The sequence below is a fragment of the Stenella coeruleoalba genome, assembly GCF_951394435.1.
Source record: "Stenella coeruleoalba genome assembly, chromosome: 5".
Taxonomy (NCBI): Eukaryota; Metazoa; Chordata; class Mammalia; order Artiodactyla; family Delphinidae; genus Stenella; species Stenella coeruleoalba.
In genome coordinates this window covers 136880790-137169147 of record NC_137150.1, presented here as the reverse complement: position 1 = coordinate 137169147, position 288358 = coordinate 136880790, and the positions used below count along the sequence as shown (strand labels likewise).

The 288358-nt window shown below is 44.5% G+C and overlaps 1 protein-coding gene across 2 annotated transcripts; it reads left to right on the top strand.

The window, feature by feature from the left end:
• Window positions 1-69523: 69523 nt before the first annotated feature.
• On the top strand, window positions 69524-275661 carry KCNJ6 (potassium inwardly rectifying channel subfamily J member 6; the record flags this gene model as incomplete). 2 transcript variants are annotated; one of them, XM_079921375.1, is made up of 3 exons in its annotated part: window positions 69524-69548; window positions 187516-188436; window positions 275336-275661. In XM_079921375.1, 3 exons carry the CDS (start codon window positions 69524-69526, stop codon window positions 275659-275661), a joined length of 1272 nt encoding a protein of 423 aa, XP_079777501.1. The 2 variants fall into 2 exon arrangements, with proteins under 2 accessions (XP_079777501.1, XP_079777502.1); XM_079921376.1 differs by lacking the exon at window positions 69524-69548 and adding an exon at window positions 162271-162337.
• Between the last annotated feature and the right edge of the window lie 12697 nt (window positions 275662-288358).

Here is a 288358-nt window from a genome sequence, read left to right as displayed (position 1 = left end):
TCCAGACTGAAGGACCAGTCTGACCTGGGACTTTCCATTCCAGTATCAGAGGGAACAGAAGAATGCCAAATTAAGCAATGGCTTTTAAAAGTCCTGCTAAGATATGACATAAGTTATCCACTCACATTCCGTTGACCCAAAACAAGTCACTTGTCACACCAATGCCAGTGGTCAATGACATGTATATTTCTCCCAGAGTGGGGCACTGCAAGTCACATAACAATAGGTGGAGACATATAATCTTCCTACAGAGAAAGAAGTGAATAACTGGGGATGATGATACAATCCACGACACTAATTGGATGACCTTGCTCAACTTCAAGTTCTTGGTTTGCTTATCTGTAAAATGAAAATAATAATAATGTCTACTCCGGAGATGTTATGAGGATTAATGTGATAATGAGGTTCTTAGCACGATGTCCAGCACAAAGTTGGCACTTTATAAATAGTAGATGCTATTATTTATTTGTTATAATGTGTCATTAAGTTTGGTCCTCAATGAGGCTATGTGAACTCTATTAATTAGGTAGCTGATGCAACAGAAAATCCCTACATTTCAGCAGTTTAGCAAAACAGAAGATTATTTTTCATCCCTATAAGTCTACTTGGCTGATGCCATACCAGCACCCAGGCTGATGGACACTTATTCATCTTAACATCTGGCTTCCATGATCTCCTTAGAGTTGATATGCAGTTAGCAGATAGGGTAAGAGGGAGTAGATGATTATGCAGGAGATTTTCAGTGATACAAGCCTGGAAGTAATTATATCAATCTTGCCCATATTCTATGGCCACACCTAACTGCAAGGGTAGCTGGAAATTGTAGCTTAGCTCTATGCCCAGGAGGAAGGCAAACTGGTAGGGTGAACACACTTGAGTCTTTGGCATATGTACCCAATGTTAAGCATGCAAATTTGACTACTTTAATATAAATGTCTGGCGTCAAAGAAGTACAGTTAGTGTGAGTCAGCAATAGAGTGGGGCAAAGCAAATGATTTGTCCCAATGGTGAAAAGATCCCCAGTTGGACTAGTATTTTGTTGAGCTCTTGAATCATTCTCCAGTAGTGTATTTTTTCTTTTTTTTCTTGCGGTACGCGGGCCTCTCACTGTTGTGGCCTCTCCCGTTGCGGAGCACAGGCTCCGGACACGCAGGCTCAGTGGCCACGGCTCACGGGCCCAGCCGCTCCGTGGCATGTGGGATCTTTCCAGACCGGGGCACGAACCCGTGTCCCCTGCGTCGGCAGGCGGACTCTCAACCACTGCGCCACCAGGGAAGCCCCCAGTGGTGTATTTTTTTAAATAAGTTAGTTGGGAACCTTTTGACTTTAGGAGTAGGCCTATGTGATGCCTATGAAAGAGATGCAAATCTATATTGTTTGACTTCTGGTAGCTGAACCATTAAAGTAGACACAAAGAAGAGCTGACTTCACAACTCAAGCTTGGGAGCAAGTTTCCAATCCTGACAATTACACCCACATTGTGTCTAAGAAGGCTGAAGCATTAGATGCTGTCTTCCAGTATCTAGTACTTGCTGTTGACTAGCAGTTTGCATTTTGTTTTGAATAGCATATAAGTTAGACACATGCTCTAAGTTTAGGTTAAATTAATCTAACAGTAGTCAAGTGTTCTTTTGAAAATAGACCATGTAATTTGGAAGTAGTCTTTGAGAACTCCTGCCTGCCTCAAGGAGAGTAGGTACCCTTGGAAACTAAAATCTGTACCTTTTCATTAGAAGGGAGAGATCAGCCTTAATGCCAAATATACATTTAGAAAAGAGAAATGTCAGGAGGAGATATATGAGAAAGCTATGAGAGAAAGAGCCAGAAGAAATGTAGTGGTGATCCGTAATGCTTCCAGCCTCTTATGTCATTCCACTCCTCCAACTTAGGTGCCAAAGCCCTGGCCCATTCACGCAGGGCCCAAGGTTGCCAGCCTGAAACAGTGAACACCTACCACTAATGTGTGTTCATCCTTCCATGGTGCAGTTATACTGGATTAGAGACCCCTTGAACACTTGAAATATCTTGCCATTCCAAAGTGAATAACATCTCATAGTGGAGCTTCTGTTTAATGAAGAGAGTGTTTTTGAAGAGAGGGTGTATTTCACTGCCACATCCTGACATTTCAACCTAGAAGGGATATAACTCAACTCAGTCTCATGCAGAAGGGAGCAATTAGGATAGTAGGTAAGTCCAAACCATGTAGTATAAGAGGTAGATGAAGGAATTGGGGTTATTTACCCTAGAGAATTCTTGACAGGAAGGAAAGACCATTGTTTTCAGGTGTCTTAATATTTGAAGATGAAGGATAGATTAGAATTGTTCTGATGGACTCTAAGGGATACAACTAGGACCTAGTGGTAGAAGTTACAAAGTGACACATTTCTGTTTCATATAAGAAAGAATGTTCTGTAGTCAGAGCTGGGCAGGGCTTATATGATCTGTCCTCTTCATTTGCATAGCTCTGAATTCCCCATCACTGGAAGGCACAAAGAAGTTGGAGGAGCTAAGAAATGGGGCTAAAGTGCATGTGTTTTAAAGTCTCTACAAACACAAAGAGCTTCCAAGTCCTAAGAGGGCAGTGATGACCTACAGTTTAAGCCAACAAATCAGACTGGACCTCTATGAGGTCCATAGAGTAGGCTATGATGGACTGAGGTCATCATTTTATGAGGGAACCATCATTTCTCTATGAGAGAAATGAGTCATATTTCACCAAAATGACACCTCGGTCCATATACAAAATGTGTGGTCAGTGAGAGCAGGTCTGGAATGCAGGGACCACATGACCAGGCTGCATCTACAGGATTCATCACTCAAGGAAAACACTTACCCTGCTGCTTTATGTTGTCCATACCTCTCTATCTTCCATCAATAGATAGGGCATGAAGTACCCCTTTGGAGGTTTCTCATGGCACCCTGAACCTTCTTATTTGTAAAAAGCCCCAAGTTGCTTTCAGAGTCAGGACTCCGTGACATATCAGCCAGAGTACATTTCAGATTTGCAGACATTTCTTTTGTGCAGAATATGGTGTGAATAAGATAAAATTCCTACTCTTAAGGAATCCAATTTCAATAATAGCAAAGAAGGAATGGACCCCTTCCTTTTCAGCTGTATCCTGAAGACTCACCAGTGAATACCCTAAATATATATTCACCCTCCTGGGGTGACCAGACCCATTGTAGTGAGGCATATACAGAGAGAGGACACAAAGAGAGAAGCAAATAGAGAATCTGTTATAGATGTGCTGTCATAAAAGGGATTCCTTCATTGAGGAGACTGAATTAGGTGGCCCTCTGTCTCATCAGCAGCTGAGGAGTGTTAAGCCCCAAGCCAGCCCCTCTCATGCCTCCTTGCTGGCCACAGGCGGATCTCTGTGAGCAGAAGGAAGCATCAGAGCTCACAGAAGTCAGCTTAGGTCGATGGTTCCCAAACTGTGTCCCTGAACCAGTAGCAATGGTATCACCAGGGCAACTGGTTACAAAGGTTAATTCTCAAGCCTACCCCAGACCCACTAAATCAGAAACTCTGGGGATGGAGCAACCCATCTGCATATCTCCTCCAGGAATTGATGCACACTAAATTTTGGGAACGACTGGCTTATGTTCTTCTCAAATGCAGCCCCTCTAGTAGGCTTCTTCCTGTAGTGAAGACCTCCAAGTGTCTGCTCACTTGAGAGCCATGCAAAGTCACAGCTGGAGATGGAATGCCTGTCTTTATCTTCTACTGCATGTGCAGATCTAACCTGGTCTCAATGCCCAGGGGAAAAAGACAAAAACAAAAGGCTTTTGTTCCAACAGATAAAACATGCACAATCGTATTAAGTGGGGAAAAGTATGGCAAGTAAGGGCTTCTCTCTTGCTCTCTTCATGTAAATAAACTGCTTAGTCTTTTGGAATTCCAGATAATCCATCCAGAAGGTTTTTAGTTCTTATTTTAAATTAATAGTCTCATCTATTATCCTTTAAATAAAAGATGCTATCAGAAAATAAGAATGGTGTACTCTGGAGAAAAGCCACATTACAAGAATTGAATAACGGGCTTATCGTGGCAAACCTTCATGCAACCAAGTGAAGAATAATTATAGTTATATAACATTCACTTTTGTTTAAAACATCTCTTGACCATCAGCACATTTCCAGAAATTGACCTTTAATAGCTATCCCCCGTATCAGCATAGCTTCTTGAACCAGTCAGTCAACAAGTCTTTAAGAGTAACTGCTATATAAAGAAGACAAAGGAGGAAAAAGTAAAAGCATCCTCATTTCAGCCTTCAGAGGCATTAGACTTTACGAAAATAAGAATATCAGTGAAACAATAATGCACAGGACAAAGAAGCATAGCATTAAACAAGAAAGTGCTAGGCTTTGAGTAAAGAAGGGGGATGTTAAAAAGGGCTAGTGTCAGTAGGAAACATCAAAGCATATGGTGGAAGGTAAAGGAATCTTGGAAGAAGTAGGGTTTTGATGGGGAAATGGGGAAGAGAGTGCTTTTCAAATGAGAAATCAGTCTGCATGGAGGGGGCATTGGCAATGAGGATAGGTCAGGCAGGGGTATTGGTGTACCTCACCATGGAGAAAATGGAGTCCAGGCATCAGTATGGAATTCGAGTCTTCAATCTCAAGTAATGGCTTTGGTTGGGGGCAAAGGAGAGGATACACAGATTTTATTCTGCCATTTTAATCTGGCAGCCTTGGGCAAGGCAGACTTGGAAGAGAGGAAAAACTGGGATCAGGAGATAGCCAGACCTTGATAGGAAGGGAAGAAGACCTAAGTATGCTCAGAGTTGTAAACCAGCAACAGAAAAATGGTCCCATTTGAGTGCCTTCATTAGTACTGGAATTAGATCTCGTGAGCGGAGAGACCAGGCTGAGGTAGATCCAGCCCAAAGAAAGCTCCACCGTCGTGTGCTCCGTGAGCACGAGGGATTGCACGTGGCCGCTGTCCAGGTGTGGAGTGTTGAGGTCATTCCAGTGAATAAATAACACGACTGGGAAGGAGGCTGAGCGAGGGCTGCCGTTAGAGCTGAGGTTAGGGTTGTGGCTCATGGTTCATCCTCACCTTCACGTGCAAACACTGGGCTGCAGCATTCCAAAATGTGTCTTTGGGGATTTGTTGTTCCTGAGCCACCATAGGGACAAGTATGTGCAGGGGTATGAATGGGAGATTTGTTAATCCTGCAGGCGGTGGGACCGTGTTATTTTGTGATGCAGAGCAGAGGGAAGAAAGAACTCCTTTAGCTCCTTTCTTGTTTGCAAAACCAGTGCTGCCTGAGATTCATCTCATAGTCATCCCTACTCATGTATGTCGGACTCCTACTTTTTCTCTGCCCGTGGAGTAAAACTCACTGAAGACTTTATGGAAGTCACTGGGGATTTAGTCTGGCTCTGAACAGCATGAATGGAGCCCCCAGGAAACATGGAGCTTTAGGATATATCCTACCAGTGCCTGTCATTAACCCAGGGCTCCCACTGAGCTGTCACCAAAGAGTAAATATAAAATGGACCCACCATCATCTGCAATAACCTAAACGGCATGGTCCCCTTTGGCACAATGAGAGGCATGGGTCAGATCCACCACTGCAAAATGAGTAAAGATATTTTTTTACAAGACCTCAAAGTAATAAAGATAGTGAACTAAAATATGTTTCTTTCAGTGAATTTTATTTTTCAGGGAAATAGTTTATTTGGTCTACACTCTGGAGATAAGAGTCTTGATCCTCCATTCCTGTTGTTTGCAGAGGTGGAGCTTATTTTAAATTAGCAATGCTGAATCTTTTGTGAGATTTGGCTTTCATGGGGAGAACAAAAAGTTATGTTGGGCACTGGGTAATAAGGGCGATTATGTGGCATTCTCAGATCAGAAAGAATAAATCCCCTGAAAATTCCTGGTTATAAATAATCATCTAATCTTCAAAACAATACCAAAGTCATCCACAATAGCCCTCCCTTAAAGTGTGTAGATCCTGGATTTTAGAGCAACTCGTAGAGAAAAATGACATTGTGGTGACACACAAAACTAGTCTGGGAGAGGAAAATTTCATTAAAATCCACCAATCATTTTCAAATAAACCTCTAATTTCTGTTATTTATTTAATAATATTTTCTTAAAGAAAGTAATTGTTAAACTATACGAACCTTGTTTTGGTTACCCCAACCAATCCAAAGTGTGTCTTTTTGTGGCAAAAGAAGTGTCAGAATGCTGTTAGCACTGAGATTGGAGCCTGGGTGTCCTTGGGAGAAATTGTAATCCTCGTTTGACTGCTCAAGCTCTTGCAATATGCAAGTATTGTTCTAGTTTATTCCTTTACTCATGTAAGGAATCTGGACTCAAGTTATTTCTTTCCCTGTTAAGTTTCCAGATGAGCTGTTGGTATTGCTAGAATAATAAACCCTGGAAACATGAGGTCGGCGAGCAGGGCAGTCACTTAAGTGACAAACCCTCCATTCCATCCTGGCTTCTTCCCATGCCCAGTTCCAGACATAGAGGAACTGGTTGAATCATGTGTGCCTCGGATTCTAACCACAAAACAGATCACTCTGTGCACTTAGAGCATCCCCAAATTTCATAAATGTTCAATTACATGAGAAAAGACAAGAGAAATCCCGTTCAGTTGGCAAAGAAAGCAAAACTGCCCACTAGGGCCTTGAAGCCCTGAGCACAAGAGAAGGAATCTCAGGCAGTGGGAGGGGGAATGAGCAGTGGTTTCTAATAAGCAGAGAGAGAAAATGGGCCTGAGATCTATGCAAGGTGGGCTTGCTGGAGCCAGAGGTTCTGACACCCTAAAAATGCTTTAAAAGGAAAGGATGGAAATTTCTGTGCTGGCATCTGAGAAATCAAAATGATAAACGAGGCAACGTCTTAAGTGCAGTGTCCAGGTCACTAAATTTAAGATGTCAATTAGAGTATATTGGAAGATACCACCGAAATTCAAAGTTGTGCTCTCATGCTTGAGCCTTCTCCTCTCACTGTGGGTACCATTCGATGGGCACTGTTCCGTGGCCACTGTTCCGTGAGCACTGTTCCGTGGGCCTTGTCCTGCAGCCACTTCATGGGCTGCTGCGTACCTGCATGCTCTACCGCTCTGCCAGGCTCGAACCTCCTTGCCAACGAGGGCTAGACTTAGACATCACTGCACCCCCTCTGTGTTTCTCCCTAAGAGTTTCATGGAAGAGCAATTCAATATGTGGTATTTGAATAACATTTCTATGATGCCTAAAGTTTTCTGATTCCAATAGACAGATTAGAAACTGTTAAAACTATTTAAAAATAGCTCTCCTCGGAAGATGAATACAGCTTGTGTCAGTCCATGTAGTCAGATTGTAGCCATCTCCAAACGTTCAGTAAAGACCACCCAAACAAGAAATAAAACACCCAAATTTTGTATACGGAGGCCAGAGGGGAGACATAAGAGGGAAAGATCTTCTTCTTCCCTTAGTAACTTGTACGTCTGTTTTGGATGTCCCTCAAACACAGTATGTGAATGACGAGGAAAAGGGATGAGTGTGGGTTTCAGATGAGACTAGGTGAGTATCACTCTCACTTCTCTCAGCCATATAAAAATCGAAGCTCAGTCATTTCCAGGTCATTGGTTTCTGACATGTCTGTGCTGGTCTAAGCGCTGTTAACCATAACACACTTCCTTTCAAGAAGCCTGAGAGATTGGCGTTAACGTTGAGGCATGCGGTTTATAGAATGAGCTTTGACAGATACCAAGCTCTGTTAGATGAGTTATTGAACTTCTTTCTCTGTCAGGTTTCCCAGCTATAGAGTAGGGATAATTCAGGGAAATAAACTCAATAGATTAGTGAGCTATTTTTCCCATACCTTGCTTCTAAGAGGGTATGGAAAATTAAAATGAGCAATTTAATGATTTTACACTTTTTTTAAATGCCAAGTGAATATGTTCAGGAGGGAGATGCTACTCACAGCTTCATTATAGGCCTCTGAAGGTGAAATAAGTTTATGGGTAGGATGATGCCCCAGATACACTGTGGGAACCCACATCATCAAAGACTGAACTGTGCCCAGCCTTGCACAGTCACCAACACAGGGAAGTGAGCTCATGGGCTAGGAAGATGTTTAACAACTGAATTTGAAATCCTAGGAACCATCAGTTGAAATTCTCTTTATTCCTGGGTGGAAGAGATAATCCAGGTAATTCACTTAAACCAGACCATCCCATTCCTGAAGCACTTTCAATCAACAAAGTTTTACGGCAAAGTCAATACTGAATCTTGTGAGTACAAATGGGTTTCAAAATGTATATAAGCTTATGTGTGGATCAGGAAAGCTCTTCACATTTGTACCTATATAACCATATAACCTGTATAACAATTTTTTGTGTGGTTTCCATAGAGGTGGCACTTTTTGGCACTACCCTGGTGAAACGTCTACCGATGGAAGTATAGAGAAATTGTATGTTGGGTGTGGCCAGACTTCTGGAAACCAAACTTCTCTTTCCCTGAGATAACACTCACCTTTAAAGTAACTGGACAATTTTAACTCTCCCATTGTTTGAACATTTCTACAAAGCCAGGAATGTTTATAGCTGATTCCGAAAACTAAACAAATTTTGAGAGTAATGAAACCTGTGCTCAGACAGTTTGACTAAAGACAATAAAATACAGTCAATTTATTTTACCTGGGCATTTCTCCCTTATTCATTGTACCAGTAAGTTACATTCAATGTAGAAAACTGTAAAGATTCAAATAAGCTTAAAAAAAAGTCAGGAAAGCAACAAGCAGGAAGGAAGGGAGGAAGGAGAAAGAAAAGAGGGAACGAAGTAGCATGTACAGTAAATATATGAGTTTATTTATGTTTGTAACTCAAACCGGATCACTGTTTTTAGTATACACTATTTTGCTGTGCTCTTTTCTTACCTGATGATACATCATCAGCTTCTTCCCAAGTCAGTAACTAGGAGCAGATTGTAGATGTCTTTGACCTTACTCCCTTCTGCTGTGGGACTCAGTCCCTGCACTCTAACCACCTTGCCGACGGCCCGCCCGGCTATCCCTTTAACATGATCGGTAGTTGCCTGAGAACCAAGGGAGCTGATAATGTGCATCTTAATCTGAACTCAGGATAGGATGGAATGAGATCTTCCAATCAAGCAGTGAGGCGGGGAAAACAGGGGCAAATTCCTTCTTTCTCCACCTTTTGTTACATTCAGGCCTTTAATGGATTTGATGATGTCTACCACCTCGAGTGGGGAGGGCAATCTACTTTGCTGAGGCCACTGACTCAAATGTAAATCTCATCCCAAAACAACCCCCCAGACACACCCAGAAATAGCGTTTGATCTGGGCACCTCCTGGCACAGTCAAGTTGATGCATAAAATTAACCACTGCATTGGCACATCCTTAGCATCCCAAGCACTGCCCAGCACATAATAGGTACGCAATATTGTTGAATAAATATATAGTTGTGACGGCTACATTGTAAGTAATTCTAAAACTTATTTACTGTGAATTTTTTTTCATCTTTATTTTGGGCATTTGGGTTGTTTTCCTTTTTGTGTTGTCAACACTACTATTATAAGCATTTTTGTACACACCAGTTGAGAATGCCTCTTTAGCATAAATTATTAGAAATGTAATTGCTGGGTAAAAGGGTCCACATTTTTGGTTTAAAGCTCTTACAACATTCAACCAAATTGCCACCCAGAAAGGCTGCCCCTATTTACATTCTACCAGAGGTCCAGTCCACTGACCCACTGACCGCATAACCAAGCGAGCCAGATGCAAGATCATTTAAAGAATTGGACCAGGTCTGTCTCAGCTGCCAGAACCTGCGACCCCTTGAGCCATTTGGCCACATGACTGGGCCAGTTAGAAAGAAGGAACTAACATCGGACATTGGGCAAACACTTTCCTAGGGTGGAACTCAGATGATTGATACAAATTTCAGAGATAATATCCCAATCATTAAGCCAACTGATCCTCACAAGAGCCCACCAAGGAATGGCACACGCTGTTGACCCATTGGCAGATGGCGAACCAAACCCAAGTTCACACGGGTAGGTGATCACCACGATTTGTAGTCAGAGTCAGGATTCCAGGCCTCTGGCCTTGAACTCTTTCCCCCTTTGCTCTTTCAACAGCCAAGATCCACTCTTCAATCCACATTCACACTGGCCAGGAGTGTCCAAGATGGGTCCTTTAGAAGCGATTTTAAGAGATTCAGCAACACTGTAGTAGTATATTAACTTATTGAAATACTTTTATAATTTGTAGACTTGAGGGATGGGGAGAAAGGGGAGTTGGTGGGGAGAGAGGGAGAAAGAGAGAAGAACAATCCAGCTAGGGGCAGTTTCTTAGCAATAGCTTTTGTAGTCTACTTGGCCATAGTAGACTACCATGGCTCTGAGTTTTTCCCTCTGAGTTCATAAACTGTTATTAGTTTCACATGTGTAAGAATATCATTAAAGAGATGCCATGATTTCTGCTGACATTATACACAAAAGATAAAAATCCCTTCCTCCAGGGACTTCCCTGGCAGTCCAGTGGTTAGGACTCCAAACTTCCACTGTAGGGGGCAAGGGTTTGATCCCTGGCCCTGGGAACTGATTCTGCAAGCCGTGGGGCAGAGCCAAAAAAAAAATCCCTTCCTCTTGCCCCCATCATTCCACTCCAACCCAGGAGCAAGTCAGCATAATATATCTCAGTAGATGGAGTCATGTCTCCCTTTATTAGCTGATATCCCCCTTAAAACCTAAGAAAAGTAATTCATTTGAGGGCTGAAGGTTTTTGCTTTTTAACAGAAGGAAAAAAATTTTTTTTTACTATGTGAGATTTTTACCTGTCTTATTTTAAAACATTGAAAAATGCTTTCTTATCAAAACAGGATATTTAAAAGTTTTGTATGCATTTGAAACTTCAACTGAGAAATAGTGAAAAGAGAACAATTGTCATCAACATCTGTAAATTATGTGTAAGCTAATAGAAAAAGGAATCTCCTTCCCTGGCTATGCCTTTTATTTTAAAAAATACAATTTCATAGATATTTTAACAATTCAGTTTCTCCAGTGTCTCTGATATCTAGTGACTTACCCACATTTTACAGATGGTAAGACTGGGGCTTAGAAGGAAATATCTTCTCCATCCACCATGCCTTTCTAGAGCAAAAAAACAAAACACAAAAACAGAAGAAAAAACTAGTAGCGCATGATTGACATTTTTTAAATTTAAAAGAAATGAAATCCACTGGGAACAACTCTCAAAAGGCATTTTGCAGTGGCTGATCTGGAGTGGAATTTTCCATGACCAGTAAAGACTCTGGAGCAAATCTGATGACCATTCTAAGGAAAGACAACAGAACCAGGCTTGAATCAGCAGCCAAAGATACTCAAACAAGAGATGCTCTGGACAACCTTAGCCATCCAGCCACACAGATTCAACAGGTCTGTGGTGCGCACACACACGCGCGCGCGCGCACACACACACACACACACACACACACACACACACACGTACCACTTCAGAACCTCCCAAATGATTTTAAAGGGCAGCCAGGGTGAAGAACCCACAACAGCCAGTGCACACAGCCCAGCATTCAAGGTTCACTCTATGACAATAATAGGAATCTTCCCTTAAACTTTCTCATGAGCTCCAGCACAGGAAGTGGTTTCCCATCTACAATCTCGTTTGATCGTCACTCCCTCAGCAAACAGGGATTGGGTCCTACTGGGTCCTAGGTGCTGCAGTACCACTCAAGGGCTTTTCCCGCTAAGGGGTGGAGAGAATATGACAGCTCTAGTGCTGGTGGGTGTGGGATCCCTGTCCCCGAGATGGGTGAGGGGCAGTTGTGAAAGACCTCTGATGGAGCCCAGCATTAGGAGCCAAGCTTTCCCCCGCGATGAACTCGGGAAATCGGAGGTGGCCGTGGGGAAGGACAGGGGCTTGGTGGGATGAGGGAGCCAGGGGAGAGGGTTGAAGACGGGGTGAAGGGCCAAACCACAGGGACCCGGTGTGCCACCAGAAGCACCTTAGTTTTCATCCCAGAGGCAACTGAAATCCAAAGCAAGACTTTAGGCAAGGCAGCGGAAGGGACAAATTTGCTTCTAGAAAAATGATACTTGTGTTTATCTAAAGGCAGTATCAGCAGCAATACTTAATTTGTCAGTGAGACGGGCAATTGTGAGGAATAACAGAGCTTATTTTTAGATCCACCATTTCCTGGTGCCCCGAGCTGACCCCACTTCCGCCAAAACCACACCCTGAAGGCCGTTTCCATGTGATCTACATCTCAGGGCTTCTCACCGGGCATGAGAGTGGACGTGAAACCTATGTGTGTGGGTTCCAGGTGAGCAGGCCCTCAGCTGATGTTGCAGGTCATCCCTCCTGCCGTGGGCGGCCCCGACTGGGCTTCTCCTCCCCTTCCCCACGGCTTCACCAGCATGGAGGTGGACGTCACAGGAGTCACTGCCCTCACACAATCCTGTGACTGACTTACTGTTCTCCCTCCTCGCTGGGCAGCCCCTTGGGGATGGCTGAACACAGAGACAGGATGGGGGCCCACACCCCAACCAGGGGTCTGCAAGGTAACAGCAGACCAGGCTTCCTTGCAGGGCTGCCTTCAAAAGATTTTCCAACCCAAATCAGCTTCCTAGAGTGGAGAGAACCCCGTTCTCTCCAAATCTGTCTTCCCAGCATTTAGAAATACGGTTTAAATCCCTTAGCAAGATGAAGGAGCCAGTGTGAGTTCCTGCAGGCAAATCTTGGGCTTTCACGCGAACCAGCTCCCTGCTGGCTTTGTGATTCATCCCAGCCTGCTGTCCCTTCCTCGGAGAGAGCCTGGGCAGGAGATGAATTCCCAGCGGTCCTGGCACCAGACACTTGCCTCTTCTCTTCCTTTTTAAAGGGCAAATCCTGTGCTCCAGGCACTGCCTTTGCACGCCTCTGTTTTTGGCAGGGATGTGTCTGCCAGCGTGGTATCCCCACTGCCTCTGGGACCCTGGTTGATTCTCCCCAAAGGCTGTCAGTTTTTCTGTTCCCCTGACAGACACCAGCTCCTGCCAGAGAGAAACCCTGAGTGTTCCCACAAGGTTTCAGAGAATTTGTTCACCTCCGGTCCACATGCCACCCTTGAGTCTCCTTCAGGACATGGGAGGGAAGGGTCCTGCCCTCCTAGCCATGCTGTGGTCACCAGGTTCACCTTGGGGCTTAAGAAAGGTCACCTCTGCACTTTCATGACCCACGAGAAATGCACACCTCCCACCCAACGCACCAGGCACCACCCAACAGAGGCACGACCACAACCAAACCCACAGTCAGGCTGGTAAGAAGCCCCAAGCCCCACACGAGCTTTATTCTTTCAAGTGAAAACAGATGTGTGACATCACTGGCCATCCCAAAGGACTTCGGAAACGTCAGCAGTTTTTACGGACCAACAGGAACTTCTCTAACATTTGAGAGAAACGGTCCGTTTTTTTTTTTAATTTTTATTTTATTTTTATTTATTTTATTTTTTAAATTTTTATTGGAGTATAGGAGATTTACAATGTTGTGTTAGTTTCTGCTGTACAGTGAATCAGTTATACATATACATATATCTACTCTTTTTTAGATTCTTTTCCCATATGCAGAGTATTGAGTAGGTTTCCCTGTGCTATACAGTAGGTCCTTATTAGTTATCTATTTTATATATAGTATTGTGTATATGCCAATCCCAATCTCCCAACTTATCTCTCCCCCCACCTTACGCCCTCTACAAAACGGAAACAGAGTTACAGATGCAGAAAACAAACTTATGGAAACAGTCCTGGTTTTAGGAGTATGACTTTACCCTGAGAAACTTCAAGATTCTACACTGAGACTTCACCCTGAGTTTCCATCTTTCAAAATAGGGAACTGGGGGCTTCCCTGGTGGTGCAGCGGTTGAGAGTCCGCCTGCCGATGCAGGGGACATGGGTTCGTGCCACGGTCCGGGAGGATTCCACATGCCGCGGAGCAGCTGGGCCCATGAGCCATGGCCGCTGAGCCTGCGCGTCCGGAGCCTGTGCTCCGCAACGTGAGAGGCCACAACAGTGAGAGGCCCGCGTACCACAAAAAAAAAAAAAATAGGGAACTGGAACAGGGTACCACTTTCAGGCTTAGGGTGGGTCTCTGACGCCCTTGGTCTCTGCCTCACAGCCCCTCTGTCCCTGATCCCCTCCCTCCAACAACTCCCCCTGCCTTCTCGGAGCCATTGGAGGATGGATGATGTTACAGGACGATGGGAGAGATGGAAGCAGAGAGGGCTGTGCATTGTTAACCACAGACACTGTCCAAAGAATGACCTCCAGGAGGGGGGAAGGTCAGCACCTCAGGAAGGTTGTGGGAGGCGGGAGTGGGGATAGAGATGCTGAGTCCTGGGGAGGAGGTGTGGGGACAGGGGTTGCCGTCTTCAAAGCAGGGATGCTGTCTTCGGGAGAAACAAAGCCTGCTCTAGTTAAGAGTGCTAATGCTTCTGCAGTAGGAGCAGACGTTCCGAAAGAGCTATTAATGGGATCTTATTAAGATGGCCAGGTTCCCACTCTCTCCTGGCTGATTCTAGGTTCTTCCCATTTTGCGGCAGCTGAACTTGTGGTTCTTGATCTTGTGGGTGTTTGGGGACAAAGCCACGTTGCCTCATGAACCTTTAAGAAAATCCCTTCTCTTCCTCATGTCTAAATGCCAGGACCGTTAACTCGGGCTTCAGAAAGAAGCTGATTTGGCATAATTCGAAGTTGTGTGTGCTTCTCTTCCTTATTTGGCATATGTAATTTTAGTTAAAAAATAGTAAACAGGATACTGTGAACACAGTTTTAAAATAAAGTGATATTCTCTAGGTTCTTTTGAAAAACATGCAATGGGAATCATCGCTCCAGTGCTAACAAAAGAAAGTTGGAGAAAATGTCGATATACTGCTGCTTTATTTTCCTTAAACTACTTAAGAATGGTCTTGAAAGTTGTAAGCCAGATTTTCTAGGCAGTTAAATTAATATTGCCCATGGGAGTCAAGGGGTCCAAGTGTTGATTCTGTGTGATGGGTTCATGTTTCTCAAACTTTAATGTGCTCAGGAACCATCTGGGTCTCTTACTAAAATACAGATTCTGATTCAGTAGGTCAGGGCTGGAGCCTGGGGTCCTACATTTCTGACAAGCTCCCTGGTGATGCTGTTGTTGCAAGGCTCTGAGTAACTTCCACTGATTCACCGAGTGCCTTGTTCCCTTTATGAGTTTAGACAGACATCAAGGAAGGATGAATAATCCGCTTCTAGAACCAGGCTTCCCAGGTCATCTCCTTTATGTCTTTGGTTTTTGTTCTGTTTTCTTTTGTTTTGTTTCTGAGTGGTTAAGCAAGGATCACAAGGCTTCCTGAAGTTAAAACGTGGTAAAGGGTTTTGATTACACTCTAATTTAACAGATCAGTTTAAGATTTTGGAGGGCATGATGTTGAAGAGGATCCGAGAGAAGAAAGAGAGAGGAAGAGGCCAGCTCTGCTTCTTTACGGCAATTTTGGACACGGCTCTGGGTTATGTATATAGCGTGTCTCTGCCAAAGGGAGTTAGAGAAACTTGGAAGAGGTTATTTATTGAAGTATTTTAGAAGTAAATTCTACCCTTTACAATCTTTTTAAAATAAACATCTCTAAATGGAAGGACCAAGGAAACTTCAGTTGCTATCCTAGGAATATAATCCAGAACCCAAGGTAGTACTTGTTGGAAAGAAATGTCAAAAGGCATATGGAAGGGCAGTCAGCAGAGCGGAGCAAAGAAAGCCCTCCCTCTGCCATGGGGCACAGACCACACAAGTAGCCAGTTACACAAGGGTGTATTGGTGCAGGTTTTGAACAAAGAAATCACCATGTTTCTGCAAAAAGGGGGACAAGATCAAAAGAATACCCAGGAACTTGGTGCAAAGCTGTGGAAGGAACCAGATGAGTGACAAAGAAAGGGAAAATTCTTGGGAGTGCCCACTTTCCTGAACTGTAATTTCTTCTTAAAAAAACTCCTTAATAAAAATATTGTGGGCTTCCCTGGTGGCGCAGTGGTTGAGAGTCCACCTGCCGATGCAGGGGACACGGGTTCGTGCCCCGGTCCGGGAAGATCCCACATGCCGCGGAGCGGCTGGGCCCGTGAGCCATGGCCGCTGAGCCTGTGCGTCCGGAGCCTGTGCTCCGCAATGGGAGAGGCCACAGCAGTGAGAGGCCCGTGTACAGCAAAAAAAAAAAAAAAAATTGTAAGCCATCGTTAGGACCAGCAGTAGACAAACTGGTGGTTGCCTTAGACATCCTAAGCCTCAGGCCCATCCTGCACCCCTTTTCTCATCTTGTCTCCCCATCTTTGCCCAGCCTTTAGTCTCTTTCATTGCCTCTACCCAGTTTCCTGACTTATACTAAAATAGAAGGGCTCTAAATGAGCAGCATGGCTCAAATATATGCCCAAATATAGTCCACATTTTTCAATCCATTCATACTTACCAGATATTTTTTAAAAGCCACATTTTCAAAACTGATACAGAAGAAATATTGCAGAATACTAATATCCATTATTAAATCTGGAGTGAGAGCTTGGTTATTCTGTGTCCTTTCCTAAATTTTTTTTTTAATTTATTTTTATTTTTGGCTGCGTTGGGTCTTTGTTGCTGCGTGCGGGCTTTTCTCTAGTTTTGGCGAGCGGGGGCTACTCTTCATTGCGGTGCACGGGCTTCTCATTGCAGTGGCTTCTCTTGTTGTGAAACATGGGCTCTAAGCGCGTGGGCTTCAGTAGTTGTGGCACGCGGGCTCAGTTGTTGTGGCTCACGGGCTCTAGAGCGCAGGCTCAACCCAGACCAGGGCTCGAACCCGTGTCCCCTGCATTGGCAGGCGGATTCTTGACCACTGCGCCAACCAGAGAAGTCCCATCCTAAATTTTTATAATATCTTATAGTAAATAATAAGAAATGAAGTTATACTTCAATGAAAAAAGAGAAATGAAGTGGGTGGCTTTATTATTGAACAGTTAGACAACAAGCTTGTCCCTTCAGAGGAGGTAGCACCACCTGAGTCCCCCTCTGTTACCTGTGCCTGATTGGGATGCTCTGTTTGACCTGCAGTGGTTCAACACCCCGTGTGCACATCAGCATCTCCCGAGGAGATTTAAAAATATATCCACATCTCTTCCTCACCCCAAACCAGTTAAATCAGAATCACAGCGGGGAGCAGCCTCTGCGTTGTATGTTTTCAAAGCTCCCCACATGCTTTTACTGGGCAGCCAGGGTTGAGAACCATTAGTTTAAAGAATAACCATCAGATGCCTTCAAAACATACCTGAAAATTATTAAGCATTGAAACTCCCAACGTGAAAATCTTTTACCTTTTTCTTATTGCCTAGAGCCATTTAAAAGTCATGTGATGGACATCCCCCTTCCCTCCACCCACTATCCCCTCCCCATCCCACAGCATCACCATCCCCTATCATCACCACCACCACTGACAACAGCAAAAAGGTCAAAATACAGAGCTGAGGCACTTATCTTAAATTATCAGCTTTTGTATTTGGATATTCAAACCTTTAAAATGCGTAAAGTAGCAGCCATGGAAGGAGGTGGTAGGTGGGAGCATAAAAAAACATTGCAACCTGGGCCCCCAAGGGTATTTCTAGCTTTCATCGGGTATAAGAAACTGTGAAAACAGTTTCTCTTATCCAAACAGCATACAAGTAATCGATCTATCAATCTCCCTTTTTACAAAATTAAAATATGCATTAAAGCTTTTTATTTGTAACTTTTAGAGACACATTTGTAAGCGATGCTTAAAAATCCTTGGTTTTCCAGCTAGTGTGAACCTTTGATAAGTCAGAGGCCAAATTTTGATCAATATATAAAAGGTATCTTTGCTACAACTAAAATGACATACTGTGCAGAGTGGACAGAGAAAGAGAGAGAGAGGGGGAGAGAAACTGTGTGTGTGGATGTGAGTTCCCTTAACCTACTAACTTGCTTCAGTAAAAGCGATGTTCACCTTTTAGTCTCTTCAGTATCCTGCTGAGAGGTCCAGCCTATGAAACTATTCTATAAAAACAAAAAAGGAGAAAAATCTCCTGCCCTGTGCTTTCCATTCCTCTTATTCTGTCTATAACTCACCTTTCTAGGATAATTGAACATTATTTACTTAGAGTCAAGAGATCAGGGTATATACCCTCAGAATTCCTTGTGTTTAACTTCAGGGAGAAATTTCTTGAATTTCTCACCAGACTTTCAATACACATTATTTTACAGGAAACATTTTTATGAAGTTGTCCCCGTACGCCATCTTGCTATATTCGATTTTGCAAAGCTTTGGGGGGAAAAGGCGGTAGGTTCCAGCTTCACGTGGGGTTTGTTTTGTTTGCTGCTCGCTGGAGTGTGGAGGAGGTGGGTAGAATTACAGCTGGCGTTCTCCCGAATTATACCAACGTGGCGTGCTTGCCCTGTCGGCGGGGCGTGCGGGGGAAACCTTCTGACACAAAGAGTTGCCACCTATTATGCAGGGTTCTTTTCAGCCCCCAGAAATCAGAAGTCTCAGGGTGAGTTTCACCTCCAGGAGGTGTGAGCCCAATCATGGGTGGGTGTGATGTACAGACCTGCACATCTCACCAGGTCAGGATTCTAGAGCCGCAGCGGCTGCCTAGAAGCAGAAGGATCGTGTGCTGTCAGTTCCTGACTCTCAGAAAGAAAGGGGCCTTTCCTGAAGAGTTTATGAACAGATGTATAGGCCTCAACTCTTTGCCTTAGAAATGTGAATAGAGTATAAAACACCTTTGAGAAAGAGGTAAGTTCTGCCATCTGATTTCTCTAAACCCAGCATCCGACCAGGAAGCCAACAAGACAAATGGGTTTCTGCAACCTAATTCACTACCGTGAATTGAATTGTGTCCCTCAAAAGAGACATGCAGACGTCCTAACCCTGGTACCTGTGAATGTGGCCTTATTTGGAAATAGCTTTTGCAGCCATAATCAAGTCAAAATGAGGTCATGAGGACGGGCCCTAATCCAATATGAGAGGTGTCGTTATAAGAACAGAGAAGGTGATGTGATGGCAGGGAGGGAAGAGGCCGTGTGAAGATGGAGGCTGAGACTGAAGTGATGTGTCTACAACCCAAGGGATGCCAAGAATGGCCGGCAACACCAGAAGCTGAGAGAGAGGCATGGAACAGATTCTCCCGTAGAGCATTCAGTTGGCTCTGCCAACGCCCGGATTTTGGGCTTCTGACCTCCACAACTATTAGGGCTTTAAGGTTTTAAGCCATAAGGTTTTAGGTTTCTGTGGTTTTAAGCCATCCCAGCTTGTGGTACTTTGTTACAGCAGCCCCCTAGGAAACAGATACACTATCCAAGAACCTTCCTCTCAAGAGTCAGCCAGCCCTGAGCAAAACTCTATCTCTCACAGCTCTGCCCCCATCCCGCTCTGGCCCTTCCTTCTGCGTTAGACCACCTTCTCCAAGGACCCTGACTTCCAGCGAGCTTGTCACCCATTGAGCCTTATTTCTCTTGGTGAAATGGAAGGCTTTTCTGCCTGTTGAAATAACCTGTAAGAAATCGCAGTAAGAATCTCACCATCATAAAACTTAAAGTGGACTTCCCTGGTGGCGCAGTGGTTAAGAATCTGCCTGCCAGTGCAGGGGACACGGGTTCAAGCCCTGGTCCGGGAAGATCCCACATGCCGCGGAGCAACTAAGCCCGTGCACCACAACTACTGAGCCTGCACTCTACAGCCCGCGAGCCACAACTGCTGAGCCCATGTGCCACAACTACTAAAGCCCGTGTGCCTAGAGCCCGTGCTCCACAACAAGAGAAGCCACCGCAATGAGAAGCCTGCGCACCGCAACAGAGTAGCCCCTGTTCGCCGCAACTAGAGAAAGCCCATGCGCAGCAACGAAGACCCAACGCGGCCAAAAATTAATTAATTAAACTTAAAGCGTTCAGAGGAGAAAGTCCACTTCCCTAGACCTGAGCCCACACGAGCCCCCGTGAATGGGAAGTAGCAGGAAAACTCTTGCCAGTTGACAGTAAACTCAGTCCCTTATGATTTACGTCTGTGTAGGGGCCTGAGCCCACATGCTGCTCCCCACTCCCTTGCAGAGCATGTGTGCTTGGCAGGGGGAGTGGGGCGGTTGGCACAGTGATGCCCTAGGTCTCGACTCCATCAGCTGTCTGGTCCCCACAGGACCTGGCTCCTCCTCCTAGCCCTGTGGTCTCTGCCAGCCCACGCGCCTCTGGACCATCCAACTCCCAATGCTGGTCTAGGTCTAGATGCCAGGATCTCAAACAGGTTTGCAATTCCCTGGGCCAAACATGAGCAAGCTAGCTGCAAGTCTCCTCTGCACTGTGGTCCCCAAACTCATCCCCTGTCCCCTCCAGGCTTCCAGCTTCAAGGAGACAGCTGGGGGGCGACCCCACACTCTCCTCTCACCTGGCCAAGTCTTCCCACCTTCCCCCCGCCGCCAGTGTAAGGTTTCTTGTCTCCTTTTGGGAGACAGAACAGCTGCTCTGTCATCACATCTTCTCTCCTCTTCAGGAGTGTATAGGCTTTATGCTCTCCCAGGCTCCCCAGGCTCTGTGCCTGGTATCTGAAGCCAAACTTGGGAGAACTCACAAAAAAAAGTCTGTCCAGCTCTTGAATTCCAAAACCCTGGCTCCCAAGACTGTTCTGGAGGTCAAAGCCAAGAATGCCACCATTTGACTTGCAGTGCTCTTTTCTGTCACCCTTCCCTGGGCTGAGGAGCCTTCTTCACCTGTGGATTGAAGGGTGGGAAAGCTAAGGGCAAAAAGGAATTATGAGGATGCCAGAGTGGGGGGGCGTCAGGAGCTGGGAGGCAATGAGGTGTTTAGAGGGGATCACAAAAGTTTACCGGCACCCTAAAATCTCACCTTGTAGAGAAGCTGCCTGCAACACTTTCACCATCCCCAGCATCAACACTGCTGAGTCAGAGAAGCCAGCCCTGTCCTCACAGGCCTGTCACAAGAGGAGTGCAGACTGCCTATCCCAGTTTCCGTGGACCCCACCAAGCCCTTCCCCAGACTCTCTGCTCAGTCCTCAGACATCCAGCCACGGCAGCAACAAGATGAACATTTGCTCTGGCTGGCCCAGCCCCACACAGCTCCAAAACACCAACTGCCCAGCTGGGGCTACCATTTATGGTCAAATAAGTGGAGGACTCTAACCTTCCTCACAACTGCCTTCCTTTGCTTTATCCCAGTTCACCTGACTTTCCTCCTGTATTTCCAGGGGGAAAGAAAAGAGAAGCTGTATCCAAATCATCGGTGCATTAAGGTGGTGAAGTGCTTGAAGTCAAGCTACTTCTAACCTCAGGACCTTTGCACTTACTGTTCTCTCTGCCTACATCATTCTCCCCCCCTCCCCAGGAAATGTGCATCTTATTTCTTCTCAAAGAAATGTGCTTTCTATCTCATCAGAGAGGGAATCCCACCCTAAAACCACCCCATTACTCTTAATCTTCTTACACCCTTTAATTTATAGCACATACTATCTCCTGAAATTTACACCTATAATATGCAGCTATTAGTTCCTGTTTTGATCTCCCACCAAAATGTAAGCTCCATGAGGGTAGGACTCTGTCTTGCTCATTGCTGTGTTCCCAGGACCTGGAACAGTACCTGACATAGAGTAGGCGCTTAAGAAAGACTTGATAAGTGAATGGTGACAGCATCCACTGGAAAGTATGACCAAACTTGAATGGGGCTTGGTTTTGCAACAAGCCAACCTGTGATGAATATTTGAGGGAGAGGTTGTCTTAGTAAACACAGGATCCCATGCTGACTCGGGGGTAAGGCATGATTATAAAACAGGATAATCCTACTGTAGCCCTACAAAGTTGGCCTAAGAGTTCTTTGACCTTGGAAGCTTCCCACACACAGAACTTCCGCAAGAATCTGGGCCGTGGGCGTCAGAAACTCCTGGGTCAAAAGGAGACCACGCTGAGCCCTCAAGCAAGCTCAGGAATGTGAGAGTATTCATTCGAGAGGGTGAGCATGGAGGAAACTGCTTTGTGGGTGAGAGTGATTGGGGGTGGGGCTGGCCCATGCTCCTGTCCATCAAGCTGGACAGAGAGAGAGTAGAATTCAGGAAAGAATCAGAAGCCCAAGGTTGGACCTGGCAGGGGAAAAAAATTAGTGAATTTTAACTAAAATTAAATCAACATACCATGAGGCTTTTTTTGTGTGCCGGCACAGTGCTGGGACTGGGCATAAGACCCCCAAAAGTCACAGTTCCAGCCCTCAAGGAGCATAAGCCAGAGGTTCTAGAAATGGCTGTGAGACCAGAGTGAGAGCTAGACTTTGAAGGAGGCTGAACTGCAGCAAAGTGGCAACAGTGACGCGGCCGGCAGCTCCCCCTCTGCTGGGACAGGTTCTCGATTCCAGCTTCCTCCAGTGGGTATATCCTCAGACTTACTCATCGGTTATAATTAAAAGTAGCCTGCATGTGCGACGCCTTATTAAAAGTGCCTTTCACTGACTATTTTTAGAGGATATTAATCATGTTGCCTTTGGATTTGAAATTGAGGCAGGTTAGTTGTAATTACACGAGATTCTTCAAGAAGCTTGAAAAGACCCAGATGACCCACCCCCATGATCACATTATCCCTGACCCTCTGCTCTTGCTCTCAGGGAAAAGCCACTGGTCAGAGGCAGGGTGGGAACACTAGGGATGGTGCCCAGGTGTCACCACCCAGGACTGGGGAACAAAGGCTATCGCAGTAAGCAGGTGGGCAACCACACATCCTAGTCCATTATTTAAAACATAACCTTGTCTCTGATGTAGACTTCGGTTCCCTTGAAGCTCTTGATAAAAAAAGATAAAGAGTCTTTTTTTATTTAACTTTTCTGTTCAATTTTTCGAAGGATTGCAGCCAACACGTTAGGAATTTTGGCAGCAGGTTGCAAAAAGAGTTCTTAGAATGTACCTAGGATCCCCTTTCCTTCCACCCCACTCTGCTCTGGAGAATGTCTCATCCATAACAAAACTTGCCCCTCTTGTCATTTCATCTGCCAGGAGATGGCAGCCCTGCCAGGACTTCCTGAGCCTGGCGGGGGCAGAGTATTAATAAATCACAAAGGAAATGGTCTTGAGAAAGCGCGTTTTGGAGAGGAGAAATCATGCAGTGGTCCTACTGCAATTAACAAATTACCACAAACCGTGAGGCTTTCACGTCACTCCTTTATTATACCATGGTTTCCGGGGGTCGGACGTCAGGTGCAGCCTAGTGGGGTCCTCTGCTCAGGGTTCCACAAGAATGCAATCAAGGTGTCTGCAGGGGTTGCAGTCCTTTCTGGGTCCTCTTGCAAACTCACATGGTTGTTGACAGAATTTGCTTCCTTGAGGTTTTAGGACTGTTGGTTGCAGGCCCAGGACTGGGCTTAGCTCCTAAAGGCTGCCCACAGTTCCTTGCCATGTAGCCCTGTCCATGCACCCTCTCAGCCTTGAATCCTTCTCTTGCTTCGAATCTCTCCTGTAAGGAGGAGCCCAATCTCTATTAAGTGCTCACCTGATTAGTTCAGGCCCACCCGGGATCATCTCCCTCCCTTAAAGTCAACTAATTTCAGATCTTAATTACATCTGCAAAATCCCTTCACAGAAGCATCTAGGTTAGCATTTGAATGGATCACTGGGAGGAGGTGTGTGGGCACCAGAGGGTAGGGATCTGGGGGACCACCATGGAATTCTGCCAACCACAAGACACTGACACCTTTGTCCATGTCTTTAAAATTTCAGTGGTATATCAACCCACTGTGCCTGTTTTAAAACTTTCCCTCTGCTCCCCACCGGTCCCACCCTGAAAGTAGGACTCAGTAAGCCTTGCTGTGTGTGCGGAAGGGACCTTTTCTAAGAACCAGGTCTCAACTCAGAATTAATTCTGATCCATCCCTCTGCCAAGCTCTCCAGGGGCAGTCAAGTTGGGGATGGGACAGGCAGGATGAGTGGATGTGCTGGATGGATGGAATCCAACACATGGCATCCTCTGCTGTGCCTAGGGACCCAGGGATGAACTGGAATTGGAAGAAGGTTTCTCTGAGGATGGGAAACTCTAGGCCCACATGGAAGGATAACAAAGAGAAAAGAGAGCAAGAAGCTGTGCAGCAGCAGGAGGCTGAGAGGCAAGAGGGTGCATGGTGTAGTTTGGGTTATTTATCATTTGTGACCTAGGGACTTCCCTGGTGGTCCAGTGGTTAAGACCCCATGCTTCCAGTGCAGGGGGCGGGTTCGATCCCTGGTCAGGGAACTAAGATCCCATATGCTGTGTGGCATGGTGGGGGCGGGAGGGGGAACCTCTATAATTAATGGCCTTCGCTATTTTATTCTGACTCTTGAAGTAACATGCATTGTCATTTAGCAAATTCAAGGGCTGATGAGACTAGCTGGGTTTGAGCAGGCTTCCTGGAGGCTGTGGTTCTCAGCCCAGTAGCTGGGCCCAGTTCTGACCAATTGAACCCAGGCACCGGGCATGAGATCCAGACATCTTTATTTTTGACGACTTTCTGAGATAAAAATAAAGACGCAGATGGGAGACTAGGAGAGTATAGACGTCTGGGTTTTAGTGAAGTTGGGGTTTTGCTTTTGACTTTGGGAAGTTGTGAAGTTTTTCTGAGTAAAGGAAAACTTGTGATATCAGTGAGCAAACTGCCACCTTTGGAAGGTTAATCTGGCAACAGGGCAGACACTTGGGTCTCTGCCCGAAGAGGAAAGAGGAAGGAAGAGAGCTGATGCTCCCCGAGGACGCAAGCAGGCAGAGATGGGAGAGGAGATCAGGGAGGGGGGCACGGGATGGAGATCGAGACTCGCTCACGGGTAACTCTGGGTCTGTCCAGAGAGCCTGTGAACTTGGGAGCAGTAACAAGTGAGTGCCTGGGTCCACCTCCAGAGCCACATCGCCATCATGCACTTCCAGAGGCTTTCTTAGGAGAGATGCAGATACATTCATTGAGCCTGGACGACATGCCCACGGTGTCTGGCTCTGACACCTCGAGCCCACGCTCAGCCAACACACGCTGGGAATCAAGAATCCTGCAGGCGGTTCCCTGAGCGGAAAGGTTTCTCTGCCTGCAAAGCAGCAACGTGGCCCCAGGGAGGGAGACGCAAGAGGGAAGAGATATGGGAACATATGTATATGTATAACTGATTCACTTTGTTATAAAGCAGAAATTAATACACCATTGTAAAGCAATTATACTCCAATAAAGATGTAAAAAGAAAACATAGATATTTTAAATAGATGCCAACGTTGAGGGAAATCTTTCTACCACGGACAACCCATGAATCACAAAGACAAAGACAGGTGAACCAAGGAGCAGGGATGGCTCTGAGGACCACAGCTCGACCTCCAGCAGATGGGCAGCTTCCTTCAGGCCGGTGTCCTGAGGCCAGGCCTGGACCACGGGCAAGGGCTTCCTGGGGCTGCAGTGTGGGAGGGACTGGGCAAGCTGAGTGTTTAGCTACAAGGGAACTCAAAACACCCTGCTCTCAAGCAGCACTAAGGGTAAATTGCACGATTTCATATCCAGAAGGAATCTGAACAGTTTCAAACACAGTTACCCAAGCAACCAGAGAAGTGAACTCACCTGGGCAAAGCCATACAGTTAGGGAGCAAAGTGAGGATTCAACCCTCCCTCCAGAAACAGAGGCAGAGGGTGTCAGCCTCCCGGCCCCCGAATCAGAGCTGTGTCCCCACCACCCTGTATTGACCGCTTGGTCAAATGGGAGCATCGGATGACAAACTCTGCAGGAGGGTGAAACATCTACCTTGGCCGCAACCAATTCACTGGGCCAGGGGAGCCAGCCGTGCTGGAGCTGAAAGGGGTCATCTACAGGGTCCTGCAGCTATGCCAGGCCACGCTACCACCTCTTTTTACAAGGCCTGAGCTCAGAGTGGCTTTTGCAGTTTTGAAAAGTTGAGGGAAAAAAAGAAGACCATTCAACGGAAACTACGTGTGCCTTGTAAAGAATAATATACTTAACAGCCGGCCCTTCCCAGAAAAAGCTTGCCAACCCCTAGATCCGGGGCAAGCCTACATTTCCAAGAATTGCCAATGACCACGGGAGGTGGAGAGACTCCTGGAAGGTGACCCAGCTATTTGGAGACAGAGCTGGAAACCAGGACCCAAGCAGTTTATTGCTACTACCTAGAGGGAGGGCCTACATGGGTGTAAAACATGTGAACACACACAGGCACATACAGACACACATATATAGTCACGCATGGGTGCACATGTATACACAAACTTGCACACATGCACACACAAATGTCCACACAATCATGCACATACCATATACTCACGCACACACATGAATGCACACACAACCTACTCATGTACACACGCAGGCTCCAGAGACGCCCTGAGGACTTTGCATCAGGACCTACGATTCAGGAATAATGATAGTACTTTTTCTCTTCTTTTTTTTTTTAATGTTTTCTCGTCTTTTTTTATTATTATTATTGGAGCATAGTTGATTAATAATGTTGTGTTAGTTTCAGGTGTACAGCAAAGTGATTCCGTTATACATATACGTGTATCTATTCTTTTTCAGATTCTTTTCCCATTTAGGTTATTACAGAATATTGAGCAGAGTTCCCTGTGCTATACAGTAGGTCCTCGTTTGTTATGCATCTCAACTATAGCAGTGTGATACTACTTTTTCTTTCTGGCCTGCAAAACATTCCATCCGTAAAGGCAGTTTGCAAACTCTGAAACACAAAGTGGTGTCATTTACAAAGCGTCTCAAGCATGATGCTCAGTTCCTGGTACTGACTCACTCAAGTAACTCAAACTTTCATGAACTATCGTGGCTTTAAATCTTCTTCCTCATTGGTGTCAATAGAGCGAGCTTCTCGTGTTAAAACCCTTCCTCCTTCCTGAGCCACCTCTGCTCATGGGCTCTTCTCCATACGTTCTCTGAATTCCTTTTTGGGGGGAGGTAATGACTCTATTAATACGTGTATCACAAATGTTCACAGTATCAATGCATTCTTGTTGGTATGCAAGACAGAGATATTATTTTTAAAGATCTTTAAAAAATATTCTGACCTTTGTTCTCCCTTCACACTCATTTTTTAATTGATTTGATGAGGTCCTCGATGTCTGTAATGTCAGTGCAAAGAAAAAATATAGAAAGAAGTTTGCCTTCTGAAAACTTAGAGCCAGTTCTCACTCTGTTTTCCTTGGAGCACATGGTCTGTGAGCTCTCAGTGTTTCCCACCAAAAAGATTTCAGAGTCGAACCAGCTTGGGAAACACTCCACAAGTGGAAAGGCCCAAGGAAAAACACTTATTTCATTGAACCCACAATTATCTAAATATATTTGCTCAAAAGAAATTGTTGCAGACAACCTTGAAGGACTGATGGAACATGGAACTCAAAACTCTTGCTTAATTCTACACTTCCTTCTTCTTCCTTCACTATTGCAAACCTTCAGCTGACAGAATCACATTCCATGAAGGTCCCAATCAAGCCTACTTTTGGGGGAAGAATTAAAATCCAGAGGACCATCCTCCCCACCTTCCCCACTTCCCTTGAGTGGTAAGAAGATGATGACCTGGAGTGGCCCAAGCCCTCCCTGTATAGCAGACTCTGAGTTTCCCCCAAACCAAGACTTTCATTGTTTCTCTCCAGAAGTGGGAGGTGCTATACAAGGTGCTTGACAAAATCTGGTGTGACCCCTTTTTCATGGACAATGCCTATATTTTTTCCTTTTGAAATGGAAAGCTATAAATTTCAGGACCCCCAAGAAGCCTATACATCAGTCAAAACATTATTCTGCTGCTGCTTCGAGTTCTACAAAACCCAGGTCACCTTCAAATCCAAGCTTGGGAGAGTTCTGCTTCTTTTTGAACATGGTTTTATCCAACCTGGAACTACTGACTGTGTCTCCTCCCAACCCAACAAGTATGCAAGCGTGCACACACACACACACACACACCTCTTTGTAAGGCAGGCACTGATTTTTCCCAACAGCTGGGACTCTGCTTTGAGCTCTCTGATGTCACTTTGTCTGTGATGCTAAACTATAAGCAACGGAGCCCAGACTTTAGGAGGAGGGAAGGAGATGTTATTTTGGACCATAGGTCTTTCCCTGTACCTGGAAATGACATTGGGTGAACCCAAGGCACAGTAAGCTTAAAGCTGTCCTGTCCTTAACTGACCCAGTGGTGGAGTCAGAGCAGCCAATGTTTGTCACAGCTGACCCCTCACCACCGCCACTAAGCTGCCTTGTTCCGGTGCAGAGAAGACTCATAATTAAGAGCTTAGTATTAAACAGAGGATCACTAGATAGCCATTGAGAATGCAATGAGTCTGAAAATGCAGCCCAACTTTGTTCTGGGGACATCGCACACTGCCTTGTCCTCAGAGGAAGCTGTAGTCAACACCCTGACTTGTACACATTTTCTGTGGAGCTGGTCATAAACCTGCTATGACCCTATCCAGACTGTGACCAATTTGAGGGGAGGAACGGTGTCTTGTTCTTGTTCTCCTCCCATCTCTCAGCACTCAGCCAACCCTCAGTAGCCGATCCACCCACAGCAGGAGGTAATCGTCGTTTGTTGAATTGACTTGCTGTGAAGAACAGATTCCTTTTGCTTTCTCAGGCATTCCTTCTACAAACCTTACCTAAGAGCCATATGTCAGCATGAAAGATGGTCAATAGACAGTGCCTGTCCTCAAGGAGTTTACAGTCTAGCACTGGATTCAGGCGTAGGTGGTATGCAAGACACAGCTAAGCGTATCAGGACATTGTGGAGGGTCGCCATTGTCAGAGTGGGAGCCTGAGAAAGAAAATAGCCCTGCCATGGGGTCAGTGCTGGCCCTCCCTATTCCCTTGACCTCCTCCCAACATGCCACTTCGGCCTTCCTTTTCTTCCTACCCCATGACCCCCATCCTACTCACCTTTACTTTTCCCTCTGACACTCAGTGGTGGGCATAGTTTACTCGATACTCTAGGTGCCCTGATACAATTTCACCTGAGCAAAGATACAAGCAAACAAACATGATTGGAACAAACAGGCTCCCCAGTTTCTGATGCTGGGCACAGCTCTTGGCAAGGGTCTGATGCTAACACCTTCCATCACCCTGGCCAGTCCTGGCTCCTGGCTGTGGGGCTGAGCTGTACTGAAGGAGGAGGCTGGTTGACCAGCAAGCCTGCTGGAGGGAAGGCTGACCCCTTCAGGAACTTCTTGAGAGTTTGTGTGTCGAACCTGCTTTGCCACTCACCCAACTCACAATGCCGCTAAATAAATCGTTGCCATCCCACAAAGCTATTTGCTTGGAATTTCAAGTCACAGTTCAAGGAAAGAGGTAGAAGATGAGCATATTATAAGAAATACTTATTAGCTCCGTTCCTCTTTAAGGAAGGTAATTTTTTTAAAAAATCCCTCTAAACGCAGCAATAGTCACAATGCGATGTGACATTATAACTTCAGGCACAAGAATAATTCAATTATCCTTGAAGGTTACTTAGTTTTAAACTAGCATTTTGCTGCGTTTTGTTTCTCAAGCCTCAGCTGTGCAAAGCTGAATGGTTTTTGTTCTCACAATGCAGATTGATAGCAGACAGGAAATCCCAAAAGGAGCTCAGTTCCTAAATGAAACCATTTAACCATCACTCCTATTGAGGATATTGTCAGATGTAAGTCATTTTTTTTTTGACTTACGCTTTCTTTAAGAAAATCTCATGATCCCCTTTCTTTCTTTGAGTTTCTCTTCTCCAACTTGTGTTTTATCTTGCAAAATGTCAAACAAATTAAGTTTATGAACTTCTGGTGCATTCCAGAGAAAGAGACAGACAATACACACCCACATTTGTTCTGAACCTGGTATTCTCTTAAGTTCAAACTAAAACCAGTGTCTAAATCCACAGTCCCAGGAAATAAGGCCTCTGGACAGGGAGAGTAAGGGGGGCAAGCAGCCTCAGAGCACATCTCTAGACGCCCCAGCTGGGGATGGGTGGAAACACAGGGGGTCCAGCAACATTCCTCTGTTTCACCTTCCAGAAGGAAGAGCAAACTCACCTGTGGGTTTAAATCTCAGTGGCCTTTTAGCCTAACCAGAATTTCTCATGTCACTCACTCCACATTAGGTTTGATGGCTTCACAAAACATCCCGGCTCTTTCCCTTAATTTGGAAAGCAAATTATTCAGCTGGATTTTATACTTGAGTCTCAAGTTTTCCTGTTTAGAGGGGAAGAAGCATCTCTTGGATCAGTGATGTTTTTCCCATACACATCCTGCAGAGAGATGTGTTGGCGCCATTAGATAAAAACCACAGGAATATTCTCAGGCAGTTGCTTCTCCTAACAACACTTGACTGGTGTAGAAATTGCAGATAATGCCAGTAGGCTATCTGCAGGGAAGAAGGGTAGTCCTGCTTCAGGCTTTCTGAGTTGTCACGAGAAACCTGGAAAGGAAATGTGAAGGGGACTGGCTAGGACAAGGAGCGGCAGGGAGGGGGGTGGTCCATGATTTAATCATCATGATTGAATCAGTTGCTGTTTTCAAACCAGTTGTTGTCTTTTTATTTAACCTTCCACCATGGAGTCACTGTTTTGGGTACAGCATGTGTACATAGTGTTTGAATGGCACCCAGGTGCAAAACAGTTTCTATCAAGCCATCAACTCGAGAGCTGAGCACTTTGAAACATGACTCTGAAGAATAAAAACGTTCAGTTTCCTTGACCTTGGACCACATAAGATACACTGAACAGTGAAGCTACGGGCATTTACAGGTGGGCTGGTCGAGCTTCCAGCACTTCCACTGGATGACTTCTTAGGTAGTTGAACTGAGGTTGCCTCGGGTCTGATATCTTTGGGCTCTTGTTTGGTCTTTCCAAAATATGTGATTTCATGAATTCAATTATCCAAAACGCTGCTCTGAGCTTGGGCTTGGCCACCTTATCCATTTGCTGCTGGGTTATCCAGACTGAGTCCATTTGGGTCCACCATGTACATTTCCTACTGTGTGTTTGTTCAACTATCAACCCACAGACATGTGAAACTGTGACTGGGGTTTTTGGTTTTCTTTATTAATTTTTTAAAATTTTTATACAATTTTTAAAGGTTACACTCCATTTATAGTTTTCAAAATATTGACTATATTCCCCATGTTGTACAATATATCCTTGAACGCCTCTTACACTCAATAGTGTGTGTCTCCCACTCCTCCTGTATCTGTATCTCCCCTCCCTCCCCTCCCCACTGGTAACCAACCACTAGTTTGTTCTCTGTATCTGTGAGTCTGCTTTTTTTTGTTGTTTTATTCACCAGTTTGTTGTATTTTTTAGGTTCTACATATAAGGGATATCATACAGTATTTGTCTTTCTCTGTCTGACTTATTTCACTTAGCATAAACTCTCCAAGTCCATCCATGTTGCTGCAAATGGCAAAATTTCTTTTTTATGGCTGAATAGTATTCCATTGAGTATATATACCACATCTTCTTTATCCATTCGTTCATCAATGGACACTTAGATTGTTTCAATATCTTGACTATTATAAATAATGATGCTAGGAACAGTGGGATACATGGATCTTTTTGAACTGGTGTTTTTGTTTTATTTTAGATATATGCTCAGGGTAGAATTGCTTTATCACATGGTAGTTTTCCTATATAGACAGATAGCTGTCACTTTGAGGATTGTTGCTCTGGGTTCACTGCCTAGAATTGAACCCTGGCTCTCCTGATTATTAGTTGGGTTGGGTGACTTTGCAAGTAACTTAACCTCTAAAAGCCTCAGTTTGTTCATCTGTAAAATGGAAATAAGAGAAGTTTTTCTCTTGAAGGGTTTTGGGGAGAATGAAGTATGGACCCTCAAGGCTTACATGGTCGGTGCCCAGTCACGGGCCACATCCTATGAATATACACAGGGCCTGGTGCTCAGAAGGGCCCAATGCTTAGTTTACCACTCTGCTGTCATCATGAAATTCTTCATTTTTAATCAAGGAGCCCGGCATTTTCATTTTGCACTGAGCCCCGCAAATTCTGCAGCCTGTCCTGAGCCCAGTAATTGTTAGTTGATATTATCAATCATCCCTACTGGTACTTCATTATTTCCAAGTTCAACACACAGTCAAAACCACAGGTCTTTACTAATTACCTTTTAATTATATAAACCATCCAGCAATGTCATTAGGGCTCTGAATTATTTAGTAATTAAAAAATAAGTTAGAACCCGAGCGGTCTGCCAGACGTGTCCTTGCACTGAAGCGTCTACAAGCAAACATGGGGAGGATGGGGCACAGTCTGCTGGCAGGCACCGGCCCTGAGGTGGCTGTCCTGGAAAGGGCCAAGGTTATCCTTTGTAATATGGAAAAATCGAAACAATGGGCTGTTAGCAGCCGCGTGTGCAGCAGCAACCTCAGATGCGCAAAGCCTCCAGCAGTGAAAGCCAAGGAAACCCAGAGCAGAAGGTGGGAGACCCCAGTGGCCTGGTCCCTCGGGGGGGTTCCTGGACACTTGCTCTTCTATCTACCCTCACTCCCCACCCCAGGCTCTCCAGGTCAGCTCGGGGACAAAAGCACTGGGCTGGAGAAAGAAGAGGACACAGGATGGGGGATTTGGCATTTGGAATTCCTAGGAAAGGTGCAGATGCCCCACCGAGAGCTGGGCTTGGGGAATCAGAGTCAGGCAGCCACAGTTCCAGTTCTTAGAAGGCAGATTTCTGCTTTCAGCTTCCTTTTTCTTTTAAGAAGATTTTTTTTTTTTACAAAAATAATGCCTGTTGATTGGAGAGAGTACTGATTCACCCTGGAAGCGGTGACCATGTCCAGAAAGGGCACCACAAACCCTGCACCTTCATTTCTAGAATCAATGGTGGAGATGGAACCGCCTCCTGAGCCTGCCCTGGGCTGAGGGCAGTGGGGGGAGCCTGTGTCCACCATCAGGTGGTCCCTGCTCACCGGGACCTCAGGAAGGGGAGTGCAGGCCTTAGTGTGATGTCGGCATTGTTGAGAGAAGGGAAGAGGAGGGTTTTGAGCAGAGGACTGCCAGGACCCACCTTATGTTTTGAAAGGACCACTGTGTTGAGAATATATTTTCAGGGACATGATGGATGCAGAGAGGTTGGTCATGAAGCTGCTGCAGAGATGGTGGCGTGACCCAGGAGGGAGGTGGCGGGAGAGCCGAGTCTGTCAGATATGTGAGTCTGGAGTTCAAGGGAGGACCAGGTGGAGACCTGGGAGGTCCAGGTGGTCCTGACTGTGTGCTGATTTGGCTCTCATCAGCACACAGTCAGGTATTTAAATCCAGAGTGAGAATGGAGAGGAGAACAGGTCTGAGGGCTGAGCCCTGGGGTATCCTAAATAATGAGGAACCAGCCAAGGAAAGAAAGAAAAAGCGCAACAATAGCAATGAGAAGCCAAGTGAAGAGGATGTGTCAGTGTGGGGGGGGGGGCGTGGGGGGGCAGGGCTCTGATCAAGTGTGCCACCTGCCACGGATGGCTCGGCAGGACGGGTCCCGTGGGCCAGTGGTGGCGTCCACCAGGCAGGAGCAGCTCACAAGGGAAGGCAGAGGGCAACCCCCAAGTGGAATGAGTTTAAGAGAGATGGAGGGCGAAGTAAGAGTAGGTCTTCTAAGGAGTTTGCCGTAAAAGTGAGCAGAGAAATGGTGGTAGAGGTTAATGGGGGAAGGGGACAAGAAAAGATTTTCTTTTTAGGATAAGTAATGACAGAAGATGGGAAGAAGCTGAAAATGCTAAGAAAGAAGAGAAATGCTGAGCCATGGTGTCTGTTAGAAGGCAAAAGGGAAGGAGGGGATCAGAAGTACAGTGTGGGGATGGGCTGCCTAGGATGGGAGCCTGGGCAGTTCCTGACTAGTAACAGGACCCAGGGCAGAGGAGATAGGCAAGGATGCGGACAGGTGGGCGGGTGGCACCTGTTAACCTGTGGGCGTTTCCCTATGAGGGCATCAGCTTTCTCGTTCGAAGAGGAAGCTGGGTCTTCGGCTGAGAGTGAGGATGGAGAGAAGGGCTGGAGGTTTGAGGAGAGAGGAAAAATGAGTGGGAAAGTGGATCATTGTTCACCTTGCTATCTCTAGTCCCTACATAATGGGCTCTTTTTTTTTTAATGAAGATGGGAATGTTTCTTTTTATTTTTTATAAATTTATTTATGTTTGGCTGTGTTGGGTCTTCGTTGCTGCACACGGGCTTTCTCTAGTTGTGGTAAGCTTGGGCTACTCCTCATTGCAGTGCACGGGCTTCTCACTGCGGTGGCTCCTCTTGTCGCGGAGCACAGGCTCTAGGCATGCAGGCTTCAGTAGTTGTGGCACGTGGGCTCAGTAGTTGTGGCTCACGGGCTCTAGAACACAGGCTCAGTAGTTGTGGAGCACGGGCTTAGTTGCTCCACAGCATGTGGGATCTTCCTGGACCAGGGATCAAACCCGTGTCCCCTTCATTGGCAGGTGGATTCTTAACCACTGCACCACCAGGAAAGTTCCCATAATGGGTTTTTTTTTTCTTTTTTTTGCAGTATGCGGGCCTCTCACTGTTGTGGCCTCTCCCATTGCGGAGCACAGGCTCCGGACGCGCAGGCTCAGCGGCCATGGCTCACGGGCCCAGCCACTCCACGGCATGTGGGCTCCTCCTGGACCGGGGCACAAACCCGTGTCCCCTGCATCGGCAGGCGGACTCTCAACCACTGCGCCACCAGGGAAGCCCCTCCCATAATGGGTTTTTAATGAAGGTTCTTGAATTCACGAACACTTATAAATCAAGGTTAATTAAATGACATCAGTCCAGACAGGTCTGCAAACCCTAACATGCTCTCCTGTCTGTTTAGGGCTGGTATGTTTCCTGAGCTAGTTTAGGAGGTCAGTCAGTGTATGGTTGGGCACATGGACTCTGCACTGCCCTGGCTGACCTCAGTCCAAGCATCCCCACTGACTGTTAGCTATGTGATTTTTGGAAAAATCATTTGTTTGATTTACTCTCAGTTTTCTCAACTGTAAACTACGACTGATACTAGTCCCATAGAACCACTGTGAGGATTTACTGGAAGGATTCATGTAAGGTGCATGGCACATGATAAGCCAGGAAAGAATGGTAGGCATCATCATCACTCTCAGTATAATTACATTACTAAGAAATGACTGCAGTGCGTGCACAGTTGGGATGGTGATATTGTCCTGGAGGAGCCTGGCGAGTGATGACTGGAGTTATTGCCGTGTTCCAGGGTCTGGCCCTCAGGCCCCAAGAGCAGCAACTTGACTTTGTCAGGTCTGTAGAGAATGTTGAGCTCAGGGAGCCAAACTCACATGAACTAAACTCACAGAAGACTGATGGATAAACCAGAAAGCCAACTTAGGAAACATCACTGCCAGGAGAAAAATCTACTGAGGGAGCCAAGTTACAATCAGAAGGCTGTTCAAAGAGTCTGGTTGAGTAATGTGAATGAACGAATGTCATCAGGATGCAATAATTACTCATCCACCCTTTGTCTCTACAGATTAGGTCTCTTGGGTGGAATGACAACTTTCTGCCAGGAGCCAGGGTGCCCTGTTCCCTAACTGATGCCAGTGACACAAAGGAAGACTTGCCCTTTGAGGTTCACAGATCCAGACTCCAGACAATCCTCTTACTTAGGTTTATCCACATATTTTCTGCAGGAACCGTAAGAGCTGTGGTCCCTTTCACATCCAGGTAGCCTTGATGAGACTTCTAGGCCTGGGTTGTGCCTAAAAGAAGCCCTTAGTGTATCCATGCCTTACAAATATTTATTCTGATTTGCATGTAAACCTTTGTTTAATAAACTCCCCCCACCCCCCCCCCCAAAAAAAAGGCTGAACTCTATTTTCATGGGGAATTTCACTTTTATTTTAAAATTCACACATTCAATTAAAGAAAAATGAAATCCATATGTTTCCAACTTATTTATTCTAAATCCATCAAAACATTTTAACAGTAGCCTAATGCCCAAGAATCATTTTGATGTCTCTTAATAGCTTTTTAAAAAGCTTTTCTTTAAAAAATACAAGAAGAAACAGGTGGTTAAACTTTGTGAGTCGGAAATATATCCAAACACCAAACTTCTGTTGCTTTGGACACATTTTACTCTACAGGCTCACCTTTTTCCATCTCTGTTTATCTAGAGTCCCCCCATCTGTCTGCCAGTTTACTCATCTGTCTGCAGAAACACACTGTTTTGTTTTTGGGGGGGTGGTTTTTTTTTTTTTTTTTGGCTGCATTGGGTCTTTGTTGCTGTGCACGGGCTTTTCGCTAGTTTCGGTGAGCGGGGGCTACTCTTCACCGCAGTGCGCGGGCTTCTCATTGCGGTGGCTTCTCTTGTCGCGGAGCACAGCCTCTAGGTGCGTGGGCTCAGTAGTTCCGGCTCACGGGCCCAGTTGCTCCGCGGTGTATAGGATCTTCCCAGATCAGGGCTCAAACCCATGTCCCCTGCACTGGCAGGCAGATTCTTAACCACTGCGCCACCAGGGAAGTCCAGCACATTGTTCTTTGAATGACTTCTTCCAGATTTGAGGATGGAGCCATGAGTCACATGTGAAGAATATCCAAGAGTATAAATCCTGCTGTTATTCAGGAAAAAGCCTCAGAGCCCAGCATGTGATTGTGCCCAGACCCCTGTCCTCTTGTCAAGGGTAGAATTGGCCTCTGACCCTCACCTGGCCCTCACCTGGCCCTCCACCTGGACATTCTGCTAGGAAGGTGGGTAGGAGTGCACAGGGCCCACATCAGCCTTGCATTTCACCTCTCAATTCTCATCCACCCAGAACTCTCAGCCCCAGACTTTGGTTTGAGCTCCTGCATTCGTCTGAGGTTATGGCACAAGGCAGAGCAGAGCAGCAGGGCCAGATGGATGTACCCAACTCACATCCAATGACAATCATGGCTGTGAGGTCCCCCAAGCTATGTCCTCAGTCCAGGACCCACAGCTTGACTGAGTCCACCCAACCTGCCCTTCCCTGTGTTAGTTCTCATCCACTCAGGACCCTCCCCTCCACTGTTATTCAACTCATGAGTCAGTGGACAGCCAGTGCCAGACACTGGAGCCCTCGAGGACAGAAGGGGAAATAAAAATGCGGAATGGAAGGCAGTGGATGAGAAAGAAGAGTTGGCAAAGTAGAAAGAAGCCTTGAGTCTGACAAAAAAACATCTGGAGTGACAGAGATAATGGTGCATCCCCCAGTGGAACTGGTGTCTGAGTCTACGAGATGGACAAAGAATTCCCCAGTTCCTACTACGAGGCTCTCATGAGTGCCCAGGCCAAGCTGTAGTGCCAGAAGCAGAACCCAGCCAAGCATCAGGTGAAGGGCATGTAGGGACACAAAGAAACACAATGGACAATGGCATCATCAGACCACCTTTGGATCACCTTTTAGATTGGACCCTGGAAGGGTCACTCCAGAATTCACAAATTTCTTCATCAAATATAAACATCTGATAATAAGAAACCAAAACATTCAGGCGTACATTGTACTGTGTACGCGTTCTCTCTGAAATGATTTATAACTCATTTAAATCCCTTCCCAAGAGCTGATTTTGAAAACAAAACAAGACAAATAATTCTTGAATTGTTTCCATTTTCTAATGCACTATCTGGAATAGCTCAGAATTATTCTAACAGACCTCTGAAACCCAGAGAGACAGCTTTCAATTCTGGCCATCTGGAGTTTTTAGATCCCAAGAAGCAACTCTGGGGATAGGTTTGGGTCCTTGCCAGCTAGGTACTTGGGCCTGAGCCAAAGAGATAAATACTGGGCTGCAAGTAAAACAGATGCTTAACTGGTCTGTTCCACTCCTGAGATCTCTGTTTAAAGGCGGCTATTGCTGACATTATTCTTAAATTTTTAAGTTATCTAAGCAGACTTATAATGCCACATGTCCTCCCTTGTTTCCGCAGGCCTGAGAAATTCCATCAATTGTGTGGCCTCCTAGTTACTGCAACACACATGAGAAACAGAAAAGGGATAACTCAGCATCTAGTGAGGGCTCCTACCTCCCATGCTTCCAGGATGTAAGACATGGCTATGTAAGAAGCTCACTTTGGAGAGCTGTGATCTCGTTTTTTTTCTTCCCAATATTCTCCCAGAGATCTGTACCATTCACTGCCTGGCTTGCCTCTGCCTGTTCTGGTGCTTTACTTTTCAAATCCTACTGTCCATAACACCTCCCCCCTCAAGTCTGACCTCAGGAGAATTCAGTCCCTCGTTTAAATTGCCATGTCCTGGAGCCCAGACATTATGACTTAGTGCCTAGTAAAGGTGCCGCAGCCATCTGGTCAACCAGCACGCTAATGGAAGAAGATGAGCTGGCTTTCCAAGCTCATCCTTTAAAAAGTCCTAAATAGGACTTTGCTGCCTTATTTGTAAGTATGAACAACATAATAGCTTTAAAACATATAGAAGGATAAAGATGCCATGTTACCTGAATGGTGGGAGAGGCTACAAAGGGAAAGATAGAACGTATTTCCTTCCTTTAAATCACTACGAGTCACCAACCCCCTGCATCATATCTATAAATTCTTCCAACTCCTGACAGGACTTAAAACTAGCAGAGTAAGCTAAACTCAAATTATACAAACATGTGAAAGCCTGAGACAAATGTTCCCATCAGAACCCTGCTTAAGCAGATCCAAGAATTATTGAACCTGACAACTCAGGGAAGTGGTTATACGTTTAAAACACAAACTGTAGCTAACTTACCTGATGAGTTTTTCCACTCTAGTCTGTAAAAACACCTCCTGGATTGTTTCTATGAATTAATACATGGAAAGAAATGCCTGGCACATAGTAGGTGCTCAATAAATGTTAGCCATTACTAAGATTAGAAGAGGGGTCACCAGTATGAAGAATGTGCTTTGGAGGCTCCAGGTATGTCAATAGCAGGCCTGTGTCAATAGTAGCTCATCACACTCAGGAAACCCTATTCCTTCCCTGTCCTCACAGCATGTGATTCACTATTTACTCCCAGACCCTCCGGGGGACTGACTCAGGCTGCTTTGATAATCCCAAGAAACAATTCACTGCCCCGTGCTCAGCTCAGGGATCTGCAAAGTCTGGTTCCCCCCTCCCCCAACCCAGGGCCACTGTGAATTTCTTGCACAACCTGCAAAAGACCTCATTCGTACCTACTTTCCTTTTTCCCTCTTCTAAACTCTGAGTGAGATAGCGAACACACAGCTTGAGAACCACGTTTTAAAACTGTCACTCACGTAAAAGACGTCCAAGCATTTTCTGTACTATGAATTCCGAGGAACATTTTAGTTTTATTTGAAAATTACCAGGTCCTCTTTCTTACTCACCCCACTCCTGCCCATGGTGGGAGCCCAGTGTAGCTACTCTTAGGATATGACACAGGTTTTGAGCTACGTGGACCCACACAGAGATTGTCCCCTGACTGGTTCATTTCCAGGGCTCTGAGGCTGGTCCTCTTAATTTTCGAACCACCATTTACATCCAACTCCCTCTTCCCTTGCTGAGAGCACATGCACTGCTGCTGCCTCTGGACTTTTCCAGTTCTGTCTATATTTTCCCCACATATCCCAGGGAGATGTTCTTCCTCTTTTGTCTGGAGTTCAGCTTTAGTCTAGATCCTTCTCTTAACAGCAGATAGATAGAGTGTTAATATAATATCTCAGTTTCCCAAATGCTTTTCTTGATAAAATGTGTAATTTACCTCCTGAGGCACACAATATTTTCATTGACACGTATTTAATTTAATTCTGTGATATTTTCCTTAAAAAGACCTTTAGGAAAGTTTTTTAGAATTACATTCCAGACAGTATAAATCTCCACACTCACTGATCTCATACAATTCACCTTGAAATTTGCAGTCATTATCTCTCTCAGCACAACGACATCTATTAAGAAAATAGTATAAAGTGCCCCCCTCTGCTCCGTTTATTGCATTGTTTACGGAGTGCTCAATGACCCTTGCCGACGCCATCCCCACCATCACCATGGTGCTGGAGACAGCATGGCAGACAGGACACCGGCCAAGTGGGAGACTTGTGCTCCAATGTTCCAATGATGTCTTAGGGCAGGGATGGTCCCTATCCCTGCTCCAGTGTATCCATTCAGAGGGGAGAATTAGCAATGTCTGCTGCTGCCCCAGGCCTGCACTCTGCTGCCCCCGCCCCCACCTGCAAATGGAAGGCCAAGTGTTCTTGAAAGTGAAACCACACTTGGCTCTTTGGAGACTGTTGACATAAATCCAACCTGCAACGTAACTTAATATCTCAGACCTGGTGACCTTGGGTGATCCCCTCCCTCCTCATCTTTTACTTTCTGTTCATCAGTCTCATTAGCTGCCTGCCTGTTGTTATGATATATTTACCATGTAGCCTTCTGTTATTTTTATCATATGGTTTCTCACCATCTGCTCTGTGGTCCTGCAGATGATATTGCTCTTTGTAAGGTGAGGTCTGCTAGACAATCTATTATTCTTTCTCCTTTTACCCTCTGCTCCACTTCAAATGTGGTTTCTGGAAGCAGGTAAGATAGAAATCACACCTACATAAACAAACGTGTATATAAATATAAAACACAGAGGATGCATTTAACTCTCCTTCTAAAAACTATAAAAGCATCTCTTGATGTTAATCTCAAAGGGAAGGATAAAGGATCTGAATTTTACCCTAATTTAAAAAGAAAAATTAAAAAGTTTACTTTTGTTTACGTTGTCTGTGCTGCAAGGATGACTGCATGGGCCTTTCTGGGGCCTGGTGACCCTTCAGCTTCCCTCAAACATAAAATGAACACAGACCAAATATTGCATTAACTCATTAATTAAACAAGGAAATCATACAGATGTTACAACAGGTTCAAAGAAGTCAAACCACAAATTTATATGGAGGAAAGTAATGTTGAAATGTTTTTTCCCATCAGGAAAGAGATTGATTGAACCGCCTCCTGGCAGAATTTATTTGTAGGTCTATATACAAGAATTGTTTGATTGGTAATTATAATTGCATTGCAATCAGTTCTCTACCATTTACAAATTATAAAACTATCTCCACGGCAATGAACAGCTCAAATCAGAAAACCCAGAAGGGTGTGCTCTAAATAATGCATAGTTTTCCACTGGAAACACCCAGTTACCTTCATTGCTTATTCCTAAATTTCCACACCCAAAGTCTGGCTTCCTGTTCTCCGTCTTCCCTTGTCTTTCTCGCAGCCGTTGGCTGTCTTAAGCTCATCTTGTGACCTCTCATCTTGACCATGACCTGGTGGCAGGCAAATCTGCTCATGCTCTGTTTTCCTAAGAATCACCAATTGATCATTCCAACTCCTTTCTGTCAGTTTCTGATCTACACTTCTCTTGCCCTCTCTCCCTCTTCCCACCAGTGCCCGGTAGGTGTGAACCAATGTCCATCAGTCTTTATATCAGAATGCAATCTGGACCTCAATGTTCCAGAAGGGCCAGATCTTCTTCTGCAGCAAGAGTTGCACAAAAGCATATGAACAATCAGGCTTCTGGTTCCATGAAGTAAGAATAAGTGGGCTGTGGCCATTCAAGGCTTTTCTTTCTCTTTCCATCCATATACGGAAACCTCATGAGATGCTCCCAGCACATCAGATCCACTTTTGGTTTTTTTGGGGCTGTGCTGCCGCATGGCTTGCGGGATCTTAGTTCCCCAACCAGGGATCAAACCCATGCCCCCTGCAATGGAAGCGTGGAGTTCTAACCACTGGACCACCAGGGAATTCCCCATCAGATCCAGTTTTTAACTACAATTGCTCTCTTGGTGTATCTGTCAAGGTTCAACAAGAGAATCAGGACCAGCAGGAGATATATATTAAGAGATTTATTGGAAGGAATTGGCTTCCATGATTAAGAGGCTGGTTGGTCATATCAGAAATCTCTAGGGCAGGCTGTCAAGAAGGGAAGACAGAGGGCTTCCCTGGTGGCGCAGTGGTTGAGAGTCCGCCTGCCAATGAGGGGGACACGGGTTCGTGCCCCGGTCCGGGAAGATCCCACATGCCACAGAGCGGCTGGGCCCATGAGTCATGGACGCTGAGCCTGCGCGTCCGGAGCCTGTGCTCTGCAATGGGAGAGGCCACAACAGTGAGAGGCCCGCATACCGCAAAAAAAAAAAAAAAAAGAAGGGAAGACAGAAGCTCTCAGGCAGCAGCTGAACCTGTCATCCACAGGGAGAATTTTTTCTCTGAAGGAAGTCTCAACCCTCCCCTTTGGGCCTTTCAACTGATCGAGTCAGGCCCACACAGGTAACATAGGATCAAGTCAACTGATTACGTCTATGAAATACTCTCATAGCACCACCTCCATTAGTGATGAGTGAATAGCCAGGAACTGTAGCCCAGCCAAACTAACACACCACTTGGGAAATGAACAAGTGTGTCAGTGACACAAGTCAGGTTATGCTGTGGCAAAAAAGAAAAACACACACTTGATTTGTAGTTGTCACAAACCCTGGGCTCTAGACCTGTCTCTGTCACTGGAGCCACTCAGGCTCCGTGTACATCCATTCCTTCCCTTGTAAAATGGTCAGATCTGGTCTGGGTAGGATTCCTGGTCTACTGAGCTAGTCAGGGCGTGACGTTTTATATTTGTGAGGGGTTGTTACTAATATGCTTCTAGGTAACTAATTGGAAACACTGCGTATGTCTTCTGGTTTACTCTCAATAAGACAACTTCAAGTTTTAACAAATTACCTTAGTGTAACCTGTCGCATAGTGGGAGTGGAATAGCAGAGGAAACCTTGCCTTTAGACCTGGCAGGAAGGACAAGAACCAGAAGACCAACAGTAAGTGCATTTTATTTCTTTGTCCTTTGACATGTTCAGAGTCAGAACAGTGAGTGCTATGTGGAGTTAGGAAGAAAACTCTAAACCCCAGTTTGTGTTAGCTTGCTTTGTGGTATGCAAATACCTACCAAGCAGAGAGAGAAGTTTACTGCCCATTTCCCCTACTTTGAAGCTCAAAGACTGTGAAGATGAGCCCCCTAAGAAGGGGAATTGGTAGACCCTCAATTTGGAGAATTTGCACGTTGCAAACTTTGTCTTTCACACAGTTGAGTTGGACAGATTTTTTGTTTTCCTTCTAGTTCTTTAATCATGAAAAATTAGAGCTCACACTTCCGTCATATGGTTCTATTTACCTCATCAGACTGCAAAGAGGAGGGACTGGGGCTTGATCAAATTGGAGGATATTCACTGGTTCATCTCTAAGGTGTTGAAAAAATCCATTGTTGAAATAAGTCCTAGCTTGAAAAAATTCACTTACTCTCAACATAAAACTCATCACTCCCTTCAACATAGACCCTTGGTTTTTAACTCCATCACCAAATTATAAGACCTACCATTAAGACCTAAGAAACAAGGAATGGGGCCAAGGTCCTCAGTTATTGTATGTTAAAGTGTCAGCAAGAGCATAGCTCTGTGAAGGGAAGTCCCAGTTAACTCTCAACTTCTTTCTAAGCTGGCTCCCACACTTACAGAATGATTAAATTGGTCAGCTGACATTGATGGTTCTACTTCTGGCTTTCCAGCAGAAGAGCTGAAATCCGCATTCCATGGAAGGAGAGATGCGAGTTCTGAAAGGTCAGACACATTGCTCCTCCCCGACCCTGTGCCTTTCACTCTCTTCTTCTCTTCTTGTGCCCTGCAAAATGGCCAAGAACTGCAGGTAGACATGAGTGGCACGTGGGTATCAAAAAACAACATCCAATTATCTGACCGTGTTTGCAAGTGGCCTCTTCCACTTTTTTTTCTGTACCACGGTCACTTCTATTTTTCGTGTCAACTGACGTAGAATATGTCTTAGCTATTTCAGTATCACATGGAAGATACAGCTGTCTTTCACCTGGTACAAAAACAACAGTTTGAACATGTATTTGAATTCAAATATTCAAATTATATGCAAATCACCTGGCCAAAGGTGACTCCAGCTTTTCCTGCACTCCCATTGAGTTCTCTTGCACAAGTTAAGTTTGGGGTTAGGGCTAGGGCTCTCTATCCAGGGGACACTTGGGGTCTAGTTCTAAGAAATGAACACAAGGAAACCAACATCCTTGAAACTTCATGGGCCTAGAGAATGTCTTTTTGTGTGCTTGACTTTTCTGTTTGTTTATTTGGGGGAGACTGTAGGCTGATGGAATCATGGGTATGCTAAAGACCCCAAAATCACTCCTTGGTACCATCACTTCAGTAGAAGTAAAATAAAGTGTCATCTCCATTTTGAGAGGGGGCATTGGTTAGGCATATATTTGCTGGAAACAAGTGCCTTTTTAGAGACACTCCTGTGACAGTCCAAATTAGGGCAATTCAATCACATGACCTCAGCAGAAGGGCCTGACACCCTCCCACCCCTGAGCCCCAGTCATACTTTTTTCATGAGTTAATGATACCTTTAATTCAAATAGGACTATAGGATTATTACTTAGTTTTTAATTTATTGTATTGAAGTATAGTTGACTTACAATGTTGTGTTAATTTCTGCTGTACAGCAAAGTGATTCAGTTATACATACATATACATTCTTTTTCATATTCTTTTCCATATGGTTTATCACAGGATACTGAATACAGTTCTCTGTTCTACACAATAGGACCTTCTTGTTTATCCATTCTCTATATAATAGTTTGCATCTGCTAATCCCAAACTCCCAGTCCATCCCTCCCCCCCCACCCCCTTGGCAACCACAAGTCTGTTCTCTATGTCTATGAGTCTGCTTCTGTTCCTTAGATAAGTTATTTGTGTCATATTTTAGATTCCACATATAAACGATGTCAAATGGTATTTGTCTTTGTCCTTCTGCCCAGTCATGTTTTTAAATCTTCCTATTTTAAGGTACCTAACCACAAACAGAGCTTACAAGTCTGGGTAAACTGTTGTTTACTTCTGTTTAGGTTTTATCTCTTCCCTGACTCATCTTGCAATGTGTTGAACAATGGCGAGTAAATATTTAATTTGAATGCTGACATTTTAAGAAGAAAAACTATTAAACAGTGGAAGGTTCCTTTCCACGCCTGTATCAAACATCAGGTGTGGATTGATGCATCGACGCAGACGGCTTCCGCACCAGCCTCAGCCCTACAACCTGGCTTGTGATGCCCGATGACACACTGGCCATAAAAAGCCCACATTTTCAAAGGATTTCTCTGAGAGTCTAGTCATTTCAAGCAGTTTAAGCTCAGGCTCCAAACTGCCAATATAGTGTAAGCTCTTCCCTCTCTGCTGCCCTGCCACAAAAAATACCAAGCTCCATATATTTTAGTTGCTTCAAGAGATACTACAAAACAGTAAGACTCTGGTAATCTATAGAACAACTTGTTTCTTACACAAGTCACAGCAAGTCATGTAAGTACAAGCTGAACATTATTTTAGAAGGGGAGCTTGTATGTATAATGGGCTTATAAACCCATTAGCTCCTAAATCCTGCTAATTATGCATTTTGTCACAAATAGCCAAGCGCCTGTGAAAACCTAGTTTAATGATACTTTAATAATGTCATTTCTTTATGCACAAAAATTGATTTTAGATGTTAACCGCACATTGTGAATAAAGCAAAATTGAGTCCAAAACATTAAAAATAAGAATGTCGGGCACCAGATGTACTTTTTCTGAAGAATAAACTCTCAAGGACACAATTATAAAATAGACACAGGCTTTTTCTCTGCACCCACTCTAAACCAGGTGTTCAATAAATCCAAGCTGGTACTACTGGTGATACAGCCATCAACATGAAGAAGTTGGGGGCATAGCATATGGCCAAAGAGCCATTCAGTTTCTCCTTATCATCAGATATCACTGTCTTGTTTACTTTTGAAGGCACAGTCCAGCCATAATCATCTCTGAATTTCAAAATCTTTGAACCTAAAAGAGTATTAATTCAAAAGCAGTAAATTCTAACTAATTTAAATGAAGAGAACCTAACAGATAAGGAATTATTTCTCTAAAATATTAATGAATCAAATAATACAAAATAAAACACATTTTTTGAAGAAAAGAATTCAAAACACGTTTTGCCTCACCCCTCAGTTTTCCTGAATTGATTTATCAACAGCTTCTTCCCAGCTCTTAATGTCAAGTATCTGAATTCCTCAAGGGGACTGCTCTGCTGTTCTTTGTCTTGAACTCACCTTGTCAGAATTTCTTTTCCTTTTTAAGAGTCTGTTCTACGTCCTGGAAAATCTCCCAGCTGTGGTTATTCTTGTGTAAATCTGACCCCTTCATCTTTGCCTCAATTCTGCTTTCTTTTAATAGTGGCAACAAAGAATGTCACATGCCAGTCTAGATGCCTGCCCTAACTTTCCAATTAAACCCCGAGGCTGTCTATGAGAATGACTCAGCAACTTACATTTTTAGGGCCTTTATACTCTTTCACAAAACCACCAAAATATGTTCAACTAAATCACCCTATCAGACAGCACAAATATAAGAGGAGAAAACCTAATATTTCACATTCCCCTGACCATCCATACCTGGTAACTACAGTCCCTGTAGCTTCTATTTCAAAGTCAAAATGTACAGGTTGGTGCCCAGAGTAAAGCAGGATCCCCAAAGCTGACAGATGCTGTCTTTAGGTTTTTTGTGGTATTTTGGCTTAAACTAGGATCATAATTTTTTCTGCAGTTTGAACTACTTAATAAAGCCTTCCAGTTTTAGACCTGATTTAGATACCAGGTTCTTACAGAGGTAAGGCAAAAATGTATGTGTGTGTGTGTGTGTGTGTGGGTGTGGATGTGGTGTATGTGTGTGGTGTGTGTGTGTGTGGGGTGTGTGTGTGTGGTGTGTGTGTGTGTGTGTGGTGTGTGTGTGTGGTATGTGTGTGGTGTGGGTGATGTGTGTGAGAGTGTATGTGTGTGTGGTGTGTGTGTGTGGTGTGTGTATGTGTGGTGTGTGTGTGTGGTGTGTGTATGTGTGGTGTGTGTGTGGTATGGGTGGTGTGTGTGTGAGTGTATGTCTGTGTGTGCAGTGTATGTGTGTGGTGTGTGTGGTGTGTGTATGTGTGTGGTATGTGGTGTGTGTGTGGTATGTGTATGTGTGGTGTGTGCAGGGGGGTGTGGTCTATGTGTGTGTGTGTGTGGTATGTGTGTGAGTGTATGTGTGTGTGTATGTGTGTGGTATGTGGTGTGTGTGTGTGCGTGTATGTGTGTGGGGTGTGTGTGTGTGTGTGATGGGTGTGCGGGGGGTGTGGTGTGTGTGGTGTGTGTGAGTGTATGTGTGTGTGATGTGTGTATGTGTGTGGTGTGGTGTGTGTGTGTGTGTGGTGTATGTGTGTGTGTGTGTGTGTGTGGTGTGGGTGGTGTGTGTATGTGTGTGGTATGTGGTATGTGGTATGTGGTGTGTGGTGTGTGTGTGTGGTGTATGTGTGGTGTGTGATGTGGGTGGTGTGGGTGGTATGTGTGTGAGTGTGTGTGTTTGTGGTGTGTGTGTGGTGTGGGTGGTGTGTGTGGTGTGTGTGTGGTGTGTGTGGTGTGTGTGTGGTGTGGGGGGGGTGGCTGGGTGTGTGTGTGGTGTGTCTGCTGTGTGTGGTGTGTGTGTGTGTGGTGTGTGTGGTGTGTGTGTGTGTGTATGTATACATGTATAAAGGCCACATGTACAAACAAAAACCACAAATTAGAAGGCTTCCTTTTGCCAAAAGAGGCACACTGACTATTTTTTGCTTTAAATAGTGACCCAAACCCCAACCCTGACCACTGTGCATTTAAGGTAAACTTGGATTTAAAATTCACAACCAACCTTTGGAGAATTTAACAGTAGTATAGAGTGAGGTTTACCTGATCATAAACGAGTAAAATATAGCCCTTCTCCACAGCACTCACAGGAGAAATTCCAACCACTGGTGATTCCAACACCTTACATAAGATCAGAAGCTGCTTCCAAGAAGGGCCGTCTTCCAAGCCTCAGTCCAGGAGAGGAGCAGAGCCAAGGATTGAACTTGGTTTGTTCCTTTGATGAGAATGGAGATCTGTCCTGCTGGAGGGCTGGAACCACCTGCTTACCGTGGGCTGACCTGCAGCCACGCTACCCAAAGCTCAGGGTTCTCTGTGCCTCCCTATCCTTTCCAGTCTCTAAGCCACCAAAGAGCCCAGCACCAGCTCCTCAGTGAAGCTGGTGGACCCTTCACAAGCCCTCAGCTGGTTCCTCAAATGCCTCCTCTGCTCAGGGTTCATGGCTGCCCTGTGCTTCATGGACATAGGACAGAGCAAGAGACGTGGGTAGGAGGCGCTCTTGTGCTTTCAAGGGATGGTTATGAAGAAACTGAATATACCAGATGTAGCAAGAGACAGGAGGGAAGAAGCACTCCCATTCATTCAAGAGATAGTTATGGACAAACTGAAATATACTAAACATACTTCTACCTGCTGACGTACGGAGCTCACCAGGCTGTAAACCTTGAGCTCCAGATGTTAAGGGCTGAATAGTGTCCCCTCAGAATTCACAAGCTGAAACGCTAACTTCCAATACCTCAGAATGGGATCATAATTGGAGGTAAGGTCTTCAAAGAGGTAGTTAATTTAAAATGAGGTCCTTAGGGTGAGTGCTAATCCAGTATGACTGGTGTCTTTATAAGAAGAGGAAATTAGGACACAGACAGGTACAGAAGGCAGATTATGTGGGGAAACAAGGAGAAGATGAATATCTACAAGCCAAGGAGAGAGGCCTCAGACGAAACCAACCCTGCGGACACCTTGATGTCAGACTTCTGCCTTCCAGAACTGTGAGGAAATCAGTTTCTGCGCTTTCAAGCCACTCAGTCTGCACTGCTTTGTTACTGCAGCCCTAGCAAACTAAAACACCAGAGTGGCAATCTAGGGTAGTGACTGAGGCAACTGTGAGTAAATAAATACCAATTTTATAATATAACAAATACCTACTTAGTGTTCATCTTCTGCCTGCCACCCTTCTAAGGGCTTTTCATCCCTCACAAGAGTCCCATAAGCTGGGTGTCACACTACCTCCACTTTACAGATGAGGAAAGTAAAGTAGAGGGAATTTAAGGGTTTGCCCAATGTCACACAGCTTAAGCAGCGGAGCTGAGATTTGAACCCAGGCAGTCTAACCCCAGTTACGTTTTCCATTCTTATACATAGTAAAGATGAATGTTGCAAAGAAAAATAGGGTTAGAATATGATGGGGGGTAGAGAGGAGCTCTATATTAGGTAGGGTGTCAGGGAAGCCTCAGAGGAAGTGATGATTTTAACCATGACCCAAATGATGTGACAGAGAGAGGCATGCAAGGACATAGAGGAAGGACTTTCCTGGCAAGTACTAATGGCCCCAGGAGGGAAGGAGCTTGACATGTGGAAAGAAGAGCAAGAAAACTGGAGATCAGTAAATGCAGTTATGGGGAGAGTGCTTGGAGATCCTGCAGGGATTTATAGATCTCCTGAAACCTAGATTTTATCACAAGTGTGCTGGACAGCCAGGGAGTAAGGTCATCTGATTTATGCTCAAAGCCAACAATGGCTCCAGCTGCCATGTAGAGAATGAACTATAGAACGTCCAAGACGGTTATCGGGAGGTCAGGAGTAGACCAAGCAAAAAGTGATCCTGCCTCGAACTAACGTAGTAGCTGTGAAGATGGTGGGAAATGGGCAGATCTGGGATTTACTTAGAACAGAGAGTCCATGGTCTTCCCCTGAGAAAGGATTAAACTCAAGTTGGAGAAAAATGATCACAGATGAGGTAATTGGAGAACAATTGATGGCTAACTTTTGAGATATTAACTGTGAGGATAACAGGACTCAGGAAAGAAAGAATTAAGGATTCACTTAAGGTTAAGGATTTGCTTAACTATATATCTTGGAGATTTTTCCAAGATAATTACCTAGAGATAATTACCTGGTCTTTCATATATTAGAGTTATTATTTTACATTAAGGCTTCAAATCTTTAAAATATTTTGATCTTTCTTTATCTTCCATTTTATGGTCTAGGTTTGCTTTGCTTTGTTGTGTGCTTTTTGCAAATTGTAGTTTGGCAGACCAAGTCTCATTTCATTCTTCCCTAATACATCCTATACTTGTATCTCAGTTCTTCAGACAGAATCTATTGCCTCCCCACCATACACTATATTCAAATTCAGGTTCTTTGATTTTCATCCACCTTTCCTCTTTCTCCTTCACTATCTGGTGATACTGTTATTCCTAGTTCATCTAGTGTTTATCTTTATTCCCTTAAATTATATTCTTATAGTTCCCTATTTGATTTTTCAGCTTTAAACATATCTGATCTTCTTGCTCTGTAAGGTAAGGAACTTTGCAGTCTTTCACTACCTTCATCTTCTCTACCTACCACCTGAATTTTGTTAGTTATATTATTATTTTAACATTGCCATTGTTTTCACTTCTCTGTTCTTTTCTGTAATAATAATTTCCATGACAATTTTATCCTTAGATCTATATGCAAATGGATTCATCACTCACTGCAACATTTTCTCATTGTTTCTCCATTCTTCACTTAATGCAGCTGAGATTTGATGCATGATATCTTCAAAAAAGGCTCGTGGAGAACTATCATTCTCTTTTTTTAACATCTTTATTGGAATATAATTGCTTTACAATAGTGTGTTAATTTCTGCTTTATAACAAAGTGAATCAGCTATACATATACATATGTCCCCATATCTCCTCCCTCTTGCGTCTCCCTCCCTCCCTCCCTATCCCACCCCTCTAGGTGGTCACAAAGCAACAAGAACTATGTTTCTTGAGTGTTAGCATCTTTAAAACATATCTCTTCATGGCTGAGTAATATTCCATTGTATATATGTACCACATCTTTTTTATCCATTCTTCTGTTGATGGACATTTATGTTGCTTCCATGTTCTGGCTGTTGTAAATAGTGTTGCAATGAGCATTGGGGTGCATGTATCTCTTTGAATTGTGCAATGGTTGTGCAATTTGCAGAGATGTGGATAGACCTAGAGACTGTCATACAGAGTGAAGTAAGTCAGAAAGAGAAAAACAAATATCATATAATATCTTTATATGTGGAATCTAGAAAAACAATGCATATTTGAACTTATTTGCAAAGCAGAAATAGAGACACAGATGTAGAGAACAGACATATGGATAGGGGGGTGGGGATGAATCGGGAGACTGGGATTGCCATATATACACTACTTTGTATAAAATAGATAACTAATGAGAACCTACTGTGTAGCACAGGGAACTCTACTCAATGCTCTGTGGTGACCTAAATGGAAAGGAAATCCAGAAAAGAGTGGATATATGTATATTCATAGCTGATTCACTTTGCTGTACAACAGAACCTAAGACAACATTGTAAAACAACTATACTCCAATAAAACTTAATTTAAAAATTTTTTAAAATAAAAGATATCTCTCAGGATCTTGACTAGGTATAAAATTTAACTAGGTATAAAATAAGAGTAGGTATAAAAATATTTGTCTCACTTTCTTTTCCTAAGGACTTCAAACCATGTTCCATTGTCTTCTAGCACTGAATGTTTCCAGAGAGATATCTAAAGACAGTCCGCATTTCCCCTTCTCAGTGTGTTCTTTGTACTTTGATGCCTGTAGAATTATTTCCTTTTCTTTGAAGTCCAGTACTTACATCAGTATACGCATCAATGTCCATGAATTTTCTTCCTCCTCCAAGAAGGACACAGTATGCCCTATCAATGTTAAGAATTGAGCTTTATCTGAAAATTTTCTTAAATGATATGTTCAAATATTTTTTTCTATTGATTTATTCTGTTTTCTTCTCCAAGGACACAAAGAATATGTTGAGTCACCTTTGTCTTTCATGCCCATCATGTACTATTCAGTCCTTTTTTTTTCACTCTTTTGTTTGTTTTCTTTTTATTTTGCTCATTTTCTCAAGTCTGCAGTCCATGTCTCGATTGTATTTTTATCAGTGTCTTTTCTCTTTTGTCCATATCCAAGGTAGCTTCTATTATTATATTCACTTTACTTTTCTCATCTAGGTCATTTTTAATTTATTCTGTTGTTTTGTCATTTCCTCCTACAGCTCAGGAGTCTCTGCTTTTAGTTCTTGAAATATTAAGGTTATTTTTCACCAGTTCTTTGAGTTTGTGGAGAATAATTTTGTTGTCTTTTTCATCTACTCTGCTACAAAATGTTTCCTTGTGTTTTCCCTCAGTAGCCTCTAGTTTGTCTCTTTTTTGGCAAAAAGTTTTGAATAGATTCTCTGCTCATTCCTCATCAATGAGGGGCATTCTCCCTGGATCAGCTATCTGTGAAAGGACAGTCTAGAGAGGACCCAAGAAAGCACTGAAAATTAGCAGGGGGTCTCTGGCTCAAAGTGAAGCTCTAATAGTGGATTTTGTCAGAGGGTGTAGTCCTTAAATCACTACAGCTAAGAAAGATTGGCAGCCACAGAGCTGCCAATCATCACAGTTCCTCCTCCATTCAGCCACCCAGGGAGACTGCCTCTTGCAGATCTGAGCATTTTCTCATTTCCTTCTGTTTCCTGTGGCCCCTCTGTGGTGTGACACACTGTCCAGGGAGACGCCCACAGGCAGCCCTACATCTTCATCTTGTTGTTCTAAACATTGGTTGTGCCCCAGGATGGAGAAGACCATGCTCTGCCAGTTCTGCCATAGATCACCAGTGTCCACCAGTCATTCTTTCTCACTAACAGGCTTCATTGTGATCCAATTTCTGCTGCATATGGTGCATATCCTTTATACATAGTTTGGGACTACAGACATTTCCTAGTTTCACAGAAAAAATAATAAAATTCTTTTTTGTTTCTTTGTCTCTGTGCTGTTTTCTGAAGGAGACAAAGAAGCCCTTGTCTTATCATCTTCAAAGTAGGTATCTCCACAAACAATGGTTTAAATAAATACTACTTTTTCTTTGTTTCTACCCCTAGAGAGTTCAATTCAGTATGTCTGCAATGGAGCGTAATCATCTCTAGGCTTAGAAAGAGCCCACAGGCAAAGAATCTGAAGCATTTAGGATGCCACTAATGGTACTCCTATTCAGAGTACGGACTGATGAACCATATAAAGTGATCTCACACTGGAAGGAAATCAAGCAACCATCATATTTATCCATATTAGCACCCTAGCCAGACACTTCCCCCAGTGCAGAGACCATTGATCAGACCTAAGACTGAAGAGAGGTGGCTTACTGTCACCATGCTGGTCTTTCCCATTTTTGCTTTAATTTTGAAAATTTTTGGACCAACAGAAGTCACAAAGGTAACAAGACAGTACACATCCTTGTACCCTTCACCTTTCACATTTGCCTTATTTGTGGATTCCCTCTCTCTCTTTTGGACCATTTGAGAATTAGTTGTAGATGTCAAGATACTTCACCCCTAAGTATCTTAGCATGAATATCCTGGGAACAAGGACATTCCCCACATTGGTTTGAATACCACCTGCTCCACAGGCTCCCTTGCTGATCTCAGTAGAGATAGGGAGTCAGGAACAGAGAGGGTAGATGCCCACATAGGAGCCAGAAGCGCAAAATCACCCTGAGTTCAGGACGTGAAAGAATGAATTAGGGAGAGGGCAAGAGAAATGCTAGCAGGGCCTCCAGGGGAAAGGGTCCAGGCCACAGGAAGGAATTGAAAATGTTTACGCTGGTTGCTGCTTTAAGTTGAGTAATTCTATCCCCACCCCTACACCAGAGAATGTGATCCAGTGAATGCCACAATATTGTATAGAATTGCCTCTGTGATACTTAGAAAGCAAACTTGAGTGATTTTAAAATGCAGGGAGCCTGAAGAGCTTCAATAATGATGTTTGGATGCCCCCATCCCCCATGCTTCTGGCCGTGACTCCCTGACTGATGGAGAAAGCAAACACCATCTGCCCAATGCCCAGCCCCACAGAGGTTCCAGACTCAGGAAAGAATTTTTGCCTTGAGCTCCCTGAATCCTAGCTCCACCCCTCCCCCTTGCCTTCTGCTGTCCTCTGGGACAGGGAGCCTGAACATCTGCTGCCTGTCAGAAACTGAGGCTCCTGGCTGTGCTGGGCCAAACAGCCCACCTTGTAACTAATGGTGGCAGGAGTCATTTTCTTTTCCTATGGATAAATATCAAAAAATTGGGGATCACTGAATTGTCAGTGGGAAGCCCATTATTGGGAATACATGGTTTAGAGAAAGATTCACTATTTGGGGACAGGACTGGGTTTCCTAGCTCAGCAGCACTGAGAGGGCCATGTGAACACAGCACAAAATTATGCAATGACTGGTCCACAGGGACAGAGGGTCCCCAGCAGATGCAGTCACTCTCAACTTCTGCCTTTTGAATTGGAAATTTACGGTCGAATTTTTAGGTCTCGTAAGGCATAAAGAAAGCTATTTTTTCTGCTCCACTTATTTTTTTTTTTTTTGTCTCAAAATTACTTAAAGTGCACAAATGATGCAAACCCATTTTCAGTGACACAGACTAGGAATCTCAACCATCCTCTTCTCTCCTCTGGTTTTGTATAGCAAGGTCCCAGGGATAGTCAGAACAAAACAAGGTGAAGGTCATATCAATTCTCCAAAAGGAGAGCCTCTCCAATAGAGAGGCTTACGAGAATGAAAATTCCATTTCTCTCTTTCCTTTAAAGCCCTAGAACATGAAAGCCACATCCCACTCCAAAATCTTTTCATTAACTGCATCCTCACTGCAACACTTAGAATGAGGGCAGGCCTGAGTGGCAGAAGAAGAAGCAGGTGGCACGAAGAGAAGAAAAGAAAAAATACATAGAAAAGACAAAAACAGAGAAAACAATTTTTTTTAGTTTAATTCCCTTTTGGTCAGAGAACATAGTCCATGTGATTTCAATTCTTTTAAGTTTGTTAAGGTTTGTTTTATGGCCCAAGATATGTTGCATCTTGGTATACATTCTGTGGGCACCTTAAAAGAATGTACATTCTGCTGCTGTTGGGTAGAGTACGCTATGAATTAGATCCTATTGGTCAATGGAGTTGCTGAGTTCCTCCATATTTCTGCTGACTTTCTCTCTAGTTGTTCTAACAATTGTTAAGGAGTTGAAGTTTTCAACTATACTTGTGGTTTTGCATATTCATCCTTTCAGTTCTATCAGTTTTTTCTTTACATATTTTACATCTCTGTTGTTTGATGTATATTCATTTAAGCTTGCTACATGTTCTTGGTTGGTTGACCCTTTGTCACCATGTAATGTTTTCCTTCATCCCTGGTGTTTTCTGTGCTCTGAAGCCTATTCTATATGCTAATAAAGCCATACCAGCTTCCTTTTCATTAATGTTTGTGTGTTATATCTCTTTCAATCTTTTTTACTTTCAACGTATTTATACCATTACGGGAAACAAAGTCTACGTGTTTACCTCTATATTTGCTCTTTCTATGTCTTTTCTCAGTTTATGGTGTACCAGAAATCCTTCTTTTATCATTTTCTCTTTGTTTAGATAACTTCCTTCACCATTCTTTTAGAGTGAGTCTGCTTTTGACAACTTCTCTTTGTTTTCCTTCATCTAAGAATGGCTTGATTTCCTCTTAATTCATGAAGGATGTTTTTGCTGGTATAGAATTCTGGGCTGATGATTCTTCGCTTTCAGTAACTGAAAAACATTGTGCTACTGCCTTCTGGCCTCCATAGTTTCTGATGAGAAATCCACTGTCATTTGAATTCTTTTTCCCCTGTAAGTAATGTGTCTTTTCTCTGGATTCTCTCAAGATTGAGAGAGTGACGTGGACATATATACATTACCAAATGTAAAACAGATAGCTAGTGAGAAGCAGCCGCATAGCACAGGGAGATCAGCTCGGTGCTTTGTGACCACCTAGAGGTGTGGGATAGGGAGGATGGGAGGGAGACGCAAGAGGGAGGAGATATGGAGTTATATGTATATGTATAGCTGATTCACTTTGTTATACAGCAGAAACTAATACACCATTGTAAAGCAATTATACTCCAATAAAGATGTTTAAAAAAAAAAGATTTTCTCTAGTATTCAGAAGTTTGATTATGATGTGTCTTTGTGTGGGTTTATTTGGATTTATCCTGTATTGGATTTACTAAGCTTCTTGAATTTGTAGGTTATTTTTTAACTTGGGAAGATTTGAATACTCTTTTACTCCCAGCCTCTTTCTGTTCTTCTTCTGGTACTCTACGGCATAATTCTTAGATCTTTATTATAGCCCCACATGTTCCCAAGCCTCTGCTCATTCCTTTTTCAGTCTATTTTCTCTCTATTGTTCTGATTGAATAATTTATATTATTCTGTCTTCAAGTTCACTGCTTTTTTCCTCTGTCCCCTTCACTCTACTGCTGAGCCCACTCACTGAGCATTTTTTGCAGGAACTGTAATTTTTAGTTCTAGTATTTCCATTTGGTTCTTCTCTACACTTGCTAAAATTTTTTGCTGAAGCTTACCATTCTTTGCTAAGATTTTTTAAAAATTTGTTTCATCATGTTTGTAATTGCTTGTTGAATCCTTTGTATGATGGCTGCTTTAATATTCTCAGATAATTCGGAAATCTGTGTCATGTCCATGTTGGTGTTTGTCTTTTCTCATTCAGTTTGAGCTCTTTCTCTTCCTTATTGTGACAAGTGAATTTTTTAATTGAAACCTAGGCATCAGAAGGATTGTAAGACTCTGGATCTTATTTAAATCCCATATTACAGCAGTTCTCCTCTGACACCACTCTGGTGGTTGTGGGGTTTCACCTAATTACTACCTAGTATGATGTCAGTCTCCACTGACATAAGGATGAGGGAGGATCCTTGTTACTACTGAGTGGGAATGAGAGTTTAAGCTCCCCAATGAGTCTCCAGTGATACCACCCTGGACAAGAGGGGTACCCCATTGATGTTTCCCCTGTGGTCTCCACTACACTTTGTGGAAGTGGCATTGTTATTGATGAGTAGTAGTGGAAGTCCTGACTCTATACTAGGATTCTCCTAATGCTACCCCAGTGGGGATGGGGAGGGCTGCTTCACTACTTCTGAGTCTGGGGAGAAGTCCAGGCTCCCCATGTGGTCTCTAGGGGGAAGCTATTACCCCTCAGAAAGAATGAAAATCTGGGCTCCTCACTTTGTCTACTCTGATACCCCCCAGCAGGAAGTTTGGGGTGCCTTGCTACAGCCTGGCAAGGGTAGGAGTCTAGGCTCCCCACTCATCCTCTGCTCTCAGGGTGATGTCACAATTTTTTTCCATGTAGTTTTGGCTGGAGTAGAGCTGTTATTATCTAAAAGTTTTCTGTCTTTCTAGACCACCTCTTTCCTAGTCCTTTATCTAGAGAAGGCAGACTTTTGGGGGCATTTCTGTCTGTATCCATTGACATTTCCAAATTGCCAACTTCTATAATGTCTGGTCTAGGACATAGGAAGCAAAAAGGAAAAAACAAAAACAAAACACAGGAAACTCACCACCATGTTGTTCTTCAGGCTCAAGGTCCCTGGTTACTCTGCCATCCTCTCTCCACTTTTTATGTTTGTTTTATGTATTGATATATATACAGGCAGACCTCGTTTTATTGTGCTTCACTTTATTGCACTTAGCCAACACTGCATTTTTTACAAATTGAAGGTTTGGGGCAACCCTACATCAAGCAAGTCTATTGGCACCATTTTTTTCATCAGCATTTACTCATTTCCTGTCTCTATGTCACATTTTTGGTAATTCTCACAATATTTCAAACCCTCCACCAGCACAAAGATTACAACTTGCTGAAGGCTCAGATGATGGTTAGCATTTTTTAGCAATAAAATATTTTTTTAATTAAGGTATGTGTATTTTTTTAGACCTGGTGTTATTGCACACTTAACAGATTATATTGTAAATGTAACTTTCATATGCACTGGGAAACCAAATCAATTGTGGTAAATATTATGATATTTACTTTATTACAGTGGTGTGGAAATTAACCCACTATATCTCTGAGGTATGATTGTAATGTTCATGTTTTTTTAGTTGTACTTAGTGGGAAGAATAGAGAAAAGTACACGTATGTCATTTTCCCAGAAGCTCAATTTGGATGATTAATTGTAAATAGAGAGAAAAAAGAAAGGAGGACAAAGAACAAAAGACAAAGGATAAAGGAGTGGTGTTTTCTTGTTTTCCTTTCTTCTCAGAGATGTGTGCTGCCTACAATGAGCCATGAGGTACCTAATGAAGGGGTTACCATCTCTGCTTTCCCTCCTCTGCCCAAACAGAAGTCCAAGCTGAAAATGGGCAAGAAGCGCAAGAAAATGATATGATTTTTGTCAGTAAATGTTCCTCCATTCTCCAGCCCTGTAAATGTCACGTTTGGTTATGAAATTGCATTTTGCAAAATAACATTTTTAAAATATTCCTCCGACTTAGTATCTTAGTATTGACACAGATGAGAGATTGAAGTATTGCATCTCCTTGTCCCCTGCATCCTTTCTCACACATGCATAAGTAACAGGCTGACTCCTGGTGACTCCAATACCTGGGGCTCTCAGCTACCCATTTGGCTCCCCTAAGACCCAGTCCAGCAGGGATGGTGTCTGTTTTGAAAAGAAGCATCCACACCACTTCCCTGGACACCAACAGTGCCCAAGAGTGGCCTGGCTTCGGAAGGAACTGTTACTATGCTCCACTGGGCTCCCCATATCACTGGGGAATTTCCACATGGGTTATCCAATATTGGGCAGCCTAGTCCTAAGTTTCACCACTGAATCAATCTCCTTTCAAGAAACTTGATCATGGCCCTCCCAGAGGCTGTTCGTGATTGTACCTCACAAAACTGAGCATAAATGAATGCATGAATGGATGGATGAATGAATGAATGAATCCCTTGACCTTCACTACAACCCAGCCAGTTCTTGAGGGAGAACATGGCAAATTGCCTCCTGGCAACACAGCACAGCCCTAGCGAAGGAAGCTATCTCATTCCTGCCAATGGAAACTATAGATAGAAGTTAAAAGGCAGGGAAGTCGTGAACTCTGAGCAACTGTTTTATCTGGGTAAACTGGAAACTGGAGAAAAATTGTTTTCTCTGGGAAATGGGCCTGGAAAGCTGCCACAGTACCTTTGTACGGGGCTCCCCAATACAACATTCAGTCATCAGCCAAACGTAAGACATTCTAGGGACCATATGTGTCTCACCATTGGACTTGAGCAAGTCTTTAAAAGAGGATTCAACCTGCTGGGTGAGGCGAATTTTTCTAAACATCCCTTACATGGCAGAGTAACCAGTGACCAGTTGTTTTTCCAGTCTGTTCCTGTCATTTCTCCCACTTCACCTCCACCACCACCCCTATCACCCACCTCTGATCAGATAACAAAAACAACTCCATACAAACAAAAGCAAAAGAAATTAAGGATTTTTTTCCCCTTTGAAACAATTTTAGAAGGGCTCTTACAGATCATTCTATTGCACCACTTCCTGGAGCAGAAATCCTTCTGGAGCTTTCTGGACAAATGATGACTCAGCATCCCATGCCAGGAAACTCACAACTGCTCAAGGAAACCTTATTCATTCTAGTCATTCTTTTTTTTTTTTTTAAACAACAGAAATTTATTTTACTTTTTTTTAACATCTTTGTTGGAGTATAATTGCTTTACAGTGGTGTGTTAGTTTCTGCTTTATAACAAAGTGAATCAGTTATACATATACATATGTCCCCATATCTCTTCCCTCTTGCATCTCCCTCCCTCCCACCCTCCCTATCCCACACCTCTAGGTGGTCACAAAGCACCGAGCTGATCTCCCTGTGCTATGTGGCTGCTTCCCACTAGCTATCTATTTTACGTTTGGTAGTGTATATATGTCCATGCCACTCTCTCACTTTGCCCCAGCTTACCCTTCCCCCTCCCCATATCCTCAAGTCCATTCTCTAGTAGGTATGCATCTTTATTCCCGTCTTGCCCCTAGGTTCTTCATGACCATTTTTTTTTTAGATTCCATATGTATGTGTTAGCATACAGTATTTTTCTCTTTCTGACTTACTTCACTCTGTATGCCAGTCTCTATGTCCATCCACCTCACTACAAATAACTCAGTTTTGTTCTTTTTTATGGCTGAGTAATATTCCAGTGTATATATGTGCCACATCTTCTTTATCTATTCATCTGTTGATGGACACTTCAGTTGCTTCCATGTCCTGGCTATTGTAAATAGAGCTGCAATGAACATTTTGGTACATGACTCTTTTTGAATTATGGTTTTTCTCAGGGTATATGCCCAGGAGTGGGATTGCTGGTTTGTATGGTAGTTCTATTTTTAGTTTTTTAAGGAACTTCCATACTGTTCTCCATAGTGGCTGTATCAATTTACATTCCCATCAACAGTGCAAGACGGTTCCCTTTTCTCCACACTCTCTCCAGCACTTATTGTTTGTAGATTTTTTGATGGCCATTCTGACCAGTGTGAGATGATATCTCACTGTAGTTTTGATTTGCATTTCTCTAATGATTAATGATGTTGAGCATTCTTTCATGTGTCTGTTGGCAATCTGTATATCTTCTTTGGAGAAATATCTATTTAGGTCTTCTGCCCATTTTTGGATTGGGTTGTTTGTTACTGAGCTGCATGAGCTGCTTGTAAATTTTGGAGATTAATCCTTTGTCAGTTGCTTCATATGCAAACATTTTCTCCCATTCTGAGGGTTGTCTTTTGGTCTTGTTTATGGTTTCCTTTGCTGTGCAAAAGCTTTTAAGTTTCATTAGGTCCCATCTGTTTATTTTTGTTTTTATTTCCTTTTCTCTATGAGGTGGGTCAAAAAGGATCTTGCTGTGATTTATATCATAGAGTTTCTGCCTATGTTTTCCTCTAAGGGTTTGATGTTGTCTGGCCTTACATTTAGGTCTTTAATCCATTTTGAGTTTATTTTTGTGTATGGTGAAAGGGAGTGTTCTAATTTCCTTCTTTTACATGTAGCTGTTCAGTTTTCCCAGCACCACTTATTGAGGAGGCTATCTTTTCTCCACTGTATATTCTTGCCTCCTTTATCAAAGATAAGGTGACCATATGTTAGTGGGTTTATCTCTGGGCTTTCTATCCTGTTCCATTCTATTCATTCTTTAGTTTTGTTTGGGGATTTTGCTTTCTCTTCTTTGGAAACCAAAGGGTGAATTCCTTTCAGTTTTCCAGTTGTTCCTGAAGTTGTCATCATTGTTGCCTCTGGAAGTCATGGCTCTGAGAAGGAGAAGCCCTGTGACAGAAGTATGTGCAGGTGCTGGGGTACAGAGAGAATAGTCACTAGAAAACGGGTAGCTGGGTACAATGTCAAACAAGAGGTCAAATCTGAACAGATCCTCGGAGACAAGTGGGAGTTAAGTGTGCAGGCAAAGAAGATGGGAGGAGGAATGGAGCAATGCAATGTGTTCTGGTACCAAAAGGGGCTCATTTGACTGGAACATAGCTTAGAAGCAAGGAGTGATGGGGATTGGGCCTGGAGAGGCAGGTGGAAGCCAGGTCTCCAAGGGAAGTGTCCTGACTTACCACCAAACGGGGCAGAGTTGGGAGTGCAGAGCAGCGATTAGAGGACTCACTGGGCTCAGAACTTGTATGGTGACTGAAAGGAAAAGAAAGGAAATAATTATGGAAACTTCTCCCTTTCCGCTTGCGAACAGAGATGGTTTAGCAAAGCTGATGCCTCTGATGAAAGTGAATGGGAGAGGCATCGGCCACTGTAAGGGCTAGGATTCCTGGAAGGTAGCTCTGGAGGTGACAAGAGCCTCAGAGAGATGCTGTCCCAGAAGGGAGGCAATAGATTGAGTGAAATGAGACCAAGAGAGAATTTCAGGCTGCTTCGAAGATTCAGTACCTCGCAGTTGAGTCCTGGGAAGCTGGAGTGAACCTAGTACAGGTGCATCCTGGGACAGGAGTGCCTACCTGCGTTGGTGGCAACGAGAATGTTGTCTGTGTGTTTCAGCTGCCCAGGTCTTCTCGGTTCCTCTCTGCAGGCTGGCTCAGTATTCTCTTTAAAGGAAACCTCTTGATATGAGGTGGGTGCTAATGCCTGTCTTATATTTTATGATATGTCCAGGAGCTCTAGGAAAGGAGGAATGAGTCACTCATCAATATTCCAAGAAACCTTGGAATATTGGGCATTCACAAAACATTGCTGGGACGTCGATGCAGGAAGTCTAGAGTGTAGCCCACGGGGTTTCCAGCAGGGGAGGACACACACAGAGGTTTGGAGAAATTCTGCAGCCATGTGATCCAGCAGTTTCTAACCCTTAGCCCCACAACCTGTCCCTCTCGAAAGAAGTTCGTGTGCTCAGCATACTTCCAAGAAAGAACCCAGGGTGATGTTCCAAATCCTCTCCTCCCACCTAAGACTAAGGGCATAGGGGAATTGAGAGGCTATGAGTCCAAGCACAGCCTTGAATTCACTTAATTTATTTTTGTAAGACATCCTAATGCCTCCACGCAGTAGAACCTTCCCTAGTCTGGTCAACATGGCTGCAGCGATGCATCCTAGGGAACCCCGCAGGGTGACCTGTATACAAGGGACCTTAGAAAGGGTGTCTAGGGGAGACAGGGGCTCTCACCTTGTGCAGAGGAGGCCATATCCCCAAAAGCCTCCTGCGTGGCCTGCCCAGTATGAATTTCACCTCCTCCTTCAAACACGCCCCTACACATTTTTTTTACCACAAATTCTATCTTTAGATCACCCTAGGAGCATTTCACTGAGTAAATCAAGGATAAAAACTAACTGTCCCATGTAAAATTGTACCACACGCTAATGGACAAGTTCTTAATTCCTCAAATCCCTTGTCCCTTGGCTGCTAAGAGGGGGCTCTCTGGGTTTCCCCAAAGTCCAGGCCTTGGCACCAGCCTCCTCCTCCCACAGCTTCACACATCACCCCAACTCTAGCCCCGGTCTCCCTCCTGAGCAACTCAGCCTGCTCCCCTTGGTTCTCTGCAGTTTACACCCTAGTTTTCTAAGCTGGCCCTCTGCTACTCTTCTTTCTCTTGGCCTCAGTCTACCTGCGATCTGCTCTTCCTCTCCAGTACCAAGTTTCCCCACCTCTGTTTCTCCACCTGGAATATTCTGCCTCATGTCTCCCCTCCCCACATCACTCTTAGACCCCACCCCCCCTTTTTTTTTTGGCCACTCTGTGAGGCTTGCAAGATCTTAGTTTCCCGACCAGGGGTTGAACTCAGGCCCTTGGCAGTGAAAGGGCAACGTCCAAACCACTGGACTGCCAGGGAATTCCCACTTTGACCCTTCTTGACACAGTGAAGCTGTTCCTCTAACTCTGGTTCCATGAGTCAGAACTTCTGTGTTTGACATTCAACTCCACTCCTTCCCAGCTCTGTGACCAAGGGCAGTTTGCTGAACATCTCTGTACCTTAATTTCTCCATCCCCAAAGTTGGGGGTAATAGCATTTATTTCATAGGGTCATGGTGGAAATTAAATGAGATAGCCTAGCAATGCACTTAACATAGTGCCAGCGTGTAATAAATGTGAAATAAATGTGAGGGATTACTATTTTATTGTCCCAAACCATAGCTGCATGCTGACTACTCATTTCCATGAGTTTTTTATTAGGAAAAAAAAGCTAATTTGTGGTTCTTAAATCCTCTGACCGATATTTTTCTGTAGCAACTCAAGCAATATGTGGTACCACATTATAAGAACACTTACTTGATTGGTTACCTGAGGAAGGGGACATTTCCCTTTTAAATCAGTTCTCCGGTGACCTGCTATGGCATCATGTCAGGAAAGTGGAAAAGGGAAGCTGTGGATGGAGACCACAGCTGGCACGTTTATTGAGAAACCTAAGAATAAGGTGGGAGATTTGTGGTCCCTGTTTTAACCTGGAGGTGAGGTCCAGTGAGGATACAAACTCATAAAATAACATTATCATTTCCCACTTTATATAAATGTTCCTTTAAGTGGTTGTAACTTAAAAAAAATCACAGTTTTCTGATGAATATAAGCACACATTTTTAGAGAGATAAAAATATCCAAAATGCAAATATGACTGGTTTGAAATATATCAACTATGACGAGTTTCCCCCTCATCCTTAAAAGCCTACTTCTGGGTTCCAGAAAGCAATGCAGTCGCACTGTTCAACCCGCAGACCTCACTCAGCTGCGCCAACTGCTGCCCTCTGTGTGCAAGGGAGCCCCGTGCAGCAGAAAATCCCCTCCTCCACCCTCTCTAAAACTTGGCATTCATGAATCCACCCCCCCCCACCCAATACACACACAGCGTCTTAGTCGTAGCTTTGAGCTACAGCCAAACTCTGTTATAATTGCCCTCATTAAAAACCCGTCTGTCATTTCAGACAGAGAGAAGTATGTATCTGGCATGGTTCCAGTAGAGAGACACATTCACCTTAACTGAAACTGAAGTATGGGTATAAATCTCCACACACACAACACACGTCCCAAGCAAACTGCTGAGCTTTTATTTATATTCCCGGGTATGGTAGAGAGAACACAGTCATACAGTAAGAAAATTAAATACCCACTGGCCCTGAGGGTCAACACTCTCCCCAAGGAGTCTGGTATGGTTTTAACAAGACAATCGGGATTTTTCTCAGCATCTGTGGACATAGCTTGCTCAAACATGTCATCATGATTCCCCCAAACTCTAGATGTTTCTGTTATTCCATTAAATGTATGACAACACAGTTGTAAATGGAATTCCTCTTAGAGCAAAAGAACCCAGCTCTTTCAAGAAGTGTACCTTGTGTTCTGGTGGAGGGTGTTGGAAATGGGGGTGTGGGGTGCATGGCCACCAGCTGTTGACACTTATGATGAGTGGTCTCCTGGAAAGTAGGCAGCCTTGGGTCTTATTAGTTTCAGGGAGAATTGCTCTGTTGTATTTGGTATAAATGCCAGAGGTCAGTATTTGCCCTCTAATAGAAAGAACAGACTATAACCCTTGACCCCCACATGGTAGCCAAAGGGAATAATGATCACACACACACACACACACACACACACACACACACACACACAGATATAGCACTTGGGTGCATTAATACACATTTTCTCATTTGCTCTTTACAATGGGCCTGTGAATGAAGAAACACAGATAGATACTACTTATCCCCACTTTAGAGATAAGCAAACTGAAGCTTCCAGAGGTTAATATAGTAAGTGGATAGGAAGTAAAACCAACACAAAAACCTTTTAAAGTCCCCAACCTCTATACTTCTCACTCACTCACATTCTCAAAATAGTAAGAACATCCAAGCAGCACAGACACAGTAAATAAGAACAATAAAATTTCAGACCAAATAGGCTCTTTTCTCCAAGACAGTAAGATTCCTGTATCGTTTTAATTTTACAATGAGTAAACCAGTTGATTATGTCAACTATCAAAGCCTTTGGCTCCCAGAGCCAAGATATTTCTTAAGGACTCAAAGCAAACATATCTGTCTTTTTCATCTTAAAATATTGCCACTACTCACACTCTCTCCCCAGCTAAGCATGTACAGATGCCCTCTTCACATAGCTGACTACTTCTAGGGGCACCTCAGCAAACAGCAAACCATGTCTGAAATGAACAGGCCAGGAAACTGTGTCTGAAATGAACAGACCAGGAAACTGTGGCCAAAATGTGGCCTTGCTCAGGATCCTAGGGTGTTTCCGTGGCAGAGACTTCTGGTCTACCACACACTTCCTCCCACCGTGATGGTTGTGCCAATGGGAGCCTCTGGAAGAGGCTATGGGAGGTGGACTTGACTTTTCCAAAGGTCTCAGAATCCCTTACACAAATAATAAATTATGCAGTGATACACGATCACGTATGAGCATGCTTAGAAACAAAACTCAGAAAAGATGATCAGGAGGAGTAGGGGAAAACTGTAGAGATTTACTGGTACCCAGGGAAGTTCTTAGGGATAAATTTGGGAGCACAAGGAGGAAATGGAAATTGGGTAATTGCCAAGGCAGGAAAGTACCTACAACTAGGGTGTGACAGATAAAGACAGAACCATCCAGGCAGCCTGCCCTGGTTAAAAGACAAGGATTGCATGCTTACTTGCTAGAGAAGAACTGACATATTTCAAGCAGGGGTGCCTGGGTCAAGCCTGCATTTTAGACAGATCCCCCAGGATTGTTTTAAGATAAACCTTCAGTGTTGCAGGTAAGGCTGGAGACACAGGGAAGCAATACCAACTTTCCCTTTAAGAGACGGCAGCGAAGGGAGGTCAAATTTAAGCTAAGTGAAATATCGGGGGGTGAGGAAGAAAAGGGAGGTGGGGAGTTCCCAGATTTCGGGCTTAGGTATAATGTGGGTTGTGATCCGATAAACCAATGACAGAGAATGGAAGAAATCGCCCAAGTGTGAGGGGCTGAGGGTTAGCTGGTGGAAAGTGTGTGGGAATAAAGAATAACCTCAAACACGTTGCTTTGAAACATGCATTAGACAGCTGTGTGGTGCTGTCCAGTCGACGATATTTCAATGTACAGGTCAGAGCTGGATGTACAAATTTGGAAGCCATCAGCCATTTGTGGATATTGGAGCCACTGTTGTGAATGAGACTGCTCCAAGAAGGAACACAGAGAAGGCAAATCTGAGAAACTCCAACACAGCACCAGGATTGTTGTATAAGGACTCTTGTTACAATATATCCCTATATGGTAGACCTTGAGGTTCTCGGGGAGTAGAGGTTGACAAGGAGAAGAGACCAGCTTGGTGGAAATTCCTTTCTTGGCATGGGCTTCAGTTTCATCAAGTGCATCACTGTGGAGTTGGACTTGACATTCCTTAAAAGATTCTCTTCTAGGTTTAACATGCTATCATTCCAAATCTCTTCCAGTATTTGTAAATCCCATAACCAGGAATTTTACTTTGGAGGAAGCTCTTGGCTTTAGAAAAAGGAGGAGAATTTGCGTGAATGAAATGTAAATCCTTTATCGAGTATACATGTCATGTAATTGCAAACCTCAACTTTCCGATAATGAGGGAAGGACATAAGGAGTTTAAAGGCATCTCCTCGAATGACTAAACCACTTACACAGAAACATATGTCATGATTTCCACCATAAGTTATGCCATAGATGAGTCAAACTGGGAGAGCTAAATTTAGGACTTTTAAGGGCCCCTCCCCTCTCAATGTCAGAAGTTTCCATCTGGCACAGGGAAGAGGAAAATGCTGACACAGGCAGTATTTGATTTCTCCAGGATATCCAACACATCTGGATAAAAATAGCTGCAAGGAACACCCACCAGCAAGACTGGAGTACAAAAGGTGGTGGGGTCCCTGGGTCATAAGAGATAACACAGTGACACACACACAAGAAGACAGACAAACGACAGGGCTTTGTGAGGATATAATGCCTGGAATCTGGGTGCCTGTGGTTTGGGGACTCTCACCACTGGGGCCATTAGAAGAGGACCAAGCTGAAGAGGTGAGTGATGCAGAGTAAGACTTGATGGAGCACAGGGAACAAAGGGAAAGCAAATCATAGACCAGGATACAAGGATAGATGGTGTAACTAGAGAGGCCAAACCAGCAGCAGAACTAGGCTAAGAGGTGAGGTGGAGAGTCAAGGACAGAGCAAGCGGAGACAGAACAAGTTTCCTACAGGTCAAGGATGAATTTCACTGAGTTCTCACCATGGAGTTGCATCTACGCATGAATTACCATCAACCACCAGGGTAGACTTGTCTTTGAAGCAGCCTTGTGCATGCACCTGTGAACCCGCGTTGCTGTGAGATGTTCCTCTCTGCCGGTCTTGTCTCTGCCACCCAACGCTCTTAGCCTCTCCAGTAGCTGTGCTTTTCCTTTACATCTTGAAATAAACCACGTGGCAGGCTAAACATCATAGGTTAATGCCACCACAGTAGGGTGGTAGATTATGGTTTCTTAGTTTCTTCTGTCCTCAAGGGCAATTATTAGTTTAAGTAAGAGGCAGTGCCCTGGTTTCACTGCGTTATTACAGGGCTTGTGCAAGTCAAGTGTACTTGTGGTGTGCAAAGTTGTTTATTGACACTCAACACAGACCCTTTTGGTTTGGGGATGGTGGCTCTAGAAGAATGAATAATGATGCTGATTGTACTTCCACACCCAAGCCATGACACGTTGACTCTAGTGCTAGCCAAGCAGCTGTGAAGAACTCAACACTAAACTGTGGCCACGGGGGAAGATAAATGCCACCTTTGGCTTCTAAGAACCAGAGTGTTGATGGCACAGGAGCTAGGGGACAGCTACACAACAGAGTCAATGACATACCTACTCCATGTGACAGCATGCTACTGTCGTTCGTAAACAGAAGGTCAGAGAAAGAAAAATGGCAGTATAAAAGCACAAGATACCACTTTTTGCTTATCAGTTTGGCAAAGATTGAGGAGGAGTGCTAAAGCCACTGGCAAGTTGGCAAGAATATACAGGAACAAATGTTTTTGAACACTGTCAGAGCCAAAGTTTGTGGGGGACAATTGAGCAATACGTGTCAAAATTCTTAATAGTCATACTTTTTAACCAAATCATACCTAACTCTGATATTTACCCTCAGTGTTGATAGGACAAGGGCACAAATATGTGAGTTCAAGGATGCTCATCACAGCGTTTTATAAAATAGTGACAATCTGAAGCAAATTCAGTGGAATCTGGTTGAGGAAATTATGGTGTAATTCATGACAAATGCTACGCAGTCACCAAAAAATGATGATGTATTCTACCTTTATTGACGTAAAAGATGTATGATACCGAGTTAAGTGACAGTAGCTTACAACATCGTATGTATAGTATAGATATTTATATTTATAAAAAGGGGGTTATATTTCCATATCTGTATATATTTACAGGTATAGAAATGGTAATAGAAAGATTTTCACCAAAACATTACAGTGGTTTTCTCTGTGGGGTGGCATCATGAGAGAACTATATTTTCTGATTTATAATTTTTCAATATTTTCTGAGTTTTTAAATAATGAGCATGTGTTAGTTTCATCATCAGAAAAAAAATAAGGCTGTAAAAAACAGTAAAATCATAGCAGCCAATGTTTCAGTTACTACAGGAGCCTAAGGAAATTAAAGAAATTGAAGAGAACTTTCAGAAGAGATGACCATTATTCTTAATAGCTCTGAAGTAATCTTCTAATTAGGACAGATTCAATTTATGTATGTATCATTCTCGCTCTCAGACTCAGTGGGTTATAGCCTACATCCCAGTTGAAACAAAATGTTTTCAGCCCAAAACAGATAAGGTCATAAACCCATCAAAAGTGATGACTTTCAAAAAACTCCAGGAATTCAAAAAAGTAAGACAAAGAAAAATGTACAAAATCTATTTAGCTTTTAGGAAAAAATGAGACCAAATGACTACAAAAATACCAGCTCCAAAAATACCAAAAATGCTTCAACAGGAGAAAATAGAGAGCAAAAGACTGGCATATGGATATCAAAATTCCAGTGTCAAGGAGGTTTTGAAAACTGGTCATGTGTCACCAATTATATATATCCAAGATCAATGTGACAGACACTCATTTCCAAGAGCACTGGCAAGTTTTTTAGGATTCTAAAAATCTCTTTTCAGTGACTGACTGATCATATAGCAATAATGTGAGATTTTAAAATTCATTTCATCATTGGTGACCAAATTCTAACATAAGAGAAAGGGAGAGAGAGAGAAAGAGAGAGCTGTTGTTACAGACCCATTGTGTTGACTCATATTTAAGATGTGCTTTGTACCTAATTATCTTTTCTTCTCACCTCCAGGAAAAGCACAAAGAGGAGATTTCAACGATGGCCAAGTTGACAGAATCCATGAGTAAGTAACTTGAAATATATTCTTCATTTCTGGTTTTGAATGGAAAACGACAAAATCTTGCAAAAAACACATCCCCTTGTGATTACCTGATTTGTCTTTCACTCTTGTGATAGCCAAGGTCTATTTAACACAGATCATATTGTGCTAATGTTACATTTTGTGTTTTTCAAAATTCATCGCTCATGGTGTCCAATTCTGTGCTGAAATTTTCCCCCAACATTATGGAGCTAAAGAGTCAAAATGAATTTTATTTGTAGCACTGCGTTGGGTATTGGGACCCACAATAATTTTAAACTGATTTTTAAGAGGTTTAGACAAAGTCTAAAGCTGAAGTTTTATGCACAGATATTCCATAGGCTGGATAATCTAAAGAGAGGAAAGAATGGCTTCTTGTTGTCAGACTTGTTAGGTGCTGTTCTGGAATTTCAGAGAGAACCGTTAAAAGATGGAGAACTTGAGATGTAAGCAGCTTGCAGTGATTTAGGTTTCGAGTCTGTCGGTGGTATAATGCTCTAAGCTCTTAAGCCAAGTAAACAGGATACACAAAGCGTTTTGAAGAGAAAAGAAAAATTAATTATAATAAATCCTCCTGCAAACTGAGAAGTGCAATTTCCTGTGTTGACGTTTAACTATTAAAGACCATGTGGATATGAAATAAATAGACAATGCAGACTTTTTTCCTTTGCAAAGGTACATTTTCCTAGTGATGGATTTCACATCTAAGGTGACAAGGGAAGCTTGTAAACACTTCTCCAGTATCATTAGGGCCATAAACACCTACTTAAAATTGGCCTGAAAAATTAGCCATGGATCTTGCACAAATTTAACTGGCCCCTGTCTTCTCCTTCTACTATTCCTCAAATCCTGAGACTGTTAAATACAAGTGTTCTCCTGCAGCACAGTCAATGAGCCCTTATCGCCAAAGGTACCCCCCCTTCCAAGAAAAGGTAATGTTACAAGGTTCTGTACATTGCATTGCTTTAATTCCTGACCCAAAACCTCTGCCTAATTTCATATGTCTTGAACACATGCTAATTTCACGATGGAAATGGCAGCTCACAGGGACTAAGGGAAGGACAAGGTGCTCCCACGTCTCTCTTCTGCTCTCCTTTCTGGGTCACTCCCTGACCTCACTCCGTTCCACCTTTCTCTCTACCTCTAGCTTTGCAGATGGAAAAACGTTCCAAGGATTTGCCACTTGGTTTGAAGAGCACCAAACTGGTTCTCTGTCAGGGAAAGGCCCTTGAGTCATAGAAAGTGTTCTTCTCAGACCTGGAATGAAATAGTGAGGGTACCAGAACCACTATGAAACTGACATGCCTATGCTGTCAAAATATGGAGCGAGATTGGGACACATCAAGTAATTCACAATCCACAGCACTTTCGCAGACTTAGTCCTAATCTCTAAGTCCGAAGTCGCCAACACAAAAGACTCACAGATTCTCTGAATGCTAGAAAGATCAACGGCTTGGAATCTAGCATCCTTTTCCATGAGTGGAGTCTGGGGTGTATGGTGCATTAAATCAAATAGTGTCTTGTGTGAGTTGTGATGCTAACAGGTTTTACCATGAGTCTCCTGTTAGAATTTGATCTCTAGTTCAGTGAATATTTTTTTAACTCACCTAACTGAATTATAAACCATTTAGGGCACTATAAGAGATCTACTGGTCAATATTTCTGATAAAGGTATTTTAATTTTTCTATATCTATTGGATCCAGATGCATTTAAATAAGAGCCCCTCCCTGGACCCTCCCTGATGTGTTGGTTTTCAGTTTCATGTTTGCCTCTGCAATGGTTCTAAGGATTTTGACCTATGCATCCACTGGCTTAAGAGAATTCTGCCAAAATTGAATTCCAAACCCTTTGGTAGATGAAAGGGCATGGCCATTCTTCTAACTTGCTCTGTCTTAAAAAAAAAAATAGAAGAAGAAGAAAAGAAAAGATCACATAGATAAGCTCAATGCACAAAGGAAATTTAAAGTTTGAAAACGGACCTTGGAATCATACCCAACATTCCAGTCCAGTGATCCTGACAAAGATAAAAAAAAATTATAAAATATATGACATACTCCTACTTTTCAAGGTGCTCACTATGAAAGTTAATCACATGGTCAACACTAACAAATAGTTCATCAAAATTAAATTCCTGAATAACATTATATACAACTATACATTTATTCTACATAGGAAACCTGCAAGGAAATAAATACCTAATTATCGAAGGAGAGCCTATCAGTGGGCTAAGCAAAGAATTAACATTCTTTTAAGAACTGCACAATAAATGTGCTGGGAACATCAAATCCATGGCCACCAGAGAAAACGGACAAAAACAGAACCACCAATGCCTAGGACACAGTGCACTGAATGAGTTTTCAGAGCCAGTAAACACTCTGCTTGTTAAACTGCCAAACAAAAACCATCTGGTTACTAGAATATCTCTCTGTCTAGCTAGACTAGAGAGCAATTCATCTCCAATCACCATAGGGGTCCAAATGCTTTTGATGGCTATGCAAGTACCATCATGCGGATGGGGTATCTTCTTCATCTTCTAGAGCAGGGTGAGGAGTATTTCTTTCTATCACGTGCCATTAATCAACCACGTCAGAAACAATAGCATTCATCATTTTTTTAAAGGGCAAGCAAGGGACGCAAAAGTATTAACAGGTTTTCAAATGTTTAAGGAAAAACAACTTTATTTAATAAATACATGATAAGACTTCAAAATATATTTGTCACATTGCTGAAGTGAGGAGGGTCATGATAAGGAAGAAAAAACAGAGAAAGGAAGAAAAAAAGATGAAATATAAGAAAATGCACATGAGAAAAATACAGGGGGAAACATATGTATAAAAAAGACCCGAGGACATCCCTGGTGGTCCAGTGGTTAAGACTCCGAGCTTCCAATGCAGGGGGCATGGGTTTGATCCCTGTTTGGGGAACTAAAATCCCATATACCGTGAGACATGGCCAGGAAATAAAAATAAATAAATAAATAAATAATAAATAAATAAACATTTTAAAGCTCCAGAGAAGGCGCTATTAAGGAGGAGAGAGACAAAATCATGGGCAAAGAGAAGATGAGAAGGCAAAGAGAAAGGAGGCAAGGACAGATATTGACCAGGAGGTTCAGGGGATCTAAAATTCATAAACTACACACTTGCATTCATTGGCTGTGGTCATTGAACGTTTCAAAGCCTATTGTTTTTTTACCGTTGCCCTTTGACATTTTAATCTCTGTTAGCATCTTAGAAAAGGATATTCTCATACTTCATCAGAAACCCGGTTCCAAATGAGACGGCGGAAAACCCCACACTAGAGGAAGTTACTCTGAACTTGCCGGTCAGTAGCCAGGATTTTACTACCCACGCACTAACGGAAACCAAGCTGAAAGCCTGACCCAAGTGGAGACTCCCAACCTTGTCCATAAGTAGGCACACAGAGACCCAAACAAGGAAACCAAATCCCACACTGTGCTGTCCTTAGAGGTGACGTTGAGGCTGTCGGGCTCTGTCCTGGCCACTCGAATCTAAGTCAGATGGTGACAAATTGCAGATGTTGAGAAGCACGCAAATAGCCTGGGGCTCCGGGATCGTGATCTGTACAGAGTACCTTTGTAGGTTGTTCTTACATAGATTTCTGCAAGTAATTCTCTTCATGGTTGTCACCTGCTGACGTATCCCCACACACCTGGGAACCTGTCAGACAACACAGGGGTCCATTAATAGTGTGGATTACGATCAAATGTCTGTCTTAGTGATGAAGTTGCAAGGGCAGGACAGGTGGGGATGCTTGGCCCCCATGCCTTCTGCAAGTTTCAGAGCCCCTTCCCGAGCCCCACCCCCAGTGCTCCGCAAGCATTCTTGGAGTCCCACTTCTGCCTCTTTCTCCACATCAGTCACAGGTATGCAGTGCATCCCTGCAGCAGGAGACAGTGCGCAGGGCCAGCCGTGGCTCACTCTGAATCATGACGGGAAGAGTTGACTTCTGTTGCTTTCTGTCACCATCCGCCAGCCTCTCTCGGGCATGTGAGCCCCAGAGGAGCCCTTCTGGTCCTCCCCAAGGATCATTCTACCCAGGTTGTCCCCTCAGTTAACCCTGTGGTTATCACAACCGTAACACATCTGCACAGGAAACAGTTACTCATCATCCTCCTCAAATAAAGAGCAGAGTGGCCACTGTAACCTGAGTAGCTTCAGGGTGGTCCTTTCCTGGCCAGGACAGAAGTGAGGGGTCCCTGGTTCATCCCACCGCCCGGGGCCACAGGCCTGTTTCGTGAGGCACTTAGAGGTCTTGGCGGTCTGCATTAATGTAGAGGGAATTCCTCCTCCTACGATTAAAGTAATTGTTCAAATTTAACCCAGACTTGAAATGTTCTAGTGTCAAATGAAATGAAGAGTGAGAACCAATTACAATCATCTCATATTAAATTAGCTTCATTAAAGCACAGTGGTTTTTTAATCATTTATCCTCTCCTCACGGAGCTGCTATCATCACTCCAGCATTGTGTTAAGTCCTGGAAGGATAAGGAAATGGGGTCCTGGCCCACACCATGTGCAGCGTTTGGGGGTGAAGGGGGTGGGAGACTACAGCACAGAGAATCAGGGTCTTGCAGAAGCCACCTGGTAAGCACTGTAGCTGAAGGTGCATGCTTGCATGCGTGGGCATCATAAAGGCACCCAAAGGTTACACAGGTTTCACCAGGCAGCCAGTGAGAACATGAGTGCCCTGACCGAGGACCCAGGACCCAGCGTGGGGAAGCGAGGGCAGCCGGGGGAGACAGCAGATGGCTGGGCACATAGGCAAGAGTCAGGTCATAAAAGGACTAGTCTGCAGCTTCTGTTTTATCCTGTGGGTGATGGGGAGGCACTTAAGACCCACAGAAAAGCTAAGACAGGAAAGGTGAGGCAGGGGGCTGAGGCCAAAGAGCCAGGATGGGCCCAGGGGAAACCAGAATAATCCACAAGGGCAGGAATGGCCACCACCACTGCTCCAGAACCATCCCCCTAAGAAGAGGAAGCTCAACTTGGAACCACCAAGGCCAGGAGCCAGGAAAGCAGGCATCAGGATTCTCCACAGGAGCACATTTGTCCCAAAGCATTAGGGTTCCTGACAGTGGGAGAATAGAGACACCGTTCCCTTTGGCATTAAACCCATGGGGCCTGTCCCCCTTGCTGGGTATTGAAACTCCTTATCCCCATGCGGAAATGCCCACCTACCCTCTCAAACACACCATTGCCAGTGCCCTGCCCTACGCCCTCTTGGGTGAAAGGAAGATGTCACGGGTCCAGGCAGATGTGGGTACCCAGACTTTGGCTTCTGTTCATGGCTGGCAAGAGACCCCATAGCTGGATTGGGAGTATAGGGCGATGGAGGATATTTAGGACAGGGCAGAGCTATTCTTTGCATGAGGTCATTAGGGCGCGAAATGGCCCTCTATCCTCAGGGACTAAGGCTACATCAGGCCCACCAGATGGTGCTTTTTAAAATGTATCTTCTCCCTCCTGATAAAACTCAGACACTTTAAATATGGGAATCTGTCTCTCAGGCTCACCCTCACACAGGTAGTCACAGCATCATCTCAAAAGTCACACGACTTGATTTTTAAAGGTTATACTCCATTTATAGTTATTATAAAATACCTGCTCTATTCCCCATAACCTTTAAAAATTGTGAATCACTGTATTGTTCACCTATAATTTATATAATATTATACATCAACTCTGCTTCAATTAAAAAATAAAAAAAAAGACAACAGAATACTAAATTCAAGTTCTGAGGGAAATGATTTTCCACCCGAAAATTCATACCCAGCTGATAGGTAAGTGGGAGGAAAGAATACAGGCATATTACAATCAGAAAGCATCCTTTAAAAAAAAGGATCCCATGCATCCTTTAAAAAACAATAAAACTTCAAGAAAGAGAAAAGAATACAAGAAAGACGACACCATGGGTTATAAGAGCAGTGAAATTTTTAGAAAATAAAGGTGTAAATCTAGTTCATTAAATTCATGCTAATCGCTAGGAAAACTAAAACCAGATGCTGTTGACAGCATTTCCTCTGATGATTGGAAGTGGGTAGGAAGACCTTTTACTCTGTATTTTATACTCTTCTTTATTATCTGCATTTATTTTTGTTTTGGATACAATTACTCGTAATAAAAGATTTAATAAAACTTCAAAAAGGCACCCCCTAAGAGAAAAGAGTAACACGACTTAAAGACAAACCCATTGCTCTCGAGCACTCGTTCTTGCCCTTACACAGTTTAAATCGTCACTTTGTTACTTGTGATTATTATCTAAATGAACTCCTCTGTGACAGCCGCACAGGAAAGCATCACTCCCTCTCGTTCCTGGAAAAGGGAGGTTTCAGGTCTTCTTAAACCCCTCCCCACATGCCCCATCACTGTCAGCTCTCCCTGGCAGTGTACCCTTGACCCTCCTTGCTGTCTCAACCTTCTCTCTCCTGTCAAGTCTCCCTTCTCATGTGCCTTCCTCCTCAACAGAGGGCACCTGTTGCTCTGGCCACCCAGCATCTCCTCCAGACTCTCCTTTGGTAGTTTCCCACCTCCCTTCCTTTTGCATCTCCCAGCCTGAGACCGTGTCCCTCTCCATCCTGCAGGCGAGTTGATGCAGATGGGCCACGGGGCTGGGTGCCAGCACAGGTGCGGACAAGCAGCCCCTCCCCTTCCCAGCAGCTCTGCCATGTGCTTCTGGGAATAGGTTCTCCAGGCTGAGTCTCTCACTCTCCTGTGACTCTGGGAGCCTCGTCTTATCCCTTATCCATCCTGGCTGCCCACACTCGCCAGAATGGCTCTGCCACCTCAACTAGCAACTCTGACCAGAGCATCCTCCTTTCTGTATCTTCTTTCCTGGGTTACCTGCAGGATACGGGGAGGGGGGCACAAGAGTGGATGCCCAGAGAAGCCAGCGTGGAGGGGCAGCAGAACGCAGATGGATGCAGAAGATTTTATGGTATGATACGTTGGGTCCCTTCACAATATATCATTTCAGTCCCACCATTAGGCAGAAATGCTTCCTTTGATCCAAAGCAGAAGAGAGAGATCCAGCAGCCTCTTCCCTGCTTGTGCTCCTCTAAAAAGCTGTTATTTTTTTACTAAGAGGCATGTGCTTTCCTTACTGGAATATATCTTTTAAATTCAAGGATAATCACTTTCTGCTTGAGATTACGGGCCTGTTCAGTTGGAATCAGAGATTCTAGCTTGAGTTCAGAGGACCTGAAATGGATCGTAGTCTTCATGCCGCTTAATGGCCCCAGACACCATCTCCATGGGGATGGGCTTCATGCCCTGCCTGGTCCCCCCTTTTCCTCCCTCCCATGTCCCTCAGTGTGAGGACTTCCTTGCTCCTTTGGTTTCCATCTGCTGCCTCCCTTCTGAGGCTCCCCCGACAACAGCCTTCTTCAAATAAGAATGACGCTTCCTTCCTTGCCATCTCCAGAACGCGCATGTAATTTAAAGGATGTGACTGGTAGAAACACACAGCGGTGTTCAAAGCAGCAAACTAAGTGAGTAAATTTCAGCTTAGGGTGCCTTACATTTGTACAGATTATTACTGTGCTTCGTGAAAATGGAAATGGAGAAAATCTGTTTTCTCAAGTTCATTTTCCTTCCTTTAAGATTTTTGGAGATCACTTTCACCCTCACCTTCTGATGAATGTTTGTGACTTGGTTGGTGAGAAACTCATCTCTGACACCGACAACTTCTCTTGGGCCCTAGGAAGATCTAGACTGCGTTTCTTGCCTTGGGCACCATTGACATTCAGATCTGGATAATTCTTCATTGTGAAGCTGTGTGTGTTGAAGGATGTTTAACGGCACCCTTGACTTCAACTCACTAGATGCCAGTAGCACCTTCCCCCACTTGTCACAATCCATGTCTTCAGACATGACTGAATTTGTTCTGCAGGGCAGGTCACTCCCCATTGAGAGACTGGGAATCACTGCTCTAGATAAACCAGGAAGAACCAGTCCTTTCTTCTTATGCAGCAATAGTGAGACTTTCTAGTCAATTGCAGATCCTCCCGAGGTTTCGGTCTCCAGTATCACTCCCTGCTACAGCCTCTACTTGAGTAATGCAGAGATGGAAACCTGAGCCACTCTCGGTGACCACCGAGAGAATCCATCTCTCTCGGCCACCTGGCTTTGGGGACCATCAAGTCAAGGGTATTTCTATTTTATTGATGCAGCCATTGGATGAAGCTTAGAAGGATAAAGGGATTTTCCCAGCATGATAATGTCCAAGAGGAGAGTTGGAAACACCACAGCTCCTGGGATTAACAGAAATAGGGGAGGTGGAAGGTGCTTGGGGAGAGAAGTTGGAGACCTCCTTTCTCCCAGAAGCTGGGAGGGGTATCATTCTTTCCAAAACAGCAATTTGCAGGACCTGCCCATTAGCTCTGGCAATAACAATTTTTCTCTCTCACTTTGCCTTTCCGAGCCGTTGATGGTGGGAAGCCCGGCTCGGGGGCAGCTGCATCCACTCGGCCCTTCTTCACTGGTTTCCATGTGCCCTGATCTCAGAAGGCACCAGTGCCGTTGGCATTTCACTGGAGTGTCTCCCTCTCTCATTGGGGATCGCAAGGACTCTGGTCCTCCTTCAGTTTCCACTCTTTTTACAGAAGGTCGTGGCACACAAAGCAGATGTTCAAAGCACGAGTCACCACACCACCAGCCCAGGTTGGCAACGTGGAGACAGTCGCCCTAGCCAGGCTGCCACCACCGTCCACTGGGGCCACGAGCAACCAAAAGTCTCTGTCTCCATCACCACCCCCCCACCATCCACACACATCTCAGCAGCAGGCCGTGCTCCCCAGGCCCTCTTTGCCAAGCCCACGGGAGTGCGTAGGTGACACCCCAGGGCTGTGGAGGAGCTGTAATGCCCCCTCGGGACCCAAGTGCCGAGTCCCCCCAATTGGGGGTCCAGCTCCCCCCTTGCCTTTGCTCCAGCCCAAAGGAAAAGAATAAACAAATGCTTTTTTTTTTTTTTCGCGGTACGTGGGACTCTCACTGTTGTGGCCTCTCCTGTTGCGGAGCACAGGCTCCAGACACACAGGCTCAGCGGCCATGGCTCACGGACCCAGCCGCTCCACGGCATGTGGGATCTTCCCGGACCGGGACATGAACCCGTGTCCCCTGCATCGGCAGGAGGACTCTCAACCACTGCACCACCAGGGAAGCCCGAACAAATGCATTTTTAAACTCCCTCACCTCCCACTTCCTCCACTCCCCTTCCCTGTCCCCCACCTAATGCTGCCCCGGCTCTCTGTCCTTCCCCTCACCCCTCCCACACACTGCCACCTGCTCCCAGGGCCCGCTCCACCCTCCCTCCACCTGCCACCATCTCTCGATCCCTCCCCTCCTTCCTCCCACTGCTCCCCATTCCTTCCCCTCCTCACATCAACCGCCAAACCCCCTTCTCCACGTTTCTGCCATCAACAAGTTTCATCAGGGCAAAGAGTGGGAACTCAGCATCTCAGGCGTCCCTCTGTGCCCTCAGGTTGCAGAGAGAAGGATCCCCTGCACAGAGGTGTGGCCATGAGGAAGGCCAGAGGGCAGGGGAGCCAATGGCCTACAGGGCGAGCAAGTGTGGCCAACCCAGAGCTGGAGGATGTGAGCAGGTGTGTGTACAGGAAGCGCTTAGCTTAATATAAGGCATTTGAGATGTGAGCCTCAGATCATAGGAGGGAACAGCAGGAACACTGAACTCTAAAGCCCAGGCTCCCAAGAGGACAGCACAGGCAGGGGAGAGACGCTGCCCAGACCTGAGGGCAGACCTGGACTCCTGAACATCTGGGTGGAGGAATTTGCTTTTTTACCTGTGCCGCCCTCTTGGCCTCATTGATACTCCCCAGCAAAAGGGAATGAGGCCCTTCAGAGACTTTGTCATCACTCATCTGTCACCCGCTTGTCCCCTGGTGCTAGGCTGCTGCCCCCTCCCCCTTCCCCACCCTACTCTTCCTCCTGGGGACAAGTGTGTGAGCTGGGACAGCCCCTGGGCTCCCCGCGGCTCCCTCTGCCTCTCCCCTGGAGAGGGGAGGCCTGCCGGGGAAGCACCTGGCTCCTGGCGCTGGGGAAGACAGGCTGACAGCGGATGTCACCTGGTGGGAGGGAGTCACTTCCCAGATTTCACCAAGTCTCGGCTTCACGGAGAGGAAAGAGCTGGTGGGGGGGTGTTCGGCAGTAACAACATCACTGCCTACATTTCTCGTGCACTTTTCTGCTTTGATTTAATCTCTCACAAGACATTACAATTTCAGGCTCAAAGGCGTTAAAAGGAAGGGAGGTGGGAGGCGGAGGGGGGTGTGTCTTGATGTTTAAATATTGACTCAGAGAATCGCTCTGCAGCCCAGAACTGCATTCATAAAGGTTTCTACACAGTTAGCAAGACATCTCTGGCATGCAGTCGTCCTTCTAGGGAGAGCATCTTCAGTCAGCATGGTCTTCCCAGGGTCTGACTGCCACGCAGCCACCTCCTAGCTGTGAGCCCACCCATGAATTACTTAACCCTTCTTCTCCGAGTTCCTGCAATGGAGCATAACAGCCACCTGGCATTGTTTTGATAATGTGTATAAAGGTAATAGAGATGTATATATAAGCTAATATATATACTTATCCATATAAGCTTGTATAAATAATTGCATTTGAATATGTATATACATGCATAAGCTAACAGATATGATTGAAAGCTAATAAACATATATATTCATATAATCACATAATATATAATGCGTGCAAAGCATTGAGCATAGCAATTGTCCCCTATCAGGTCCAAGGGCTGTGGCCTGGCCGTATGATCTTATGAGTTGGCATTAGGTACTAAAAAATTCTTGTTGACTGATTTCAGCTCCCTTAGGGATTTTAATATGTGGTGGTTTTTTACCTGTTGTACCTTTGTTCTGACAAGTAATATTTCACCTTATACTTGGACTTTCATCCTTGCCAAAGAGTCTCATTGTGGGTTTCATTGCTAAATACTGTAATCCTTTCAGCTCGGTATACAGACACTTTCCTCCCAATATCCTATGCTCTCTCCTGCCACAGATGTGATATTGATGATGTTTGCTCCCCAGATTCACACACAGTCCAGTTCACAGAATTAAGAGAGATAAACCTGGCTTTGGATTTCCTGAAGTCAAAGCCAAACCAAACATCACTCCCTGCTGGGTTGCTAGGGTTGCTTTCTTAGTAGATATTTCATTCAGATTATGGCTCTGGCTCTCACCTAGGAGTAAACGTGCATCTAAATCAAAGAAAGGTGCCCCATGGTGATCGTGTTCTGACTTCTAAATAATACCCTTCCCCAAATTACTATCTCCTCCACGTTGCTGGGTCCCTAACCTGCAGGCACACGGCTTTGCAGTCCTTTTTTCCAGCACACATTTTCAAAAAGGATGCTCTCATAGGAAAATGGATAGGAAGAAAAAAGTCTGGATTTTTTTTAAGCCAGAATGTTCTCATTCTCGTGTAAGATGCACATTTTTCCCCCACGGCTTTAATGAAAAGGAAGGTGTCAGATGCGTGTCTCAGAGCCTCCCATGGAAAAGGTTTTCTCTCCATTTTCTCCTGCCAGACTTGTTCATGTTGCTCCACGACCATCAAGGAAGGAAGGAATAAGACTTTGAATAAGCCAAGCATTGTATTCCTCAAAATGCAGGATTCTTCCTTGCGTACAATTTTTTAATCTAATTTTTTTTAATAAATCAAGGGTGAGTCCATCACAAATAATTAACCAAGTAATCAATAAGTACTTACCAGCAGGCATGGAGAGTGTGGGGGAGGGGTGATAAATTATAAAACAAGAGTCAGAACCCTAAGGCTGACATTAAAAATTTAACACAACTTCGGACAACAAACTAACTCTTGTCCTGTTTTAAGGAAGTAGATGATAAAATTCCAAGTAAGTGAGGACCTACAGAGCTCACCTTTTTTTTTTTAACCAAGACATAAAATCAAATGAAGTTCAACTCACAACAACCCATTTCCTAGAGAAAAGTCAAGATTACGCTGTAGTTCACCTCCCCATCTTTCCATATTGGAAAGACCACAAGGTCATTATAGGGATAACCTTGAATCTGCTGGTTGTAAAACTAAAAAGTAAAGATTTGGACATTTCTGTACTTAATTATTATTGACCCTGGGGTATCTCAACACTAAAGGTGAGATTTAAAAAGGGAGAGACTCCTTCTTGGAAGAACCAGGAAGAATTTGAGAACGCTGGGCCTTCGAGAATGGACAGGGCTTTACCGAGGAGGTGAAGGGGTGACAGTGCTTCTGATTAGGGGGTGGCAGGGAGCTTGGGGGTCAAGATGAGGTGGGTGGTCATTATCTTAGGAGAAAGTGGAGGCAGGAGAGCACAGGTATATTTGGAGAACAATGATCAGGACACATTGACTAAAGCTGGACATTTTAAGTAGGAAAATAGTAAGAGAGAAATCTAGGAATGGTAGATGGGGTCCTTAATGCTGGAGAAGAAGTTTCTAAGTTATCCTAAAGCCAAACATTTTCTGAGGTTTATTCCTAGGGCCATTAGTCCCATGACATCCTCAGACTAATTTTTGTGGTGTTGGTGATTCAACTCTTGTAAGGGGTACTTGCCTCTCCCCTTGAGATTCCCACTGCTTATTAGTGTAGTAATGGCTTTAAGATGCTCTGCAGGAAAGAAGTCTGCTTAACTTCTTTAATAGAGTGAAAAACTGGGCTCCACAAGAGAACCACATCCTGGAACCTGTAAATGTTACCTCATATGGAGATAAAAGGCGGAGAGATCTTTGCAAATGGAATCAAGTTAAGGAACTTGACTTGGGGAGATTATCCTGCATTATCCAGGTGGACCCTAAAAGCAATCACATATGTAGAGCAGAGGTGGCAAAGTGAAGACAGAGCAGAGAGATTTGAAGATTCTGGCCTTGAAGATTGGAAGGATGCAGCCACAAACCAAGGACTGCTAGCAGCCCCCAGAAAGTGGAAGAGGCAAGGAAGAGGGAGTGTGGTCCTGCCGACACCTTGTCTCAGACTGCTCACCTCCAGAATTGGGAGAGAACAAATTTCTGCAGTTGTGAGCCACCCAGGATTGGGTAGTCTGTAGTGGAGGGCCTAAGAAATGAACACAAGGGGGATGTTGGTCTAATGACAAGTTTCCTCAGAATTATATTTGTCTAAGAGTTATATGATTATAAAGGTGCTAAATGGGAGATTAAGAAAAGATCTGAGATCTAGAAGATCTAGGGGATTTACTAACTGGGAATTTTGAAATATTCTGATACTTACTGACCCTCTAAGTTGACCAGAACAAAAATATGTACTATTTTGTATAAAGGCCCCTTTTAGATGTCAGTTCCACTAAAGCAAATTGTGCTGTCATATAAGACACACTCTAAACGTTTGTTAGAAACGGCTTGGCTCTGTGGCTCCAAGAAAGAGCAGCTGTCTTTCACTGAACCTAAGATGGGTGGTGAGATTTAAATCCTTATAAAAGAGAAATGAAGTTATGTAGATTTAAAGTTCTTTAAGAAATCCCCTCTCACTGGTCCACAGGCACCACTTCCAGCGAAACCATGGACCCCAACACCCAAAGGAAAGAAGGCATCTTCTCATTTCAAGCATATTGTCAGCAAAATATTTTTCTCTGTGCTGAGAAGGAAAACACAATTAAGAAGATTGTCTGGACAGAAAATCCCCCACATAAAACAATAGCCAGACATCAGTTAGAGGCTATGCAGCACAGAGCTGTGCGGGTTTTCAGAAATGAGAGTTCCCAGGTTGTAGGAGCCCCGGAGCTGGTCCAGGGACGCTGGATGCTGAGTGGGGCTGAGGGGACAGAACTGGGCACCTGGGGACACCGCCTTCCCCACCCACAAGGAGTGGGGTCACTGCTGTATCTTGACACATTCTTTATTGTCAAATGGTGTCTGGGGGCTACTCCCCAACGCCCAGACCTTATGTAACGAGGGACTTGTCATCTTCCACGTGCATTCCGATGGTTCTTACAGCTATCTCTCGAAAGGGCAACTTCCGGGCAACTGGCTCATCCAGAACGGTAGCTGCAAGTTGCAGTTCAGTTCAGAAGGTCTCCTTTGAAACACTGTGAATGCAATGCTTTTTTAAAAAAAATAAATTTTATTTATTTATTTTTGGCTGTGTTAGGTCTTCATTGCTGTGTGCGAGCTTTCTCTAGTTGTGGTGAGCGGGGGCTACTCCTCGTTGCAGTGCACGGGCTCTAGGCCCACTGGCTTCAGTAGTTGTGGTACGAGGCCTTCTCACTGTGGCGGTTTTTCTTGTTGCGGAGCATGGGCTCTAGGCACGCCGGCTTCAGTAGTTGTGGCTCGTGGGCTCAGGAGTTGTGGCGCATGAGCCTAGTTGCTCCGCGGCACGTGGGATCTTCCCGGAACAGGGCTCGAACCGGTGTCCCCTGCATTGGCAGGCGGATTCTCAACCACTGAGCCACCAGGGAAGCCCTGCAATGCTTTTTTTAACAAAGCGGTGTGACAAGTTCCTGTGAGCTGATTCTCCTCCCCAGTTTGAATCCTCTCATTGACTCAGATACGAAATCACATCTCTGGCTGCTCCTGACTTCTGCTTGCCTAAAGAAATCTTTTTGATTTGATAATATAATTTGATAATTTGATAATATAATCCTAACGCAGTATGATTACAGCAAAGCTCTGTCATTCAACATTTCTTAGGTAGTTGCTGTGTGTCTGCTCTTTTGCTGGATAAGATGGAAGATACAGACTCTATCAATGGAGTAGAATTTTCTAGTTGATTAACCAGACCCAGTTGTCTGGAATCTTCCTATAGCCATATACAATACAATTAGGAAAAGTAAGAAAATGACAAGGAAAAAGAAAGTACTCTACATGTATCCCTTACACAGTAGACATAAATATTCGTTAAGTGAATGACTGAAAACAGAGATTTTTTTGGAAAAATAATTATCCTCTGAAGGGGAGTAATGGCTTTGAGTATGGGGTTTCCTTTTGGGGTGATGAAAATGTTCTGGAACTAGATAGAGGTGGTGGTTGCACAACATTGTGAATGTATTAAATGCCACTGCATTGTCCGCTTTCAAATGGTTAATTTTATGTTATGGGAATTTAACCTCAATTTAAAATAAATAAATACTTCCCATATTACATCCTGAGGTACTGGGAACAGACAGATTTAATCATGTCTTCACAAAACTTTGCTACAGTGATTGTAATGACTAAGAAGCAGAAAGGTCCATAGACCAATAAATCCTTGCATGGGAAAAGTTTTTACGCTGCCAAACTATTTGATAAGACAAAAGTACTTCCAGAAAGTTCTCTTTCGCCTGTCAATTTATGGCCATCTACATTAGAGTATTTATTTTTGAGTCTGGACTGCTTGAAGCCTTTCCCATAAATATGGAATCCTCAAAATGCAAATTTTATATCCCTGTGTTTCGTAGCCACCATAGTTCTTTCATAAGAGAAAAAACTCATTTTCTTGATGAGGACCCTGAAGCAACACTGCTGGTTAACCCATTGGCCCAAGGTGGGGTGGGAACTGGAGGGAGGGCAGAAGAAGTGAACCTGAAATAGAGGCCCCCAAATTTCTATGTTGAGGGAACAATTTTTTACATAAAAGTCAGGGTTGAGAGAGGTGGCATAAAAGAATAAAAATGACTAAAACTGCAACTTGGGAGATGGGTAGAACCCATGTGTCATGATATTTTGATGTATTTTGGCAGAAATCAAAAGAAATAACCAGATAAAAGATTAGGCGCTTGACAACAGTGCTAGAGGGAAAGTGACAAATCTGGCAATAATGTACACAAAACAGCATGTCCCTGACACTAGGCAAGTAAGAGCAGACATCAGGAGGGCTATGTCTTGCCAATTATTTATGTGCTGTGGTGTAGTAAGAATATATGTGGTCTTGTCCCTGAGTCCTGGAACAGGGCTTCAAAACCCCTTGGAGTTTCTTCAGTGAAAAGAGTGTGTTTGTTCTGCTAACAAGGTGACTCATCATGGGCCCCTAGTTCAACCCAGGACGGGGGCTGGTCACCAGAAATACCAAGCCCAACCTTGGTGCAGGGGAAGGGACTGGAGATTGAGTTCAATCATATGGCCCATGACTTCATGGATCGTGTCTATGTACTGAAACCCCCAATAAAAACTCTGGACATGAGGCTCCGTGGAGCTTCCCTGTTGGTGAATACATTGACATCCCGGGAGGGCAAAGTGCCCTGACTCCATGAGGAAAGAGCATGGGAGCTCTGCCTCTCTCCTAGATCCCCCCTATGTGTGTCCTTTATAACAAACTATAATTGCAAGTCTAGCACTCTCTTCAGTTCTATGAGACCTTTTAGTGGATTATCATATCTAAAGGCATAGTGGGAACCCCAGAATTTATAGCTAGAAGTGTGGTAAGACATATAGGTCAGAAGTGCAGATGGTCTGGGGACCCCTAAAATGCATCTAGCGTCTGAAGTAAGGACAGAGCTGTGGAGAACTGAGCCCTTAACTTGTGGGATCTCGCACCGTCGCCAAGTGGTTAGTGTCAGAATTGAATTGCAGTGCACCCAGTTAAGGTGGAAACAGACCATATATATATATGATTTCAATTTTTCCCTCACCAAACAATGAAATACATCCTTAAACAGGTAAAATTCGGACAGTTTAACTTTGGAAACCCAAACAGAAAAACCTCCTTCAAAACTTTATGCAATTTACTTTCGTTCAAAATTATGAATTCTGATATATTCCTAATGCTATCTTTGGCTCTCTTTTTCTCAAGCAGAAGAAATATTACTTCTATTTACATGAAATTAGAAAATTAGATGGGTTTTTAAATCTATTTTCCTCTCATCCTTTTTTCCAGATTTTTCTGGTGGGAAAATTGCTTAGAATTTAATTAATGGCTTCTTGGTGACCTGGCTTTCTCAACAGCCAAATATAAAAGATAAATGAATCAACTTATGGCAATCTGGGAAGGCATACCTGCATTCTTTTAGGAGCCTTTACGTACATCAGAACCAGTAGCATAAAGATACAAGAAAAAGCCGGTTTTAAGAAGACTGACAGATTTACTAAAAAGCATAACCACATAATTTTACCAGTAGTACATTATTTGAGAGGGAGTATAGTTTGAGACATTTTTTTCTTTTAAATATATTATTGCCTTTCAGAGCTCCAAACATTCTCAAACTCTCTTGTCATAATCACTCTAATAATAAGTAATGATGGATTTCAAATGCCAAGAGTTAACAAGTCTAAGAAGCAAAAAAAGAACAGCCTCAAGTTTTGAGATGGACATGACATTCTGATTTCAATTCTAAAATCAGACAACTTAGCATAATAGGCTTTTCAAATAATAAGATCTTACATTATTTTCCCTAGAACTTTCCAGGCAAAATGGTCAATCAAATTGAAGCATATTTGGAATATTTGACTGTTTGCTGCCCCCAAACATCCAGAATAACAACAGAAGAAATTATAAACAGAAAGTTAAACAATAACCACCTGAGGCAAATATCCCATTAGTCCAGTGTAGATGAGACCAAATAATATGGAAAACTATTCAAATATCCAGACAATTATAATCATACAAAAAGAGCTTTCATATTAATGAAGGGGTAAAATAATATACTTGTGGAAATTACCCACACACTTAATCTTTTCAGCTCATCAAATATATGTTTGATCCCATCTGTTAATATTTTAAAGCTCCTACCCAACCTTTGAAGGGTCGTATCCTACAGTTCATACCTCTTACCAGCAGGATTCACAACCATTTTGATCCTTGCCTGAAAGGCAAAAAGATTGAGTATATATTGTTTAGAGCCTTAATACACAATCTCTAATGGAGAAAAGGTAGAAGAGGGTGAGGGAAAGGTTAACAAAAAAAAAATCAGAATTATTCCTCTTGAAATCACCTCTGTTTCTCAGCAGATTAAAAATGTCAGTGTGACAAAAGAACAAGAGAAAACGCATTAGGACCACATAAGAGACCTAAAAGGTAACCGGGCTGGGGGAGGGGAGTCTTACCATGATGGAGAAACTGTCATTTTTAAATTGACTGTGTTGTAGGTTACTACGGAGACCTACATTTCATGACCTGATGTGGGGCAGTGAACCTACAAAAGTTTCATGACAATCAAAGCCTGCACACACTTAAGCTTTCATGGAGTAAAACATGGGGTTCTGTCATCGTTTGGATGTCACTGGCTTATTAAGAGCCCCAAGGAAGGGCCATTGCATTCTAAACTGGCACGCTGTATGTTCTATTAAGTTGCCTCATTAGTCCCTGCCTGCCTTGCACAGGATGTATCCACACTGCAGAAGCCCAATGGACTGAAAGGCTGGTTTCCATGGAGATGTTTTGCAGCTTTGCTGGTATTTCCTATGGAAGGAAAAGAGACTGTCGCGGTGCTCAACGTGTACACACACACACACACATACACACTCATACGTACACACACACACACATGCACACATACTTTTCAGTTAGACAAACTGGCTATGGAGCAAGAAATATAAGATAATTGAGAGGGGCTAGTGGGGTTTGAGGAATAAGGACTGGATTGGGGAACGTTTGGGGGAGGATCTTTTTTGAAGCATCTGTAACCTTCGGATTATGTGTTCAGTGGAGAGTGAAGAGAGGGCCATTTTGTCTGCATCTGGGCACAGGCGGATGCTGTACCTGAGGGGACAAGACTTCCTGTGAGGGCAGGAGGGCTGGCCAGGTGTGGAGCTAGAGCCAAAACCCTCCCCAGAGAGCCAGGGAGACAAGGAGTCCCTTCACAGGGTAACTGTGCGCCTCAGCATAACCGTATCGGACCCAACAACAGCAAAAACAGCCAACCCTGGCAGGTGATTTCTGAACCAGGATCATGTTCTATCGTTGGCTGACTTGGAAAGGACTATGCACAGCCTGATGAGAATTTCAGGCCTGAAACTCCCTCTTGCTCTCGCAATAAGGAAAATACTTTGGTGAATTGTGGGAACAATTTCTTTTTACTTGGGGATCTGGTCATGGTCTCAGAACCACCATTATTCGCTGGGTAACTTCTGTGGAGGATTTACTTGACCTCTCTGTTTTTTATTTATAAAACAAAATTAATAACTTAGTATTTGTATAGCATTTAGTATGTGTTGTGGGCTTCTGCAAGCACTTTACTTTCTCACTAGTTTATCACAGCAGCCTTCGGGAACAAATGCAGTTATTATCCTCATGCTGTGGGTGAGGGAACTAAAGCACAGAGAGATTAAGAAACTCACTCAAGATCACACAAAGAGGAAGGAATGAAGTCAGGGTTCTAACCCAGATCACCTAGCTCTAAACCCAGGTTCTCAGCCTCCATGCTACAATGTTAAGAGGTACTGAATCATTTTTAATCTTCTTGCTTTACCTGCAATCATGTATTTAAACTTAACAATTCTATAAAGTTGGTGCTAATAGACTTTCAGATAAGGAAACTGAGGCACAGAGAGGTTAAGAAAAACTCCACTTGCCCAAAGCTACACAGCTAAAATAGGAGGGGGCTGGAATTTGAACTCAGGCATTCAGGTTCCAGAGCAATCATTCAAGGATCTGAAAAGATGGCAGTAGAAACCGCCAGAAAGGGGGCAGCTTGGAGAAGCCCATGTGGCTGGCGGCCAGGGTCAGAGCGGCATCTGTCGGTCCAGCGCTGTTGAGTGGGTTGCCTTGCGGTTGGGAGGTGAGGGGCTTGCTTCCCCTGGGACCAGAACAGCAGGTCAGTGCACCTGTGCCTCCCCACCAACCATGCTCAGCACAGCTAGCATCCTCGGCGTCCCTTCCCCCGTGAAGAGATCCTCATCAGAAGGTTTCACTGCTAGAGCCAGAGGTACCCGCTCTGCCAACCAGCAAGTCCCTGCCCACCAAGGTCCAGGCTGGTCCCTCACTTCTCCCAGGGTCAGCATGACTTGATGACTTCAGACAGCTCACGGTCCCAGCAAGAGGGTGGGAGAGGTGAGAAAATACATTGTGACGAAAAGTGGAAACCAACTGAAAACACGTTGATCTTTCAATGTGTAGTTTGTTACCCCAAGAGCATATGTTCACATAGAACAAGAGCAACATGGATATGGACCGGGAATTATTTATTTTATCTACCGGTGGTACCTAGGGCATAGAAGCATCCTCGGGCCCTGGCCATAACTTCTCCCCGCCTCCCTGCCACGGATTTGAGAGTTGAACACCACAAATCTAAGCCCACTCTCCTGAAACACAAGGGCCTTATCTGTCCTTAGAGCCCTCAGCACCCGGCACAGTGCCCGGCACAGAGGAGGGTGTTCCAGGAGGGCCGGCACTGGACCCCCAGCACTAGGTACCCACTGGAGACCTTCTAGGATGGCAGTGCAAGGCAAGGAACCCAGGGCTGCTCTGGGCTTGGCCTCTGTCTGGCTCTGCCCCCTTCAGAGGCCAGCATGGCCACCACCTTTCCCTGTGGCTGCCTCAAGTGAGGAAACTGGAGGGGAGCAGAGGGGGCGGGGCAGGTGGAGGTCTGGGGCTGGAGGTGGGCATGCAGGGGGCAGAGCCCGTGTTCACCCAGACACCCGTCCCCTCCACTCTCTGCTTTTGCTCTTGTCACGGTCTCACCACTGCGTCCCGTGGCCTACGCCTGAAATATCCTGCAACATTGTGTGTGCTCACATTTATTTATACGATGGGGGTTAAGGCCAAGGGCTCAAAGCTTTCAGCAGACCCCTAAAGGGGACCAGTTCCAGGAAATAAGATCCCTGCTCCCCAAAGTCTGGGATCTGAGTACTTTTCAGAGAAGTCACCTGACATAGTCAAAGGGATTCTTGCTACTCCACCAGAGACCACCCCCTTCTTCATCCAGGCCCATGATCAGCCATGTGCTAATTTGGAGCCCAAAGCCCTCATCATTGCTCCCTTACCACCCATCCAGGCCCCAAATTTATGGGGATCGGAACGCACACTTACCGGCTATGTTTCTTAACCTTCTGGGGCTGCTTTAAGGACCTACTTTGTCTAAGGCAAAGCCTACTGGATTAGATGATCTCCCTGGAGCACCAACTTTCTCCCCTGGAGGACTGCCTCTCGCCAAAACCCCATTCTGGAGACTCAGCTCTGTTACCTGCCCCATATGGCTTTGTAGGGCTGACGAAGGCAAGATTCGGGGATCACGTCTATTTCCTTAATGGCCAAATAAGATGACCCTTCAGTTAAATTCCCAGCTCCGATGCTAGGTTGGGTGGACGCCTTTCTTTTCCTTCCTGCAGCTAAACAGACTCTCTGAGACTGAACAATGCTTCACTCTCCCCAACACTCTCAGCTCTGAGAGGCGCACGGGTCTGGGAACCTCCAGCATGACCCAAGGTTGGGGGTAGGCGGGCGAGGGAGTCACTTTAGCCAGCGCGATTCCTCAAATGCTAGCGTGACCATCCCTGGTATGATTTCCTCAGTGAGTTCTGGGCAGCCAAAGCCTTTTTATGTATAATCCAGAAGACAATTTTACATTCTTACCAACTTAACCGGGGAGGAGGGACCCTCACATTGGCCAAGTTCCTTCAATTTCTTGGTTCTTCCAAGGTACGAGTCTATTCCCTGCTCTCCACCTAAGCAATAAAAATAGCACTGCCATTTAATTGTCTTGCCGGGTTGGCACTGTTGCCATTTATCCTTCTGAGACGTCTTTATATTTGCAGAATGTTTCACCAACGTTATGTCTCTTGGCTAGTTTCCCTGTGTCTCCCCTTTCACTGCTCCTAGGAGAGCACTGCTGTACTAACCAGGATACTGCCGGAAATGCATTGCTTCCTGACAAGTCCAAGGTTGAAAGGATGCTCTTCTAAGTCCCCCAAAGATCATTTAAATTCCAGTACTTGGTAGTCATGTCAGTTTCAAAGCACATTTCACTGGCCAAAAAAATAAACCTCACAAACAAGAGAAGAGAAGGACAAGCTTTTCTTGATTATTCACAAAAGATGAAATGCAGTCAGAGGTCAATAGACATGCGAAGGAAGGTCAATAACAAGAGTGATAAAAAGAAATGAAAATAAAATCACCAAGGTGATCCCTCTTTGCTATTATACGGGCCAAGATTCTAAAGTTTGAAGATACCAGGCGGATGAAAGTGGAAACAGGTGCTTTCACTACCCGTTAATTGACAAGTGGATTATGGTAAATTCTGGAGAGCAGTGTGGCAATGTGGCTCAAACCCCACTCTCATAATTTTTCTGACACTTTATCCTGATGCTATAATTGGGCAAGTGCACAAAGAGGTATGCACATGGTTTTTCATCTCAAAGTTGTTTATAATAATGAAAAATTGGAAACAGTCTAAATTTCCAGCAAGGAAAAATTAATTTATTTCACCGTGATAGAATCATTCAATAAAATGGTATGAAGCCATTTATAAGGATGATATATATTAATGAACACAATATATGAAAATATCTGCACCAGAAATAATTGAGCAAAACAGATATTGGGTATGCTATGATCCTACTGGGAAAATATTGCGTTTGCCTGCAGATGTGTGTGTAAGCGTTACTCATAAAGAGATATCTGGAATTATATTTACTAATAAGTTATGTTGTTATTTCTGGTGGTAAGATATCGAACTAGTCAGGGTAGGATAGGCAATGCTGCATTAAGAAATAAACCCAGACATGTAATGATCCAATACAATGGAATTTTATTTCTCATTCATGTAAAGCCCAAATGATAGCAGGTGCTGGCTATGGAGGGAATTGACTCCCGCCATTTTGAGCTTCGCCATCTCCAGTATGTGAACCCCAAGGTCACTTTGGGAGACCTTTCCATTCTAGTCTGATGAGAAAACAAAGAAAGGCTACGCCCTATCACAAGGAAGGCCTTTAGTGAGACAGGCCCAGAGGTACCATGCATCTCCCTTCTCATGGCCACCTAACTACAAGGGAGATGTCAGGACTGTGTCCTCTCCTCAGGGAGGAGTAGAGGAGTTGGATGAATATCCCAAAGCCCAGGTATACCAAGGTTTTCATTTTTGTGTGTTTTTCCTGCATTGCTTGAATTTTACAAATGAACTTGCTATTAACTTTACAGGAAAAGAAAGTTACAGCAAATTTCCTATTTTTTAGAGTAACAGTATCTTTAAAAAGAAGAGAGCGAGAGATTAAGATAATTTGGAAGAGCTAGCCCCAAAAAGCAGGGGCTCTAAGTCATGCTGAGACAATGTAGCTGTGTATCTGTACCCTGGGGGTCAGGTACCCTCTCTTTCTGAGTGCTCCCAACTTCAACAGCAGTCAGCAAGAGCTCAGAGAGTGAGATGATCTTAGCCTTTGAAAACTCGTATTTCTGTTCTCACATTTTAGATCTCTAGGGTACAAAGTAGAGTGATATTATTGAATTTGATTTTTTTTTAAATTTGATTTTTAACACAAGGAAAAGTCAGTTGCATTATTAGTGGATTAGCTGCTGTCTCTTTAAAACTATGCACAAGGCCAGACATAATCTCATAAAGTGAACGATTTGTGTGTTTCTGGGATGAAGTGGTGGGAGAGCTTTTCATTCAACTTTTCAACAGTCCATCTAAATTTTAGTTGTTATTCTCACCCATGACTTTGGCTTAAGGCAGGTTATGGTCCTTTTCAGAACAACTTGGCAAAGCTAACTTGAGAGCCCATGACCAAATTAATCAGCCCATCGAGGTCACACACTGTATTACGATTAACACGTGTAACATGATGCTGTCACGCCAGATGATAAGATGAATTCCACGGATTTCAGTAGACATGCTGTTAAAATGTATTCTAAGGTCATCTGACTAGTGGGTTGCTGTTTATTATTTAATTCATGGAAAAATCCATGCAATTCACACTAATCTGATCATAGAGCAAATGTGTGACTCCCTTGAATTCTTCAGAGAAAGATGTTTGCAGAAAAGAAAGTCACAAATTAGCCATAAATAGCCAACAGCATCCCGGGACTAGGCCTCTGTCTACTTCCCCTGCTGGACGTGCTCATTCTCAACTCAAACCCTGTATGTTGGGTTGGTTCCCAGACCTGCCATTACCTGGGAGGTGCAGGCTACTGAGGAGGCAGGTGTGGTTCTCGACTGGCCTGATGTCTCAAGGTCCTGCAGTGTCTGCTGTGAGCCCGAGCTGCCACATCTGCTTGTCAGCCAGAAAGGAGGCACCGCAATTCAACCACTTCTCCCAGTGGGGCTCTGGGCCTGCAGAAAGAAAGTATGCTGGGCCAGATGGGGATATTCTTAAATGTGACCACTGCCATTGAATCTCTCACAATCCTTGACCTTCAGAGTCACATAGTTGTGACTTACAGGCTTGAGGAACTCATTCCAGGGCTAAACTGTTGCATTTCTTTTTACTGGTTTAATTTAATTATGGCATGCAGTTTTCTTTTCATTTTTCTCAAAGCCTTGGGAAAACAGACTAAATCATCCCCAACTACATCACCAGTTGCCCTAATGAAACTAGTTTTTCTAAGATTATAAAACATTAGCTTAACTACACTCAGTGCCCCTGACATGTGGGATAAATGTAGGTCACTAGATGTTAAAAGCTGTCCCCCAATGCACAGATATGTCAGCAACTTCAAAATAGGCCAAACCTCATAAAAATTTCCTAAGAAAATGGAGAAACAAATTGAAAACTAATCTTTCTAAATTGTTATAGCATATTTTTAATTATGCTGAGAAAGAAAATGCCTTACCTATCCTATTAAAAAGTTATTTCCATTTACTACTCCCAAAATACTAAAACAATATAACCTACAAATATTTTATATGCCTTTACAGAAATGTTCATCAGCCACTTCACCTGCAGAAATGGACTACAAACCTCCTTATTTATGTTTAAGTTTTACCTATCCGTGTTTTACTGATGACTTATAATATTCATCTTAGCAATTTATTACTCTCAAAAAGGCAAAAATACATTGCATATATTAAAATATTATCTTTGTCCTACTGATTAGAGAAAATTTTTATATTCATGAATTTAGATCAAAATCATTATAGTCACAGTGACTCAAAAATGTAGATATTAATTTTTTTGTTCAAACCTTGAGTTTATAAGGTAAATGTATTCTGATCACTTATCAAATCAACTTGAAAGCCCTCCTGAAGTCTGAAAGCTATCTAATGAATAGATCCCACTAGCAAGATTAGGGGAAGCAAGACCTTGAAATCATAAAGCCCTGGGGTGGAACTCTGGCTTTGCCACATGCTAGATGATTTTAGAGGCATCCTAATCTCTGTTTTTATGTCTGTTGCCTAATTTGCAGAAATGTGAATGAGAAGACTGGTCACACAGGGCTGTGGAGAGGAATAAATTAGGCCAAGTTCACAGCATCTGACTCATATTAGACTCCTCATTAGGCTCATTTCTCTTTTCCATCTTCTTCTGTTAACTCAGGGTGGAAAGATCTAAATTGAATTCCAGGTCCCCCATTCTGCTCCCTACTTGGGGTAAACCACTTCTGCTCTCTGGATCCTTCACCTGCAGAAGCGGAGATTACCATTTCAATTTTCTACCAGCCATTGGCCGGGGCTTCTTCCCACCTCAACCAGGACAGCTTGTTTGGAAGCAGAAGATTCATTCACTCCGCAAATATGAAAATATGCTCGAGTCTCTGTGTGCCAGGCTCTGCGCTCAAGAAGCATCTTAGTTTCCTAGGGATACCATAACAAACTGTCACAAACTGGATAGCTTCAAACAATAGACCTTTGCTATCTCACAGTTCTGAAGGCCAGAAGTTCAAGCTTAAGGTGCTCACAGGTGCTCCCTCTGCAACCTGCAGGGGAGAACGCTCTCACCTCTTACAGCTTCTGGTGGCTGTTAGCGGTCTTTGCTTTCCTTGGCATGTAGCTGAGCACTTCGATCTCTGCCTCCACATCACAAGATCCTCTCCCTGTGTGTCTTCACATTGTCTATTGAATAAGTCCACAATGGACTTATTTCCATTGTGGAATGATGTCTTGGTCTATGTGTCTAAATTTTCCCCTTTCTAAGGACACCAGCCATAGGCTTAGAGCTCATCCTAACCCAGTATCACCTGGTCTTACCTTGATTACTTCTGAAAAGACCCTATTTCCTAATAAGGTCACAGTCACAGAGAGTGGAAATTAGGACTTGTATCTATCTTTTGTGGGAACACAATTTAACCCACAAGGAAGGGGGAAGACAGTGGTGACTAAGGCCCTAGGGGCTCTCAGAGAGCCAGGCTCAGACAGCAAACGGATCAAGTTCAGAGCACAAAGGCAGAAAGAGACCCTTGGCTCCTTGGTTCTGGGAGTGACATTTGGGCACTAGATGTCATCGGGGAAGGAGGTGGCAACTGAGATTGGAAAAGCATATTTTTTTCTTTTACCATCATCATCTTTATGAAAATAACACAATTTTCAAAATTCAAGTAGAAGAATGGGACAACCTGGGAACCCCAGTATCACTCCTCAGAGGTGATATTTTTTCTCATAATATTTTATTTAAATATAATTCACATACCATAAAATTCACACTTGTACAGTGTCTAATGTAGTGGTTTTTAATATGTTCACAAAGTTGTGGAATCATCACCACTACCTCATGCCAGGACATCCAACACCCCGCAAAGAAACTGTGCGTGTTATCAGTCATTCTATATTCCCCCACCCCTGGCAATCATTAACCTATGTCCTGACTCTAGAGATTTCCTATTATGGATATTTCATATAAATGGAATTATACAATATGTGGCCTTTTATTTCTAGCTTCTTTTACTTAGCATAATATTTTCAAGTTTCATTCATGTTCTGTCCTTTTTATAGCTGGATAATATACCATGGCACGGATATACCACATTCTATTTATCTATTCATCATTTGATGGACTTATTTGGCTATTAGGAATAATGCTGCCATGAACATTCATATGGTAATTTTTGTGTGGACCTATGTTTTCAGTTCTCTTGGACATACACCTAGAAGTGGAATTGCTGGGTCATATGGCAGCTCTATGTTTAACTTTTTGAGGAACTTCCAATAAGTCCTCCAAGGCAGCTGCAGCAATTTACAGTCCTACAAACAAATGAACAAAGTTCCAATTTCCCATCTTCACCAACACTTGTTAGTGTCCATCTTTTTGTTTGTAGGCTTCCTGGTGGGGGAGAAGTTGTATCTCGCTGAGGTTTTGATTTGCATTTCCCTAGTGACTAATGACGTTGAGCATCTTTTCATGTACTTATGGGGGATTTTTAAATCTTCTTTGGAGAAATGTCTCTTTAAATCCTTTGTCCATTTTTTAATTGGGTGCAGAGCAGTTTTGTTCACACACAGATTTTGAACCCAAAAATAAAGTTTAAAGAGGGAGATTTGGAAAGAAGTGAAGAGCAATATTAGCAAGAGTTTTCCGCCAAAAGGATTCCCCATTCACTGAGGCGCGACCTCCTTCCTCCATGCCTCTGGCTACAATGAAGTCAGGAGTTAGATGGAAAGGACACAGCTGAAAGGTGAGCCCAGCACAAATACAATGAGAGAAATAAAGTGGGTACAATACTGGTATTTCTTCAAGTGGAAAGTAAGTGTCCTCTGCTCATTTTAATTTGAAGCAGAATACCACTTTCTTGTCACTCTACCTTCTGGTCTGTCATCTACCTTGAGGGGAAGAGAAAGTGTTTCTCCACCAATTTGAGGAAGCAATTACCAGCCACACACGTGACGTCGGCTACAAAATCAAAAGTAAATTCCAACAATGAAGTACCAACTAACACTGTCCCAGGAAGACTCTTAAGCCAATTAGAGGGGCAGGAATCATGATAAATGCTGTAATTATGATTCAGGCAGACCAACTATAACCCATGAGTCTTCTGCCCCTGCTCTGGTCCCGGCGTCCAACAGACTTATTTCCATTGTGGAATGATGTCTTGTTCTATTAAGTATGTTTGGAAATCACTCAAATGCTGTGTTATGGGAAGTGTGGATTTGAGGTCATAGATTCTCAGCCACAACTGTCACTTAAAGGAAAGCACTAAAATGGGAAATTAAGTTTCACAGTCTACTCAGCCATCCTGTGGCCATGGGGATAGAAGGACGTCGCTGGCAGGGTGGTGGGTTGATTTTTTTTGCTCCGCATCACATGCCCACTCTTCCAACCAACGCTGGAGAGAAGAATATAAATTTCAGTGGCCAAAATTTTAAAAAAAAAATCATGATTCTATGGAAGCCTCCACATGTAAATAGATATGCCTGAACATATTTATTTAGACTGAAGTAAACATTAAGTCATAAAAAGAGATTAAGCTGTCCCGATAAAGCTCAAGACCTCACCAATCTACTTTATGTTACTGTGTTTTCTAGATGTATTGATGTATTGATGAAGGGGTTATAGGAAATTATATAAAGACAATTTGATGTAAGTGCTAAAAAATGTTATTGGAATTTTCCATGTTTGAAGAGTTCTAGAATGTAATACATTATACAAGACCACACACACACACACACACACACACACACACACATACACACACACACACACACACACACACACACATTTCAATATAATTGTCAAAGGCTTGAAGCTTGACTGGCTCCCTCTGCTACGAAAACTGTCAGCTGAGAAAGTCACCTGCTTGAAACTCACCACTTTCAAAAGGCTTTCAGAATTCTTACCAACTCTGATAGAGCTGAAAGCCCCGTTGGGACTCCTGGGTAAAGCAAGTCAGTGAGTGTCCTGGGGCAGAGGACCTCATTGGCCTTTGGGTGGAAGATTCTAGAGTCTGCACATGCAAATTATTACCACAGTGTTGAATTGGTTATTTAATTATTTTTAAACATCTTTATTGGAGTATAATTGCTTTACAATAATGTGTTAGTTTCTGATTTATAACAAAGTGAATCAGCTATACATATACATATATCCCCATATCTCCTCCCTCTTGCCTCTCCCTCCCACCCTCGCTATCCCACCCCTCTAGGCATTCACAAAGCACCGAGCTGATCTCCCTGTGCTATGCGGCTGCTACCCACTAGCTATCTATTTTACATTTGGTAGTGTGTATTAGTCCATGCCACTCTCTCACTTCGTCCCAGCTAACCCTTCCCCCTCTCCATGTCCTCAAGTCCATTCTCTACATCTGCTTCTTTATTCCTGTCCTGCGCCTAGGTTCTTCATAACCATTTTTTTTTCTTTTTTAGATTCCATATATATGTGTTAGCATACGGTATTTGTTTTTCTCTTTCTGACTTACTTCACTCTGTATGACAGACTCTAGGTCCATCCACCTCACTACAGATAACTCAATTTCGTTTCTTTTTATGGCTTAGAAATATTCCATTGTATATATGTGCCACATCTTCTTTATCCATTCATCTGTCGATGGACACTTAGGTTGCTTCCATGTCCTGGCTATTGTAAAGACTGCTGCAATGAACATTGTGGTACATTACTCTTTTTGAATGATGGTTTTCTCAGGGTATATGCCCAGTAGTGGGATTGCTGAGTCATATGGTAGTTCTATTTTTAGTTTTCTAAGGAACTTCCATACTGTTCTCCATAGTGGCTGTATCAATTTACATTCCCACCAACAGTGCAAGAGGGTTCCCTTTTCCCCACACCCTCTCCAGCATTTATTGTTTGTAGATTTTTTGATGATGGCCATTCTGACTGGAGTGAGGTGATACCTCATTGTAGTTTTGATTTACATTTCTCTAATGATTAGTGATGTTGAACATTCTTTCATGTGTTTGTTGGCAATCTGTATATCTTCTTTGGTGAAATGTCTATTTAGGTCTTTTGCCCATTTTTGGATTGGGTTGTTTGTTTTTTTGATATTGAGCTGCACGAGCTCCTTGTATATTTTGGAGATTAATCCTTTGTCAGTTGCTTCATTTGCAAGTATTTTCTCCATTCTGAGGGTTGTCTTTTGTCTTGTTTATGGTTTCCTTTGCTGTGCAAAAGATTTTAAGTTTCATTAAGTCGCATTTGTTTAGTTTTGTTTTTATTTCTATTTCTCTAGGAGGTGGGTCAGAAAGCATCTTGCTGTGATTTCTGTCATAGAGTGCTCTGCCTATGTTTTCCTCTAAGAGTTTTATAGTGTCTGGCCTTACATTTATGTCTTTAATCCATTTTGAACTTATTTTTGTGTATGCTGTTAGGAGTGTTCTAATTTCCTTCTTTTACATGTAGCTGTCCAGTTTTCCCAGCACCATTTATTTCAGAGGCTGTCTTTTCCCCATTGTATATTTTTGCCTCCTTTATCAAAAATAAGATGACCATATGTGTGTGGGTTTATCTCTGGGCTTTCTATCCTGTTCCATTGATCTATATTTCTGTTTTGTGCCAGTACCATAGTGTCTTGATTACTGTAGCTTTGTAGTATAGTCTGAAGTCCAGGAGCCTGACACCTCCAGCTCTGTTTTTCTTTCTCAAGATTGCTTTAGCTATTCGGGGTCCTTTGTGTTTCCATACAAATTGTGAAATTTTTTGTTCTAGTTTGTGAAAAATGCCATTGGTAGTTTGATACAGATTGCATTGAATCTGTAGACTGCTTTGGGTAGTATAGTCATTTTCACAATGTTGATTCTTCCAATCCAAGAAAATGGTTTATCTCTCCATCTGTTTGTATCATTTTTAATTTCTTTCATCCATGTCTTATAGTTTTCCACATACAGGTCTTTTGTCTCCTTAGATAAGTTTATTTCGGGTATTTTATTCTTTTTGTTTCAATGGTAAATGGGAGTGTTTCCTTAATTTCTCTTTCAGATATTTCATCATTAGGGTATAGGAATGCAAGAGATTTCTCTGCATTAATTTTGTATCCTGCTACTCTACCAAATTCACTGATTAGCTCTAGTAATTTTCTGGTAGTATCTTTAGGATTCCATGAGTATAGTATCATGTTATCTGCAAACAGTGACAGCTTTACTTCTTCTTTTCCAATTTGGATTCCTTTTACTTCTTTTTCTTCTCTGATTGCTGTGGTTAAAACTTCCAAAACTATGTTGAATAATAGTGGGAGAGTGGGCAACCCTCTTTTTCCTGATCTTAGTGGAAAAGGTTTCAGTTTTTCACTATTGAGAATGATGTTGGCAGTGGGTTTGTCATATATGGCCTTTATTATGTTGAGGTAAGTTCCCTCTGTGCCTACTTTCTGGAGGGTTTTTATCATAAATGGGTGTTGAATTTTGTCGAAAGCGTTTTCTGCATGTATTGATATGATCATATGGTTTTTCTCCTTCAATTTGTTAATATGGTGTATCACATTGACTGTTTGCATATATTGAAGAATCCTTGCATTCCTGGGATAAACCCCACTTGGTCATGTTGTATGATTCTTTTAATGTGCTGTTGAATTCTGTTTGCTAGTATTTTGTTGAGGATTTTTGCATCTATGTTCATCAGTGATATTGGCCTGTAGTTTTCTTTCTTTGTGACATCTTTGTCTCATTTTGGTATCAGGGTGATGGTAGCCTTGTAGAATGAGTTTGGGAGTGTTCCTCCCTCTGCTATATTTTGGAACAGTTTGAGAAGGATTGGTATTAGTTCTTCTCTAATTGTTTGATAGAATTCACCTGTGAAACCATCTGGTCCTGGGCTTTTTTTGTTGGAAGTTTTTAATTACAGTCTCAATTTCAGTGCTTCTGATTGTTCTGTTTATATTTTCTATTTCTTCCTTGTTCAGTCTTGGAAGGTTGTGCTTTTCTAAGAGTTTGTCCATTTCTTCCAGGTTGTCCATTTTATTGGCATATAGTTACTTGTAGTAATCTCTCATAATCCTTTGTTTCTGCAGTGTCAGTTGTTATGTCTCCTTTTTCATTTCTAATTCTATTGATTTGAGTCTTCTCCCTTTTTTTCTTGATGAGTCTGGCTAATGGTTTATCAATTTTGTTTATCTTCTCAAAGAACCAGCTTTTAGTTTTATTGATCTTTGGTATTGGTATTGTTTCCTTCATTGCTTTTTCATTTATTTCAGATCTGATCTTTATGATTTCTTTCCTTCTGCTAACTCTGGGGGTATTTTTGTTCTTCTTTCTCTAATTGCTTTAGGTGTAAGGTTAGGTTGTTTTTCTGAGATGTTTCTTGTTTCTTGACGTAGGATTGTTTTGCTATAAACTTCCCTCTTAGAACTGCTTTTGCTGAATCCCATAGGTTTTGGGTCACTTTTTTCTAGGTATTTTTTTATTTCCTCTTTGATTTCTTCAATGATCTCTTGGTTATTAAGTAGTGTATTGTGTAGCCTCCATGTATTTGTATTTTTTACAGATTTTTTTCCTGTGATTGATATCTAGTCTCATAGCATTGTGGTCAGAAAAGATACTTGAAATGTTTTCAATTTTCTTAAATTTACCAAGGGCTTAATTTGTGACCCAAGATATGATCTCTCCTGGAGAATGTTCCACAAGCACTTGAAAAGAAGTGTATTCTGTTGTTTTTGGATGGAATGTCCTATAAATATCAATTAAGTCCATCGTTTTTAATGTGCCTTTAAAGCTGTGTTTCCTTATTTATTTTCATTTTGGATGATCTGTCCATTGGTAAAAGTGGGGTGTTAAAGTCCCCTACTACAATTATGTTACTATCGATATCCCCTTTTATGGCTGTTAGCATTTGTCTTATGTATTGAGGTGCTCCTATGTTGGGTGCATAAATATTTACAAATGTTATATCTTCTTCTTAGATTGATCCCTTGATCATTATGCAGTGTCCTTCTTTGTCTCTTGTAATAGTCTTTATTTTAAGGTCTATTTTGTCTGGCATGAGAATTGCTACTCCAACTTTCTTTTGATTTCAATTTGCATGGAATATATTTTCCATCCCCTCACTTTCAGTCTGTATGTGTCCCTAGTCTGAAGTGGGTCTCTTGTAGACAGCATATATATGGATCTTGCTTTTGTATGCATTCAGTTAGCTATGTCTTTTTGTTGGAGCAATTAATCCATTTACATTTAAGGTAATTATCAATATGTATGCTCCTATTACCATTTTCTTAATTGTTTTGGGTTTGTTATTGTACGTCTTTCCCTTCTCTTGTGTTTCCTGCCTAGAGAAGTTCCTTTACTATTTGTTGTAAAGCTGGTTTGGTGGTGCTGAATTCTCTTAGCTTTTGCTTGTCTGTCAAGGTTTTAATTTGTCTGTCGAATCTGAATGGGATCCTTGCTGGGTAGAGTAATCTTGGTTGTAGGTTTTTCCCATTCATCACTTTAAGTATGTCCTGCCACTCCCTTCTGCCTTGCAGAGTTTCTGCTGAAAGATCAGCTGTTAACCTTATGGGGATTCCCTTGTATGTTATTTTTCCCTAGTTGCTTTTAATATTTTTTCTTTGTATTTAATTTTTGATAGTTTGATTAATATGTGTCTTGGTGTGTTTCTCCTTGGATTTATCCTGTATGGGACTCTCTGCGCTTCCTGAACTTGATTAACTATTCCCTTTCCCATATTAGGGAAGTTTTCAACTATAATCTCTTCAAATATTTTCTCAGTCCCTTTCTTTTTCTCTTCTTCTTCTGGGACCCCTATAATTCGAATGTTGGTGCATTTAATGTTGTCCCAGAGGTCTCTGAGACTTTCCTTAATTATTTTCATTCTTTTTCCTTTATTCTGCTCTGTAGTAGTTATTTCCACTATTTTATCTTCCAGGTCACTTACTGGTTCTTCTGCCTCAGTTATTCTGCTGTTGATTACTTGTAGAGAATTTTTAATTTCATTTATTGTGTTGTTCATCATTGTTTGTTTTTTCTTTATTTCTTTTAGGTCCTTGTTAAACCTTTCTTGTATTTTCTCCATTCTATTTCCAAGATTTTGGATTGTCTTTACTATCATTACTCTGAATTCTTTTTCAGGTAGACTGCCTATTTCCTCTTCATTTGGTAGGTCTGGTGGGTTTTTACCTTGCTCCTTCATCTGCTGTGTGTTTTTCTGTCTTCTCATTTTGCTTAACTTACTGTGTTTGGGGTCTCCTTTTTGCAGGCTGCAGGTACATAGTTCCCTTTGTTTTTGGTGTCTGTCACCAGTGGCTAAGGTTGGTTCAGTGGGTTGTGTAGGCTTCCTGGTGGAGGGGACTGGTGCCTGTGTTCTGGAGGATGAGGCTGGATCTTGTCTTTCTGGTGCACAGAACCACGTCCAGTGGTGTGTTTTGTGGGTGTCTGTGACCTTACTATGATTTTAGGCAGCCTCTCTGCTAATGGGTGGTGTTGTGTTCCTCTCTTACTAGTTGTTTGGCATAGGGTGTGCAGCATTGTAGCTTGCTGGTCGTTGAGTGGAGCTGGGTCTTAACATTGAGATGGAGATCTCTGGGAGAGCTTTTGCCATTTAATATTACGTGGAGCTGGGATGTCTCTGGTGGACCAATGTCCTGAACTCGGCTCTCCCACCTCAGAAGCACAGGCTTGACACCCGGCCGGAGCACCAAGACCCTGCCAGCCACACAGTTCAGAATAAAGGGAGAAAAAAGCAAAGAAAGAAGGAAGAAATAAAAATATATATAGTTATTAAAATAAAAAATAATTATTAAAAATTAAAAAATTAAAATGTAATTAGAAAAAGAAAGAAAGAAGAGAGCAGCCAAGCCAAAAATCAAATCCACCAATGATAACAAGCGCTAAAAACTATACTAAAAAAGGACAGACAGAACCCTAGGACAAATGGTAAAAGCAAAGCTATACAGACAAAATCACGTAAAGAAGCATACGCATACACACTCAGAAAAAGAGAAAAAGGAAAAACATATATATATATCATAGCTCCCAAAGTTCACCGCCTCAATTTGGAATGATTCATTGCCTATTCAGGTATTCCACAGATGCAGGATACATCAAGTTGATTGTGGAGATTTAATCCGCTGCTCCTGAGGCTGCTGGGAGAGATTTCCCTTTCTCTTCTTTGTTTGTACAGTGCCCGGGGCTCAGCTTTGGATTTGGCCCCGCCTCTGCGTGTAGGTCGCAGGAGGGCGTCTGTTTTTCACTCAGACGGGACGGGGTTAAAGGAGCCGCTGATTCAGGGACTCTGGCTCACTCAGGCCAGGGGGAGGGAGGGACACGGATGCGGGGCGAGCCTACGGTGGCAGAGGCCAGCGTGACGTTGCACCAGCCTGAGGCGTGCCGTGCATTCTCCCGGGGGGGAAGTTGTCCCTGGATCCCGGCAGTGGCGGGCTGCACAGGCTCCCGGGAGGGGCAGTGTGGAGAGTGACCTGTGCTCGCACACAGGCTTCTTGGTGGCGGCAGGAGCAGCCTTAGCGTCTCATGCCCGTCTCTGGGGTCCGCGCTGTTAGCCATGGCTCATGCCCATCTCTGGAGCTCGTTTAGGCAGCGCTCTGGATCCCCTCTCCTCGTGCACCCCAAAACAATGGTCTCTTGCCTCTTCGGCAGCTCCAGACTTTTCCCCGGACTCCCTCCCGGCTAGCCGTGGTGCACTAACCCCTTCAGGCTGTGTTCACACTGCCAACCCCAGTCCTCTCCCTGCCCTCCTACCGAAGCCCGAGCCTTAGCTCCCAGCCCCACCCACCCCAGCGGGTGAGAAGACAAGCCTCTCGGGCTGGTGAGTGCCGGTTGGCCCCGATCCTCTGTGCGGGAATCTCTCCGCTTTTCCCCCTGCACCCCTGTGGCTGCGCTCTCCTCCGCGGCTCCGAAGCTCCCCCTCTCCGCCACCCACAGTCTCTGCCCGCGAAGGGGCTCCTAGTGTGTGGAAACCTTTCCTGCTTCACGGCTCCCTCCCACTGGTGCAGGTCCCGTCCCTATTCTTTTGTCTCTGTTTTTCCTTTTTTCTTTTGCCCTACCCAGGTACGTAGGGAGTTTCTTTCCTTTTGGGAGGTCTGAGGTCTTCTGCCGGCCTTCAGTAGGTGTTCTGTAGGAGTTATTCCACATGTAGATGTATTTCTGATGTATTTGTGGGGAGGAAGGTGATATCCACGTCTCACTCCTCCGCCATCTTGAAGGTCTCCTGGTTCTTTATTGCAGACACCTCTTCTCTTCTCCCTGTGTATTTCCTTCTGAACAGGTCTTATATGAACCTCTAACTGATTAAAGTGTTCTTATCTAGAGAGATGGCTATGAAACACCTAAATTTGTATTGTTTTAAGCCACTAAGTTTCTGGTAATTTGCGGCAACATGAAACTCACATAGATTTATTATCTTACGGTTTTAACAGCTAAAAATCTAAAATAGGTTGGCCTATCTGAGTTCTTTCTGGAGGTTCTAAGAAAGAATCTGTTTTCCTGCCTTCAGCCTCTAGAGCCGCCTATAGTCCTTGGATCATGGCCCCATACTTCATCTTCAAAGCCATCAGTGTAGCAGCTTCCAATCTCTCTCTGCTTCTGTCATCACATCACTTTTGTCTTTCTGCTCATCCTATGCCCCCCCCACCATAAGGACTCTTGTGATGACATTTAGGGCCCATCCAGATAATCCAGGAGACTCTCCCCATCTCACGATCCTTAACCTAATCCCATCTTCTAAGTCCCTTTTCACTGTAATATTCACATGTTCTGGGAACTAGGAGGTGGACATTTGGTGGGGGGGGGGTGTCCATTATTCAGCCTGCTGTAGTCTCCCCGACCTGAACACCAGGGGATTTGGGGACCTTTCCCCCTAATGTGTAAATAATGGAAAGATATTCAGATACTCCATCCCTGCTGTGGCTTCTCCTCCACCAGACGCAGGGATAGGCCCTGACATGCAGTAATGTCAAAGCCCTAAACTTGCTCTGTGTCTGCAGAAAGAACTGAGAGCTTGGTGTCAACACCAGCTTCACTGCCCATAGTTCACAGGTTGTATAATTTGGGGCCAATCACACTTTCTCTGAGCAGTCACTATAGCTACTGTTTCATCAACCCTTTGGGAGGACAATATCTTTCATGCCTACCACTAAAGCTGACTGGGAGGAATAATTTTGAGATAATTTATGGGAGTGGGTTTTAGAAATAAAAATGTCAAATAAATTAAGTCATTTGACATTATCTTTTTTGTCCCAACCACACACACCCCCTTGAGTTAGGGAAAGGGTGGGAATCTCCACTTTGTGGTGTTGAGAAGCACAAGAGTCAGAGAACCGAGGCGGAGATGAGCCCACACCCTTGGGAAGCCCTGCCTTTGGGGTGGGGCTGGGAGAGGTTTACCCATGAACCACCACAGTGTAAGAGGCAAGTGAGCCCTATGAAAAGTGCTGAGTGTACACAGAGGGCAGGCAACCCCAAACAAGCTTCCCCAAGTACCATTATGAATATGAGAAGAATGGAAATCTCTAGACAGTGTCCAGGAGAAAACACGTAGGCAGGTCCTTGGTGGAATCCTAGATGTCCTCTGAGAGTTTTGTACATGGTGGATGCTCAAAAGGGTTGGTACCAAACCACAGACAATAAGTGAAACAAAATGTTGGGACTGTTTCCAAGTTTACTCAAGCAAAACAGAGATGTACTTTGATCCGGAATATCCAGTAGACTGAGGCAGAAGGGTTAGGTTGAAATATCCAGATTATATAGAAGGGACCCTGGTTATCTGAGTCTGAAAAGTTGGAGGATTGAGTAAGAAAGTAGAAGGTGTCATAAACAAGAAGACTCCCCAGAGAGCTGGCTAAATTAACAACTGGTCGCCCCTTTATCTCCAACATCTCTCTTCCCCACCCCTCATCAACCCCCCAACCAAGGCATTAAATCCTTTATAGGTGGGTCTCTCTGAGTCACGTATGTTGCCAGGTAATCCATCACAAGTGAATTACAAAGTGAAATGTAAAATCTTGCAATAGATGCAGGATTTCATAAAGTCAATTGACAGTGATCAAGTTAGGGATCTCCTCCCATCACAGGGGAAGTCGTTGATACATGATGACCTGGCAGAGATGGGCCCGTGACACCCAAAGAGGAGGTAATGATGGGGAAGATGGCAAAGAGGAGGTGCCTTCAAAGAGAATGATTCGAGTAGCAAAATGTTATCCAAAGCCCTTGGGGAAACAAAGCTTCAGCATATTTTTGCAGACCTGACCCTCTTTATGACCTTTCTGATCATCTCAGTGTGTAAAATGAAGGCTAATTGATTGTACTAACATGAGGGTTGCCAGAAAAATCACCCAGATGAAAAATAATCAACACTTTATCCTTGCTTTTTTCCTAAGAATTTGTGCATAGTTATGATTATAAGCATGTTCAATGGAAGATAATGTAAACTTATTTTTATAGTTTTTGTTTCAGTTTTCAAGATAAAGACCCAACAACCATACCTTTCTTTTCTTTATTTTCTTTTTTCACTGTTCAGCATGAAGTTTTGTTTAAGTGGATTCCCCCATGGCCTTCCCCCCAGCCTAATAAGGGCTTCCTACACTGCAGCCTCCCTATCCACCATCCCGTGTGGAATAAGTGGGTACCTTGCTGTGCAGCCAGCTCATGCTCTGCCTGGTTACCTTTGAAGAAGTCTCTGCTCCAGCAAAACTGGGCACAGTTTGTTCCAGCCACACCTTCCTTTTTCTCTTGCAGAATGCTCCATTTCCAGTTTCTTCTAGGACTTGAGCTGAGAATTATAGCCAGGGAATGAGCCCTTTCTTGGATAGGCATTTCATTGGATAGGCATTTCTATCCAATGCCTAGGATAAACTTGTCAGCAGCTCTTGGTGTTATCCTAGGGGTGAGGAGTTCAAGATTTAACAGATAAAGGGGTTGAGTGGCTCTCTTAATAAAAGCCACATTTTCATAGGAATTTCTGAAGAAAAAACTAATATAACAGAAGCTTTGAAATAGAGTCCATAGGACGACTAACCAGAGAGACAACTCTATTGTGAAAATGCTCACTTGAAATTCTGAGGGACTTTTGAGGGAAATATCCAAACCTAACCACATTTTTTAAATGTTTAAGTAAAGGATAATCAGTAATCCTTCTCAATGTCGTATAAGAAATTGAGTGCAAGTCCCAGAATTATCAAGCAGCTTATTTTGAGAGAACTTGGAACAAATATTTGGATAGATATTTTCTAGGTGTTTTTTCCTTTCTACAAGATGGAACTATTTTATTTCGTTACACAAAGTTTTGTGATCTCAACTGCAGTTGGCTGAGCTATTATTTCCTCCACACCAAGCAGAACTTGCCCTTGTCTGTTGGCCATAATTGCTGCATGGAGGGGGCTCACCTTGCTCAAGGTAGTGGGAAAAGGAACGGTCATCCTGCAAACACCTTTTCTCACCTTCCCCTCCCCCCTCCTCCCCTTCCCCTGAAACTACACACACCTTCGTGCTGCTGTTAAAAAGAAAATCATTCAATGGCACTTGCTAAAGGACAGTAAGGCAGATTTCATTCAAGGACGGCTGTAGACGTAGGTATACGTAGAGGTTACTGCATTGGGGTTTTACAGGGGAAGAGAAATTGGGCTCAACTCTGAGTACAACGTGGGCAAGTGGGACTTATAGACAAGGAGCAGGGTGGGGTCCGTGGATGGAAAATTACTAAGAGGAGACATCGGGGTAAGGGGGCTTCTGGCTAAACTGACCTAACAGGATTCTTGCTGAAGGCTTACCAGGGTGATCAGACACCCTCTGTGGGTGGTGGAGGATGAGGAACCTGATCAGATATGGAGGGTGATCAGATATGAAAGGTGTGGAATTCTGGTTAAACTGACTTAACAGAATCTTTCCTAGAATTGGACAATGTGGAGACAAACACAGAAGTCCTAAAGAGAAGACCTGGTTGAAAAAGAACTCAGGGGACCCTGAGTAGAGTTTGGTCAAAGAGAGACACTTTGTCACTGTGCAGATCTCTGTTGCACTGGCTGACATGCTTCCCTGTTTCCAGCTTCTCCTGCCCCCCTCGCTTTGACATCTTCTCCTCCTCCCCCGCTCAAAGTTACTGGAGGCTGAGCCCACTTATGACGGATGACTAGCTAAGGTGCTTCCCCTCCTAGAAGCACTATGATTTTTTTTAACAGCTTTACTGAGATATAATTCACATACCATACAATTCACTCATTTAAAGTGGAACAAATCATTGATTTTTAGTATAATCTCAAATATGTTCAACCATCACTGAAGTCAATTTTAGAACATTTTTATCACCTCAAAAAGAAATCTCACACCATTTAGCTATCCATATCCCCCATATTTCTCAGCTCTAAGCAACCACTAACCTACTATCTCAACAGATTTCCCTATTCTGCACTTTCATATGAATATAATCGAACAGTACGTGCTCTTTTTTCACTGGCTTCTTTCACTGAGCATGTTTACAATGTCCATCCATGATGTAGCATGTGTCAGTATTTCATTCCTTTTTATGGCTGGGTAATACTCCATTGTATGGATAGAACATGTTTTATTTATCCATTTGTCAGTTAATGGACATTTGGGTTATTTCCACCTTTTGGTTATTGTGAATAATGATGCTATGAACATTCTTATATGAGTTTTTGTATGGATGTAGGTTTAATTTCTCTTGGGACAGCACTATGATTTAACCACATTCAAGTGTGCAAATCCCCAAAAGGCTCCTTAAGGAGATACCAGGGGTAAGACTCATGGGACATGAGGCCAATGGGGAGGAGGATTCAAGGAAGAGATAGAGCCTTTTCTGGGTCTCTTCAGAACTAATGTGTATGGCTGCCTGCCCCATTTGTACTGTAAGCACAGAGTAAGGGGTTTGGAAGCATAGGATGAAATCCTGCCTTGACCACTAGCTAACCACTGTTCTAAGGCCAGTTATTTCTGTTTCTAGGCTACCACTTCTTCATCACTAAAATAGTACTAAAAATAGATATACTTTATGGGATTGCATTATTAGAACAATGTAACAATGCCCAGTGTAGAGTGGTTACTTAACAAGGGCATTATTAAGTTAGGTTATCAATTAGGAAGCTCTAAACTGCAGGTGAGGAAATGTCTGACTACAGTGACTTGAATATTTGGGAATTGTTCATAAATCTCACATACGAGAAGTCCAAAGGTAACTAGTCCAGTTCAGCAGCTCTAGATTCTCTGGACTATGGTGAGTCCATTTCCCTTTGTTTCTCTTGGCCTTCTTCTCTTGTAGATAAGAAGGCTGCCACAACTCCACAAACAATATCCTGACTCAATCAGATTCAAAGGAAGAATCTTCTCCTCTCTCATTTCTCCTTCACCCACTTCGTCTGCTGACTTCCCTTCAGGAATGGAAAACATGGCAAACCCCTAGCTATGAGGGAGGCTGAAAAAGTGGATATCTGGCACTTACAACTTCTGTTGTGGATGGTTGATTGGCGAGGGGAAAAAAATAGGTGGAGAAATGTCTGTTGGTAGCAAGTCAACAGTGTCACCATCTTGTTTTGTTTTTTTTTTAATTGGGGTATAGTTGTTTTACAATGTTGTGTTAGTTTCTACTGTACAGCAAAGTGAAGTAGAGTTCCCTGTGCTATACAGCAGGTTCCTATTAGTTATCTATTTTATACATATTAGTGTATCGCCATCTTGTTTTTATTGTTGTTATAATTCAGTGTCATGGAAATGAAACCATATAAATTATTAATTCTGAATCGCTGTATTCTATTAACCACTTACTCCCAATGGTGTGTTTTACCGATTGCCATGGTTGCACAAGCAATCTCACTTGTTTTACTCTTTGCAACCCACACCCAAATCTTTCTGTGCTGTAGTCACAAAAAAGGCACAAAGGAGAATCCAGAGAGGCCAACTTATTGCCAACCGCAACCAAATGGACAAATAACATAAAGATTCAGCGTATAGTAATGAAAGCACATGTAGGCAGGTAGTTTACAAGGAGACTTGATTGGCATTGGGGAAGGTCCTATTTTGACTACCTTAAATCTCAGTATTAGAAGCAGGAGGGATCTCAGAGACCATCTCATCCAAGTACTTCACTTTGGGAAAAGAACTGAAGCTAGAATTAGAGCCAAATACTTCTGAATGAAATGAAGCTTGGTCCTGCCTGTGGCCGCTCAACTAGGCTACTGGCCTTGAATCTGCCAGCTTAGACTTCCAAAACAGCCAGCCACTTTGCCCCTCAACACTGAAGTCAATCTTTCCATGCGTTCCCAGGCTTAATCCATTTTAATGAATTAATCCTTTTTAACGGTTCTTTAATTTTGCTGAGTTTCCAACACACTAAGCTTCTAAGAAAGGGCAAGAAGAAGGCCATTGATCCAGCTAAGAGCAAATGATATTAGGTTTGCTGACTTGTCTTGGCAGCATTCCAGCCTTTTCACTTCCATGCAGCGTCCATAAAAAAGACATGAAAAAAGATCTAGGTGCAACCTTGGGTCAAGGCAAATATAAACCCCACTTTCTGGCCTCAAAGAATAAACAGTGGCCAATCATAGTCTGTTCTGTCACGTCAGATTCCTGGTCTCTCCTATATTGTTCTTGGATCATCCCTTCACCTCAGCCCCCATAGAACCTATAATTTTTCTATGTCTTAAATGCAAGGGCAGGATAATACTATATCACACTACATCAAAACAGGGAGAAATCCCTGGAGGTTGATGCCTAAGAGGTACCTTAATGCCTAAGGGAAATTTTTTAACCCCTCATGCCTCCATCTCCTCATCTGTAAAATGGGTATAACAAAAGAATACCCATTCCAAGAGATTATTTAAGGCCCAAAGAGATTCCTTAATTTTCCTTCTCTTTTTTTCTTTTAAACCTCCCAAAATTAGGATTGAATTCTATATGGTGATTTTGCCTCTCACAGGTCTACCTCAAAGAATGTCCTTTGTCCTTAAAAATGGAGGCCTGCCCTGCTCCATTAGCCTCTTCTTGTCCTGATTTCACCCCAGCACCTCGTGCTGTACCAACTGTAAATCACAGTGGGAAAGGTTCCGTAAAGCAAACTTTCATCTTCCCACAGGCATCATGGGGAAAATATCTCCACAGGATGCAGTCTTCCAGATAACAGAATTTACCCCTTAATGGTACCAACATTTTGGTGTCATTTTATTATCTCAATGGAATTTTTTCTAAAATGTGTTATATGTTTCCCCACCTTCTTTATGTAGAGTTTAGACTGAGTATAATTTAACCTTCTGTCTATGAATTTGTGTCTGTTTTATAAACATACTTTAATCTAAGACATAGAGTTACATTTGAATTTTAGTTTTGCTCTTTTCTACTTCAAATCAGCCACACCTGCCTCTAAGCCCTAGAAAAGTAGGGTTTATATGATTATTACCCTGACCTCCAACATACTCATAGACAGACTTGCATCCCTCCCATAGATACCAACTGCCTTAATTTTTTTGCTGGTATTAAATAGCAGATACAGATGCAAAATAAATATATTGTGGAAAAGTCACTTGTAATTATTAGGAAACTAACATTAATTATTTACTTTCACCATTCTTCGGTTTAAGCCCTTCATCTGTATTATTACACCAAGTTGCTATAACATCTCTTTGAGGTAGCTATTATTTCATTATGTTCACTTTGTAGATAAGGAAACTGAGGCATGAGGGGTTAAGGGATTTACCCAAGGTCAAACAGCCTACAAGTAGAAGGTCTTAACTTCCAACTCAGGCTGTTCCAGAGACATAGCCCCCATTAACCAGTGTCTGTGACTAGGGGGTCACGGCCTACAGATTGTGAAAATAAATGAATTTAATAAAATAAATTTAACCAGCACTGTAAAAAAAAAATGAGATAAAGAAAAAGGGAACAGAAAATCTTTCAGTGTGGAGTACATGGTAAATTAGGAAAAATTATTCCATGAAATTTTGGGTTGAGTCTATACACACCCACTCCTATGTGTATGCATACACAAATATCTAAATATGACCATTGAATCATGATAAAAAAATATATTTCTTATCATGAGGTATTGTCCAAAAAGTCTGAAAAACAATGGCTAAACTCTGACTTCTTGTAATGGATGGATTTTCTTTTACTTTCATACAGGTATGATTTCCTGCCTTCCATTTATGATAAGGGATGGTAGTATTCATTAACTTCCTCACGTTACAAGTCAGGCACCAGCCGTTGCCTAAGCTCTGTGATGATATGTTTAAGTCTGTAGGGTCTGGAATCAGACTCTCCCGTGTTTAAACCCCAGCTTTTGAACTTCCCACCTGAGTAAAGTGTTTAACCTCCCTGAGCAATCAGTTTCCCCTGGAACTAGCACCCCCCTTGCATGGTTCCTCCCTGGCATGGCTCCTCTGTGGCATGGTTCCCGCTAGAACTAAATGCAGTGATGCAGACAGCTTGGTACTCAGGAAGCCTCCAAGACGAGGCAGCTCTTGCTCCCTTAACCAAGCTCTTCACTCCACAGCACGTGTGCCCAGGAAAAGGTGGCTTTGAATTCTGTGGTCTCTGCCTGTGTCATCTCAGCTCACGGCTGAGGACGTGGAAAGGGGGAGGTGACTCAGTATCACAGACGTGGTCGCCTTCAGGGCATGGCCCCTCTGGTTGATGGACACCCATTCACAGCCTACATGTATGAATTCCTTCATGTATGCATGAAATAACCTGCCTTGTTTGACAAGCCATGAGAAACCAGCCTCTCAAAAAGAAGCTCTTCCTTAATGAATAGAGAGCATTCTAGAAATAACACTTAAAACATGAATATTTTCTAACCCCAAATCCCTTCCAGCTTCCTCAGGATGAGGCCACCCCAACCTGATAAATGGAAAGAATGAGCTTTCCCAGGTTCTAATGGGGTAAATATGGAGTTAGGGCTCCCAGTGAGCCCGAAAGGACAAGCAAAGTGCCGCAGGGGACACCTTACTTTGTGCGACGTTCAGCACCTTCAGAGAAGGGGCTCATGACCTTGCCTTGGACCAGGCCTCATGCATCACAGGACTTTGGTCAGCCTACTTTGTGGAACTGGCCAAAGGACCAGCAACCCAGGAGAATTTCCATGTGGAAAGCAGTAACAACTAGCTTTAGTGGAATGCCTCAGAGTTGACAGATACGCTTTGGTGCATATTGTCTCATGAAACCTTGACTAAAAAATGCCCCTTGATTAAAGCAGACAGATATTCTCACCGTCAAGAAGATGAAAAGGGTGCAGGAAAGGTGACAAGAGCAGGATTTTCGTGCCCTTGCATGATAGTGGGGAAATTATCTACCCTAGGTGGACACATGTTCCTAATCTGCAAAATGCACTAATAACTAAACCTGTTGTGTGGATTAAAGGAGATGACAAGCCCCAAACACTTAGCAGGTAATAGGTTCTCAATCGATCTTAGCTGCTTACTGCCTCTAGTTTCCCCTCCCAATGCCATTGAACCCCAGCATCTGTGCCCTTCCCACAAGATTGCATAATGTTTGGCTTTGCTGCTTGCAAATTTTTAACATCAGGCTCTTCAAAGAGACGGGCAAAGAGAGGCATTGCTGTGTTTTTTACGGTACGCCACGGGGATAAAGGCAGGGAGGGGGATTGAGTTCAAAGAACAAAAATAATTAACTTGGCGATTGATCTGGGCAACAGGTGCCTCAGAGCTGAGCCCGCAGAACTCGAACAGCACCTAGAGTTGGGCAGGCTTTGCTGGAAACTCGGGGTCTATGTCGAAGGAAGACTGGCCACAGAGCAATAAACAGAAGGGTGGCAGCAGACACACCAGCATCCATGGTCCATGGACTGAAGTATTTCTTCACTTGCTTTCTCTTATCTCATTTTCGGAGGAACCTGCTGGCCTCGGAGGCTGCACACCTCCGTGTATTCACTGGCAACTAAACAGACCAAATTACAACTCAACCACTGATGGATAAAGTCATCTCTCTCTAATATTAATAAAAAACCCCTGCCCAATTCATATGAAGAAAATAAGGTGGGAGGAAATAGGGACATTGTTAAAGAAGGCTAAAAAAAACACTTCAATCTTTGCCAACAGATTAGAAAAGCCGTACAGATAAGCTGATTTTATTGGCCTGTCGCCTTGGAGAATTACAAAAACAAAGACAGGTGGCAATAAAATCTCCCATCAAGAAAAACTTCTTCAAATATTAGACAGCTATGGTCAAAACATTCTTCAATTATATTTTCTTTCATGGATCCCGGTTCTTTTTTTATCAGAAGTAATTTATGTCCATTAAAATACTGTTGTCCCAGGCTGCCAACCCATCTCTAAAGGTATTCTTGAAACTTTTCTTTCTTCTTGTCAAAGGACAAAATGTTTGTCCCCACCTCACCCTTCCCCACACCCCCAGAAGCCCTAGCAAACTTGGCCTCCAGCTTAAAGCCCAGGTCACTCCAGTATGGACTGTAAGAGCTGTCATGGAGGATGGTCTTGTGATGAAGACACTTGAGTCTGGGTTCACGAATGCCAGGTCAGAGGCATTAGGGAGACACAATCATTTTTCTTCATTTTAGAATGCACAAGGAAATGTTTGTTTCTTTCTTTTTTAGATGTAAGGTTAATCAGAAACTGCCCTAGATGAGTGAGAAAGAGCTGTTCAAGGACACAGTCTTCCCATGACCTCATGGCTGGTCCAGAGGATGCTTTGTGGCTGGAGAACAAGGTCCCTCTCAGGGCCAATGTCCCAACAGCACCATGGAGCCAACACTGTGATGAGGCTTCCAACTGGACTGTGAGACAAAATTAAAAATAGACGGTAAAGATCTAGCAAAGGAGAAATCACAACATAAATTGGCTTTTGCAATCCAACTGTGATAAACAGTGGGAAGTAATGGAAATGTAATTGTGGAGCCCTTGGATGAGGTACTAAACTTTGAACAGAAAGGATTCACATTAGCAAGCACCAGTATGATCCTTTGGGGCAGGGGGTAGGGGAGGATGCTTTTGATTTGATTAGCCTTACTGCTTCAGCCCTGTTTACAAAGTTTTCTCCAAATGCTTGCAAAGTGGGGGAAAGGGGAAGAAGTTATCCAGCAAAATATTACTCTTGCATTTTGAGGAGACTAGAGTCACAGTTCCCCCAGTCATATGTAGGTCACCTACAGTTATCAGGATCCACTTCGTTCTACAACACTTGGTTTCATCATACAGACCTACGCAGCGTGAAGGTGCTAAAAGTTTCAATCCTGACTCCACCTGTGGTCTGCACAGCCTTGGGCAAGGTATTTAACGGCTCTAAACCTCAGACTCCCCATCTATGAAATGGAGATAATAACTGTGCCTGGAGGCTGGAATTGGCTGCGGATGCAGTATGCTGAAGATGATGAAACTGTTTACCCTAATTTTCTTGAGAGTAGTGAAATGATAAAGCTTCCAAAATAAGTGTCAGCCTTTTTGATGATGACTCTACAATGAGAGTCACTTTTTCTTTAAGGAGTTTTTCTTTTTGTTTTTTTTTTGTTTTATTTGTTTTTTGTTTTTTTGCGGTACACGGGCCTCTCACTGTTGTGGCCTCTCCCATTGCGGAGCACAGGCTCCGGACGCGCAGGCTCAGTGGCCATGGCTCATGGGCCCAGCCGCTCCGCGACATGTGGGATCCTCCCGGACCGGGGCACGAATCCGTGTTCCCTGCATCGGCAGGCGGACTCTCAACCACTGCACCACCAGGGAAGCCCAGGACTTCTTGATAGATTAACCAAAGAACCTCTCTTAGGTTAGAGAGAGGTTATTAGCTAGCTTTTGCTATGTAACAAACTTCCCCAAAGTTAGTAGTTCAGTGGGTCAGCAATTTGAGTTGGGCTTCTCTAGATGATTCTCCTCCCAGTCTTAGGGGTAGTCACACATGCATCCAGGTCAGCTACTGAGTTGGCTGAGATGGGTCATCTCTGCTCCACATAGTCTCTCATCCTCCAGCAGGCCAGCCTGGGCTCATTTCCAAGAGATGAAGAGAACTGGCACTTTCACTTCTGTTGGCCAGAGCAAATCACAAGGTCAGTCCAGATTCAAGGTGGGTGGGGGGGGACTCTACCTCTTATTGGCTGAAGCTGCAAAGTCACATCATAAAGATCATGAATGCAGAGGGAATTTCTACAATCAATCACAGTACGCTGGTCGCATGGTAGGAAGAATGTGAACAAATGTGCAAATGAGAATAAGAAGGATGTTCTAAATCAGCAATTTGTTGAGTTATGTTAATACCACTCCAAAAGCAAATTAAAGTGAACATTCTATGCTATACCAAAAAGATCAAAAAGAAGCTCCATGTTCTATGACTGCTTCTGGAATGGGGCCCAAATTCTTGTTAAATCTTCATATTTCCATCTTCCATCAAAGCAAGAATGACAAACTCATTGATTAATTTTTTTTTTTTTTTGCAATACACGGGCCTCTCACTGTTGTGGCCTCTCCCATTGTGGAGCACAGACTCCGGACGCACAGGTTCAGCAGCCATGGCTCACGGGCCCAGCCGCTCCGTGGCATGTGGGATCTTCCCGGACCAGGGCACGAACCCGTGTCCCCTGCATCGGCAGGCGGACTCTCAACCACTGTGCCACCAGGGAAGCCCCCTGATTAATATTATTTGTCTAAAATTAATGCAGGAGGAAAACTGGAAATCCATGAGCAGCTTCATTAAGTCAATAAGCAACGAATGGTATTTTAAAAATGCATGAGCAAATGCCCTGAGAATAAGAGATCTTTCTTCTCATGTCTGCGCACAATTGGTACTTGAAAAATGTGAAAACAAGGCATTAATCACATTAGCTTTCTGTCTGTGACATTAAAGAGGTCTCTCCACCTGGGATGGTAATGACACAGAGATGAGGGCAGAGGTGGTCCAACCCCATTATTCTTAATTAAAGTCACAGCTGATGGATCCATGACCTTAAGAAAAATATTTCTGACCTTCCCATGACTAGGTTCAAACTTGAAACTTTAATTAATATTCTTTCATAGTTCTTCTGCCAGCTCTTTCTAACTCCATTTTAAATGTGTATGCTGATTTTTTTTTGTAGGCCAATTCCCTCTGCTTTCAAAAATAATCAGTATTAGATTCCCATGGGCATCAGGCACGACCATTTCTGTTTTATTCCCAGCATCATTGTGTCCAGTAAAACTCATTGCAAGTTCCCAAAGAAATACATTCATGTATTTGGGGATTCCAAGGTAGAGCAGCAGACCCATGCTCTTGGAAATGCCACGTAAAACTTCATGTGTGTGGCTTCATTCTAGATGAAGAAAGCTATCAGAGATCATTTCCTTCTTTCAGAGCAAAAGAAGCTTCTTAAGATTCTTTGGTATTCTCCAGTGTGAAAACAGTCAGCATCCTTTACAAAATCCCCGTCAGAGGAAGGATGAGCACGCCCCAGGCCTTGCCTCCTGAAAGGTCTGCCATGGGCATCACTCAGTCTAGGGATGCAGAGTTCCCTGCCCATCAGGAAATTGTTGTGCTTCAACCACCCTCCACCCGCAAGCTCCTCCCAGGCTCAGCTTGTCCCAAGGGGGCTTCCAAAGTTTATATACAGCTTTAGACAATTTTATACGCAGATGATGGGAGAATGTTCCAACCCCCTCTTCATTTGTTGTCTTTGAAGCTATTTTCTCAGATGCTGGCCTGGATTCAAGGTAGAGGACAAAAGAGAAGAGATTCCCTGTCAACTGAGACCAGAATTTTAAAATAGTACATCAACCATGATTCGGGGAATATGTTTAGTAGGTCCTACTGTGTGCAAAGCAAGCTCTGTGAGGTACTATCAGGGAGGCCTTGCTTTTAAGGAACTTACCCTCCACTCAGAGAAATAGAACAGAGACATAGAGAAAATAACTGTCAATAATCACAGCTAAGATGTGTATCCATTGTGTACTGAGTGCCTGTCAGATGCCAAGATCACTTTATTTATATTGTCATATCCAATCCTCACAACGGCCTCATTTTAAAATGAAGAGACCACAACTCAAAGAAATTAGACAAGGTGTCCAGGGCCACACTGCTAGTAAGCGGCAGATGCGAGAACCAAACTCCACTTAATCTCACTGTAAAGCCCAGCCTCGTCCCTCCACATTAGAGCAGCAGTAGGCAACAGCCAAATGGAGAAATATATCCAGGTTCTGCACATGGCCTTTGAGGCTGCCACAGTTGAGATGGCTGCACTCACACCTGTTGGCTTCCTGCTTAGCTGAATTGTGGGGCAGGCAAAAGTGCCCAGAGTCTGATGCCCCATGTGGAAGAGGAAGGCGTTGGTCCACCTAAGTCCTGGCCACGTTTCAAGAAGACCCAGTGTTAAGCAAGATGAATAAGCTCTGGAGATCTTCTGTACAACAATGGATGAAAAACACTATATTGTACTTTCAAATATTTGTTAAAGGGACAGATCTCATGTTAAATGTTTTTACCATAGTAAAATAAATAATTTTTTAATTTTTTTTTAAAAAAAAAAGACCCCCGGGGGACTTCCCTGGTGGTCCAGTGGTTAAGAACCCACTTTCCAATGCAGAGGACATGGGTTCAATCCCTGGTCAAGGAACTAAAGTCCCACATGCCACGGGACAACTAAGCCTGAGCCCACGTGCCACAACTAGGGAGAAGGCCATGTGCCACAACGAAAGATCCCGTGTACTGCAACTAAGACCAAACACAGCCAACAGAATAAATAAATAAATAATAAAAAATTTTAAAGACTCCTGGCCCTACCTCTTCCCCCCTGTGGCAGCTAATATTTCTGGCTTAAGTGCAATGGGCCAGCATCACACCAAGATGGAAAGCATTATATCACCAGGAAGGCAAGGAGTTTGCATCTCCCATGTTGACACCAACTCCAGCTGATTAATTCTGACTGCTTGGAAGGCTGGGCTCAAAAGGGTTGTAGGACCACATCAGGGCTCATCAGGAAAAGAGTACCATGCTCGTTAACAATGCCTGCATGGAAGAGGGAAAGGGAGGTGTCACATTTGTACTACCTAGTTAATGATCGTTGGGTGATGGCCACCCAGAGCTGTGTTCATATCCCCTCCACTTCCTGTGTGACCCTCAGCAAGGAAATTCACTTTTCTGACCCCCAGTTTCTTTACCTGTAAAATGCATGAACTTTTCTTCAAAGATTTGTTTTGGAGATTAAAAAAATAATACCATTATATGGCCTGAAAGTTTGTGTTGCCACAAAATTTATGTGTTGAAGCCTTTAACTCCCAAAGTGAAAGTATTGGGAGGTGGGGCCTCTGAGAGGTGATAAGTTTTATATGAGATCGTGAGAATGGAGCTCCCATGATGGGATTAGCGCTCTTATAAGAAGAGGGGACACCTGTGAGGACACAGAGAGAAGGCTGTAGCCTACAAGCTAGGAAGAGGGCCCTCACCAAAAGCCAACTCTTCCAGCATCTTGATCTTGGACTTCCCAGCCTCCAGAAATGTGAGAAATAAATGTTGTTTAAGGCACTGAGCCTACGGTATTTTGTTATAGCAGCCAGAGCTGACTAAGACACATGTATAAAGCACTTATCACATTGCCTTTCTACTCTCTAGTAAGCACTCAACTAGTGATAGATGTTGTTTTTATTTGTTAGTAGTGTATGCTAACTAATGCACATGTTACTCTGTGTTAACAACATATAAACAAACTGTAACAAGGACAAAAACCCAATGCACTGAGATAATGCAATTTCGGTGCATTGTCATTCCCAGATGTTAAGACCTGAATGCCTGTTAATTATGAGAGTACAACAGTGAGTCTTTGGAAACTGCCACGTGGTTTACTTATGAACAGTGCTAGTCTAAAATCTCCTTTAAAATGTGTTTTGAACATCTTCTATAATGCTCAGAACTCACTTGTAACCTAAATTTTCCTGGCCCTCCTCATCTTGGTTGCATATAGAGCCATATTAACTACGATAAACAGAATCTACTTATTCTCACCACGGATCCCCAGGCTGAATCTCAGCCTCCAGAAGTAACTCTTAAGCTCTCTGGAGACAATCAACAGTCTCAGGGGAAATTGCTGTCCCTGGGGCTCTGTGGTCTAAGGAGGTGCCTCCTACATTCCTCCAGTTTTACCAAAACACCTGTTCTCAAAAGGGGGTATATATGAGTCTGGGGGTCCTTAGAAGATATATCCTTAGAATAGTCCCAAACTATGCTCAGAACCAGAAGTCCCCTTGATGACTGAGGCTTAGAAGAGCTAAGTAACATATGAGTTTCTGGAGGAAAATATTACATCTGCCTAGAAGAACCATTTTATGAGAATCCTGAGAGCATTTCTAATATACAAGTCATAACGAGCAGACGGGGAATCTGGAGTGCTGGTTGGGAATTTTAGCATCCAGCTCTGCCAGCAATTCACACATCCTTGGATCTGGGCGGGCCCACACCCTGTGCTGAGAAAGACAGACCCAGCCACTGGATCTCTGAGCAACAGAATGCATGACAGAGCAGCCTGGGGACATTCACTGTGACTCAGCACAGTGTACGAGTTTGCAAGCTCACTAGGTGTCAGGATGCTAGGGGAGGCCCCATGCTAACTAGAATAAGGCACCTGTCCTGAAGGGCAGGGGTGAAATCAAATACCTGTAATACTGGGGTATTAGTTTCCCAGGGAGGCCATAACAAATCATACAAACTTGATGGCTGAAAACAACAGAAATTGATTCGCAGTTCTGGAGGCCAGAAATCTAAAATCAAGCTGTCAGCAGTGTCTTAGTCCCTCCAAAGTCTCTAGGGGAGAATCCTTCTTTGCCTCCTCCAGTCTCTGGTGGCTCCTGGCATTCCTTGGCTTGTGGCCACATCACTCTGGTCTCTGCCTCTTTCTTCCCTCTGTCTCTGCGTTCCTTCCTTTTCTTAAAAGGACAATTTAGAGCCCAACCTAAATCCAGCATGATCTCATATCAAGATACTTAATTACAAATGCAAAGACTCTATTTCCATAAGGTCATGTCCTGAGGTTCTAGATGGCCATGAATTTGGGGGACACTATTCAACACCCTACACATGGCCATAGTAAACCCAAACTTCCTGTAGCAACAGAGGCAGAAGAATGGGTCTGGCTGTGAGCAGGGAGGTCCATGGATAAAGCAGTCTTCTAGCAGGTCCTTACATGGAGGACGGGATTTTTAACTTGTGGAGCTGGGAGCAGTGGCTTTGGGTGGGAGACCACTGACAGTCAGCGAGAATGGTCAGGCCAGACAACAGCTGAGACACCTCTGTGCCCTGTTTGTCAGTGGTGAAAGGTTTATGTTTGGAAGCAGAGTTGTGAGTGGGAGGGTGAGAGAAAGCTGGAGGGGAAGAGGACACACACTGAGAGGCATAAATGACAGGCAGGTGTAGACTCAAAGGGAGAGAGCTGTATCCATCTGTCCTTGCTGCTATAACAGGATTCCACACCAGGTGGTTTGAACAACAGACATTTATTTCTCACAGTTCTAAAGGCTAGAAGTCCAAGATCAAGGTACCAGCTGATTCTGTTTCTGGTGAGACCTCTCTTCCTGGATTGTAGATGTCTGTCTTCTGGCTGTGTCCTCACATGGCTTTTCCTCTGTGCATGCAAATAAGGAGAAAAAGACAGAGAGAGCAAGCTCTAGTGTCTCTTCTTATAAGGACACTAATCCTATAAAATCAGGGCCCCACCCTTATGACCTCTTTTACTCTTTCAACAATAATTATTTCCTCAGAGGCCCCATCTCTAAATACAGCCACACTGGAGGTTAAGTTTCAATATATGGATTGGGAGGGACACAAAAATTCAGTTCATAACCATAGCAAAGACTGTTGAGCAGGGACAAGATACCTTCAGTCAAGAGACTACCAAAGTCCAAGGGTTCAGGTGTCAGACCTGGCAGGTTACACAGGTATTAGGTCCTGGTGAGCCAGCACCCCCATCAGCATGCCCTGAGCAATGTGAATCAGTGGGGAAGATACTTCTCGTGGAACCATTACTGGAGGATTCCTGAGCTCAAGGCACGTTTTGGCACCGAGTTCATGGGACCTTGAACAATAATGTCTTTAGGAGTCATCATCCTCTTCTGTAAAATTAAGGGGTTGGGCTTGATAGATTTCTGGGCAATCCCATGATTCAAGGAGGAGGTATCAGGGGTGTGCTGGACGGCAGGAGGAGGCCAGCCTGGAATTTTAAATGTTCAGGGACTAAATCACTTGCAGGCAACTGCCAGGTTGATGGAGATGAGACAACCATACTTAGTTGACTCTTGAAAAATGGGAAGAGTTAGGGGGAGTAGCCCTCCCCTAACCCCACAGTTGAAAACCCTGGGAACTTTGTAGTTGGCCCTCTCTATCAATGGGTCCTCCATATCTGGAGGATTCATCCAACCGTGGATCATGTAGTACTGCAGTATTTATTGAAAAAAATCCATGGATAAGTGGACACACACAGTTCAAACCCATGTTGTTCAAGGGTCAACTATAATTTATCATCCAAGCCAGGTCAAAGTAAGGGCCCTCAAGTGGGCAGAGGGAGGAGTCATGGATGTGAAAGGAGGCTAACCATACTGGGGAGCCAGACCTCAAGAGGGCAGAGAAAGGGCTGGGAGCCAGAGTCAGCAAGCTCAGCCCTAAATGCCTGAAGATACATGTTCATGTAGTATGTGTGTGTGTGTTCCCTATGTATATTAATTTCCTGTTGCTCCTATAACAAATTACCACACACTTAGTGGTTTGAGACCACACAGAGGGGAATTCCCTGGTGGCCCAGTGGTTAGAACTCTGCTTTCACTGCTTAGGATGCGGGTTCGATCCCTGGTTGGGGAACTAAGATCCCAGAAGCTGCCGGGCGCAGCCAAAAATAAAAACAAATGAAGACCACACAGGCGTAGTCTCTTACAGTTCTGGGTCTGGAGGCCAGAAAGCCCTCAAACCAAGGTGTGAGTAGGGTTGGTTCCTTCTGGAAGCTCTCAGGGAAAATCCTTTTCCTTACTTTTTCCAGCTTCTAGAAGTCACCCACATTCCATGGCTTATGGCCTTACAGTGTTCTGACCTCTGCTTCCTCCTTCTCTGTCTGTCTGTCTCTCTCTCTGTCTGACTTTGACCCTTCTGCTTTGCTCTTATAAAGACCCTTGTGATTACATTCCACATGAATAATCCAGGTTAATCTCCCCATCTGAATGTCCTTAGCTTAATTAAATGCAAAGTCCCTTTTGCCAAACAAGGTCACATATTCACCAAGCTCCAGAGATTAAGACACAGACACTTTTGGGAGGTCCTTATTTAGATTCCCACGGCATGAAGGTTTGTATTATATATTATGTGTCTAGGTATTTCCAGGCAACACCCGTTTGCTCTCTGCCCCCTTGGGCTGGGCAGTGCTGGACTCACAACTGTCACCTGTCCAGAGGAGCTAATCAGAGGCCACATGGTTTGGAGAAAGGCCACCATCCTGAGCTGGAAGACTGGATTTGAATTCTGTTCTGCTTCTTAGTGACTATGCAATCTTAACCACACAACCAAATCTAGTAACAGTCTTCTCATCTGTAGAATGGGATATTGGTAGACCCCACCTCTGTTGTCATGATTAAATAAATTTCTCTTTTTAAAACGCTTACACTGGTGCCCAGCTCGTGGGGAACATTAGTGGGTGCTGCTCTTATCTTGTTCCTCATCATCCTAGTTTTCATTAGTGCATGTGGGCTGCTCTGCAAGTATCAGTTACCCTTTCTTCCTTAGCAAGAAATCCCAGCTCTGACTACAGCAGGGAAAGTCACCTCCCCAGGCTGCTGTGTCAAGGATGTAAACACTTTCCTTCTTTCTCCATCTAACACTTCCCTGTCTGTCTCCTCACCCCTGCCTCTGCCAAGGTTTGAATTACGCTTGTGAGTGAAAATATTTGTCACACAACCGAGGCAGCTCAGATAGGGATCAAACTTGATATCCCCAGGGAACATTTGCCATGTCAAGGAGCTTCTGTCATGACCCACATTATTGAAAATTCCATTTGACTAAATGCAGGATGGGTGGTGGGTTGGAAAAGGAAATCGGGCTGTTTCGAGCCGGGTTGATGGTAGCAGACGTGCGCTGCGTCTGGAAGGAGCCATGCTTCACCCCATGCCAACCAAGCTTTCCTTCTTAACATGCTGTTTAGAGCTAAGGCCCTTTGTTGAAAGATAAAAGATGAGACAAATAGGAAGATGAGACAAATTCTTTCTCTCCTCTCTTTCTTTCCTTTTAATTAATAGACTTCATTTTTTTAAGTTTTAGGTCTACAGAAAAATTGAGCAGAAACTACAAAGAATTTCCTTATACCCCCTCTCTCCCTACCTCAGTTTCTTAATTATTAACCTCTTGCATTAATGTGATACAGTTGTTACAATTGTAACAATAATTGATGAGTCAATATTGATACTTGATTATCAACTTAAGTCCACAGTTTAGACCCTCTCTTGTGGCATATTCTGTGAGTTTTGACAAACGTATAATGACATGTATCCATCATTATAGTATCATACAGAATCATTTCACTGCCCTAAAAATCCTATGTGTTCCACCTATTCATCCCTGTCTCTCCCTCCCATAATCCTTGGCAATCACTCACTGATCTTTTTTACTGTCTCCATAATTTTGCCTTTTCTAGAATGTCATATATTGGGAATCATGCATACAATATGTAGCCTCTCAGATTGGCTTCTTTCACTTGGTAATATGCCTTTAAGCTTCCTCCATCTCTTTTCATGGCTTGATAACTCATTTCTTTTTAATGCTGTATTCACATTCTTTCTTTATCTTATTCTCTCAAGGTAATAATTTAGATCCACACTCTATCTCTGATCCTCAAACAGGCAGAATGACCCCAGACCAACAGAGGAATAACAGGTAGTCAGAGACACCCCCACTACACACACACACAGACACAGACACACACACACACACACACACACACACACACACACACACACACTACCCCTGTGTAGTGGGATGACACAAGAAGTCTCCATAACCTGGTAGGATAAGAATCCAGCCATGAGCCAACCTGAAACACACCAAATCCAACATAACCACATTCAAAGGCATACACTGTTACACTTTTATTCTAAGAGTAGAAGATTTTAAGTATATACTATTTCATTTTCATTTTCATGACTCCAAAAATGTCATCTCAGTGCCACACCACCATACAAGTAAACCTTCAAAGGTTACATTCATCCCAGAATCCATAGCATATGTTCTTTTGCAGAAATATTGGCCAATTTTTAAGGAGTTCCTTCCTGCTTGAAACAGAAGCTCCTGGGGCCCAACTAATGTTTGACTTCCCTCAGGTCCCCTGAGTGAGCTGTTCTCAGTCAAATTCTTCTCTCCCAGACAGCCCCCATGACTCCCCTATCAAATGGGCACTCGATTTCTGAAGCAGAGGAAGTCCACTTCTTAGATGTGCAGGGGGGTCTACAGGCAGATGCACTCACGGACAGGTCAAGGGCAATGACTGGGCTTTTTACAAGTTTATGGTCCCCACATATGTTACCAAACCAAACTTGAGTCCACTTGCCCATGAACAGTAAAGCCAATCTACTGACACTGGGTTTTGGTGAAGAAAAGTGCAACATTTATTGCAGGCGCCAAGCAAGGAGTCCAGGCAGCTAGTGCTCAAAAGACCTGAACTCCCCAAAGGCTTTTAGAAAAAGCTTTAAAAAGACAGGGTGAGAGAGGGGGGTTATGGGATATGCAATTAACTTGTGGACACACTTCTGATTGGTTGGTGGTGAGGTAACTGAGAGTCAACAACATTAACCTTCTGGTTCCAACCTATCTGGGGTCCACGTGCTTGTGGGCAATATGCAGTTAACTTCTTCCACCTGGTGGGGGTTTCAGTATCTGCAAAACAGCTCAGAGGACATGACTCAGAATATTATCTGTAGCCCTTGAGGAAAAACTAAAGACCCTTGACTGTTTAATGGCCAAAACTGTTATTATTTTGTCTTGCTTGACTGTTTTCCTTTCTTTCTTTATTTGCTTACTTCTCTGATTAAATTTATTCTTTGACTAAAGATTTTCTACAGACAAAAGGCAGACAGAGGACATGAGGAGGGTCTATTCCGGGAAGGTCCCATAGGGTCCTGATCAGATACACGTGGTCCTAATCACATTGCTACACCTTGAAGTAAACACATCAGCAGGTACCTCAACATGTTGACGTGGGAAGGCCAGAACAGTATCAGCTACAAAGATGCCTCACAAAGCTTATAATCAAGGGACAGAGGACTTTCATTGTGTACAAAATGGACTGTGAGACCCCAGGCACTTGTCACTGAATGGACTGAATGAAGCAGGGTCAAGACTAGGGTGAGGCCAGTGAGGCACTGATCTCAGGTGCAAAATTTAAGAGGACAATGAGGAACTCAAGAATCAAGATAAAAACTGTTCTGATGCAATATACTTAAAAATTAAAATGAATGCAGAAAAATTCATGGTTAACAAAATATCAACATTTTAAACAAAGACAGGATCCAACCCAGCACTTGCACGAGCCTGAGGGTGAGATCCTCACTCTCCTCCCCCTAATCCCAGCCCTAAGATGAAATAATGGGGGTGAGCATGCTCTGAAAACAGCACAGAGCTGCTGAAAAGCAAGGTCATGTTACTAGGAGTCTGTTGTTGCTGCAGATAAGAAGGGCAGTAACAATTCAGAGAAAAGACAGCTGTGTCTGGATGGACCCAGGTGGTTCAAGAAAGTGCCATGAGTCAGAGGTGAGCTTTGATAGGGGAGTCGGGTCACAGAGGCAGAAGAGAGGCCGCCACGGACAGGCAAGCACAGAGCAAAAGGACAGACACTGTGGGGGAGGGGATACAGGAGATGGGAAGATATTGTCTTAATTCAAACAGAAGATGGGTGTTGACGCATAAAAAGAAATACGGTGAGAAGGAGCCAGAGTCTGGGGGTCCAAAAGTTTCACCAAAGAGTTGGGATGGATGCAACAACCAGAACACAGAATTCTCTAATGTCGATTCAAAGGCAACTAATGAACAGAAGTAGTGCTGTGGCTGCCTTTAGAAGTATATATAGACTTATCTTTCCATCTTAAAAATAATACAAGCTCATTCTATAAAATTAGAAAAATACAAAAAAAGGAAAAGAGGAACACCTCCAGAAGTGTGATGCCTTCTTTTTCCACATTCTCTAGGAAGAGACAGTTCTCTAGGAAAAAGTAGTTATGTTTGGAGGGCTAGCGCAGCAAACTTAGAAACAGAAGAGGCTCAGAAGCCAGTTATATAGAAACATTGACTTTGAGATGGCAAAGTGACAACACGTGGGGGTATAGGTCCTTCCTTTGGGAATTCTCACTTAGGCAAGTCCTGGCATACAAAATTATACCCCAATCCCTTGGAAGCTTCTGTTCAAATAAAACCCCTGCCATAGATCAAACACAGTTCTTTTTCTAGCCTGGAAAAAGCAGAATGGCCTTAGTGCTTTGGGTCATGTTTTCCCTTCCTCTTTTCAAACATCTGCTACCAGCTTGATGGTAAGAACACTAGGAACATTTTCCCATTCTTCGGAAACAGGCGTCATTCCTGAGTCTCTGAGCAGCAGAGAGCAAGGATGCCTGACGCTCCTGATACAATGGGCTGCCAGTGGGCTGGGCTGCTGTCAAGGGTGGCATTCCTGGTTCCACACATAAGGACCCATTGCTTCCCTTTCTTCTGTAAAGTTTAAGATTCCTTTCCTAGCACCCATGAAGCATCTCTTGCTATCAACAGATACCAGACACACTGGTAAAAGAGCCAGACTGAGAAGTCTACACCAGATGCTTCATTTCCTTCAGGCAAACAGGCAAGATTTGTATTACATGAGTTGATAATAGAAGTGACAGTTGATAAGATTGTCATTAACTCGACTTTATACTAATCTTTAAAAATGCAATTCAACTTCTAAAAAAAGATGCCAATTCTTCACCTTTACTTAACTAAGTGTAATACTTAGTACTTAGTTCTTAATAAAAATACGGAAACCATGAACTTAGCTCTATTCTAAGTGCTGGAATACATGGCACGGACAATGTCTGTGAGAAGACAAAATATAAGAAGCAAGTATAACAACCCAAGGATAAAGTAATACAGACCAGGCATGGGCCCTAAGGGTGGAAATGCAAGAGCTCGACCACTGCTGAGCAAGGTCAATCAGAGGACTTGGGGAAGGTGAAGCTGTGCATTGGGAAAAGGACAGCAGAGGTAGCACTGAGCAGATGAGGTAGAGGAGTAACAGACAGCAGTGACCTTTGTTTGCTAGGGGAATAAGAGCATAACTCTGTATGTGTGTGAGTGCTATTATCTCCTAAAGTTCTCACCACAAACAATTACCTAGCATATCAGACAATCCTATACAGTAAATGCTTTATTGCTGTTTCACAGATGAGGAAACCTAAGAAACTCGTCTGAGGTCACACAGTTATCCGGGGCAGAACTGGGTTTCAAACCCAGCCTTCCGACTCCAGAATCCTTGCTCTTAACTGCTATGCTATAAACGATGATGAGACATGGATAATTGAAATCTTCAGTGTTCTGCCACAGAGATGAGATTGGTTTGATAAGCAGGGAAAGAAGTAGCAAAAACAGTGTTTAGGTAAATTGTCACACCAGGATGACCCAGAGAGGGTCGGGGGTAAAGAAAGTAGGGAGCCAGGGTATGAAATAAAGGGGGCGTGGCCAAGGGGAAAGGAGGCATACCCGGAGGCAATGCTTCAAACTGGCTACAGAAAAGATCTTTGGAAATCCTAGGGCAGATTGGGGAACTGGGGAGGGTCAGAACAGCAATAACCCCAGGATGATGATGGAGCAATAGTCCCGAGCTGTTAGCCATGACCCAGGCGTTGGGCAGGGGGCCGCTTGGTGCCCACCTGGGGCAGCTGGAGAACTAGAGACATGAACTCAGTGTGCAGCATGTTAGATTCCAAATTATAAGAAAAGTCGGCAATCCATCCTACCTCCAAAGAACCCACCTCCACGTGGATGTGCCTTCCTGTTTGGGGAGGGAGAGGAGGGGGGAAGGGGGCAGGGCGAAGGAGAGCCTTAGGGCTTCCCACACCCTCCTCCACTCCCTACTCACAGGAAGGAGAAAATAGCAGCTACATTTTCCTTACCAGGAATTGCCCTGGTCCTGGGGAGAGCAAGATAAACAGGACATGGTGCCTGCCTTTGAAAATGAAGACAGGAAGGTAGAGTGACTGCCCGGGATGTGCCCTGGTGGCACCCAGGATGCTACAGAAATGTCCAGAGAACCTCCACTGAGCCCTGGAGCCTCTGACCCAACCTTTCTCGGCCCAGCCCATGAAGGCACACCAGGCACCCCCCCTTTAGGCAGCACAAGTTGAAGGAAACAACACACAGGGATCACCATACACAAGCAGTTCTTTAGCACCTACTGTATACAGTTCACTGTGTAACCACACCCCAGGGGCACCACAACCCATAAGTCCCTAAGACTGCCCTTAAGGGGCTAACTAGAATATTAGAACAATAGATGAGCATAGGAAAGATAGGTTTTCTCACTAATAATGAATTTACTAACGTATTATGGATGAAAAAGATTTCTCCCACAAACTCATCATTTTTCCTCAGGAGATGCAATCATTTCACAGCATCCATGTTGAGTTGATGCTGTGATCCAGCATACACGAGCATATATAGTATAGCATAAAGAAATGGCAGCAGTATCTTCATAGTACTGAAATATGTAAATTAAGATATTTATCTTGTTTGAAATGTACTTTATCAGATTTAGTGGAGGATAAAATTTTTTAGAATGTAAAGTAAAAGATGTAAAAAGTAAAGATGAGAAAGACAAATAAACTCTACAAAATTTTTGGCAAGAAGATCGTAAGAGCAAGAGAAACATATGCTATATAGATAAAAATCAGAAAATACTAAGGTGGCAGCATAATCATGAGACATTCTACCCAAGTCGCTTGAGCTTTATAATTTAGTCTTTTAAAATTAAACCCATTTAGAAAATTTAATTTTGCAGCATTGCTTTAGTTTATTTTTTTTTTTTTTGCTGTTGGAAAAATTAGAGAGTAGAATTTAAGAGTATGATAATTCTAAGATAAATGCTAAGTGCCAGAATAAAAAAAATCAGTCATTTTCATCAACTCTAACCTGTAAATTGGTTGAATTTCTACTGTAAAATACGTGTGTATATGCATGTGGACGTGCACGTGTGTGTGTGTGTGTGTGTGTGTGTTTCTATCAAGGAATACTAAATGTACAAACTAGAAGATTTCCACTTCACCAGCTAGGTACAAACGTAATAATATGTGCAAATAATGATAAATTCTCTTGGCATGCTATTTCCACTGGGGATCCTTTTGAGATTAGGATATGAAAATTCTTCTTTCAAATATAATTTTGGAGCACTCTTTAATTTTTGGCTCTTTGTCTTTATTATAAAATCTCTTTAAAAATAGGTTAGAGTCTAATTTACTATGGGTGAAGCAAAAGGCAAGCTAAGGAGATAAGATTCTTCCCACTCAGAATTTTATTTATGGACCATAAATGTATGGATAAGTGTTTCCTAAAATATCTCTCATGCAATTCTAGTGTTGCAATACCCAGAGGGGAAAAAAAGTGTTCCATATTCAAATAAGATGAGGAGACACCTCCTATTATGTTCCTTTTGGATCTCTCATGCGCAGTATCATTGTAAGGCTTTAAGAAATCTTGAAATAGAGACATCTCTTTAACATCATTTCTCAAACTTACTTGCCCAGAGAAACCCCTGCCCTTTTCCTTTCCCAAAAAGCATACTTTGTGGAAGTGATGCACATAGAACTACATCTACTTCAACCAAAAAATATTCATTATAAATGAGTTGGTCATTACTGTATTTACTATAAATCAGAATTACCCATCTGGAAAGTTTCCTTGGATCCAGCAGTGCTTTCAGCTCCATTACTAAGTTTGATGAGCAGATACCCATTCCCACACCCACCAGAAGGTTAAATCAAGTGTATCCATTAAGGTTTACCAGAGAAGCAGAACAAGTAGGAGACATATATTAAGATACTTACTGCGAGAAATTGGTTTACATAATTGTGGAAGCAAATCCAAAATGTATAGGGCAGACCATAGGGAATAGCAAGCTAGAACTCTTGGGCATGGGCTGAAGCTTCTGTCCACGGGCAGAATTTCTTCTTCTCTTACAGCTGGTTGAATCAGATCCATCCAGATCACCTGGGATAATCTCCTTTATTTAAAGGCAATGGATTTTAAAATTTAATCACATCTACAAAATACCTTCGCTGCAACATCTAGATTAGTGTTGGAGTGAATAACTGGGAACCATAGTTAAGCTGTGTTGTTACAGCTAAAAGACCACCATCCACTCCTGTCAACTTGGCAACCATGCATGTCTCCTTCAACATACTTAATTTCCAAACAAAGACAATATCCAAGTCATAATTCTACCTAATGTGACACAAAAACACTCTTTGTTCAACCAAAAACACACTTTCCTTTTTCCTAGAAAAGGATGCAAAGCCCTTGAGTGATGTTCTGTTTTCTTTGATATTCTGTACCTCAAAAGCTGAGACAGAAAGTTAATGATTATTAATAGATCTTATGTTAGATAATAAGGGAATAAGAAAAGAAAGAAAACAGCATATATATATATATATATATATATATATATATATATATATATATTCCTTTTAAAAATTAGGAAGAAATACTCATAACTATCGCAGTCCTCATTTCTACAACTTGTCTCATGACCAGATTATCTAGGATAATCTTCTTTACTTCAGGTCAACTGATTATGAACTTTAATCACATCTATAAAATACCTTCACAGCAACTTCTAGATTGATGTTTGAGTGAATAACTAGGGACTGTAGCTTAGCCATGTTGGTGTATCTAAAAGACTATTATCTTTGCCTAGTGGGTGACCCAAACCTTCATCCTTGAAGAGGCTGGACCATTATCAGCCCTGCAAGTATGTATTGAGTTTGGTAATTTCCCACTGACTCTAATCACAGGCTTTGGTAATATTAAGAGACTCTCTCAAGTATTTCCTTTATTCCAGACATACTCTTCATTACCCCCCTGTGTAGTAGCAATCAAATTTCTCCTTGGTAATTAGAATCAAGTGCCCCAGTCAGTACATTAATCCCTTTCTTTGCCTGATGGCAGTCACAACTTTCAGTTCAATGCAATCATAGTGCCTTCTAGTGGAAGAATTACTTCTTAGGGACCAAGACCTCTAGATCATCAGAACCTAAAGATGGGAGGATGGGAAGCAAAAATGTTGCTAGCGGATAACTAGGCGTAATAGTGAGTGGATCTGTGAATCTATGGGAGAAACAGCAATGTATATTGGAAACAGATGTAGAGCATATACTGCATCCAGAGGACATTGCCCAAGCTCTGCAAGGTATTTCCACCTACCTAGTGCTGCAGCTGAGTCTTTAAAAGGGCATTCCACCATCCTACCAGGCCAACCACTTTAGGATGATGGGGGAAATAGTAAAACTAGTAAATTCCATGATCATGGGCTCATTACAATGCTTCATTTGCTGTGAAGTAAGTTCCTTGATCAAAATCAGTGTTGTGTAGGATATCATGACAGTGGAAGAGCTATTCTCTAAATCCATGGGTTGTAGTTTTGGCAGAAGAATTTCACACAAGGAAGGCAAGTCCAGATTAAGTATATATTCATGTTAAAAAAAAAAAGTGCTGACCCTTCCATGATAGAAGTGGTCCAATGTAATCAATCTACCACCAGGTAGTGGACTGGTTACCCCCTTGGAATTGTGCCATATTGGGGAATCCACATTGATCCAATCTGCTTCTCAGATTGGACATTCATCAGTGGCCATAGACACGGTGGCTTTGTAAGTTCCTGATTCGTGCATAACCTCCATCCCTGCCACCATGACCACTGTGTTCATGAGCCCATTGGGCAATGACGGGAGTGGCTGTAAAAGGAGGCTGACCAGTATCCACAGAACTGGTCATCCTGTCCATTTGATTATTAAAGGTTTCTTCTGCTGAGGTCACCCTTTGGTGAGCTTTTATAGGGGACACAAATATCTTCACATTCTTTGTCCATTCAGGGAGCTCTATCCACATACCTTTTCCCTGGTCTCCTTGTTGCCAGTTTTCTAAACATGTTTTTAACAAATCCCTGTCTATCCATGCTATTGGCCACAGCCCATGACTCTGTATAGCCTCATACCTCTGGCAATTTCTCCTTCCAGACAAAATGAGCAACCAGGTGCACTGACTGAAAATTATAGCACTCTCATACATACCCATCTTGTGTATATCACTTCCATTTAACAATGAGGTGCTGCTGTGCACACCCAACTTAATCGCTTCGCGGATTAGACAATAACTGATACATGATGGACAGCTGAGTTCACATGGTAACTTGGTGGCCCACAGTTAAGTGTTTGGTCTCTACTAAGTAGCTGACCAAAAGATATTTTTCAAAAGAAGAGTAGGTATCCACAAAGGATGGCAGGGCTTTGCTATGAAATGGTAAGGATCTGCACTGTGATTCAACTGCAGAAGCCTGCCAACAGCTTCAGACAGCATCCCTATCTGCACTGACACTTCAAACATGATCAGATATGCTCTATCTGGGTTCTGGGTTCTGGTCCGAGTGGCAGAACAGCTTGTATGGCAGCCTGGACCTGTTGCAGAGCCTTCTTTTGTTCTGGGTCCCACTATAAACTAGCAGCTTTTCAGGTCACTCAGTAAACAGGCCAGAGTAGCACACCCCAGTAACGAATATGTTGCCTCTAAAATATAAAGAGGCCCACTAGGCATTGTGCCTCATTTTTGGTTGTAGGAGGGACCAGATGCAACAATTTATTCTTCAACTTGGAAAAGATATCTTGATGTGCCCTACACCACTAAACCCCTAGACATTTCATCGAGGTGTAAATCCCCTGAACGGTTTGTGGAATTTATTTCCCAACTTCTGGCATGCAAACATCTCACCAACAAGTTTAGAATAATTGCTACTTCTTGCCTACTAGGTCCAATCAACCTAAGGTCACCAGTTTAATGAACCAGTGTGATGCCCTATAGGAGGGAGGGGTGATCAAGGTCCCTGAAGATTTTATTATGACATTAGACTGCAGAGTTGATATACCCCTGAGGTAAGATGGGGAAGGTGTATTGCTGGCCTTGCTAGTTGAAAGCAAACTATCTCTGGTGATCTCTATTAACAGGGATAGAGAAGAAGGTCATTTTCCAAATCAGTAGCTGCACACTAGGTACCAGGGAATGTGCTAATTTGTTCAAGCAACAAAACCACATCTGGAACAGCAGCTGCAATTGGAATCACCATCTGATTGAGCAATAAATCCATTGTCATTCTCTGAGATACATCTGTCTTCTGTACAGATAGGCAAGTTGAGTGGGGATGTGGTAGAAATGACCACTACTGTACCTTTAAGTCCTCAATGGTGACACTAATCTCTGCAATCCCTCCAGGAATGCAGTGTTACGTATGATTTACTATTTTTGTAGGTAGAGGCAATTCTAGTGGCTACCACTTGGCCTTTCCTACCATAAGCTCTCACTCCATAGGTCAGGGAACCAATATGGAGATTCTGCCAGTTGCTGGGTATATCTATTCCAATTATGCACTCCAAAACTGGGGAAATAACCACAGGATGGGCTCTGGGACCCACTGAGCCCACTGTGTAATGGACCTGACATTGATCACCTGACCTTCATAAGCTCCTACTCTGATTGGTGGACCACCGTGATGTTTTGGATCTCTTGGAATCTGTATCAGTTTAGATCCAGTGTCTGGTAAACTCTAAAATGTCTCGTTATTTCCTTTCCCCAGTGCATAATAACCCTGGTAAGTGGCTGTAGATCCCTCTGGGGAAGACTGGGAGAAAGATTAATGGTAGAAAATTTTGACAATGTGCTGGAATCCTTCATCTTGGGGACCAGGTTTCCCCTTTTTTAAAGAGGTTCTTAGTCTACAAACACACCCAAATCTGAGAACTGATTCAAGGACCATGGTTCTCTGTTTTGTTGTGTCAAGTTAGACTTCTGTTCACTAGACCTAGAACTCTTCCACTTATACAGCTCAGGTAAGAATTTAGTAGACTGTTCATTTGCTTCTTGTCTAGAGACACCATGATCAACCAGATAATACCATAGTCTCTGTGAGTCAGGCTATAATGATCACTGCTTTTGATTTCACCATCCTTTACAGTAAGCATGACCACCTCGTATTTTGCAATTAACTGCCAACACTTGGTTCCTGCCACCCTGGGATCCAATTACCCTCATTGTACTTAGGGATCTCAGTTCAACAGTAGCAGTTACCACTGTAATTTCTGCCCCACAGAGAAGAGTAAGCATAGAACTCTTCAAGAATATTGGAGTTCCCCACATTGACTTATTTCTCACACTCCTGGTAAAAGGTGTGTCTTATGCGTCATCCCTGAGTGAGCTGGTCAGGTCTTAAGAGGATAACTCCTCTTGAACAGTTCAATCTACCCCAAGCCTTTGGTTGTCTCCCTCTACGGTAGACTAAGGCTATTCTGACATTTCAACTCCATTTAGTTTAGGCCATTTTTGAGTCCACGTTTTATCCAAGCAAATAAACAAACTTTTAGAGCCCTTTTTAACCCTCAAGACAAAATATTGAACCCAGAATATCTGCCTATTAGGTCTATATCAATGGCAGGGTAAGCTGTGAACAGAATCCGCAGTGTCTTACAAGGAAACTACCTCAGGGGAGTCCATTACGTGTTCTTTGGGCAGGAAAATTGAGAGAACTGGTGATTCTGTGTACTTTGTAACCCCAATGCCACTTTCTATCATGTAAATCCAACTGTTTTATTTTGGTTGCTCAGTTTATCATTTTTCTTCCTCCTTACTTTGTCCTTTAGCTTGATAATTTGGTAAGAATCAGGGACCACCAGACATTTTAAAGATACAAGTGCAGTTACTCCCAAACCAGCTTAGATGTCTTCCTATTGTGTTGTTATCAATGTGCATATTCAGAAGCCAAAATAAAAGCACGTGGTCCCTCAGTGGGTTCCCTGAACTTCCATATCACAGAGTAGATGACCCTGAGTATCATGTCACACAGAGCTGTCCCTGACTGCTGTGTCACAGTGACCTGTATGGGGGTGGTCTCAGAGAACTGACTCTATCAACCAACCAGCTCAAGAAGGACGAATAGGCTGACATATGGCTGAGAAGAAAAAGTCAGACAACTCACGATGACTCATACAGACGCTTGAAAATAAAAAATCTATACACAGCCACCTACGGTATTTTAATTTAAAAAATTTACCCAAGTCCTGTAGAAATATAATTTGCATGAAAGCCCACATTGCTAAAAAAAATTTTCAGTTCTCACGTATGATTTCCCAGACTTCCAGACTTCTGTGTCTCCTTCTAAGTACAGATAATTTTCCAAACTTTGGTGCATAAGACACAAACACTGATTTAAGCTGAAATCTAATCAATCCACTCTTTTGGTGGAAACATGAAAATTAAACTTAAATTCTCATCTCAGAATTTTTTTGAAAGGCAACTTCAGGATTGGGGGAGGGAGAGGAAAACCAAACCTTTGACCACCATCTCTTTCATCTGGGTTTCTGACTTTCCTGCCCTCTCCTCAACCTTCTCATCTTGGCTGGGAAGTGGTGAGAGGGTGGGATTAGCAGTCACACCCCCAAGGGTAGCCCAGCCCCTCCCCTGAAACAGGTTGCTAATCTCCTCTGGTTGCTCCCTTCTCCATGAAGGATGGGATTTGAACTAAAGGCTTCCAAGGCCCCTTGCAGATCTTACATCCCACAATTCTACTTTCTCTTTGACCCTCTACCCCATCCTGTGTTGTCATTCATGGATTTGAAGGCCAACCTGGGAACACAAATGGTGACGCACACCTGAGATTTCTCCAGGGTGAAAACAAGGCAACTTGCATCCTTCCGGATCCCTTCTTTTTCATCTGGACAAAGGATGGGTGTCCCACAATTCTTAAAGCTATCAGATAATGAGGTTCGGGATGGTTCCGACCCCATACACAGAGTTCCCATCACTAAGATGTGGCATATTGGGGGTGGGGAGTCCTTCAGGACATCGAAGTTGGCCTCATAAGAGTTGCACCACATTTGTCTAGCTTCAGCCTTCATTTCCTTTGGTGCAACTGAAAAGCAGGTAGAGGATGGCTCTTCCCTTCCTGGGAGGCTTCCTCAAGCTCCCTCGAGGGGGCCCTACCGCATACTGCTTTCTATCCCATTCCTGCTATCAAAGTGTACCAGACCCATCGGCTGTTTCTTCTGCCTTCTGCTCTGGAAAGACTACCACTACCTTGAGATCTAATGGATTAAATGTATGCTCAAAATCCTGCCGAAAATCAAGTCACGCACTGTGTTACCCACTCCCATGTCTTCTGTCCCTTCACCCATCCTTTTCTAGCCTAGTGACAACCCACCTGTCTCCACAAGGGCCCATGTCAGACACTGGAGACAGGCCCCTGGAGCAGGTATTTAAGGGGTGGTAAGTAGGCTTTCAGTGGCCCTGCTACAAGTCACACTGCAAGAGAGGCCTCCTACTCCACCCACCCAAGGAACCAGCTCGATCATGCATTTGTATTCCTCCCTACTCCAATCCCTCCCAGAAGATAGCTGCCTAGAGCTACACCGTGCTTTCTCGAGATGTAGAATTCATGAACACATTTCTGAGGACACGAAAAGAGAGTGTTAAATTTAACATCAGATAACTTTGCAGCTTCTAACCAATGGTGTGCTGGTAAATGTTTATCAACAGGCTCTCCAGGAAAAACATGTGCACACACATACACACACACACGTTTATAATACATTGTACTGATCTAAAGGATGTATAGCACACAGTTTACAAATAATAATATATGTAGCAATTTTTATTGTAAATTCCACTTAGCCCATTGATTCTTACAGAATGTTTCTGTGGACTTTTCCACAATGCTTGTTTCTGCAGCCAAACTATGGTGGTCATTGACAAATGAGTGTCGTTCCAACATGAATATGGGTTGAGATCTTCATTTAGTGAAACAAAGAAGGTGAAGATGCAAGTCAGAACTTCACTCATTCATCAGTGACATGAACAACTTCTGTACTGAATCAAATAACAGTTTTTGAGTACTTGAAGAATATTTCCTGAGGTTTTGTGGTGGTATTCACAATGCAACAGGTACAGACATGAGACACTCTTGAGTTTAATCTACATTATTAACAATGCCCTATTACTTCCTTGAATCCAGACCAGGATTTCTCAACTTCACTATTGACATTTCAGACCAGAGAGTCTGATCATTCTTTGTCGTGGGGGCCATCCTGTGCATATTGAACGTTTAGCAGCATCCCTGGCCTCTACCCACTAGATGCCAGTAGCACCACCACCCCCATTTGTGACTAGCAAAAGTGTTTCTGCCCAATGTCCCCTGCGGACAAAGTCGCCCCTGGTTCATAACCACTGATTTTGATAATCAGCAAAACAATAAACCGAGCCTGATTGGTTGTGTTTGACAACTTGTGTGGTATAAATACTCCCACCACGGCCAATTTCCAGCTATCAAAGTGACTTCACGAACACCATTTTGCGGTATTTCCACGTTATAGACACAACAGATGTAAATAACCTCAAGAAATAAACACAGTAAAAGGAGTAGGAAGGTGATAAGTTTTGAGTATTGATCACCTTTGTCTTGAATATAATTCATTTAATTGTAAGTTTATGTAGTTTAATTTTTAACGATGGCCGTGTTTAACAACCAGCTCCTAAACCTAAAATTTGAGAGTCAGCTCTCACCAGCCAGTCGAATGAGCTCCAGCACACCACTGCTTCTACTCCATGAGAGCATGCAGGGTTTTTTTGTTTCTTTTTTTAAAACAAATAAGAAAATAATTTTATTTTCAGCATAATTTCTTTCCTCTTTGGACTTTAAAGGGATTTGATCTTTTCAGTTTTAATTTTCCCCAGAAAATTTTATAAAGAAATAGTCAGATTTTGTTTATCTTCATATCACTGGCACTTTTTATTGGAATTTTTATGTTGCCTTTCAGTGTCATTCTAGAATTTTTGATGAGCTATACTAGACAGTTGGATTGGATATGATTTGGGCAAAAATAGAATCTCAACATTTAAAAACATAAATAGAAATTTAAGGTTCTATTTAATATTTTGTCTTTTTTTGACCCATTACTTTTAACTATTAACTGGAGTCTGGCTCTTTCTCTCTGTAAAGGACCTCAGTAGTTTCTTAAGGAAGTATATGCGCACTTTCCTAAGGTCAGTTCCTAATAACAATAAACCCTCCTTTGGGTATGGTAGTAGGCATGAGCAGTATAATTTTTGCGCTCAGAAGCTAAGAAGTGGTTCTAAAGAATAATTCAATAAATTCAAAGAGTTTTCAACATAAATATGAAATATTATGAACATGCAGTTTTGAGTGAAGTATTTGTGGTGCCTCTTAAGCCTGCACCTTGGCACAGAGTTTCTGGTTTGTTTGCATGATTTGCTTCTTCCCACTCTCCCCTCAGCTGAGGCCCATTCTTTTGAAAGTGCTTTCAAAGCACTAGCAGATCACAAGATGACCAAGCACATACTCACCCTTAAAAATACAGCTGGCCAGCAGATGGCCTGGAAACTCATTTTGGAAAATCCCATGAAAAAGTAACAAGTTCCTTCAGGATTTTCTTCTGAACATCTCAGGCTAAAGTCCCCCTCTTCCTTTGCTCCCCCTTCATTTGTCATGCTTCCCAGAAGCTCAACTAATGGCTCACATGGTCCCATTTTCTCAACCTGCTACTTTGGAAGGAGAAAGTCCCTTCAAGTCAATTGCTTCTGTACTCATTTCCACAACAAGACACCTCTTACAACACCAGGCCCTCAACCTTACTCACCACAGTCTTCATAAAGAGATGGTACCGGCTGTCAGTGTCCATAGATGGCATTTGGCCTATAATGCAACTTCATTTCTTCATTGAAGTTTGGTTGCTGTACAATATTATATAAGTTACAGGTGTCCAATATAGTGATTCATAATTTCTAAAGGTTATTTATAGTTACTATAACCTATTGGCTGTATTCCCTACGCTGTACAATATATCCTTGCAGCTTATTTTATACGTTAACAGTTTATACCCTTAATTCCCTGCTCCTCTCTTTCCCCTCCCCACTTCCCTTTACCCCACTGGCAACCAGTAGTTTGTTCTTTCTATCTGTGGGTCTGCTTCTTTTTGTTATGTTCGCTAGTTTGTTGTATTTTTCAGATTCCACATATGAGATACCATAGAGTATTTGTCTTTCTCTGTCTGAATTATTTCACTTAACATAATACCCTCCAAGTTCATCCATGTTGTTGCAAATGGCAGAATTGCATTCTTTTTTATGGCTGAGTAATATTCCATCGTATATGGGGGGTGTGTGTGTGTGTGTGTGTGTGTGTGTGTGTACACATCTCACATCATATACATATATATATCTTCTTCTTCTTTATCCATTCATCTGTCCATGGGCATATAAGTTGCTTCCATATCTTGGCTATTGTAAATAGTGCTGTTATGAACATTGGGTGCATGTATCTTTCTGAATTAGAGTTTTTGCATTTTTTTGGATATATACCTAGGAGTGGAATTGCTGAGACATAGGGTAATTCTATTTTTAGTTTTTTGAGAAACCTCCATATTGTTTTACACAGTGGCTTGATGCAACTTCAATTTAAACATAACCTGTGCCATAATAATCCACTCTGCTGATCAAGGACTTGGTTCCACTCTAGTCAAATATGGCCTTTGGATGTGTAGTGATATACGGCATAAGTCGAGGGGAAACAACAGTTTTCAAACAAGCAAAGGCCAGTCGTTTATTTAAGACGCATTCATTACTCTCCGTATGAGCCAAGCAATGTTCAGGTACCAGAGATACAGCTGTGTGTCATCTAAACACTGTTCCTCCCCTCCTGCAGTTGACACTCCAGTAGGAGGGCCAGTTGTCACTCAAATAACCTCTCAAAACATCATCACAAATAATGCGGAGGGTGATGAGAAGGAGAAGATTTCAGAAAGCACGTGGGAAGACCCTCAGTGTCATATCTGCCAAGAGAGGCTTTAATTCAGCAACTCACAGAAAAAAAGCAGTTTAGCCAGGAAGTCCTGAGGTCGAATTTTGACCCTCCGCACTGCCCTTCCTCACGGGGCCTTGGAGAATCTCAGGGGAGCCTCAGAAGCCTGGATTTGGCTGTTCAGGTCTAGACTTATACCCCACAAGGGAGGCCTTCCTTGTGCCCAGAGAAAGCCTGTCACCTGGCTGGTTTATTTCCTGCAGGAGAAATAAAACCCTGAACGTGGCTGCTCATCTTATGGCAGAGGATGAGCCAGGGGTCTGCCTCTAGCCTTTGCAGGTGAAAGGGTGCCTTCCCCCAGGTGTAGGGATTATGGTGACCTGCCAGTTCCCTGCAAGAGGCCAAGTCAAGCATTGGGCTACCGGGAAACCCCTTCTCTGGGCAGGGACCCGGAAGCCCTCTCACCTCTTGAGACAGCAAAGTTGGGCTCATGTGAGGGGCCTGATTGTCTCTGTTCATCCACAGATGCCCTGCAGACCCTGTGCAGACAGCCTGGCTGGGCAGTTCAGTACGGGGCCCAGAAACCAGGCTTCACACCCTTGACCATGAACGTCTCCAGGATAGGCAAGGTGGTGAGATCAGAGGCGGATTCCAGATGCCCTAGTGAAAGCCAGCCTCTCTGTCCAGGAGGTTGTCAAGATCTGGGGCTGGTGGGGGAGGAAACAGCCTCGGTCTTGGCCTGGGTGTTGACTCTGAGGAAACATCACCCACGCACATGGAGACCACTTGCAAATCTTTCCTTCCTGGAAACGGGGTCAGTCTACCTCTGCTCCTGCAGGGGTGGTCCAAGGTCTAGGGTGATGGAGTCTGGAGGCAGGGGTTCCAAGGAGCAGCCGTTTCCGAGTCACCCAGCACAGGGGTCACAGCTAGTGTCACTGGAGAATGTTAGAGGGGACGGGGACTCCAGGAGTCCCTGTGGCTCAGATTCAAATCTTGGAAGGAACCATGGGGACAGAGCAGACAGGGAACAGCAGCTTCACTGGACAGCGGCCCTACCCTCCCAACCCTGGTGACCCCCCCATTTACCAGAGCCCCCAAATTTCAGCCAGCTGATGCCACAGAGGACTCCCCCTGTTGCCCTTGTCAGTCTTGGGGGTCTGAGACTGACGGGGGGGGTTGTCCTTGGGAAGACCAGCAGCCCCACCCGGAAGAATATGGCTTCTGAGAAAGGGTGCCATGGGGTGAGCCCCCAGCCGAGCTCTGATCTAAAATGAAGAGGGTGGCTCTTCCACACGACAGAGGGAACACAGAAGGTGTGGGCAGCAGGTGGCAGGTGCCGTGCCCAGGAGTCACTCCAAGGCCATGTTCTCCAGCAGAGGGGCCGGGGTGCCTGGGTCAGGGGCTCGGGCAGCCTCACTGCATTAGTGCTTAGTCCATGGCTACCCAATACCGCAGGCTCCACTATCCCCCAGTCGGACCGGATGTGATGAAGGGAGGGAAGGGCGGGTCCTCTTAGTCCCGCCTCTGCCAGTAGGTGGAGAAGGTCAGAAGTGGGCCTGGCCAGGACCTTATGACACATGGAGCCACCTGCCCCGCTGGCATGGCTGAGCCTCACGGAGCAGCCAGAGGGGCTGGCATGGGCTCTGTGGCCCCTCTGGAATCAGGAGTGGGAAGCAGAACAGGAGGATGGAAGAGAGGCAGAGATGATGTTTTCCCCGCTCTTCGCCCCCTGAAGCTTCATCCTTGCTTTCAAGTCCTGGGGGGCATGAGAAGGGGTCTGCAAGCAGCAGCGCCAGGCAGGGTGGGACGGCAGGCTCTGACCTTCGGGAATGGCACCTGCCAGGGGTAGGTGAGGGCTGCCCTTGTGTTCTCCCAGGAACTTTGGAAAATTCCTTTCTCATGATTCCCATCCACCAGTGGATGCCACCCATCAGTGGTTTTCGATGACTCGGGGCTTCTCAGAAGCTGGGGAACCACGGGGAACGCACAGCAGTCAGAGCAGCCTGTCCTCAACTGCCCATGTTTATCCCTCGGTGCAGATTCTGGTGGAGGCAAGAGTTCCTGCTGAAATGAGATGGGAACATCATTCTTCTCACCCATAGCTGCCTGTTAGAAACAGCTGCCCAGGCCCCACCCCAGAGACTTGCGGTGGAGCTCAGATGCTGGAATTTCTTAGAATCTTCCCCAGGATCCTAATGTGCAAGCAGGGCCAGGGACCACAGCTGAGCAGCTCTAATCATAAAGTGCAGCTGGCTGGGTCCCCAAGGACCCAAGGGAGCATGGCTCTTGCTGCCCGAGGCTGTGGCGGAGACCACCTGCATCTTGGTGACCAGTCCTCTCAGCTCTGGTCAGCGGGTGTGCTCGGCTGCGGGTGTGGCTGGCAAGTGTGGATCTCGCTGGGGACCTTGTGGCCTCCTAGTTGGGGCCCCCATGAGAGTGGCTGGCTTGGTGTCCAGCCAAGGGGCAGGCAGTCCTGCATGGCCAACGCCCGGAAGAGGGACCTCTTTCCTCCCTGCAAAGGCTCAGGCCCAACCTGTCCATCAACCTAGAATTGGAGCCCCTGTGGCCAGCTTGGCCCTTAAATGTTTTAATTTCTAGTAACTTGGGCAGGAAACCTCACAACCTTTTATGGGTTGCCTTCCACAGACCAGGTGTCTACCTCCACTTAGGAAGCCACTGGAAGCGTGGCGTTGGTGGGCAAGGCAGGGATGCTAAGTGCAGCAACACAGGGCCACCAAGCTGAGCAGGGCCCCCGGGAAAGCAGGGAAGCCATGTGGATGGGCTTTTCCCTCTCGCTTCAGCTCCCACTGGATACTTAGCTCTTTCCGTGAGGCCTCTGGGCGAGGGCCTGGGACGCGGAGGGGAGGAGAGCTGCAGGGCTTCTTGCTGTGGACAGTGACATCCAGTAGGTAGAGCTGGGTGCCCACTCTGTCCCAGCTGTGGGCAGATCCTTTCTAGAGAAAAGGGGAGTTTCCTTGAAAGAGTTCAACCTATCAGAGTGTTCTGGGCGCTCCTGGCTCGGAGAGACTGCCAACCTGTGTTTTATGGTTGCTGTGGGTCATTATACCCTCAGGGCCACTGTCCTGATGGGGGGTTGGGGAGAGAGTTCAAACGGACCTCAGATTCTCCCGATGAAAAAGGAAGAGGGTGTGTGATGTCCTTACCCGGTGAAGACTTCCACATTCGGTACCTCAGACTTCAGGTCAAATCTTGCCCGCACATTTGAGAAAAACTAGCGAACCACAGATAAACGTCCCTGCCCCCAGGGAGCTACAGGGTTCCAGGCTGGCCCCAAACCATCTTAACTACTTGTCGGCTATTTCTACATAACTCATGATGGGTGGACCTTACTCCCCTCCTCCCTAGACTTTGTCGGACTCTGGGGTCAAAGGAGTAAAACGTTGAGCAGTGAGCATGTGTGCATGTGTAAATGCGCATGCAAGCACACATGCACCAATGCACACAAACACGCCAAACACACACCACACACGCGCACACACACATACCCCTCACACGCACACACATATCCCAAACCTGCCCATACTCCAAGGGGTACGCCATGGCAACCCTCCTAGCCAGTTGTGTGAGCCTGGACCCAGATCTCCAGGACCCCAGGCTGTGTCTTTCTTCCAGCTCCTTCCTCACCTCCTTGGCTTTGTCTGAACCAGCTGTGTCCCTTTGAGCCCAGGAACTCAGCCCAAGGCCCTCTGGCCATCCCCTAATCAACCCTGGGCTAACACAGTGCCCCCCGACTCCAGAAATGTGTGTTGAAGGGGTGGGGAGGTCCATTCCCAGCACAGGTAAGGAATGTAAAAGAAGAGTGAGCCCTCTGCATCCTGGGCCTCCTGTTCCGGATGACAAGAGGGCCAGGCAGGCTCTGATGAAAGGTAGGGAGGAGGGTTCTTGGACCCCAACACATTGCAGATAAGGGTGAGAGGACAAGTCCTTGAGCAGGGAAAGCTCACCTGAAATTCAAAGCAGACACAGAAGTAGGGGCAGCAGCACGTGACAGCTGGATGGCTGGTGGTCCTGAGGCAGGATTCCCAGTCCCTGTGGTGTGGGACACCAAACTGAGTCAGAGGCCTCTCTCCTGTTTGCAGGGCCTGAATTTGCCTCTGACTGCAGAGGGGAAGGCCCAGTGCCTCCCCACCACCCAATCTGTCCCTCATTTGGGATACATTGTCCACAAGTAAAAAGGGTTTGAGAACATTTTGGGGGGAGATAGTATAGTGTAGTGGTTAGGAGCACGGGCTGTGGAATCCGACCACCACTGTCCAAATTCTGACCCTGTGTGGCCTTAGTTGCGTCATTTAACCTCTCTGTGCCTCAGCTTCCTTACTCATAAAATGAGGATAATGATAGCACTTTAATGTTCATATTAATTTGCCGTTGCTGCTTTACCCCCAAAACCTCGTGGCTTAAAATAGCGGGAAACACTATCTCTGGCATTTTCTGTGGGTCAGGAATTTTGGGGCTGGCTTGGCTGGGCAGGTTAGTCTCAGGATTATTTGGGGTTCCATCTGATGTTGGCTGGGCTGTCATCTCGAGGCTCAACTGGCTGGAGGGTCGGCTTCCAAGGGGGCTCACGCACACACCTGGCAAGCTGGTGTTGGCTGTTGGTGGGAGGCATCCTGACGTGGGCTTCCCTGCAGGGCTGCTTGGGCATCCTCTCAACATGGCGTCTGGTCACCCCAGAGAGAGAGCAATCTGGGACAGACAGAGCCAGGCAGCTGCTGTCCTTTTATGACCCAGCCTGAGAAATTCTAACACCATCACTCCTATTCTATTCATTCTATTCACATTCTATTCATCAGAAGAGAGTACTAAGTCCAGCCCACATTCAAAAGGAGGGAAATCAGGGTCTACCTTTTGAAGGGAGGACTGTCAAAGAATTAAGGATGATAGGAATGCCAGGAGGGAAAGAAATAGGGTGCTATAGAGAGAAGGCCAGAAAAGCTACTTAGATGGGATGATCTGGAGACACTGTCTAAAGGACAAGAAGCAACCAATACAGGCAAACCTCAGAGATATTATGGGTTTGTTTCCAGACCACTGCAATAAAGCAAACACTGCGATAATGTGAGTCACACACATTTTTTAGTTTCCCAGTGCATATAAGTTATGTTTACACTAGACTGTAGTCTATTAAGTGTGCAATAACATTGTCTTTAAAAAAAAACAATGTACATACTTCAATTTGAAAAACACTTTATTGCTAAAAACTGCTAACCATCATCTGATCCTTCAGTGATTTGTGATATTTTTGCAATAGTGACTTCAGAGGTCACTGATCACAGATCATTATAACAAATATAATAATAACGGAAAGGTTTGAAATATTGCAAGAATTACCAGATGTGACACAGAGGCCTGAAGTGAGCAAATGTTGTTGGAAAAATGGTGCCTATAGAATTGTTCAATGGAGGGTTGCCACAAACTTTCATTCTGTAAAAACACAATACCTGTGAAGTGCAATAAAACGAGGTGTGTCTGTAATGGGAATAGCCAAGGGATGGGCATTCCAGGTAGATGGAACCGTAAGCTCAAGGGCCCAACGGAGAGAAGGATCCTGGGGGGCTCTGGAACATCGGCAAGGACAGGATGCCTGGAGCCGGTGAGTGAGGGTGAGCGCTGCCGGAACAGGGGTGGAAAGGCAGCATTTCACCTGTCTTTCCAGGTTGTCAAAGGCTCTGCCACTTAGTGCAATCTCACTGCTTGCTACAGAGTGGCTCATTCAGGAGTGTTGAAAGGAGGAAGAGGGCACCAGGAGAGGTCAAGGGCATCAAGGACGAGACAGAGGCACCAGCAGCAAGACAGTTTAGAGTGGGCAGAGAGGATGAAGGGAGAGCAAGCCACAGGCCGTGGGATGTGGCTGGGCAAAGTCAGCTCTGCAAAGGCCACTGGTGTCACCTGACCTGGGGGAGCAGGAAGCTGAAGTGAGAGACAGCCTCCTCCCCAGCCTTGAGCATGGACAGGTCACCACTGGGCTGAGGATCAGATGGAGACCAGGAGGCAGTGAAGAAAAAGGCTCGGACAGTTTTTGCCAACCCACAGTTAGAGGGCAGGTGACCTCCAAGCCTCCATTTCCTTACCTATAAAATCTCTAGGGCTTCCCCGGTGGCGCAGTGGTTGAGAGTCCGCCTGCCGATGCAGGGGACGCGGGGTCGTGCCCTGGTCCGGAAAGATCCCACATGCCGCGGAGTGGCTGGGCCCACTGAGCCTGAGCATTCAGGGCCTGTGCTCTGCAACAGGAGAGGCCACAACAGGGAGAGGCCCACGCACCGCAAAAAAATAAGTTAGTTAATTAATTAAATAAAATAAAATAAAAATCTCTAATCTTTACCTCCTACATCTGTCAAATCCCTGATTATTTCAAATGTGCTGGAGCTGCTCCTCTGGCCCAAGAGATCTGCCTGGTAAATATTCAGGGATTTTGTGAACTGGTTGTAAAACTGCTGATAAGTCTAAAATCAGCAGTGGTGGGAGCGTTTACACCACAGAAATTGGCAAACACTGCAAATCAGGACTTTTCTCCACCCCCCTTTCTGGGCTGTTGGCTTCTCCGCCTGCCATTTGCACGTGCTCTTGTTTTCAGAACTGAAAAAGGAGAAAGTATTTACAGCACCCGGCACACGGTAACTTCTCCCCAAACAGTTGCTACTCGTCCACACATATTCTCATCAACGCAACCATAATGACCGCAAACACCTTTTGAGTCTAAAGACAGAAGAGTTACAGGACCTCCGGGAAGTCACACTGCATCCACCTTGCAGACCTCTGTGACCAGCCACCTCCATGATGCCCCACTGCTCTGGACACTCACATTCTTACTCTGTCAAGGAAGTTATGTCACGGGGGCTTTAAGAGGAAAGACAGTTGGAGCAGCCTCCACAAAAACTCCCCTGCTGCGGCCACATGAGACATGGCCCCAAACCAAGGGGGGTCTCCTCCTTGCCACCCTCCCAGTCTCCCCCACCCTCCCAGGCAGGACCCAGGACCTGCAACTTCCCCAGACAACGCCAGGCAGTCATTCACAGCCAGTGAGCAAATGCAGGGGTAGGGGGTCAAAACCTGATCTCATCCCAAGAGCTGAGATTCTCATGCCTTCTTGCAGCTGTTGTTTTAATCAGGAGTCGTTTTCTAGGAGACACATTTTGCGATAGAATCGGATGTCAGTTCAGACGACCTGGGCTCAAGCCAGCCAGTTGCCAGATGTGTGATTGCATCCAAGTCAAGGTCATCTGTCGCTTTACTATAACACGGAATGATTGTTTTGACAAAAAAGGGAATTATCGTGCTGTAGTTGAGCACTCATAATGGGCCAGACACTCCCCTGGGTGCTTTACACTGGTGATGGCCACAAAGCAGGGTGGAAGTGGCAGATGCCAGCAAGCGGACTGCCCTCCCGGGCAGAGGATGGAGAAAGATGTCAGTGCAGCTCTGAAGGCTGGAGCCCCAGCCCCAGACTGAGCCTCTATCCCTTTGCACGTCAGCTGTCTTCTCCCAGGGCCCCCAGCCAGCCCTATTCCTGGGACGTATTCCCTGAGCGTGGGGCTCGTGGCCCCCATGTCCCTTCAAGTGGTGGTCCCGTGTTCCCTGTGTTTATTACAAAACAAGGTCCAGCCTTTCATTTCTAACATGGAATGAATGATTACCTGTCGTAGTGTTTGTTTCCTTTGAGTCAGTTTTTCTACTTCTGCTCTTTTTTCTTTTTTAATTTTTGGCCACACCGCACGGCATGTGGGATCTTAGTTCTCCGACCAGGGATGGAACCCGCTCCCCCTGCAGTGGGAGCGCAGAGCCTTAACAACTGGACAGCCAGGGAAGTCCTTGCTTTTGCTCATTTTTAATGATGGTTCTGCCAAAGTCACACAGGAGGCCAGCAGGCACTGAGTCCAGAGCTAGGAGCTTGACAAACCTATCTCACTAAATCCAGAGCTGTACCACCAGCTCCATTTCCAAATGAGGGAACGGGACGCCATCCATCCCTCCAGAAAACCTAGAAGAGCTCTAATCCAAAAGCACCTCAATGAAACCAACCCCACTGGCTATTTATTTTCCTTCTCAATCTCTACCAAGTGACCATTTAGAGCCACTGAATAAAGACTTCAGACAGTCCATGCATCCTGTAGGACGCATTCACCCAACACAGAAGATTCCAGAAGTTGATGGCTTCACCAAGGGCTAAGAGGGCTGGAGGGAACCAGCAGCCTCCACGCAGCCCCCAGGCTCGCACCATGTCCACATCTCTGTCCCTCTCCCTGCGCTGTCAGGCCCCACGGCAGCACCTACCTCACTCCATCACAGCTGCTCACGCTATGACCAGGAACTCAAGGTGGCTGGGCCACCTTTCGGGTCCAAGGCAGGTAGAGGAGGCCCCTTGGCTTTCACAGTTATAAACATCTAAACCTTCTAAACTAAGGGCAGCTCAGGCCCTTCTTTCATGTAATTGCCCCTGGTGACCAGTGCACACAGATTTGCATCTGTAAAGCCAGTGTGTTTGTTTTCAAGAAAACCTAGCCTCTCCCTGCTTTCTCTTTTGGATTGATTTTTTAAAAAAGACATTCAACTACAGATGAAAAGCTCTCAGGTAGCATTTGAAGATTTGCAGGCCTTTTAGATAACCAAGAAAAAAGTCGCAGAAAAGAGCCTTCTATCCCTGGGGCACTGCCTTTTCTTGCCTTCTTTGAGGGTCTTTGCGTGTGTGTTTCTGTATTTTTTATTTTCAGGATACCACTGAACATGGATATCTCAGAAATAAGGAACCAGGGACTACAAAAGTCAGCCAAGTTCCTTTTGATAATATTCCTTCTTTATTGTAATCTCTGTTCCTTCCATGACATTGGATATTTCTATTTATCTTGACTTTCAACCAACTAAGCCAGTGACTGACTTTTTAGATTTCCATGTGGCTCTTTGAGGAATTAGGACTTGTTTCTCAGGGAGACTGGCAGTCTATACGTCTTAGTGATGAACACATCTCAGATTGGCTAGTTTGTCACTTTGCTAACCTGTTGCAAAGCCTCAGTCCTTCAGGAACCCTCGAAGCCCTAAGACACCTCAGCCGCTCCCGTCCCAACGGCACGTTGCTCAGCATGTGCTCACACATGTCAGCCAATGGCTGGCAGCCCTATAACCTCAGCACCGAGAATGTGGCTAAAGGCCCAGAGACAGCCCCCTAGAAGGGAAATCCAGCACTCCCCATCCCGAAGGAAGAAATCCATGTCTCTCCTTCACCATGGCAAACATCTAAGCTGGAAATGAACCACAATTAGGGGTGAGGCAAAGCCTGCCTGGATACTTCACCCCACAGCAACCCACTCCCTCCTGCATCTCCTGGTGGGCACAGCTCTCCCACATGCACCGTCAATGGAACCTCACACACCCATTGTAGGGGTGAGTAGACTGAGGCAACTGATGGCATTAAGTCCCAGTCCCATCTGCTACGGCACAGTTTAAAACAGATAAGCCAGAACCACAGGAGATAAAGACATAGTGTGCTTCTTCTTTCATTTATTTATTCAACAAAATGACACTTATCGGGTGTTTATGAACGGCCGAGCACTGGAAAGGCACATCAGTCCAAACCACAGGCTTCAAGCCATCGTGACCAGTTCTGTGTTCTGCTCACAAACTATGGCATTAGAAGATACCTGATAAAAGGCCTCCTACTTCTCACAGACTCATGGTCTCTTAAAAAGCCAGTTTCATTTTGCTCAAGCAAGCAGCAGTAGAGAATTAGAATGCTTTGTCTTGGGATCCCAGAAGGCTTCCTTTCAGGGAAGACTCGCTATCTTCAAAAAAAACACAAAAACACCAGGAACACATCTGCATCCCCAGTAACTGCCTGGCGTGGGCCTTCCTTGCCCTGGCAATTCTCTTCCTCTAGTAACATCTATTTCATGTGCAAAACGTAAAGAATGGGCTTGCATAGGACATCCATGTTTAATTCTCCCTTGATTGCAATATCTCAGGTATTATCCAGGCTCCAAGACATTTTCACACATTCATGACAACTACCTACAGGCATGTGGGCTCTGATCTCAGACCCCACGAGGGAGCAGCCCTGTGCTCCACAGTCAGTTAGTACATGCTCCAGGGTCCAGCCTGTTCCCAGTGGAATAAAACCAGCCAGGGAAGTCCAGAGCATCCCACAGGAGTGAAGGCAGTGGCATCAGATGCCTCAGAGGCCAAGGAGAGGGAGGGATCGGACCAGCCCCCTGCATTACAATCCAAGCGTGCTAAGGATTCTTCCAAGGCTCACCTATAAAACACCACAGTGAGTGTTCCTTCGTTCTGCTGGTAACAGGTATTTCAGATGATGAAAAGAAACAGGAGAAAACAGAACAGAGGGCCCTCTGAAATGCATGCTTCCCTAACATTGTCTGAATGGGCTTTCCCAGCTTCCTCTCCAGAGTCCCCTTTCAGCCTCAGGAGCAGAGCCTGGTGGAGAACTCCGAGAACGCCACGTTCCTACCTGGTTACCAGGCAGACCACAGTCCATCTCTGCAGACACAGCCCTCTGTTTCTATTTTGTTTATGAAACTGGGACATAGACTCACTGTGTGAACAGAACACAGTGGCCCTTTGCAGTTGACACCTGGCTGAAGCTTCTCCCATTGTGGTCTCCCTTCTATCAGTAACCTGTGGTTCCTAGGAAGAAACAGACGTGCCCTCAGTGTCCTGATTACAGGGCCCTAGGGAACAGCCAAGATCACAGCTGTCACCCGAGCCAGGAAAGGCCATCTGGGGCCCTAACGGTTCACTCTGGTCATCTGAGAAGTTCAGAGAGTCGTGCTTCCATGTTTAGGCATTAGGAGGCCCCCTGGGCTTGCAGAGGTTCAGGTGGCCTCCCTCACCCACCCTGGATGCACACGGTGCATGCATTTGCCACGCACACGTGTGCTTTTGCACGTAGGCATCTGTGCAGGCGTCCCCCAGCTCAGGGGTTGCCTTCTCAGAGGCCTTCCCCCTGCTGTCTGCCGGGCCCATGCTGCCCTCACCCACTTCTCACTCCTGGAAACCTTCATTTTCCCTTTCACTTAAGGAATTTAATATACACCGCCTTGGGTTTTTCTTGCGTTATCAACTCAAGTATTAAATTCCCTCCCAGGCAGAAGCAAAGCCTTACAGTTTCCTAGGGTCCCCTCAGTTCCCCACAGCACACAGAACCCTGGAATCACAGCTTTAGTGCTGCGTCTCCTAGACTAGCTGGCCTGTTGAAATGGATGAGGCTTCTTGAGGAAGCCTACTGGGCTGCCTGGGGTCAGGGATTTTGTTGAACTAATGCCTGTGGCCACCTAGCCAGGTTCCCTGGGAACTGAAGCCTCATCGGTTTCCAGGATTTATCAGCGCCATTGGGTTCTGGCGGCTCTGGCGACCCAATAGCAGCATGTCTGCCATGTGGGGACCCAGCTTCTCCACTTCCGCTCCTGGCTTTGCTCTCCTCTCCTTCCTGCTCCCTCGGAGCTTCCTCTCCTTGCCTTCTCTCTGCATCCCTCTTAGCTTTCGCTGCTGCCTGTGACTTCTCTATCTGGCTCACTTTCCAGGGAGAGAAGAGACTGGGTGACCGGCCACTGGACACTAGAGTCATCTCCTATTGGGCGGGGCTCCATGTCAGGTCATCCATTGGCTGGTGGTCAGCTGCCTTTTTGGTCAGGTGTCCCTATCTGGTCCAATCAGCTGTGAGCAGAGTAGCAGGGCCTCTTGGCATGAATCAGGGAAGCTTATCCAGGAAAATCCCTCTAAAGGAAGGTACGGCTGTGGTAGACTCTGGTGTCCAAGGTCTCATGAGGACACAGAGAAGTACGCCTTGCGGTACAGTGCTTTTTCACTTTCCACTTGATGAATGACAGATCCTTGAGATTCCTGGAGAGCTTTTCTTTTAACGACATGGTTTTCAGTAGCCACTGAAGGTTAAATTGAATTTGCAAAGGAACGAGATTACTGTACATTGTGGATAGCTTTCCATTGCTGCCCATTCTTGAACTGTGCCAATACACACTTTTGAACTTGATGCATTCTGTTCACACAATGGAAATGTCTTCTTTCCCTCTCTCCTTCCTTCCTTCATTCATTTACCAAGAATGCACTGAGGAATGACAATATATCAAGTATTGTGCTAGGGCCTGAGGGTACAGATATCAAAAAAAAAAAAAAAAGTTGTTCCTGTCTTCAAAGACCTCATAACAGTAAAAGAGCTTACAGTAGTACATGGGTTTGTGAAATGTTCATCATTTTTCCACATCATTCTTCCTTCTGGGAGGAAGTGTTTTAAAAGGTGCCACAATCACACTTTTAAACTCAGTACACAGAACCCAAATTGCTTATAGTCAGGACCTTCTGTGGCACCGTAAATATTGTATTTGAAGGGGAGCCCATCCTCGGAGTTGAAATGTCTCTGGACAGCTGGGCTCCTTCCCTACAACCTCCCAGTCCGCTGGGTCTGCTAAGCACAGAAGCTCCTCACATTTCCCACTCTACTCGACAAGTGCAAATGCACTCCAAACACGGGAGTGTCCAACCTTGCACTTGACTCCCAGAGGGCTCCAATGTGTAAGTGTGAAAAGAGGCACATCATCATCATAACAATAAGGTCCCACTTCCCTCCCGCTCTCCCTGGGCCCAGCATCACCCAGGGAGATGGGGTCAAGGCCGAGCTCCTTAGCAGTTCAGCAGGTAGCGCTGTCCACATTTCCCTAATAAAATGCCCAGCAGCCCAGGACTCACACTCCAGCCACATCATGAATTACTTTAGGCATGAAGAATTCCAGTGAGAGGTTGGACATTTAGCGAATGTTCATGAGATTGAAGGCAAGCGGTATTGCATCCTCTCTGTGTGTCCGGCTCTCTCCACTGTCTCTTGGACTTGCTTAAGCAGTTCCCTCCAAAAAGACTATTCCCTCAGAGCTCCAAGGATGTTCTCTCCTCGACTGTTTAGTGACTTCTTCAAAAGGACATCATGGAACACAAATACAAGCAGTGTTCTCTTATTCCCAGGGCTTTATTGTTAGTTTCTTAACCCTAAACCCATAACAAGGGCTTTAGGGAGTGTGTAGGAGGTCGCAGCTTCAGGCAAGCTCCCAGGTCTTACCAGCTGTAGCTTCTAATAAAACTACTGCATAAATGTAGACTTCTGTGCTCTGCTAAAAATAAAACCGTAAGTTTTTAAAAACATATCAACCCAGATGTTTGATCTCACAGATGAAGGTTCAGATCTGTGAGTTTGTAGCCCAGGCCCCCCTCTCCTGAGATAATGTCCTACTGCTCGTCAGTTCACGCTGGCTTGGAGCTCCCTTGGCAACAGTGCAGGACTTATTGCTCCTTGACATTGTCATGCATTCTCCAGCACTTTGGCTCCAGAGGCAGTGGTTTGCCCTGCCCCCCATGCTGCCTCAATAGATTATGTCCTTACAACAAGCAGGAGGACTTAAGACCATTTTTTAATGTCCAGCATCTTTTAGATTCCATCCTTAAGCTAACAGAAGTTTCTTGGAATCGTGACCCACAAACATAACTTCCCTCGTTTCTCGCAATACGATGGGCTTAAACACAAAGCCTCCCTTTAAGCTGGAGTCTAAGTCCTCTTGGAAGGTGGCCAGGACAGCCCTGACGTCTCTACTTTGTCTCCACAACACAGAGAGTTACAGCTGGGTTCTAGGCATGGGTGCTATAAAAATTCCATCTCACACAGCCTAGTGATAAATCAAATCCAAGTTTATTTATGAAGCGACTCCTGCAGGGTCCCCGGCACGGTGCAGTGTTCTGTCTACTGGCAGAGGATGTTTCTTCAGGTTGTATCGGTGTTTGCCCAGTCTCACCCACACATACTCATTCTCTGCTCAACTGTTTCCCAAGCAAAGTTGCTCCTGGAACAAGCCCAGTTTCCTTGAAGGGATGCCAATGCCTGCTCCCACCCACCTTTCCCTCTGACCAGCTAGTTGATGTCTACATACCTGCTGTTGTGTTACCCAACCCACCTCCTTCCTATCACCTAGACTACCCGAGCTGCAAAGCGAAAGCTAGAAATTATAGAAATTAATCTATACATCTCTAAAAATAGTGCCCTCCATCAAAAAGTGTAACTATAGGGCTTCCCTGGTGGCGCAGTGGTTGAGAGTCTGCCTGCCGATGCAGGGGACACGGGTTCGTGCCCCAGTCCGGGAAGATCTCACATGCTGCAGAGCGGCTGGGCCCGTGAGCCATGGTCACTGAGCCTGCGCGTCCGGAGTCTGTGCTCCGCAACGGGAGAGGCAACAGTGAGAGACCCGCGTACCGCAAAAAAAAAAAAAAAAAAAAGTGTAACTGTAGGTGTGTAGGGTTGAGAGATACATATAATCTGAGGGTTAAATATCCATTGTCTACTCAGGGTTGATTGCTCTTTACCTAGTAAAACAGCACAAGGCAAAGATCATCTTGGAATCCTTAATGTTCAGGTTTTTCCACAGTTTTATCCCTGGACATTTTTCCTGTCATTGCAGCTTCATGGGGCTCCCAAGTTTCAGGTCAGTGAAACCCCAGTGGGGATACTCAGACCCACAGGTTTGTCCATCGTAGTACAAAGCCGAGTAGGAATTTGAGTAAAGCAAACAAAAAAAATAAACTGCGGGCTTCCCTGGTGGCGCAGTGGTTGAGAGTCCACCTGCCAATGCAGGGGACGCGGGTTCTTGCCCCGGTCCGGGAGGATCCCACGTGCCGTGGAGCGGCTGGACCTGTGAGCCATGGACGCTGAGCCTGCATGTCCAGAGCCTGTGCTCCACAACGGGAGAGGCCACAACAGTGAGAGGCCCGCATACTGCAAAAATAAAAATAAAAATAAAAATAAACTGCAAGATCCTGGAGCAGCTGTCAAATCTCAACCTACCATGTTGGGACTTAACAGACAGGCGGGGGAGAAGCAAAACACCAGTCTAAGAAGAAAGAAACTGGATCTTTGAAATTTTTTGCTGAGACTTGACACTCTGCTTACGAATTCTTCCATTTTCTATCACCAGTACACTCATTTTTGTCATATTCTGCCCAAGATAAAACTGAACTCTGAGAAAACCTGAAACTCTGTGGAAATTTCTAGAGATGGGCTCCTGCCATCCATCTCTGGAAGTCTTCTCTCCTCCCATCCTTGATGCCGTGGAGCCCGGTTCCCACCTCTCCACCTGCCACTCCCATCCTGGCCAAAACACAGCCGAAAACCCATCTCTTTTCTGAGCTTGCTCTGACAAGTACAATTCTGCAACAATTACCATATTCTTTTAGAAACATCTGGATTAGCAGAGCACTCACAACCCTTGGGGGCAAGATCCATTACAACCGCAGATTTTCCGAGTTCTGAGCACCTGCCGCCCTCCAGGGTGGAGGAGCCGTCCTGTGGCTGTCGTTCTTGAGGGACACCAGCTCTCCCTGGGGTTGAATAAGTAACTCAAGTGGTTTACACAGTCCACAAACCCTGCGGAAAGATTTCTGGTCCTGGTCTGTGCTGTCGTCTGACCTCTGCACCATCTATTCAAGGGAACAAGACCTTGTGAGCATGGAGTTCATGCCTCTACATCCAGTGAAGCCTTCTCTGCCTGCTACAGACTCAGCAGAGTGGCTTAGCTTCCAGGCATCCCCACGTCACCCTGTGTTAGTTTCCGAATGCTGCTGTGGGTAGCTACCTCAAACCTGGTGGCTTAAACAACACAAATACATTATCTGGCAATTCTGTTAGAAGTCTGGACCGTTGGGTCAGTCCACCTGAATTCCTGTCTCGCTGCTGGAGACATCCCAGCTCTGGTTTTTCGCCTCCTCTTTCCTGTTACCAGCATCGCCTTCCTTGTGCAAATGAGAAGGCAGAAAAGACACCCAAGTGGGACGAAAGGGAGTGTCAGCAACCACCCAGCAGAGGTCACGGAGACTGTTGCCAAGAGGCCTGCAACTTGGAGAATGTGCAGAGAAGCTGGCCAGAGGAATCTGAGGGGGAAGGGCTGGAGACTTTGTCCTGCCCATTACACTACCTCCTTTTAAACCTCCAAAGATATCTTTTTTTTTTTTTTTTTTTTTTTTGCGGTACGCAGACCTCTCACTGTTGTGGCCTCTCCCGTTGCGGAGCACAGGCTCCGGACACGCAGGCTCAGCGGCCATGGCTCAGGGCCCAGCTTCTCCGTGGTACGTGGGATCCTCCCGAACCAGGGCACAAACCCGTGTCCCCTGCATCGGCCACCACTGCGCCACCAGGGAAGCCCCAAAGATATCTTTTTTAATAAATATTTCTAATAAAATCTGTGGAAGGCATATCCTTGTTACCCCACCCCAAAAAAAATACTGGGCTCAAATCAAGTTTTGTGCAGGACTGTGTCACTGCTGTGGCTCAAGGGGAAAATCCATTTCCTTGACTTTTGCATTGTCTAGAAGCTGCCCACGTGACTCTTCCTCCACCTGCTAAACCAGCAACATGGGGCCGAGTCCTTCTTGTGCTGCCATCTCTCTGGTTCTCCCTCTTCTACCTCCCTCCACCACGTACAAGGACCCTTGTAATTATGGTGGGCCACCTGGATAATCCAGGACAACCTCTCTACTTGAAGGTCATCTGATTAGCAACCATAATACCACATGCAAGCTTAATTCCCCTTTGCCATGTAACATAACATATTCACAGGCTCCAAAGATTGACATGGGCATCTTTGGGAGGACGTTATCCTGCCTACCACACACTCCATCAGACATCCTGCCACTTCCCCGCATAATGTGCTCAGGTGTCCCCTCCCACTTGCAAAACCAACCCCCTTCTTCAGATCTAGGGGATTCCTCCCTGCCCCTAGCAAGGCCTCTACCAGCTTTTCCTGATTAAACCTCAAAGCTTCACCCCTTGAGAGCAACCCAGCTCTTTGTCTCCTGAAGCCAAATCTTTGGAAAACAAAAGAACTTTGAAGAACTCCTCAAAGGCAAGACACAAATCTCTCTGGCCTTCTCCAGGTGGGGAAAATACCTGCCCCTTTCAGGGAGGGAGAAAAGACAGCTGGTTTCTCAGCTGTCTTTCTGATAATTGCCTTCTTGGGTCTGCTCGATGCCTGCAGTGTGCCTCTTCCTATCATTATGCTTGTTTGGGTTTGGGAACACATCTCATCCTCTTGAACCTTCCACCAGAGCTCACACAGTGCTCTGCACACATGTTCAAGCATTCACTGATTTCACACCAACACATGCAATGGGAGAGATTTTAGCTTTGTCTCGGCAGGGCTTCAAAAATCGTCAAAAATATAGAAGAATGTAAGGCTTTGCCACCAATCTCAATAGCCAACAAAATCCTACAATTGGAAAGCTTAAAACTTTTGCTGGGATCTATTTGGATATTGTGCTAGAACATTTTAAAAAACACAAGCCATAGAGCAATCAAAGAGAATGAAGTACCATTTGGAGAGCATGAGAAAGTTGCAGGCTACCATTCCAAATGTTTAGTCTTAAGGAAAGGAAAAGACTCATTCATCTATTCAAGAAACATTTATTGAGTTCCTAGTATATGCAAGGCCTTGTTTGAAGTACCAAGTTTATGGTCACAGGAAACCTTGTGCTCTCTCTTGTTCCTCCACGGTTTAATCAGAGGGGAATTACTCAGAGTAGAGTGAGTATCGTGGAGGATGTGGGCTTTGACATGAGACAGGAGGTCAGATGTCCTGGGTAAGCTACAAAACTTTCCAGTAACTTCTCCCCCCTATATCTTAACAATGGTAATACAAATGACATCTGCTCACAGTATTTGGGAGAAGACAGAATTGCACACATAGAGTGAGCTCAATAAATATCCCTCTTCACCCCTCTTGTCTCACAGAACACACTCAAAATAATCCCAGATCACTAGACTTCCAGGTAGAAAGAAGGAAGTGGCTTTCTTGTAATCCCAGGCTTTGTTTAAACTGTTCCCTGTGTCTGGGATTTTCCTAAACCTCTGCTTTTCCACTTAAGAACTCCCTGCTTTCCTCAACCTTTCCCTTCACACCTCATCCCAGACAATTAGTCCACCATCTCTGCATTCCCACATGCTACGGACTGAATTGTGTCTCCCCAAAATTCATACGTTAAAGCCCTAACCCCCAGTGTGATGGTATTTGGAGGTGGCATCTTTAGGAGGCAAGTAGATTGTGAGGGTGAAGCCCATTAATTGAATTAGTGCTTTCTAAGAAGAAACCACAGAGAGCATTCTCTCTTTCTCTCTCTCTCTCTCTCTCTCTCTCTCTCTCTCTCTCCATCATGTGAGGACATCTGCAAACTACAAAGAGAGTCCTCACCAGGAACTGAATCAACCAGAGCCTTGACCTAGGACTCAGCCTCCAGGACTGCAAGAAATAAGTGACTGTTGTTGAAGCAGCCCCCCAGTCTGGTATTCTGGTGTAGCAGCCTGAGCTGACTAAGACACCAGAGTCCTGGGATCACCACTGCTGCCCTAGTGGCCAGCGTGCACTACCTTTTCTTCAAGGCTGCAAACCCACAAGGGCAGAGCTGTGTCCTTATTCCCCATCTTACCCCAAGCATTTAGCACAGGATCTACTGCCCTGAATTGTTTCCTGTCGCTGCCATAACAAATCATCGCAAATTTGTTGCACTAATAACACAGATGAATTATCTTACAGCCTTACTCAAAAGGCTGACATGAGTCTCGCTGGGCTAAAGTCAAGGTGTCATTAGGGCTGTGCTCCTTGCTGGAGGCTCTAGATGAAGGTCTGTTCGCTTGACTCCTCCAGCTTCTGAAGGCCACCTGCATTCCTGGACTTGTGGCTTCATTCTACCATCTTTGAAATTATGCTGCCATCTCTCTGGTCTTCCCTCTTCCACTTTTAAGGACCCAGGATAATCTCCCAATTGACTGACAACCTCTCTTTCATCTTCAACCTCAATTTCCTTTTGCCGTGTAACATACATATTCACAGGTTTCAGGGAGTGGGATGTGAACATCATCGGGGCATTATGTTGCCCACTACAAGCCATAGAAGGAGAAATTGAATAAACCTGGATCTTAATTTATGATGCCTGCAACTCAGCAAAATCCTAACACCCTCTTCTTGTTGCCATCCTTTACAACCCATAACCCCAGTAAGCCTGGTCTCTAGTCTTGAATATCTCAGGAACTTATTCTGAAAAACATTGTGTAAGAGATACAACACCAATCCTATGGTGCTTGAGTTTTTTCTTGGTGGCCTTTAGTCCAGCAACCACTTAATCTTCACTTGTCTCACTTGAATTACTACTGTAAGTGCAGGATAGCCTTCTGGGAAAGGTTCTGGAATGGGGATTCCATTCCAGGCCACTCTTCTTGCCCCATCCACCTTCCCAAGAGGACACTGCTTCATGAGTGGGAAACCCTAGATAAAGCCCACACCTGATCTGTGCTTCCAGCAGGTTGGACCTCTAATTCTTTGTGTTTCTGGAAAATCATAAATCATCTGCCTTGCTTCCCAGTCATCTCTCCTGAAAGTCTCTCATCTGGGAAAATAGGAATGCATGCTATCTACTATTTATAAGGGAGTGTGGCTCCCCTGTTGATTTGGGGAAAAGTGAATTTTCCTGCAAAAAGCTCAAAGCATTTTTATGAATATAACATTTCACTTCCCACAAGATCTTTATAGAGTTATAGATAGAAGAAATAAAAATGGCGGCAACTTATAGAAGTAGTACTGAGCATATTTAAAGGCAATAACTGAGATTTTTAAGTGGTCACCCCACAGAAGGTAGGTGTTGGCATTTTCTATTTGATACCCCAAATCAACCTGACATGCGACCAGTTCATTTACAGATAGATATGTGTGTGGAAACACACACACACACACATCCATATAATTTCATCCATCCACCAACTTACTCATTCAGGCAGTGTCTACTGAGCCTGCACTGTGTTCCCCACATTATCACAGGCACAGGGATGTGGAGAAAGTGGGTGAGACATAGCCACTTACTTTTGAGAGTTCAGGGTCTTCCAGGGCAGAGTGGCATGGAAGCCAGCCATAGTCATACGATGTGCTGAGTGTTATCCTTTGCAGGCACTGGGTGGAGAGGATGGGAACCAATAGTCTTGGGAGCTCCCCGGGGAGGGGAAGTTTGAGCTGAGTCCTGAGGACTCAGGTAAGTTGTAGGGGGTAAGAAAGAGCATGGAAGACAGTGGAAGTGAAAAGACATTGTCATGTGAAAGGACACATGTGTGAAAGAGCATCGTGCCTTAGAGCACCCTGGGAACTCTACGTTCAGGCAGAGGGAAAACCAAGGTCACATCATCAGTGGCGTGGACAGCCACTGCCAAGGAGCTTGGACTTTACCAGTGGGACCCCTGAACGACGTAAAGCAGGACAGGAACACAATGGGATCTGAACTGGAAAGAGCCCATGAGGAAGCTCTGTGAAAAAGAAAGGGGAGTCTATTTCTGGTTTACACCTGAAACTAACACAACACTTTAAATCAACTATACCTCAATTTTTAAAAAAAAAAAAAAAGGGAAGCGGAGGTAGGAAAGACTGGAGCCATGATCTAGACTTGGAGACACCTGCAACAATCCAGATGAAAACTGATAAGAGGCTGCAGGATAGCATTTATGGGCTGATCACGTGTGTTTGAATGTGTGTTGATGCACAAAGGTACCTGGAAAGATGTTCATTAAAATGTTAACAGTAGTTACCTCTGGTGGCAGGACACAGGGTGAATTTTTTGCTTGCTTCTTTACACTTTCCTTGGTTGCTTGAAATTTTCTACATGAGGATGTGTTACCTTTATAAGCAAGAACAAACAAAAAAAGTTTTGTTTTTGCTGCTTATTAAAAACTGACAGTGACCCTGAGAGACTGCATATACAAATAGGCAATGGCCAGACCATGCATAAAAATAGAACGTTGACCCATATCCTGTAGCAATCTGCCCAGGAAACCAACCCCTTATGTGCAGTAAACAACCCAGGAAGCTAGCCTGCTTCCTGGGTCAGACTGTAGTCGGAGGTGTAGAAACCCAGACTGTCATCTCTAGTAAAACCCAGGAAGCTAAATATTGACTTCCATAACAACTGGCTCAACATGGCCGGGACTTGATTAATAACTGACAGCTTTCCTAATTTTTGTCTCTGCTTCCAACTTAGTACCAACTAAAGAAAGCTAACTATGCACCCCTAAGCAATCACATAGGATACCCCCCTACTCATTGGCCACCCATACCTTCTCCAGACCTATAGCCTCCAATCAGGGCACACCTGAAGCCTTCCCTTTTCTCCACTATGAAGCTTTCCCACTGCTCTGCCTGCCTTTGAGTCTTTGCCAAAATGCAAGTCACGTGGCTGACTCTCTTGCTATAGCAAACTCTAGTAGTCTTTGCTTTTCTCATGTGGTTGGTCTTCATTTATTCCACAACACAATCAGTTCTGCTCCAAAAGGGGATAATAAAGTGGGGGCAAGAGGAAAAGCTTTTAGGAAGAAGAGGCCATGGGATTTGGTGTCTACTGTCAGTGGGGTGAAGGAGAGAGAAGCAAGGAAGCCTCTGGCTTCTGGCTTGGGATTCTGAGCAGACGCTGGTGGCATCCATGGAGTCATGTAAAGGGAAGGAACACATGGGAGAGGTATATGACAGGGTCTACAGGACACAGAAGGCACACATGGTGGAGGGGGTGTGGAGGTTAGGAGAGAGACTCTATGGAGGTGTGGGGAAATCTAGGGGAAACCAGCCCGGGATGGGGAGGCCTCAGGGCTGGGAACAGCTGGAGCCATCACCACCCGGAGTCCACAGGTGCCAAAGAAGGAAACCAGAGAGAACTGTGGGAGAGAGGGCCACCGAATGGGACTGTGGTGGTAGAAAGAGGAGCTCAATCCATTTCAATTCAACCTGGAGCCCACAGGAAGGCTCCACTGTCCACCTGCCTTTCCATCTCCTGTCAGTGCTTCCCATGAGCTAAACCCACCAGGAAACCAGAGGACATGAGAGACCCATTGCATCCATAATAACCATTCTCCTGTGATGTGGAGAATCAAGGAGGGTTCAGGGAAGCTCTGCAGGGGCACTTAGAGAATACTTAGCCCAGACAGCCTGGGGATAATGAGCTCCATCTTGAAAATGTTCATTTTGAGGTTCCCTGGGAAATGCAGGTGGAGCTGTCTAGCAAGCAAGTCAATATGGCAGCGTAGAAATGGAAAGATCTGAGTTGGAGAGGTGGGTGTGGAAGTCATCTAAATATCAGGAGAGTTTCAGCACAAGTGACCTCTCCCAGAGAAAGAATGAGGGATGAGAAGAGAAGCAGGCTGAGGACAAACCCTGGGTGACCCCAACATTGAGGTGGGAAAACAGAAGAAGGGGTCAGGGAAGGTCAATGGGAAGGAGAATGGATCAGAGACCCAGAGACCATAATCAGGATGTTCATGAGATTTTTAGTCATACTTTTCAGCCGTCAGGTCTACCAATAAATTAGGGAAAGATCTAAACAAAGGTACAAGGTCAAACCAAACACAAATAACTTTTGAAGTTCATGGTCTTTGAGGGCTCTAGGGGGAAGGGCAATAAGGGAAGAGTTACTGGGAGTCACAGCATTTGCACTTCCTTGAACACATTTTGTAAAGTAGTCCCAGCAAGAGACTTCCCTGGTGGTGCAGTGGTTAAGAATCTGCCTGCCAATGCAGGGGACACGGGTTCGAGTCCTGGTCCAGGAAGATCCCACATGCCGTGGAGCAACTAAGCCCGTGCACCACAACTACTGAAGCCCGCGTGCCTAGAGCCCGTGCTCTGCAACAAGAGAAGCCATTACAATGAGAAGCCCGCGCACCGCAACGAAGGGTAGTCCCACTCTCCGCAACTAGAGAAAGCCCATGTGCAGCAACAAAGACCCAACACAGCCAAAAATAAAAATTAATTAATTAATTAAAAATAAAAAAAGATTTTTTAAATAAAGTAGTCCCAGCAAGCCTGTTTAACAAGCTGCCCTGGAGGAACTGATTTGGCAGGAAAGATTAGGGTGACAAACTACATGATTGTCAATACAGGCGACGTCACCAGTGCTTCAAATATGAGACTCATACCCACAGCGTGGGATGCCAATCAGTGCTTGGTAATTATTGATATTTTTCTTTCAAAATCCCCGAGGAAGTTTTAACGAACACAGAATTACACATAAATTCATGAGCCATCCAGTCGCCTAAACCAAAAGATACACTACCTGGTCCTCACATCTCACTTCTTCCACTTGCAAGTGTCCGTTTTTCCAAGAGCTCTTCCTCTCTGCCAAGCCCCCTTGTTGTGCAGAGCACAAAAGTAAGGTGCTCTCAATGTCTGTTTTCTCCATCCAGGCACAAATTAGGTTATTGCTGATGTGCAGAAAGCCAGCCCATGCTTGAACAAATGGGCGCCACCGTTTCCAAAGATGGAAAGCGGTTCACGCTAGCAGCAATCTCTTAACCCTTTTTCGACTAGTTGTGCTTAATTCCAAACCTTATTCATTTATTTCCCCAAATCCTGGGCCTCCAAGTTTGCTCCTCCCATATAGCAGCCCTTTTCTTCTCCCTTAGGCCAGGGAGTTGGCTGCTCTGAATCAATTCCAGTCCCAGCGCACTAGGAGTAGGCGTTGCTGAGGAGTAGATGTTCCACAGCAGCCCCGTCCAGTAGAAACATACGGCCAGTCCCTCGTGCTACCTTACAGTTTCTAGGAGGCACATTTAACTGGAAAATTAAATAGGTAAAATTAACATAGTGATATATTTCATTTAACCCAATATAACAATACAGAGTATTATCATTCTAATGCGATCAATAGGAAAACTGTTGATGAGATATTTTACATTATTGCATTATTACTTTTCTCATTATGTCTTCACATCCCCTGTTTGGATTGCACCTACAGCACATCTCATTTTGGGTCAGGCTCATTTCAAATAGCCAGTAGTGACAACGTGGCAGGTGGCTGTCATATTAGTGCAGATCCTGGACCCTCCTCTGGTGACCGCCCCAGGGTTCTCTCCAGCAAAAGTTACTCATTCTTCCCAGAAAAAATGAGCCCATCAGCCCATCCAAGGAGGAACTTGTGGGCTACAAAGGCTCTCTTTGTTTTGCATATATCAGGAAGTTATTAGAAATTATCATACTAAGTGAAGTAAGTCAGACAGAGAAAGACAAATACCCTTTGATATCACATATGTGGAATCTAAAAAAAAAATGATACAAATGAACTTATTTATAAAACAGAAACAGACTCATAGACATAGAAAACAAACTTAAGGTTACCAAAGGGCAAAGATGAAGAAGAGATAAATTAGGAGTTTGAGATTAAAATATATACACTACTATATATGGAGTAGATAACCAACAAGGACCTACTGTATAGCACAGGAAACCATATTCAATCAATAGCTTGTAATAATATATATATATATATATATATATATATGTATAACTGAATCACTTTGCTGTATATCTGAAACTAATGCAACATTGTAAATCATCTGTATTTCAATAAAATTTTTTTGAAAAGAAAAAACCTAAAAAAAGGAAGTTATTAGAGACGGCTGGTGCAGGAAGGAGAGAGCTGGCACATAATCTATTATGCCTTATTGTGTGATGAACAGCATTATCCAAACCAACGCAGGGTCCATTAAAGCAAAACACACAAACAAAATCTCTCCTGGTCCACCTGAGCATTTATTTGAAAAATATTTCTTGGGACTCGGGGAAAAGGAAATAAATAGGAACATTAGATTTATGGCTAGAAGCGCCAGCATCTCTGGATTTATGATATAAGCCGAAAGTTTGCAAAGCTAGATAAAACATGACTTTTCAAGGACATATCATTTGCAACTGTTGACATCCACAGGCAAGGCAAAGTCGAGAGAAGAACGCCAATTTCTATTTTTCCTTTTAAAAAGAGCAGATGTAATTACTTCAGTGTATGTACTTGTGTTCAGAATTCAATCAAGTGACTTTAGAGAAATCAAATACACTTTTGCTGGAGAACCAAAAGGAAAGAGTGATTCAGTGGGAGGCTGAGCAAAACACACAGGGGAGGAGCACAGAAGCAGGAGAAAATGCAATTTTAAAAGGACCATATCCCAAGAGCATGAAACCCAAACAGCATTGCAGCAGACAGACCCCAGGCACGGGAAGCGCGAGGGCTTTTGCAATCTATGGGTTGTTAATAAGTCGGTCTCGGGAGATACAGAACACCAAACCGGCATCATAGTTACCCCCAAGGGCTGCCTGTTACCATGGCTTACGCCAGTTGTCAGTGGAAGCAGAGAATCAAAAAGAGCTCACTGTTTAAAAAGAGTATGATGTGAACACTGAACACATACAGCAACAGAAAAACCCAGAATCCCCTGTGCCAAACCCATCCCTCCACCCGGCTTCTCCGAGAGCTGACCAAGTGCACAGTCCAAGAATTTCCTCTCGCTGAAGGTGGGAGTTTTCTCCCTTTCTACCAAAGCCATCTTCTGTGAGAAGCACACCTCAGCCACAGAGCCTTCCAAGCTCATTCAAACGTAGACCTGAAAACCTAGGACCAGAATGGCCTTAAGTCCCCAGACACAGCCATGTAGGGCTAAAGAGCTTTATTGTGCAATAATTTGCCATTTTCTATACAGAAACAGTCCAGAGCTGTGGCTTAGTGGACCGAGAGCCTTTGCTGGTGTTCTGACCCCATCCCCAGCGCTCACTCAGGCCCCACCCTCACTAGCTGTGAATGGACAGGAAGGAATCAACAGTCCCCTTTCCAGATCTCTTTCCCTCCCAGGATGGAAGACTCAGTTCGAGTCCTACTGTGGTCAGAGCTGCCCAAAGGTGTTCCACAATGCAAGGCTGTTCCTTGGGGAAACTGTTTGTTCCTTCTAGCAAGATGAGACCAGAAAACAAACAAACAAGACTGGCAAAGAATCGCAGAGAAGTTGCCGTCTTGACTTTCCCTCTGCTTCACTTTACAAAGGCGCTTAATTTCACAAGAGAAACACACAGCCTGAGTTGGGAGAAGAAGAGAAAGGCAAATATCTCCAATGCCTGATGAATATTCACAAAGTATTGCAGGTTCAGGTGGGGAATCGTCCTCAAGGAGCGAATGAATGATAGGTACAAATCCAGCAAACTTCTGGCCACTCTAACCCCAAATGAGACTTCCGTCTCCAGCAAACACACCCAAAGTGAGGCAGGATGAAACAGGTCTTCCCATTGCATCAAGCCTGAACGGAGCCGGGGCGGAGGGGGTCCCTCAAGGAAAGAGCAAGCCATGCTTTCTGAGAACACTGCTGTGCTCCCCATGACATTAGTGCCAAGCCAGGAATGCCAGTACCACAAAAGGAAAAGATGATGCACCCAAAGTGATTGGTTGGGAAATTGATCTCAGGAGAAAAGCTCACTGTCACCCAGTCAACCGCAATGGCCCGTGGTGGCAACTTGTGTCTAATTTGCATAAGAACATGATTAAGGATGGCATCTCCCATCCAGTGAAATGCTAACGTCGGTTGAAGCTCGCAGGCGTTCATCACAGTCACTGGTTATGAATGACTTGCCAGATGTTCTAGGCTGGCTTCGGCACGATGGTCAGCACCGGAGCCTGTAGGGGTGAATGGTACATGAACAAGGAGCTGGGGGGACAGTCCTCACCCTCTGTCCATCTCCCTGCCAGGCCAGCAGCCCCGGGCAGGCATCCCAACACGCTCCATCTCCCAGCTGCCCGTATGCTTCTCGGGCTTCGGCAGATGGGGAGGCGTGACCTTCTGGACTTTTCCCATCCAATGCAAGTTTTCTTTTTAGGTGAAATCCACATAACATGAAAACTAACCTTTTTTTTTTTTTTTTGGCCACATCCCGTGGCATGCAGCCTCTTAGTTCCCCGACCAGGGACTGAACCCGTGCCCCCTTGCAGTGAGAGTGCTGAGTCCTAACCACTGGACCTCCAGGGAATTCCGAAAACTAATCTTTTTGAAGTACATTTCAACAGCATTTAGTGCACGGATAAAGTTGTGCAGCCAGCGTCTCTATCAAGTTCCTAAACAGTCTCATCACCCCAAAAGGAAACCCCATGCCCATTAAGCTGACATCCCCTATTTCAACACAACCTTTAAAGGAAGATCTTCTCTAATTACAAAAACATATCTCCCCACACTCCTGCCCTGACCTCAGACCAGTTTCTAGCCACAAAAAAACGTGGCATCCTCTGGCAGGGATTTAGGTTTTATTCATCTCTCTATCCCAGGGCCTAGCCCAGTGAGTGACATGTGGCTCCCAGTGGAAGTTATGGGATCAAAATGGTAGAGACAGGGCGCTAAGCCTGCACTTAGGGCGTCAGGGATGCATATTTCAGCTCATCTGTTTTGAGGTGAGCCCTGAAGCTGTACTTCCCCCTAGACTCTATGTGAAGTTCACCCAAGACCTAAGCTGGCTGGGAAGCCAATGAGAGCCAGGAGGAGAGAATCCTCCTTCCTTTATGGAGTCCAGACCCCAAGGGCATCCCAAATGGCATGTCCACAGATGAGCTCCATGACACCATTCCCTCTCCCCTTGGAAACCCAGCCATGGGTGGTCCATGGGATGCTGTGATGTGATAATATCACATCAGGAAACAGCAAGCATTTTTCAGGGGTGGGCATTTGATTGTGGCATATTTTCCCCTAAGAATTCCATCCATCTCCAATAACAGCAGCAGCTGCTGCTCTAGGAATGGGGGCTTTGCCCTCATTCCCCACCAGCGAGGCTGCTTTGGCTCTTTCAGAGCAGATGTCCTTTTCTCTTTTGCCTCCAGCTGTGGGTTTCCACCAAATGAGTCACTTCAAGGACTTTAAGTCACTTGAGGCTTTAAGCACCCCTTCTGCCCGGCTGCCCCACACTGTGCCTCTGAGGAGGGTCCGGGACTTGCACTGACCCTTTGGGATGGGGTCTGGTCTGGATACCGCACTGGTCCTGGCACCAGCCTCCACCAGAGGCGAGAGCTTTGGGGAGAAGGGCTGGAGGGGATAAATACACAAAAATGCCCAAAGCCTGGGTGCTGAGGTCTGGGGTCTCCCTGGCGCCATGAGGGGCAGTACCACACTTAAACATAGAAGGATTGCATTTTCAAGCCCACAGGAAAAAATGCGCTGGGTGAAAGCAGAAAAGCAGCACAAAGAGTCTGTAGGTGATTCCCAGCCCTGGGCTGTACCTGTTTCTGGTTAAGTGATTCTATTTTAGAAGCTCGATTTCCATCTACCCTCTGAGTCTAGCAACAGAGTCTAAGGTAACCTCCCATGCGTGTCAGAGAGTCTTCCTCTGTTTGGATAATATGTCACTCTCGTCTTTGCTGTCACCGGGTGACTGAGTCTCTCTTTCCCAAGTCGAGGGGAGGGAGGATGGGTGGATGGGCCCCGAGAACAGTGGGTACACTGAGAGTCAGAGCAGCCTGCAGCACCAACCGTGTCAGCCAGATAGAGAGCGGGGGGTGGGGGGGTGGAGGGCAGCCCTGAGCAAACAGCAAAGAAGGCCAAGTGTGGACCCGACGGTCTCCAATTCCCACTGCACCCCAGGAACCAGTAAATCTGTATTTCAGATACCTGTTCTGTGGAACCTAGATGTGTAATTCTGGGAGAAGCACATTTAAGCAATTACAAATAATTGTAATAGTATATATCTATAAAACAGGATGATTCGGAACAAGCCTAGCTTGTTCTAGAACACTCCAAGGCGAGACAGAGTTGGCAGCATTTCCTAAACCTACTATCCCTTCACTTTCCTTCCCCTTCAAAACAGGATCCCTTCACCCTCACTCTGGGAGGTAGAACTTGTTCCAGCCGGGTGAAGAAGTAGGTTCATCCCGACTCATGAGAGGCAACTGTTACATATTCAGGAATTTTGAGAGCTGGTCAACAGTTGATAGGTTGGAATCAGCCGTGGTGGGAGTTTTTGCAGCACAGGAATAGGCAAACTCTCTGATCAAGGCTTTACTCCCCGCTCCCAGCCACCCCCCGTGGAGCTGCTTTAGCAGCAAAACAGTGGTCTTAGCCCAATTTAGGGAGTCTCCTGGACTTGGAGGGGGCGTCGGGGAGTCTGAGGATTCCCCATGTCTTGTCCTCTCCTCCGTGGAATCCTTGGACTGGCTCCCCTTTTGTGGGGCGTTTTGAGGCCTCAGCAGTTTCCCTTCTGCACAGACTGGAAGGGAGGAGGGGCGTTCCACTCCACCCCTCCCAGTGGGAACACCTTGACCCAGCCACCCAGTCTCAGCCCTAATGGGAGGAAACCCACCCCACACTGTTTATGACATGTTCCCAGACAGTGACTTAATTATGAAAAGAAAAATGATATCCCTGGAGCCTGGCCAAATGGAGAACCAGAAACCGGCATCCAGCCTAGAGATTCAGGTTCCGCTTGCCAGCCCCTCAGAGCCTTGGGGGCAACACACGGTGACTCAAACAAATGAGAAAAACATTGAAAGCCCAAGAGACTGCGGAAAGTGAAGGCAGTGAGATTTGATGCCTACCCAGTCACCTGGTGGGCTGCGTCAGTCAGGTGCCGTTTGAAGAGAACCCAGAATGCTGGTGCAGGTTCACAGAAACTGGGCTGCCCAGGAAGTTGGGGCAGAGGTGAGGGAATGGCCACACCTACCTGTCTGATGCAGGTGGAGGAGAGCCGTTCTCTTCTTTGAAACCTGGGGGAATGCAAGCCTCATATGTGTGAAAAATGGTGAGATGTGATTCTCACATCTACTGAAACCTCATGGAAGTCTTTTGAGAACATATGGCTAAGATTGTATTTTATTTGCTTCCCAGGGAAAATAAGATGCAATGTATTTCATTGGACAGAGACCATTCAAAAATATATCAAGCTTCCTTTTTTTTTTTTAATTGAAGTATAGTTGATTTACAATGCTGTGTTAGTTTTTGGTATACAGCAAAATGATTCGGTTATATATATATATATATATTCTTTTTCATATTCTTTTCCATTATGGTTTATTACAGGATATTGAATATAGTTCCCTGTGCTATACAGTTGATCTTTGTTGTATATCTATTTTAAATACAGTGGTGTGTATCTGTTAATCCCAAACTCCTAATTTATCCACCCCCCTTCCCCTTTGGCAACCATAAATTTGTTTTCCATGTCTGGGAGTCTGTTTCTGTTTTGTAAATAAATTCATTTGTGTCATATTTTAGATTCCACATATAAGCAATGTCATATGATATTTGTCTTTCTCTGGTTCACTAAGTATGATAATCTCTAGGTCCATCTATGTTGCTGCAAATGGCATTATTTCATTCTTTTCAAGCTTCCTTTTAAAAGGAATTTCTTATTTCATCCTGAAAAAAAACAATTGTAGATGGGGAATATTTTTCAGGATGAAAGCTGATGGGGTAAGTTGTCTACCAGCAAAAAGGCACCTTTTCTGGAAAAAAAGGCACCGAGAGGTGGGGAAGGAAGGTCAGTGGCCCAAGATAAGGAACCAAGTGGTTGTCTGGACACTTGAGTCTGCAGACCCTGAATCCAGTGCATTTGCCCTCCGCAAAGCCCTGGCGGAGGACATACCCATTCCTGCGTGCTAAGGCAATGATTGCATGGAACAGGCTTCTCTTCAAAAGACTCTCAAATGCCAACAGCAGATCTTGCCAGAACAACACAGATTTAATGAAGTGCAAAATGTAGGCCTTCTGCATTCCAACCGGAATTTCACCAGGAATTTAAGCCACATCTCCAGTAAAAGCAATGCAGTTTCATTGATGCAGGAATTAGTGTAATCACTGAAATACATTCGGAGGATACAAGCTTTCATAAGAAAAGAGGCCGTCGGCTTTAATCTGCTCGAAATGCTATCACTTAAACTTTAAGTGCAAAGTTAAACGACAGGATGCCTATAGATCGTGCAGTAAAGGTGAAGTTGAGGGGGGAAATGATGCAGGGAAATAACTGTTTTCTTGTAAAATTAAGCATACCTTGTTAGAGCAGAGGAAATACCCTGAATCCTGCTCTCCAGCCCCCACCCCCAATTTTTTTGCTGGTAGCAGGTGGAGTCTCCCAACAGGTGTTTCATGGTGGGGACCAGTTATCCTGAGCCCTCAATTACCTGGTCACTTCTCAGAGTGAACTGCCAGGACCCTTCTCCTGAAACCCAATTATTGTCGCTCCCAGGAAAGGGGCAGCAGAGGAAACAAAATTCAGTTTTCCACTTGCTAGAATTCTTAACAGCAAGGGGTCTGTGGGAAGCAGTGAGCTGAAACAATTGTCCAAAATTGGAACTCTGACTAACGTGAGGGCTGAAGTCCTTCCTCCACTGTGAAAACCCGCAATGTGGTGGGGCCTGACTAGGCTCTGCCTGTCCTGCTCCAGAAAATTGACAGAAACGTTATGCCCATCAGTCAGGGAGGGACTGGATATTCTGAAACAGCTTCCCTTGTCCTCACCCTAGAGCTTACCAAACCCTTCATAGAATATTGGGCACCTCACAGTTCTAGAATCTTCGGGAGGTTGTCTTGGGGCTCAGCTCTACTGCAGAGCTAAGAAACTACTTTCTCACCTCTCCCGGCCCCTCCTTGTCCCTCCTCAAGGCTGGAAAGTCAGATCTCTTCTGTTCGCTCTCCAGGATGGAGGACCGCAGTCCAGGGACAGGAAGAAGAAAGGACTGGAACGGCTGTCCCCGTTCTGAGCTGGACACAGCTTGTCATCCTTCCTGTGTCAGGCACGGTGGCTTCAGCAGACAGGAAGGGGTGGTCCTCTCTCTGCGGGCGATGCTTGAATTCCACCCCTTCCCAACCCCGGGATATCTTATTCACTCTCATGCCAGTGCTTTCGTCCAGAATTCCCCATTGCTCCGTTTCCACCAGCTCCCCCCTCCCCTCGTTTGAAAATCCAGATCTCATGCTTATTGTTCCCGGCCACCCTGCCCCCTCCCTCCACCTACAGACAAAATGTCTCCTGCCTCTTCAGCCCATCATCACCCTCTTCCCCTGCAGCCTGACTTGCATTCTGACCGGTCTATTCAGAGTCGCCAGTGGTCTCCTGGCTGCCAAACCCAATGACCTCTCCTCTGCTAAATATGGGGCCTTGGCTTCCCTGACCTGGACCCTCCCCTCAGCAGAGCCTTCTCCCCTCTGCTAACTCCCTCTCTCACTCCCTCCTCAGACCACTCTCTGTCGATACCCCCTGGGTACCTATGGTCTCAATTCTTTTGTGGTTCCTCTATGCTCTCATGTTCTGGGACAGCTCGCCCATCGCCCTCAACACCACTGGGCTGGGGCGTTGTGCATCTCTGTGCTGTTTGATTAATGGAAAGAGCCCTAGACGCGCAGCCAGCACCCTCGACCTAACACAGTTCTAGCCGTGTAACCTCGGGTGAAGACTTCAGCCTTTCTTGCATCAGTGATTCAAGTCTGCCACACCGATTCCTGAAAGATGAGAATGAGCTGAAACAGCAGGTGAAGCCACAGAGCTCAACACTGACCCATAGGAGGGATTCGATAAATATTCACCCTGCCTTCCAAAGTCCAGTCCCCCTTCCCAATTTAAAATTTTATAAAAGACACCTGAATTTTCCCACTTACTACACTGGTTTTGGGCACACGAAGTCCTAGAAGGTCTTTTTTTTTTTTTGCAACGCTTTCCCTTCTCCTCCACCTTCCCCACTCTAGAGTGACCCTTACCCCAGACACAACCCCACAAATCCATCACCCTTTTATTTCCATCTCTTCCACTCTATGGGGTAATTCACTCGAAGGGCACCCAAGTGAGGCAAGATCCTTCTCACTGCCGCACTTTCCCTCGCGTTGCTCACACACACATGCACATACGCACACACATCCTCACATCTCTCCACAGTAGCCGAAGGGAAAGAATATGAGTTTCAGGATCAGGTCAACCTGACGGAGAGTCCTATTCCGGCCCCATTTTAGATGCATAAGCTTCAGCAGGTCACTCAACCCGACAGATCTTCATTGCCTCCCCTGCAGGGTGGGTCAACATTTCCTGGTGGCTATGGTGCCCCACCCAGTACGTGGCACATAGTATATGCTCATTAAAGGTTGGCTTTCATTTCCCACCTCCTTCAAGATGCCTTTGCTAATTAGCCCAGCCACGGCCTACCCCTGTCTCTGACATGCTGGCAAATTCTTAGTCTCTCATCCACCGTGTAGAGTGCAACTCACATTGATATGGGACAGTGTGCGCGTCTCACATCACCAAGCAGGTTCTTCGCTTCCAGATGGGTCTACCCATCTGTGTCTTGGATTGCATCTGAATTTCTCACAGTTTCCAAGACAGTGTTGAGCTTATAAAAATTGTGATTAATATAGCTACAAATTGGGTATCTTCTTCAACCCAGACACTACCATAACTTGTAACCATTTGTTCAATGTCTGCTACGGACCAGGTGATTTATTTCTTTTTCACAGTAACCCAGCAAAGTAGGTCTTATGATTCTCATTTTATAACTGAGGAAACGGACACTCAGAGACTGAAGTGCCCTGAGCAAATGCACACGGATTGGAGGTGGGAAAGCAGTGTCCCAGACAGGCCTGCCTGCTGCCAAAGCCCAGTGCCTTGTCCCAGGCCACACTGCCCAATGCAATTATGTCATTTCATTCTCCCATCAACCCAGCAAGGCCATTTTACAAATAAAGAACCTGTAGCTTGAAGTCCCCCAGCTGGTGAGCAGCCCAACAGAGATGCCTCAGGTCTGGCTGAGGCGAAGGCACGCACTGGACTCATCAGGAGAGAAAGAGTAGAGGAATTCTCACTCCAGAAGGGAACCGCCAAGTCCAAGGTCTCTGAAGAAGGGGAAAACCTGAGGCAGCCCCGTCTTCAGAGAACAGGGAAGGTGGGAAAACTTAGACTGGAATCCATGGACTCAGAGCTCACTCTGGCTCTGCCTCCTTGCAAGTCAGTTGGCTTCCTGGGGCCTCACTTTCTTCCTGTGTAATGAAAAGAGAATGAAATTTTGCCATTTGCAGCAACATGGATGGACTTGAGGAGCATTATATTAAGTGAAATAAGTCAGAAAGAGAACGACAAATGCTGTATGGTATCACTTATATGTGGAATCTAAAAAATACAACAAACTAGTGAATATAACAGAAAAGAAGCAGACTCACAGACATAGAGAACAAACCGGTGGTTACCAGTGGGGAGAGGAAAGGCGGGGAGGAGCAACATACGGGTAGAGGATTAACAGGTACAAACTATTAGGTATAAGTTACAAGGATATATTGTACAACACAAGGAATATAGCCAATATTTTATAATAACTGGAATATAACCTTTAAAAAATGTGAATCATTATATTGCACATCTGTGACTTACAGAATATTATACATCAACTATATTTCAATAAAAAAATTTTAATTTAAAAAGGAGGAGGACAAAATAAATGATGCCCAGAGTTCCAGAAGTGCTAGCTAGGCACGCAAATCACTGACTGGATCTCAGTCATCTTGCTCCCCTCCTCTGGACACCCTTGTGCAGTGCACAACCTACACAACTGTATGCAGTGGTCCTGAGAGGTTCTTACTGGTTCTCACTATCCAAGGTTCAGATTCTTGAAATCCAATGAGAAGAGAAATCATGGTATTGAATGTTGGTCTCCTCTGATCTGTCCAAAGTGACCTGTCATTTCCCTCCTTTGAACACTGAACTTGCACATTGTACAAAGTCATATCCACGTGCACAGCAGCCAGGGTTAGTCCTCTGACCTGGCAGTGGGTACTAGACATTCTAAATTTAGGTTCATGTTGTGGAGCCCCCAAGCTACGATTTTTAATAGGAACATTTGCCCTTTAGTTTCTGTCACATATTCCCAGTGGAACGTAGTAGCCGTTCTGCCACACACACACACCTATGACTTTAAACTTTCCAGTCTGTCAGAATTTCTGATTATTATAATGGTCTCCCATAGTTACAACAGCTCAAGGTACAGGACAAATAAAAGCGACTTCACCTCCCTACGACACATCAGACATCAGTGGCAGGCATCACCACCAGCCCCCAAGGAAGGAGACTCTTCACACAAGGACTTACGCAAAACGACAAGCATCAGGACAAGGGGCCAGAGGCAAACTATTGACTTTGAGCTTTAAGCACCACTTGTAACTACAGCTCTGAATTTTCTCTCAAATGTGTTCCAGTCGTCAATGGGAGCCTCAGTGGAAAAATGCAGGCATGAATATAACAGGAAAACCCCACCCTGTCCTCTGTCTGGAGCATCATCACCTGTAATTCATTACTGCTGTTTGTAAACTTTTTCCTGAAGTAAGACAAGAAAGCATCTTAGAAGCTAATCTTCCCCTCTCGTTTAGAAAATAGATACGCTGGGCTTCCCTGGTGGCGCAGTGGTTGAGAGTCCGCCTGCCGATGCAGGGGACACGGGTTTGTGCCCTGGTCCGGGAAGATCCCACATGCCGCGGAGCGGCTAGGCCGTGAGCCATGGCCACTGAGCCTGCGCGTCCCGAGCCTGTGCTCCGCAACGGGAGAGGCCACAACAGTGAGAGACCCGCGTACCGCAAAAAAAAAAGAAAATAGACATATAGACATGCTTTTCTTTTTGTTAACACAATTTACTTTTTTATTGTGGTAAAATGCATATAACATAGAATTTACCGTTCCAACCATTCTGTAGAATCTACAGTTCTGTGGCATTAAGTACATTCATATTGTTGCGCAACCAACACCATCATCCATCTACAGAGCTCATGATCTTCCCAAACTGAAACTCCATACCTATTAAACCCTAACTCCCCATTCCCTCCTCCCCCAGCCCCTGGTAACCGCCATTCGTATTTCTGTCTCTAAGGATTTGACTACTCAAGGGACCTCATATAAGTGAAATCATACAATATTTGTCCTTTTGTGACTTTATTTCACTTCACATAATGTCCTCAAGGTTTATCCATGTTGTAGCCTTTTTAAGGCTGAATAATGTTTCATTGTATGTATAGACCACATTTTGCTTATCTATTCATCTGTTGATGGACACTTAGATGTCTTCCACCTTTTGGCTATTGTGACGAATGCTGCCGTGAACAGGAGTGTACAGGTATCTGTTTACATGTGCTTTTCTTGACCAGTAAGGATGGGGACACCTTTGGCTGATCTGTGATTACGCAGAGTTCAGTTATTTGCATTGTGAGATGCAGATTCAATTCAATGAGTCTGCTGAAGTACAGATTTCTTGCAATTCACACTGGAAAATGAGCCCATCTGAAGCTCCTCCATGACACAGAGCCTGAGACAGATGTCACCAATATTCCCTTCCCATCTTTCTCCTTTCCTCCTCATACCACACTTAACCTTTCAGGAGGAAGCTTCATCCCTTTTTCTGTACGCGCCCATCCCCCCACCCTTGCTCTTGACAGCACTATGTGTTGACTTCCATTCCACCAGACCCCTCACTCCCACACTCCCCCCTTCCTTGTTGGGTCAGCCTCTCCGCTTCAGCTTCTTCTCAGGATGCAAAGGTGCTAAAAACTCCCCAGGTTCAAAGTCACCAACTGTATTAGTTTCCTTGGCTGTCACAACAAGTTGCCACAAAGTGGGGGGCTTAAAACAACAGAAGTGTGTCCTCTCACAGTTCTGGAGGTCAGAGTCTGAAATTAAGGCTTCAGCAGGACCATTCTCCCTCCAAAAGCTCTAGGGAAGAATCCTGCCTTGCCTCTCAGCTTCCAGGGGTTCCAGGTGTTCATTGGCTTGTGACCACATCACTCCACTCCCTGCCTTTGCCATCACATGGCCTTCTCTGTGTCTCTGTCTGTCCTTTTCTGTGTCATATGAAGATGTTTTAACTGGATTTGGGGCACACCCTACTCCAGTATGATCTCATCTTGATCCTTATCTTAATTACATCTGCAAAGACTCTACTGCCAAATAAGGTCACATTCTGAGGTTCCGGTGGACATGAATTTGGGGGTGGGACAAGGTTCAGCACACTACACTAGTAAATCCCAGGTGCCAAGCCCAGTGGACATGACTCAGTAGCCGTACGCAGAATTTGTTTTGTTTATTTAGAACAGAAATAGCTTTATATTGCCTACTGATTTTTTAGATGATAGAACTATTAACGGAAAGTTTAAACATAAAAAAATTGAAAGAAAGCAAAAACACCAACAAACTTACAGCTCAGAGATTGATCTCAATTATCATTTTGGAGGACATTCTTCTACACACACTCACTAATGCAAAAAGGCAATATATGCAAAGTAAACTATACGTTTTATTCTGTTTTTTCACTTAACGCTATGGCATGGACAACCTGCCAGGTTGATAAACACATATTCATTCATTCAATAAATAGGTGCTGGGGCTTGCTCTGTGTCAGGCACTTTTTCCAGAGCCTGAGATCCATCAGTAGATAAAACACATAGAGATCTCTACCCAGGAACTTCCTTTCTGACAGTGGCAACAGACAATAAAAAATTAACACAATAGGGCTTCCCTGGTGGCGCAGTGGTTAAGAGTCCACCTGCAAAGGCAGGGGACATGGGTTCGTGCCTGGTCCGGGAAGATCCCACATGCTGTGGAGCGGCTGGGCCCGTGAGCCATGGCCGCTGAGCCTGCGCGTCCGGAGCCTGTGTTCCGCAATGGGAGAGGCCACAACAGTGAGAGGCCCGATTACGGCAAAAAAAAAAAAAAAAAAAAAAAAATTAACACAATAAATAAACTCTTTCATGCTGGAAGGTGAAAAGTGCTACAGAAAAAGTAAACAGTAGCATAAGGAAGAGAGATGTGAGGACCTGAAGGAAGTGACTGAGATTTTTAAGAGGAGGTAAATGTCCTCATTAAGAAGGTGATTCTTCCACAAAGAGTTGAAGACCCCAAAACATTGGGAAATCATATTTAATAACTGCACAATATTCCATTGATTAGAGCTGCAACAATATGTTTAACTAGTGCTCTGTGGATAGACATTTAAGTTGTTTCTAATTTTTAACTATTATAACTGAGGCTGCAATATCCCCTGCCTACAATAGATAAATGTTGGTAAAATTATTTTCTTAGGATAAATGTCTAGATCCAGAATTGCTAATATGAGGCATCTAATCATTTCTAAATTGTGAGACCTACTGTCACTCTCTCCTCCAGGAAGACTTTGCCAGTTTACACATCTGATAATACATGCACGTTCACAATTCCACTGCCCCCCAACACATATACTCCACATGCTGTATTTATGGTTTATTTTTAATGTTACTAACTTTAGAGTAAAAAAATGTTATTATATTTGCACTGCTTTTACTTTGCCATGGTTGAGCATATGCTTTTCAGCTCCGAGTATTTCTTCTCTTATAAACTCCATATTCATTTCCTTTGATCGGTTTTTTCTACGGGGGTATTTATTGCTTTTGTAAATCAGAAATATATATGTGATGTGTGAAAATATTTTTTGTGGTTTGTCTTCTTGCTTTTTTTTTTACAAACATTTATAATTTTTATATTGACAAAAATACCAGCATTCCAAGATAGTTTCTGGATTCCTCTTACGATTAGAAAGGCTTTCTCAACTCGGAGAACTATAAAAACATTCAAATCTTCTACTCCTTCTGTAGTTTTTATTTTTTTGTACTTAGATCTTTGATCCACTTGGAATTTATTCTGATATAAGGAAGAGGGAAGGGATGCATCATTTTTCTTCCAGTTGTCCCTACAGTGTGTGCCAAATGCCCCCTTTGCCCCCCTAAGACTCCAGTTCCACCTGCCACCTGGCTACCTGCCTGCCCTCCCTCTTCTCCTCACATCTCTCATTCCTTCCTCAGCACCCGCTCTGGGTTCTCTACTTCTGGCTTCATATTGTAATTGTTTTCCAGAATCCTGTCTTCTATATCCTCTACTTACTCCACAGCCTCCAGAAGAACTTTCACCCATGCCCATAGTTACACTTCCATGCACATGTGCTAACAACCTCCAAATCTAGAGCTCGGTCCAGGTCACTGATAAGCTTCAGCCCATAGGAGAGAGCAGACACTTGAAACTAAACCTGCCCACACCACATCATCCTCTGCCTTCTGGTCTCAACCATCCTGCCATCCCCCATTCTCCTGCCCACACCCCTCCGCAGTCTCTAATCTCCAAATTATTTTAGTTTTGCTTCTTATTCAGCCCCCAATCCACTGTCCCCTCTTCACCCTCATGGCTGCTCCCTTAATCCAGCAGCTAGCCATTTCTTCTTACCAGCATGCCTCTAACCCAGAGGTCAGCAAATGACAGCCCAGGGAGTCAGATCCAGGCTGCAGCCTCCTTCTGTGCTGCCCATGAGCTAAGAATAATTTTACATTTTTAAAGCATTGTAAAAAGTCTTTCAAAAAACAAAAGAGTATGCAACAGAGACGTGTTGCTTGCTTGCAAAGTCTAAGCTGTTTACTATCGGCCCTTTGCAGAAAAAGTTTGCAGAACCTTGCCTCTAATCTACACTCCACTGGGGGCCTCCAGTGGTCTCAGACCTGCAGGCATTCTGTATACGCCCACCACTCCTCTGCCCACAAGCACCCCATGGGGGTTACTTACGATTTTCTTAGAGCCATGTGAAACAAATCTCTCCATTTCTAAGTTACCAGATATATGGGACGGAACACCTTCAGATCAAGTACTTGATAATTATTTAGCTTCTATGTGCTAAATTCCATGATCACATGCCAGGAGAGTCTCAAGGTTTTGTTAGAAAATATCTTTTTTTCTTTATGATGGTAAAAGGAATATAAAGTCATTCTGGAAAATTTGGAAAAATCAGAATGTTTAAGAGGAAAATTAAAAGCACCCATAGCCCCCCTCTCAGAAGTTCCCTATTAACATGTGTGCATTTCCTTCCAGTCTTTGATTTTTCCTGTGCGTTTGAGATCCATCCCGTTTTTCCATTGGGTTTTTCCCCCACGATACTAAAAATTCTTGAAGTGCTCTTCGGACATTTTCTTAGACACTGTAAGTTTCCCCCATAGAATTCGTATACAATTTTCAATGTAGAATTTCCCATCAGGAGAGCATCTATTCACGGCAGCCTTCTCTCCACAAGCGGTGCCCCCCGAATTCGAGGTGCTTCCGGTAATTCTGGGATCAGGTCCTTTCCAGTTTGTAACTCAGTCACATGTTATTTCTTTGAGGTTAAATTTCAACACCAGGCTATTTTGCACCTTACCTAGTTTTATGTAAATTGGTCATCTTTCTAATAGAAAGAAAAAGAACATGGGGGTGGAGGGGGGCAGGAGAGCGGCTTTTTCACACAGAGTCACATTTACTCTAAACCAAAATAACTCAGGTTAAGTAAATCATCAAGATCCTTGGCGCCGTTCCTCCCGTGCTTTTGCACGCTGTACAGCACTTCACAGTTGGCAAAGAGTTCCTATACATTATCTCTGGTCAAGCCACGTGCACGATGCTGAAGGACCAGGGTGGCGGGTCTCACCGGGACTCTGATGCGCATGCGCATGGCTGGGGGCCCAGGGCAAGCTCCTGAGAGGCGGTGGGGGTCGGGGGGGTGGGGTGGGGTGGGAAGTCGTTTGTGTCCCGGGCTGTGCAGGAACGCAGGTAGGTTTGTCTGCTTTCCCAACCGCAGCTGCAGCTCCCCACGCCGAGCAGCTCAAATGCTCTTGCAAATGCAATTCACATCACCCGGTCAAATTCACACCTGGGATTCCAAGAAAGAAAGAAACGTTAAGAGCTAGAGAATCAACATTCCCTTCTGTATTCCGCCCCCCCCCCCCCCCCCCCGCACGCGCATTTGAATTCCTGCCCGGGTGCTGAAGCACGCTCACAGCTCAGACCTGGAATGGCCCTCTCCCCAGTCCAGGGCTCCCTGACACTGCTCTGGGCAAGGCCTGGAGGCTGTGCTGCCTTCTTCTGCCCACTCCACACCCCACCTCTTCTCCTCGCTGGCCTCACCTCTTCTGCCCCTTGAGACCCCTACTTCAGTCTCCTCTACTCTCCAGGTACTCTCACATTTCATTGGCTTTTTTGGTTTCTCAACTCTGCCTGTTCCCCACCAGCCACTGTCAAGTGGGAGGCCCAGCTTACCTCCCCATCTTCCCTTGGATGCATCTCACGTGCACCCACTGCCTCACCTGCAGTGGTGCCTCTGAGGCTGTTACCAAGTCCAAGCTCGTACTGCTTGCCGCAGGACAGGCCGATAAATCAAGAGCTGAGCTGTTCGGGCAAGGAGTAACGACTTTATTCAGAAAGCCAGCAGACCGAGGAGATGGCGGACTAGTGTCCCAAAGAACAGTCCTACCCAAGTTAGAATTCAGGCTTCTTTTGTACTAAAACGGGAGGGGGTGTAGTTGGTTGTTGCAGACTTCTTGGTGTCGGAATCCTTTGTTATTGCAGCTATTCAGGTAGGTCCAGTCATGATGTTCCTATAAACCTCCAACAAGACAGTTATCCTCTGCTCTGCAACTTTTTATCTCATGAATGGAAAAGTGTTACACTTTTAAAGGTCAGAGCCTTGAGAATGGGCTATCCTGTATATTTCAGGCTATAGGCAACATTCTTAACTTGTAGCAAAAGCACCAGAATACAAAGGTTAAAGTAAAAGAAACAGATCCCATATAGAGTCATTGTTTTTCCCTACTCCAAAGCCACCTTTCCACCATACTCCCTGGGACGTTCAGCTTTCTTTGTTTGCTTCCATTTTTGTTTGTTTTTAAAAGGCACTTAAGTAGCATATGCATTGATATTTTTTCCCTGACACAAAACACAGACATTCAATTAACCACATGCTAGTTCATTAGTGTCGGCTAAAAAAAAAGTATATGCACACCTAAGAGTTGAGAGTTATGTTTTATTCAGCAGATACACTGAGGACTTCAAGCCTGGGAGTCAGCATCTCAAGTAACCCTCAGACAACTGCCCTGAGGAGGTGAGGGGGGCGCTAGGATATACAGGAGTTTTATAGCAAAGGGCGGGTAGTAGGAACAAAAGATTACTTTTTAAAAGAAAATTAGGTATCTCAAATTAAGGAAGTTAGTGCTTTTCTATGCATAGGAAAATGCAAGAGTCTAGGCTCACTGAAACCATTCTTTTGATATGAACCTCAGCTATGGGGCCAATACCCTGTGTTTTCACACCCACAGTTTCCTCAAGGCTCACCATGGGGAGTGGCCACAGTCTGATGGCTGCTAGATGGCAGGTATTCTTTGTTTCCTCCCTGAGTTCCCTCAGCACTCACCAGCTCACCATTGGAGGGCTGCAATTGCTGATGACTCTGACATCCTTTGTTTACTGATATGGCTGGCAATGTTTTATTTCTCAAAAGACAATGTTAGAAAACAAAATTCAACTGAGTACATTTGAAGAAAAAATTGGCTTTATTCAACAATTCATGAATCAGGCAGCATCCCATCTAGCAAACAGACAGGAGGGGTCCTGTACAAAATGGATGGTTTTTAAAGGCCTAAAGGGGATGGGACAGGAAGTCATAAACAATTGAGGATTATTTCAAGCAAGGTCACTTGCCTTGGGGGAAGGCAGGGGTCTGTGTGGTAGGCTACCTCATCTGTGGCCAGAAAATTCCAGACTGACTGGTAAAAGGTCACATCCCTGGGAGGGACTGAACCTGGATAGGTATTCAGTCCCCATTGACTGATGTAGAGCTTAGCACAAGTGACTCCATTTTTGGATTCCTGTTTCTTTTCAACAACACCAAACCCACACACCCCATCTTCACTCTCTTCCCCTCTCCCTGCTCTTTCCCACACTAGCCCCCTGAGAACTCTTCTGTCTGCTTATCCATGTCAATACTGCTGCCCATAAAATTAGACGGAAGGCTCAATTTGATAACAGACACAAAATACATAGCTGCTCAAACACAATTTTTGTTTCTAGTTGGATGGCAGCTCTCTGCCACCAGCTGGGAACCCAGGCCCCTCCACCTCATGACTCCATCATCCCTCGTAGAAGGGGCAGGGGCATAGGAGGGGACACACCCACTATTTCAGGCCTTGGTCCAGAAGGGCACATCCACTCCCGATGGGCCAGGACTCGGCACGTGGCCACTCCTCAATGCAAAGCAGGCCGGGAAATGTGGTCCAGTCCTGAGCTAGGAAAAGGGAAAAAATGGATTTGGAGGATCAACTGGCAGGCTCCCGAGACTGTCCAGAGCACTTATCTCTACTCCTCCATTAACCCTTCAGACAGGAAGGTTACAACTGAGCCAGAAAATGCAGAAAACAGCTTCACACCGGGGGCTGGGGTATGTGTAGGTTGCCTCCATGAAATGTTAAAGCATGGAAGATGGCAGAAGACTGTTGGGAGTCAGCTATTCAGACAAACCCCCCTCTTCCACTTCCCACCCCGTGGAAACAAGAACCCAGGGTGATTCTGCACAGGCAGCGAGCTCCTCACCTGGGCCAGAGCCAGACCACACTGCAGCTCTGCAGACAAGGCCGCTCCACGCTGGCCGATCCTGAGCTGAATTCAGCCCACGTGAAGTCACACTTAGAGATTCCCTCTCAGGGCAAACTTAGCAGCGAGAGCTCGGACATGCGGCCCCCTGGGCCACAAACATCCCACCTTGGCAGGGGTGCCTGCAGTGAGCAGGGACGTTCTCCGTGACCTCCATCCAGATACCCCAACCCCCTCCAACCTGTCCCACTCTCAGCTGCTTCCTTCGACTCCTGTCCTGGTATCTGCTTTGAAATAAAAGCGAGGTTTTATTTACAAATGAAGAGTTACTGAGGGTAGCGATCTAAAGTCAAAGCTATCGGACCAAACATCAAGCTTGCAGACCAAATGCTGCCTCTTCCTTGTGCTGAAGTCTAAAACCGGATCTATGGGATTGATAATGAAGGAAACTATCCAACCATGAGCAAGGTTAATCCATAAGTTAAGTTGGTACCACTCAAGTCCCATCCCCAGCTGTTTTCTTATTCAGATAAACGTTGTTTCTCAACGGACTGTGTTTCTCCCTTAACCAAAGGGAGAAAATGCACGGCAAAGTCAAATGACACAGAATAAAAGCCTGAGGGAAGAAACTGCTGATAAAACTTTCAGAAAGCTTTGAAATTATTGGCTAAACAAGTAATTTCATACAGTGGTTTATATGTATTTCACAGCAGCATCAGTTCCAAATGTCCCTTTGCACTCGGATTCCGGGAGAGTTTTCCTAATGCTTCGTCATCAAATGATTGTACCGATGCATTAATCATGAAGGCCGTGAGGAATAAAATAACCGCAAGCCAAAACTGCAGATGTTAAATGTTGAGGCAGAAACCAAATGAAATGTGTAAACACATAGAAAGAGAGAGAACATTTCCCCCACACGTTTTTTAACCTTGGCATTGCATCAACCATTAGGGTAAAATGCATGCATACTTACCAATAAAATCCAGAATTTTTTTTAAACTGAAATTTGACTGACATCTTAAAGAGGTCCCTCCAAATTCTTGCCCCTAAATATAAGGAGAGTGGCAAAGGAACAATTTATTACAAAAGAATGTTTATGACATGTCTGTTCCATGCAGGCACATATAATGCACATGTTAACTTTATAACAACCCTATGAATTGGCTATCATGATTACCATTTTGTAAGTGTGAAAACTGAGGATCAATCAGTGAATTTTAATAGTCTATTGTTCTACTCAGGCTGCCATAACAGAATACTACAGACTGGGGGGCTTAAACAGCAGCAATTTATTTTCTCACCGTTCTGGGGGCTGGAAGTTTAAGATCAAGGTGCCAACAAGGTTGGTTTCTGGTGACCTCTGTTGGTTTGGAAAGACCTTTCTTCCTGGCTTACAGACAGCTGTATTCTCACTGTGTCCTCACGTGGCCTTTCCTCTGTGTGCACACCCCTGGTGTCTCATCCTCTTGGATCAGGGCTCCACCCTTCTGACCTCATTTAACCTTAATTATGTCCTCAAAGCCCCCTCTCCAAATACAGTCACACTGGGGGTTAGGGCTTCAACATATTTGGGGGTGGAGTGGAGGTGCAGTTTGGTCCCTAACTGATAGCATGACCAGGAGCCCACAGTTGCTGAGTGGTAGACCCAATACTGTCTGAATCTAAACATTTCTTTATCCAGAGTGCACTGCCTCTCACATACCACAGCATCTCAGAGAGAGTGCGGACACATCCCACTGTAAAAGCTGACTCTTAGAACTTGCTGGCAGGGAGACAATTTCACAGCAGTTAAGCTCTGTCCCTGTGAGAAGGGTGGTGAAGTCCTTACACAAGCTAGATCACAGAGGCCAGGAGTCCAAGGCAACCCATTCAGATGACACCCCCCAAAAAAGACTTCATCTACACTGTTAATAGCTACACAAATGGTCAAATGGTGGTTTCCTACCATATTCCATCCACAGTGGGATTTCCATGACCTCCAAAGAGCCAGCTTTTCATTCAGTTTTTCTTTTCTTTTTTCCAAACCACCAGCTAACGTCCTGGAGGGTGACTCCATGGACCAGGATGTCGAGAGCCCTGTGGCCATTCACCAGCCAAAGTTGCCTAAGCAGGCCAGGGACGACCTGCCAAGACACATCAGCCGAGACCGGACCAAAAGGAAAATCCAGAGGTATGTGCGGAAAGATGGAAAGTGCAACGTCCACCATGGCAACGTGAGGGAGACCTATCGCTACCTGACCGATATCTTCACCACCTTAGTAGACCTCAAGTGGAGATTCAACCTGTTGATTTTCGTCATGGTTTACACAGTGACATGGCTCTTTTTTGGAATGATCTGGTGGCTAATTGCATACATCCGAGGAGACATGGACCACATAGAGGACCCTTCATGGACTCCTTGCGTCACCAACCTCAATGGGTTCGTCTCTGCTTTTTTATTCTCCATAGAGACAGAAACCACCATTGGTTATGGCTATCGGGTCATCACGGACAAGTGCCCAGAGGGAATTATTCTCCTCTTAATCCAATCTGTTTTGGGGTCCATTGTCAATGCATTCATGGTGGGATGCATGTTTGTAAAAATATCTCAACCCAAGAAGAGGGCAGAGACCCTGGTTTTTTCCACCCATGCGGTGATTTCCATGAGGGATGGGAAACTGTGCCTGATGTTTCGCGTAGGGGATCTGAGGAATTCCCACATCGTGGAGGCTTCCATCAGAGCTAAGTTGATCAAATCCAAACAGACCTCAGAGGGGGAGTTCATCCCCTTGAACCAGACGGATATCAACGTAGGGTATTACACTGGCGATGACCGTCTCTTTCTGGTGTCACCACTCATCATTAGCCATGAAATTAACCAACAGAGTCCTTTCTGGGAGATCTCCAAAGCCCAGCTGCCCAAAGAGGAACTGGAAATCGTGGTCATCCTAGAAGGCATGGTGGAAGCTACAGGTAAGGTGTGCTCCATCCGGGGGTATCTGTGGGATCAATGCTCATTTTAAACTGAACCTCACATTCTTATTTTTGACAAAATATGGAAAACTGAACCTCACTCACTATTGACGCCACCTCTTTATTCATGAAGTAGTATGTGGCCTATAACCTTAAGTATGTCCACCACAAAGTCTAACAATTTAGCTTTTTAAAAGCCCTTGGGAAAATAAATTAACAAACAATTTTTTAAAACACCTCTTAATATATTTTAAATTTTCAAATATTTACTTAAATTAAAATTTGATCTCTCTCTAAAGCAATTTTTAGATTGTTTTAAAGCATTGTTTAAATTAAATACTTGAGGTTATTTATTGCCAAGCCAGGAGGAAGAAGTTAAGCCTTTCAAAGGAAGCCTGACAAATTGCTTTAATAAAAATACAATTTTGCCCGTTCTTTGGGAGCCATTTGCAAGACCCATAGCCTTGCTTTTTCTTTTATATCAGTTGAGCACTTGGTATCTTTTCCCTATACTCTACCTGCCAAATCCCCTGTAGATATAATAATGCAGACCCAGTAAATAACTCTAACAGGAAAGAAAAAATATTGATATCCACTCATCATAATTCTATTGACCCATCTGCTTTGAACAGCTAACTACTGGTGTATTTTAACAAAGATGATCTGTTCTAAAAATAGAGAAATGGTCTGTTTTTATTGAAGTCTTCACTCATATCTTTCCATACGTGTTACACATCCCAGGAGCAAAGGAGGTTCTGCCTGTATTTATCTGTAACTTTCTATGAAATAGAGCCATAAACTCTGCCTTAAGCTAACAATAGTGCCTGTGGGAAAAGTATAAACTAGAACACTAATTCAAGCTTTGCTTTACTATTCTTCTGAGTCATTAGTCTTGGGATCCTCTTTAGTTATACAATCTGCCCTTCTGTGCTTTGAGGTCTTCAACTTGAGGCTCAAGTAAGTTTACACAATCTGAAAATGCACGGCTACCAGCCAGACCCCAGACTCTTCATCCACCCATAACCTGACCTCAGTCATCCGTCAAATGAAAGTCATTACTCCCATGTCTCAGCCTCCCTGGACCCAACAGGCAAAGTCATTACCTCTAACAAATTTCTCTTATAGTGGTAAAAACGTTTGCAATAGTTTTTTAAAATGCAGCAAACAATGAAAATGTGAGTAAAAGGCTTTGCATGAAGTGTGATCCTTTGCATAAGGCAAAAGGAACATCTAAAACAAAAATAATCATTGTGAAATTATAAATAAGTGCTGCACATGTGCACTGGGCTATCTGTACCCTGAGCCTGACTTTGGGGTGCCCTCGTGAGCCAATAGTTGTGTGAGGGGAGGGAGGAGGAAGGAGGGGGGAGGAGGGCGGGGAGAAACCAACTCCATAAGAGAGCTCTGTCATTTTCCCACAGACCAGAAACTACTCCCACCTCGGCCAAGCACCTGGACTCTGGGTCCCCCTAGTGGTAACCACTGAGATACAGTCTCTGGCAGCATAAACTGACCACTTATGATGCGCTTTTAATATTAGATTTCTCGCTATAAACTCTCCGGATAGGACAGAAAGGAGGGGAGTGGACAAGCCTTGTTCTCCTTCTGTCTCTGAGCTCAAGAAGCAAAAGCCAGTGGAGACGTACCCTCTGTTTACTGGTGTTAATCTGAGCTTCGAATTGCAGGAGCTGTGTTCCCTCAAATCAAAACCCAAGCTCTAAAAATAAGTCAGTCCGGAATAAGCAACTTACCTTTGTGATGTCTCTGAGTCGGAATTCTCCCTGGGGCAGACCCTGTCTTTCTGAAGATAGCTTGTAATGACTGAGCCTTTCCAAATAGGGGAACATCCTTTTGTTGGTAGTTAATAGTGATACCTCTGAGCATTCGGTGGCCTTTCTACTGCTTTCATAGAGAAAACTGGGTACTTGCCAGCAAAAAAAGAATCAAAGGCAACCACTATTAACTTTCTAAAAGTAATAATAATAATTTTCTAATTTTTGGAAAGTGGAGGAAAGAGTGTTCTAGAAAGTTCTGGGTTTGTCTGGAAGCTGGACACGTCTTGATCCTTTCCTGATAGGATTCGTAGAGTTCAGTCTTTCCAGCACATCTCATCTCTTAATTTAACGAGGCACACTTTTTTTCTTTGTGAATGAAAAGCACAGTTGGGATTTATGGGTATTAAGTAGGCCCTTGGGGTGGGGGGAATGTTTCAATGAATCAAAGCCACAGGAAAAAAAATAGATGTGGACCAAATGCACCCTGAGGAAAACAGATTCACAAGGATCTAATTATTCATTGGAAGGCTAGATGGGAAATCAGGAGCCATGAAAACCGCAAGCTGACACAAAGGGGCCTCTGCTTGACTCATGCTTTCTTTCAAGTATGTCTTAGTTGACCTGAAACTACCCTCAGTGACCTCAGTTAGGATGCCTCTTTCAAGGACGAGCCTCACCATCGCCACCACTGCAACCTCCATGCGATGCCCTCCCTCTTTCTGTCTTGCACGTCGTGGGCACACAGCGACCCCGACGTGGTATTTTCTGGGGATCCGAGCTACCAGGCAGTCGGCTGACCCAGCAGGTCCTTTAGTCCACTGGGTGCTCAGGCCCCTCACAGGCCAGCTGGTTGACACATAATATGCCCACTCCAGTTGTGCTGCCCCAAGCCTGCTTCGTCACATCACTCAGGGTCAGGCTCGTCTTTAGAAAACGGGAGTAAGCTCCTTGAAGGCGGGAGGTGAGTCTTGCCCACCTTTGATGTTCTGCAGGTCCTGGCCCCAGTCCTTCATTCAGTGAGTTCTCTGGCCTCATAAAAGACAGACTCACACCCACAAAAGACAGACCCACGTTCTTGGTGGATGGTTTCAGTCTGGTCCTGCCCCAAGTCAGGGGGATGTGTCACCTCTCAAGAACCTTCCAGTCATGTGGTTCTATTTTTGAAAATGAATCAAACCCTGGAAAATTCTGACACCAGCCACCCAGACATCTGGGAACTGGCCGTGTCTCATCCCATAAATATATTTTTAAAGGGGGCCCTTTATGTTCCTGACACAGGGGCAATTTGGAGATAGTGATGTTTACAGAAGGGTTCATAGCTACGTAAACAAACATGCCGAGCAGCTGTGGCAAGTGAGCCTTAAATAGTAAAGCATTCATATAGCCTGTTATTTATAGAGGGCAAATTGGCATAGAGGCTAGATGACAGCCACACAGAGCTGGGCCCGGTGCCAGCCAGCTCCTCACTATAGGCTTTCTGATTGATGAACTTCCATATTTACCCCCAACGATTATGCAACTATGACAGGCAGCCCTTTCCAACACCTCAGCAAATATGTCTCCTTAGAATGAATCCCATTAAGCTTTTTTTTTAATTTTTATTTTATATCGGAGTATAGTCAATTCACAATGTTGTGTTAGTTTCAGGTGTATGGCAAAGTGATTCAGTTATACATATACATATACCTCTTCTTTTTCAGATTTTTTTTCCATATAGTTTATTATAGAATATTGAGTAGAGTTTCCTGTGCTATACAGTAGGTCCTTGCTGATTATCTGTTTTAAGCTCTTTTTTTTTGCCTTTTTTATTATGGAAACTATAAAACTTATATAAAAGTAGACCAAATCCTATAATCAACTCCCATGTACCCATCATTCAATTTCTATAATTGTCAATTCATGGCCAAACTTGTTTCATCTGTGTCACCCACTCACTAACTGCCCCTCCAGCATCATATTTTATCTGCAAATATATCAATATGTCTCTAAAAGATAAGGACTCTTTTAAAAACATAACTGTAGGGCTTCCCGGTAGCGCAGTGGTTAAGAATCCGCCTGCCAATGCAGGGGACACGGGTTCGAGCCCTGGTCCCGGAAGATCCCACATGCTGCGGAGCAACTAAGCCCGTGCACCACAACAACTGAGCCTGTGCTCTAGCCCATGTGCCACAACTACTGAGCCCATGTGCCACAACTGCTGAAGCCCATGCGCCTAGAGCCCGTGCCCCACAACAAGAGAAGCCACCGCGATGAGAAGGCTGCGCACCGCAACAAAGAGTAGCCCCACCTCCTGCAACTAGAGAAAGCCCGTGTGCAGCAACGAAGACCCAATGCTGCCAAAAATAAATAAAATAAAATTAATTAATTTAAAAAACATAACTATAACACTGTTATGACACCTAAAACAATTAATGATCATTTCTTAAGATCCAATATCTACTAAATGCTCTGACTTCCATTTGTCTCATAAATGTCTTTTTAAGTTTTGTTTAAATCTGCTGTTTGAATCCAAATCAGGTTAGCACACTGTTATCGGCTGAGATCTCTTCCAAACCTTAGTCTATGAGCTCCCCTTCCATCCCTGTGGGGTTTTTATCTTTCAAGTTTTTCTCAAAGAAGAGAGTTTCTGAAATATTTATATACTACGAAGAAAGCCGGGGAAAGTGGAGGGTGGGAGGAAGCCAACTTAGTGAAGATATACTAGATAACACTTTGTAGATGAGGAAGCAGGGCTGACTGTCCAGACGTCAGTATCTACGGGTTACCAAGGAGGAGGGGGAGTGTGTGTCAGAAGTAGGCAAGCAAACCGGAAGTAGGTGAGGGCAAGCCATCCTTCCCCACAGGAAAGCTCAGTTCTTTATTCACATGAGGAGAGCTTAGTCACATAAATCACATCACAGGATTTTTGAGTTGCAAGAGTCTTCGCCCTACTCTTAATTACTTTACAGGTGAGGAAATGGATGCCCAGCAAAACTAGCGAGTTGGCTAAGGTGCGATAGTTACGGGCAGAGCAAGACCTTGAAACCCTAAACCACGGATGATGTCCAGCCTCCAAGTTCAGTGCTCTTTGCATCATGAATGCTGTTGGTTCGTGAAGATTCTGCAGAGCATGCACCCAAAAAGATGACTGGTATTTAACGTGCAGACAGGCTCTCTTTTCTCCCATCCTTAGCTCTTTTTCTTTAAGGCTTCTCTTTCGGTCTCCAATGTTATCAGTTCATTTTAAAATTCTTTATTACATTCACATGAATTTTTAACAAGCATATATTAAAATGAGATCTGCCACAAAACTGTTCTGAAATCAAAATTCAATAAGCACCGTCTACAAAAATACTCCTGGAAGAATATAATGTTCTGTCAAATCTGATTTCCAAGAACCGCTTTCCTTTGCCATAGTCAAAATGCCACTTCTCTATAACAGAGGAGAATATGAGATCACAGAGTTTGAACAGGTGGCATTTCTCAGCTAAGATGGTTGAGGGTTAGCATCACAGTACTTTTAAGCTGTTTCTACTAATGATATTTCATAGCCATTGTATTTTTCAAATCTTATTTTCCCCTTTAGATAGGTAGCTGCTAGTCTCTCCACTGGCAAGTCATTATCTCCAGATTTACCATTTTTCTTTTAAGAGTTGTAACCCCAACTACCCAGCCTAGGAAAAGAGTTAACTGATAAGATCTGGAATGCTAAGATCTTGGGTGAAAATCTCGTGGTAAATCTCTATAAGGCACAATTAAAAAAATTCAAAGACATGTGAATTTATTTTTCCTGGATGGAAATCTACCACTCATCAACATCAAGAAATCCAACCATTCTTTCTTCTTCGAGCATTAGGTTCAGGTGATCTATTCAGGGCTTCCTCCCAAATGCCTACCTCAGTGTAATACACCTAAGTAGTGTCAGTGACTGGATAAAAACTGATAATACCTGCTCCCTAAATATGGTAAACTTTTTGTGATTCTAAGCAGTTTGGGGACACTGTTCTGGTCCTAACCATCTGAGGCTGGATGCAGTAGAGCACACATAGAATTTTATACTTTTCCGCCGCCCCTCTAGAAGAAAGAGACTGTAACCCTGTTAAACGTTATACCTCTGTTAAACATTATACCTCTGTGAAACATTATACCTCTGTGAAACATTTCTCCTAATTTAGAAGGCACTTAGGATCTCATAACTTAGATAGCAGTGTATTGAGGTCACCATAGACTATTGTGGTTGAAAAGACAAAAATACTGGATAATTATCAAACTTTTCATTATTAAAACATCAATAGCAGAAAATCCATTGTTCTTCCTTCTCCAAATGGGCTGTGAGGAGCTCATAAAATAGATGTTCAGTAGAAGTCAGGAATGGCCGCACAATATATACAATTTAAAGTTCAAACCCAAGGTAAAAAATAGACTAGCATGTAAAAGTTAGCTCTGACTCAAACTCGGAAGTCAGTACTCATGTTGGGAAGAAACTGCACCATTCAGATTAAGAGATGAGTATCAAAGAGTGGGAAGCCTCTAATTAGTGCATCCTGAAATAAATCGAGCTTTATTATTTCCCAGGGCATTCAGTAATATGAGTGCTGACAGCATGATGCCAGTGAAGCAGTTCTACCTGACAATTTCTAATGACCAGAAGAGGATCATTGGGGAAAACCATATAACTTATTCACACATGCACACACACACACACACACACACACACACACACACACACACACACACATACCTCTGCTAGATAGCTAAACAGCCAGAAGCCAGAGGGGCTTCTTCCCCAGTTAAGCATGCCCTTGCTCCTGTGTTTTACACCAACTCACTTACACCAACTCACTTTGTAAGTGAGTTTGTTTGTTCTATTACTTATTTAGTACTCCTCTTTTTTAAAAGTACTCTCTCTTGGCCATAGCTCAGCTTATCTGTACTTCTTTGTGTCGTTTATACTGTCAGGCAATCCTGGGTTCAAACCACAGCTGCTGTATTCACTGTCTTGCTTAACTTCTCTAAGGCCTCACTTTTGCCTCTCTAAAATGGGAACAACAATGGTACCTAGATCGTTGGTGACCTTTCAGCTTCACAGATTCTGTTAGATCAGATCATTCCTTCCCCCATAGACTGCACAGGGGAAATGCAGTAGGGAGGAGGGAAGCCAGGCATTTGGGAGGGTCAGTCCCAGGGACTGGCTCCACTGTTTCCAGGGACTGTGCAGCTAGCGTCTCCACACGATGACAACTGACTCTCCTCAGAAGGCACTCTGAACAGTCAAAATGGCAAATGTCAACCTGCGATAGCCAGTGCAAGAAATGCACACTCACAACGTGAGAGTAAATGCCAGCCTGGCCTCTTCCCAGTTACCTACCACGAATGATGAGCTCTGAATTAATGAGGATCACTGGGCTCAGAATAGACTTTGCATTCCTATAGATAGTAACATTTCATCATTATAATTTCTGCCCAAAGGGGACATGAATATAGATTATTCTCAAGTCTTCTAAGGCAGCTGCTCAGGGAGGACAGGACCAAGAGTCTGCATTTGAAAACAAGATTTCTATGTCCCCAGTCCCCCTCCTAGGTTTTTATAAGAATGCTCTGGTGTCAGCTGATGCCCCAATTTGGAGAATGTATTTTTGTGCTGTTAATTCAACTGAAGAATATTTATTTACATAATAAGCCCTTAGAGATACTTCTGCGTGAAAGTATAGATATCCTTCAACAAAGTGGACAGTAAATGTGAATTTCTATATGGCCCATTCCACTGTTCTCTATTTACTGAGAATGAAAAGATACTGTACAGTCTGGTTTGGCTAGGCATGTTGCAGTAACAAACACCTCCAAGGGCTTAAAGCACAAAGGTTTTATTTCTCATTCCTATTACATGTCAGTTGCAACTCTGTTCACATCCTGTTGACTCCAAGATACAGACGAAAGGAGCAGGCCTACTTAGGACAAGGCATTCTCATGGCAGGGAGAAAAAAGAAATGACGAAACATCTCGCTTCTGCTTGCCATTTATTAGTCATAGCAAGTCGTATGGCAGTGCCTGATGTCCATGGAATGGGGAAATGTAATTCTCTCACAGGGACTTGGAATAAATAATTCAGAACAAAATAATACAATCTACCACAGGTACCCAAGTGGTTTTGAAAACCCCTAGACCGAGTTAAAAACTTTTTGCAACTTAGGGTTTAAAATGTGCGGTAGTCATTCGTGTTGTCTGTGAAATATGTCCAGGTTTCGTCCTTCTAAACACATGTCAGGATCACATTTCCCTGTTTCTGTTGGACACGGTCATGTGACTTACATTTGTCCCAACAGTATATGCATACATCATGTGTATCACGCCGCTGGAAACCTTACAAGCTAAATAGGATAATTCCCTTCCTACTTCTGTAGTTCTCATGGAAGCACATGTCACAGTGAAGTTTCCATCATTCTGGACCCTTGACCGGCTTTGAAGAGAAGACCCTTGCCAGCTCACTTGGGACTTGTAGCATGACTGAGAAATAACCTTAGGTTGGGTTAAGCCACTGAAATTTGGGTTGTTTGTTACCACAATATTAACTAACCTCTTTGGCCTGACACAAAATTTCATGCAAACATTTTGACAGGTTGGCTGTTGTATACTGCTCATAGCCCCACACTTGCCATGAAATGAATTCTTGTCTAGCTACTTTGCAAAGCTTCTCCTCCCTCCTTTAAACTCTCTGTTCACTGCTTAAGACTCTGAGGTCAGACAGGCTGAATTCAAATTCTGCCTCCACTCCCAACTGTCCATGTGATTGGGTGCATCACTTTCCTTAACTTCACCAAACCTTTTTCCATTCTGAAAAATGGGAATGATACTTATATTTATAAGGAGATTCCATGAGATAATACAGGCAAGTCATTCATCATGGGACCATAGTATGTGCTCAATAAATTTAGAGAGTGAATCTATGATTCTGTAAATCATACTATTCTCATCCAGCATTCATTAGGTGCCTATTGAATCCAATTGCTTTATTAGATGCTTTCCATATATTATTTTCAATCCTCAAAGCAATTCTGAAAGGTAGATACCATCCCCATTTAACAAATGAGGAGGTTGATTCTGGAGTAGGGAGTTGGGGAGAGTAACTTGCCCGAGGTCACACAACTGGTGAAGTAGTAAGGCAAGATTCCATCTCAGGGCTGCCCACCTTCCCAGTCTGTCTCCCTTGTGCCTCTACAGGGAAGGCATAGTACACAATAGCACACTGAAAGTAGTGGTTATTGATTAAAGGTCATTAGTGTGTGGACGATTATCGCTCAGTGATATATTCCCTTTTGATTACTGGCCTCAGCTTCCCCATCAGGCTCCCCTCACCAGACCGCGGGAGGCAGGTACGGGCAATCTGCTCTTTCATAACAGTTGGCACTGAGTCTCTTGAAAGGGCACCTACTTGTTCATACTCTCAGATTCTGCCCAGTTCTACGTTATCAGGCAACCATGCCACTTGACACTGGGCCAACCCCATCTAAAAGAGCCTGGTGCCGTGCCAAGTATAACCCAAAGTGCAACCAAGCAGTCAGTGCCAAAACCCTTAGGGGAGAAAAAAAGAAAGTTTAACACTGAAAGGGAAGAATCCATTTTGACGCTGAGCTTCCTGCCAGAAATCACAATAATAAAACGATTTAGGCTTTGACCAGCCCAAGTAAACCCTGCTGGGGTTTCCATTTCACTGCAAAACATCCAATAAGACCCTTTTGGGGGTTTGAGGAGGATGCTAATTTTTCTCTTGTCACTGAGGCCATCCTTAGACGATTTTAATTAAACATTTGCGAAGTAAATACATTTTCTTTTACGTTTTCTCAGGCATAGTTTCTATAGGGTGAATATTAATAGAAATCTGTGAAGGCTGATGGATAAAGGAGAGGCTGGTGGGCAATGATATTAGAGAAGAGCACACAGCAGGGAGCTCCAAGGAGACAAGACTGAATGTTGAGCCTGAAAGGAATTAATGCTACATTCACATCGGCCCGCAATGAAGTATCTTTAATACAACTCAGAGAGCTAAAGTAGTAACAAAGTATTAGCCATGAAGTATTTGCTTTAGATACTTGGTTATATATGTTGACTCTCTCCCCAAAGTTGGAAAAGGTGTACAACCCAAGGAGAACAAAAATGATGCTGCAAAACAAAAATGTCTATGATTCTTACAGAAATGCTTAAGAACCCACAAGGTCCAACATGGGGCAAGAAAGATTTCCAAACACCTCCCTGGGTCTTTACAGCATGCGTCCTTTATGTTCACCCAGAGGGACCTCAGCAGGTCCAGCCTCGCCTGCAGACCCTGTGTCAGCCCCCAAGGCTGGGGGAAGAAAGAAGCCACATTCATGAAGCTAAAAACAGATGGGTCACGGCTACCTGGGAGGAGGCTGGCAGCTTCACTGGCCATCAGCAAACCAGGCCAAGAACAAGGAAGGGCAGGGATGTCTCCAGTACCACCTCAAAGCCTCTGCTGCTGCGGGGACCTGGCACAGAGTCACCCCCTGTGTTTGGTGGATGACTTCGCAAAAACCTCACCTGTGACCAGAAATGCTCACTCCTGACATCAAAGAGACTAGCTGGGTGCACTTGGAGCTCCCGTGTCAGCAAAGCAAAGTGTCCTCTATTGCCATGTCGAAGGGTGGAATGACGCAGTGGCACTCCTTTCCTTGAGTTCACTCCAATACACGTTCACCCAGGTGGAAGGGGGCAACTCATGAACGAGGAGCATCTGTAACCTGGGCAGGAGATGGTCTAGTAGACAGGAGACGGGGAAGATGTTAGGCAAAAATGTGCCGTGGCCTTCAGTGTTTCTCACAGGCCCCGCCCTGGGATGTCTTCCTTTTTTTTTTTTTTTTATTAAATGTATTTATTTATTTATTTCTGGCTGCATTGGGTCTTCATTGCTGCGTGCGGGCTTTCTCTAGTTGTGGCGAGCTTGGGCTACTTTTTATTGCGGTGCGCGGGCTTCTCATTGTGGTGGCTTCTCTTGTTGAGGAGCACAGGCTCTGGGCGCGTGGGCTTCAGTAGTTGTGGCTTACGGGCTCTAGAGCGCAGGCTCAGTAGTTGTGGCTCGCGGGCTTAGCTGCTCCGCGGCATGTGGGATCTTCCCGGACCAGGGCCTGAACCCGTGTCCCCTGCATTGGCAGGCGGATTCTTAACCACTGCGCCACCAGGGAAGTCTGGGGTGTCTTCTTAGGATGAAACAAAATCCACAGATGGACCCGAGGCATATGCATTTACATTTAAATGCTTAGTCTCTTTATTTTCCCATCCACCAAAATCATGAGCCCCACATCCTCCTCTCTCTTCAATCCTGCAACATCACTCCCTCTTAGATAACAACCTGGCTTCACACTTCGTTGAGAAAACAGAAGCAGTCAGACTGGAACCCTGGCCTTTCCGCCGGTCCCTATCTCACCGCCACACCCCCGCCTCCGCCACCTGGGCCTTTCACCCCTGTCCGGAGCCCTGTCCAACCCGGGGCCAAACCTGGACCGCATCCCTTCAGCCCTCTCAAAGACTTTTAGACTACACCATCTTCTTTCCCCCATCATCAATTTTTTTCTTAATAGTTTATTTCCGACAACATAAAAATATTTCCTAATATCTATCATTTTTGAGAACAAACAAAAACAAATCTAGACTTCTCCTGGTACCGTGTCCCTTTCCAGTACTGTCCCACTTCTCAACGCTCTTTCCCACATTACTTCTAGGAAGAATTGTCTGCATCTCCATCACCACTGTTTTACTTCCCTTTCCAAATGAGCTACCATTCCTAGCACACCACTGGCACACACCAACAACATCCATCCTGCTAGCTCCAGAGGCCACCCCTCTATGCCCGTCTTACTTGGCCTCTTCGCATCAACATGCTGACCACTTCCTCCTTCTCCAGCCTTTCTTCCCCAGCGTTCACCACTACTTCTGCTTTCCCTCCTTCTTCAGTGAAAGCTCCTTTCCATCCTCATCTTCAAGCTATTTCTCCTTTTCCCCAAAATCTCAGGGCCCATTCCATCCAGAGTCCTAGCCTCCATTAATTATCCTTTTCTGTTATTTCAGCCAGGACCTTGGCTTTAATTACCATCTTTTTCGCATGTGACATCAAATTTCTATCTCTGGTCCTAACCTCTCCCCTGAGCTCTGAATTCAAAGATCCAGCTGCCTACTTGGCATCCCTATTTAGATGCTTGTACAACTAATGTGACCAAAGCAGAAACTAGATATCCTAGCATCCCCTAGAATCTGCTTCCCTCTCCATCTTCCCCATGTTCGTAAATACCATCATCAAACACGTAATGACTTACATCAGAAACTTCGGGAGCATCCCTGATTCATCTCTTGCCCTTACCGTCCAGAAGTCCTATAGATGTGACTTCCAAAATATGTCTATCTCTGTGGCTACTGCCACAGATTGTCATAATGTGGAGCCCACGGCATTCAACTGGGTCTCCCTGTTTAACTGTGACCACCCTACACAAATCCGTTTTGCACACAGCAGCCAGAGTGATGGTAAGAAAAATGTAAACCAGAGCAAGTCATTCCCGTGCTTAAAACCCTCCCATGGATTCTGGCTGCACTTGGAAAATCCAGATTCCCTGCCATGGCCAACAAGCCCCTTCTGGCCTGGCTCCAGCACGCTTGTCTGCTCTCACCTCCAGCCACTTTCCCACCCAGCTCACCACGCTGCAGCCGCGTGGGCTCTCCGTTCTGAGCACAGAGCTCTTGTACAGGGAGGTCTTCTCTGCCCACCAGATAGAAACCGGCTCCCATCACTGTGCCTCTGTCACTCGGTGCAGAACGTGTCACCAGCTGATGGTATCCTGTGGACTTGTGTGTTAACCAATAGTCTTTGGTTGCCCAGGTCAGAAACGTGGTTGTCATTTATGCTCTCCCCTCCCTTGGGCACTGCAGTCTTCTCTCTCCCAACCATTTCCCCAAGCCCACAGGGCTCCTTTGTGCAAATGAGGAAAAGCCATCCCTCCTCAACTCTACTGCCATCTGCTGGGAAATTTGTGTCATAAATATATCTGTACCACTTAGATTTAGTGAGTTGTGCAGTGTACAGCCTGCACAACCGTATGTGGTGGCCCGAGCTAAACTTATCCATTCCATCTCGTACCCCTCTCTAGTATCCAAACGTCCTCTCCTCTCCAGCATCTTGGCCACTGCACTGGTTCACAACACCACTCCCTCCCTCTGGGCTATTACACTGCTTCCATACTGACTTCTCTAATTATAGACTCTCATTTCTACAATTACCCTCCTTGCAATTAGTAGAGTAAACTTTGTAACTTACAGATCCCATCTCCTCACTCCCCAGCTCAAACATTCTCAGTAGTTTCTGGGTAAAGAATCAAGTCCAATCTCGTTTGCATGTCACAGTCTTGCCACCTGTCCAGGAGCCCTGTCACTTTCCCCACTACCTGCTTGTGCTACTGAAATTCCTGAATGCACCATGGGTTATTTTGCCTCTGGCCTGCACATGCGCTGACATTATCTCTGCCTAGAATATCCTCCTCCATTTATCTTCCCAATAACCCCTACTCACCCACCAAATCTCCCTTCAAATGCTGCCTCCTGTGAAACCTTCCTGACTGCTTGGCAAACTCTGGCATCCTCCCTCTCTGCTTCCCCTGCACTTCTACAAATCTCCATGATATCTGACTGCATTGTGGATGACTGATCACATGGCTGGGTGTCCCCAACAGACTCTGTATTTTGAGGATAAAGATTATGCCCTTTCTTTCTACCCCAACAACTAGCACAATTTGCCACATGGTAGGTGCTCAATAAAAAGAATGAATACATTGATGGTTTTGTAAAAAGCAAGGTCTGGCCTTTCTAAATGTGTCTTAGACTCCTGGCAGCATTTCCTTTCCACCTGGCACCATCTTATCTCAACTCTACTGAGAGCCAAGGACTACATCTGCCTTCCCAATGAGGCTGTTATATCATTTAATTTAAAAATTAGGGCTTCCCTGGTGGCGCAGTGGTTGAGAGTCCACCTGCCGATGCAGGGGACACGGGTTCGTGCCCCGGTCTGGGAAGATTCCACATGCCGTGGAGCGGCTGGGCCTGTGAGCCGTGGCCGCTGAGCCTGCCTGTCTGGAGCCTGTGCTCCGCAACGGGAGAGACCACAGCAGTGAGAGGCCCGCGTACCGCAAAAAAATAAATAAATAAAAATTAAAGGCTTTTTATTTAACGAGCCTGTTTATTTTACAAGATCCTTTCCCCATCCAATATTCACCAGGCATCTTATAAAGTCCATCCAATGTAAATACAGATAGTTTAAAGCAGAGGTCCAAAAGGCAAACTTGTCCCAGAATTTGGTCTTAAATGACACAAGGGGCTCTTCCAAGTAGACATATCTCTGGTCCCCTTTCTAAAGTAGGTCTAGTCCACTGGAGGCTCAGTGGGGACAGGAGATGGGGCTCCCATAACAAGAGTCCCCCATTACTTTCATTCCCCCTCATCCCACGCATGGATATTTCCCTCTGATGTTGTCTGGCTCTGCTCACAAATCTCCGCTCTGCCAAAGGACCAAGCAGAGAGCTCAGAAGAGCAAATCATGGGAAAGGGAGATTCCTTTACCCAAGTTTCTAATCCATAAATAAATAAAGGGTCTCTCACTATGTAAACCTCACCTTCTGCAGTGATGAAGGATGAGGGTAGGTGCTAGATCAGGACACACCAGCCCACACCTGAAGCATCCTAAGCGGGCTTTCTGAAGGTAAGAACTCTACAGGCAAAGTGTCTGAGGCTGAGGCGTACTCAGTCTGCAGGCAGGGATTTTCCAGAACCTCCCATGGACCTGGCATTGGGCAAAGTTAGACAAACACAGTCCTGCCCTGAGGGAACTCACATTTTAGAGCAGGAGGGTGGCAAAATGTTTTCTGTAAAGGGCCAGGTAGTAAATACTTCAGACGCTGTGATGTCTCTGTTACAACTACTCAACTCTGCGGCCTTGGAGTTCAAGCAGCCACAGGCAATATGTTTCCAGAGGACTGTGGCTGTGTCCTAATAAAATTTTATTTATGGACACATAATTTTCACGTGTCATAAAATATTATTCTCCTTTGGGGTATTTTCCAACCATTTAAAAATGCCAAAACTGCTTTTAGCTCTCTCCTGTTCTAGGCGATGGGACTGGACATAAAAACAAGTTACTACACAAAATGGAATAATGCATATACAGAGAACATTTTTAATGGGGAGGTGCACCAGCGGGTACAGGAGCTCTGCTCTTGTACTCCCAGCCAGAATCCCACTTCAGATGTGTGCCACATAGTAAGTACCAGTGACAGCAGCAAGCAAGGCACCTCCAGGGAGAAGGGGGAGCGGCCAGAACCCAGGAGAGAGGAAATCACTTACCTTTGCTCTTTGCATTTGCAATCCCCCAGAAGGAGAAGATAATGGGGGGCAGAGGGTTCCTGACCTTTGAGAGAGAGCTAAAATTGAACTTCTGTTCAAAAGCAGAGATTCATCGGTAAGCAGTACTATTATTAACATCATGGTTTAAAGGGAAAAAAATTAAAGAATGTGAGTGTCTTTGTTTCGGGAGGGTTCGCACTGACACTTCCTTTTGTGCTTGCTCTGTTTTTCTTTGGCTGAAAATTACTCCCCCTACTTAAAGTTATACAACTCTCTCCCAGCAACATTTGTTCTTCTGTTAAGTTAAAATATGTATTTATTAATTTATTTTTTATTGACGTATGGTTAATATACAATGTTTCTGGTGTATAGCAAAGTGAATCAGTTATACAGATTCTTTTCTATTACACATTATTATAAGATATTGAATATAGTTCCCTGTGCTTTATAGTAGGTCTTTGTTGTTTATCTATTTCATATATAGGAGTATGTGTCTGTTAATCCCAAATTCCTAATTTATCCCTCCCCCCGCACCCGTTCCCCTTTGGTACCTAGAAGTTTGTTTTCTACGTCAACATTTATTCTTAACATCAATTCATTTGGAGGTTGAAGGTCCTAAACTCCATTCCACCCCCAAAGAGCCTTTCTTGGTCCCAACTCGCCTCTGCCCCCTCCCACTCGCACTCCCATTTTCTTAGGAGGCTGAGGGGGACGTATAGCGATTAGCCATCAATGAAGGCACTCAACCTTTGCTATGAGTTACACATCCACACAACCCCGCCCTCTATCAGGCGATTATGGGACTCAGTCCACAAAGAAAGTTGTCCTTAACAAATTCATTGGAAATGCCTCAATCAAACAACTTGCTGTCAACACAACTGCCATTGACCCAACCAAATATGGTGGGAGGAAGACTTCACCAAGACCCACAACCTGCTTTGGCTGTATTTCTACCTACTCACAGGAGCTTGGTTCAGAATAATCATAACAAACGCTTGAAAAACAGTTGCACATTGGAACTTGCCTTGACAAAAATCATTTTCCCTAGAATGGATTTTCACTGGAAAACCCACACGGGAAAGCCTCAGCTTCTCTCCTGGTTCGCTTTTGTTCCCCGTCTTCCCCACACTGCTTTCTGTGGCTTCTTTTCCTCCCATTCTGAATTCTCCACACCCTGTAAAGTCCAACAAGCGCCCCTTCCTCCGCAAGGCCTTCACATGACGCAGCCTCACCCCTAACCAGGTCCTGTAATGTCCCCTCCTTTTCCAAGTGTCATTGTCATCTCCCAAGTGGACCCTAAGCTTCTTGTCTTCTCTCTTTCTGGTCCCCGTTACACCATACTGAGCATAGGAGACCACAGTGCCCATTGGTGATAGCTCGGGGACCTGTCAAGGGTACCTCCTGAGCTGCCCCTATGGATCCCAAACATGCCAGGAGTTCTTTGCTAACAATTTGACAAGTGTCGGGGCCAGAATCTGTTATGAGGTCAGTTATAGACCCTCAGTATCCCTCACCCATTTCGGATCCCCACGTTGATCCCGTTAGCCGTGCTATATATCATGAGTCAGGAATAGCAGGAACCGTCTTCCACATTTTACCACATTTGCTCAATCTACATACAGGTATCAACATAGATCCATGCACTTACGCATGTATGTGAATTTGAGATTTTTTAAATCATTTGAAAGTAAACTGTAGACAAGCTGCCACTTTAACCCTAAATTCTTCAGTGTATATTTTGTAAATGCAAAGACAGTCTTACAAAACCACAGTCTAATCATCAAAATCAGAAAATTGATATTGATACAAGGTTATTATCTAATCTAAAGACGATTCAGCTTTTGCCAATTTTCCAAATAATTTCTCTTATTATCAAAGAAAGTCACAGGCCGTACTTTGTTGTCATGTCTCAATCTCCTGTGACCTAGTGGAGCTCCTCTGTGTGTCTTTAACTTTCCAAACACTGACTTTTTCAGAAGAGTAGAGGCCACTTTACTTTGTAAAACGTCCCTTAATATGGATTTTTCTCATGTTGCCTTGTGGTTAGATTCAGGTTTTGCATTTTTGACAAGAATACAATAGAAGTGAAGCCGGGCCCCTCTCTGTACATCAGATCAGGAGGCACGTGATGTTGGGTAGGGGTGCCTACCAGGCTTCTTCATTGTAAAGTTATTGCTTTTCACTTTGTAAAAAGCATCTTGCGGATAGACACTTCGAGACCACATAAATATCCTGTTCCTCGACAAACTTTCATTTTAGCATCCGTTGATGATTCTTACCCAAATCAACTATTACTAGGATGGCTATCAAATGGCAATTTTCTAACTCCATGATTCTTTCTACATTTAGGTGTTGGCTTTCAACACTAAGGAAGAGCTTTTCTCCCTGCATTACCTAGCTATCTATCTATCTACCTACCTACCTATATCAGTATGGACTCATGGAGTCTTATTTTATCCAATGGATTACAATCTGCTTCTACCATTAATTATTTGTGATGCTCCAGGTATTTGAGATTTGGCCAATGGGACCCCCTACTGGCAGGCTTCTTATCCTTTGAACATTTCCCCATAATTCTCTTGTGCTTTCTTCCTTTATGGCACAAAAAGATGCTCCAGGCTCACATTTGAGTTTTTCCAGTCCCTGCTATGGAATCAGACATTTCTCCAAAGATTTTTTTCCGTTTAGTAGAGTATGGTCTTTAGCACCAAGACTTGGGCACTAGGTATGCAGAACAGATAGCCATATTAGGCTCCTCCTATTACAAAGGAAAATGTCAATGCTACCCCAACTCCGCTGGCTGCTAAATGTATGTTTCTGAACTAAACCAGGAGTTCAGAAACTCTGCACTCCAGAAACTTGTCAGGGAGAAATCTCGAGCTCACTTCCTCCAATATTTATCAGAAAGTTGGTCTGGAGTGAAGCGCATGGGGAGGCCTGCCTGAAGTTATGCAGACCCCACATTCTTCCAGAAGGTCTATAACCCAGCTTTTGCACCTACCAGAGAAGCACAGAATAACCCTGGACTTAGAAGTCCACTGCAAAAGGGTTTTACTGAGCTGCGTGAAGTATAACCAGCCCCGTGAAATGGACCTTGTGTCTCCTAGAAGGCGATGTTGACTCGAGTTCGCAGTCCCATCAGTTTGTTGCAAGCTCTCAGGAGACATTTCTTCATGTCACAGCACTAAGAATAGCTGGACTTTTGCTCAGGAATTGATTTCCTTTTATGTGATGGGTGCTGTAAGTTCTGTATCTAGCCAGGTCTCCCTTGTGGTTGCCATAATGCCTAGAACCAAATTTGGGGTGCGTGTAGCAAGGCTGCATGCGGTTGTGCTGTGCGTTTTCATGATGCCTCATTCCTGGTGCTTTTTATGACCCCATCTTAGGTGGCTTTCTCTCCGTAGCATCACCCCCAGCATGATGGTGCTATGTATATATAGGCTACACGTATTAGTGGTGTAGAGCTGCCATTAAAAATACCACAGGCTGGGCAGCTTCAACAACAGACATTTATTTTCTCACAGTTCTGGAGGCTGGAAATCCCAGATGGGGCTGGTGGTGGCAGATTCGGTTTCTAGTGAGAGCTCTCTTCCTGATTTGCAGATGGCCACCTTCTCCTTGTGTCCTCAAAGGGCCTTTCTTCTTTGTGCTGGAAGCGAGGACTCCCTCCCTCTTCTTAAAAAGACACCAATCCTGTGGGATTAAGGCCTCATGCTTATGACCACATTGAACCTTTGTTTCCTCCGAATAGGACCCACCTCCAAGTACAGGCACGTTGGGGTTTGGGGCTTCAACGTGAATTTGGGGGGAGGGGACACAGGTGAGGCCATAACACCATGTAAGCTGCTTCTATCCTTGTGGACCACGTCAGAGTGATAATAAAGGGACACAGTGTTTGCATCCTCACTAACAGTCTGAAACCTTTATTGCACTGACACCTAGAACACAGACCCTGACACGCCTGCCACTTGATCGGTTGTGCTTTATCTAAAATTATATACAGCAAAATCCACTAAAACTTGGCTCCTTATTCTATAATCAGACAGTATGGAAAAGTCCTTACAGTGCCCCATCATCCCTTGCCCAGAACACCCCACAACCCTTCCCTCTTTGGTGGAACGTGAGCTCATAGGTGCTGAAAGAGCCATCAGAGTGGGAAGGTGAGAACTACCAGGGTAAACACACAGCAGGGCAGCCGTGGATCCAGTCGGCCTTGTCTCAGAAAGGGAAAGCCTGAGGGCACACGACTACCTGAGGCTCTAGTCCTGGACTTGCCACATCTGCCTCCCAGCTTGGAGATTTCTCCCTCCGGAACCTTCCCTACACTTCCCTTCCAAGTCCCTCTGGCAGGAAGGGTGCTGCTGGCCCAGCAGCTGGCCCAACAGGGTTCATCTGTGGCTCTGGGAGCTCTGTTTCAGCTCGCGTGATAGGGTTTCTGCTTTTCTTCCCAAATCGCCGATCGATTCATTTTGAATTATCAGCTGTGCTGTGGCATCCACCCTCCCCGGATCCCTCCTGCTTACAATTGCCTGAGGGGCTCAGGGAAGCAAGTCTGCCCAGCAGAGAGGCTCAAGGCTCTGTGCACAGCTCCTGCACCCTGCGTATGGTTGCCCTGGCCTCCCCTGTCCTGCCCAAGAGCCACGCAGCGTGCCTCACCTCACACCTGCTTCTTGCCCACGGGATTTGGCCATTTGGACCGCGGCTGTCAGGTCCAAGCCATCACCCAGGATTCTGTCTTGAGGACTCATCCATCACAGCCCAGACCTACATGCTCCTTCACCTCCAGCTCAGGTACCGACCCGGGGCCCCCTCCTTGTGAAAGAGGCATTTGAGACACCACCCCCCAGTCGGTGACTTTCATCAAGAGACCACAGTATTTACACCCCACCCCTGCTTAGATGTCATTGAACTAGTCATTACTGGAGTGCTGCCTGAAACATCGATTCTGTCCTCAAGAAGCAAGAAAATACCTATGACATAGCACTTGGCACCGTCAATTTCAGAAGGAAAGATTATCACATTTAAATAGTTGATCTGATAGAGTTCCAAATTGGATTAATGTTATTAATTTCCTGCTGTCACAACAGAGAGTATCACAGGAATGTTTCTCCCTACCCATTAACCCTTTTCTTTAATTGATTTACAATGTTGGGCTAATTTCTGCTGTACAGCAAAGTGATTCAGTTATACATACATACATACATACATATATATATGTATTCTTTTTTTATATTCTTTTCCAATATGGTTTATCACAGGATACTGAATATAGTCCCCTGTGCTATACAGTAGGACCTTGTCGTTTATCCATCCTGTATATAATAGCTTCCATCTGCTAACCCCACCCTCCCACTCCACACCCCTCCCCCTTGGCAACCACAAGTCTGTCCTCTGTGTCTGTGAGTCTGTTTCTGTTTCCTAGCTAGGTTCATTTGTGTCATATTTTAGATTCCACATATAAGTGATATCATAGGGTATTTGTCTTTCTCTTTCTGACTTACTTCACTTAAGATGATAATCTCTAGTTGCATCCATGTTGCTGCAAATGGCATTATTTCATTCTTTTTAATGGCTGAGTAGTATTCCATTGTATATATGTACCACATCTTCTTTATCCATTCATCTGTTGATCATTAACACTTTTTTTTTTTTTTGCGGTATGCGGGCCTCTCACTGTTGTGGCCTCTCCCGTTGCGGAGCACAGGCTCCGGATGCGCAGGCTCAGCGGCCACGGCTCACGGGCCCAGCCGCTCCATGGCATGTGGAATCTTCCCGGACTGGTACACGAACCTGTGTCCCCTGCATCAGCAGGCGGAGTCTCAACCACTATGCCACCAGGGAAGCCCGATCATTAACACTTTTTAATAGAAGCCGGAAAACAAAATGGAACATAAACAGAGTATAGCTAGTCATTAATGAGACTGTTCTTACAAGGTTGCTCACAGAATCTGTTTTGTTGTTGTTATTTACAATACAAAAAAAGATACGTATGAAAAGCTACCCCTTCTATATTAAAAGTAAAACTTAACATATCTAATCCATCCCTTTTATTCTAACTTTAACTAAATAACCATTTAGTTGAGGGAAGCGACTTTAGAAATTTGGGCTAAATAGATATTTCCTTGGCATATTGCCAGGCAATTGTGGATCTCAATGGGAGATCTGTTTCTTGGAGAATGTCAAACTGTCAATACTCTGACTCTCTGAAAGTGAATTATAAGTACTCTCCTGTCTCCCTGATTCACTCCGAAGCCAGGGCCTAAACTCTATTTCAGGGAGAGAGAAGGGCTCAAGCCCTGGACCCCGAAGTCCTCTCTGAACCAGGAGGACATAGTACGTCCAACCAAGACATGGCTTATATTGGCCCCCACATTCGCATCATTTTCTTGATCTTTTTACTAAAATGGAAAACAAGGATGGGGCATTATTCTTAATGTAAGTGCAGGAATTGGGGTTGATACAGCTGAAGAGGTTATACTTGATCTTGTCTACTTTAAACCCATGAGCTTTAAACACAATTTGATCCCCATATGCAGCTCCTTGGAAATTATTCTGAAAGGGAAAAAAAATAAATTGCACTTATTTCTCAAAGGGAGAGGGAGAGGAAGTTGAAACACAAAAGTTAAATGGGAATGTGGACGGCTCTCAATGCTCTTTAACCTCTGGAAGTGGACACATATATCAAATTCCATTGCCATCAACCCCAAGTGACTATCAAAGTGCGTTAGAATTCAACTATGTCAGGGATCGCTTGTAATAAGTGGGCAATCAGCTGAGGGTAGAGAAATTTTCTTTTAATTACATAGCAAAACATCTCAGAAGACATATTTGATCCACGGTCGTGGATCACAGCAAAAGCATGTTGAATGAATGAATACATTCATATCTGTGCCCCTGTTTTAACTTAACAGGTCCTGCAGGGTCCACGGAGTTCTAATGGCTGTGCTTTCCAGGTAAGCACAGGTGTGCTAGTAACTCTACCGATTCCACCCCTGCCAGGTGGCTCCAGCCGTGTCTCACTACACCCCATTATTATTACTGATTTCAACTCATGCCAAAAACTGAGAAAAGCACTGTGGCCTGAAGCTAAACCTGGAGACCATTCCAGCCAGGGGCAAAACTGTGAATCAGGCGCAGGACAGGTCATCCAAGAGGAGTTCTTCAGAGGTCAGACTCAGCTGGTGCTTTCACCCAGTGGGTGTCAAGTCCTTCCAGCTTCCAACAAGATCTGCTGGGCTCCTTGAAAGCTAGCAAAGTGAGGGGTCAGAACCCAGCTTGGTGGCCAACTCTTCACCCACATTGAAGGTAAATTGAAATTGAAAAGTCACCTGAAGTTTCACCATGAATATGTTACTCTGATCTCTGCCTGCTTCTGATCCATCTTCTGTTTGGAAAAGAAAGGACTCTATGGATTTTTTTTTTAATTCATGTTTTTGCCTTGACTGTGGCCATAGGCTATTATCCGGGCCACGTGCCATCTTTGGTAACCAGGTCCCCAGAAGTGAGCAAAATATTCACAGGGCATTGGCAAATTTAAAAACGTTGAGGTTTCCTAAGGTTCCCACAACAAAGACCTCGTATCCCACCAATGCCTGTTACAGCTGTAAAGGTGTGTAGCTGCCCAGCAGACAGTGGCTGAAGTCAAAAATTTACACCCACATTTTATTAAAAGTCTTGTAGTCGACAGTCCTTGAATTTTATAAATTTAAACAAGATTCAAGGGGACATGGTTACTGTCAGGTGTATGCTATAGAGTGGAAGCACCTAAATGTTAAAAAAAAAAAAATTAAATGATAAACCTCTGGACATAGAATAGTTCATAATGATGACCACAATGAAAGTAATAGTAATTTTTAAGTAATTATATCATGTGTTGATTATTTGTCAATTTTAATTACATAATGCTATACTGAGAAGGCAAGGGTTTTTATAAGGACAGTCTCTGGTTGATTGCAGTGGATGTCTTTCATCTTTCTAAATCCTCAATCCAAAATTAAGTTCACTAAGGATACAGCAGCTCGGGCCATTGATGATGAATAAGCTGGTGCCTTGGCCATCTGAGACCCAACCTTTGATTCTTAGCCTGGGACCCAAACCAGCCTGGATGATGGCGAGGAGACACTGCTTCCCTGATGTGAACTAAATGGTGTGAGGAAAGGATTTTCAGGTCACCCAAGCTCCCCACCCACTGCTGATGCCTGACAGGAGATAAGAGACTAAGTCTTGTCTTTCACAATCAATGTGAGATTCAACATACAAATAGCCCAGCATGACATGTCATGTGTTCTGACACTCCGTGGCAACTGTTTTCTCCTATTACCAATAGATTGTTAATTCCTGAGAGGGAAGAAAGGAGGAAGGGAAGGAAGATGGGGATTTATTGAATGCTTACTAAATACTAAGAACTAGGGACTGTGGTTGGATAGAAGATAGATAAGTAACACTCTGAAAAACTCAACGCCTTCTTCTTGGGAGGCTTTGATAACAAAGAAACAGAATGTGAACACCGAGCCCCTTAAAAGGAAAGAGAAAAACAAGGTGGAACCCCTTTGAAGGGGGAGTGAGAAGAAAAGGAATATACACTTTGCCTACCAATTTTTCTTGTCACTCTTCTCCTTTATAACCCAGCAGACCTTCTAAAATTCGTGATTTTGAAGTGATTCCAGGGTAGGAAATTCATCAAAATTTCATCTCATGAAGGACAATGGAGGGTAGGAGAGATCATTCTCTTCCTTACTTGGGCTCAGTCAACCAGAAAAGGATCACTTTTTAAAAGCTGTAGACCCGAAAGTTCTTTCCTAAATGGTACTTCTTACTCTCTCCTGCACTTTAACTGTACTTTCAAGAATATATGTATATTATAATATATAATAATATATATTATAATGCAACATATAATATTATTATGTTATAATATATATAATATAATATATATAATAATATTATATTATATATATTATATATGTATATTATATATATAATATATTATATATGTATATTATATATAATAATATATTATATAATATATATTTTATATGTTATATATTATATATAATATTATATATAGTATATATTATATATAGTATATATTATATAATAATATATATAATAATATGATATATTATTATATTATATATGTATATACATATGCATACATATATGTACATAAATATACATATACATATATACACATTATGTATATATATATGCATATATTTAATGATATCTTCATTACAATTGAATTATTGCATTGGCCAAAAAGTTCATAACATCTTAGGGAAAAACCCAAATGAACTTTTTGGCCAACATAATACATTAGTTCAGAATATATTCAAAGAATCCTCCATTTGACCTCCAGCATGCTCTCTTTGGATCTGATATTTTAGCCAACACTTCCACCCATAATGTCACTGTGTCTATTAAATACCGTTTCTAAAACTGTAGGACTAAGAGAAAATATTTACTAAGCACCCAAGTCTGGTTTCCAGCCAAGCATCAGTACAGACAGGTCTCAGTAATGAATAATCTCAGGTATCTTATCTGACACCTGCATCCCTCTTCCCCACCTGTTTGGCCACTGGAATTCAGTATCCCAGAACAAGCCTTGCCAGCGTCCAAGAAAAACCAGAGCCTGAGAGTAGTTAAAGCAGTAAAAGGAGATTTTAATCAGGCACTATTACAATAGGGGAAACAAAATCTCAGTGTAGAACTGGGCTCAATTCCAAATACAGTGTGGACAAGCAGGGACTTTTAGCCAAGGTGGTGGAGGGGGAAGTTGTCGGTGGATGGAAAAATACTAAGAGGAAACAGTTGGGGTAAAAGAACATTCTGGGGCTTCCCCGGTGGCTCAGTGGTTGAGAGTCCGCCTGCCGATGCAGGGGACACGGGTTCGTGCCCAGGTCCGGGAAGATCCCACATGCCGCAGAGCGGCTGGGCCCGTGAGCCATGGCCGCTGAGCCCGCGCGTCCGGAGCCTGTGCTCCGCAACGGGAGAGGCCACAACAGTGAGAGGCCCGCGTACCGCAAAAAAAAGAGAACATTCTGACTAAACCAACCTAATAGGACTCTTACTGAAGGCGGGCCAGGGTGATCATCTAGGGAGTGGTGAGGACCAAGAACCAGATCAGATACTGAGGGTGATCAGATATCAAGGAACGGGGAATGGGGGTTCTGGCTAAACCGACTTAGCAGGACTTTTGCTAAAATTGGGCGATGCAAAGACAGACACATAAGTCCCGAAGTCAAGGCCTCATTGGAGAGGGGGTTCAGAGGAGCCTCCCTAAAGTCAGGTCAGGGAGAATCTTTGTCACCAGCAGTGGGTTGTGTTACACACTCCACTAGGCTGACCAAGACGGTGCAATTCACCAGGGAGAGCAGTGACCTCTTGTGACCAGAAGGTGCATTCACGTCTTGACCCTACCCTGTCCTTGACCCAGATACCTGGTCTACCCGGACCCCCAGTTCCTTTACCTGATGAGAGGGGATAATAACCTGCCTGGCTTAAATAAGATTACGTAAAAGAGCTTAGCATAGAATCTGAAATATTGCAGACAACCGAGAAAAAAAAATCTTGCTTTTTAAATACTGGTATCTCTCTAGTGCTCTGAGGCTCTAACTCACCTGTAAAATGACAGATAGTTCAAACTCCTAAAAATGTCAGGTTAGAAAAAGCACTCATCCTCCTTATTAGCTGGTAATTCTTTCTTAGGTTGAATCTCAGCAGGATGAGCTGGGAATTCCATCACATATAATTCAGGTAACTTTAGAACACGTTAGCTCTAAAATTATCTTTATAAGGAAAAAAAACCTGTCTGCCTAGCCCTTAGCAAAAATATCAGCTAAACTAAGAACTGGAGAGCTGCCTGTTTCTCATCAGGTGTTCTATACCTGAACCAGGTCAGACGAGAGGGATGCCTTCCATCTTGGATGCTAGGACTCAGTGAACAAGAACAAGAAATTTTAAATCATTCAGAATCATTGAATATGGTCTAAAGAGCACTAAAAAAATGTCAGTCATCTGACACTTGTTTATCCAGCAACTTGATCCATCTAGATTCCAGAATCCAACTAAGAACCCAAAAGTGAGGAGAGAAATGCAACCACAAAAGACATCAGAGTATCCACTGGTTAAACCTCATGCATTTTAGCACAGTACCTAAGGCTGACGTGCAGATAAGCAGAGCCTGTTTCTTTCTTTTTTCTAATAAGAAATCCTAAGGTCAGTTGACAGGATTCCCAGACCAGAGCAGACCGGAAGCAGTAAATAAAGGGAGGAGATGGGTTTGCAAACAGCTGGCATGTGGAAAGCAGTGAGAGTTGGGTCTGGCAGCAAGTGAGGAAAGCCCAGAGCCCTACACCAAAGAGAAAGAGCCCGAACATGCAGCCGTTGGAACTATTCAGGAGAGAAGCCCACGTTCCTACACCTTCCAGTCTCCTGAGATCAGGTCTGCACTGAAGGGCAGCACTGTATGTAAGGTTTCAGCAACATGGCACGGGGACATGAGAACATGCTTAGATGACACTCGGGCATCGTCCGCTTGCAAAGAAAGGGGAGTGTTTGCCACACTGCTGAAAGAATTCTGGCTTCAACCGAGAAGCGTTTGTTTATTTACATTGCCATTTAAGGGGAAAAGCTCTGTCGTCTGGAATATCCATCCTGCGGCGTGCAATCCCACGTGGCTGAGCCAGTGGCTGGGGCCCAGCCAGGTATGAACCTTCCAGGCTCCCAGCAGCCCAGGTCTCCAGCCCAGCCTGTCCCAATTGAGGACGCCCCTGTCACATTGTTCTAACCCAAGCCAGCACCTAAAGCACTTCTAAGGGCCCTGGCGGTCTGTGTGGGTGACGCCCTCCGCCCTAAGGGGCTTCCCTGTGTCCTAGAAGGTACCCTGCCCTCTGGGGGCCTTAGATGCTCCATGTGAGAGGACAGCGTGGACTAAGGGACCAGTCCGCTGGGGCAGCCATGTGAGCCACTCTGGGCCTCACTTTCCTCATTTATTTGACCAAGTATTCTTAGGAGCTTGAATTTGCCTGCCTTTAGGGAGGGTGCGTGCTCCGGGTTTTGCTGCAGGCCCCCTCTCTCCTCCTGCCCCCAGCCCTCATTTTTCCCTTTATCCCCTCCCTCCCCATCATGTCTGTGTCCTGGCACCTAGGTGCCCAGGAGTCTGAGGTCTGTGACCAAATACCTCGGCCCCCGTCTACCCTTGTATCCTGGGAGCATCTAACGCAAGGAAGGGGGCATGTGGAGGTCAGACCACCAGATTCAATGCCTGGTTTTTCTTTTGTTTTCTTCGCTGCTGCACCACGAGGCATGTGGGATCTTGGTTCCCTGACCAGGGATGGAACCTGCGCCCCCTGCAGTGGAAGCGCAGAGTCTTAATCACTGGACTGCCAGGGAAGTCCAATGCCTGTTTTTTAAATCATAGGAGCTCTTTTCCTCCCACACAACAGACACCCTGATCCACCACCTACATAGCCAGCTTGATTTGGGTAATGAATCTCTCTTTATTTGCTTCAGTCTAAAGCATTTAAATTTTACCTGCCACTGTCCTCAGCTGTACACATAAGAGTCATCAGAGCAAAACCATTTGATTGCCAAAGAAGGATCAATGTCTGGCTCCTCAATTTTTTAGTCATTTTGATTTTGATGTTTTTACATTACAAGTAATAGTGGTATATGGTAAGAAATTCCAATAGCATAAAAGAATGTGTAATGAAAAATACATCCCCCGCCCACCCCCTCTTTTCTGGTGCCTCTACCGGGAGAGAACGGTTCACAGCCACTTGTATGCCTTCCAGAAATATTCCATACTTATTCAAGCATACGTCCACATGCATTAATACATATTTATATTTTGTTACACAAGTGGAAGCATACGTTTTTGCTCCTGGTTAATTGCTTTTTCACAATGTAATCTATGTACGGATTCAAGTATTCTTTCTGTTTGTTTGTTTTATTGTTTTATTTATTTATTTTAATAGATCTTTTTTTTTACATCTTTATTGGAGTATAATTGCTTTACAATGGTGCGTTAGTTTCTGCTTTATAACAAAGTGAATCAATTATACATATACACATATCCCCACATCTCCTCCCTCTTGCGTCTCCCTCCCACCCTCCCTGTCCCACCCCTCTAGGTGGTCACAAAGCACCGAGCTGATCTCCCTGTGCTATGTGGCTACTTCCCACTAGCTATCTATTTTACAATTGTTGGTATATATAAGTCCATGCCACTCTCTCACTTCATCTCAGCTTACCCTGCCTCCTCCCCGCGTCCTCAAGTCCATTCTCTATGTCTGTGTCTTTATTCCTGTCCTGCCACTAGGTTCTTCAGAGCTATTTTTTTTTATTCCATATATATGTGTAGCATATGGTATTTGTTTTTCACTTTCTGACTTACTTCACTCTGTATGACAGTCTCTAGGTCCACCCACCTCACTACAAATAACTCAATTTCGTTTCTTTTTATGGCTGAGTAATATTCCATTGTATATATGTGCCACATCTTCTTTATCCATTCATCTGTCAATGGACACTTAGGTTGCTTCCATCTCCTGGCTATTGTAAGTACAGCTGCAATCACAGCAAGATCCTTTTTGACCCGTCTCCCAGAGGAATGGAAATAGAAACAAAAATAAACAAATGGGACCTAATGAAACTTAAAAGCTTTTGCACAGCGAAGGAAATCACGTATTCTTTTAAGCTGCAAAATAATAGTCTGTTTTATGGATGTGTGATCATGTATAGAGCTAGTCCTCTACTGATGAATATTTAGATGGCTTCCTACATTTTTTTCTATTACAAACAACACTATAAGGAAACTCTTTGATTTCCATAAAATAGATTCTTAGAAGTGAGATTGATGGGAGAAAAGGGGATATGCATGTTTTGCTTTTAAAGATACTGCCAAATTGCCCGCAAGAGGTTGTGTTGATCTAAAAGCCTGCCTCCAGAGGGGCTCGTGCCTGAGTAAACAGATTTTCACCCACGCTGGATATAAGCAGCTCCTTGGTCTTTGCCAGCAGGGTAAGTGAAAACTAGGTGTCATTTACATTTCTTAGAGTGGAGTTGAGCATCTTTTTATATATTTCCTGGTGCTGCTTTTTCTGCCCTTTGCCCATTTTTTCCAATGGGTTTTTAGCGTTTTCTTATTGATTTGGAAAGCCTTGCTTTATATAAAGAAAATTAGCACTCTGCCAGTTACATGTTTTACACATACGTGTTTTTCACAATCTATCCTTTGTCTCATGGCTTTCTTTGTTAATGGTATTTTTTTATCTTTAGCCTGGATATTTTTATAATATTTTTATTTTATGTAGTGAAACATCACTTTTTTTTTAATAAGATCTCAGTTTTATGTCATAGGCATGCTTATATTTTAGGAACAGGCCTTCCCTATTCCTATATTATTAGCATAAAATAACTAGGAATAGGCCTTCCCTATTCCTATATTATTAGCATAGGAATATTATTAGCATAAAATAACTCTGCTTTGTTTTCCCATAGTCCATTTGTTTTCCCATAGTCCTTTCAACAGTTTAACTTTTAGACCGAGATCTTTGATCCAACTGGACTCAGCTAGGGAGCCAGCTTGCATTTTGCTCTGAATGACCAGCTGATTGTCCAAACACTGTCCATTGAATGATCCATTTTTCTCTCAGCTGAGTTGAGTGCTTATCAGCTTTGCCCTTTATGATTTTTCCTGACCCTCTTCAGCAAAAGAAAACCCAAGTCAATAGTAAATATTCCTGATCTTCGGGTGACTGTTTCAAGTATCAATCTAAGCTCCGCTAAGCTGCTTATGCCAACACGACTTTTTACAATTGTTATTATTGAACTGTATCCCCCAAAATCCATACGGTAACGTCCTAACCCCCAGGACCTAAGAATGCGTGCTTATTTGGAAATAGGGTCATCGTGGATGTAATTAGTTAAGATGAGGTCATACTACAGTAGGCTGGACCCTACTGCAAAATGACTGCTGTCCTTATAAAAAGGGGAAATTTGGACACAGACACGTGCTCAGGGAAAATGTCACATAAAGATGAGGGCAGGGCTTCCCTGGTGGCGCAGTGGTTGAGAGTCTGCCTGCCGATGCAGGGGACACGGGTTTGTGCCCCGGTCTGGGAAGATCCCACATGCTGTGGGGTGGCTGGGCCCGTGAGCCATGGCCGCTGAGCCTGCGCGTCCGGAGCCTGTGCTCCGCAACGGGAAAGGCCACAGCAATGAGAGGCCTGCGTACTGGGGAAAAAAAAAAAAAAAAAAAAAAAAAAAAAGATGAGGGCAGACATAGGGGTGGTGCAACTTCAAGCCCAGGTTCGCCAGTGATTGCCAGCAAAGCCCCAGAAGCCAGGAGGGAGGCCTGGAACAGACCTTCCGTCACCACCCTCAGAAGAAACCAAACTGCGCACACCTTGTTCGCAGAATCCGGCCTCCGGACCTGGGAGACAGCAGCTTTCTGTTGTTGAAGCCCCTAGTCTGTGGCATGTCCTTGTGGCAGCCCTAGCAAACGAATACAACAATCAGAGGGAACGTTTTGACTTCTTACTTATGGCTGGAGACCAGTTCATTTGCTGTTGGAGAAGGTTCCATGGGGAACATCTCCCCTCTGTGCAGGTCGGCCTCACACAGATGTGGTCATTCTCCATCTCAGGCCATCAGTGAGATGCACTCTGGGCCTCACTCCCACCCGCCCTGCACAGTTTGATGCTGCAAGCAGCTAGCTCATCAGACTGCAAAAGCCACGCCCTCTCCCTCCGCCTACCCAAGTAAGGGTTCCTCCTCTGCAGTATATCAGGAAAGAGCTGGGCCCAGGGTCCAGACCAGCAATCTGCTATGGTGAGGCAGCCCCCTCCCCATACCCGGTCACGCTCCGCTCCCAGCAGAACTCTGCCCACTCCTGCCCTGGCCTTGGCTTCCTTCCCGTCATCTCCCCTCCTACCACCTGCCAGGCTCTGAGCTTTCCTTCCCTCTTCCTGGAAACAAACAAACATGCTGAGCTGGGCAAACAGACCATTCCGACCATTGAAGAGACAGTGCATCTGTGTTTCCTCTGCTGAGAAATATTATCGACAATGTGCTCCTAAAACTGTAGAAAAGCCAGGGGGCTAAGCGAAGGAAGGGGGATGGGAGGGAAAGGATGATCCTTTCAGGGAACCCTGAGGAAGGATTTATTCAAAGCTGCTCTCGTTAAATGCTGTTTTTTAAAAAAGCAAGAACCGTGAAAATGCTTCCAGAAATGGGGGTTTCTCAACGGCCACATCACACTGAAGTCCACAGCCACGTCTGTCACCGGGGAATCCACCTTTGCGACACTGGCCCCGTCTTTTTCTGCAAACACGACTTTTCTTTCGGGATTGCTTTGTGCTTATATGTGAATTTTGGGTGATGGCTTGTAGCTGATTTCCTCCCTCTGGGAACACACAGCTGAAGAAATTATAATGTAAATCAGGATGGTAATATGATTCAGAGGACACGCTTTTCCAGGAATGCTTCCCTCAGAGATGAGAGGCAGCGTGGGTGGAAGCAGACTGGATCTACTCGGAAAGGTGAGCGTGGATCTTGGAGATCTGATTTGGCCTGAGCACTGTTCCCAAGGGTCTGCTGTTCCCTGAAGCATCCCTGCCTTTGCTCCCTGTGGCTCCAGAGCTCTTGAAAGCTGCTGGGTTTGCAGCACCTTCCCAGCAGGCTGCAGGGTCAGATGGAGCCCCCTTCAGTAGTTCTTGGGTCAACAGAGGACCACTCTGTCACTGCTCGGGCACCAACCGATATGTAGGGGGTTGAATGGTGACCCGCCCCGCAAAAGATGTTTATACCCTAAGCTCCAGTGTCTCTGGAAAAAGGGTCTTCAAAAATGTAAGTAAGCTAAGAATCTCAAGATGAGGTCATCCTAAATCCTGTGACAAGTGCCCTTATAAGAGATAGAAGAGACAAAGACACAGACACAGAGGAAAAGGCCACGTGAAGACGGAGGCAGAGATTGGAGTGATGTGGCCACAAGCCAAGGGACATCTGGAGCCACCAGAGGCTGGAAGAAGCAGGAAGGATCCTCCCCCAGAGCCTCCAGAGGGAGCACAGCCCTGCTGACACCTTGATTTCAGACTTCTGGCCTCCAGATCTACAAGAGACTCCATTTCTGTTGTTTCAAAGCCGCCCGGTTTGGGATGATTTGTCATGGCAGCCATGGGAAACAAACGCTCCATCCTTCCAAGTAATCTCTCACCTTCTGCTATCTCCTCACAGACCATCTAAGTCGATAATATTTGTGGAATAAAGAAATGGACAAGACAGAAAAGTGTCAGGTCCAGGCCAGCCCCCCAACACGTGGGCACGCCAGACCTCTTTCGCCCCGATAAAGAAATAGAGAAACAGGTACCCAACACCTTCATCAGCCAGCCTAGGCCAGCATCCCAATCACACACCCTGACCTCAGATTACACGGGGGCTCCAGGGACGGTGGTCTCAGTTGGCCACGGTGGCTGCCCAGAGCCCTGACCTTCCAGAAAACGCCCTTTTTACCTTCCCTTCTTTTTCTTACTTTTTGTTGCCAGCTGACTTCACTAGCCTAATTCACCAGCCACATATACATTCACAGAGAGAACGTTTAATGAACAGCAAGATGAGAAAACATTACTCATGTTTTCCCTTTTTCAAAAAAGGTTATTAAGAATCTGAGTGCAGACATCCTAAGGAAGCAAGCCCTTGGGGGATGGATCAGGGTGAAACCAGCAGGCTTGTGCACACACCTTTCAGAAGCTCCTGACCAAGTTACAGGTTTCTGTTCTGCTCAGGACAGCGCAGGATCCTGTGCTAAATTCGTCGACAAGCACCTGTCACTCTCCTCTCGGACTGAAACCAACACAGGAACAGTCCACAGAAGACGAAGAGACAGGCGCAATCAGAGAAGCTTGGCGAGTTATCAGATTACCGTCTGGCTCTTTCTAGATCATCCTTCACTTGGATCATATCATCCGTGCCGACACTTTGGGAATTTCCTCCCCTCCTCTGAGAGTTTCACATTGTTGCATCACATGAAAAATGCCAGGAAAAGTCAAGCATTGAAAACTCTCAACCCCTGGAAAGTTAGAAAGACAAGAGGAAATCTCAACCTTGGCATTGTTATTTCTGACCGGGGCCACGGGACTGAGCTTTTTACTCCTCGATACCTAACAGACAGATTTCTTGAGGTTACTTAGAAATCTTGCAGTCAGCTCTAGGGTCATAGCTCCCTCCACAACTGGCATAATCCTCATCCCAGTGCCCTTGATGGGAACCTCCGCAGAAACACCAGATCTGCCGCAGACAGTGAATGCCGCCTGCTCTGGAGAAGGGATTCTTCAGTGAGCCCTGAGGTCCCAGAGGGGTGGGTTAAAAAAGCCCCACAAAGGGTCATGGAGGTTCTGGCTGCGGTGTTCTGTTCAGTATGCGTATTAGTATGGACTCTCCAGAGAAACAGAACCAATGGGGTAAAGATCCATGGATGACAGATTGAGAGATAATAGCTAACAGGTGGATATAGATAGATGACAGATAAAGAGACTTAGTATAAGGAATCGGCTCACATAGCCATGGAGGCTGAAAAGTCCCCGGATCTGCAGTTGGCAAGCTGGACACCCAGGAGAGCCCATGGTGTAGTTCCAGCCCGAGTCCATATCCAAAGACAGGAGAAGACCGATGTCCCAGCTCAGTCAAGCAGAGGAAACAAACCCTCTCTTCCTCCACCTTTTTGTTCTATCCAGGACTTTAATGGATTGGATGACCTCCCCACGTTGCGGAGGGCACTCTGTTCTGCTTAGTCCAACGATTCAAATATGAACCCTACCCAGAAACACCTTCACAGACACACCCAGAATAAGGTTCGACCTGGGCAGCTGGCGGCCCCATCACATTGACACATACAAGGAACCGTCACAGTATGGATACCCCAGGTTTCAACGGCAGCCACATGGGGCCCAGAGTTGGCTGGTCAGCCGCTCTGTGGCTCAGACAGTGAGCACCCTTGGAGACTGGTGCAGTCTCAGAACTGTTGGTTTTGTTGGGGGGGGGCGGGAGGGGGTGTGTGTGAAACATGCTAGGTGGTCACGGGAAGCACAGCTCTGAGAAACAGTCCCATCACAGGGCTGAAATGGGCGTGCCCTTGCCAGCAGCCAAATATTCTGGAAGCCAGCAGAGACAGAGTCGCCATGCATGCTGGTTTGACCTTCCTGCAAGAGCCCTTAGAAATTCGCAGTCAGTTGCTCACTGAGGCCCTGGCTGACTGGACCAGGGTCACAGTCTGTGATGAGCAGAGTTTCGCTTTACCTTCACTCACATCATTCTTGGGCACATCTTTCACTCTGATCTGTCCCCAGAGGGCTTTCTTCCTCAGGAATTTCTGCACCCAGTTGGAATCTTCATATGCTCTTTTCACTCCAAAAGGGGGAAAAAATGAGTAAAGAACAAGTAAGAAATGTAAAGCAATTACACTGCAATAAAGATGTTAAAAAAAAAGAAAAGTAAAAAAAAAAGAACATGTAAGAATGGGCCGTTATTTATACACACTCCTGGCCAGTTGGGGAAACCAGTTGAGAGCAAGTGAATGGGATCTGCACATCTAGCTTTTGTATCAGAGGAAAAAAAAAAAATGATTTGCTGTAGACCATTTACTTATATACAAATATCTAGCTAGAGTCAAATAAGAATTTTAATAAAAGTTGTCACAATAGTAACTGGCCCTTCTGCTGACTCAGGGCTTCCCTGGGAACTGATGCTCACAGATACACAGTTACTTCAACAATATGAGTAATGAGGATGTTTGATAAAGATTTTTCAGGTCAATAGATAGGGTTCTTTCAACCAAGTCTAGAAGGGGAGACAGTATGATATGCTGAATCACTGCAAAAGGCAGCAGGAGAGGTTCCTGAGACAAAGAGGGCGTAGGGCTCAGCACAACCCCCAGAGCACAGAGGCTCCTCCCATGGTGACGGTCACTCCCCTTCATTCACTCCCTCATTGGCCTGCGGACATCCTTACCCTTGTGATGTGTTTGGGTTGGCAGAGCTCACCAACTAGTTAGGATGAGTGTCAATTCCCACCTTCTATTCATCCAGCAAGAACTCTCTTTCTTCCCCACTCTTCCACCACTTCTTTTTAAGTTTTTTTTTTAACGTCTTTATTGGAGTGTAATTGCTTTACAATGGTGTGTTAATTTCTGCTGTATAACAAAGTGAATCAACTATACATATACATGTATTCCCATATCTCCTCCCTCTTGCACACTCTTCCACTTTTGCCCCAAATTCATGCAATGACTACCAGTAATAGTTAAAACTAACCACCACTGATTGAGCAATTACTGCATGCCGGGCACTGTGCTAAGTACTTTATATGGACTAACTCACAGAATTGTTATTGACCCTCTATGATGGAAACACTGTTATTATCACCCTAATTCTGTGGGTGAGGAAGCAGAGATTTAATTCACTTGTCCAAAGGCACAGGGCTTCCGTACTGGTCCTCTATTGCGGCACAACAACGTACCCCAAAATTTAGTGGCTGAAACAACAAGTAGAGGTTGTCTCACAGTTTCTGTACATCGAGAACCAAGAGCTGCTTAGCTGAATGGTTCTGGCTCAGGGTTTTTCATGGGATTGCAGATGAGCCAGGGCTGCAGTCTCCCGGGGGCTTGACGGGGCCGGAGGATCCGCTTCCATGTGGCTGTTGGCTGGAGGCTTCAGTTCCTCGCCTTGTGGGTCTCTCTATAAGCTGCTTGAGTGTCCTCACAACATCACAGATAGTTTTCCCCAAAGCTGGTGGTCCAAAAAAGACAGAGAGAAACCTCAGTGCCTTGAATGACCTCATCTCTGAAGTCACACATCATCACTTCTTCACTAGAAATGAGTTACTAAGTCCAGCTCACAATTATGGGGAGGGAAATTAGGCTCCAACTCTTGAAGGGGGAATAGCAAAGCATGTAAATGTTGGAGCTACGGTCTGGATCACTCAGTCTGGCTCCAAAGGCCATGTACTTCACGGTTATGGTCATCATCCCTAAGTTTACTGGATAACATGGGTCTCTCAGCCACACACGCAAAACTCTGTAGCTGCTCCTGTTATACTCCCTTCCAGGTCCAGGCACCACCACCTATCATAGTGGCTTTCTACGTGTTGCTGGGAATTGTGCAACAAGCAATCCTAGGACCCTAGAACAGAGGTTTCTAAACCTCCCAGAGCATTTTTAGTCACTTAGGAGAGCACTCCCCACCTCTCTCTGACTTTGCTGTGGAGAAGCCATAATTCCCAACTATTATTCCCTGAACCCAGAGGTATCTATCTAAAGCACAGTGCTGACCACATCACTCACTTCCTCAGATCTTCAATAGCTCCCCACTGTCTATAGGATTCAGTGCAAGTTCCCTGGTATGTCACCGAAGGCCCTTCGCAATGTACACCTAACTTATCTGTCCATTACCATCTCTGCCCTCACCTTCACTTCAGCAACCCATGCCTCAGCCCCAATGAACCACTCACTAAGTGCTGTTCCCTCTACCTAAATGCTGGTTCCACTGCTCTCCACTTATCCTCCAAGGCGTTCCTGATAAATCTCTCTTCTCTGAGATCTTTCCAACTACCCGCCCAGTTAGCCAGCAACTTCTCTCTGGCCCCATAGGACTTTGTACATACCACTCAGGTCGCATTTAACACACTGTATTGTGAATTTATACCCTCCACTAGAAGGATATCTGTGTGGGCCGGGCAGACAGCAGGCACTCCAAATGTTTGCTGATGAGTAGATGGACGGACAGACGAATGGTTGGACAGTTGGCTGCCTGGATGAATGAGTTGATGGATGGGTGAGCAAATGAATGGGTTGATAAATTGATGGGTGGGTGGGTGGGGAGATAAATGAGTGGATGGATGGATGGATGGATGGATGGATGGATGATGGTTGGATGATGGATGGATGGATGGATGATGGTTGGATAAATGATTGCATGTATGAATGGTTAGGTTGGTAGGTATATGGGGAGATGGATGGGTGAATGGCTGGATGGAGAGACACAGCTCCTGATCTCATGGAGCTTATAACAGTCATATAAAAAAAAGATTAACTATTAATATGTATTCTAGAGAAATTTACTAAAGAAAAACATTATGGAAAAGAGCCTAATCAGGATAAAACCATATGAAAAACAAAGTGTAAAATTTTAATACAAACAACAACAAAAGGGGAGAAAAAAACAGGAGAAGGACAGGAGAAGAAATGAAAGGGCAAATAAAATCACCACTATTTCACAAACCCAAGGATTTCATTCTCTTGAGCAATATTATTGTTTTTCCCCCAAAGGATTGAAAATAAACTCTCTTGGCCAACTTGCTGTCTGGGTAGGACACAGGCTGCATATGCCCCACGTGCCTGTGAGCAGACCCAGCGCTGAGCTGTTGCCATGGAAAAGACATTGTCCCCGGGCTGTGTTTACAGCAGTCCTCTTCCTCCCCAGCCCCCAGGCTGTCCCCGAGCAGCAGGTTGGAGCTTGCCTTAAGCCACAGGAGGGATGGGTCCTGCAGTCAGAGGCAACTGTCCAAGGCCAGCAGGGTGGTGGGCACTGCCGGCATGCTGGCATCTGGGGAAAGTGTCTAGAACCAATGATGGATTTCAGCCACTGAACAGATAGAACTCCCGGGGACAGCCTCAGCTTAGCCAAGAGACCTACCCTTACAGTCAACTGGGACCAGAGCTGCAGTCACTCCTCTTAAGGTCTCAGGCCACAGCGCTGAAGAAAGTGGAGCTCGTGAGGGAGATGCAGAGCCACTGTGAGACAGGAAATCTCCAGCGATGTGGACAGAGGCCCTCCGCTCTCTTGCACAGTTCCTCCACCTTGACGCTGCTCACATCTGAGGTTTTTGGTTGTGGAGCCATCCTGTGCGTTGTAGGGCGTTTTGCAGCAGCGTCCCCGGCCTCTACCTTCTAGCTGCCTGTAGCAGCTCTCCCCCAGTTGTAACCATCAAAAGTGTCTCCAGAAGTGGCCAGTGTCACTGGGGGTGGGCAAAGCTACCCACTGAGAACGACTGATCAGGCAGGAAGGTCGACCCCTCTGCTTTCCTGTTGTTTTGTTCATTCACTTGTCAGCTCCCTACAGGCCCACCATGGGCACAGCCCCTCACTAACATGCCAGTGTCCTCCAGACGCCCAGGACCCTGTGCACATGCCCACAGCCCTCGGGGGCCCTTCCACTGGGCCCTGGGATTGTTCATCCGTGTTCATGCTTCATTCCACAGTGATTTATCAGGTACCCAGTGTCAGCTGGTAGCAGGATACAATGGTGGCCAGAGGACAAGGCCTGCCCTGGGGAGCTTAGAGCCCATCTGCCACCCGACTATGAGCTCCTTGTGGTCACAGGACACATGCCTGACCCATGGCAGGACCACCTCCTGGAAGAAGGGCCCACAGCCCTCTCTCAGCCTCTGACCCAGCGGTCAGCTCTCCAGGCTGCAGGCATCGCCAACCTTGCTTACCGCCCTCAGACTACGCGTCCTGCATCCCGGCCTCTCCCAGCACAGGTCAAGCTTTCAGATGCCCACGAGTCTCCTGGGGATGGTGTTGACAGGCAGATTCCGACTTAGTAGGTCTGGGTTCTGCATTCCAACCAGCTCCCAGGGGATGCTGCCACTGCTAGTCGTGGGGACCACACGTGAGGGGTGGTGGTCCAAGCCACAGTTAGGAAATCTGACAGATGCCTCGGACAGGGTTAGTGCACCGCCTCCCATGGACATGGGGACTGCAGGGGCGTCCGCCCTAAAGATGACTCTAGCAACAGGAATTTGGGGATGGGGGTAACACTGACAGACTTTTCGGGGGCAGACCTCCAAATTCTTCTTCTCCAGTACACGGAAATCGTGTAAGAGTCAGTTTACTGGTTTGCTGTTGCTTCTAGCAGAAGCAAAGGCCTCTAGTGACAGCCTCCAGGGTCTGAATCTAGAGGTCAAGGCCTCCTCTCTTATCACACACCCTCTCCTTGGGGCTGGAAACTTCTGCTCAGGTTGGGGCAGAGAGGAGGCGGCCTCAGACTAAGGTACCCGGGGCTAAATTCATCACTGCAGCTGTCCCCTCCCAAATCCCGGGACCAAGGAGAGATCAGGGAACACCTCCTCCCAGAGATAGTGGGGTCTCGAGGACCCGAGGGGCAGCCCGAGGTTTCCCTGCGACAGCACCTTTCCTACATGGCGTTCACGGTGACAGCCCGGTGCTCTTTCCCCAACGCTGTCAGCGGCGACGGAAAGCAACCTGGGCCGTCTGACCATCCCTGAAAGACGCGCGAGTGTGCGCGCCACCTGGTGGTACAGAGGCCACACAGCGCAGCCGAGGTGTCCATGGGGCTGGCGGACAGTTTCTAAAACCAGCGCAGTCAGCCGCTGGAAAACATCACTGAGGTTTATTCTGTGCACATTCATATCTCTGAGGTATAGCCATCACCTCTGAAACTCCAGATAATGAAAGGAAAGGGCTGTGGGGTTTTCACTGACCCTAGACCAGACACAGTAATAGGACAGTAAATAAAACACAGTTGAGGCCCCCTGGGCTCAGTCCAAGCAAGACACGTAGAGCATGATGTGAAGGACGTCCGCTGAGTTAAGCCCAGGGCACCTGGCAGCTCCAAGCAGGGCAGCCTGAGCCCACCTGGGAGGCTGGGGGTTGGGGGGCTGCCTGGGGAGAGCCGCCCTTGCCCCTCCTTGGCCACCCCAATGGAGCAAGTGGTCTGGATTTTATGCATTCATTCATTCATTCGTTCGTCATTAACTGAGCACATACTATGCAATGTTCTAGGCCGTGTGGACACAGCAGTGAGTGAAGCAGGCCCCAGCTCTCAGGAGCATCTTACAATAGTAGGTGCTCATCGTGCTTTTAGCATGCACAGAACTGCCAGCATTCCTGCAGCCGAGGTCAGGCCACCAGGAGCGAGGGTTCCGGTCCCCAGGGAGCCTCTCACCGGTGGTCCTCAGCTATGGCTGCATCAGAACCATCTGGTGAGCTTTGAGCAAATACCACCCGCAGGCAATGACAGCAGACTCTCAGGGTGGAGCCCAGGCACCAGTTCTTTTGAGAAGCTCCCAGGATCTCTGATGTGCACCCGGGGGCAAGAAGCACTTCCCTAGCAGGAGTGCTTCTTGCCCTGTGCCCAAGCCCCATTTGGATATGGTCCCACTGCATGAGACGGACCTGGAACGGTGGTTCTCAGTCAGCGGCAAGTTTGTCCCCAAGAGACACTTGGCAATGTTTGTAGACATCTTGGTCGTCACAACAGGGGATGAGAGATGCTGGAGAAAAGTGGGGATGCTGCTTGACATCCAACCACGCTGATCCAAGAACCCCTACTGCCTCTTCCTGTTGAGCTCTGCCAGGGCTCTGCGGGCTGACCCTAGGCTGGGCTGGACTTCCTGGTCCAGACAGGATGCGCAGAGCTTGGGGCTCTATGTGCTGAGAGCAAAGAGCTGCCAAGCACTCCCACAGAAAAAAATTTTCCAGATCAAAGTACCCATGGTGTGCTGCTGAGAAACGCTGACCTAGAGATACAGGTGGTGAGCCAGAAGGAACTCACACTCATTGGCACTTATTGTTACACACCCAGCTCTGGTCTGGGTGCTTTGCCCCTGTCGTCTCATTTGATTCCTAAGGGGAAAACAATGAAAGAGGTACTAGCCTTGGATTCCCATTTTACAGATGAGGAAAGTACATCTCGGAAAGGTAGGGGGACCTGCCTGAAATGACACAGCAGTGCTGGTAGAGGTGGATGTCCCGGTGTTACCAAGTCCAAGCTCATACTTCTCGGTGCACTACAGGCCAGTGAATCTAGAAAAGAGTGTTTGGGGCAAGGAATAGGGACTCTATTCAGAAAGCCAGCTGACCGAGAAGATGATGGACTCGTGTGCCAAAGAACCACCTTGCCTGAAGTAGAATTCAAGCTTCTTTTTGTAGTAAAAGGGGAGGGAGTAAAGTCAAACATTTCCTGGTCCCAGTCAGCCTCCTGAGAGGATGTGTTAATTTTTTCCTTCCTGCGGCCATTCACAGGTAGACCTGGTCAGGGTGTTTCCTGTGAGCTAAACAAAGGTATTTTAACGTAATGCTCAATATGTATAATTTAAGTTTATAGGCAACATCCCTTTGGTGATTAACTTGTAATAGAATGCAAAGGCTCTTCCCTATGGTGCCAGCAGCCTTCTTAGCAGCTCATTCCCATCATCATATAGCAGCACCCGAGTCATGCCATCCTGCCCAGACCATGAGGGTCCAGTTCAGCCGAGGTTCGGCCCAAAGGATCCAGGCTGGGGACTTGGCAATACCCAACAGGAAGCCAGGACTAGGGTACTCTTGGGTCGACAGAAGCTGACCTTGCCCATTCCCCAGTCTCTCCGTCATACTCCATCTTCTCCCCTCTCCTCTGAGCTCCCACCCTGGTTAGAATCCCCCCACTCCCGGTCGTTTGGTTTATGGAAAATCATTTCACCAGTGCAGCCCACAGCCTTCTCACCTACAAAATGTGGAGTAACAGTATCTTGCTCTCAGGTTCTCAGGGTGGCCGTGCGGTATAAAATGAGATCACACGTCAAAAACAACTAGCAAATTTCCGGGGCATCGTAGCATGTGTGCTCGTTTCCTCCTTCTACCCACATCCCATCCGTTCTCTGGCTTCCATAATGTGTCTTCCAGGAAGCCTTCCCTAACCACGTCTGACACTCCCTTCTCCAAATAACTAAACCACCAAACCTCTAGCACGCACTCACACAACACCCCCTACTGCTGTTCAACTCTCCGTCAGGGTATTTTGTTTCTCAGATACACTTTAAATTACTAAAAGGGAGTAAACTTTCAAGTACAAGATTTTCTGTGATGCTTGGTGGAGGGATGAACGATTTCACCCAACACACCCTTGGATCCACCTAAAACCCTATTTTAGTCTTATGCGTCTGCCTTGAACCACTGAAAGAGGCAGGAGGGGCTATGCTCCTAGACAGAGCTGTGTGAATCCCAGCTCTAACTCTTACGGGCACCAAGGTGGCAATCTCCCCCTCTTGAAATTAGGTGGAATCATTAAAAATTACTTCTCCACCTGATCTTGCTGTTTCCTTTTACAGTTCAGAACTACTTCCGATTGCCATGAATCTGCATCCTGCCAATTGCTAAATGTTTATTGTAAAACCAGAGTGAGTAATGATTACCCCTTCCCTGGAGAAGTGACTCTTGCAAAGATTACCACATCCCCTACCATGGACGGCCTTGTCAGCTAGGGTCTCTCGGGGACAACCTCCCCATGTTAACGCTCTGTTTTACTGTTGTGTGATCCATAATAATAATAGTTACTGTTTATTTAATGACTATTCCCCCAAGTGACTTCCATTCATTATCTCCTCTAATCCTCACAAGGATCCCAAAAGGTTTGTACTGTTGCTGTCCCATTCAACAGACGACTAAGCCAAGCCTTAAAAGGAAGGCAAATACCATATGATATCACTTATATGTGGAATCTAAAAAAAAAGGATACAAGTGAACTTATTTACAAAACAGAAGTAGACTCACAGACATAGAAAACAAACTTATGGTTACCAAAGGGGATAGAGGGGTGTTGGGGGGGAATTTGGAATTAACATGTGCACACTGCTATATATAAAATAAGTAAACAACAAGGATCTACTGTATAGCACAGGGAACTGTACTCAATGTTTTGTAATAACCTATAATGGAAAAGAATCTGAAAAAGAATATATATATTATATATACCTATATGCATATATGTATATACATATAACTGAATCATTTTGCTATACACTTGAAACTAACACAACATTGTAAATTAACTACACTTCAATTTAAAATTAATTAAATAATTAGTTCGTTAAAATTTAAAAATTTATAAAAGGAATATTTCCTTTTTCCAATCTCTGTACAGTTATCTATCCTTTAAATGTTTAAAAGAGCCCACATGCTATGCTTGCAAACCACTTCAGTTTTTGCATCTAGTATTTCCTTTTTATGAAGTCTTTTAACTACCAATTTAGTTTCTTTAATAGTTATAGGACTATTCAGGTCTTTCTATTTCTAGTTGAGTCAGTTTTTGGAAGTTACATATGTTTTAGAAATTTGTCTATTTCATCTCAATTTTCAAATTTACTGGTATAAATTCGTATTTCTTGTTACATTTTTACATCTCAAGGCATCTTTAGTATGTACACTCATTAATTCCTAATACTGTTTATTCAAATTATCTTTTTTTCCCACTGTGCTCATCTCATTAGGGGTTGGTCAATTTCATTAGCCTCCAAAGAATCGACTTAATCCTTTCCATTACATTATTGTTTTCTCTTTCATTATTTTCTGCTTTTATCTTTATTGTCTCTTTACCTCTTTTTCTTTGGATTATTTCTGTTACTTTTTTCTCTTAAAGTGGGTGTTTCACTCATTCATTTTCTGTCCTCTTTTTCTTTTCTAATATAATTTAGAGTTGATTTTCTAAGAGTCCCTTTAGTTTCATCCCACAAGTTTTAATATGTAGTTTTTAAATTATGGTTCAATTCCAAGAGTTATCCAGTTTCTATGATCTTGGCTCATTAACAGATAAATTATTTAGACATGACTTTGTTTCCAAAAGCATGGCATCTTATTAATCTTCCTTGTTATTGACTTCTAATTTAATTTCGTTATGGCTGGAGAATGTGAACTGAATGATAGTTCTTTGGAGTTTATCAAGTCTTGGTTGCTGATTTTGTACATAGTCAATTTAATAAATACTCTGTATGTCCTTAAAAAGAATGTGATCCCAGCCCTTGGATGCAGTGTCTGACACGTGTTCACGATATTAATTAAGCTTGTTAATTGTGTTCTTTGTATAGATACATGGGTTCTTACTGATTTCTTGTCTGTTTAATCTATCTGTTACTGATAGAGCCTTCATTACATTGGTGAATGTGTCCATTTCTTCTTGTTCTATTTTGAGACATGTTATTAGATGTACATAAATTTAGCATGTTTATATCTTCTGACGAGTAGAAACTTTTATCATTATGAAGTGATCCTTTCATCTCTTGCAATAATTTTAGCCCTAGTCCATTTTGTCACATATTAATATAGCTACACAAGTGTTCTTCTGGTTACTATTTGCCTGATATACCTCTTATTATTATTTTTCTTCAAACTTTCTGTACTCTTGTGTTCTATGAATGCATCTTTTTATTTTTATTTTTATTGGGGTATAACTGATTTACAATGTTGTGTTAGTTTCAGATGTACAGCAAAGTGAATCTATTATAGAAATACATATATCCACACTTTTTTTAGACTCTTTTCCCATATAGGCCATTACAGAGTACTGAGTAGAGTTCCCTGTGCTATACAGTAGCTACCTATTAGTTATCTATTTTTTATATAGTAGTGTGTACGTGTTAATCCCAATCTTCCAATTTATCCCTTCGCCCCTTAACCCCTGGTAACCATAAGTTTATTTTCTACATCTGTAACTCTACTTCGGTTTTGTAGACAAATTCAGTTGTAGATTTTTTTTAGATTCCACATATAAGCAGTATCATATGCTATATATCTTTCTCTGTCTGACTTACTTCACTCAATATGAGAATCTCTAGGTCCATTCATGTTGCCGCAAATGGCATTATTTTGTTCTTTTTATGGCTGAGTAATATTCCATTGTATATATGTACCACATCTTCTTTATCCATTCCTCTGTTGATGGACATTTAGGTTGCTTCCATGTCCTGGCTACGGTGAATAAGGCAATGAACATTGGGGTGCATGTATCTTTTCGAATTATGGTTTTCTCCAGGTGTATGCCCAGGAGTAGCATATATTGCTGGATCATACAATAGCTCTATTTTCAGTTTTTTAAGGAACCTCCATACTGTTCTCCATAGTGACTGTACCAGTTTTCATTCCCACCAACAGTGTAGGAGGGTTCCCTTCTCTCCACACCCTCTCCAGCATTTATTGTTTGTAGATTTTTTGATGATGGCCATTCTGACGGGTGAGAAGTGATACTTCATTGTAGTTGTGATTTGCATTTCTCTAATAATTAGTGATGTTGAGCATCTTTTCAGGTGCTTTTTAACCATCTGTATGTCTTCTTTGGAGAAATGTCTATTTAGATCTTCTGCCCATTTTTTGATTGGGTTTTGTTTTTTTGATATTGAGCTGCATAAGTTGTTTGTATATTTTGGAGATTAATCCCTTGTCAGTTGCTTTATTTGCAAATATTTTCTCCAATTCTGAGGGTTTTCTTTTCGTTTTGTTTATGGTTTCTTTTGCTGTGCAAAAGCTTTGAAGTTTAATTAGGTCCCATTTGTTTATTTTTGTTTTTATTTTCATTACTGTAGGAGATGGATCGAAAAAGATCTTGCTGCGATTTATATCAGAGTGTTCTCCCTATGTTTTCCTCTAAAAGGTTTATAGTATCCGGCCTTACATTTAGGTCTTTAATCCATTTTGGGTTCATTTTTGTATATGGTGTTAGGATGTGTTCTAATTTCATTCTGTTACATGTAGCTGTCCAGTTTTCCCAGCACCACTTACTGAAGAGACTGTCTTTTCTCCATTGTATATTCTTGCCTCCTTTGCATAGATTAGGTGACCATAAGTGCGTGGGTTTATCTCTGGACTTTCTATCCTGTTCCATTGATCTATATTTCTATTTTTGTGCCAGTACCATACTGTTTTGATGGACTGCCTCTTATAAATAGGATGCTGTTGGATTCTTTAAAAATTCAGTAGAACCATCTTCATCTTTTTACTAGGGAATTAGTTGAGTGCTGTACATCAGAGGTCTAAGGGGGTTTATACAACTTTTCTGTTCACATACTCCTTAAAAATTTGGGCAAACAGGCCTCTCACAGAGGTTTAATTTGACATCTAACATGTTTATCATAAGTTTAAGTAATTGCAAAAGATTTTTTGGCATACTGTAAATACTGACATTAACTATAAAATGATTACATAATTCATTTAAATATATTTTATGAAATATAAATATATAGCAATTTAATAGTTATCATCTATTTTAAAAACACAAGACAAGCTTTTCTTTAAACATCTGACATTTTACAGTGTCTTTTTTTCCCTTGAACTTGTATTTTCATTTCACCTCCCCCAGAGAATTCTATTGTAGTGTGTTACATTTTTGTGCTTCCAGATCTTTTGATTACAATGTCAGACTTCTTTGCAACAAGAATACATATACAAATTTAAATTTGAAAAAAATTTCTTGTAATCATAAAACTTCAAGGATTAAACTGTTTTCTTCTTCATAGATATCATTACAACATAAGTAGAACACAAATAATCAAAATATGAATATATTAAAAAAAAAACATTAAAGGGAGTTCCCTGGTGGCCTAGTTGTTAGGATTCCAGAATTTCACTGCTATGATCTGGGTTCAATCCCTGGTTAGAGAACTGAGATCCCACAAGCAATGTGGCACAGTCATAAATAAATAAATAATATATTAATTTGGGGTAAATAATTATTAAGTACAAACAGAAAAAATTTATTAGATATACATCTCTTAAAGACTTGGGTGGAGTTTTTATTTTTCACATGTAGCTGTAGATACTATTACTTATTGGTAGTCTGAGACAGGGATGAGCATTATTTTCATTCTGATTTATTATTTGTTTAGCTACAAGTACTGATAAGTATTATTCCTATAAATACATAAATGGGGTAGAATGCGTATCACTATAGCTTGCCACTCAGTTCTTTGAACTTCTTTGGAATCATTTGCTTTAAAAATTACATATTGATTAATCATCAAAAAATATTTTAAATGATCCACATGCTGAGACATGAATTAGGTCCTGTTTTAGGGGTTTTTTTGTTGTTTTTTTTTGTTGTTTGTTTGTTTGCGGTATGCGGGCCTCTCACTGTTGTGACCTCTCCCGTTGCGGAGCACAGGCTGCAGACGCGCAGGCTCAGCGGCCATGGCTCACGGGCCCAGCCGCTCAGCAGCATGTGGGATCTTCCCGGACCGGGGCACGAACCCGTGTCCCCTGGATCGGCAGGTGGACTCTCAACCACTGCGCCACCAGGGAAGCCCAATGCAGACCATTTTTAAAGGCTTTATTGAATTAGTTACAATATTCCTTCTGTTTTATCTTTTGATTTTTTGGCCGTGAGGCATGAGGGATCTTAGCTCCCTGACCAGGGCTCAAGCCTGCACCCCTGCATTGGAAAGTGAAGTCTTAACCACTGGACCACCAGGGAAGTCCCCTGTTTTAGTTTTGTTAAAAGCAACTCCTTAGAAACCAGCTACTTACAAAAGGGTTTGTTACTCTTACCGAGTCCAGGCTTGTACTGCTCACCGCACAACAGGCCATTAAATCAAGAGATGAGTTGTTGGGGCAATAAATGGTGACTTTATTCGGAAATCCAGCAGACCGAGAAGATGGTGGACTCACATCCCAAAGAACCACCTTACTCGAGTCAGAATTCAGGCTTCTTTTATACTAAAAAGGGAGGGGGTGTAGTTGGTTGTTGCAGATTTCTTGGGGTCAGAATCCTTTGTTCTTGCAGCTCTCCACGTAGGTCAGGTCATGATACCCCTGTAAACCTCCAACAAGACAAATGTTATTCTCTGTTCTGCAACTTTTTATCTCTGTATGAATGGGAAAATGTTATATCTTTAAAGGTCAGAGCCTTGAGAATGGGCTATCCTGTATATTTCAGGCTATAGGCAACATTCTTAACTTGTAGCAAAAGCAATAGAATACAAAGGTTAAAGTAAAAGAAACAGATCCAACATGGTGTCAGATTTGTTCTTCCCTATTACATTACTAGTCAATCACATTCTAGTCACATTCTAATCATTACAGTCAATCACATTCTCAGTTTCAAAGAGTTATACAGAGTGTGGGTGTGGAGGGGTTATCAAGACTATTACCAAGAGTATCTAATACTATTAACCAGTATCCAATTAATTATATAATAATCAAAATAATCAAAGTTAATTATGCTGGTTACTCTTGTAGTTAGAGGCATATCTTTTAGCCTATTCTACAAAAATTTTAGGAAACTAGAAATATTCATTTCAATAGACCTTTTCAATGGTAAAGTTGAATAGGGCATTCAGTCAGTAATTAAAATTGTGGCAAAATTTAATGCAAATCTTTGCCCTGTGAGTCTGAATAATGTTGAAGAAACTCTAAAACACTATCTTACCACTGATACATGCTGCCTTCTCTCAAAGATGTCATAATGACCTGCTAGAAGCGGACAGTCTCACTTTCTCGTCCTTAAAATCATGTGACAGTCCACGGAGTGAGACACCAGCATAAGACAGGGCTCCCCAAGATCAATGCAGTTAATAAAGCAAAGTGTGCAATTCCTGGTGCCAGGCCTGCATGCAGTAAGCTCTTTCTGTCTCGAGGTGGAAAACAGGCAGAGAGGGTGTTCGGAGGCCGATGGGCCTTTCCAGCATGCCTTGTCCCAAGCCCAGATATTTCTAACACAGGGAAGCAGACAAGGCGTGGAGTCCTGTGTGTGTGTGCATGTGTGCATGTGTGTGTGTGTGTTTGCTGCTTGGGTGACAGGAGACATAACCATCCAAGAGTCTTTGTTTTGTCCTCGTGGGAACAATACATGCTGTGGCCATAGTAGGAGATGAAAGGGACAAGGTGGCTAAAGGGAGAGTTGTGCCCCGTGTGCTAGCCCGCTCTGCAGCTCACCTGGATTCAGAGCATCGCAGCTGGGCCAGAACACCTGTGTCCAGTGTTCCCCGCCCAGGGCAGGATGTGCAAGACCCAGAGTGGTGCCCAATTAAAAGCGTGTCCACCGGCTCTGATATTTCCTATTGCCCCTTTGGGGCCTCAGGAGGTCCTTGCACTCTGGGGCACTGATGTTGGTGAAATGTGGCCACTCTCGGTCAAGTGCAAGGGGACAAATCACAAAAAAATAAAAACGGGGAAAAGAAACTGCAGGTGTGTGCCAGGTGGACACGTTCGGGAAAGGCTCCCCAGATGGTGAGGCTCTGCGGGTGATGCTGTGCGGAGCCCTCCAGGCAGAGCCCGCCACCCAGGTGGACCCAGAGCAACCTCACCGAGGTGACCCCTAGCCATCTCCACTTCCCCTCCCGTTCCCTCTTCCTGCCTCTTGGGACTGGCCTTTCCTCCCAGCTTCATCTGTACCGACACCTACGTTTTTATCGTGTGTCGGTGGCATTTTAAGTATTTCTGAAGGGGACAGTTTTCCGGTTGCCTACACAGCTAGACGCAGAAGTGCTTGGGTAGTTTTACAAAAGGTTTTGAATCTCTACCCAGTTAGGAAGGCCAGAAGAAGCCAGGAGTGTACCAGACCTAATCCTGAAGTCGCAAACTTGACCAAGCGTCACCCTGACAGCCCCCACCTGTGGACTGTGGTCCTTCCACTGGGTTGGGCTGGAGACCACTGGCTCATGTGAGTACCCTCCACAGTGAGGAAGCTGAGGGACGGCAGGGAGGTCCCGGGCCGTGGTGAGCACAAGTTCCCCTGCCCTCCGGATGCGTCTTCCTGTGCTCTTCCCCTCTTTTATTCCTGCCTCTTTCTCTTTCTCAAGCTTCCCTTTTTCCATTCTCATCTTCTCCGCTGCATCTCAGACCTACCTGGATGCTTATAGCATCTCCAGCAGTTGGGGTCACAAGAGATCTGCCCCAGGTGTGATGGGGTGGCAGCTGAAAGCCGGGGCTCGGTCTTCAAGGGTCATCTACCCACCCTTGGTCACACCTTTTGGTTTCACTTCTACGACTCATTTGGTGCCAAGTTCATGGTCAGGAATGCGGCCTCACAGCACATTTCTTATGTGGAACAGTGTGATCTGACTGTACTGCAGGTTCCAGCCGTGCCTGGAAAAAAACAAAACCCAGGGACAACCTGGAACTCTTCCTCCGAGCTCCACCCGCCGCTCTGAGAACTTCCACGAACCAAGTTCTAACCAACAAGCCCTGACGAAGCAGAGAAGCATTTGAGGCCAGGAAACTTGATCAAAATACATCTCATTTGAAAACAGAGTGAGGAGTATTCCCAGCTCTGTTTCCAGCTAATGTAAACACTGAAAACAAATTACTCACATGGGGAGAGAGAACAAGGAGATTTCTGTTTTGAAGTGTGGGAGCCAACATTTCTAGACAGATGATGTTTGGGGGAGGCAGAATGGAAAGAGGATTGGCCTGGGGAACGGAGGGTCTAGGTGAGCCCCAGGCTCTGCCACTAGCCGGCTGGGCCGCCCGGAGCAAGGAGCAAGCGGTCGCTGCCTCTGTCTTCCCACCTGCCACAGGAGGGGGGCGGGGATGGCCTCTGGTGTCCTTTCCAGCCCTGATGAGGCAGGATCTGTGCCACAGAGAGTTCTTTTGGCCTCAGCATCCCTTTCCCTCCCATCAGTCCTGCCTCTGGTGTTTGCATTGCCTGGTGTGCCCTTGGGAATGAGCACAGTATTTGGGTACATTTTCTCTTTCCACTCATTCTGTAGACAAGCCAAAAAAAAAAAAAAAAAGAAAAACTATCACCACCCCCCATTTCTGCAAGGCTTTTTAAACCATCAGAAAGTTGCACACAAGCATCACTTCTGCCTGCTCGCTGCAACATTTTAGCAAATGAAAAGCTCATTTCAAATGTTCTGCACTGAGGATATTTTAGGACCAATGTTAAATGGCCGCACAGCAGCAGAAACCTGATAGAGACACTCGCACACGTGCAGAGGCATTTCCAAGAGATCTCAGTTTTCTCACCCAAACTAAACTGCAATGTCATGCTTGTCTTCAGGGTCCAAATCTTCCGTCTCCCCCTTGAATTCACTGTGCGTTCCTGCTACATGCTTGCGATGCTCTGATCTCGCTTTTATTTTCAACTTAGTCACTAAAATGAGTGTCTCCATCAGGCTGTGGCTGGCATGAAATCAGTTAATTGGGCCCTTTCTGCAGATGGCCATGTCCCCTGCCCCCACCTCACTCAAAGAAATTCCGTTCCATGTGTAACAAAGTGATCGATAAATATTTACAGAAACAGGAGCCTTGTTTTAGAAGAAAACATCCTAGTCAGAAACATGAGTCTCAGAGCTTGAGTCCAGTCAGGCATGGTGTGATGAACTTGAATAGCCAACGGACCTGAGTTCAAATCCCGCACTCACCACTTCACCAGCCTGCAAGACAACCACGGGAAAGACACTGCCAGAGAACACAGTGTGCCATTTCCCCTGAAAAGATGCTTCACGTTGCAGGGACTTTTCCAAACCAGGTGGTGGCCCGGATGGGTCAGTTTTGAGAAATCACCGCTTTATTTACTTGTCTTTCTATGAGGAATGATATGGCAAAACTGGAGGAGTGTGATTTCCACCAAGTCCAGAAAATCAGGGGAGCCCCTCTGGTTCACTGCGGTCATCCCGATGGACCCTCTCCCAGTGGAGAGTCCCTTTACTTTATTTTTTATAGCTAATATTTTATAATTACTTTAAATTGAGTATAATCCATAAAAATTTGGGTCACTGTGTTATACTACCTGAGCTAATATTGTAAATCAACTATACCTCAGTAAAAAATTAGGTTAGGGGCTTCCCTGGTGGCACAGTGGTTGAGAGTCCGCCTGCCGATGCAGGGGACACGGGTTCGTGCCCCGGTCCGGGAGGATCCCACATGCCGCGGAGCAGCTGGGCCCATGAGCCATGGCCGCTGAGCCTGCGCATCCGGAGCCTGTGCTGCGCAACGGGAAAGGCCACAACAGTGAGAGGCCCGCGTACCGCAAAAAAAAAAAAAAATTAGGTTAATAAAAATTATAAAGGCTCGGGGTCAGCGTTATGAGCCAGCAACCTGTACACAGGGCCCTGACTTAGTTTAATGCTCCACTGTCACAGTCTTAATATTCTAAACAGTTGTGAGTAAGAGGCCTACATTTCCACTTTGCATCAGACCCCATAACTTACGTAGCCAGTGACAGTGTCCCTTTAAAGGAAGAAGAGAGGAAGGCGGGGAAGAGGGTCCAATGCTCCCCATAGAGCTCGGTCCTGCTGCAGATGGAGAAGTGGGGCTCTTCCTGGGGATGGTGGGGCAGATCCCCGCCCATCTCAGGACCAGCTCCTCCCCCTTGGGCTCCCACTGGCTGTGCTTCATGGGGCCAGAGCAAGCGCAGAGGTGCCCCCCAGGACACACACCTCTTCTCTCTAGTCTCCGTCTCCCAACTGGTCCAGCGGGGGTCCTTGGGACCTATGTGGGTTCACCCTAGCAGGTATGTCCAAGGTCTCCTGCAGCCCCTCAGGCCTAGGGGTGCCCACACAGCCAACTCCGCGACTCTGGCCAACGTGGGCCTTGGAATAAGATTGGAGCCGCTTGCGGGAGGGCATTCCCGGGTCCCAGACACCTGGGGCTTGGTGGCAGTGGAGGAGGGGACTCCTCGTCCCGGGGAGCGAGGCCGGTGCAGGCCCCAGGGCAGGGGCACCCCGAACTCCCCCTCCACCCTAGGGCAAGCCCCTCCCCCTCGCCCGGACCTTCCAGTGGAGCAGCACAGGGACGCACCTGGAACCTCTCTCCAGGTCAGAAGGAGGCACAAGCGCCACGACACCCCCCAGGGATGAAGGAGGAGCAAGCATCCCCCATTCTTTCCAGTGGTTTCCAGGACCTTCCAGAGAAGAGAGCCCCGGGGGCCAAGTCATGCACGACCACCACCTCTGTCCTCACCCAACCAGCACAGCATCCTGGCCAGAAGCCAGACCAAGGGTCTGTTCTCCAGGGCGCCGTCCAAGCGGGCAGGCTGGGTGAGAACAGAAATGAAAACTGCATTTGGATCGGATGCCAGCTCCCAGCTCCAGGAGCTCCACCTGGCTCACTCCCTGCAGCTCTGCGCAGCCTGGGGCGTGAGAGGCGCTGGCCGCCCACCTCGAGGTGGGGGCACCGGGGGCCAGAAGCCAGTCCAGGACAAGGGCCACCAAGCCATCGTCTACACCGCAAACCCAGCCGCAAGCCATCGTCTACCCTGCAAACCAAGCCACAAGCCGTCGTCTACACCACAAACCAAGCCGCAAGCCATCGTCTACACCACAAACCAAGCGACAAGCCATCGTCTACACCGCAAACCAAGCCGCAAGCCATCATCTACACTGCAAACCAAGCCACAAGCCGTCATCTACACCACAAACCAAGCCTCAAGCCATTGTCTACACCGCAAACCAAGCCACAAGCCGTCATCTACACCACAAACCCCGCCATCGTCTACACCACAAACCCAGCCGAGTCTGCAGCTGCGCCATCGGAGGGACCAGCAGAGACAGGTGAGCTGCTGGGGATGTTGAGGCAGGCCCCTTAGCAGTCAAGAGGGGTCTGAAGCCCATGGGTTCAAACCCAGCATGTATCTTCCAGGGAGGAGTTATCCAGCCTAGACCCTGGACACACCACGGAAGGAGCCCCAAGCAATGGGATGAAGGTGCCGGTCTCCAGGAGCAAACACAGTGCCCGTAATGCTAGGCAAGGAGGAGGTGGTGGTGGGCAGCAGACGCCAGTCTGGGGAGCAGGGGTGCATCACTTTGGGGGGGCACAGCACATCACGTTGCACCCAGGAAACATGGCCTCTCAAGCCCAGTCCCCACAGGTGCTCTGCTCCGTTCAAACCCATTGAAAATGTGCTTACACTGAGCCATAAATGATCCATGGATCCAGGAGCTACGTCTTTCAGGCTGTGTGCATTTAAAAGCCTGGAGCCTAGCTGAAATCTTGAGAGTGAATTGGTAAGAGAAGGTCTGAGAGGTGAGGTGGGTCTGTTATTCCATCTGCAGAGAAGGCTGGATCCCAAGGGAGAGTATAAGGGGAGAGGGTGCTGAATACTTCACTCATCCCAAGGGTATTTGCCTCTCCCTATGTCCCTTGCTTTTGAATTTTCCCACCTGGAAAAAGGCTGGACCTAGGGTAGGCACTAACAATATTTCAAATGAAAAATAAAATAGAATATATAGTGACAACAACAAAAACAGCATTGCTGCTGTGAATGCAATATGCAAGCATGCTGTGCCCGCCCGGGTCCCCATCGGCTGGGCCAGGATGGTCAGTGACCACCATCGGCGCGCTCCCTAAGCCCACGGGGGTCCCGTGTGTTATGGGAACGTGGAGAGAAACCACGGGACAAAGGTGGTGGTGTGACACTGTGTCCATGCAATGCCCCCGCGGCTGGGCTGCATGCGTCCCAGTAGTGGCATCAACCAACTCCAGACACAGGAGAGGAGAAGGTGGTGACAGCACCAGAAGCGGGGCCAGGGGAGGATGTTCCTCTAAAACCCGTCCCCAGCACAGCACCTGCTGGCCTGGCCTCCTTTTTGCCTCTGCTCCCTTCTCTTCCATCTCGAGGCTGGGCTCCAGGTCATGGTCTCTAAGGAAGAAATACTAGCCCACCGGTGTGAGTCATCACCGCCAGGACCTCCCGGGTCATCAGGAAGAATCAAGGGAAGGCGCTGCACTAATCATGGAGCTTTCAGAGGCCAAGAATCAACTGAACAATCATGGAAGGTCACATCATATTTGAACAAGACCTTTCTTTAACTTTGCAAAGAATTTTCCCATCATTGTTCTCGTCCATCCTCCCCCACCTATGTCCCACCTTCCCCCTCATACACTTTCACACACTCACTCACACACACAATCACAGCCTGCACAGAGGTCCACATAAAATCTAGAATCGCTTCTTCCTTGGAATAAAGAGTCTGTTGAAATTCTTGTAAAAAACAGCCCGTGAGTTCATTCGGCTTCTTTACAAAAAACAGCAGCTTTGATTTGCATGTCACATTCAGAGATGTCATCTCTGAAAGCGTAATTATTTCAGAAAGCAATGTGGCTACCACTGGGGGTGGGGTTGGTCTGGAGGCTCAGGGTTTCACATCGTAGCACTGGGTATCAGTTACCCTCTTCAGTGCCAGTAACACACATGTGTGCATACACACACACACAAGCTGGAGCACAAAGACCAGTGTCACAAGCCCAGGCAGGACTAACTAAGATACAGTTTGACCCAAGAGTTCAAACGATGTCATGGGACCTTCCCTTCCTCCTTTTCTCAGCTGTACTTCCTCTGTGTTGCCTCTGTCTCAGCCAGCCTCTCTCACACCTCTCAGGTTCAAATTCAAAGGGGAAGGGCTAAGGTCCTTTCCTGTAGCCCTGTAAGTTCTGAGAATCACTGTGATTGACTTGGGTCCCACGTGGCCTCAGGAAGGTCCACGCGTGTTGGCACTGACCTGGACACGGGGTCCTCACCGGAGCCCAGGAAAACATCTGTGTCCCCAAACACAGCCAGGCGCTGTGCAGAGAGGATGAGGAAGCAGTTGCTGGGGAGGAGAACCCCAAATACCCACCACATCGAGGCTCCTCCAGGAATTCGCCTCTGCTTCCTGCAGGTCACTTAATTGTAAATTTGCTCATCGGTCAAACAGGAATGCAGCAGCGACTGCCCCCGCTGCTTCACAGAGCGCTTGAGAAGATCAAAGGAGGCCAGTGGGAGTGGGAGGGAGGGGGGGACAGGCCCTGCCCGAGGGCACAGTCAGGGCTCTGACCCCCCGCTGGCCGGTGCCCTTTCTCCTGCACTTGCTGTCTACAGGGACTGTGGGAAGGGGATCTGGGATTGCCACTGAACGAAAGCGAGCTGGGAGGAGTTATCAGGAGACACGGAAACGTTATTTCCCACTGGTCAATACAGGGGAGTGTTACACCAGGAAGACAGGAGACCAGCCAGAGAGCTGACAGCGGCTTCTGTCTGCCCAGCTCTGAGGGCCATGCTGCATGCTCCACGACCCCAGTGCCTCGGACACAGCAGCCCTGAGGGATATCGGCTCGCTGGCCCCAGGAATGAATGAATGAAAACATTGAGGAGATGGGCGGCAAGCTGACAAAGTGTGCAGGATGCTTTTACGTCCGTGGTCCCCAGTGCTCATAAAGCTCTCACGAGGCAGAATGTCAGCTTCTAAGAGATGGTGAAAGTTGCCCAGAGACCACCAGCTTCCTCATGGGCATCTCTTGCACACGGCTCCAGACCCTTTTGGGATCTCCATGCCTGAGCCTCCTTGTCGTCACGGGGTCAGTGCTGGAGCGGGGTGGCTTCACACTTTGAGGACTGTCCTTTAGAGTACGGAGTCGTCTTACCTAATTTTTCTGGAAGTTGTTATAACTGAGACTGTGTCTCCAACTTTCTGTGGAAAGCATTTCAAGCCCCTAACACAGGTCATAAATTCTCACCTAGGGTAGCCTGTTAAAGATTAAAAATATTACGTAGGAGAGTAAGAGAGGCAAGATAATTAGAGGAATACATTTGTTCAGACACCAAATTAGAATTACATCAGAACTAGAGACAGGATAGGGAAAAACTATGAAAGAGGAGAGTGTATAAAATACTGACTGAAGTCTCATAATCCCAAAATGTATTAGTTTCCTGCCATAACAGAGTACCGCAGACTGAGAGGCTTAATCAACAGAAATCTAGTCTCACAGTCTGGACCCAAAAGTCCAAGATCAAGGTGTCGAAAGAGTTGGTTCCTTCTGGGGGCTGAGGGAAGGATCTGTTCCAGGTCTCTCTCCTAATTTCTGGTGGTTTGCTGGCAATCTTTGGCATCCTTGTATTACACATGTATTACCCTGATCTCTGCCTTCATTTTCACGTGGTGCTCTCTGTGTGTGTGTGTGTGTGTGTGAGTATGTGTGTCCAGATTTCCCCTTTTTATAAGGACACCAGTCCTATTGGATTAGGGCTACCCCAATGACCACATTTTAACTTGACTAATTATATCTGCAATGACCCTATTTCCAAATAAGGTCACATTTGAAGACACGGGGGTTAGGACCTCAACGTACGAATTTTAGGGGGACACAATTCAACCCATAACACCATTCATCCTAGAATCAAAGACCACTTGATAATGGTAGTTTCCCTAAAGCATTTAAACGCATTTGCTTTATTTTTTTCAACACATTTAGAAGCTTGCCTCTACCGTCAATCACTCACCCTACTTCCCCCTAGAGTATTTTTGTCCCTCCCTTCCTTTGTTATAACGTCCCGTGAAGAGAATGTACATTCACAGATCCCAGCCAGCACCCTCTGAGCCTCATGCCCTGTGCCCTCTGGCATGCTTGGTGACAACTTCCCACCTCTAGCTCAACCACAGCCTCCACCCTGGGCTCACAGCCTTAACGCCAACCTTACCAATCCATTGATTTTACTCCAAATCCATCATCACTTCTTCCTTTCTCCAGCCTAAGTTCTTCACTTTTTCTTTATGCAGTCTAAGTTCTGTCTTCCACCACTTTAATAAAATTCTTGGCAGTACATTAAATTTTTCCTTTCACCCTTTTGTTCTGTTGCTAGAATAGTTGCACCAGCTGGAAAAATGTCAGCCCTGCGGGAAGCCAACAATCCACCATCTCTAAGCTGCCCTTGAGCAGCTGATCTCTGCTGGATAATCCCATACACGTGACGGGCAAATGAGCATTGTTATAAATTCATGGCACCCAACCTCACATGGCCCTTCACCACCACCCAGTAATACCACTATATTTCTCTGGTCAACTTGCTCTTCCAGGCTCCATGAGAAGCATTTGAAACTTTCTCCACTCATCCCCCCTCAGCAAATAATCATACCCCTTAACTTCCTAAAGGAAATTGAAAACATCAGATGAGCACCCTTCAATTCCTCTGCAGAACAAGCCTATGAACCTCCCTCCACCTCAGTTCATCCTTTCCTTTCCTCCATTGCAAGAGAGAAGGTGGCCCTCCTCCTGCAGAAGTAGGTTCCTATTCCTATGCTTTGGATCTCATCGCCTCTCACCTTCTCTAAAAACTCAGGTGACCAAACATTCCAGTTAACCTAAGACTGTTCTGGGTTTTGCACTGAAAGTCCTGGGTCCCAGGACACCCCTCTGTCCTGGGCAAACAAGGACAGCCACTCACCCTAAAACACTCTAGGTAAGATCCTCTTTCTCCTGAATATTCAGCCTCTCCCTTGCCAGTGAATACTTTGCATTGGTCTGTAATTGTACTCAAGTCTCTCTTATTAAAAACCTAACAAAGGGGGCTTTCCTGGTGGCGCAGTGGTTGAGAATCCGCCTGCCAATGCAGGGGACACGGGTTCGAGCCCTGGTCCGGGAAGATCCCACATGCCGTGGAGCAACTGGGCCCGTGAGCCACAACTACTGAGCCTGCACATCTGGAGCCTGTGCTCCACAACAAGAGAGGCCGCGACAGTGAGAGGCCCACGCACCATGATGAAGAGTGGCCCCTGCTCACCACAACTAGAGAAAGCCCTCGCACAGAAACGAAGACCCAACACAGCCAAAAATAAATTAATTAATTAATTTTAAAAAAAAACAACTAACAAAGATAAAGAAATTCTCCCCTGTTTCCACAGCTCCCCATTGCTCTCTTTCTCTCTCCCCACACAAGCAAATTAAGAATTGTCTATACTTCCCTCCTCCCTCTTCTCTTTGCCCATCCACACCTCCCACTGGGGTCTGACCCTACTGGTCCAGCTGCACATCTCTCACTCAGCTCCTCAATGACGTCTAGTCTCCAGATCCAATGAGCCAGTTCCAATCTTCATTTTATTTGTCCTTCCAGCCATTTCTGATGTTGACCACACTTTCTCTCTGGCTCTGCTCTCTTCCCTGGGCTCCTATGACATCTAACCTCCATGGTTTTTCTTCCCCTCTGTCCATCCCTCAGGCTCTTGTTCAAGCTCATACTCCTGTAACCAGCCACGAATGTCAGAGTTTCTCAAGGTTCAATCTAAGCCCTCTTCTCCCTCATTCTATCCTGTCTCCAATTCTCATTCCCACCCACAACTTCAGTTACCCCACACCAGTGACTCTTAAGCTTACCCCTAACCCAGACCTGTCCTTAGAGTTCCTGAATGCTTCATCCAACGGCCACCGTGAAAGCTCCTCTTGGAGCTTGGGTTTCAAAGGCACCATAACGCAACACAACCAAACTAAATTCACAAATACCCCCTAAGCCCGGTCCTCTCCCAGGAGTCCACATGTTGGCATACAGCACCTCCATCCTTCCAGATGCTCATTCCAGAAACCCAGGAGACATCGGGCCCCTGCATCTTCCCCATGCCCCTCTCCAATCCAGCTTCAAGCTCAGCCCATTTCAACTCCTACCTCTTGAATCCATCCACTCTCTCCCTCTCTGCAGCTGCTCCAATCACCCAGACCATCAGGAAGGCCTCTAGCTGCCCTCCTGTGACCACGTGTACTGTCCTCCAGCCCACTGTCCACACTGCAGCCCTTTTCAATGAAAATGCAGATCAGGTCCTTTCTGATTCCTCCTCAAAATGCCCCCAGTGACCTCTTATTGCTTTCAGAGGAAAGGCTGAGTTATTGATATGACCACAGCCTGTGCGTGGGCCCCTGCCCACCGCTCTAGCCCCGTTTCCCATTATGGCCAGCCCACACTCTCCCACCACAGGGTGCTGGCTCACCAGTCCAATAACTCCCTTCTCTCCACATTCCCCTTCATGTGGGTAATGTTAATTCTGACACCAAGACAGCCTTCTCTACTCACCAGTTTATACCACGTCCCCACCCTTATCTTCAGCCATAGCCTTCTATACCTTTTTCTTACATAAAACTCATCACAGCTTTTATACACTGATAAATGTTCATCACCCCGCCCAAACCACAAGTTTCAAGAGGACAGGATTTGTGTCTGGTGTTATTCATTAGTGTATCCCATAACCAACACAGTGCCTGACTCGTATAATAGACGTCCACACTTGCTGAATTACTGAATGATTTTTATTTGTGTACGTGACACCTGATCCAGGCTGGCTGCGGGAGTGAGCACCCACTTCAAAAGAACAAAAGCTTTGTGTAGTGCCAGTAGAATGAATCAAGTAACCCACTCTAGGGATATTATTTAGATATTATCTTCAAGTATTTAGTGAGCTTATGCAAAAGATACAAAATTCTCTTCAGGTTATCTGATTAAGGGATGAGGTTGGAGGTGCAAAAATACATTCACTAAACTCCATGGACTGGGCTTCCCTGGTGGCGCAGTGGTTAAGAATCCACCTGCCAATGCAGGGGACACTGGTTCGAGCCCTGGTCTGGGAAGATCCCATGTGCCACGGAGAAACTAAGCCCGTGCGCCACAACTACTGAGCCCGCATGCCACAACTACTGAACCTGTGCACCACAACTACTGAAGCCCGTGTGTCTAGAGCCCGTGCTCTGCAACAAAAGAAGCCACTGCAATGAGAAGCCTGTGCACCGCAGCAAAGAGTAGCCCCCGCTCACCGGAACTACAGAAAAGCCCATGCACAACAGCAAAGACCCAACGCAGCCAAAAATAAATAAATAAATAAAAATGAAAAGTAAACTCCATGGACTTACCGCCTAGTTGAGGAACTAAGACTCACACTTAACTTTTTTATGATAGTGATAAATAAAACCCTTAAAAATGGTCAAGGGAAAAACAATAGACAGAACATGAAAAGACCCTAGTGAGTGGTACAGACAATAAATGAATCAGAATTCCTGAGAATAAAGCTGGCTGGGATGCTCAGAGAGGCCTCCTCATGGCGTTAGATGGGACTCTGACAGGCAGAGGAGGAGAAAGAATATTCCAGAAGGGAGGAATGGCACAAAGGTGTGGAGGCTGCTGCCCTCCAGCTGTTCTCTTTATGGAGAGCTTACAGTGGATCAGGTAAAATTCCCTGCATGCCTTGCATAGTACACCTCACAGCAACCTGGAAAGTATTATTATTCTTCTTTTACAGATAAGGAAACTGAGGCTCAGAAAGACAAAGCAACTTGCCCCAAGTCACACAGCGAGTGACAGGAAGACAAGGGTAGCCTACTCCCAACAACGACTGTGGGCTGCCTCCTTCCTGCCCAGACCCACCTTGTCAGGGCTGATTGCTCACAGAGGACAAGAGGGAACTGGCCCCAGACATTCTGAATCAGCCTCAAGTGGGCCAGGCAGGATCAAAGCCACATCTTAGTGCACTACTTTTCTAGAATGCAGACACGCCAGACAGATTGTTTTAAGAGCTGGAATGAGAGTTCCTTGTTATTTCCACAAATGAGGACATGCTTTTGTTTATCAAGTCCAAAAAGAGATAAATAGACATTTGTCTCTCTCATACTCTGCCATGAATCTTTGTGCTTTATGTAGAGGTTTGAGGATATTCAATCCTTATAAGAGTCCAGGGCTGAACTAGTCTCCAGGGACCTAGAAAGAGAAACAGACAGACAGACAGAGAGTGACAGACAGAGAGAGAGGAAAGCAAGCAAGCTACTGGGTGTTCTCCCTGACCCAGGGAGGGTCTTTCTTCCATTTCTTCTATTAGAGTAACACTGTCACTTTTGTGAAATGCAAACTTCTTATCAGATCACTGAATCAGTGAGGTACAGGGAGCTCCCAAGTCAGACTGTTAATAAAAATCTTAAAATTATATTTGAAGGACTTCCAGCTAAAAGGCAGATTCCAACTCATAATGGAGGAATGCATGTATAGTTCAGAGTCAAACATTTAACTTAAAAAAAAAAAAGTGAAGATTTTGCCCCAAACGTGTCACCGAGGAAAGACCCTATAAAATGGTCAGGTGAAAAGTGATGCAACCACAAGTCTACTCCACCTCTTCATTTAAAAGCAGAGCTAGAAATGTACAAGGGAGGGCAGAAAGGGAGCGCTGTGCCCAATGTAAACGTGTCAAACCACGCAGAATCTCCACAGACTAAAACCATCCCTCAAAGAGTTGAGAAAGCCTTTGCAAAAGCGAATGCACCAAATGAGATGGTGCTGGGTGATTTGGTGCCCCCTGCAGGCAGGAAGGCTCCCTGGAGCCTGGAGAGGATGGAGCCCATCTGTGCACCGCTGCTGGGGCCAGGGCTGTGGAGAAGTACCTGTAGAAGGACCCGCAGTTTCATCTCCTATTGACCCCTCTCCCACACTCTCTGCCTGAATCCCTTGGGCCCACGTGCAGACCAGCGCAAACTCACCTCCACTGCAGACCTCGGTGGCCCATTCCTTGATTATCTGTCTCATTTTGTTCTTTCATGATTCCATCCATCCATTGATTTATTGAGCACCTGCTATTTGTAAGGCACTGGGTAAATACTGCATTAGGTAGAAAGCTTACTCTTGAATAGGGAAAGGGAAAGGGAGACAGATATGCAAATAGCTATGGTTCAAACAGGAAATGAGCTGGGATGCAGGGGGGCCAGCTCAGTCTTCTGTGCTTTGGGCCTTTGCCTCGGCTGGTACTAATCACTAGGGATGCTCTCCCTCTTGGCATTGTCTCTGCACCCCTTCTCAGTCTTAATAATTCCACCTGACACCCTTTTATGCAAACATTTTAGCATTCTTTAAAGTTGGTCTTCCACTATACATTTTCTGGTTAATGCAGATCAAGTCATAAGTTATTACTTTCACACGCATTGGTGTACACTCACGATCAGTATTTTCACAGTAAAGGAGTCCTTATGAAGTGCTGTGAGTTGTAAAGTGAAATACACGGCCTCCAATGAACTGAGAGATATTCCCCAAACCCTTCTCCACCAAAAAGGCCACCAAGGGGACGTAAAACAAAACTTCCCTGGTGGCTCAGCGGTTGAGAGTCCGCCTGCCGATGCAGGGGACGCGGGTTCGTGCCCCGGTCCGGGAGGATCCCACATGCCGTGGAGCGGCTGGGCCCGTGAGCCATGGCCGCTGAGCCTGCGCGTCCGGAGCCTGTGCTCCGCAACGGGAGAGGCCACAACAGTGAGAGGCCGGTGTACCGCAAAAAAAAAAAAAAAAAAAAAAAACAAAGCCACCAAGGCTGTCCAAGGGAAGCAGGGCTGCATCGCCCATGAAGGTCTTGGCAGGGGCATGTCCCTGGCGCATATAGAAGATGCTCACTGAATCAAGTTTATGCCATGTGGTCACCTTCTATTCAATGACGTAGAATAAACATACAAGATACAAATGTCACTAAATCAGAACCCAGGCTACTTCATTTGGAAGCAGCGCCTTTTGAAACCTCAGCAACAGACAGCCCACCAAAGGCAATCTGAGGCTCATGGCTGCATCTCTGTAGATGGTGCAGACAGCCCCTGGCAAAAGACTACTGTCATCCCCACAGCTTCCCACCACGGAAACCCTAGTTTCCAATTGATTTCATCATGAGACTGTCATGGACGGCTTTTGCAACCTACAAAAATATTCCTCTCTATAAGTCTCCTTCAATTTCTCATTCTATATTCCTTAATAACTTGTATTGAGAAGTTATACAGTTGTAATGAATTCTGAGTCTGTGGAACAATACTGAACAATTAGAGGAAACTGAAGGAGTGGCCAGAGGAGAAAAGGCATCCCATCCTCCTTCTAGGAATATAAGTGCTAGGATTCCTCGGGTCGAAACTTCTCAGGTCTCTTCCACCATAGCTCATGGACATTTTAATTGCAAAAATTAAATAGAGGTGCTTCCCTGGTGGTGCAGTGGTTAAGAATCCGCCTGCCAATGCAGGGGACACGTGTTCAAGCCCTGGTCCGGGAAGATCCCACGTGCCACGGAGCAGCTAGGCCAGGACGTCACAACTACTGAGCCTGTGCTCTAGAGCCTGCAAGCCACAGCTACTGAGCCCACGTGCCACAACCGCTGAAGCCCACGTGCCTAGAGCACCTGCTCTGCAACAAGAGGAACCACCGCAAGGAGAAGCCCACGTGCCGCAACGAAGATTAGCCCCCGCTCACCGTAACTAGAGAAAGCCCGCACAAAAGTTTGTACCTTTGGAAAGACCCAATGCAGCCAACAATAAATAAATAAAAGAAAGAAATTTATTTTTAAAAAATTTTTAATAAAAATTGACAAGGGATTTGAAAAAAATTAAATAGAAGTCAAAGGGAGAGAAAAGAGAAACACATTGATTTTAACATTACAAGTTCTTTAAAAAAAAAAAAAAAAACTTTAAAACCCCAGCATAATAAATCCAGTAGAATGTGGCTCTAGAAATGATGGACCCCGGGAAATAACAAAAAACAGGGGAGAAGGCTAGTTTCCATCATCTCGTCAGGCTGAGAAAGGTCCTGTGACATCTATGGTCCAGGAAGTAGCACAGTGAAATCAAGACCCTCTCTTCCAGGAGCAGAAAACGTGTACCTACTGACAGTTTGGTTAGAAGAAAATGCTAAAGGGGTGAAGTTAGATTACCCAGAAAGGAAAATAAACAATTCTGGTTTTCATCCCCCCAATCTAAATATTAACCGGATGACATCCATCCCCCTGAGGCCATGGACCAGCTCTCCAGGTTGATGCCCACCATGTGTGCATGAGCAGTTCCCAGAGGAAAGGCCAGGCGGCCTTCCCCATGGCTCCCCTGAGGAACATTCTAAGAGCTCGGCAAGCAGGTGGCAGCAAGGAAGCCACTACTTGCAAGACTATGGCCCCAAACTCTGCACACAGAGCAGCCGGCCTCAACGATGCCAGCCAGCCTCCACCCTCTCAGGCAGAGCCTCTTCCCCTGTGGGCCCCTTCCAGGCCTTGATCCCCAAGTCCTAGCTCTTTTGGGGAGCACTTTTTTTTTTTTTTTTTTTTTTTTTGCGTTACGCGGGCCTCTCACCGTTGTGGCCTCTCCCGTTGCGGAGCACAGGCTCCGGACGCGCAGGCTCAGCGGCCATGGCTCACGAGCCTAACCGCTCCGCGGCATGTGGGACCCTCCCGGACCGGGGCACGAACCCGCGTCCCCTGCATCGGCAGGTGGACCCCCAACCACTGCGCCACCAGGGAAGCCCTGGGGAGCATTTCAATTCTTGAAAGTGAAAGGCAGAGGTCATGCTCAAAGCTGCCTCTTCCGTGAGCTCCTGACATCCCCCCAGGACTGTCTAAAGAGCATCTGTGGCAGCAGCCACCCTGTCCTGGCTACTCCAGTCCAGAACAGATAATGCCCGTAACACCTGACACATGGTGCTGGCTCAGATCACGGCTCCCGATCTGAGGTTCAGGAAACACAATCACTGTTAGAGGTGCTGTTACTTCCTCCCCAGCTACACTGTTGTCAACCAAGCCACAGACCCTGCCCTTCATTTCCTCCAGGGGTTAACTGTTTTAAAATAGAGAAACAACTTTTCTATGTATCAGTAGAAAAATTGAGGTTCCGTAAGGCCAGCAGATCAGGAGATGATTGCCTTTGCAAAGACGACTTGTTACAGATCCCACGGCACGCCACGCCATGGAGGGGGTGTGTGATGGGAAGAAGCATTGGGATTGGCCAGGAGGCAGAGGGAAAGGGGAAACGATGGGAAAAGCTTTTATTGTGGTTTCTGTGGCGAGCGTTGACCTAAAAACACACACAAAAAAACAAAAAACCCACGTATTTTACCAGCAAAATGAGTTTATTCAGGAATAGCAAAAAATTGCAGCTCGGGACGAGCCAACTATGGTGAACCATAGGCAAGTCCAGAGAACAGAGGAGGCGGCTTGAAAGCAGGGAATCGGGGCAGGCCGTGGGGTTTGCCATTAGTTGCAGACGGCGGCGGGCAGCTTGCATTGGAGGGTCAGAGGAAACCTTTCTTCCTGCCCGGGTCTGTACGTTTCAGGGCTTCCCCGCTCCATTTTCAGTGAGGTTTCCTTTAGCCATTTTCACAGGAGGGAGGGGCAAGACTGAATGGGCTGGTTTGGATGATTTTAGCGGACTCCGAGCCTAGGAGCTGCCCCTGGCTGTCTGACACCTGGCCCGGGGGTGATTAGGGCAGGTGAACAGTGGCCCAGGAGTGGGAAAACCTCATAGAGGGATGGGTTCAGAGCGTCGACTCTGGATGGGTCAGTTTGTACTTAAAACTTTCTCTCACGGGCAAGCTGTTTACTATCAATCAATATGTGCAGGGATTGGCTAACCCTGGGAGGGACAGTCCCTCCAGGGTCAGCAAGGCCCCAGGTGTCAAAGCATCAGAACACAGAAAATAAAAGACATGGTTAGTACATTAACTCAGAACCAAGCCACGAAACAGCCACAAAATACCGCTCCCCCAGCCCACCCTGACCCTAAAAACATACACGCCCCTCGGCCAGGTCTCTACACTTCATAAAGCACTCTTAGAAAGACCCCAAAAATCATGGGGTGCAAGGAAATGAGCTAAAAAGAATCACCAGTACATTGAGGATACAATAAGCATAACATAACAGCCTAGGCTTAATAGAAGGTGCCATTGACTAGGAACGCGTTAAGGGCTCGGCACCGTGCTAGATACTCATGTATTATTCCACCCGACATATGATTTGTCTTCCTCCCACTGGGACAGAGGAGGGGATCCCCCCCGCCTCCAGTCTCACCCGCGCACACGATCTGCGCCACGCTGCGCAAGTGCCCCTGTCACAAAGCGTCTGAGCTGATTGCGGATACACCGTGGCCTAGAATCCAGGCATTTGCTGTTCCTGTCTCTGGGGAACTCTGCTCAGCACCTCCGGCACACCGGCTGGAACATCGCAGCATCCCTCCCGGAGGAACAGTGAGATGAGATGGCAGAGATTAGCCCGAAGAGGAACACAGTGTCGTTATACGGACCCTTCTTGCCTTAAAAGGCAGAATCAAGTAAATGATGAGGCTCCCAGAACGTGGTATCATGCCAGGATAATAACAAGCAAGAAGTGAGAATAGAAACCAAAGGGATGGTCCCGTCACTGCCCGGAGCTCAGGCGGGCGAGAACCCAGACACCTGGGTGGCGATTCGGAGCCCAAGGATGAAGCGTGGTGAGGGTTTATCTCGCCACACCAAGTTTCCTTTCGATCCTTAGAAATGTTTGATTCTCATTCAACATCAAAACCCTGTATTTGAAACGTCATACCCTCCTGGGTTACACTTTTCACCATAAATGGTTTGGAATGAGGAATGTAGAGATTAGTTGATACATGTACTTGAAATCAAGGCTTCAACACAGAATTTAGCTTAAGGAGGCTAACAGGATGATGCCTCCTTTCTAACAGTGTGACGCACGTTTACGAGGATGTGCTCATTCAAAAGGCTTGCCTCACACGCTACAAGCCAAACCCAATTTTCCGCATGTCAGGAAAGAACCCAAATTTGAAGAAAGGGAGCAGAATAGAATCATAAGTAGGAGTGACCCCAAGTTCGTTAACTGTTCACCATTAGTTGAACAACAAGGAAATTCCAACAGATCACAAGAATGTCACTAGATTTGTAAGTCAGTCTGTAAAGGTCTTCTTTGTTTTTAAAAATCTGTTGCTTGTGGTTAAAAAATCATTTAGGGTCTGGTTTTATTGGGGTTTTTTGTTTGTTTGTTCATTTTTTCAAAAGAAAAACACTGGCTTTCTTGCAGTTGGTGTTTCCCACACTTGCTGCTTCTTCCCTTGCCCATCACTTTCCCTCCCCCTAGGGGAAGGGCACCTTTGAATCTTCCAGAAAATGATTTTGAGGAAAGGAGGGAGGGTAGGAAGTTTGGCTATTGTTTTGCAGGTATGCCCCTAACTTTAAGAAGAATTTAAAATATGCTCAAGCATTTCCTTCTTTTTCTTCAATTTTATTGACACACAGCACTGTGTAAGTTTAAGGTGTACAGCCTAATGATTTGACTTACATGTATTGTGAAATGACTATCACAATACACTATGACTATCACTAATATCACTATTAGTTAACATCCATCATCTCATACAGATACCAAAAAAAAAAATGAAGATGTTTTTTCTTTGTGATGAGCTCTCAGGATCTATTCACTTAACAAGTTTGAAATATACCATACGGTGGTATTAACTATGGTCATCATGTTGTACATTACATCCCTAGGACTTATTTCTCTTATAAGTGGAAGTTTGTACCTTTGGACCACTTTCCTCCAGTTCCCCTTCCCCACCCCCCCACCTCTGGTAACCACAAATCTGGTCTCTTTTTCTCTGAGTTTGACGGCTTTTTGGTTTTTTTCAAATATAAGTGAGATCATACAGTATTCGTCTTTCTCAAGCCATTTCCTTCTGACGGGCTATTAACAAGGCAGAGTACAAATGGGTCCTCTGAGACACAGAAACTGTATCTCTGCAAATTGATCCAACAGTGGCTCCCAAGGTGTAAAATTAATGAAAACATAAACAATTATGAAAAGGCAATAAAAGTGAACTATGTCTAGGCCAGGCTTAAACTATACTTAATTTTCAGTGAAGGGTCTCCAGTTTTCGTACACTTCTGAGAGATAGGACAGATTCATAGACCTAAAGGAAAATCAGGAGGGGGGGTCCCCCCATTCTGTTCCCTTCCCACACGTAAATCACCCCTAAAAAAAATCGAGGGCTGTGCACATGCCTCTTACAGGCAGAGACAAACCTCCGGCTGGAGAACTGAAAGTTGTTTTGATAGGTGTTACTGGCTTCGTATTCTTGGCCAAAATGATGTTCTTTTTCTCTGGTAACTGTGTCACCTTTGCTGAGACGCTTCTCTTCACTTTCAGCTTTCTACACAACTGCCCAGGTGCAAATCTGTGGCAAGGGGTGGTCTAGAGACCTAGGTCACCCACTGGGATGCCAACGGTATCCACAAGATGCCAAATTGAGCCTTTGTTGAAGTGTCTAGTTCTCAATGGTAGCACCTTAGCCCAGAGCTTGTTTGCACGTAACAAATGGGAACTTCAAGGCACAGGGGTTCTGCTAACCTGAAGCCCCATCCTGCGAGGTCTTCAGGGCCCAGCTAAAGGCATCCTGGTCCAGAGCCTTCCCAGCCGGCCCCAACCCAGAGAGAATCCCTCAGTCTTTAAACCTGGAAACACTCCCTGGGCTGCTCATTCAGGTTTGACCACATGCAGCCTCTAACTACCCATTATCTTTTTCCCAGGTGAAGGTGTTCCCTCTCCAACTGGATTTGTGCTATTGTAAGGTTATCAGTGAAAGAAATGCTGGTTATGCTTTGTCATTTCCTCTCATTTCTTTAGTTCCCCAGGTCTTTATTGGGCACTTACTGTGTCCCACTCTGGGCACGGTTCCAGAAACATAAAACAGGAACAGTCCCTGCTGTCGCAGCATTTATGTTCTATCGGGGAATACAGGCATTTTATCAAGAATTGCAGTGAAAGTCTCAAAGGGAACAGGCGGGTGTGATGGGTGAGAGTGACAGGGAGGTCTAACTCAGTGCAGGGGTCAGGAAAGACCCCCTGGAGAGAGCAATATGACCCCTGAGGAAGGTCTCAAGCCAGCCAGGCGAGAGGAGGATGGACTTCAGGTAGTGGGAGCAGAGACCCGGAGAGAAGGCTCTAAGGTTTTGGAGTTTTATTCGAGGAGCGATAGGGAGTCACTGAAAGGCTCTAAGCCAGACACAGCTAGAATCAGATCTGCTTTGTTCCAAGGTCACCCTGGTGGCAGGAGGAGAAAAGAGAGGAGAGCAGAAAGGCTGAAGGCTGGAGTTGCTGCTGGAGGTGATACAGGTCACGGTGGTGGCCATGAGGCTAGGGAACAGCAGAGATCCCAGCAATATTTCAGAGGCAGAATCAACCAGATGTGTTCAGGGAGTGGATGCTGGGGGGAGGAGAGAATTCTGTCTGGCTGGTGGTAATGGTACCTGGAATCAGAAACCTGGGGTGAGGTGCAGGCTTGGAGGGAAAGTGGCTGCACGTGTCCCATCAGGAGCATTTAATGAGACATTGGAGGGAAGATGCCCAGTGGGCAGGTGAATGTCTGGGTCTGGAGATCAGACATGAGGGTCAGGCTGGAGGTTCGAAAGCCAGCAGCACATGAAATCACATGAGTGAATGAGGTCATCCAGGGAGAGAGTGTAGACAGAGGACCCCGAAGCCCCAGAAGAGGGCCCTGATGGCCAAGAGGACCGGCATGGTCAGCTGCAGAGCCAATCCAGTGAGCTTGCACATAATAGCAGCTCCACAATCATGTAACTGATTTTTGCAGGATATGATCACCCGTCTGTTGCCTGCCCGCAGTTTCACCTGAGTTTGGGGTTTTATAAAAAGCTAGATAGGTGGGATGAGGTCATCATCTAGAGTTTCCCTCAACATTTTTAACTCTCAATTGCCACAAAAACAATGGAGGCAGTAGTTCATGTACGTTTTAGTCTTCTCAAAACCACAGTACATGCTTTTAACACCGATGAATCCATGTACTGGACAGGAGCCCACAGGTCCATAGAAATGGTCCATCTGTACATCTTTACCCATCAAAAAGATCCTAAGTCTTTGGAAAAAAACTGAGCCCCACACCCAAATGTCTATATTGTTCTAATTATCAAACTCAAAACTGGTTTTACTAGAATCTTAAAGCCAGTTGAAATAGGGTGTTTATGTTGAACTCTACAAAGAGTAATAGGATCACATAAGTTTTCCCAAGTTTTATAAACTCATCAGAGGGCATCCTCAGGCTCACAGACTCTGATTTTTCCCTCCAAGACAAAGGCATTTTAGTTATAAATGTCATTTTATGTCTTATTTGAGAAGGAGTTCTAAAGATTTTAAGCCAACTTTTAAAAACATGTTCAAGGGGAGTTTATAATTTTATAGACAACACTCAGATAAGTACGGATAGAACTGACTTTCTCTGCGACTGAAATTAACTCTTCTCTTAAGCACCCTTTTTGTTTCCTCCTAGAAAAAAGAAACCTTAAATTTGGGAATTAAAAGGTGACAATCACTTCCAACTTTTTTTTTTTTTTTTTTTTGGCCACACCTTGTGGCTTGTGGGATCTTAGTTCCCTGACCAGGGATCGAACCTGCGCCCTCGGCAGTGAAAGCACAGTGTCCTAACCACTGGACCACCAGGGAATTCCCTCACTTCCAACTTTAAATGGGGTTAACTCAGATCTAAACTGTCATTCGAGATGTCCCCCTCCGCCATCCTAGGAGCACTCTGAATTGGGGTGGGTTATACATCATTTTGGCACGAGGGATGGAGGGGTGTGGCTTAAGTACATTCTGTCTCGTTGCTACTCCCCCCAAGGTCTTCGAGGGTATCCCATGGTGTCCCTGTGTTGGATGCAGGTGCCAAGGCTCCTGGGTAGAAGTTTCTGGGCACCTCTCCCCACTGGGCCTGCCAGTGGATCCACCCTCTCGGTGGAGCGATGTGGGAACACACACACACACTCCCGCGTACACGCTCTGGAACACACCCACTTGCACACACACGAGGGGAGCTTGCACAAGGGCAAAACGCACCCACCTACACACAAACAGGCACAGTGCACTCACATGCACACACATACACACACCCGCTCACTCTGGGGCCCGCCCCACGCTGCTACCAGACACTCCCCTGTCGGTGCTGGCAGCCAGCCTCACAGAAGCTGGGCCGACCCTAGCCTGCTCCATGACGTCTGAAATCCTCCGGGGCCACGGAAAAGGCACTGAGTCCTGACGATTTCTGATTCCACTTCAAACTCTTTAGGGCCTTTTGTCTTGGCCTCTTCCCACGCCTAAGTCAGGCCCAAGGCAGGGGGTCCTGAGCCATTTCCTGGAAACCCGGGCAGTGTGCAAACCCTAGTCACATCCCCAACACCTCCACCCGGTCCCCCCTCTTCCCAGCTGGTCTCACTTTCCTGAATGGCACAGGAAGATTTCAATTCTCTTAGCTGTGGCTTCTGGAACTCCCAAGTCCTTTTTATTTTCTCTCCACAAAGTTTTGCTCTTGTCAATGAAAGCCCTGCTGTCCAGGCCACTGGTGCAACTTTGGACTCAAAGTGTAACTTATAGTGTGTCAAAGCTGAGAGCTGGCGCCTCTCCACCCACCCCACGAAGCCGTGAAAAGCATTCACACCATGAGTGGGAAGACACAGGGCAGCCAGGAATAACCTGGGGTCATCAGGAAGAAGACTGCATTCATGAACTTTCCAAAAGACTTTCCCTCTGCATGTTCATGGGTCCCTCCAGGGAAATCCCCACTGCAGGAATCGGCTCTAAAGTGATGCTTCCTCGACCAACAGAGAGCACGGTGAAAACTGAAAGGCTGGTGGCCAGCGTGGGACAAGCACCGACAGGGGAGTGTCTGGCAGCAGCGTGGGGTGGGCCCCAGAGTGAGTGGGTGTGTGTATGTGTGTGTGCTTTGGACGTCAGCATCAGGACCAGTTTATTGCTTAGCACGTTTGATAGCATCTCTATGTAGGTCTAGACCCAGAGAAAATTCCCACCGTCTCCTTGCCCATCCCCTTAAAATTAGTATTTTTGATGAGAAAAAGTAGATTGAAATGAACATCAAGAGCAGCTTTGAAGTTTGTTGAATTGAAGGAATCGAAGTTTGCGGGACCTTTTAAGGCAATATGCCATTCAGGAGAATATGGCCAATCACCCTGAACTGCTGTAGTGATAATGAGAAACTCATTCATTCATTTACTGAAATTTGATGAGAATTTATCATCAGTGGTGCTGGGTCATTGGCCCTACTGCAGCCCTCCACTGGATGGTCAACTTTATGAGGTCAAGGTCATCACTGAATCCCCATCACCAAGCACAGAATATATATGGCACTTTGAAGGTATTCAATAAATTCTTACTGAAAAAAATGAATACGTTAGTCTTCATTTGGTTTTGGTCTAGTTGGCAGATCAATGGACCCATGTGTTAACCCCAGCAGTCTGGCTAGAGAGAAGGTTAACACACATCAGGGCAAACTGGTGCCAGGGTCAGACAGATTGTTTTAGGATGCTGTTGACAACCAGGCTAGAACACTTAGGGGGTTTGTTGCCTCTCACAAGTGCAAAGTCCATGGACAGATAAGGTGTCTGCTCCCAGTCATCTCTTCCTATCTCTCTGCTTTCACAGCCCCAATATGGCCACCAGCAGCCAGCAGGGCTATATGTGCCCTGGTTCACAATCATGAGGAGAGCTTACTTCTGCCCATCACTTTATGCGATGGTTTGAAATTCATCCTGAACGAAGAACCACTGAAGGAACATCATATGCCTTCTGGAACCAATGACCGTGGCCAAGAAAATGAAATGTATCAACAAGCTTAAGCCCAGTGGGACCCCAAAGTTCATGGGCTATAGTGGAGGGGGTGCACCTATAAAACTCTGAGTACCTTTAGGAAGAAGGAATATAAGCAACAAGTATTCATTGCAAGTTCATGATTATCCTCCTGTCTTAATCCTTCTTTGTTTCTCTGATCAGTCCGCTGTCCCACTCTCCACCGAAAATTTCAAATCTTCCCCCACCCACCTCCTACTTCAATAAGAAAATAGGCACTTTCAGACAGAAATTCGCTCAACTCTGCCCCATATCACAAATCTACCTGGACCAACGCCCACGGTCTATAAGGACAGAGCCTCCTTCTGCCACCTTGATTTCCTAGCTTTACCCGTCTCTCCAGAACCATAAGCTACTGATTACATCTTCTCCTACATTACATGGAGCCCTTCCCACTCAACCAGAGCCTTTTGCATCAGTATTTGAATGTGGGCAGGTGTCCCACGTCTTTAAAAACTCACTCAATCCCATGTCCCTTGCTAACTATTGCCTTCTCTCCTCATCTTCATAGTCAGGTTCTTGAAAAACTTTCCTAAATTCACTCACCCCATTTCCTCACCCCAAACCCACTTCTCAAACCACTTCACTGACTCCTTTACCCATCAGCTCTCACTAAGTTGATAATGACCACCATGTCTGAAATCCAGTGTATACTTTTCGGTTTGGGGCAATTTTCTCTCACCGGTTCTTGGCACTGTTCACCACCCGCCTTTCTTGAACACTCCTGTCCCGTGGCTTGTGTCACCCTCCACTCTTCTGTCTTTCTTCCTATCTCTGTAGCCACCCTCTCTCTCTCTCTCAACATGCTGGGCAATCTCATCCTTCTCCACCTTCAAATGTTAAATTTTCACAATAGTCTCACCCTCAGTTTTTCTCATCACAAACCCTTCCCTTGGCAATTTCATCCACCCCCAGGCTTCAATTCCATCCACATGCCACTGACAGCCCAAGTATATACCCAATCCAGACCTCTTCTGTGGATTTGAGACTTGGTTATCCCAAGGACCTATTCAATATCCTTGCATATCTCAAAGTCACAATAAAATTAACATTCCCAAAACCAAACATGTAATTTTCCTGCACTCAAGATTCGCAGTGGCACCACCATCCAGCCCATTGCCTGAGCCAGAAATCTGGGCATCATTCTTGGCTCTTCCTTCTAACTCACCCCCATGAATAATTCATTACAGAGGTCTATCCATTTGGCCTCCTAAATACATCTTCAGTCCATTTTAGTCTCCCATCTCCACTGGTTCTCTTCTGCTTCTGATAACTATAATTTCTTCTTTGTACTATTGAAGTAGCTTCCTCACTCTTCTCCCCACACACACTTTGCCCTCCTCCAAGTCATTTTTCCCTCTGTAGCCAGAGCAATATTTTATTTAGTTCCCCTCACCCCTACCCCAAACACACTAGTCTTTCAGTTTCTTGGACATCTCAGGGACCCTCCTCCAACAGAGCCTCCTTCTGCCAGAAATGCTTCCTTGATATAGTCCACTTACCCCTACCTCACTCATTCCATTGCTCATCCTTAAAGTCTTAACCCAAATGCCACATCCTCAGGGACACTTTCACTAATTCCCACGTGAACCCAAGTGTGATTTCCATGTTATGTTTTATAGAAGAATCCACCTTTTCTTCATTGCATTTATTACAGTTATAATTTTACATTCATTTAGATGTTTATTCCATTCTTAGAAGACTATAAATCCGATGAACCCAGGGACCATGTCATCTTTTGATGCCCAGAATTCGTCAAAATGCCAGACACACAGTAGGTCCTCAATAAATATTATATGATGAATGAATAAATGAATTATTATCACCTGGGCCCTTTTATTCCTTTAGCCATTAACAAATACTTACTGGGCATATTATCAAACACCATTGCCAAACACTATAGCAGGGGACAGAGATAAAGTAGTGGCCAAGACAGAACTCCTGCCCACAGGAACCCCCATCCCCAGACTTGAAAATGTAGGAACAAATATTGACAATTGCAATTTGGTGAGGAAGATTCTGGTAGGGTGAGCACTGGCCACTGAGAAAGCACATGACCTGCCCATAACCCAGTTGCAGTTTAACGAAACCCTCTCTTCTCTATTTTCCCTTAAACCCCTTCCTCCTCACATGCACACACACACCTTCTACTAAAGCAGAATTGTTTTGTTCTTTTGGTTTTGCTTCTCTTTGTTTTGTTTGAACCTAGGATCCCACAAATTTCAGTGAGTTCCTGAGCCCTTGAACCTTTGCAAACTGTTGTATGTTTGTATATTTTAAGAAGAGAGGATCCATGAACTTCATAAGATTCCCAAAAGGGTCCTTGACCAAAAAAAGTTAAGAACCACTGCCTGGAAAATGCAGAATAATGGGGGACAATGAAGAGACGAGTGACTCTTCAAATATCAGGCACCAAAGGGTATTTCGAAATGTTCAAAGAATAGTAAGGCATAAAGTAAACCCTGACATCAACAGGAAGATGAAACATGATGTCTCCAGATCTTTCTCTGAATGGTTTTTATTCCTTTTGAAAAAAATCAACAAGCAACCAAACACTTGATGTAAGGGAGGAAAATGTTATTGATCAATGCTGCTAATTCTACAAGAAAGGTCAGCTTTTATGCTTGACCAAGGGAAGGAATGGCACTAAGAGAATTGCCAGTGATGTCCTCAAACAGAGCCCTAGGTCAAGGCTTTCACCTGTGAAATTTCTTGTAGATCGTTTCTCTACTCTGGTCATTATTTCCCCAGCTATGACAGATGAGGAATAAGAGAAGCTAAGTAGCCTATCCAGGCCACACTGTGGCTCTGGGCAGCCCAGATTTAAACCTGGGCCAGTCTGCTTCCAGCTCCCACTGTTCAGCTCCACTGTATCATTGATAAGCCTATGGATTCTATGATAAAAGGAAATGAGCACCTCCAGAGATTTCAAATTGCTTTAGCAGAAGAAAATCATCATACAGCTTCCTGTCCTGAAATATATTCCCTCTGCAGGGTCAAAATGAGAAATAAGAATGTGTGTGCATCTAAGTTTGCTTATTTTACAAAAGGAAACACAGGGTAAAGCAGAAACAAATGAAAATGGCCACATACAGGAGGTGGGCAGAAACAGGATAGAAGAAGAGGTGGGAATGAGACCTTTCTGAATATATCTTTTTATGCTGACTTAATTTTTGAACTATTTAAGTGGTTTAAAATTTCTTTAAAAAAAAAAAAAGGACCACAAAAGCAAATCCTAAAAAGAAATACAATTAGAAACAAATGAACCTAACTAGATATAAAACAGATAACAAGGCTGCATAGAAAAAAGGATGAATCCAATAACTTTGGAACTCAGTACTTAGATTGCACTACCTCAGTGGGAATCGTCTAAGATTAAAAAGAATTTCAATTTTTAATTTTACCTCATAGGTTTGCGGATGATGGTTTCAAAAGTACACAGAGCACCTGTACTATTAACAAAAGGTTGCTTATTCAGATCATACGAGATAGTTTGCTACTATCTCTTTCCTTCGGTAGAAACTCACAGGACTTACAGAGTAAAAGGAGGAAGTGTTAAGAGAGTCTTTGATTGGTGAGTGTTCTATTATAGAATTTTTGGAAGCAGGGAAGTGTTCTAATTGGCTTTCAAGTGCATTTGGCAGTCGGTGGCTCACTATTTACTGGTACACACTGGGGCTTTCTTGTAAAGTCACAGGGGCTTTCCTGTTTCAACTAGAAGCATATCTGGTCCTCTGCTGTGAGGTCTGAGTCTTGTACAAACAATTCTTCAGTAGACTTATAGGTGTGATAATTCTAAAGCTGCTTTGTGTGCTCGTAGGATAGAGCCAATGATAAGTGTATAGATTTTTGGGAACCCGGAACTGTTGGAGAAGAGAGAAACGAATATAGAATGGGAGAGGTTGAAGAAGAATCCTGCAGTTTATGATTTGATTTGAGGCTATCTCATGATTTCTTTCAAAAAGAATCAAGGTTTTTAGTGTCTCCAAGCAACGTTCTGAATCTGGTAGCCACTGCTCCAGATTGAGTAGAGAATAAGTACATTTGTATGGTAGACAAGGTAAGAATGGACAGGCTTAGGAGAGCTGGTGGGGAACAAATGGTAGATATAATGGGAAAGACAAATGGTGAGCAGGTATTATTTGGCAGTCAAGTTACAACACCCAGTGGCAACATCCCTTGGGCCATGATGATTCATCTACTCTCCATTTTATTTTGTAAATATAAGTATAAGGCACTTACAGGAGTTACAAAGGTCACAATGAACACATGATCCCTGTTTTCAAAAATAGATATAATAGTGTGGCAGTTGAGGACATAGGCTCTAGAGACAGACTCCCTAAATTAGAACCCTAGTTCCACTCTTACTCTTAGTCTGCTAGGGCTGTCATAGCAAAATGCCGCAGACTGGATGGCTTAACCAACAGAAATTATTTTCTCACCATTCTGGAGGCTAGAAGTCCAATAGCAAGGCACCATCAGCACTGGTTTCCAGTAGGGCCTCTCTTCTTGGCTTGTAGAGAGCCACCTTCTGGCTTTGTCCTCATGTGGCACGTGGAAAGAGAGAAAGCTCTCTAGTACCTCTTCCTCTACAAGGACAATGGTCCTACTGGATTAGGTGACTTTGTTTAACCTTAATTCCCTCCCTAAAGTTCCTACTTCCACATACAGTCACATGAGGGGGTTAGGGTTCAATATAGGAATTGTGGAGGCACACAATTCAGTCCATAAAACTGTGTGACCCAGAACATTTACTTAACCTCTCTTTGTCTTAGTTTGCTTATATGTTAAGTAGATATCGTAGCATCACCCACCTATGAGGGCTGTTGTAAGGTGTTGTTAGTTGGTTGACACACATAAAGCATTTGGTGCCAGGCATACAATAAACACTTAATAAATAATGTGTATTACTTAATTCAATACTTGATTTATGAATTTATCAGTTACTTTGGTGAGAGTACAATTGGGAGTACACACGTAGAATGCCTTTTTCTAAACATTAAAAAAAATACACTTTTCAATATTTTTTGTGTGTAGCTAAAGGTGAACCTCACTGGCCACCCAAAATTTCAGTAACAGAAGAAGTACAACTGTTTATTGAAGGTATTCTTAACCTGAGCATAAGACAGGGCTTGTTGTTGTTTAAATGATCAGCAGTTGGCTGAGCCTAATGAATTAAAATTACCATTACATTATGGCAGAGATTACTCTATACTGCTTCTTTTTGACACTGGGCTTGGAAAATCACCAAGATCGTTCTCCCTCACAAAGACTTATAAACATTAGTGCAGAACACTTTATTACTGCACTAATTCAGTGCAGTTTTTATTGAGAATGAGAACAAAGAGTAAAGGAAAACATTACATCATGTAGCCTGGTATTTGAAATAAAAAGAAAATGCCTGCAGTCAATTCTTTGTTTCTGAATATTGGCAATATAGGTTAATTTTACAGAATTCCAAAGTGGTGAGGGTGGTTTATTCCATCTTATTTTATTGGAATCACATTCTCCAGGCAATTTTGATGCATTTTCTATCTACTGAGCGCATACTTCCAGCTTTATCCAGAGGGCTCTCTCTTGAGGATGGCTTTCATCATATTGGTATTCTGCACAAAACATCTCCAGTCATCATTTGTCGCCGCGAATCTAAAAATAAGGCTTTGCCTGTTAAATCTCCATCTTGCAGGGTCTGACCTGTGTTTGCTCAGTGCCTGTTAGATCCCTCAACTGGGCCTCAGTCTGGCTTCCCGGCTTCCTGGGCTTTTTGTTCACCACCAATGACAAGCAGTCCCTCCTTCACCACTCCTTATTCTAACATACTCTTACTCAAGGAATGAAACACCACCAAAAAGATGGGCTATTTCTATTCACTTTCAAGTGAGTTAAACTCTTGGAAGATTAACCAGAGAAGCTCTCAGTGGAGAAATTATGAAGTGCAATAATTCTTTTTAAGACACACACACACACACACACACACACACACACACACACATACACACACACATGCGCGCGTGCCTTTGGGCTTTGGGGAAATAACTTAGACCAGACAACGCTGCTATGGAAATCAAGCAGGCTCCTCAAACACAAAGTCAAAGGCATGACTGACCCACGAACACACCAACAGGCCATTCCTCCTCTAACCCCACTGGCCTCAATGCTGTCTTGCAATGTCAGTGTCCACCTGTTTCTTTCGAGATTGTGAGGCCAGATTCCCCAGGGATGTGACATGAGTGGTCTCCACACCTCAGTTTCCTCATTTGTAGAACAGGGATAGAATCATAGCACATGCTCATGGGGTTGTTGTAAGGATTAAATGAAATAGACAAGGTAAAGGGCTTAGGGAATCCCCAGCTCACAGTAACTACTTGGGAATATTCCATGAAGATGACAGTGATGTGATAATGAGGAATGAGAAGAAACGGGGACTATCATTTATAGCACAGGTCCCACATGTCACGTCCTCCTCCCCGATTTTGTCTTGCCCACCTCTAAGCTGACTCTCAGTTGTGGAATTTCCTGTGGTTATTTGCACAGAAAGCAGTCAAGGAGGCTAAGTAGACAGCATCCTACTCTACAGAGACCCAGTTTCTGACTCACCATCAAGGAAATAAAAATGCATGAAAAACTAGTTGAAGGGTGAGAAACACAATCATGTATTTCTGTTTAACCCCACTAGCTGGGTCACGGAGCCAAGGAGACCATGGATGGAGTTTACGCCCCAGATGCACTGAGCCTCCCTCCTTCCCCTGCCCCCACCATACATTCCGAAGACCCCAGGCACCCAGTTGGATGTCAATTATCGTGAACCCTTGGTCATTAGGGCACGCAGGCAACGGTCCTCATTTCTGGAAGTCCCAGTCAGAATTCCTGATTCTGAGCTTCTACAGGAATGAGAAGACGGACTGTAAGCTCCCTGAGGCTGGGAACTCATTACCTAGCACATGGATTTCATTTAATAAACATGACCCGAATAAATGAGTGGTTAACAGTTCTTATCACAGGGTAACTTTAAGAAAAGACATTATAGCTATTTTGAGCCAACAGATGTTTGGAAACATTTAAATGATGGTACAAAGCCGAATTATATAGATTAGATTATGTCAAAATTCTTTTTTCTTGTTTCCAATTCTTTGCATAAAAATATAAGTTTGTATAAACAACAAGGACCTACTGCATAGCACAGGGAACTATATTCAATATCTTGTAATAAACCATAATGGAAAAGAATCTGAAAAAGAATATATATATATATATATATATATATATATATATGTATAACTGAACCACTTTGCTGTATACCTGAAACATTGTAAATAACTATACTTCAATAAAAAAAAGAAGAAAAAACAGTTCTGAAAACACAGAACAAGAGGAGCCTTTGCACAAAAGATAAGCAGGCTAATACTGCAACAACAAATGGAATTAGCAAGCTTTTAAAGTATAGCACTTGGTAAGTACAAAATAATGCATGTCACGTATTACATTCCAGGGTATAAGAAAACACTTCCAATTTGACTGTTCGATTTAAGAGCTAGAACATTACTGCTATATCTCCTTCTGTATTCCTTCTCCACCCTACTTATTTTTATCATTCTCTTAATTTCTTTAAAAAAATAATTTTGAATGTGCCCCTGAATGATATATTACTTATGCTTACTTTTAGCTTTGTACAAATGGTATCATTTTTATATTCTATACAACTTGCTTTTTCACTCAATATTATGTTTTCTAATTTATTCATTTATACACTGATGTTTATTACCTATTTCCCATGGATTCATCCTGTTGTTCTTTTACTAATTTCTTAAGTTGGATATTCTGCACAGACTTTCTTCTTTTCTAATATAAGCATTTAGGTCTATACATGTTTCTTACTCTCCATGTATCCCACAATCTTGACATTCTACATTTCAGTATCATTCATTTCTAAGTATTATTGAACTCCCATTAGAGTTTCTTCATTGAAGTCGTTTCAAAGTATGATTATATGTTATGAAACACATAGTAGTTTCTTTTCATTCATCGTTTCTTTTTATTCATGGTTTGCATCGATTCATACACAGAATTAGGGGATACTCTTCTTCAGTTTTGTCCTCTGTGAGATTCCCCATCCTTTTCAGCTCCCAGACTCCCTCTTCTCTGTCTATGAAGACAGGATTTCTCTCCACGTGTTGGCCACCCATACTGCTGCCCAGTTTCACAGGCTCAGAGTTCATTCTCAGAGTAAGGCAGTGAGAAGAGAGGAAAACGCAGCCACAAACTCTTTGTTCCACAGAGACCTCTTTTCCCAGTCCTCTGGCCAGAAAGATTTTCTCACAGCTCTGGACTACGCAGCACTGAGAGCTGGGTGCAGAGATACAAAATTAATGAGAGCTCCCCACCCCCATTCTCCAGCCCAGAGGGGACCTTGTCCTGGTCCTTTGGCCAGAAAGACAGGGTTTCTCTCTGAGATTTTGTTGCAGCACCACAGCCCAGTTCTGCATAGGGACCACTCTCAGGTTAAAGCCAGATGATAAAAGAGAGAAAAAAAAAAACAAGAAATTTACCCCCAAACAAGTCGTTCTTCAAGTTTTGGTACCCCTCCCCAATCTTCCCACTAGTGGTAACTTTTCAGAGTCTGCAGGTTGTTGCATTTTGTGTTTTGTCTAGAAGTCTTCATTGTAAGCAACGGGAGACAAAGGCTGCACTGACTCCATCTTCACCAAGCCCAGAAGTTCCATCCCTTACTTGTTATTGAACTTATTTTTGATTAAAATTCGGGAGTTTGTAACTTTCCAGTGTCTAGCTTGTATTTTAGCTGAGGGTCATTCCTAGGTAATCTGACATGACGCAGAAACAGAAATCTCCCACTTTCTTTTCTAAGAACCACAAGCCATCTTTTAATTTAATAATACATGTCAGACATTTCCAGTCAACATTTCTCTATAGTTCCTTAGGTCCATTCTCTTCACTTAACAACAGGTATTTGGGGGGAACCTCCAATGTTGAAGCACTATGTAAATGCTAGGAATATGGAAATAAAGAAGATAAACGAACTTTGAGGCATCCACAGTCCAACAAGGAAACCAGACACTTAGCATGAGCTGCAAAGGTTGTGAGAAGGCTGTGATGGGGTGTCACTGAAATGTCCTGATAGCCGTGGGCTCCTAGTTCCAACTCAAGTAGGGTCGGTCACAGAGGGCTTTAGAAAGGAGATAATAAATCAGCTCTTGAAAGATGAACAGGAGTCCACCGGGGGAAGGGCATTCAAGATAAAGCAAATAGCACACATACAGTCATAAAAATATAAATGCAAATGGCAAGACAGCCAGCATGCTCAGAGTAAAGGCTGTGATCTGAACTTGGAGATCAGATTTTTCAGGTTTTATTCATCTCTACAAAAGGAGCTTCTCTTTTTCCAGAGATTACTTCACTCACTTCAAAAACCTACCTCAGTGGCTTCCTTGGTGATGCAGTGGTTAAGAATCCACCTGCCAGTGCAGGGGACACGGGTTCGAGCCCTGGTCCGGGAAAATCCCACATACCATGGAGCAGCTAAGCCCCTGCGCCACAGCTACTGAGCCTGCACTCTAGAGCCCGCGAGCCACAGCTTCTGAAGCTCATGTGCCTAAGAGCTCGTGCTTCACAGTAAGAGAAGCCACTGCAATGAGAAGCACACGCACCGCAACAAAGAGTAACCCCCGCTCGCCGCAACAAGAGAAGACATGCACACAGCAACAAAGACCCAGTGCAGCCAAAAATTAATTAATTAATTAATTTAAAAATAAAAAACCTACCTCAGGACACCGTAATGATCTTTCTGATATGAAAAACAAACACAACTTGCATACACACTGATTGAATCTTTTTTTTTTTCTGATGACCAGGCGGTCTCCTTTTACTTTATATTTCTGTACATACATAGACAGGTAGTATCTAAACTTTTATGTGCGTGGTAAATATACATGTGTCATTCCTGTTTTCCATTATTAGTGTTGTGGATATTTTCATGTTTTTCATTTTTAATCTTTTTTATTAAGCAAAGAAAATTCTGCATCCTCAGCTCACACTCATTTCAAAGCCTGAAACACAATCCGTGAAAAATTGGTCTCAGAGTCACGGTCACACTTCAGTGAGTTAAGTGACATCGAAAATCACAAGGGCTCCACTGTCACACACTGATGTAATTTTGGTGGCTGCACCTTAGTTGGTTTTATTTTGTTACTTTTTCAACATCAGTAAAAATCACAATTTTTCTTAGAATGGACTGGGACCAATGTCAACATGTAAGACAGGAATCTTTCTGAAGAAAATGGAAATTATCAGCTTACACTAGAAATACTTTTCGATATTGTTAGACAAATATATTAATATTCTTTTCATCTCTTTTCAAATGAATCAGGACACCAAAGGTGAATAAAAATTGGGAAAGCATCCACAAACATTTGTTTAAATCTCTCTTATTCATTTTTGATTACATAAATTAATCCTATTAAAGTGGTACTATGAAAAGGTATTTTACTATCCCTGTGGAATTCAATAAGCACATTCATTTGCTAGGGCTGCCATAACAAAGTACCACAGACTTGGGCGGCTTAAACAGGAATTTATTGTCTCCTAATTCTGGAGGCTGGAAGTTCAAGATCAAGGTGTTGGCAGGGTTGGTTGCTCTCTCCCTGGCTTACAGATGGAGATGACCATCTTCTCCCTATGTCCTCACACGGTATTTCCTCTACACATGTCTGTGTAACTTATCTCCTCTTCTTATAACAACACCAGTCATATTGAATTAGGACCCCCTCCCAATGACCTCATTTTAACTTAATTACCTCTTTAAAGACCCTCTCTCAAACAAGTCACAGTCTGAGGTACTGGGGGTTAGAACAACATAGGAATTTGGGCTGGGGGAGAGTACAAAGTTTAACCACTGTTTGTTTTTGACAAACAGCCCAAGGGAACAAGTTATTTGCATTGGGCAAACTCTGTCCCAAGTCACAAAGAGACAAGCCTTGTAAATGGGATTTTCTAGGGAACTGCTAGAAACTTCAACTGATGACAATTCTGAGCATGAGGCTTTGAAAGAGCTCCAATCCTGTTCTGACCCCTCCAGCAGTTGCTAGACTGCTCTTTTGCACCATGATTGCAGGCTGTTGATTTTTAAGGCTAACGTAAAGCTGAGCAGGGGGAAAATTTAAATTTCCCAAAGCTCAGGGTTCTTACTGCAATTCAGCCATTTTTCTTGAGCAAACACTCCTGGAGTTCATTTACAGAGTTCTAAAAGAGTTTGCTTTGTCCGTTTCTGCCAGCGTTCTCATTGCTTTCATGGAGGAGAGGGTTTTCAGAGGTCCTTTCTCCAGCAGTCCCAATGACAACCTCTTGGCTTCATCCTGTGTTGTTTCTTCATACCTGTGTCCCAAGTTTCTAATTCTCTCTTCAGTCAATTCCAATTGGATGTTAAACCTCCATATAGATTTTAATTTTAATAATTGTATTTTTAATTTCTAGTTCCATTTGGCCATTTACATAGCCAGAAATCAAAATCTAGGTGAATTTTATTTTATATGCCTGTCTCTGTTTTCTAGTCATGTCACAATAAACATATGCTTCCTCAATGGGAAGAAAAATTTGAAAGTCATTTTATCACCTTTTCTTTTTGACTTCCTGTTTGTGCCTCACTCTGAGCCCACAGAACCCTGTCATCACCTGTCTTCCCCCATCACTCCCAAACACAGATAAAGAGTTGGTAACTCAGAAGAGAAACGTTGAGAAATAAAAGCAAGATGCTGTTGTTCTTTGCTTTGCAATGCCCAGTAACCCTGCCCTACTTGTTTCAGAGGCATGGGGGTGGGCAGACCAAATAATTGGGTAATCAGGGAAACATTGAAGAAGGGTAGCATTCAGTTTTGAGGTTCAGAGGAAGAGCAGAATGTGAATGAGGGCTGTATGGGCTCAGACTCTGCCAGCTGCAGTGGGTCAGTCACTTCAGTCCCTGGGCCCCAACATTCTTCTTCTAGCCACGAGGAACAGGTGCACTGCTGTGGGAATATTTTGTAGATCTGAAAAACCTACTGTGTAAAACCTTCTGTGTAAAACCTACATGTGCCCTCTTCTCCTTACCACACCTGCATTCAGCATAAAGCAATTGCCTAATATATATTATAGGCTGTCCTAGGAATAATATATTGACTGACTGGCTGGCTGCTTCCCTGGATGAATGAATACAGGGCTGCAGTAGGACTATGGTGAGTCCTACGTGGTTTTACCTTTGCGGGCCCTTTATTCCATTTAAAAATTTTCTAATTATATTTTTATATAATTATATAATATAATAAGTATATAATCTACCTTATGTAATATGTAATATACTATACGATGGGCCCCTAAAAGCACTGTGGGCCCTTGGTACTGGACCTACTGAGCTAATGGAAAATCAGCCCTGAAGGAATGGCTGAATGAATGCTTCCATTTCCTGAGAAGTTTCATAAGAGAATTCTTCGACCTCAGAAAAAAAATGCACCAATGGCTTCCCCGTATTTTACACCAAGCCTGTTGCCTAGTTTCCTTTTCTAAGGAGGTGGGTGGGATTTCCCTTGTTCTGCCTTTTCACATTTAAAAGGAAGCTATCCCCGGCTCCTGGGCTGCCAGTAGCTCACATGGCATTTTTGTGCAAATTAGAAAAAGTCTTCTTGTCTATAAGCAGGAAGGGCGGGTGAGATGGGGGGCGACTTTAAAGTATTATATTATCACACGATCTGAACAACCATCTCCACTGTTCCTGGGGAAAGTACACATTCAGATCAGCATCCCTTCCAACCTCATCTGGGTGACCACAGTAGCTGCCTCTGTGTCACGGCAATGGGAGGGTACCACAAATCCGTGGCCTCCAGCTGAAAGGCAGCATAAGTTTAGTTTAAAATGTCAAATTTCATTCTAAGTCTGTGGCCAAAACCAAGACTCAAATCCCAGCAGGGCTCAGGCAAAACCTCTAAAAGCAGTGTGAGACAAAAGTCATGACCTCAGATGATCCTGGAGTAAAAAGTGGACAAGGCACAACCACATGAGTGTGCACCTGTGTGCATGTGCACACATGCCTTCCTGTGTGTGTGCCTGACCTTGCAGGCAAGTGCCTGCAAGTGCCTGGTGTGAGCCAGAACTTTCACGTTGCTCCCTGGGATTCCATGCGGAAGCCTGGTATCTGCACCACATGCCCTCCTGCATGGTAGCACATGTCTACAACAAGAAAGACACCTCCTTGTAGTTGTGACACTGTTACCAAGTCCAAACTTGTACTGCTCACCTCACGGCAGGCCAATAAATCAAGAGACGAGTTGTTGAGGCAAGAAATAGCAACTTTATTCGAAAGCCAGCAGACTGAGAAGATGGTGGACTCGCGTCCCAAAGAACCATCTTACCTGAGTTAGAATTCAGGCTTCTTTTATACTAAAAGAGGAGGGGGTGTGGCTGGTTGTTGCAGACTTCTTGGGGTCAGAATCCTTTGTTCTTGCAGCTGTCCATGTAGGTCAGGTCATAATGCCCCTGTAAACCTCCAACAAGACAAATGTTATCCTCTGTTCTGCAACTTTTTACCTCTATATGAATGGGAAAGTGTTATACCTTTAAAGGTCAGAGTTTTGAGAATGGGATATCCTGTATATTTCAGGCTATAGGCAACATTCTTAACTTGTAGCAAAAGCAATTGAATACAATGTTAAAGTAAAAGAAGCAGATTTAATATGGAGTCAGATTCTGTTCTTCCCTATTATAGCAGCCTATGTGGGTCACAGTCTCAACATCACATGCAGCAGTCCTGCCTGTCTCCCTGAGTCCCCTGGGCGATACAAAGCCCACAGACACACACACTAAAGCCTCTGTTCTCCTCTCTGCAGGGATGACATGCCAAGCTCGAAGCTCCTACATCACTAGTGAGATCCTCTGGGGGTACCGGTTCACCCCTGTTCTGACGCTGGAGGACGGGTTCTACGAAGTCGACTACAACAGCTTCCACGAGACCTACGAGACCAGCACCCCATCTCTCAGTGCCAAAGAGCTGGCCGAGTTAGCCAGCAGGGCTGAGCTGCCCCTGAGCTGGTCCGTCTCCAGCAAACTCAACCAACACGCAGAACTGGAGACTGAGGAGGAAGAAAAGAACCCTGAGGAGCAGACGGAGAGGAATGGTGATGTGGCGAATCTAGAGAACGAATCCAAAGTTTAGTCCCCTGGCTGGGCCACCCCTTCTCCTCTCCGCCCACAACCTTCCCTTGTCTCTCATTCTCTTTCTTTTCTGTCTCTCTTACTTTGTTCTTTCCTTATATTGAAGTTTGGCATTACCAGAAAACAAATCTTCAAGGTGTAAAATATCTACCTGCCCTCTCAGTTATTCAGATTCGACAAGGCAGATTCAGATTGGGTTAAGGTGTCATGTGCCCTCATTTGTGACCCAAGCCTGGTCTCCTCCCTGAATACGACACATCCAAGTCCTAGAGATTTCTGCTACTTACCTGCATGTGTTGTACAATACCAGATCACTCAAAAGAGTGCATCAAAGAGTCTACCTGGGATATGATGAGGAAGGTCTCTGGTGCCTATTCATTCATGCAGTGAGACATAGAGTTGAGCCCTCAGTTTTATACATCTCAATAAATTTCATCTACAGGGCGAGGTGCTTGCCCTCTGCGGGCATTGCATTTATAGGACCCAGGTGAGGTAATGACAAAATACTGTACATATATATGCCTTATGTAATTATTTTCTTTTGCAGTTAGTAATAAAACCCAGCATGTACAAATGTACTGTAGAACAAAACTTCTAAATAATGTACATAGATGTAAAATTAATGTAGGTTTAGATATATAACTTTAGAAATAAGATTAAAAGAAAAAAAAAGGATTCCCAAAGTACAGTAGGCATTTCTGTTCTGATGTCCTGTTTTCTGGATTTCTTTGGTCCCATTGACCGCTGGCCCTTTAGTGCATGGCCTTTGCTCTGTGTCCCAGACTGGCAGCCGTTTGGGTACCTCACTGTTCCCTTTAATTGAATCTAATAAGCCATAGGTCTGGGAGAAGTTTGGAGGTTCAGTAGATGGCAAAACACACCACCAGTATGCTGATATACTGTGAAATGTTTACAAAACTGAGGTCTCTTTTTTAAGTAACAAGACCTCACTGACTAGCCTGGGGCAGAATTTCAGGAGGAGGACATGCTCTGGCATGTCACCAATGATGTGTGTTTTTTGGTTTTGTTTTGTTTTTGTTTTCTGCCATACCTCGTAGCTTATAGGATCTTAGTTCCCTGACCAGGGATCAAACCTAAGGCCCCAGCAGTGAGAGTGCCAACTCCTAACCACTGGACCACTAGGGAATTCCCACCAATGACGGGAATTATGTGTTTATGCTTTTCAAGTTAGCTCTCACCCTCTGTAGTACCACAGTTTGAGAAACTTTTTTTCTACAAAACCATTGACTCTCCAACTATTTTCACTCTATAATCACAGTTAAAAAATGAGACATGTTAAATTAGTAAAAGGTGGTTTGGGTCTAAAGTCATGAAATTCATAATGGCATGTAATGGGCGAAGTATATTTTAGTCACTGATCTCACACACCTTGACTCCATCTGGCACTCTTCCTATACCTGGGGGGCTTATCCATCAGCATTCCTTGCATTGGTATTTATTATTATTATTATTATTAGTTTATTATTATGAAATTTCCAGAGTTCAATATTTAAAGATTAGATCAACAATCTTGGTGACTGTCTAAGAAATATTTCTAGAGTATGCCACAGGTTAGAAATCAAATCCAAAGTGTCTCCCAATCAAAGAAAACAAAAAACTACAGCCTTAATTCATTTTAATCTGCAAAGATAAAAAGAAGGAAAGAAGAAAGAAAGGAAGGAAGGAGAGGAGAGGAGGAGGGAAGGAAGGAATAGTATTTTGTACTGAAAATCTAATTTTCAAAATGAAAAAATTTTCAAATGAAAAAATAAGAAAAGGAAGAGAATCTTAGACAAAACCTCAAGGGCAGGTGGAGATTTTGCACTGAAGCAGATCTTTCACATTAAGTTGGCATTTATAAACTGTTTGTTCCCTAACATAATCATCCATCATAAATATTCATTGACTGGATCCAAGTTCATTTTCAACTTCTACAGCTGTGCTTAGTTTGAGGCTTTGCACCATGGAGGTCAAAGAGCTCAAACTAGCTGTCCCTCCCTGCTGCCCTTGCCTTCCCTGACCAGATATCACAGGCCTTCACACTGTAGTTTGGGGACCTTGTCTACTAAAAAGCATGTCCCAGAGATAAGGAAAGTAACTCCTCAATTTGACATGGGGGTTGGGTCTCTCTTCTCCCACTTCTGACACCTTGTATCAAGACAACTGCTTCTTGGTACTGACGGTATGGAAAACAAAACTGTTGGCCATAACTCTTTCCTTTTGCCAACATTTCACTTTTCGCATTGAATATTTGTTGAATCATTTATTCATTCCACATACTCCAAAGAGGAGGTTGTAGTTGAGGAGGAGGAGGGAGCCCCATACACTTCTTGCCAGGCTGTGGGGAGGTACTGTGGCCTTACCTCAGTGTAGCCTTAGGAAGGGCCCTCTTGCCTTGGGGGCGCTATCCCTGCAGCATCACCAGACTTGCAGGGCCAGGCATGGTAGCACAAAGCAAGATCAGCTGGGGTTGCAAAAAGTCTGCTAATTTAGCTCCTAAAGACTCAATGGGCCTTTCTAAGTCCATTACTAAGGCTTAAAGGACAACATAGACCCTGTTGTCTGGTTGGAAGAGCAGTTGGGGGCCCTTGAGCACAACTGAATGAAGAGCCTTGACAACCCTTTGGTCAGACACACACGTCAGTTCTGTATCTGTGACAGGGCACCCAGGTATGAGGTCTTTCCCTATTTCTCACTGTCTTTGGTGTCAATGTGGTTGGAGATGGAACATGAACCAAATCTCATTTTTGTAATGTGAGCGTCTGAATCTTTAAATGAGGATGCTCCAGAAGAACCTTTTATTAGAATGTCCTTATCAAACATGTCTATTTTTCTACAATTATTGATAACACAGTTTAACAGTGTATTTTGTGTCAACTGTTAAAATTTGGAACTGAAAAAAGCTCATTAAGACTGAATTTTCTAAGTAGCAAGTATTGAATGGTGTTTTTCATTAACAGTTCAGCAAAGATGACCCTACAATTTCTACCCATTCTCTTCCACCATATCCAGGCTCCAATCACTCAGTCACTTTGTTAGCAAATCCAGAGCTATGGAAATAAATAAGCCTATTTTAATGCACCAGTACTCATAATGAATGAGGATCACACTCAACTTGATATTTTGGTCTGTTTGATGATGTATTTGAGTCCCTTTCCCATAAAAGCATGGCAGTATCCATTAGCCAGATAAGAACTCTGGGCTAAAGGGTTACAGTTTGCCACAATTGACTCCAGTTTGGAGGAAAGGGCAGACTCAGCTGGGAGCATGACCTCCCCAAGGGCTGACAAGACCCTCAGATTGTCATTTCCACCCACCTCAACATGCTTTCCAACTGGAAGAGCACCTATTTATTTATGTCAGCTTTATGTAACTGATAAAATTGTTTATGTCCTTGGATGTCCCATGCGCAAACTATACTCTTTTGGATTAACACCTTTGCAATCACTGTAATGTCAGGTCATTACTTTTCCATCCCTTCGAAATATGGCCTTTTAGCTTGGTTGGTCCAATACATAGACACTCTATGTCCAGGAGAAGGAAACCTCTCTTTCCCCACTCCCTTCCTCCATCTGTCCCTCTCTTTTTCTCTTTCCCTAGTTCTCCAGTTCCAGTTCCATTGATTTAGTTCAATATCTTATGTTCCCTAACAGAAATCCAGCTACTGTTTCTAAAAAGGTCAATCTATTTCTTAAGCACAATTTTCTCTTGCTGGTTTAACCAAACTAGGGCTCTGAAATGTCTGTTTTTCATTATACTCTAATTTAAAAATTATTTATGACTTCATTTAAAAGCCTAAGTTTTGAAGTCTCCAAGCAACATTCTTATGTTTTCCCTTCCTACATTTTCTTACATTTCAGGTTTCTTACTTTTTCCCCTTTGCTTTTTTATTTAGATTGAAGCCAGTATCTTTGGGATGTTCAGAAACTGTTTATAAATATGGGAGCTGGTGGACAGAGAAAGAGACTCTAAAAATTCCATTAGAAAACTACTTTAACTCAGCAAAATAATGTGAAATCATTTGCTTAGCTAAGTGATACAAGATCTAAAATTATATATATATATATATATATATATATATTCATAGTTATTTCCAAAACAGCTTGCCAAGGGTCTGACTACTTTACAGTCTTTCTTTCCTTGACTTGGGTGATACTCTATGTGATTCAGAAGAGTCATAAGGGTAGTTGAAGATTAAATGTCCTACATAGATGGTAAACATTATCTTCTATGGTTTCATTTCAATGGATGGCTATAAAGTCAAAAAACATAGGCAACATATACATAATAGATGATTCATTGATATTGCATTACAATACAATCAACTAATAATACCTTGTTTCTAGACTCTATGGCCACCCCGCATTTAAGAAAATGTTATCCTTTAATTTAAAATTGAGTAAAGCATACCTCTTCCTAATATCTCTGCCCTCAACGTCTTGGAGAGCTTTTGATGTAAAATGTCATCTAGCAGTCCAAGCTCTGTCAGGCTACTATTTGATTTTGACAAAGCACAGTATGTACAATAATAACCAAACAATATTACACCCTACGTTGTGTGGTGTCTTGGAGCATTCAGAGTACTTGCACAAGTTTTCTCATTTAATTCTAATCCACCATCAGAGCTTGAGTATTATAATTTACGTTTTATAGACGGAAAACTAGGGTTTGGGCAAACTGAGTAACTTCCCCAAGGCTACAAGGCAAGTCAATCACAGATCCTGGTCTCAAATCCAGGTGCTGAGGCTAAAACCATGGGCTCTTTTTACTACAAAAAGAGTCAGCAAACCAAATCTGCGCACAGAACCTGGCCCACTGCCTGTTTTTGCACCACTTGCGAGCTAAGACTGATTTTACATTTTTAAATGGCTGGGAAAAAGAAAAAAAAAGAAACAAGAGAAGGTTACTTGGTGACATGCGAAAATTATATCAAATTCAAATTTCTGTGTCCATAAATAAAGTTTTATTGGAACACAGGCACACCCATTGGTTTATCTGTTTCTATGACTGCTTTCACAATACACAGCAGAGCTGAGTAATTAAAACAGAGGTCACATAGCCAGAAGACTATTTACTCTCTGACCCCTTTACAGGAAAAGTTTGCCAACCCCAGTACTGTGCTATTAACTACTATTAATACCATTAAGTACTATTACATATTGTACTGTACTATTAAAATATTCCTGGGCAAATTAGAATGATGACATTCTTTTCCAGTATGACTCTATTTTCCAGTATTGTGCTTAGGTTTGTTCAAGGAAAAATAACTCATTTTTTTGTAAGAGAGACAACTGCTTCACAGGACTTTGAGTTGAGTCTCAAAGAAAAGCTCCTTTCTTTTCATAACCATTCCCCCAAGAGTGGTAAATAGAGTAAACAGTCAGGCAAGAGCCAGTGGCCAGCTCAGAAAGTGATGTGGTACAACTACTGATTAATAAACAATTTAAAAAAATGGGAATTCCAGGGACTGAGCTATTGCTTCGCTGACATGCATAGGTATTTAAATATGTAGACAGCTGGGGCCTGGGCCTCTGCTGAGTGGGATGAACTAGACTTGCAGTAGTTGTCACACATCCGAACAAATTCCCCTCCCCTACATGCCTTCCTTCTAATTCTTTCCTGGAATAGAAATAACTAGACTGCTGAGCTGTCTCTCCATCTTCCCTTGCTAGTTTCCTCTAGCTCCCAATTGATCAGCGTGATAAGAAGAACCTTAAACCACCACTCCTGTTTAGTTGTACTTGTTCTGGCTCCCTCTAGGTACTCAGCTAAAAGTTTAACATGCAAATAAAAACTAAATGCTTCTCTTAGAAAACAAACCGGTTCTGTGAAAGAGCTCAGGAAGAAACAGAAGCATAGTAAAGGGTTATTGCATTGTTTGCTGCTTTCTGAGTCTGAAGCGCAAGATAAAAATTGGTAACTCTGTAGTTACCAATTGGATCAAAGAAATTCAGACCATGGAGTTTTGAGATAAATCAATACTAAATGACATTCTTTAGTATCACTAAGCTGAACTCACTTGTATTCTAAGGAAGCATTTCCAAATCCAGACATAGGTCAGCCAAGTTACGTTTTTTCTCTCTTTAGTTCTATTGAAAAATATATCAAGTTCTCTTATGAGTGCTTTCCTGGAAGTTAGGTGGAAAAGAAAAAATTTTGTAATAAATCATTGTGATGTTGTATTGCTGACAGATAAATGATGGAAATTGAGATGAATTTGGTCCTGTGTCTGAAACTAAGTAGTTGATGGTATCTGCAATCGTGCAAAAAGCTTGCGATCTTGCAACTGCATGGAACAGCATAACTAAGTGGGAGGGGAAAAAAATCTCAAAGTTCAACACCATAAAACTTAAATAAATGTTAAAAGGAGTCAAACTGTTACTTGGCCTCATTACCTTGGTGAAAGAAAGCTTCATGCATCCACCTAATTCAAATAAGAGAGTCGTAGGGGAAAGAGGACAAAATACTTTAGCACTCAGAGAATAGCTAATTGAAGTAGTCAGCATGACTAAGTGATTGAGATTTACCACCAGTGAAAATGGTATTTGTAAAGTTAATTTTAGACACTACCCTCCCTAGACATCAATCCTAACGTGCTCTGTGGTCAGCTAGAGATTTGTGACCACACAAGCAACAGAGCTTGATTTCAGAGAACTAAATCTTCCTACTAACAAAGCGTAATTGACCATTTCAAGATTAAGGCTACACACCCGTTGTATTAACAGGGATCATGAATACTGTGATATCAACCAGCCAATCTTTATAAGAATAGGAAGGGCTGTTTCTCTCAGGCAATGTAAATATCTGCTACCAACAGGCACTAGTGAAATAAACATGTAATTCATCATCATTTCTAAAATTCTAATGGAAACCACAAAATATCCATCCAAAGGAGCAAACGTCCCTGGAATCCAGGATCGGATCTCTTTGGCTACTAAAACCCCAGTCCAAGCTGAATGCCTTATGGAATATTTCAATATTGGGTCTATCACCACTAAGCACAAGTAGCAGAACTGGATCAGCTGTAGTGCACAGAGCTGGGTTGTCGACAGCTGTGCATGACTGGAACCTCTTGGTCTTTCGCCAGCCTTCTTAGAGAAGGAGACGAACACTGTTCTAAGATCCAGGCACAGCAGGTGCCATTCTGGCATCATCTCTCAGCATGGCTGATGCGGGGGGGGGGGGGGGGGGGGCGGTGGGCATGAGCCATTTCCTCCCTTGTCCATTGGCTCAGCCTTGGGTAGTCCAGAAGCCTTGTTCATACCCACCACCTCTCTGGGTGAGCCTTTCCCTCCAGCCCTGGTTTCTGCCCATTTAGACAATGACCCCCCAGAAGTGTCTGCTGGGAAGCCTGTATCTTTTGAGCTTCTCTTGGCCAGCACACTTGACCCCACAAAGCACCCACGTGGGTTAGGGATGATGACTCTCCCTAGAAGAACTGAAGTAAGACCTTTTGAGTCCCCTATGCACAGGGATGCCCCTCCCATATGTAAGTCAAAATCAAACAATACTAACGCATAAATGAAGTAAGTATAAGGAAGTTCAAAAGAGTTCTCATTTCCCATGGTGATTACCTCACTGCTTTGTTTTCCTTTACATATCTTTCTTCAGCCTCTAGAAATTCTCACTTTTCAGCCATCTCCCTAGATGGTCTGACCTTGTCTCCTCTTGTTAAGTGAGAGGTCTTGATCTGTCACCACAAATCTACCCCACAACCAAACAAATGCTGCCCCAGTCAAGAAACTTTACATCCCTTCTCTTTCCTCTAGCAGAGCCACCAAATGTGGCAGCAATGTTTTGGATTTTTCTTTTTATTTGCAAGGAATGCCTCTGGATTGCAACTCTTGGAGGCACAACTTGTGCTGTTCCCAGGTGCCCACCCAGCTTTCACGTCACCTCAGGTGGTCATCCAAGACTTCTACCCTGCTCCTCTTTCTGAATTTCCTCCCTCAGCTAACCACTAACAGTCATCTTTCCTGGCACCTTCCTCTGAATGTTCATTCCATTCTTGAGCAGTAGCAGAGAACCTATTATTGGGGCTAGTCCTATTTCTTACCACTTCATTGTCCACCACCAGTTTTAATTGAGCATATACTATGTTCATGGTCTGACTACCTGAGACCAAAACGTACAATATTTTGCTCCTGCTGCATAAACATGAGCTATTGAGAGCCCACGAGTGATGGTCGGGCATTTTGACATCAGCCCATACTGAACAGAACATCAGTGAAGTCTTGTGCGGAAGAGACAGCTGTATTTTTCCAGGGAAACTTTCTTGTCCTTGTGACTAGGCTAGCCAGCTTACCAAAGATAGTCTTGAATATCTTTATTCCACCCAATGATTCTGTATCTAAAGTGAGAGCCACGCAGGGACAACAGTGAGCTATCAAGCGTGTACAGGATTCTGAAACAATGACCCCAAAATCTGCCTGTGCAAAGTGGTCTTTCCTCCCTCACCATCTGCACAGACTGTGCTCTGGGGAAAAACCCAGCACCTATGTGGTGCCTGGTTACCCAGGACATTCATGGCTGCTGCCATGGCAACCATAGCCTATTGGTACTGACCACTCCATGGAGTCTTTGATGAGAATTGGCAGAGGCCCCAGGGGGCTGAGGCCCCCCAGGACTGCTCCACCTGTAGATAGCCTTGGGGGAAACCAAGGACACATGGGACAGTGCCCAGGCAAATAGATATTCATTCAGCATGCCAGGTGTGAGATATTCCTACCCATTCCTCCTAGGATGGCATGCACTTAGGTGGCCAAACTCCTCCTTGAAAAGCTATTCTTTAAGGGCTTCCCTGGTGGCGCAGTGGTTGAGAGTCCGCCTGCCGATGCAGGGGACACGGGTTTGTGCCCCTGTCCGGGAGGATCCCGCATGTCGTGGAGCGGCTGGGCCCGTGAGCCATGGCCGCTGAGCCTGCGCGTCCAGAGCCTGTGCTCCGCAACGGGAAAGGCCACAAGAGTGAGAGGCCCGCGTACCGCAAAAAAAAAAAAAAAAAAAAAAAAAAAAAAGCTATTCTTTAAGCCATCATCCCCATACACACTCTCACACCCAAATCACATTTGCCTTAAAAAAAAAAAAAAGGTTCCAAAACCAAAACTAAGTTCACATCATCTGATGTAATAGATATCCAAAGAGCTGCCATCTTATTAATCTCTGCTTAAAAGATTAAAATTGGTCCACAATAAATAGTGTTTCAATAATAAGCTCAAGTACAAACAAAGGCGATTTTTAAAATTTACTTACAAATTCCTTTACAAGCCCTAATTTCAAATCAGAGATATTCATTTTTGTCGCCAGGATGCAAACTCCCCCCAGTACTATTTCTCCTTGAACTTGCCATTTTCCATCTGGCTTTGAAACTGAGAAAAAAACTCCTTGACATTGGTATGAAAGGTGAAGTGGAATTTAGCACTGAAGCTCTTAGAGTTCAATTCAGTCTGGCCCCATAAATCAGGCTGGAATAAACTCTGCTAACCAGGAATGTCTCAGCAGCAATCCCGCTGGACACCGACCTCACGGAAACTTTGGACATTGTGGTACTCAAGATGATGGCCTGCTTTCAGAGAGACGATCTTAACATTCAAATCTCTAAGTCATGCCCAAACTGTACAAGTCAGGCCAGATCAGATCCCAGAGTTTGCATTTCATTGGGTCAGCTGGCCGTGTTCAGATGGGTGTTAGGGAATAAGTGAGAATTTTCCACAACCTGAGCAGCTTGACTTCCATCTTATTTTTAATTCTATTACAACAGGCATCAACAAGACGTGTGGGCTCTTCTCCTGTGGTTCCTCTCTATTTGTATCTTCATATGCTTGTTTTCCTTTTCTAAAAGACTCCGCTAAACGTACACAATGCAGTGGGAGTTTCCAGTCTTTTGTAACTAACACATCAACTGACAAATGCATACACACATATACACAAATATACATGCACTTATATACACGCACGCGCATGCACGTGCACGCGCACGCGCGCGCACGCGCGCACACACACACACACACACACACACTTATCCTTCCCAATCCGTTATGAGCTGGTCCACATAAGTGAATTTCCAGAAAGCCAAAGCCATAACAATAATAATCACTTCCTCCCGGACCCCCCTCACCATCACTGTGATATTCTTTCTGAAATGTACCATATGCTTCCCTGAAGCCACAGGCAACGGGTCATACATAAAGTAGCCTTTTTTTTCACTGGTATGTAGGAAACCTGGATTCAGTCTGAGGAGACTGGGATTCTGGTCCTGGTTCCATCCCCAGATGGGCCGTGTGATCTTGGATAAATAAATGAACTGCTTTGAAACAGTTTTCTCATCTTTTTAAAAATTAATATACCTTATTTTCTTAGAGCAGTTTTAGGTCCACAGCAAAACTGAGCGAAAAATATAGAGACTTCCCATATACCCCCTGTCCCTGCACATGTACAACCTCCCACGTTATCAACATCCCCCATCAGAGTGGCTACATTTGTTACAATTGATATCTTGATTGTCGTTATCACCTAAAGTCCATAGTTTACATTAAGGTTCACTCGTGGTGTTGTACATTCTATGAGTTTTGACAAATGTGTGATGTATAACGACATGTATCCACTATTGTAGAATCATACAGAATAGTTTCACTGCCTAAACATCTTCTGTGCTCTGCCTCCCCCTAAACCTTAGCAACCACTAGTCTTTTTACTGTCTCCATAGTTTTGCCTTTTCCACAATGTCATATCGTTGGATTCATACAGTATATAACATTTTCAGATTAGCTTCTTTCCTTTAGTAATACACATGTTAAGTTCCTCCACATCTTTTCGTGGCTCGGTAGCTCATTTATTTTTAGTGCTGAATACTATTCCATTGTCTGGATGTACCATAGTTTATTTAGCCATTCATGTACCAAAGGACATCTTGGTTGCTTCCAAGTTTTGACAACGATGAATAAAGCTGCTGTAGATATTTGTGTGCAGGTTTTTTATGTAGACATCAAGGTTTTTTTTTTTCCCATTTGGGTAAATACCAAGGAACATGAAGGCTGGATCATATGATGAAACTATGTTTAGTTTCGTAAGAAACTGCCAAACTGCCTTCAAAAGTGGCTGCACCGTTTTGCATTGCCACCAACCGTGAGTGATAATTCTTGTTGCTCCACATCCATGCCAGCATCTGGAATTGTCAGTGTTTTAGATTTTGGCCATTCTAATAGGAGTTCACTGGGCTTCCCTGGTGGCGCAGTGGTTGACAGTCCGCCTGCCAATGCAGGGGACACGGGTTCGTGCCCCGGTCCGGGAAGATCCCACATGCCGCGGAGCGGCTGGGCCCGTGAGCCATGGCCACTGAGCCTGCACGTCCGGAGCCTATGCTCCGCAACGGGAGAGGCCACAACAGTGAGAGACCCGCGTACCGCAAAAAAAAAAAAAAAAAAAAAAAAAAAAAATACTAATGGGGTGCACTGATATCTCATTGTTTTCATTTGCATTTCCCTGATGATATAAGATTTGGAGCAACTTTTCATATGCTTATTTGCCACTGTACTTCTTCCTTGATGAGGTGTCTGTTCAGGTCTTTGCCCACTGTTTTTAAATTTTTGTTGGGGCATAGTTGTTTTACAATATTGTGTTAGTTTCTGCTGTACAGCAAAGTGAATCAGTTATACATATACATATATCTACTCTTTTTTAGATTCTTTTCCTATATAGGTCGTTACAGAGTATTGAGTAAAGTTCCCTGTGCTATACAGTAGGTCCTTATCAGTTATCTATTTTATATATAATAGTGTGTATGTGTCAATCCCAATCTCCCAATTTATCCCTCCCCCCACTTTCCCCCTTGGTAACCATAAGATTGTTTTCTACATCTGTGATTCTATTTCTGTTTTGTAAATAAGCTCATCTGTACCATTTTTTTAGATTACACATATAAGCAATATCATATATTTGTCTTTGTCTGACTTACTTCACTCAGTATGAAAATCTCTAGGTCCATCCGTGTTGCTGCAAATGGCATTATTTCATTCTTTTTTATGCCTGAGTAATATGCCATTGTATATATGTACCACATCTTCATTATCCATTCCTCTGTCAGTGGACATTTAGGTTGCTTCAGTGTCCTGGCTATTGTAAACAGTGCTGCAATGAACATTGGGGTGCATGTATCTTTTCGAATTATGGTTTTCTCAGGGTATATGCCCAGGAGTGGGATTGCTGGAACCTATGGCAGCTTTATTTTTAGTTTTTTAAGGAACCTCCACACTGTTCTCCATAGTGGCTGTACCAATTTACATTCCCACCAACAATGTAGAAGGGTTCCCTTTCCTCCACGCCCTCTCCAGCATTTATCATTTGTAAATTTTAAAAAATAAATTTATTTATTTATTTATTTATTATTTATTTTTGGCTGAGTTGGGTCTCCATTGTTGTGCACAGGCTTTCTCTAGTGGAGGTGAGTGGGAGCTACTCTTCCTTGTGGTGCACAGGCTTCTCACTGCGGTGGCATCCCCCTGCCGCTGAGCATGGGTTCCAAGCACGCGGGCCCCAGCAGTTGCAGCGCACAGGCTCAGTAGTTGTGGCTCTCGGGCTCTAGAACACAGGCTCAGCAGTTGTGGCACACAAGCTTGGTTGCTCCTCTGCATGTGGGATCCTCCCAGACCAGGGCTCAAACCCGTGTCCCCTGCATTGGCAGGCAGATTCTTAACCAATGCACC